Raw genomic sequence first — 288358 nt, forward strand, 5'->3', positions numbered from 1 at the left:
CTTCCAGCGCCTTTTCTCAGCCAATGATGGAGGACGCACACTGTGGGCAATGCGATGACATGGGCAGCGGCCACCACCATCTTAGAGAAGGGTATTGAAGTGATTGGCTGGCTTTGTGTGGCGTCACAGTGGCTATAAAAGGCCAAGACCACTGACCGCCATTTTACTTCTGCCGATCTTAGAATAGGGAGAGGTGCTGCTGCTGATTCTGAATAGGGAGAGCGTTAGGCAGGGAAGAAGAAAAAAAATAGCTTCGGCTGATAGCGCTTTTCACTGTACAGCTAGTGTGAAGTGAAAGGGGAGGATTTTTATTGTGTGCAGCAGCGTTGTTGGTGATTAGGCTGCCTTTTAAGGCTACCTGATAGCTGCATTGCTGTGTGCACACTGCTGTTCAAACTGCTTTTTTCAAAGCACTCCAACTTTTATTATTTTGTTCTTGTCAGTTACCGAGCGTTCATTTTTTCACACACTGTATAGCAGTGTACGCTCCTCACACACTTCCGTGTAGCGGCTGGTATCACGGACAAATACAAGCTATCTGTGTGTGACTCTGGAAAAACAAACCGAGGAGATTTTCCATTTTTCCAGACCTACACCGTATAGAGCTGTCCGCTTTTCAAACAGTTTCGTATATCTGCTGTTTGATCCGGTCAAAACTATGCAGAGACAGCGTGTTTCACTCCGTATAAAATTAGATGGAGATTTACAATTTTCCATACAGACACCATATAGAGCTGTCCGATTCTCAAACAGTATTGTATATCTGCCATCCGCATTACGGTCACATCCTATACAGAGTTAGCATGTGTGTGTGACACTCCATAAATACATATACGGACTAGTGTTGAGCGATACTTTCCGATATTGGGAAATATCAGATCGGATTGGATCGGACCGATACCCAAAAAGTATCGGGTATCGCCAATTCCGATACAGGAAACCCATGCAACTTAATGGGACAGAAATATCGGAATTAAAAAAACCCTTTCTTTACTTGCACATCCAGTTCGGGAGGGGGGAAGAGTGTGGGCGGTGCGTGGGCAGAAACTGTGCGTGTCTGTGTGTGTGGGCGGGGTCTGTACAGGCCTCTCAGGGGTCTGTGCGGGCCTGCCGGGGTCTGTGCGGGCCTGCCGGGGGTCTGTGTGGGCTGCCGGGGGTCTGTACGGGCCTGCCGGAGGTTTGTGTGGGCTGCCGGGGGTCTGTGCGGGCTTGCCGGGGGTCTGTGTGGGCCTGCCGGGGGTCTGTGCGGACTGCAGGGGGTCTGTGCGGGCCTGCCGGGGGTTGTGTGTGTGTGCAGGCATCGTCCAATGGGACTACAAGTCCCATCGGACTATGCCTGCTACAATGACAGTGACTGACACATTAGCCAATGATGGGACAGTAGTAGTCCCATCATCCGGCTAATGTGTTGAATGTAAAAAAAAGAAAAAAAAACATACTACATACTACATACATACTACATACAGTATATACTACATTCATACAACATACATACATACATACTACATACATATATACTACATTCATACAACATACATACATACTACATACTACATACATACTTCATATATACTACATTCATACAACATACATAAATACATAGTACATACTACATATATACTATATTCATACAACATACATACATACTACATACTACGTACATACTTCATATATACTACATTCATACAACATACATACATAGTACATTCTACATATATACTACATTCATACAACATACATACATACTACATACACACTAAATATATACTACCTTCATACAACATACATACATACTACATATATACTACATTCATACAACATACATACATACATAGTACATACTACATACATACAACATACATAAAACATGCTACATTCATACAACATACATACTACATACAATACATTCATACATTCATACATATAGACAAACAGTACATATAACATAGAGTACATAATCACCATCACTTGTCACTTTGATCCCCGAAGCCAGTGTAATCTGTAAAAAATATTAAAATAACAAACAACCGATATACTCCCTGATCCGCAGAAATCCACGAGTGTCCCACGACGATCTCCCGTGGAGAACAGCAGTATCAGATGATGCCACCGCTCTCTAGGGGCCCCAGGAATACAATGATGGGAAGTAGGTATCCTTCCGCACTGTATTCTTCTGCCACTGTAAAAAAAATAATCCCTAGTCTCACTTTTGGCATTGCTGTGTGAGAAAGTTCCCACGCAGCTTTTTCCATAAAGTGAGACCAGTGAACTATAGTAACCTCTCAGTGATACACTGCAGGAGATCGTCGTGGGACAATCATGGATTTCTGCAGATCAGGGAGTATATTGGTTGTTTGTTATTTTAATATTTTTTACAGTGAGATGACACTGGCTTCGGGGATCAAAGTGACAAGTTATGGTGAGTATGTACTCTATGTTATATGTACTGTATGTCTATATGCATGTATTGTATGAATGTATTGTATGTAGTATGTATGTAGTATGTATGTTGTATGAATGTAGTATATATGTAGTATGTATGTATTATGCAGTATGTATGTATGTTGTATGAATGTAGTATATATGTAGTAGGTATGTAGTATGTATGCATGTATGTTGTATGAATGTAGTATATATGTAGTATGTATGTATGTATGTATGTTGCATGAATGTAGTATATAAGTAGTATGTATGTAGTATGTAGTATGTATGTTGTATGAATGTACTATATATGTAGTATGTATGTATGTTGTATGAATGTAGTATATATGTAGTATGTAGTATGTATGTATGTTGTATGAATGCAGTATATATGTAGTATGTATGTATTATGTATTATGTAGTATGCATGTATGTATGTTGCATGAATGTAATATATATGTAGTATGTATGTCGTATGTATGTAGTATGTATGTTTTTTTAACATTCAACACATTAGCCGAATGATGGGACTACTACTGTCCCATTATTGGCTAATGTGTCAATCACTGTCATTGTAGCAGGCATAGCCCGATGGGACTTGTAGTCCCATCGGACGATGCCTGCACACACACACAACCCCCGGCAGGCCCCCACAGACCCCCGGCAGCCCGCACAGACCCCCGTCAGGCCCGTACAGACCCCTGTCAGGCCTGTACAGACCCCCGGCAGGCCAGTACAGACCCCCCGGCAGGCCCGCACAGACCCCCGGCAGCCTGTACAGACCCCTGGCAGGCCCATACAGACCCCCGGCTGGCAGCACAGACCCCCGGCAGGCCCACACAGACCCCCGGCAGCCGCACAGACCCCTGGCAGGCCCATACAGACCCCCGGCAGGCAGCACAGACCCCCGACAGGCCCGCACAGACCCCGGCAGCCCACACAGACCCCCGACAGGCCTGTACAGACCCCTGGCAGCCCGCACAGACCCCCGACAGGCCCGTACAGACCCCCGGCAGGCCCGCACAGACCACACATCATGATGACATAATTTCAGCAGCCAATCACAGCCACAACACTGGCTCATTGCATTATGGGAACTTCCGATTCCGGTATTCGATATTGTAAAAATATCGGTACGCGGTATCGGAATTCCGATACAGCGAATATCGGCCGATACCCGATATTTGCAGTATCGGAATGCTCAACACTAATACGGACATTTCCATTTCTCTGTTACACCGTCCCCGCGTACTCACCCGGCCATCGCTCTCACGCCGCAGCCTCCCGCAGCCCGACATCCACGGAGGTCGCCTCTGGCAGGTGCGCGGTCGGCGTCGTCCCTGCATGCAATGCGCATGCGCCATAGACTGCGGCCACGCCTCCCTTCTTGATTCTTGTGCTCCACTATGTCCTGACCCGGAAGCACCTCCCTGACCAATGGCAGACCAGACAGGAGCATTTCAGGCCGCTTCCCCCTGTGGGAGGTGCCTGGTTGTTGTGTTTCCAAGCACACTGGCCTCGCTGCATCGTGTGCTCTCAGCTCCTGCAGTTCTGTTCTTGCCTGCTCTCCGCAGCAGCCTCTCAGTCCTGCCTCCAGTGTTCCTGTTCCATCCTACTCCAGTCCTGTCTCCAGTGTTCCTGTTCCATCCTGCTCCAGTCCTGCTGTCCTACTCCAGTCCTGCCTCCAGTGTTCCTGTTCCATCCTACTCCAGTCCTGCCTCCAGTGTTCCTGTTCCATCCTACTCCAGTCCTGCCATCCTACTCCAGTCCTGCCTCCAGTGTTCCTGTTCCATCCTGCTCCAGTCCTGCCGTCCTACTCCAGTCCTGCCTCCAGTGTTCCTGTTCCATCCTGCTCCAGTCCTGCCGTCCTACTCCAGTCCTGCCTCCAGTGTTCCTGTTCCATCCTACTCCAGTCCTGCTGTCCTACTCCAGTCCTGCCTCCAGTGTTCCTGTTCCATCATCTATACTTCTGTCCCACAGTCCTACTCCGGTCCATCCTGTGCCGCCCCTCTCGGTACCGGCTACCGTGGTACTCGAACCCCTGGGCCTGCTCCTAACGGTCCCTGTATAGGGGTCGGTTCCACCTGGCAGCTCGCCAGGTGCCCGTCGGTGCCACGGTCCAGAGGGTCCACTCCTGGAGTTTCCGGCTCCAAACTACCCACGCTAACAGTACAATCAGGCCATGGATCCCGCCAGTACCACAGCTGCCACCCAGAAAGAGTTACTCTTCCTGCGGGAGAATCAGGGACGCATTATGTCCGTCATGAAGTCCATGGACACCCGTTTGTCGGCCCTGCAGGTGACCGATCCTGGAACTGCCACGTTACTGACCAGTCTTCAACAGGAGCTGGTTCAGCAACAAGATACCCAAGCCCATATTTTGTCTCACATGGCCTCCTTTGATAGCCGCCTGTCGGCCCTATGTTCTGCCGCCGCAGCTCTGACTCCTTCCCCTGCTCCTAAAGCTCTCCCAACACCCTGCCTTGCCAAACCGCCTCGCTTCACTGGGGATCCTAAGCTCTGCAGGGGGTTCTTAAATCAGTGTAGTCTCCACTTTGAATGGTTGCCGCAGCAATATCCCTCTGACCGGGCCAAAGTAGCCTTCATTATGTCCCATCTGCAGGGAGAGGCCCTGTCCTGGTTGAATCCCCTCTGGGAACGTGACGATCCCATTGTCTCGAGTCTTCCGGTTTTCTTGGATACTTTTCGCAGGGTCTTCGATGAGCCGGGTCGGTTAGCTGTCCTCACTGAATCACTCTTTAATCTACATCAGGGTTCTCTCACGGTCGGTCAGTACGCTATTCGCTTTCGCGAGCTCGGCTGGAATAACACGGCTTTGGTAGGGGCGTTCTGGCGCGATCTTTCAGGCAGAATAAAAGATGAACTCGCAAGTCGAGAGACCCCGAACTCCTTAGAGGACCTTATTTCGCTGGCTACCCACATTGACCTACGCTTCCAGGAGCGCGCTCGGGAGTCAGCGAGAGAGAGGAGATCCACCAGGCCAGCCCCCTTTTTCATCCGTTCTGCTAGTCCTTGGTCAGTCGAGCCCATGCAGATTGACCATCTCAACTTGACCGAGTTGCGTCAGCAAGAGAGGCGGGCACAAGGTCTGTGCCTCTATTGCGGAGCTTCAACGCACTATATCCGCACCTGTCCTAAGAGACAGGGAAACTCCTCCGCCTAGGTCAGGTAAGAGAGGCCTCCCTAGGCGACGATGGTTCCTCTCAACCTCTTACTATTTCTGTGCTTCTGGTTTCAGGGGAGAGACGTGGGTCCGAGGTGGCCTACGTGGATTCGGGTTCGGCAGGTAACTTCATTCGGCCGGAAGAGGTGGACAAATACCAAATTCCCATGGTGGCCCTATCTAACCCTCTCCAGATTGCCACGGTGGATGGCAAACCTCTACAGGTGACCGTCACCTTGGTCACTGAGGAAGTGGAGTTGCAAGTTGGTGCCTTACATCGAGAGAAGATAGCCTTTTACGTTTTGCCTAAGCTCTCCCATGCCATTCTACTCGGTCTCCCATGGTTAAGGACTCATCAGCCTGCCCTCGATTGGTCTTCTGGGGAGATACTCCGCTGGGGGCACCCGTGCCAAGCTCGCTGTCTGATTCCTGTCCACCTGGTGGCCGCTCCTCGGCCGCTCCCAGACCTTCCGGGTCTTCCTCCAGCCTACAGTTCCTACGCCGATGTCTTTGATAAGAAGGAAGCAGAGGTCCTTCCTCCACACCGGCCTTTTGACTGCCCAATTGAACTTGTTCCTGGTTCAACTCCCCCAAGGGGCAGAATCTACCCCCTGTCTCCCGCTGAGACCACAGCTATGTCCGAATACGTTCGAGAGAACCTCGCCAAAGGTTTTATACGGAAATCCTCGTCACCCGCGGGAGCCGGGTTTTTCTTTGTCAAAAAGAAGGACGGAGCTCTACGGCCGTGCATTGACTATAGGGGTCTGAATGAAATTACCATTAAGAACAGGTACCCTCTTCAACTCATTCCGGAGCTGTTTGATCGTCTTAGAGGAGTCTGGGTCTTCTCCAAGCTGGACTTCAGAGGAGCCTATAATCTGGTCCGCATCCGGGCTGGAGACGAGTGGAAGACGGCCTTCAACACTCGAGACGGCCATTACGAGTACCTGGTCATGCCCTTTGGCCTCTGCAATGCTCCTGCGGTGTTTCAAGAGTTCGTCAATGAGATCTTCCGGGACCTCTTGTACTCCTGTGTGGTCGTATACTTGGACGACATCCTCGTCTTCTCGCCGGATATCTTGTCCCACAGAAAGAGTGTCCGCTTGGTGTTACAGCGTCTTCGGGAGAATCGCCTGTATGCGAAGATTGAGAAATGTCTCTTTGAACAGACCTCCCTGCCGTTTCTGGGATACATTATCTCCGACGCTGGACTAAGGATGGATCCCGAGAAGCTGTCTGCCATTCTCAAGTGGCCTCGCCCCGTTGGAATAAGGGCAATTCAACGGTTTCTCGGATTCGCCAATTATTACCGGCAATTCATCTCTCACTTTTCCGCCATCACAAGACCTATTTCTGCTCTCACCCGTAAAGGGGCTACTCCCAAGGATTGGCCTCTGGAGGCTGGAGAGGCCTTTCTGACCCTAAAACGGGCCTTCTCCACAGCTCCGGTTCTGCATCGCCCCGACAGCAACCAACCTTTTGTACTCGAGGTGGACGCTTCCTCGACAGGTGCCGGGGCAGTATTGTCCCAGAGATCCGCCTCTGGTCGTCTGCACCCTTGTGGCTTTTTCTCGAAGGCCTTTTCTCCATCCGAGTGTAACTACTCGATCGGTGACCGGGAACTCCTGGCCATCAAGTTGGCTTTGGAGGAGTGGTGTCACTTCCTGGAAGGAGCTGTCCATCCCTTTGTCATCTTCTCGGATCACAAGAATCTGGCCTATCTCCAGTCTGCCCAGAGACTTAACCCTCGTCAGGCCAGATGGTCCTTGTTTTTCGCCTGATTTGACTTTGAGCTCTGTTTCCGTCCTGGCAACAAAAATACCAAAGCCGACGCTCTGTCCAGGGTCTTTCAGCCACACGAAACCACGGAGGAACCCTTGCATATCATTGACCCCACTAGGATCATCACAGTGGCTCCAATGAACTGGCTTGCTCCTCCTCCTGGCAAAACGCTTGTGCCTGAGAACCTCAAGCGAAAAGTCCTCCTATGGGGGCTCTCCTCCAAACTGGCTGGCCATGCCGGGATCAAGAAGACCCTGGATCTTATCTCGCTTCACTATTGGTGGCCCACAATTCGACAAGATGTACTCAATTTTGTGGCCTCTTGTCCATCCTGTGCAAAAAACAAAGTGCCACGAAGACCTACGTCCGGCTTGTTGCTGCCGTTGCCCGTTCCTGCGGTCCCTTGGGAAAACATTGCCATGGATTTCATCACCGACCTGCCCTGTTCTTCTGGCTGCACAGTGATCTTGGTGGTGGTGGATCGTTTTTCCAAGATGGCCCACTTCGTCCCTCTGCCCGGTCTCCCCTCGGCTCCGGAGCTGGCTAAAGTCTTTGTTCACCAAATCTTCAGACTCCATGGACTACCTCAACGCATTGTGTCGGACCGAGGGGTTCAGTTTACCTCCAAGTTCTGGCGATCGCTTTGTAAGCTCATGAACATTTCCCTTGACTTCTCCTCAGCCTACCATCCACAGTCCAATGGGCAGGTGGAGCACATCAACCAGACGTTGACTGGGTACCTATGTCATTTCTCCAATGCCCACCAGAGAGATTGGGTTGACTTACTTCCCTGGGCAGAGTTCGCTTACAACAACCATGCCGGTGAGTCCTCGGCCAAGTCTCCATTTTTCATTGTGTTCGGCAGACATCCTGGTGTTCCTCTTCCGATAACTCCTGCCTCCAAGGTACCTGCGGCCAACGCTTTGTCCTCCGAGTTTTCCAAGATCTGGGCCGAGACCAACACGTCACTCAAGAAATCCGCTGATCGGATGAAGAATTTTGCCGACAAGAAGAGATTGGATCCTCCACCCTATCATGTTGGGGACAAGGTCTGGCTATCATCCAAATTCATCCGGTTGAAACTGCCTTCTTACAAGTTGGGGCCACGCTACATCGGTCCGTTTGAAATTCTTGGACGTATCAATGAAGTCGCCTACAAATTGAGGTTGCCTGCTTCGCTCCGGGTCCCGAACACATTCCATGTCTCTCTCCTGAAACCTGTGGTGCTGAATCGCTTCCATTCCTTGCCTGATTCCGGTCCTCAGCCGGTGGGTGCCGATGATGTCTTTGAAGTGGAGGACATTATCGCCATGAAGAAGGTTAGAGGTAGGACATTTTTCCTTGTTGACTGGAAGGGCTTTGGTCCTGAGGAGAGATCCTGGGAGCCTCGGGTGAATATCAATGCTCCCCGTATCCTCAAGAGATTTCTTGCTAATGTCCGGGAAGGGCGGCTTAGGGGAGGGGGTACTGTTACACCGTCCCTGCATACTCACCCGGCCATCGCTCTCACGCCGCAGCCTCCCACCACCCGACATCCACGGATGTTGCCTCTGGCAGGTACACGGTCGGTGGCGTCCCTGCATGCAATGCGCATGCGCCATAGGCCGCGGCTGCGCCTCCCTCCTGCTTCTTGTGCTCCGGCTATGTCCTGACCCGGAAGCACCTCCCTGACCAATGGAAGACCAGACAGGAGCATATCAGGCCGCTTCCCCCTGTGGGAGGTGCCTGATTGTTGTGTTTCCAAGCACACTGGCCTCGCTGCATTGTGTGCTCTCAGCTCCTGCAGTTCTGTTCTTGCCTGCTCTCCGCAGCAGCCTCTCAGTCCTGCCTCCAGTGTTCCTGTTCCATCCTACTCCAGTCCTGTCTCCAGTGTTCCTGTTCCATCCTGCTCCAGTCCTGCTGTCCTACTCCAGTCCTGCCTCCAGTGTTCCTGTTCCATCCTACTCCAGTCCTGCCTCCAGTGTTCCTGTTCCATCCTACTCCAGTCCTGCCGTCCTACTCCAGTCCTGCCTCCAGTATTCCTGTTCCATCCTGCTCCAGTCCTGCCGTCCTACTCCAGTCCTGCCTCCAGTGTTCCTGTTCCATCCTGCTCCAGTCCTGCTGTCCTACTGCAGTCCTGCCTCCAGTGTTCCTGTTCCATCCTACTCCAGTCCTGCCTCCAGTGTTCCTGTTCCATCCTACTCCAGTCCTGCCATCCTACTCCAGTCCTGCCTCCAGTGCTCCTGTTCTGTCATCTATACTTCTGTCCCACAGTCCTACTCCGGTCCAACCTGAGCCGCCCCTCTTGGTACCGGCTACCGTGGTACTCGAACCCCTGGGCCTGCTCCTAACGGTCCCTGTATAGGGGTCGGTTCCACCTGGCAGCTCGCCCGGGGCCCCTCGGTGCCACGGTCCAGAGGGTCCACTCCTGGAGTTTCCGGCTCCAGACTACCCACGCTAACATTCTCCATACACCGTATTGAGCTGTCCGATTCTCAAACAGTATTGTATATCTGCTGTTCGCATTACAGTTACATCTATACAGAGTCAGCGCGTGTGTGTGCGACACTCCGTAAATACATATATGGACATTTCCATTTCTCCATACACCGTATTGAGCTGTCCAATTCTCAAACAGTATTGTATATCTGCTGTTCTCATTACAGTCACATCTATACAGAGTCAGCGTGTGTGTGTGACACTCCGTAAATACATATATGGAGATTGTTAGTTACACAAAAAATGTATACAGCTGGACACTTCTGATACAGTCCCGAATATCTGCTTATTGGATTACGGTCAAATACATACTGGGGGAGCATCTGTGACTAACAAAATAAATGTGTGAATAGTGTGAATACGTAGATTTAATTTTTTTTAACACACCTTACACAGCTGGATGCTACTCATACAGTACCATCTCTCTGCTGGTATTTTTGGTACATTTTCCAAAACATGAAGAAGTATAGTGGAAGAGGCCACGGACATGGGCAGGGGGACGCTGCTGGTACTGATGGTGGTGGTGCATCGGCTGGTTCTGGCAAAAGCACAATAACAGCTAAGGCAGGAGGTGTTGAGCCTGCGTCATTGTCTGACCCAAGAAGGCCTGTAAGGTTCCCTTTTCTTGGAATAGAAATACCGCTTTTAAAGCCGGAGCATCAGGAACAGGTTTTGGCGTACATTGCCGAAACAGCCACCAGCTCTATTGCCTCCTCTTCTGAAAGTTTGAAACCTGCAAGCACGGAGTCATCAGTGCAGGGTTTTGGTCAGGAAAAACACCTTTCCTTCTGTCCTTCACACCCACCAAAAATTTAAGCATGCCGCAGCCCACACTTCAGATTACTCTATGGAGCTCTTTTCACATACCATGCCTGGGTTATCCAGTCAAATCCTGAATTCCCCAGTCCAAAATGAATCTGACATGGAGTGCACTGATGCACAGCCACTTCTAGAAGATTCTGCTGGTACATTGACCCAGAGGACTACATTGCCCTCGCTGTCTACTGAGCCAGAATCTGACCCTGATGAAACTCAGGTGCCCCTTCACGCATACTATACCACCTTAAACGATGACACAGAGGAAGGTAAAGAGGAAGGTTCAGATGACTTTGAAGAGGAGGTGATGGATGACCCAGTTCTTGACCCGGATTGGCATCCATTGGGGGAGGAGGGTGGCGCTGGCAGTAGTTTAGATAAGGAGAAGGATGCGCAGCAGGCATTGACATCGCAGCAGCGGTTATCTGGCGGGCCCGTAGCTGTCCAAAAACATGTACCAAAAACTAAATGAGTTGCAGGACAGCTTGGCCAGACGGTCAACTTAGCACAGCGTGCAAGGCCAGAAAATGTATACCATAGTAGGAAGAGTGCAGTGTGGCACTTCTTTGTCCAAAATCCTACTGATGAGGCAAAGGTTACCTGTAAGAAGTGCGGAAGGACCTTTAGCCGAGGTAAACAAGTCAGAAATTTGAATACCAGTTGCATGCTTAGACATTTAATCAACATGCACTTACAAGCATGGACTGACTACAAAACCTCAGGTAGCACATGTGCACCTGCTCCGACTGAAGGTAGCCAGCAACATTCCATCACTTCCCCCACTGTAAGACCACTGCCACTATTAAGCACACCACCAGCACTAAATGTTGAGGTGTCGTCGCAAGGCCAAAGCACTCAGGGAATCACAACGGTTTTGCAACACAACACGGAATCTAGGCCATCACCACCAATACCATCACCAACCCCCTCTCACTCCGTCCGGTCCACCGCTACTTCCCCCATATGCAGCTCTCCAGTCTAGCTCACCCTACCAGACACTCTGAGTAGGACAAGAAAGTACTCATCCTCTCATCCATGTACACTGTGTTTGAACACCTACATTGCCAAACTAATCTCATTAGAGAATATGCCCTACCGTTTGGTTGAAAGCGAAGCTTTCTGTGAGCTCATGGCCTATGCAGTCCCATTCTATGACCTACCCAGTCGGCACTTCTTTTCTCGAAAAGCAATCCCAGCCCTCCATCTGCATGTGAAAGACCGCATTGTCCATGCACTCAAGCAATCAGTGAATGGAAAGGTGCACCTCACAACAGATGCATGGTACAGTAGGTATGGCCAGGGCGTTACATGTCCATCACTGCGCATTGGGTTAATGTGGTGGATGCAGGCTCCACAGGGGACAGCGGTGGTAGAACAGTGCTGCCTAGCCCATGGTATAGGAATCAGTTGGCTGTAGGCTTTCGCTCGTCCTCCTCCATAAGTGAAAGCTCATCCACAGAGTGCAGTCGCACGAGCACTCCATCCGCAGCTGACAGTGTTGCACATGAGGTGTCCCACTATCGAACAGCTATTGGTAAGCGGCAGCAGGCTGTGTTAAAGATGATGTCTTTGGGCGACAACAGACACACCGCGGAGTTATTGGCAGACTACTTGCAGCGACAAAGTGAGTCATGGCTGGGCATTCTACATCTTGAGCCAGGCAAGGTAGTCAGTGACAATGGCCGTAATTTTGTGGCAGCCATAGCCCTTGCAAAACTCACACACATACTTTGCCTGGCTCTCACTTTGAACCTGGTGGTTCAGTGCTTCCTTAATAATTATCCGGAGTTAACAACCCTGCTCCATAAGGTGCGAAGACTGTGCTCGCACATCCGTCGCTCGCCGGTACACTCCAGTCGTATGCAGAAGCTGCAGTAATTGCTCCACCTCCCCAAGCACCACCAAATCATAAACGTTGCAACAAGGTGGAACTCCACCCTGCACATGGTTGAGAGGCTGTGCGAACAGAGGCAGACTATAATGCATTTTTTGTTAGGATACACGGACAGGCAGTTTGAGGGAAGACATGGAATTTTTGGGTGTGCAGTAGTCAAAGCTGAAAGACCTCTGTAAAGTCCTTCAGTGTTTTGAGGAATGCACACGGCTGGTAAGCACAGATGATGCCTTCATAAGCATGAGCATCCCACTTATGCATCTCCTCATGCAAAGTTTGATGCACATTAAGGATCTGGCATCTGCCGCAGAGGAGGAGGAACAGGAGGAGGAGGAGGAGGGAAGCCTTGCTGACAGTCAGCCATTGTCTGCTCAGGGAACTGTCCTGGACGAGGTGGAGGAAGAAGAGGAAGAGGAGGAGGAGGATGAGGGGGATGATTATTTTGGGCAGGAGGATGTTTCTCAGGGGGCAAGAGAAAATGTTGGCGTTCCAAGGTCAGGTACTGGGTTTGTGCATAACTGTAGGGATGTGGATTTGCTAGAAAGTGCTCCTCCACCCAGCAGTGGCAGTGCATTATTGACACCTGGAACATTGGCTCACATGTGCGATTATGCCTTGCGGATCCTAAAAAGGGACCCCCGCATTGCCAAAATGATGAAGGATGATGACTACTGCCTGGCCAGCATCCTCGATCCACGCTACAAAGGCAAATTACACAACATCATGCCACAGGAGAACCTAGAGATAATATTTGCTAACAAACAAGCAACTCTGGTAAACTGTTTGTTTGAGGCGGTGCTTGTTCTCCCATGAGCCGTAGTGGGCACAGTGGTAGAGGTGTTCGAGGTGCACACAGCCAAAATGGCGTTGGAGACAGGGGTTTCATGACCATGTTGTGGAGTTATTTGTCAAGTACCACTCACACGACTGCTAATACTGCCTCGATTAAAAGTGACAGGAGACAGCAGTTGTCAACTATGGTTACAAACTACTTCTCCTTCCATATCGATGTTCTCCCTCACAGGTCATTCCACTTTGACTATTGGGCCTCTAAACTGGACACCTGGCTTGAATTCGTACAATATGCCTTACAGGAGCTCGCTTGCCCTGCTGCTAGTGTGTTTTCTGAAAGAGTCTTCAGTGCTGCTGGATCAATCCTGACAGAAAAAAGGACCCGTCTGTCGACCCAAAATGTTGATGATCTAACCTTCATTAAAATGAACCATGCATGGGTTTCAAAGGATTTTGTCCCACCTTCCCCTGATGACACATAGGTTGCCAGAAAACTGCCTCGCTTTTGTCCTCATCTTCCTCGGACTTGCCCAATTCTGTCATTTGCAGCTGCTGAATGTCCAGCCTACACATCAACATATGCAATTTTTTAAACCTTCCTACTGGGCTGCCCACCCCTCCAAGGGCTAGGGTCAACACCTGGCGGACCCGGGCAAGTGCCATTGCTCTGAACAGATGGATGGGCCCAATGATGGCCGACGGCACTGGCACAGGACCCCTCAAAGTACAATACAGTGTCTCTGATGGTGGGGGGGCCCATTCGCCGTCAGACACACCGTCAGTACTATGAGGGGCTCTGTGCCAGTACAGTCGCCCATGTGTGTGCCCCCCTGCTTGGTCATGCCAACAGCACTTGCAAGTTGCAATACTTACCTCTCCGTGCTCCACCGCTGTGTAGTCTGGGCAGTTAAATCCTTCACAGGGACAGCCAATAGAAATTTGGTGTATTGATCGATGATGGTTAAGATGTAGCTATGGCCTGTCCTGCTGCCCTCCACCTTCAGATGATCAATGGCTACCATTTGTAATGGACGTCAACTTACACGCGGATGCAGTGGTGCTTTATGATCACCTTTCACAGTTGTGATAGTCACAGACGTGTGACATTCCTGACACCATTTTTCAATGTCTCCTCTCATGTCAATCCAATAGAATCACCTACGGCCTGTGGCTTCTGTCTTTTGCACTCCAAAATGACCAGACACATCATGATAGGCAGTGAGGACCATGTCTACATCTCTCCCTGTGATCACAATTTGATGGAGATGAGTAACAGTGATGTGATCCACGCTACTGCGATAAAGCAATACTTTCCTTACAAAGAACCATTTTTGCTGTCTCCACAGACACAGTAATTGAAGGTCTGCATCGCCTCTGCAACATATACTGGGAGGTTTTCCCCACGATGAGTAATTCCTAAATTCCTACAAACACTCGACTTTCTGTCTGTACTTGGATCCATGTAGTTTCCAGTAGCGGAGAGTCTGGACTGGCTTACCGAGATTGAAATATATATGAAGATTTAAAAGTACAGTACCACAACACTGTATACTGGTGTACGCTTCGAATACCTTTCCTTTTTCTACTTTTTAAATTCTGGTGTAATACATGCTGAGCCTGTGAGTGTCTGTGTCTGACTCCGGAAGTATAGACGGAAATTTACGATTACCCCTAAACTGGATACACCTGGTATGTGCTGATACAGTACCTTTGTTCAAAATTTTTTATTACGGTATCATCCATTGTGAGTGAGCATGTGTGGTTTATGCCTTCTATATATATGGTGAATCGGAGATACCAATTTTTACCCTATACTCGATACAGCTTGTATCTTGTTAAACAGTACCTTTGTTCGACATTTAGTATTATGGTCAAATCCATACTGAGTAAGCGTCTGAGAGTGACTACGGGACTATGTGTACGGAGATTTCAATTGTACCCTATAATATATATACTTGCTATCTTGGTATCCAGTACCTTTTTTACAAAATTTGTTATTATGGTCAAACCCAGACTGAGTGAGCGTCTGAGGGTGACTCCGGAAATATAGACAGAGATTTCAAATTTGGCCAACACTGTATACAGCTGTATGCTTCTGATACAGTAACCTTTTTTGCTATTTAGATTCAGGTGTAATCCATAATGAGCCTGTGAACGTCTGTCTGTTACTCCGGAAATATATTTGGAGATTTAAGATTACCCCAACACTGTATACAGCTGTACGTTTGTGTTACATTACCCATTTACAGCTTTTCATATTCTTGTGTAATCCATACTGGGCCTGAGAGCGTTTGTGTCTGCCTCCTAAAATATATACGGAGATTCATAATGTTTACACTATACTATATGTACCTTGTATCTGGTGATACTGTACCCTTTTTCAACTTTTTATTTTCTTGTGTAATCCATACTGAGCCTGTGAGCGTCTGTGTATGACTCATGAAATATATACGGAGATTTACTGTTATCCCTAGACTGTATAGAGCTGTAAGCTTCTAATACAGTACCATATATCTGCTGGTATTTTGGGTCCATTTTCCAAAACATGAGGAAGTATGGTGGAAGAGGATGCGGACGTGGGGGGCCACCTGGTACTGATGGTGGTGCATCTGCTGGTAGTGCCAAAAACACAATAGCAGCTAAGGCAGGAGGTGTTGAGTCTGTGTCATGCTGTAGCTCCGGAAGGCCTGTAAGGCTCCCTTTTCTGGGAGTAGGTAGACTGCTTATAAATACGGAGCATCAGGAACTGTTTTTGGCCTACATTGCTGAAACAGCCTCCAGCTCTATCGCCTCCTCTTCTGAAGTTTCAAAAAATGCAAGCACTGAGTCATCAGTGCAGGCTTCTGATCAGGAGCAACCCCTTTCCTTGTGTCCTTCACCCACACCAAAATTGAATGATGCGGCAGCACACACTTCAGATTACTCCATGGAGCTCTTTTCACATACCATGCCTGGGTTCATTAAAAATGGGGCCCATCATATACTGGAGCATTCCAAATGGGGACATCAGACACTGGAGCAGCATTTATGGGGCCCATTATACACTGGACCATTAGAAATGGAGCACATTATAGATGATGCATTATTTGGGCCCATAAGACACTGGAGCATCATCTATTGGGCCCATCATATACTGGAGCATTCTAAATCGGGCAGGTCAGACACTGGAGCAGCATCTATGGGGCACATTATACACTGGAGCATTAGAAATGGGGCCCATTATATATGGAGCATTATTTGGGCCCATAACACACTGGAGCATCATCCATGGGGACCATCATATACTGTAGCATTATGTGGAGCTCATCATATACTGTATGGAACATTATATGTGACCAATTATTCTGTATGGAGAAATATATGGGGCTCATTATTCTGTATGGCGCACAATGTGGTGGCCATACTGTATGGAGTAATATACTGTCCTTTTTTGAGCTATTGTACAATTTAAAATAGATCAGTCATGTCATGTAAGCTGTGAAGTATTTGTCATTGTACTATACCTATATTTCTGTGCCGTATCAGAGCATCATGAATTGTGGTATGTGTTAAAGTGGTGCACTGACACTCTTTGGCCTAGGGCACACGAAAACCTGGAGCCAGCCTATCCCCCCACAACTTTAGCCAAATAACCCCCAGTTTTCAATGCGTAACTATTATTATGAAGTAAATTAAGGTTGATAAGCTTCAGTAATAAGAATTGATGCTTTTGGCATTGAAATGGGCACTGTAGGTGTGTTTACTGTCCTCCACTCCCTGCCGAGTTTGCTTCCCCATTGACTTGCATTGGGTTTCGTGTTTCAGTCGGCCTCCGACTTTTCCCTATATTTGGCCCATTTCGTTCGACCCGACTTTTGCTAAAGTCGAGTTTCATGAAGCCCAACTCGACCCTAAAAAAGGCAAAGTCGCTCATCTCTAGCCAGGACATTGGGGCAGAACCCGGTGGATATTATGGCACAAATTAAGTCAGCAAAGTAATGGCCACAGATTAGCGCAAAATACAAGGGAAGAGCTAAACCCACAGGACTGACCCAGAGAAGACAAAACTATATTTGGCAGTTACCAGCGGTAAGCTATTTGAAAATGCAGGGAGCTTATTACTTCAGGTGGATAACACACTCATACTGCCACACTGGAGGCACAACAGGCCTCAGCAATCTGTAACAGCCAATTTAGGATGTTTTCCAATTAAAGAAGCCAGAGTGCAGCGCTTATCATTACAAATAAGAGATGTAAAAACCTAAGTCTGATTAAGGGATACTACAATAGTGCTAAAATCCATTCAAAGTGGCTGGAGTCAACTTAGTCTGTGAATAATAATTCCAAAATTCAAGTAATAGGGAAGCGCTGGAGCTACAAAGTCTATTCGACTGTAAATTAATTGACTCATGATATACTGTAGTGCAGAACATAAATAACACAATTTCTATTTTTGTATTGTTTTCGAAACACTGCAAATAATGAAGGCAGTTTAATGGCCTCTTTGGATTTTCCTTAGGGTGTAGTGGTTAAAGACAACTTTTCAACAGGCTACCAATATTGAACTAAAAGTATGGGCATAAAAAGTAAATGCATAAAGGTGCTATCATACTGATTTATTAGGTAACGTCAGTGTAGAAATCAACAGCCTCGTTTTTGTTTAATTATCATTAGCATTTTGGGTTTCCTAAGCTCTTCATGAAGTGGGACAGGACTGTAGGTAAGGTCTTTGAGTCTGCCATGTCCTCTCCATTGCCTTTGATGTTTACATATTCTGACTGTTTTAAAATATGAGCCGGCATTTTCCTAGCAGTTTTGTTAAATATGAGGTTATTTTCCATCTTCAATTGGTCTGAATTCTTTCGATTGGACATGGTGAATGTCAGCATCATCATCTGCCTGCAGAACTTCTAGCATTTCTTCTGAACGCCTCGTTTATTAATACAATAGTTACTTAAATAACTAATATTACCTGAGGCTATGTGCACACGATGCGTTTTTGACGCGATTTTTTCCTGAGCAGAAACGCATGCCCTTGAAATGAAAAACGCATGCGATTTTTGACACGCGTTTTTGACGCGATTATCAAGCATTTTCGCATGCGTTTTTCCATGCGTTTTTGCCCATATAATGGATGCTATGCGGAATCGCGGGCGATTCCGCAAAATTAATGAACATGCTGCATTTTTTACCGCTAAGCGTTTCCGCAGCGTTAAAAAACGCACCATTGGCACAACATGTGCGTTTTGTATTAGAAATCCATTGGATGCATTTTTTAAGCGTTTCCGCGGCAGAATCGCGCGTTAAAAAACGCAGCGGAAACGCTTAAAAAACGCATCGTGTGCACACAGCCTGAATCTATGCTTATGTTAAACATCAACATTTTATGAATGCTAACTGGATTGACACACAAAAGCACTTCTCTGACTACATCTTAAAGTAGATTTTAGCACCCTCCTTATTTTTAGCAAATTGTTATGAATATCAATTCTCTAGTAAAAATTATCAAGTTCTAACACATAAAACTTCACAGGGTAATCTGATTTACCCCAGTAATATGTTTCACCTAAATTCCTCATTTTACCCAAATTCTCTATTTAATTTACATATGAGTTGGCTTTTTGAAATTCGAAATCACTGAACTTGAGGAATTTTCCCCCAAAATTTGAATTGTGGCAAATAAATGTATGCAAATTTCAAAACTGGAAAGCATGTAATTGCTTTTAAAATACAAGTGGTATAGAGGATAGAGAACCTTGCAGACTTGAGAGTTCATACTTTACAAGCAATAAAGAAAGGACCCTGCTGACCATAAGAGCTTTCTACTTTCTCATAGGAGCTCAGTTCTGCACACTACAGGAGCATGATTACGCTCTGTCTTTGATCCGGTGGGCATAAATATCACTGATGAGACCATTATTCAAATCATCCGGATCTTGTAGGAAAGTTTGGATTATCTTCACGTCAGACAGGTGAGGAATATGGTCATTTATTACTTTTCTTCTTTTACAGGGGATATGGGCTTCAATGGATTATGCATAAAGGTGAGTATTATGTTTGTTAGTCATTTTATAAATATAACTTTGATTTTTAATTTGGATTTCAAATAAAGAAGTTTGTGTCATTATTTCAATTAAAAGATTTTATTCTGGCAGTGATGTTTTTTTCCAATCTAATGTGGAGTTAGTAATGGGGACGGTCTTCTAGATGCCTCTCCATTACTAATCTCTGAGCTTGATGTCAGCGGCCATAAAAAAGCTGAAATCAACCTCACAACTATCACCCCACTTACCAATGCATCAGTGCAAGTGAGAAGAGGAAGCCAAAGAGCCAGAATTGGTGCACCAAATAGTTGCGTGTTTTCTGGGGCAGCTGTGGGTTGTTATTTTTATGCTGGATATGCCAATATCCATGGCCCCTTACCAGTCTGAAAATACCAGCCCCCAGCTGCCTGCTTTAGCTTGGCTGATTATCAAAAATGGGGGGACTCTATGACATTTTTAAAAATTATTTAAATAATTAAAAAAAAGGATTGGGACCACTCTATTCTTGACAAGTCATGAAAAGCTGACAGCTTTTCCTGTATTTGTTATCAAAAAAAGGAGAGAACCCTCATAATTTTTTATTTATTTATAGCACACGTGCTGGCTGATGAATACTCCAAACAGCAGCACTTGCTCTTGATGCTATCAGCAACAGCAGGTGTATACTGATGAGAGTAGAACTTTCCTATCAGCCTATGCCTGTAATTGGCAGTAACCTTTTTTACCGCCGATCATAGCTGCTGGTTCATGCTATCATCACTACTTACAATGTAAAGAGAGATAGAGGACCCCCCGTGGCCATAGGAGCCTACAATATACAGGTGAGAGACCAAAAAAGGACCATATATTATGTTAATCCATCAGATGTCATAGCTGCTGGGCATAATGGCGAATCTCGAGCAGTAGCAAAATAATATTTGCTTGCTTTCTGATGCTTCACAAACTGGGAAATGGTGATCAGCAAGATTTTCTTTTTTGCGAACAACGGATGGAATCTCAAAATGTTCAGATTCACGTGAAGCCACAAATTTCAGGAAATTTGACTCAAACTCGATCCTTTGCAAATAGATCCTCTCGTCTTTTGTGTTTCCACGGTCTGGATTGCCGGCGCTTTGAACGCAGGGGAAAGCCCGCTCCACCCAAAGTGCCACCCCCTTTTCTACACATGGTGATTCCGCCAGTGTTCATTGAACACATGCGGAATCACCGCATCATATCCATAGACTGTATTATTTATCTTGCGGAGACGGAGCGTCTCCACAAGATAAATAGACATGCTGCATTCTATAAAGACGCGCTGCATGTCCGGATTCGTGGGTGTGTGTCACCCATGTTTTAGTGCGCATAGTTGAGACGGGATTTCTTAAAATCCCCTCCATTATGCTGTATGTAATATCTGGACGCTGCAGATTAAACGCTGCGGATGTACGCAGTGTTCAATCCGTAGCTAATCCTGATGTAATCTGGACCTTGGAAACATACCCTTATACAATAATGATTTCTTAAACATGCTCTAAAATAAAGTTGCTGTTAAATGTGTTAAATGCTGCTGTTTGACTGAGTTTTGTTTATACTGTGGTTTGATCTGTGATATGATTTTATTTATGGGTCAGTTCTGCGGTAGAGCTCTGATCTGGGGTTTAATATTTCACTCTGGAAATCAATTTACTTAGGATTCTGAATTATTATAGAGCCATGGATTTCAGCCTTAATTTTGCTTGTAGATATTTGGAACATCATCCAAAGACATCTCAACAGCAAACTTTGCACTTGTCAGAATCAGGTTTCATGGCAGTAGAAAAGAAGCGTTACAATGCATTTTTGGATCTGTGTCAGAGTCTGGACTCTCTTATATAAACCTTTTTCCTTTCTGGCCCTCGTGGGTTAATATGGTTTTTTTGCCCCCGGTGGCCTCTGGTGTTACTACAACTGTAGTTGGTCTGCTGATGGGTTTTTCCCCCCGGTGGCTGCTGCTGTTACTGCATGTTGATTAATTATCTAAGCAGGTGGTGACTACTCCCAGTTCCCTTTATAAGGCCACCTGCTGCTGCAGATCACTGTTGGTAATACTGGTCATTTGCTAACCAACCTTGATGAAGACTGGACCTACCTGGTGCAGAGGGGGTTCAGGTTATCTGGAGCAGTGGTGATGCTGCTGGATGCCGATCTGGTGCCTTTCTCTGCTGCTTGGAGCACTGGCAGCAGACAAAGCTAAGTTTTGGTTTTTAGTTGCTTTAACCCCGTGGTGTCTGTTTTATCTTTTCCTTTTGTGCTATTGGTGCAGTTCACTTTATTCCCTGTCTCACCTCCTGGGGAGGGGGTTGCGGGTTTAGCTCAGGGCTAAACAGGAGATATGGACAGGTCGGGGACTTGGGCCTCACTACCATCAAGTGTACCCCCAAGTTAAGGAAAGTCAGGGCACCTCCTTAGCCTGAGGGGCAGTTCAGGGGCCCAGGTTTCAACTCTCCTGTTTTTTCCCTACTGCCTCGTGACAGGAAGGTGATGACATGCAAAGAAAATATCTAAAAGAATCAGAAAAGATGAAATTGTCACTTCTCAGGTTTTTTCTTTTAGTAAATTTTTCATATACACATACAAACAGCCAAGGCCAGAGAGTCGGGCAGCAATATTGTCAGTGTTCTGTAGTTATATGCAATGACCACAAAGCACTGACTAATAGGACATAGCTTGTTCAGATTTTTTTCCATAAGTAGCTTTAAATCCCTTTAACATTACACCTGTAGTACTTAGTGGTTACAGCGATAAACTGATAAATAATTAACAATTTACCCAAAGGCTTTGTTAGTGTTCATTTGTTGGATCTTTCAGAAAGTATAAAAGGGATGATATGTATTGCCATCATAGTAAATAGAAGTATGTTTCCAATTAAAAAACTGGTAAGATAAATATTACTGACCTTTGTGAACCACAATGACTGAAGTCCGTTTAGGGGGGATTTCTGAACCGTGTAAATATGACACCTTTGCACTTTATAAATCAGTTCCAGAACAGGACAATGGTGAGGTCTATTAAAACCATATGTGGCTAAGAATTACTTGAATTCTTTAGCAATGTGTTAGATCTTTGAGCATTTGTGTCGCATGTTGTTTCTTTATTTTGACTTTTCTTAATAACTGAGATAACATTCTGAAATAACAGAAATTAGTAAAAATTCATATTCAGATTTATACATATCCCAACATTAAAAAAACAGTCTTTCATGGCAGTGCTACAATAACTTTTACCTGTTTAACACTGGTACATACACAATATGAATATATGTGAAACACATAAAAAGATGTATAGAAATATTGTATACCAAAAAGTGGCAAATTGTAAAACTTGGTTTAAAAAATTTGATTTATCCAAAAACAAAGAATAATTTCAGGCACTGAGCTTATATTTGGACCCAAAATAAATAATCCTTGGCACTCTCTACAACAAGCTCTACCCGTGATGTTTGTACAGATATTATCTTCAGCTATATATGATAAACAAACACTGGTTATTATAAGATTCACTATGCCACAAGACATGTCATTTTGTTGTAACATGTGACTATCATTATAACATGTGACTGTTGTGACTATTATGATTGGCTGCTTCCCATTTAAATACCCCTTCCCCTATGTCATCAATAAAAATCCACCTAATGAAGATGGATCCTCCATTGAAACACCTTGTGGTTTAACCCCATATCTCGTTTAAGTCTCTTTCCTGCGCTCCTGAGACCGTTTTCCATATTCTCATTGCTATAGAGTTCAAGTCCTCTTTCTCTCTGAGGAGGCAATTTGCATATTAAATTTCCCAGAGGAGCATTGCACAGTGAATAAGCCTCCTTACCTTGACAAGCCTGAGCTGGTATGTCACTCTCCACAAGGAGAAACCTTTTCCCTTAGACCCCAGTTCAGAGCCTCTCACCTAGTCAAATCAGTCCTCATAGTTTGCACAGATGAGGGCAAAAAGCCCGAAACACCATGTCTGCAAATTGAGATTCTGACTTGGCTTTCATCCTAAGTCATATTGCAAGACTCGCTAAAGGGTCAATTGTGACTTGTAGGTTCGCTACTACCAACAGGTGGCGCTATAGAGTTCAAGTTCTCTTTATCTCTGAAGAGGCAATTAGCATAGTCCAAACAAATCATTTTTGTGGATCAGTGTACATTTTTTTAGTAGTCTGCAAAATAAATAATTGAAAATAATTTGGAGTAAAGTTGCTCCAAAAACATGAAGAAATTCATTCAGATAAAATTTAATTAGTTTATTTAATTGAAAAATATAACTACAAGAAATGTGACAAAAAATGGAAAAGCAGAGTGCCTCACAAAGACAACCCCATATATTCCCAGTAATCCCTATAGGAGATAAACTCCCATGTAAAAGTACTGTATATGCAGAGGTAAAAAATACAGAGTGGTCCAAAAGTAGGTGGACAGTATGTGTAATAGGGTTACGAAAGGGGAGATTTATTGAACATGGTGTAAAGTGAACTGACTCAGTTGCCCTATTTTGATGGAACAGTCACAGGAGATAAGTATCTCAAAATTCTAATGAATCAAGCCGTTCCCCAGTTACAGCAACAGCTTAATTCAAATGATCTTTATTTCCAACAAGATGGGGCCCCTCCACATTATTCAAGAGTAGTCCGTGAGTATCTTGATGAAACATTTCCTAATAAATGGATTGGCCGAAGAGGCCCACTTGATTGGCCGGCATGTTCACCAGACTTGACCCCAATGGATTTTTTCTTTTAGGGAGTACTCAAGGACAAAGTTTATAGTAGAAAATCAAAAAGTGTCAGTGATTTGAAAAATTACATAAGAGATGCATTTCAAGAAATTAATACCCAAAGAGACATGTGCAAAAATGTTTGTTGAAGCGTAAGAGGCAGACTTCAAAGCTGTGCAAATTGTGATGGAAAACAGTTTGAGAACCTGCGTTGATAAAATTTAACGCCTTCACCCCCAACTGTGGTTTGCACGTTCATGACCGGGCCAATTTTTACAATTCTGACCACTGTCCCTTTATGAGGTCATAACTCTGGAACGCTTCTATGGATCCCGGTGAGTCTGACATTGTTTTCTCGTGACATATTGTACTTCATGATAGTGGTAAAATTTCATTCAAATAACTTGCGTTTATTTGTGAAAAAAATGGAAATTTGGCGAAAATTTTGAAAATTTTGCAATTTTCCAACTTTGAATTTTTATGCCCTTAAATCACAGAGGTACAGCACACAAAAAACTTGATAAGTAACATTTCCCACATGTTTACTTTACATCAGCACAATTTTGGAACCAAAATTTTTTTTGTTAGGAAGTTATAAGGGTTAAAAATTGACCAGCGATTTCTCATTTTTGCAACACCATTTTACTTTTACAGACCACATCACATTTGAAGCCACTTTGAGGGGTCTATATGATAGAAAATACCCAAAAGTGACACCATTCTAAAAACTGCACCCCTGAAGGTGCTCAAAACCACATTCAAGAAGTTTATTAACCCTTTAGGTGCGTCACAGGAATTTTTTGAATATTTAAAAAAAATGAATATCTAACTTTTTTTCATAAAAAAAATAATTCAGGTTCAATTTTTTTTATTTTACCAAGGGTAACAGGACAAATTGGACTGCAAAAGTTATTGTGCAATTTGTCCTGAGTACGCTGATACCTGATATGTTGGGGGGAACTACTGAATCGGCGCATGGCAGAGCTCAGAAGGGAAGGAGCGCCGTCTGACTTTTTCAATGCAAAATTGGCTGGAATTCAGATCGGACTCCATGTCACGTTTGGAGAGCCCCTGATGTACCTAAACAGTGGGAACCCCCCACAAGTGGCCCCATTTTGGAAACTAGACCCCCCAAGGAACTTATCTAGATATGTGGTGAGGACTTGGAACCCACAAGGGCTTCACAGAAGTTTATAACGTACAGCGGTACAATTAAAAAATCATATTTTTTCCACAAAAATGATCTTTTCACCCCAATTTTTATTTTCCCAAGGGTAACAGGATCCTAAAAGTTATTGTGCCATTTGTCCTGAGTACGCTGATACCCCACATGTGGGGGTAAACCACTATTTGGGCGCATGGCAGAGCTCGGAAGGGAAGCAGCGCCATTTGACGTTTTTGGCTGGAATTGAGATCGGACACCATGTCGCGATTGGAAAACCCCTGATGTACCAAAACAGTAGAAACCCCCCACAAATGACACCATTTTGGAAACTATACCCCCCAAGGAACTTATCTAGATGTGTGGTGAGAACTTTGAACCCCCAAGGGCTTCATAGAAGTTTATAACATACAGCCGTACAATTAAAAAATCATATTTTTCCACAAAAATGATCTTTTCATCCTCAATTCTTACTTTTCCAAGGGTAACAGGACCCTAAAAGTTATTGTGCAATTTGTCCTGAGTACGCTGATACCCCACATGTGGGGGTAAACCACTATTTGGGTGCATGGCAGAGCTCGGAAGGGAAGCAGCACCATTTGACGTTTTGGCTGGAATTGAGATCTGACACCATGTCGCGTTTGGAAAGCCCCTGATGTACCAAAACAGTGGAAACGTCCCACAAATGACACCATTTTGGAAACTAGACCCCCCCAAGGAACTTATCTAGATGTGTGGTGAGAACTTTGAACCCCCAAGGGCTTCATAGAAGTTTATAACATACAGCCGTACAATTAAAAAATCATATTTTTTCCACAAAAATGATCTTTTCATCCTCAATTCTTACTTTTCCAAGGGTAACAGGACCCTAAAAGTTATTGTGCAATTTGTCCTGAGTACGCTGATACCCCACATGTGGGGGTAAACCACTATTTGGGTGCATGGCAGAGCTCGGAAGGGAAGCAGCACCATTTGACGTTTTGGCTGGAATTGAGATCTGACACCATGTCGCGTTTGGAAAGCCCCTGATGTACCAAAACAGTGGAAACCCCACACAAATGACACCATTTTGGAAACTAGACCCCCAAGGAACTTATCTAGATGTGTGGTGAGCACTTTGACCCCTCCAGTGTTTCACAGAAGTTTATAACGCCCGGGCGTGAAAATAAAAAATTCGTATTTTTTCCACAAACATGATCTTTTAGTCACCAATTTTTTTATTTTCCCAAGGGTACCAGGAGAAATTGGACCCCAAAAGTTGTTGTCCGATTTGTCCTGAGTACGCTGATACCCCATATGTGGGAGAAAACTACTGTATGGGCACATGTCGGGGCTCGGAAGGGAAGTAGTGACATTTTGGAATGCAGACTTTGATGGAATGGTCTGCGGGTGTCATGTGCGTTTTGAGAGCCCCTGATCTACCTAAACTATTGAAACTCCCCAAAAGTGACCCCATTTTGGACACTAGACCCCCACGGAACTTATCTTGATGTGTGGTGAGCACTTTGAACCCCCAAGTGCTTCACAGAAGTTTATAATGCCCGGGCATGAAAATAAAAAAATCATATTTTTTCCACAAACATGATCAATTAGTCCCCAATGATTTTATTTTCCCAAGGGTAACAGGAGAAATTGAACCCCAAAAGTTGTTGTCCAATTTGTCCTGAGTACGCTGACACCCCATTTGTGGGATAAAACTACTGTATGGGCACACGTCGGGGTTCGGAAGGGAAGTAGTGACGTTTTGGAATGCAGACTTTGATGGAATGGTCTGCGGGTGTCATGTTGCCTTTGGAGAGCCCCTAATGTACCTAAACAGTGAAAAACCCCCACAAATGACCCCATTTTGGAAACTAGACCCCCTAAGGAACTTGACTAGATGTGTGGTTAGCACTTTGAACCCCAAAGGGCTCCACAGAAGTTTATAATGCCCGGGCATGAAAATAAAAAAATCGTATTTTTTCCACAAACATGATCAATTAGTCCCCAATTTTTTTATTTTCCCAAGGGTAACAGGTGAAATTGGACCCCAAAAGTTGTTGTCCAATTTGTCCTGAGTACGCTGACACTCCATTTGTGGGAGAAAACTACTGTATGGGCACACGTCGGGGCTCGGAAGGGAAGTAGTGACGTTTTGGAATGCAGACTTTGATGGAATGGTCTGCGGGTGTCATGTGCGTTTGGAGAGCCCCTGATCTACCTAAACTATTGAAACTACCCAAAAGTGACCCCATTTTGGACACTAGACCCCCACAGAACTTATCTAGTTGTGTGGTGAGCACTTTGAACCCCCAAGTGCTTCACAGAAGTTTATAATGCCCGGGCATGAAAATAAAAAAATCATATTTTTTCCACAAACATGATCAATTAGTCCCCAATTATTTTATTTTTCCAAGGGTAACAGGAGAAATTGAACCCAAAAAGTTGTTGTCCAATTTGTCCTGAGTACGCTGACACCCCATTTGTGGGAGAAAACTACTGTATGGGCACACGTCGGGGCTCGGAATGGAAGTAGTAACATTTTGGAATGCAGACTTTGATGGAATGGTCTGCGGGTGTCATGTGCGTTTGGAGAGCCGCTAATCTGCCTAAACTATTGAAACTACCCACAAGTGACCCCATTTTGGACACTAGACCCCCCACGGAGCTTATCTAGATGTGTGGTGAGCACTTTGAACCCCCAAGTGCTTCACAGAAGTTTATAACGCCCTGGTGTGAAAATAAAAAAAATCATTTTTTTCCACAAAAATGATATTTTGGCCCCAATTTTTTATTTTCCTAATGGTAACAGGAGAAATTGGACCCCAAAAGTTGTTTTGCAATTTTCCCTGAGTAGGCTGATACCCTACATGTGGGGGTAAAACACTGCTTGGGCGCATGGCAGAGCTTGGAAGGTAAGGAGCACCATTTGACTTTTTCAACTCAGAATTGGCTGGAATTGAGATCAGACGCCATGTTGCATTTGGAGAGCACCTGATGTGCCCAAATAGTGGAAACCCCCAATTCTAACTCCAACCCTAACTCCAACACACCCCTAACCCTAATCTCAGCCCTAACCCTAACCCTAACCCTAGCCCTAACCCTAACCCTAATGGGAAAATGGAAATAAATACATTTTTTTTTTATTTGATTATTTTTCCCTTTCTAAGGGGGTGATAACGGGGGGTTTGATTTACTATTTATGACGGTATTTATTTTTGGCGGCTGTCACACGCTAAAAGACGCCTTTTATTGTAAAAATAGTTTTTGCATCACCACATATTGAGAGCTATAATTTTTCCATATTTCGACCCACTGAGTCATGTGAGGTCTTATTTTTTGCGGGACGAGTTGACGTTTATATTGGTACCATTTTCAGGCACGTGACATTTTTTGGTCGCTTTTTATTCCTATTTTTGGGACACAGAATGAACAAAAACCAGCGTTTCATGAATATCTTTTGGGGGGTGCATTTACACCGTTCCGCGTGCGGTAAAATTGATAAAGCGGTTTTATTCTTCGAGTCAGTACGGTTACAGCGATACCTCATTTAGGTCTTTTTTTATGTTTTGTCGGTTTTATGCAATGAAAACTATTTTAAATAAAAAATAATTATTTTTGTATCGCTTTATTCGGCAAGCTATAACTTTTTTATTTTTTCGCTGACGATGCTGTATGGCAGCTCGTTTTTTGCGGGACAAGATGAGGTTTTCAGCGGTACCATGGCTATTTATATGCGTCTTTTTGATCACGCGTTATTGCACTTTTTGTTTGGCGGTATGATAATAAATCATTATTTTTTTGCTTCTTTTTTTATTTTTATTTTTTAAGGGGTCCGCTAAAGGGGTTATCTAATGGGATAGTTTTATAGGGCAGGTCGTTACGGACGCGGCGATACCTAATATGTGTACTTTTATTGTTTTTTTTTATTTAAAAAAATGGATTTATTGGGGGAATTTTTTTTTTTTCTAATTTATTTGGCGATTTTTTTAAAAATTATTTTAACACTTTTTTTAACATAGTCCCAGGTGGGACATCACTGTCCTGTGACAGATCGCTGATCTACCACATCACAGATCACTGTGACAGATCAGCAATCTGTCACAGGCAGTTGTGCAGACTTCCTCATGCCTGCGTTTGCAGGCACTGAGGAAGTCAGCTCCCTACAGGCCCCCGAAGGCCCCGTCGCCATCTTGGATTCGGGGGCCTGTAGGGAAAGAGACCCCCGCAGCAGCGCTGCACATTGCGCTGCCGTGGGGGGCTCAGGGAAGCGCGGAGGGAGCCCCCTCCCTGCCGATGCTTCCCTTTAACCCCCAGTACACCGCGATCATGTTTGATCGCGGTGTGCAAGGGGTTAACATGTCGGGGGCAGTCCGTGACTGCCCCTGACACATAGTGCCGGGTGTCAGCGGTGATAATCAGCTGACACCCGGCCGCGATCAGCGGCGCTCACCACGTGGGCGCCGCTGATCGCGGTAGACGTACTATCCTGTCCATGGGCATAGTGGCCCGGGTCCCATGGACGGGATAGTACGTCTGATGTCAGGAAGGGGTTAAGGACTTTTGTATTATTGCTCAGAATAAAATTTAATTGTCAATGTTATGCTTGTGTTAGTAAATAAAATTCTATATATAAATCAAAATAAATGTTATTATTTTCTGTCCACCTACTTTTGGGCCACCCTGTGTATATATAGACCAAAAGGGAAGGAAGGACTAAAATTGCAATGTATAATGCCCAATAATTCTTAAATGACAGGACGTACACGCAAGATTAATAACTCTGTATGACAGTAGTTAACAAATGACCATAAGTAGCAAATAGCACTAGTCCAAATCATCAGTGCCAAGAAAGTATATGGTACTAGCAGGAGGTGGGGGAGATGCCATCTCTATTTGCACAAGGTAATGACATAAACTTGTTTGTATGTTCTGTGTGTTTTTGGATTTGTAACTTCTCACAGTGGGATAATTGCCTATGGGCTACTGAGTTACAGTGACGCGCATGCTTGTACCATCTACTTTCTTTGCAAAGATGTTTTGGACTGGTGCTAATTGCTACATACAGTCATTTGCTAACTACTGTCATACAGGGATACAGGAATATTATTGTGTGTACTTCCTGGCATTTAGAATTATTGGACTTTATACATTGAAATTTTAGTCCTTTCTTATCTATTGGTGTATATTAGTGATGGGCGAGCACTAAAATGCTCTGGTGCTCGTTGCTCGGGTCGAGCAAATTGGAATACTCAGGTACTACGGCAATACCCCCGGGGATACTTTTAAGGTCTAAAAACATCTGAAAATGATGGAAACATTGCTCAAATGACATGGAGACATCATGGGGATCGCCCCTGGAAGAATTTCTGACTCCTAGTTCACAGGTTTAAACAATGGTGTCAGAGTTTCATGTCATTTTTACCGGTGCAACAAAAACATACCAAAGCGAAACCAAAACGGATTTTGCTGGGAAATATGTAAAGGTACATCCTTTCCAGGTTAATGACTTGTATAAAAGGCAAAATGATTAACCCCAGACCAAAATGTTCCTCCCCCACTTGGGCTATGTTCAGACGAAGAATTTTTGAAGCGGTTTTCAACTTTAACATTGCTTTCAACCAATACAAATTCATTTACTTGGAAATATCATTGTAACATTTAAGAACCCTAGAAGGCCATGTGATGTGTTACACATAAGCAGACACATCTTGTTTCAATAATGAAGGAGAAACTCTTAAAGTCACAGAGCCTATTTTTACTGAGGCATCAGGCGGCATTAATCTTCTTAAGGCCATTAAAAAGTGGGTCTCCTAAACTGTTATTGCCCATGCAGTGAGTGGATGGGCTGCCAAGAATTATGATGCATCACAATACTTCTTTTATGAGAGTTAACCAAAGGGGTGAGGAATCAGTTATCACTATATCAAAGGTAAGTGCAACACAAATGTGCATATAATAACCTAAAACCCCTCAGGAGTAAAGGGATGGCAGACCACCCGGTGTTGAAACCACAAAAACTCAAAGGATGGTGGAAGTTGAAACAAGCAGGGTAAAAAGGTGAGTATACCAAAATAAAAGAGATACAATATTGGTGAATGATGGCCTTTATTAAAATATGGCAGAACATACAAGTGCAAAAATTAATTAAAAACGGCACACTAACAAAATATATGGGATCATATAGTAAATAGTCAGCTTAATATTACTGCATTTTTGATACCCATAGTATGCTGGCTAGATTAACAGCAGGGAAATACATTGCCACAAGGTAGTGAAAGAATTAATATATAAAAAAATTAAAAAGAAGTACAATAAGGTGCCAAAGTGCTAACACATGAGGATAATAATCCACTATAGATAATTGTGCAAATTAAGCAAAAAACAGTGGCTCAGTGAAATGCTGTTGAAAAATATATAAGGGGAAAATTTACCTGCTGAGCCAGTAGTATGATGCAGAGTGCCGACATAACGCGCCCCGACGCGTGTTTCGGGGTTACTCTCCTTCGTCAGGGGGGTTAATAAGCTGCTAAGCTGGTGGATTTATTTATAGTGAAGTTAATATCAGAACATGTATCTTTACCAGTTCTGATAAATCTCGTGTTTTTGATATTAGGAAATCTATAACTTGTTCACCCACAGCTGTCATTTATTATGCCACATGCCCATGTTCCCTTATCTATGTTGGCCTCACCACTCGCCAACTTAAGGTGAGGGTTCGTGAGCATGTTTTAGTCATTAAGGCAGCTAGAGAGGTTGAAGACGTCTCCTCCCTCAAAACACTGCCAAGACATTTCAAAATACATCACAATTGTGATTCTACATTGTTGAAAGTGTCTGGCATTGATATGGTATACAGTGGGATGAGAGGCGGAAACATTAGTAAACATCTTGCCCAGCTGGAAACCCAATGGATATGGACACTAGACACTGTGTCTCCATTGGGTTTAAATGAGAGTCTATCCTTTATACCATTTTTATAAGTTTTTATGTTTTAGTGCATTTTTTAATTTTATTTTTATCTTTTCAGCTGTGTGGTCACTATATTATACATTGAGGACTGGTTTGCGTCATACTATAAAAGAAGAAATATGGGTATGATACTTCGTAAAAGCATAATATGGATATATTTGATTTGATATGGTTACTATAGATATATATATGTATTTAATTTCAATAAATGTATTTATTATTATTTTTTCCTTCCCTTTTTATTATATTTGCTTCCCTAATTTTGATATTGTTTTCATATTTATTTAATTATTTTTTGTTATAATAATAATTAATTTATTTATATATTTTTTTGGTTATTATTGGGTGTGTCATATACATCACTGTGCACGTTTATTATGTTGTTCAAAATGCACTACTTGCGTTTTATTGTAATTTTTATTCATGTTTGTATCTTATATGGCGGCGTTATTAATATGAATGGTCAGGCTTGTAAATATATGCCTCTATATGTAGATTATTCTACATTGCTTCCTTCATATTTTAATGTTGCTTATATGTGCTCTATATAATTTCTTCTTTGATACTTTAATGCCGCTTATATGTGCCTCTTTTTAGTAAAACAAATCTATTTGTGGCATTGTGCAGAGCGCCTGCACAGCCTCATGCGCCGGTGGTTGACATGACGATGGCGTCTGGCTGTGTTCTGACACGTCGGGATCATCCGGCGATGTTTGGTCACATGACGCTCCCGTGCATTGTGTCTTCCGGGTCGCGTCGGCGGCGCATGCGCCGTGGTGTTCCGTGCCCGTAATTAACTTCACTATAAATAAATCCACCAGCTTAGTGGCTTATTAACTCCCTGACGAAGGAGAGTAAGTCTGAAACGCGCGTCGGGGCGCGTTATATCTGCACTCTGCATCATACTACTGGCTCAGCAGGTAAATTTGCCCCTTATATATTTTTCAACAGCGTTTCAATGAGCCACTGTTTTTTGCTTAATTTGCAGTTATCTATAGTGGATAATTATCCTCATGTGTTAGCACTTTTGCACTTTATTGCACTTCTTTTTAATTTTTATATATATTAATTCTTTCACTACCTTGCGGCAATGTATTTACCTGCTATTAATCTAGCCAGCATACTATGGGTATCAAAAATGCAGTAATGTTAAGCTGACTATTTACTATATGATCCCATATATTTTGTTAGTGTGCCGTTTTTAATTAATTTTTGCACTTGTATGTTGTGCCATATTTTAATAAAGGCCATCATTCACCAATATTGTATCTCTTTTATTGTGGTATACTCACCTTTTTACCCTGATTGTTTCAACTTCTACCATCCTTTGAGTTTTTGTGGTTCCCTTTTATGAGATGTAAAGGAGAGTTTCCAGAAAAAATGTTGCATTAAATGCAAAGCCTGGCTTGCCCCAAAGTTGCATGCACCCCAATAAGCACGTACTGAATAGCCACCAGAAAATCAACTTCACATTATTTATTTTGTTCTGCTATTAAGTCATATGCACCCCAATATGCCTTTGAACTCACATACTGGATGGGCACAGGAAAATCCACTTCACATTATTCATTTTGTGCTCCCATTCTGTTTTCTTATGCATTGACTGCAACGCCTGCCCTGCTACTAAGTCATATGCACCCCAATAAGCATTTAAACCCATATACTGGATGGGCACAGGAAAATCCACTTCACATTATTCATTTTGTACTCTCATTCTGTTTTCTTATGCATTGACTGCAAGGCCTGCCTTGCTACCAAGTCATATGCAACCCAATAACCTCAATCCCCCCTTGGAAGAAACATGGACGAGGGCCTCTTAACAAAAAATGTCCCATTAAAAAGGAGTGAGTCTCCTAGACTTGTAATGCCCATACACTAAGTGTGTTGGCTGGCAAACATGTTCCCCTGTGGGGTACACCTCAACCTTTTCCATAGCAAGTATTTTACGTCCAGCAAAACCATCCACCCTTGTTCGTGTGATGACTCCTGGATTGGACCTTCTGGGCCATGATACTGACCCACCCCTGGCGAGCTGACCTAGTGAGGACCAACCCCTATAAAGGTAGTGTCAGGGGCAGGCCCAGGGGAATAAAGTAACACAACTGCTGGAGTCAGGTGGCTGGCTCAAAGGAGACATGAAAAATGGTGTTTAGCAGGGTGAAGATGGGGGCATGTAGGGTAAAAGAATATGTAAAGCATGTACTCGGGGTATGCTGGGTATGGAAGTGCGTACAGCGTGTACATGGGGGCACGCAGAGTACAAGATGGTGCAGGACGCGCATTGGGAAGCACGCCTAGGTACAAGACAGAGCAGAGCGCATGCTGGGAAGCACGTCTGGGTACAAGACAGAGCAGAGCACGTGCTGGGACGCACACCAGAGTACAAGGTAGTGGACTTGAGTACAGAGAGCCACCATGCAGGCACCAAGAAGGCCGAGCAAGGAAGCCAAAGTGATAATCAGGTGCCACCTACAGGAAGAGGAGGTCTGATATAGGGAATGCACTCCGGGACTTCCGGATCAGGTCCTTCAGGAACATAGAGATGTCAGAGTCATTGCGGGTGCAGTCAGAGCTGCAGGTTGTGCACAAGCGTGCCCGATGGGACCTGATACCAGGCGTGCAGCCGCAGAGGCAATAGCGTGTGGCACACGCACCCAATGGGACCTCAGCGCCGGACGCGAGACCGGAAGTGAAGAAGTCGGGCAGCGTGCACCAGCTGCGGAGGTACGCGGTGAGAGCGGCGTAACAGTTTGGAATTTGACACTGGCTGTAACAGCATGGAACACATTAACCCTGTTGATCTAGTGGGGGTGGATGATGAGACGTGGAGGAAGGCCTGATTTAAAACTATGCCCAATTTAAAGGAGCTGGTCTCCTATACTAAGTGTATGGGCTGGCAAACATTTCCCCCTGGGTTTAGATATCAACATAGTGTGGTCTTTTTTTGGGGGGCATCATAAACACCTTGAAAAACTGTAACGTGGTTTCATACATAGTTGCTGCTGGGAAGGTGCAGGTTTTTAGTAAAAATATGGTGGACGCATCATTGGATGAAGTGATCTGGAAAAGGGGCATAGTGATGACAAGAATGTGAAAGTACATGATTAATAACAGCAGTGACTATGGGAGGTATGACATCCAGGATACATTCAACAATGATTTGTAGTTTAACATAGTAACATAGTAACATAGTAACATAGTTATTAAGGTTGAAGGGAGACTTTAAGTCCATCTAGTTCAACCCATCTCCTATCCTAACTTGCCCTAACATGTTGATCTAGAGGAAGGCAAAAAAAACCCATGTGGCAACAGTAAGCTTCACATTGGGGAAAAAAATTCCTTCCCGACTCCACATACGGCAATCAGACTAGCTCCCTGGATCAATGCAATATTAAGGAGACTAGTGTATATACCCTGTAATATTATACTTTTCAAGAAAGGCATCCAGTCCCTTCTTAAATTTTAGTAGTGAATCACTCATTACAACATCATATGGCAGAGAGTTCCATAGTCTCACTGCTCTTAGGCTAGTTTCACACTTGCTTTTTTTTGCAGCGCGTTTTTCCCGCAAAAAAAGCATTGAAAAAACACATACATAAGCATACAACTGCTGCGGTTTTTTCAAGCATTTTTATGAGCATGCATGAAAAAAACGCAGCGTTTTTATGCGTTTGTATGCGTTTTTAGCGCGTTTTTACCGCGTTTGCGTTTTTTTCCAACATTTTTAGGTGGCCCCTCACACTACCCAAACCATGACTTTACTAACCCTAACCCTGACCCTAACCCTAACCCTAACCCTGACCCTAACCCTAACCCTAACCCTGACCCTAACCCTTAACCAAATCATACTTAACCCTAACCCAAACCCTAAACCCTAACTAACCCTAACCCTAACCCTAACCCTGACCCTAACCCTAACCCTAACCCTAACCCTGACCCTAACCCTAACCCTGACCCTAACCCTTAACAAAACCATACTTAACCCTAACCCTGACCCTAACCCTAACCCTAACCCTAACCCTGACCCTGACCCTAACCCTTAACCAAACCATACTTAACCCTAATCCTGACCCTAACCCTGACCCTAACCCTAACCCTAACCCTAACCCTGACCCTAACCCTTAACAAAACCATACTAACCCTAATCCTGACCCTAACCCTGACCCTAATCCTTAACAAAACCATACTTAACCCTAATCCTGACCCTAACCCTGACCCTAACCCTAACCCTAACCCTAACCCTGACCCTAACCCTAACCCTAACCCTAACCCTGACCCTAACCCTTAACAAAACCATACTTAACCCTAATCCTGACCCTAACCATGACCCTAATCCTTAACAAAACCATACTTAACCCTAATCCTGACCCTAACCCTGACCCTAACCCTAACCCTAACCCTAACCCTGACCCTAACCCTAACCCTAACCCTGACCCTAACCCTTAACAAAACCATACTTAACCCTAATCCTGACCCTAACCATGACCCTAATCCTTAACAAAACCATACTTAACCCTAACCCTGACCCAAACCCCAACCCTAACCCTGACCCTGACCATAACCCTAACCCTAAACCCCCTTAACTAACCCTAACTCTAACCCAAACCCCTAAATTCCATGGTTTAAAAAAAAAAACGCATATGCAAAAAAACGCATACATGAGCATGCCAGTGCGTACATATGCACATCCATAGGCTATAATGGCCATTTTTAGCGCAAAACGTGCGCATATGTGCGCATGCGCTTTTTTGCAGGGCCAAAAAATGCAACATGCTGCGTCTGGAAAATCCCAACGCACACCCCAAAAAAACGCAGCGCATGAAAATCGCATACATGCGCTTACCAGCGCGCAGGTATGCGCACCCATGTTAAATATAGGGGAAAAAACGCATGCGCAGGTGTGCGTTTTTTTCCAGCGCTAAAAAACGCAAATGTGAAACCAGCCTTACAGTAAAGAATCCGCGTCTGTGAGTATGCTTAAACCTTCTTTCCTCCAGACGTAGAGGATGCCCCCTTGTCCCCGTCACAGGTCTAAGAGTAAAAAGATCATTAGAAAGGTCTTTGTATTGTCCCCACATATATTTATACATTGTAATAAGATCACCCCTAAGCCTTCGATTCTCCAAACTAAATAACCCCAAGTGTAATAACCTGTCTTGGTATTGCAGACCCCCTAGTTCCCTAATAACCTTGGTCGCTCTTCTCTGCACCCGCTCCAGTTCAGCTATGTCTTTCTTATACACCGGAGACCAGAACTGTACACAGTATTCTAAGTGTGGTCGCACTAGTGACTTATATAGAGGTAAAATTATGTTCTCCTCATGAGCATCTATGCCTCTTTTAATGCATCCCATTATTTTATTTGCCTTTGCAGCAGCTGCTTGACTCTGGCCACTAAATGTGAGTTTGTCGTCCACCCATACACCCAGGTCTTTTTCAGTGACTGTTTTGCCCAGTTTAGCCACCATCAATTACCAGAATCGGTTTCATGCCCGTCGGAAGATTGGTATAACAGATGCGCATGTGAGACTCGACCTAATAAATGCCCATCCCAAATATCTTGCCAAACACCCACTTGTCTGTATAAAGGGCAAATTGCAACACATTCGTGAGATTCTGGATTATATCAAGCAGATCAGTGTCAGAAGAAAGCCAAACAAACTGATGGATGCTTGTGAAAAACTAAGTTTAAAGAGGAGTGCACCGTCCGTAACTATAAACACACCCATGGCACAAGCTTCTTCATCTTCACCCATACATATTACCAATAATATACAAATGTCACAGTCTAAAATTAATTGTCCGAGTGAAACCAACATTTTAAAGGAGTGCCACAAAACCTACATAACCCCGACCCTTTGAAAAACCTGATTTCCTCTTTGCAACATATGACGATGATGGTATTGATGATGACTTATAAAATTTCCACATCCACACAAAGAAGATGAAGATCACAGGTGCAAAAAATGTTCAAAAAAGGCAGTGAATGTCTGGAAAATCATTTTCTCTAGGGCAAAGTTAACCTCTTACTAAAGTGCTACCGAATGAGGCATACGCAACTCTCAGGTGTACTCAGCGTGAGATGCTTGAAAGTTGATGTATTCTGATTTGTCCATGTCCATTTTTTGAAAGCGAGCAGAAAAGAAGGATGATTAGGAGGGAAGACTTGTGATTTTGGTCAGTAAGGAGGTGATATCAGGTACAGATTGGTAGATGTGAGTGTCATCGGCATAGTGATGATATTGCAAACCATGCCATTTTATCATCTGGCCAAGGCCAAAGGTGTTGATGGAGAAGAGTAGGAGTCCTAGAACAGAGCCTTGGGGAACAACAAAAGACAGGTGTCAAGGTGAGTAGGTGGTGTGGTAGAGGGAGACAATGAATGTCCCCCTACCAGTCTTCTTGTTTTTTAAAGATTCTGCCGATAACTTCAAAAAGGACATTTGCATGACCGGCCTTGGCCGCATCAGCAGGGGTAGTAAAACTACTAGCCTTACCACCATCAGCAAGATCAGGCACATGGCAGCAAAGCAACAGACTTTGTTGGTTGAACACCAGGCTCCACGAACAGTGTCTGCGGGTGATACCACTGCTTCTTCTGTTGTGCGTGCAAGCCAATCCCCTGTCCACTGTGCATTTTAAGATGCCTCCTTCCCTGCACCTGCCGTTGACCACAGTCAAATAGCACCATCATCAAGCACGTCCACATCCTTGTCCCAGAGCAGCCTTCAGTTGTCCATACCCCAGTCATTGGAGTATAAGCGGAAAGACGCAGCCAACTCCGCACAGGCCACAGTACTAAATTAACAAATTTCTTGTCTGCTTGCACTCGAAATGTTGCATTTTAGGCTCATGGGAAATGGACGCTTTCGGCAACCTGTTGGTGGTGACCATAACAAGGTACTCTGTCCCCACCTGACACTATTTCTCCTGGTCTTCCATCATGACATTAGACAAGCAAGCACGTGTCCCACAACATTACCCGGGCCACCAACAATGCTGGTACAGGGAAAGTGCACCTAACCATGGACCCGTGGACAAGTGCTTGTGGGCAGGGATGGTACATCTCGCTGACGGCACACTGGGTTTGTGTAGAAGAAGTCATGAGCCAGTCGGACATTGGGAGCCCATGTCACAAGTGTATGGAGGAGACAGGTTATGAAAGGCTTTGTGTTATGATTAGGTCACCGAGGAGGATAGCCGGGAAATAAGCTAGGCAACCAGAACTCCAGAAAGGTTGGCAACTTAGCGGATTGCAGACCCCTAAACCTAACAACACAGCTAGAATTAGCAGTGGAACGTACCTACGATGTCCTAGACACCTCGGCACAGCCAAAGAGTTAACTAAGGCTGAAGCAAGAAAGGGGAAAGCTAAACTGCCCCGGAGCAGAACTCCAAAGGAATAGATAGCCCCCAAACATATATTGCCGGTGAGACAAGATGAAGCACAAACACAGGCAGAAAATAGAGTAAGCAAATGATGGGGCCAAAACTGTATAGATAGCACAGGTGTTATGATTCCACCACACGGCGGGGGAAGAGGGTGCCACTGAGCTCCACCCACCACTGACCCTACCTACTTGCCGGTCCCACCCTAGCCGGTGGGCGACAACTGGGCGGCGGTCCCTACCTCAGCGTAAGTGCAGGGAGCTACAGTGAGGGTAAACCGAGGGTGGAATGAGTGCAGGACAACCTAAGGGAGACAAGCAGCAGCAAGGAGGACTCCTAGAGTGAAACTAAAGAGTGAATGAACCTGAAGGGTAAAACCACGAAACCCCAAGCTAACACAAAAAATACTAAGGTTTCAGCAAAGACCAAAGCGGAAAGCTGGAGTCCCAGAGGTACTCAACGAAAGAGAGACCGGGAGGCTGTCAGAGGTTGTACCGGACAGCGCTGTAGGGAAGACAGGAATCCGTACCACAGAAGAATCACCGGCAAGGAGTGAGAGCCCTGTGGAGTGCTAAATAGGAAAAAGGCGGGACATAAGCACAGGAAACAGTGAAGCAGCCAATCACCAGAACGGAGGAAGAACAATGAACGAAAAAGAACTAGTTGATCAGAAACTGTATATTAAGAATGGTTGTGTGGCACAGCAAGTAAGGCGGCGAGACTTGCTGTGGAACACAGACTAGACCCCGGTACGAATCCTGACAACAGGACAGAAAAGACACCATCTGCATTCATGCAAAAACCCTAAAAAATCCAACACGTCTGATATGCAAAAATACTGAGGCCACACGACCTCTCCCCCACTAGATCAGCATTCTGGTGTGAACTGGAAGCAAAACCAAAGACACTGCTATAACAGGGGATTAGCAATACTGAACAGACTGACATAAGCTGTGGCATATGGAGCGGGGTCCAGCAACGATCCCAGCAGGGAACAATGCTGAACCAACACAGCAAAGCAGAAAGCAGGGAAAGGCAAAACTGGATCAAATGCAGAAAGATTCCAGCAAACAAATAACTTATCTGAACGATGCAGGACCAAACAGGGGACAAGCGAACTTCAAGATGCACAGAAAGAAAAACAAATCACCAGCAGCAACTAAGGGAAGCTTGCTCACTTAAATCTTCCCAGTCTGTAACACCTGACTTCCACGCATCATCTTCAGGTGATGGACTTCTGTCATCCCAACCAGCTCCACTACCCGCAACCATCACCAGAGGGAGTCCAAACGCAGAAGTCAGGTTAAGAGTGTTCACAACAGTTAGGTATGTCATATTTAGGGTTTTGAACTGTAGCAAATGGGCAATAGGAAGGCAGTGAAGGGCATTGCAGAGGAGAGGTTGGGGAATAACGGAGGGACAGTTGGATTACTCTGGCAGCAGAGTTTTGGATAGATTTGAGTGGGGCAAGAGTTCTAGAGGGGAGGCTAGAGAGTATAAGGTTGCAATAGTCGAGGAGGGAGATCATGAGGGCCTGCACAAACATTTTTGAATTTTCTTGGAATGTACGGATCCAGGAAATGTTTTTGAGTTGTAATGGGCAGGAGGAGGCAAGGACTTGGATCTTAGCTTGAAAGAGAGGGCAGAGTTGAGTATCACCCCAAGGGCAAGAACATGCAGGAATATTTGTCCCTGTGTGCCATCTCTGCATTACACAGGCACGTGTACCACAACATTACCTGTGCCCTCCACAATGCTGTTTCTTGGAAAGTCCACCTAACCACAAATACATTGACAAGTGCTTGTGGTCAGGGATGGTACATCTCAATGAGTGCACAATGGGTTAACATAGTGGAAGCTGGGACCCAGTCCAACCTTGGTATAGTGCACGTCCTCCCAAACCTCGAGTATTGCGTGCCCTGTTATGAATGAGTCACCGTAGGAGGCAAAAGCAGAAATACAAGCTAAGTCCAGAAAACCGGAGAAGTTGGCAACTATCAGATTGCAGACCCCTGAACCTATCAACACAACTAGCAGTAGCCGTGGGGGGTTCCTACGATGCCCTAGACCCCTCGGTCACAGCCGGAGAATTACATAGGCCTAAAGAAAGAAAGGGGAAATCTAAACTGCCCCAGAGCAGACCCCAAAGCAATAGGCAGCCTCCAACATATAATGACGGTGAAGTAAGATGAAAATACTAACACAGACAGAAAGATAGACTGAGCAAAGACGGGGCCCAAAACTACCTAGATAGGAAAGGACAGGAAGGCTGCTTTCTGCAATCTGCCAAAACCCTATCAAAGACATAAGCCAACAAGCTGATATGAAAAAGGCCGGAAGCAGCTAGGCTTCAAAAACTAAATCAGCACTCAGGTATTTTCAGAAGACAGAGCTAAATGAATTCAGCACACCCCAGTAGGGAATGGCAGAAATTCAGAAAAACAAAGCAAAATAAAGACAAAGCACAAAAGCAAAAGGCCGAGCAGCAAACTTAGCTTTAGAGGAGCAGGAATTCAGACTGGTCTCCAAGGATCCCACAGAGAAATCACCCGCAGGGCAGAAGGGCGTCGGCACCCTTATATCCAGTCAGTAACTCCACTCAGCCAGTCATCATCATCAGCCTCAGGTGTTTGATAATCAGGCTCACTACCTTTCTTTACCAGAAGAGGGAGTTCCTCGGGCCTCAGTAATGAAGGGGAAAATGAACTCACAACAGTACCTCCCCCTTGAGGAGGGGTCACCGAACCCTCAACTACGCCACCAGGGCGATCAGGGTGAGCCCGATGAAAGGCACGCACCAATCTTTTGGCATGAATATCAGAGGCAGAGACCCAGGAATTATCCTCCTGACCATAACCCTTCCACTTAACCAAATACTGGAGTCTCCGTCTAGCCAGACGGGAATCCAGTACTTTCTCTACCTCATATTCCATGTTACCTTCAACCAATACGGGGTCTGGAGGTGCCACCCCCGGAACAACAGGTTCAACAAACCTCTTCAACAAAGATTTATGGAACACATTATGGATTTTAAATGTGACAGGAAGAGCCAAACAAAAAGAGACCGGATTAATAATCTCCAAAATCTTGTAAGGTCCAATAAATCTAGGCTTAAACTTAGGAGAAGCCACCTTCATAGCAATATTTTTTGATGATAACCACACCATATCACCAACCTTAAACTGGGGACCAATGGTCCTATGTCGGTTGGAAAACCGCTGGGCCTTTTCCTGGGAGAGAGATAACTTATCCACCACTTGTTCCCAGATCTGGTGCATTCTCTCCACCACAGTGTCAACACCTGGGCAGGCAGAGGGCTCCACCTGCCCTGAAGAAAATCGAGGATGAAACCCAAAGTTACAAAAAAAAGGTGACATCAAAGTGGCAAAACTAGCTCTATTATTTAAAGCAAATTAAGGGCAAAAATGAAACCCAATCATCCTGATCAGCAGAAATAAAACATCTCAAATATGACTCCAAGGTCTGGTTTGTTCTCTCTGTCTGCCCATTGGTCTGAGGGTGAAAAGCAGAGGAGAAGGACAACTGAATTCCCAGCCTGGAACAGAAAGTTCTCCAAAATCTAGACACAAACTGGACTCCTCTGTCAGATACAATGTTCTCAGGAATCCTGTGCAAACGAACCACCTGTTGTAAAAACAGGGGCACCAACTCAGAGGAAGACGGCAACTTAGGGAGTGGTACAAGATGAACCATCTTAGAGAACCTATCACAAATCACCCAAATAACAGTCATCCTCTGAGAGACAGGCATATCAGAGGTGAAATCCATTGAAATATGGGTCCATGGCCTCTTGGGGACAGGCAAAGGCATCAACAACCCACTAGAGCGAGAACACGATTTAGACCAGGAGCACGTCCCACAGGACTGCACAAAATTCCTGACATCACGAGACAAGGAGGGCCACCAAAAAAACCGACTCACCAGATCTCTAGTACCAAAAATACCTGGATGACCAGCCAAAGCAGAGCAATGAACTTCAGACATCACTCTCTTCTTCCACTGGTTAGGAACATACAACTTTCCACTGGGACAACGCTCAGGTTTGTCCTCCTGGAACTCTTCCAGAGCACGTCTCAAATCGGGCGAGATGGCAGAAAGAACTACCCCTTCGCCTAAGATGGTAGCAGGCTTGGACACCACAGGAGAATCAGCAAAGAAGCTCCTAGAGAGGGAGTCTGCCTTGACATTCTTTGTTCCAGGAAGAAAAGAAACCACAAAATCAAAACGTGTAAAAAAACAAGGCCCACCTAGCCTGTCTAGGGTTCAAGCGCTTAGCCGACTCTAGGTAAATCAAATTCTTGTGGTCAGTGAGGACCACGACTTGATGCTTAGCTCCCTCCAACCAATGTCTCCACTCCTCAAATGCCCATTTCATGGCCAACAGTTCCCTATTCCCCACATCATAGTTACTTTCAGATGGAGAGAACTTTCGGGAAAAGAAAGCACAGGGATTCATTTTAGATGTTACAGGATCCTTTTGGGACAAAACAGCTCCTGCACCAATCTCAGAAGCATCCACCTCTACCTGGAATGGAAGTGAGACATCAGGTTGCCGCAAAACCGGGGCGGAGGTGAATCTTCGCTTCAGCTCCTGAAAGGAAGAAACAACCTCCGGAGACCAATTTAACACATCAGCACCCTTTTTAGTCAAATCAGTCAATGGCTTGGCAATACTAGAAAATTTTGCTATAAATTTCCGATAAAAATTAGCAAAACCCAAAAACTTCTGGAGGGCCTTCAAAGAAGTGGGCTGAACCCAATCGTGAATGGCCTGTACCTTGGCCGGGTCCATTTCAATAGTTGACGGGGACAAAATAAATCCCAAAAAAGAAATCCTCTGTACTCCAAAAAGGCATTTAGATCCTTTGACATACAGGGAATTCTCCCTCAAGATCCGGAACACAGTCCGAATATGTTCCACATGAGAATCCCAATCCTTGGAGAAGATCAAAATATCATCCAGATAGATCATCAAAAATTTATCTACAAAATCTCGGAAAATATCGTTCATGAAGCACTGGAAGACAGAAGGGGCATTAGTGAGCCCAAAAGGCATCACCAGGTACTCAAAATGTCCCTCCGGAGTATTAAATGCCGTCTTCCATTCATCCCCATGCTTAATGCGAATAAGATTATACGCCCCCCTGAGGTCAAGCTTGGTAAACCAGCAAGCACCTTTAACTCTGGAGAATAGATCAGAAATCAGGGGTAACGGATACTGATATTTAACAGTAATTTTGTTGAGGGCACGATAATCAATACAAGGTCTTAATGATCCATCCTTTTTGGCTACAAAAAAAAACCGGCACCTAAGGGTGACGAGGATGGTCTAATATGACCCTTCTCCAACGCCTCCTTAATATAGGATCGCATAGCCTCGTGCTCGGGTACAGATAAATTGAAGAGCTGACCCTTGGGAAATTTACACCCCGGGCTCAGTTCAATTGCACTATCATAACTCCTATGAGGAGGCAGAGACACAGACTCATTCTCACTAAATACATCATAAAAGTCCGCCAAATAATCAGGAACATCATGCGACTGAGGAGAGGTGGAAAACACCGGAGCCTCACTAAAGGCACACCGACAAGCCCAACTCACCACAGACACAGATTTCCAATCCAAAACTGGATTATGAATCTGTAACCAGGGAAACCCCAGAACAATAGTATCATGCAGATTATGCAACACCAAAAATCTGCAATTTTCTTGATGGTCTGGGGCGACCCGCATTACCACCTGGGTCCAAAACTGGGGTTGATTTTTAGCCAAAGGAGTAGCATCAATCCCCCTCAAAGGGATAGGCGTCTGCAGAGGTGTCATCGGAAATCCACAATGTTTAGCAAAATCCAAGTCCATTAGGTTTACGGCTGCTCCCGAATCCACAAAAGCCTTGGCGGAAAATGTGGACAGGGAGCAGATCAGAGTAATAGCCAGAAGAAACTTAGGTTGAACACCCCCAACTGAAAACGTGTGTGCAAATCGTTTCTCTCGTTTAGGACAGACAGAAATAATATGCGAGGCATCTCCATAGAAAAAACACAACTTATTACGCCTTCTGAACTCCTGACACTGCTCTCTGGAAAAAACTCTATCACATTGCATAGGTTCAGACATTTGTTCAACAGGTGGCAACACCTCTCGTGCAGCTTTGCGTTCGCGCAAACGCCGATCAACCTGAATGGCTAATGACATAGAATCGTCAAGACCAGAGGGAACAGGAAATCCCACCATAGTATCTTTTACGGCTTCTGACAACCCCTTCCGAAAGAGAGCAGCCAAGGCATTATCATTCCAGGTAGTAAGTACTGCCCACTTTCGGAATTTTTGACAGTACAATTCTGCAGAATCACGACCCTGGCTCAATGCCAGCAGGGTCTTTTCAGCCTGATCAATGGCATTAGGTTCGTCATACAACAACCCCAAAGCTTGAAAGAATGCGTTCACATTAGTCAGATGATGACTGGCTGAGTGGAGTTACTGACTGGATATAAGGCTGCCGACGCCCTTCTGCCCTGCGGGTGATTTCTCTGTGGGATCCTTGGAGACCAGTCTGAATTCCTGCTCCTCTAAAGCTAAGTTTGCTGCTCGGCCTTTTGCTTTTGTGCTTTGTCTTTGTTTTGCTTTGTTTTTCTGGATTTCTGCCATTCCCTACTGGGGTGTGCTGAATTCATTTAGCTCTGTCTTCTGAAAATACCTGAGTGCTGATTTAGTTTTTGAAGCCTAGCTGCTTCAGGGCCTTTTTCATATCAGCTTGTTGGCTTATGTCTTTGATAGTAATGAAGGGGAAAATGAACTCACAACAGTGCCCTATGTCAATCTGGGTTGCCCCCACAGTTTACAGCTCCTGCACCTCCTCCTCATCCTTTGCCTCCTCTTCAGTCTACAGCTAGAAAAGGTAGCACATCAGTCACAAGCTGGAAGCACTGCAGCACTGCCTAATCAAAGTGGCAACAGGCTGTGCTGAAGCTAATATGCTTCTGTGACCAACCCCAAAATGCTGAAGAGTTTTGGACAGCTCTGAAAGAGCAGGCACATCGGTGGCTGAGATGGCTGATCCCACAGCCAGGCATTGTTGTGTGTGACAATGGCTGGAACCTGGTGGCTGCTCTGTGGCGAGGCAAGCTCACACACGTGCCATGCCTGGCTCAGGCGCTTAACCAAATTGGTCAACGGTTTTGGAAAAGTGACACGGAGCTGGCAGATCTGCTTGGAAAAGTGCAACGCTTGAAATACCCATTTTAGAAAGTTAGCTACAGCTTCATCCGCACTTGTCCTCTGTCCGTCCGTCCTCCGTCCTCTGTCATTCAGCATCGCTTGCAGCTTATGGCTCAACGACTGGTGTGTGATGCCCCCAGCCCTTGGAATTCTGTACTGCAAATGTTGGAAAGGAATTGTGAGCAGAAGAGGGCAGTTGGTGACTAATCTTCCATCATCAACAAGTTTGTTGGTATTCACTTCTGTCTTCACACATAACATGTGAGGAGTGGACATGGATGTCTGATATATGTAACATCCTCCAAAACTTTGATGAATCCATAAAGAGGGTGAGCGTCAATGACACCATAATTATCTTCTCCATCCTGCTTATCTGTGTTCTAATTTGAATATTGAGTGTTATTATAGAGCGAAAACATATTTACAGGTTAACAGTTTCAAATACAACAGTCCTAAGTAACAACGACAACAATAATCCAATAATTAAACCAAAGTAAAACTATCCTGATTTTGACAGCTTACAATCTATGCTAAGTAACAACAATAACAATATTTAAACCAAAACAAAACAATCCTGCTCGTGACAATCTACAATCTGAAATGAGGTGGGTGAGATAACAAATTCAGGGGTGTATTTACAAGAAGGTATTTACAATGATGTTTGTACAATGATATTACTGAGGGTAGTTCTAAGTGTTGGAGGCCTGAGGACAAGGAGGAGGAAAGCTTGGTCAGTCGTCCTCTTGGTGAGGACATGGAATTATTGACTGTTAGCAGTCTTGCACGCATGGTTGAGTTTATGTTACGCTGCCTTTCCTGTCACATCGCGTTATCAAAATTTTGGGTGATGGGCAATACTGATTGGTGACACTTCTAGACCAACACTACAAGGAGAACTTTACATCTCTTATTCCAGAGGCAGACAGGTGTACTAAAATGTTGGAGGAACAGAGGGCCCTTCTTGCAGAATTATTAAAAAAATTCACACCTGAAAATGTTGGCAGCAGAGGTCAAAGTTTGTTGGCCAAGCAAGAAGAACAGGCGAGAGAGACACAACTCCAAGCCAGAAAAGGTAGTGGAACACTGGCAAAGTTTGGGAAGAGTTTTCTTAGACCCTCCCATTGCCCTATCCCCGAGGTGCAGGTGACTCTCACATGGAGTGCAAGTTTTTATAAATGCTGAGAGAGTACCTTGCTGACCGTACCAACGTCTTCAGGTCATTCCTCTGTGCCTTCTAATTATTGGTTATCCACACTAAACATGTGTCATGAACTGGCAGTTGGTGACTAATCTACCAGCATCAACAAGGTTGTCGGTATTCAATTCTGTCTTCACACATACTGTAACATATGAGGTGTGGATATGGATGCCTGACATGTGTACCATCCAACAAAACTTTGAGGAATCCACCACGAGGGTGAGCATCAATGACACCATAATTAAAAACACAGTCCTGCTTATCTGTGTTCTAATTTGAATATTGAAAGTCATTATAGAATGTAAACATATTCACAGTTTAACAGTTTCAAACACAACAGTCCTAAATAACAACGATAACAATAATCCAATAATTAAACCCAAATAAAACTACCCTGCTCATGACAACTTACAATCTACACTAAGTAACAACGATAACAATAATTAAACCAAAACAAAACATTCCTGCTCGTGACAACTTACAATTTAAAATGAGGTGGGGAGCTTAAAAATACAGGGGTGTATTTAGAAGAAGGTATTTGCAATGATATTTGTACTATGATCTTACTGAGGTCCATTGTAAGTGTTGTAGGCCTGAGGACAAGGAGGAGGAGCAGAGCATGGTCAGTCATCCCCTTGGTGACGACACGGAAGTCTGGGATGCATTGGGCTGACTTTATGTTGCGCTGCGTTTCCCGTGACCCTCGCATTATAAAAATTTTCGGTGACACTTCTAGACCCACGCTACAGGGAGAACTTTCAATCTCTTCTTCCAGAGGCAGAGAGGTGTACAAAAATGTTGCTGTATCAGAGGGTCCTTGTAGCAGAATTACTGAAAAAACTCCCATGTGAGAATGCTGGCAGCAGATGTCAGAGCTTGTTGTACAACCAAGGAGTCCAAGCGAGTGAGACAGAAGTACAATTCAGCTCAGACAGGGGAACAATGGCAAAGTTCTGGGACAGTTTTCTCAGACCCTCCCATCGTGCCGGCACAGAGGCAAGGGGTGCTGGCACAAGAAGTGCAATGTTTGGGAAGATGCTGAGGCAGTACCTTGCAGATTGCACAAACATCCTCTGGGATTCCTCTGTGCCATTTAATTATTGGGTATCCAAGCTGGACACATGGCATGAACTGGCTCTCTACGCCTTGGAGGTCCTGGCCTGCCTTTCTGCTAGCGTTCCGTCAGAGTGGGTTTTTAGTGCCGCTGGTGGAATTATAACAGATAAGCGCATCCGCCTGTTAACTGACAATGCTGACAGGCTGACTTTTATAAAAATGAACAAGGACTGGATTGGGCAAGACTTCTGTACACCACCGAATGAAAACAACGAAACATAACCTCAAATACATTGTCTTTTTTGTGGAGGTGTATTGTCATGCACCTCTTCACAACCACACATGGGTATACGCTTCCTGATTTGGTCTGTTTGGTGTTATCCTCCTCCTCATCATCCACAACCAGTAGAACACCAGGGTGAACGTATTCCGTGATGCAAAAGTCACTCAATTTTTGTGCAAGGGTGTTTTTATGATGGCCGTTAATAATTTGAAACAAAAAGAAATGTTACTCCCCCTGAGGGAACTATCATAAAATGAGATGTGCATACATTCTTCCCATTTATTCTTATATTTGCCAGTTTTACTATCTCTGGACCATCTTCTTAGAACCGAGTGTATACCTCTACAATAGAAAAATATTGAAATACTATAATATTATATTTTAATTTATATCCCTGTCTCTGAGCTGTTGCTAAGGACAAACAAATCTCGTTGGACACATTCTGGCTTCATATCTAATAACCTGTGTTCGCTCCTCCCTTTTGTTTTCTTTCATAGGTGGATTCACATTTTTTATTCATTTGTTTGATTTCAGTATGATTTATCAATATGTCTCCTCATTCTCAGCCACTAAATCACCAGGGTTAACGTGTTCTGTGTTGCTACAGGCAGTCCAATTTTGGCAAGGGTGTCTATGTTACCCATAGTATATTTTTAAAAAATGTACCCCCCATGAGGAAATGTTTGTCAGCCCAGGCACTGCGTGTATATAACGAGAGTGACAGACTGCCCAAAAAAGGGATTTTAGGCCTAAAATGCCTAAATTTTTGGCACATGGATGTATGAGGCATGTCAGAGATAGACACCACTGTAAAATGTGGCCTGTTTTTTTAAAATAATGCAACATAGTGTTGTATATAAGTACAGTTTCACCCAGGACAAAAAAAGAAAACCGCCGTAAACTGGCAAAACTTTGAGCACACACAGATATGAGCTGGCATGGAGATACCACTACAAAAAATGTGTGCCCTGTTTTTTTTTTTATTTTTGGGATAGCTAGTGCTGTATATAAGTACAGTTTCACCCAGGAAAAAAATAAAAGTGCCGTAAACTGGCAAAACTTTGAGCACACACAGATATGAGCCACCACGGAGTTACCACTACAACAAATGTGTGGCCTGTATTTTTTTTGCTAAATACTGCTGTATTTAACCAAAAGTGACAGCCAGCCCATAGAAAGAAAACAGCCGTAAACTGGCCAAATTTTGAGCATGCACAGATATGAACTGGCACAGAGATACCACACCACAAAATGTGTGGCCTGTATTCCAATTACACCTGGAGTTAGCTATATATGACTAATATATCCTATAGGTAGCAGCAGCAGCAGCCCCAGAACACAGGAAGGGAATGGACCCTCTTGATGTATGCAAGATGATCTATACACACATATAGTGCCTGCAGGACTTGCACTGATGTGCATAGAGCGACATACACTACCCAGCCTACCTAACACTGGAACCTATATACGCTGGAACTAGTCCTTAGAAGGACTGTTGGTTTAGCTGGATGTGTGTATTTAGGCTGGTAGACCCCACACTAACTAATAAATCCCCAATTCTAACCCTATCAAGGCGTTTCATTGACTGGCAAACAATCCCTGCAGTGTGACTGGGTCTCTAAAGTTCACCTAAAATGTTGGGTGGAGACCCTATTTCCTGCCGAGTAATCCCGGAAATGCTCGGTGATCGCCGAGTACACCGAGTACCGTGATACTCATGTGAGTACCGAGTAGTGGCGAGCATGTTTGCTATCACTAATTATAATCCGTGTTGTATGTTTTAGACTTGTGAATATTGTAGAATGTTATACTTAAAGTTGTTTGCAGATGGCCATATGAGTGGAGATGGGCAAACCCAAACAGTTAAGTTCTGCATCCGTACCTAACATGTACTGTATTGGCACGGACACTGAACATGGACTTCACCAGCAAGTCCATGTTACTGTTCAGGTTTGGCCCCTTGAATTTCGGGTGTTTGTCGCGCTGTCATGTGCATGAACGTGCAGCAAACACTGCTTCTAATCGGTGGTAAAAATCATTACTGCCGGTCAGAGAACCGTGGTTCCCATGCTGTCTGGGTGGCAATACACTGGATGTTTGGGCCACCCATTCAAGTAAATGGGGTCCAGGTTCAGGTTCGGTTCCAGGTATTGTTCTGGTACCCTAACCGGAACTTTGTTTGGCCGAACCTGTTGGACCCGAACATCCAGGGGTCTGCCCATCTCTACTTCTGAGCCGTCACAGATTGACTCAGATTGATGGGCATCAAAAATTGGGAGTCTTTCTTCTTTGGCATGGTGTTAACGCACCAAAATACTCCAAACCAGCAAACTGCAAAACGTCTGCTTTCATAGAGGTGGTCAACTTGCTGATGAACAATTAATGAAGGTGATTTTATTAGCAGTATCTTAATTCTACTTACCCTCTGAATTCTTTTTCCAAGCAAAGCAGTAAGAATGTACTTGATTTTTCACAAACTACTTCTGCACTTTAGCCTTGCTTTTGCTATATAAATAAGGACATGGTGTAATTTTATGTGTTGCTGTTAATCTGAGGTTGCATTTACCTAATTTTAATACCTTTTAAGTGCCATACTTTATTTCATTATAGCCTGATATGTAAAACAATGGAATTGTACTTTAAATTTTCTTATGATTGTATCTAATGCAATTATTTAACTATCTATTCCATTTAAAGCATTGAACTAGCCATTTATACATTCAGTAGAATCTGCACAAAGAACAATGCTGAAATCCATATTATACTCTGGTGGGGTTTTAATGGTTCCGACTGAGCTATGAGTATGGAAATAAACTGGCTTCTTTCTAACTCCACAAGCAATGAAAACAATGCAGAGACCCTCAGCAGGACATTATACAAACTGACATGATCCCCTGTCAGCTAAGCAGCCTATGACTTTCATCTCAGTTTTTGGTTTGAAAAAAACACAAAGACTTACCGCTGGTGAATTAAATGTTTTTTAAATAGGTGTCATTTTCCAGCGTGTTTTTTCTCAGTAGCCCTCTGAAAGGATAAACAGATTGTAAGCCTATGGCTACATTTTATAAAAAAGGAGATTATCATCTGCTAGTTTCTCCTGGGAAGATAAAAAAGACTAATTATTCTCACATCATCAGCTTCTGGGAGCTGATTTCAATTTAAGTGTGGATGTATTTAGTTATAAAAGTTTCATTTAATTTAAAAAGAAATAGTGTCTGTCGGGGCACAGTGCTTTTCTATTTGACCAAATTTTTACTTCAGTTTTATTCCATGTTTAGAACTTACTTGATTGAAGTTAAAAGAGTTATCCTTTTTCAAAAAACTACTGCCCCTAGGCTAAGTTAGATATAAGAATAAACTGAGCTCTACATTGTTTTCCTTGGATCGGTGCTATGTCTCCTCCACTGCCCGATCATTCTTTCTTGGCTGCTGTCATAACATTGTGTCGACTGAACTGCAGCCAATCACTAAGGTCAGCGGCTCTGTTGATGTAAACTGCATGAGCCACTGAGCTCAGTGATAGGCCTGGGTCAGACTTGCGAGAAACTGGGATGAGTCTCACATGTCAATACCTGGCACTGCAGCCGGCACTCGGATCAGAGCGTTCAGCTACAGTTGAACGCTCTGATCCGAGTGCCGGCAGCCGGGTATTAACGTGCAAGACTTGTCCAAGTTTCTCGCAAGTCTGACCCCGGCCATTGGCTGTAGTGCTGTAGACTTCCCCATCGCAGCCAAACAACAGGCACTAGGCGATAATGGAACCACAGCACTACATCTCCCTGGGCCGGTAAGCAAAGCTCAGTGAAGGAGTGGGTGAAAGGAGGCAGGAGGTGGCTGCTGCAGCTAACACGTGTGCCCGCTGTTAAAGAAAATGAATCTTTACTGCTTACTGCTGCTTGAAGCCAGTGCCATGAGGTTGAGCGGGACTATGGGAATGGAGAGCAGTGAATTTTCACTCTCTTTAATAGGAGGCACACTGTTAGCCACAGCTGCTGGCTTCCTGCAGCAAATGGGCGATAACATGTGTCCGCTATTAAAGGTAATGAATATTTATGGCTCCCCACTTATATAGTCCCAGGTGTGTGGAGCAGTGATTATTACAGCAGCTGACCCTGACATGTGGTGGCACATGGAAGTGTAATCTTGCGCTGCTTTACATGCTGAAGTCAGCTGCTGGCATCAGAACAGGACTCCTCAATGCAATGGAGTGGAAAGGAAGATGAGTAGAATTTTTTAATTTTTATGTGTGAGGCATGATGGGGGTTCAATATATATAGGGGACCATATATACTACCATGGACGACCGTTTATACCGTACCAGGATAGTGGGCCATATATACCAGGATGGGAGTTATGTATACCAGGATGGGGATGAACTCCATGTATACTAGGATTAGTGACTATGTATACCAGGATGAGGATGGGGCCATGTATACCAGGAAGTGGGTCTTGTATAACTAGATGGGGGCTATGTATACCAGGATGAGGGTCTTTGTATACCTGGATGGTGGGCCATGTATACCTGGATTCAGGGCCATATATACTTGGATGAGAACATATATACCAGGATGGGTATCATATATGCATGGATAGGGACATATATATAGGGATTAGTGGGCCATAAACACGTCATATAAACCAAGATGGGGATCATATATACCAGCAGGGGAGATATTAGTACAGAATTGGGTAACATTACCCCTATAACATTATCAACCTCAGATCCTCCCCAAATAAAAGTGCACCATGACCAATTTTTGTTTCAATTTTCCTACTCTAAAACCTTATGGTCCAGTGCGTCTTATAGTGCAAAAAGTACGATATTTCTCATATTCCATATGAATCCCAGCATGAAAAGTATTACATATTCCATTGCAAGATGCCCAGAAAATAAGAAAATATTATCGGACAGGAGAGGACAGTGGGATTGTTTTGGTAAAACAGTGACTGTTGGTAAGTTTGGCCTGTAATAAGAAATGTAGTGCCAGACATGTTCATATAAACTTAAGTACTTAAGTATGTTAGTTTTTCAATTCTGTAAAATAGTTTATGGGCATCTTTGTCATTGAAAGAAAAAATATTTTTGTTTTTGGTTCCCTTAAGTTTAGGAAAGTACGTAATTTGAGGCTGAAATTCAGTAATATACAACTTGTGATCTAATATTAAATTAGGAACCTCACAAATGCTTTTTATTGCAATAAAGAAGAAAATCTATTGACTACATCAAAAAGAACTTGGTAACTTGGGCATGAGTTATAGATTTTTTACTAATTAAGAATCACAGAGAAAACCAAAAATAAAAAAACAAATATCCTAAAATAAAAAAGTAAAAAATAAAGGTCATGTGTTTATATGCATTTACATTTTGCATACACATTAATTTACTTTCTCAGCTCAGATCTAGTTTCTCATTTAGTTCAGTGTGCATTCTGTGCATATAAGGGTGTGACCTCCCTGTTTCGGAGTTGGAAAATCCATCCTGTCTGGCCTATGCTGTTACTGGTGGTTCAGTCCCTCGGTCCTTGTTCACATTTACGTCACTTGACAAGTGGAAAGGTTTTAAATACAAGAGTTAGGACTGTCCCACAAGGGTTGCCTTGACGTGGCGGGATGGCTTGCACATTCTTTTGATTAAAATTATGTTTACTAAATACCCATATTATAATTACTACCATCATGCAATTTTTGCAATTTATTTTTTATTTTTTACTTTTTATTTTAGGATATTTGTTTTCTATTTTTGGTCATGTGTAAAGGTCATGTGTTTATATGCATTTACATTTTGCATACACACTAATTTACTTTTCAGCTCAGATCTAGTTTCTTATTGGGTAGAATACTTTGCTTTTTTTTTTTTTTTAGCCTACGAGGGATATTTTTTCCCTTGTGCTGACAGACACTGATGCTGAGAAGTGTGCGACTTCTCAAAACTGTAGTATGCCATACGCTCGCTCTAGTCTTTGTACAGTAATACACAACTTGTGCAATTCATACTCCCTGTCTAAAGACTTTACTTTGCCTGAACACCTGCATGCTTTTATTCCTGTTCTCTGCCTAATTTGCTTTGCTCAATCTCAGCCAAGAGAATTGTTCTCTCTGATCTGTGTCAGAAACAGCAGAAGAGTCAGCTATGTGAAGGGGTTACATTTCACTTAGTGATGCCTATAAGTTTGGCAAATGACTGCTCTTTGGCTGAGCAGTAACATGTCAATTCAGGGTTTCATAACTGGCAGCTTCTAGAAAATAGTTCGGCAGAGTACCAACAGAAGATATGAGACATTATTTTTATTTTTTACATTTGCAACTTATTTTTTCTCACCAAGAACCAGAAAGTCCCTATAAAATGCAAGACCGGCTGACTTAAAATTAATATATTTACAGTTGCTCATTATTTTATGTAGCTTACACTATTCCCAAGATATAAAATCATGTTCAATGATTGACATATGCTTTAAGATGCTCTAAATGATAACATCTCCTTAACTGTAGAATGATGGTGATTTGAGTTCAGTGAGGCATCTCCATATACTGTGACAAGCTGTAGTGCACCTGTCTAGCAGCATAATGTTCCTGCATATTGCATTAGATGGTAATTTATAATGTAAAATCATTTTATTTCTCCTCAGGGAGAAGGCAATTATAGCTTCACTATGTGGGAGTATACAGTAAGTATAGATGATCTCAGTTATATTTTCCTAGAATGGGTCAACTTAATTTAACATAGATCATGATATTCATATATGGAAATTATTTGTCAACTCAAGTTAGGATTACTATATGTTTTACTTTCTTACAGATATAGGATGATATCCAGATTGGTAGCCGGAGTACATGCATAAAGATGTTAACAATTGAAAATGTAGTATTTTCATGCAATGGAAAGGCTATGTTGACTCTGACTGTCAAGGTAACCCAAAAAATGTTGAAATTATCAGGGACAGCTACAGTTGAAACCAAAAGTTTACATGCACTATATAAAAAGACACATATGCATGTGTTTCTCAATATCTGACAAAGATATTAGAATAAACCTTTCCCATTTTAGGTCAATTAGGATTACCATAATTATTAATATTTTCCAAATGCCAGAATAATGAAAGAGAGAATGTTTTAAGGCATTTTTATTACTTACTGCAAAGTCAAAAGTTTACATACATTTCATTGGTATTTGGTACCATTGTTCTTATACTGAATGACACTGGGAAATCCTTCCACAAGCTTCGCACAATAGTTGGTCGGAATTTGGGCCCATTTCTCCTGACAAAATTAGTGTAACTGATCCAGGTTTGTAGGTCGCCTTGCTCGCACCTGCCTTTTCAGTTTTGCCCATAAATTTTCAATAGAATTGAGATCAGGGCTTTGTTATGGCAACTCCAAAACATTGACTTTGTTATCCTTAAGCCACTTTGTTACCATTTTGGCAGTATGCTTCGGGTCATTGTTCATTTGGAAAAAAGAGGATGAATGAACTCATGGAGATCAACATCCAACACTGCGGAGACACCATCACATGTTTCTCAACGCAGTGATGCTAGAGCATTGCCCCCATCCCTTATGGGAAATATGCAAAAACATGTAAATCAAGAGCCGCGGAGACACCATCACATGTTTCTCAACGCAAGCAATGACTAGCCAGGTCTTTCACCGGGAAGGAACAACCACGGGAAGGGCAGTCTCCAATGAAGGAAACCACCTATGCCAAAACATGGTATCCATCCACAGATAGCTGTTTCGCGGTTTTGCCCCTCATCAGTGTGGAGTAGGAAACTGGCTAGTAGGAGCAATGCCTAGTAAAAGACTGTGAAAAATGAGGATGAATGAACTCATGGAGATCAACATCCAACACTGCGGAGACACCATCACATGTTTCTCAACGCAGTGATGCTAGAGCATTGCCCTCATCCCTTATGGGAAATATGCAAAAACATGTAAATCAAGAGCCGCGGAGACACCATCACATGTTTCTCAACGCAAGTAATGACTAGCCAGGTCTTTCACCGGGAAGGAACAACCACGGGAAGGGCAGTCTCCAATGAAGGAAACCACCTATGCCAAAACATGGTTTCCATCCACAGACAGCTGTTTTGGGGTTTTGCCCCTCATCAGTGTGGAGTAGGAAACTGGCTAGTAGGAGCAATGCCTAGTAAAAGACTGTGAAAAATGAGGATGAATGAACTCATGGAGATCAACATCCAACACTGCGGAGACACCATCACATGTTTCTCAACGCAGTGATGCTAGAGCATTGCCCCCATCCCTTATGGGAAATATGCAAAAACATGTAAATCAAGAGCTGCGGAGACACCATCACATGTTTCTCAACGCAAGCAATGACTAGCCAGGTCTTTCACCGGGAAGGAACAACCACGGGAAGGGCAGTCTCCAATGAAGGAAACCACCTATGCCAAAACATGGTATCCATCCACAGACAGCTGTTTCAGGGTTTTGCTCCTCATCAGTGTGGAGTAGGAAACTGGCTAGTAGGAGCAATGCTTGTAAAAGACTGTGAAAAATGAGGATGAATGAACTCATGGAGATCAACATCCAACACTGCGGAGACACCATCACATGTTTCTCAACGCAGTGATGCTAGAGCATTGCCCCCATCCCTTATGGGAAATATGCAAAAACATGTAAATCAAGAGCCGCGGAGACACCATCACATTCTTCTCAACGCAAGCAATGACTAGCCAGATCTTTCACCGGGAAGGAACAACCACGGGAAGGGCAGTCTCCAGACCTGGCTAGTCATTGCTTGCGTTGAGAAACATGTGATGGTGTCTCCGCGGCTCTTGATTTACATGTTTTTGCATATTTCCCATAAGGGATGGGGGCAATGCTCTAGCATCACTGCGTTGAGAAACATGTGATGGTGTCTCCGCAGTGTTGGATGTTGATCTCCATGAGTTCATTCATCCTCATTTTTCACAGTCTTTTACTAGGCATTGCTCCTACTAGCCAGTTTCCTACTCCACACTGATGAGGGGCAAAACCCCGAAACAGCTGTCTGTGGATGGATACCATGTTTTGTCATAGGTGGTTTCCTTCATTGGAGACTTCCCTTCCCGTGGTTGTTCCTTCCCGGTGAAAGACCTGGCTAGTCATTGCTTGTGTTGAGAAACATGTGATGGTGTCTCCGCAGCTCTTGATTTACATTGTTTATTTGGAAGACCCCTTTCCGTCCAAGCTTTAACTTCCTGCCTGATGTCTTGAGATATTGCTTCAGTTTTGCCACATAATCCTCTTTTCTCATGATGCAACCTATTTTCTGAAGTGCACCAGTCCCTCCTGCAGCGAAGCAACCCCACAACATGATGCTGCCACCCGCATGTTTCACAGTTGGGATGGTGTTCTTAGGCTTCCAAGCTTCGCCCTTTTTCCTCCAAATGCAACAATGGTCATTATGCCCAAAAAGTTCAATTTTAGTTTCATCAGACCACAGGCCATGTCTGCAAAAATTAGGGTGTTTGTTCTGGAAAATATGTCTTCCATCCTGGGCCCTTTCCTAGCATCTAGGTCCCCCATCCTGAGCACATCCTGGTGTATATGTTTCCCAATCTTGGTATATAATTCCCCCATCCTGGTATATATGTCCCCCATCCTGGTATATATAGTGGAGAAAATAAATATTTAATACACTGCTGATTTTGCAAGATTTCTCACCTACAAAGAATGGAGAGGTCTGCATTTTTTATTGTAGGTACACTTCAACTATGAGAGACAGAATCTTTAAAAAAATGCAGAAAATTACACTGCATGATTTTTGCATAAGTAATTTGAACTTTATTGCATTTAAGTATTTATTTCAGCATCCTCGGATACACATACAGCTGAAAAATGTGGTGATGTCAGCAAGTCCCCTTCCCCTGTGGGCCTGGCGAGGGTCACAGCCTCTGTAACTGCAATTGTTAGGCTAGGGCATTCCACCAGTGTTTGGATACAAGTGTCATATGAGCTTGGTCAGTGTCTGCTTTTACCATCAGTATGCTTCACGAATGGATAAATATATGAATTACAAAGTTTCTCATATGTTATGCAATGTTAAACACAATTTCAAAGCTCACCAGGTGAGGGCGATCATCTAGGCCCAAGGTCCGGGTGGGCACTCGGACCCCGGCCTTTGATGCAACAAGCTCGAAGGCACATGCACAATGAGGACTTGGCGCTCTCTGGAATCTCAGAAGCTGCTGTTGCATCCGTGAAAAAACACAGATAGAACATGTACATGAAACACAGATGTCTGAATGAGCCTCAGATAGAAGACTCAGATATAAGTACCTCTATTATGACTATTGGAAGCATGTGGGTTTCCTATTTCCTTATCCAGCAATTCAGAGAAGCAAAAGTAAAGAGACAAGATATGCATTCTTCTGCTGCCTCTTTTGTAGTTTATGGGAACTTTGGAAGTAAAATTGAACATTTCACAACTCTGATAAACTATATGAACTTCATCTGTAGAGTGCTTAAAAAAGTCCACAAGCATGAGATACAATAGGCACATGAAAAAAATAAAGATTCCAAAGTGGTAGGACTGTAAAGTGATAAAAGGCTTAATGGACCTATTGCTATAGAATTTTAAAGGTTTACAGCCTGTGCGGTCTGTTGAATTCAAACTGCAGACATAAGATCTTACAGGGAGTGGACAGCTGGGGAAAAACATAAGGCTCAAATACTAGATGCATACAATGGAGTCAATAAGTCTATGACCATTGAGCTCCTTTTAATTCATCGTGGTAATTGCTGTCACAGTTGAACTTTGAAAAAGCACAGTTATTACTTACAATGAAAATGCTATTTCCAATAGGTGGTGCAAGATGTCACGTCCTCTTCCTCTCTGAAGAGAAAATTTGCATATTTAATTTCCCAGAGAAGCATAGCAAAGCTTAAAATTCTCCTCACCTTGGCATGGCAGGCATGACATGTCACTCTTCTCAAGAAGAAATGTTATCCATTGGATTCCAGACAGATGCCCCTCACTCAGCCAAACCCTGGCTCACACTTTGCGCCAGATCTCACACTTTGCACTGATGAGGGGAAGTACCATGTAACTCAGTGTCTGTAAATTGGGATTATGGTTTGGCTTTTATCTCAAGTCATGTAGCAAGGCTCGTTAAAGGGTTAATATTGACTTTTAGGATTGCTTATTCCAATAGGTGGTAATAGAGTTCTAGTCCTCTTACTCTCTAAAGATACAATTTGCATATGTAAAGGGAATCTATCACCATTTTTTTGTCATATCATGTAAAAATATCATTCAATTTAGCGTCAGCTCTGCATTATACAAGTACTTTTTATACCCCTTGACTCCCCACCAATGATACATAAATGCCATTTTTATTTTTGTGTATGTAAATATGCTTGGTCCGGTTTGATGGGTGGGTCTTATTGTCCATCTCGCCCCCCTCCTGGCTTGCTTTACGCATTCCATTCGGGTAATTCCTGCATTTGCGTAGTTACCACGTGTGAGCATTCAAATAGTCCCTTGTGCATGCGCAGTAAGCTTTGCCCAGCTGTGAGCAAAGCTGAAAAACAGTATTGTGCATGCGTGGCATATGCAATTGCGTTCTATGGCCCAGAAGTATACTTGTATACTTCTGGGCCATAGAAAGCCTTGGTGTATGCCGGCGCATGTGCAATACTGTTTTTTGGCTTTGCCCACAGTTGGGCAAAGCATACTGCGCACACACGAGGGACCATTTGAATGCACATGAGCCGTAACTGTATGCTATCTGTGATATTCACAGAAACTAATACATACAGCAAGGAGAGGAGGGGGTGGAGATGACAATAAGTCCCGCTCATCGGACCAGACCGAGTATATTTACATACACCGCGGGAGGAATAAAAACAGTATTTATGTATCATTGGTGGGGAGTCAAGGGGTATAAATAGTACTTGTATAATGCAGAGCTGACACTAAATTGAAAGATATTTTTATATGATATGCCAAAAAAGTGGTACAGATTCCCTTTAATGAAAATTCATAACTTGCAAGATGTACATATATGTCTATAGTCTACATTTATCAATGAAATGCATGATATATGTGATGCCAAAAGCTCCTCCTGAAAGCATATTGCTACCTTTATTCTGCTTATCACAACAGGTAATCTACTTTTATTTGTGGCACTGGTTATGATTTAAATGTCACGAGTTTCTTAACTCAAGTATAGGACAAAGGTTATAATTAGTGATGAGCAAGCATGCTCGGAAGTGCACAGTGCTCGCCCGAGCATCTCACTGCTCGAGATGCTCAGCGAGCGACGAGCATTTCTAGGCTCGCTTGGTGGGAGCTCGGGTCCCTGCCCTACATGTTTGGTGCTCTTTACAGTGCCAATCAACATGCAGGGATTGCCTGTAATGCCGCAGCCTTGTTGTTTGTGGCATTACCGTGATTAGCTGACCACACAGCGTCATCAGGTCTATATCAGACCTGGTGCCATGCTGCTCATCACAGTCAGCTCCAGAATCACATAGTGTAGGGAGAGTTGCTGCTGAGATAGGGACAGATTTGATGTTGTTTCAGTGTGTGTGGGTATAACATCATCCATTCACAAATCAATCTAAACCAACAGTCCTTTTGAGGACTAATCAAAGTGCATAGATATCAGTGCTAGGCAGGCAGGCAGTGTATGTGGCAGACTTCATTGCATATAGCAAGAGGTCCATTCCAGTACTGTCTGCTGCTGATGCTGCTGCCTATTACAGATATTTATCATATATACATATTCCCAGGTATCAGGGGCCAGGAATATTTTTTTTTGCAGCTTAATCCTGATTATTTTCTTCAAAAGTAATCCAGAGCACACAATTGTTTTGCTCCATTTACATGTTGGCACTGCAGAATACAGCCAGCCCAGATCCTTTCCATATTACAGCGTGAATATCCAGCCATTTTAAACAGGGGTTTGGCCGTCACAGGGATCACATCTGAGTGTCCAGAAAATTCCACCAATTCTGGGCTACTGTAACATTTTGTTGGAGTGTCTTATACAAATTATTGACACCAGTTTGCTGAAAAGAAATAGTTACCTACAGGCCAGCTATTTTAAACAGGGGGTTTGGCAGTCACAGGGTTCACATCTGAGTGCACAGAAAATTCTGCCATTTCTGGGCTACTGTAAAATTTTGTTGGATTGTTTTATACAAGTTATTAACACTAGTTTGCTGAAAAAAATAGTTACCTACTGGGCATTTATTTTAAACAGGAGCTTGGCCGTCACAGCGTTCACATCAGATTGTGCATAAAATTATGCCATTTCTGGGCTACTGTAAAATTTTGTTGGAGTGTCTTATACAAGTTATTGAAACCAGTTTGCTGAAAAAAATAGTTACATACAGGCTAGCTATTTTAAGCATGGGTTTGGCTGTCACAGGGTTCACATCTGAGTGTTCAGAAAATTCTGCCATTTCTGGGCTACTGTAAATTTTTGTTGGAGTGTCTTAAAAATATTATTAAGAGCAGACCGATGGCACAACTCTCTAATTGTGGTGCACAGGTAGGATCCCCAATCTGTGACAAATATTAATATAAACTTGGCACACACACGTGGAACCAATGCAAATGGTGGTTTAATAAGGTTCAGTACATACAGTGACATTTAGGTCTATATGACCTTCATCAATGTATCCTAAGAAAACACTGTGGTTCCTATTGTCAGGGCAAAAAAAGGAGAATAATTCGTAGTTAATATAAGGGAACGGCTTGGGGCTGGTTTGCCTTTGGAGGTGCACAGTGCAGGAGACAGGATGCACCTCCAAAGGCAAACCGGCCCCAAGCCATTCCCTTATATTAACTACGAATTATTCTCCTTTTTTTGCCCTGACAATAGGAACCACAGTGTTTTCTTAGAGTACATTGATGAAGGTCATATACACCGAAACATCACTGTATGTACTGTACCGTATTAAACCACCATTTGCATTGGATTCCACGTGTGTGTGCCAAGTTTATATTAAGATTAAACAGATTATTGACACCAGTTTGCTGAAAAAAAGTTACCTACAGGCTAGACATTTGTAGTGACTGTGCAAAACATTGTCCTCCATTTAAAATGGGCAATGTGTGTGGCAAGAGAACTGGACAGGGAACTGGAAATGATGGTGATGGTGCATGCAGAGGCCAAGGCCGTGGGCAAGCTGAAATTGTGCCACAGCAAACACAAATATCTTCTTGCCCGACCTTTGTGTCCCAATTACTAAGGGACCGCAGTAGCACACCACTATTGAACCCAGAGCTGTGTCAAAAGGATGTTGGTTGGATAGAGGATATTGCTTTCAGTCACTTTGCCATCACCACCAACACCACCCTGTCTTCCACACGGTCAAGTCTGAGTAGCCATGAGTCTGCATCGCATATTCATCACCCTTATACTCCTTTCTCCCACCATGATGAGTGTCCAGAAACCACTGATCGCACACTTGGACACTCCGAAGAGCTGTTCACTTTTCCATTTATAGATTCAGGACTCTCGCCTTGAAGTGGGGCAAGAGGAGATGGCATGTAGTGATGCCAAAATATTTGAGCAGCCACGTTCACACAAAGGCAACATTGGGAATATGTCACAAGAGGTGGACGATGATGAGAAACAATTGCCATAAAGTCAGGAGTAGGACCAGGGTGTGGAAGTGGAAGACAAGGTGGTGGATGATAAAATAACTGACCCAACCTGGCAGGAGGACATACCGAGTGAGGACAGCAGCACACAGGGGGAGGGAGGCATAGCACCCCAACAGGCAGGAAGAAGCAGTGTGATGGCCTCAGACAGAAGGCAGGCAACCATTACTCGCAATACCAGCATGATGGAAGTTGGCAGTACAACTGTTAGGTCTTCCCGAGTCTAGTTGTTTTTTAAGACTCTGTCGATAACCCCAAAAAGGACATTTGCACCACCTGCCATGCCAGCATCAGCAGGGGTAGCAAAACTACCAGTCTAACCACCACAAAAACCTCCAAAACTAGGTACAAAGGATTATATAGTCTATGAGAAACCAGAGGAAAAATAATCCTTAAAAATTAACTTTTAATTGAATCACTAAAAAACCTATAAAGGTACAATTATCAAGATACACAGGGGGTCAAGCATATAAGTCAAACTTGGACGTTCTAATTAATTCACCGAATGAGGGGCAAAAAAGCTACGTCGCCCTAGTACGTCCTAATAAGGCCCTTCCTGACCGCGGAGGTTGGCACCCTAATTGTAGACGATATGGCGCCCCCACTCAACGTCGGCATCCCTAATAACGCCCTAGACCTCCCTATGTATACAAAAATTGGGGACACAAAAAAAATCACACACACACCCACAATACCGAAAATTGGAAAAAAGTGAGGAGACAATTAGTCTCGTTCAAAAAAGTGCTTAGTGCTGTAAACTTATCTCATAGTAAGCACACTGCAAACTTATCTCGTAGTCTAAAAGGTCTTTTACATGAAAATATTTCAAAAACTGGGTTTTTTGCAGGTCAAAAATAGGAGTTATCTCGTAGTCAAAAAATGCTACCCTGCAATAATAAACCCTAATATAGGGAATGTACAAAAAAAAGTCTACAGAGAGATAAATATCTAAAGTCAACAGTGTACAAAAAATACAAATAATAGTCCACAGTTTAGGACCAGCACGAATAATATTGTAGACATTGCACAATAATAGCAGCCAATTAGTGTCTGTCAAGCAGCTGTTTGCACATGCACAGGGTTTAATGAGGTTCAGTCCACCTCATCCAGCATACATATAATAACGGTGTAACCAATAATGTAGCAGCAATACAAAGCAATCCTTCATGAGGTTATAAAATCACATCCCCTCAGAACTTCTTAATTTTTTAATTTTTCCTGTGGCAAGCAAAAAATAGCACAAAGCAATGACCCTTTCCAAATAGTCAGCAAATTATAAAGCCGAATTGTGCTGAAAATATTCCCCCTAGAAATGCTGGAGATCATGAAAATTCATGTAAAAAATAACACAGCCATATTTAGTGGTTCATAGATAAAAGATATCCACTGTTCAAAGGGTTAACGTTCATTGAAAAAAAATACCACATGAAACTCTGTCTAAAGTAGAATGTGCAGTGCATACTTCTCAGCCATCAATGCAGACACAAGCCCTGGTTCCCCATGTGGCAGGAAAGAAATAGCATAGTACAATTGTCCTTTTTAGGAAACCCATATGATAGATAAACAGATAATGCTAACAACATTCCTCATAATTGTGCGAGAGACCATAAAGATTCAAATGTAAAATGACACAGCTAATGCTCATCAGTTCACCAGTCATGGGTATTGAGGAGTTAACATTGTTCATTACAAAAAATGCCACATGAGGTAAATCAACAGCAATATGGGCAGCGTATACTTATTGGCCATGATGCAGAAAGAAACCCGACGCGTTTCCCCCTCTGCGTTAATGAGGGTTCATCAGGGGTTAGGAAATGGGGACCCAATATCCCCGGCCATAGTGGCAATGCAGTGTGCGGCTTACTGCGGGCGCTCAGACCGCCGTCATTTAAAGATTCAGCGTAGATGTACTAACGCCCACTTCCAGTGTGCAGTAATCCAATGTGATGTCCATCTGCCACGCAAACTGCGTTCCACCAACCGGAATAAAGTAATAAGGAGGCGGGGCACTGAGTATTATGTTGTCTCACACATAGCCATGTGTCTCAGTGGATTACATTCACATAATACTGCGCGTAATATAATACAGATTTTAGATATAATGCTCAGTACTGCATTGCCACTACGGCCGGGGATATTGGGTCCCCATTTCCTAACCCCTGATGCGGCGGCTCCTGAATACCCGATGCTTACGTTAGAAACCAGCGTCCAGCATCGCTGGTCCTGATTGCTGGAGGGGCTGTCTTGTGACAGCTCACCAGCGATCAGCCTAACGATATCCCAGCGATCCCATCATGTCGGATCGTTGGTGGGATCGCTGGGACATCGTTATGTGTAACGGGGCCTTTAGATTACGTTATAGGGGAAGCATTTCCTAGTTGAGTCATCAAAGTCAGGAGTGGAGAAGAGTGAGTGAGGAGTTTAGGAAAGACAAAAAGTGCTAGACAATGACTGTGCCAATGGTTCTAAGAAAACAGATGTAGCAGAGGCTGAAGGATTTTTATCAGTTTAGGTCTCCTAACAGTAGGTAGACATATCCCAAGCTTCAAACAATGAAAAGAAAACAAAGAAATGTCCAATGATTTAAGTTTATTTAAATAATATAGAATAATATAATATAATATAAAAGAAAAAATGGGGGGAGGCCAATGCCATGGATAAGGCACAACCGGGGACAATAGTAAGTACTATGCTGTATGTTAAAATAATAATAATAATAATAATAATAATATCACACAGTACAAGGTAAAACACAATGAGTAAAGTGCTAGTGCTAATATAACATTGATGTGCAAACAACCAAATAGAACTCATTCATTATATTATATATGATATTATAAGTTCAAGCATCATACCAATGGGGCATTGTACCTGACTACCAAATAGACATCCTACACATCATATAAGCTAAGTACTCCATTGCATTTTTCTCCTGATGAACCTCTAAGGAGGGGAAACGCGTCAAGCTGGTTTCTTGACTGGGGTTATATTGGCCAGAATTGGGCTGGTTTCAATCATGTATTATAGGGGTATTTTGTCCATTTGCCATACAAACTATTTGAATGGCTGCCATTCTTATTGGATAGGAAGGCATATTGATATTTTGTCTATTGCAATCTACATACCGCAAAATGAGTAATTGTCTATATTAGAAGCTGCATGATTGGCTGCAGGGATTTGTACATATTGTGTGTGGCCAATGGTGTTTTATGGAATTTAAGCACTGGGTTTTTGTTTTTGGTCCACAATCATAGATGGACTTTGGGGTCTTTGATAATTTGTGTTTTGTTTAATTGTTTATTCTGGTTGGATTAATCTTTTGGACATATTAAGGATTGATCCATTGATGATCTGGTATATCATGTGTTTGCTCTTTATCTTTTCTTACTCCATATGACAAAGGGAACTCTCTACATGTGAAGATAGATGAATAAGGGATATATAAATTAGAACACCTCTTTTGAAAGTATAGGGCTATTTAGCTAGTATCCTTACCTTCTGAAGAAGAAAAAAGAGCATTGACCATCTGCAATTTATGCCAAAAGAATCAGAATACACAATTCTTTCTTTCTCACCTACCTATTTCATTTCTTTATCACATCCCTGCCACTATAGGGCCCTATAGGGGTAGCAGGGTGAGCCGTCGTTGAGTGGGGGGGGCCAATTGCGCAGGTCCTAGACTCCAACCTCCGCTGATAGGTAGGGAGAGATTAGCCAGTGCAGGGGAAGGCACCTCTCAGTGGTGTTCATTTCTGCTTGGTATGATGTAATGATATTTTTGATTTATTGAGTGGTTGTATCTTTGGAATAAAATTTGAATTTATAGCAGAGCTACAAAAGGAACTGTGAGCTTTTATGAATTGGTCTTTTGTTATATACATTTTTTGAAACTGTGATTTCATCAACTTCCATTGTACATGTACCTTGGATGTCAGTAGGGGAGTAAAATTTTTAGAGATATTGTCAAAGGTTCAGTCCTGATGAAATATTGAATTCCTTGCCAATGTGATGATACTTATTTTCTTGTCTATAATCACATTATTATTATTATTATTTGATAGCTATTAGTTACCTGATCCCATCTAATTATAGCTTAAATCTTAAAGAAAATCTGTCAATAAGGTCAACTTTCCTATGACATTTATATGTACTGTATATGTTAATGTCATAGAAAGTTTAAAAGAATTATACCTTAATATCTGGAATTGGATGTCTTATTCTAGAAAAATCAACATTTTTCTTATGTTCAAATAAATTGTTCAGAACTAAAGGCTGGACACAGATTTGCATGAGAATCTGCCAGCATAGCTTATTTTAAGTGAAATAAGGTGTTATCAGTGGGAATACAGCAATGAATTACACTTTGCTTTCATAATCACACACAGCTCTGCTTTGAGATCTGGAATAACACAGTACAGTAGAGCTATCAGTACATTAGAATCGAAGTTAATCTCATTACAAAAACTTTTGCAATTGCAGTCCTCTAAGAGTGCTTTAGCTTCCTTCTAACAGGCAGCCAGTGTGAAGGAAGGACAGTACAGCAGAGCAGACAGCACAGTGAGAGGACACCTACAAATATGCTTATTGTGTTTGTAGTGAGACAAGTTCACCTCTGCTGTACAGTGTAATTATAATCAGGGACATCTTTGCAGCATAGCTGCAAGCAGTATGAGAGGACAAGTGCTGCTACAAATGTGTGAAATTACACAAAGTTCACTTCTTATGCAATGTGTTAGTTCTGATCTCACTGCAGACCTGTGAGTGATTATAAAAAAAAAAAAAGTGTCAGTCATTACATGTCTCACACTGGTAGCATTTCTTTAATTTAAAATAATCTCTTGATGCTGGAGTTTCTGTTGTTGGTCCGTAGATCTGAACAGCTCACTTCCATGTAAGAAAATGTTGATTTCTCTGCAATAAGACATCGGATCACAGATATCAAGGTGTTATTTTCTTTAGCTTTCTAGGACCTACATCTTTATGTCGATGGCTTACATAAGAGGGTTAGTTCTACTGACAGAATCTCTTTCGTAAGAGAATGACAATAGAAAATATATCACAAACTTCCCTGGGCATCATAAATATTTTGTCTCCACATACTTATACGTACATATAATTTATTAAAAAATGTTACAATAAGTTATTAATAGTTATATGTTTCTAAACTATTTATGTAGTCTTTCTTTAGGATTAATAATTGTATTCTTGATTTCTATCAGTATACTTGATTTACTCTTGGCTTTCTGGCTTTTGACAATTTTACAAGTTTTCATCATGACTATTGACTCAAGAAGAAATTGTGTATGGTATCAGTACTATGGAATGGACAGAAACAAGGTACTCCAAAGTACAGCCAGTGTGTAATTAATACAATATAAGTAATTTCATACATGTACAGTACATCTAACTGTAGAATTGCATACACATTTGTAAAAACTACTTGCAGTATTAAAATCATCCTGCAGGAGATGCTAGATCCCAACAAAACAAATGTTCTAGCTTACAATGCATGATACAGGAAAGATGTATATCTTTGTACTGTGTTAGCCAGTAGAAGAATATTCAGAATTGAGAGTCCTCAGTGGTTGATACATTTAAATGGCTAACTGAAAAGATGATAACATTCTTCTTACATACAATGCATTCATCTTTGCAATGTGCTATACAATGTCACATTTTTGTACAGTATCTAAAAATAGAAATTTAACATTTTTAAAAGACAGGTCTAAAAACATTTAGTCTGATTAAAAACCCATGGAAGTCCTTCAAAGAACTGTTTTATTTAATTGATTGAATAAACTATGGTTTAGTGTCTTATGATCAGATATCCAGCATTAATGAACATTTCACAAAGTGTTAAAAGGATGAATATAACTAATTTTCCTGTTACTTAGAAAATATACCTACAGTGTACTGCTGCATACCATTGTACATACATATATGTTTTCATGCTTGTGACTTATAGTATATTAATCTTTTAATATCATTTCAATATACAGTAAGAACAATTGAAAGCACGAATCCAAACTGAAAAATTGGCTATCACATAGTCTTAGTCCCCATCACACATTCGTGTTTTATATCGATATGCAGTCTGTTTTTTAAAGACCACAAATACGGACACAGGCACACCCATTGTGGTCAATGGTGATATGCACAATTCAGGTTTTTCACACGAGCCATGTCTCCATATGAAAAACAAGTGGACTGTCCTTTTATTGCACAGCATAGATAAAATGGGTGCAACACACATGCACACAGATGACACACAAATGACATCTGTGTGTCATCCATGTGTAACGTACCGTCACATGGGAAAAAGCGGTACAGTTCGCGCTGTTCCTAGCCACTGAGTGCTGAAGACATCTCTGAATATTGCTGACTGGTCTTAGGCTGGTTTCACATTAGCGCTTTTTAAGCGCACGCACGGCCGGGGGTAGCTCTGCCCCCGAGCCGGCTCTCTGCCCGGCGTGCCCGCCCCTTGCTTGTAGCGCCGCCTCCTAGCGCACAGCGGCGCCTGCGATCGGCGCACCCTATCTTTAGCATAGGGTGCGCAGATCGTGCGCAGGCCGTGCGCTAGTTGCGCTTTGACCTGCGCTGCGCACTTTTGACGGTGCGCCGTGCGCGCCAAAATCCGAAAAGTTTGATTTTGGCACGCACGGCGCACCGTCAAAAGTGCGCAGCGCAGGTCAAAGCGCAACTAGCGCACGGCCTGCGCACGATCTGCGCACCCTATGCTAAAGATAGGGTGCGCCGATCGCAGGCGCCGCTGTGCTCTAGGAGGCGGCGCTACAAGCAAGGGGTGGGCACGCCGGGCAGAGAGCCGGCTCGGGGGCGGAGCTACTCCCGGCCGTGCGTGCGCTTAAAAAGCGCTAATGTGAAACCAGCCTTACTGAGATAAGGCAACAATGATGAAAGTTGTTTTCAGCACCCGCTGGGTACGTCATATGTAAAATATAGAATTGGATAAAAAAAAATGGTGTGAGCTCCTGCGTAATTGTGATAACCAGGAGAGAGAAAGCCAATGGCTGGGGGTTGATGTTACTAATCTGGGAAAGGGGACAATATACCTAAAGGTTCCCAGTCTATTAACACCAGATCACAGCTTTTTACTTAGCCTTTTCTGGCTAGTTTGCAGGGGCCCCAGAAAAAAATGAGGTAGGGTCCCCCTATAAATTCTAACCAGCAAAGGCTAAATAGATAGCTGTGGGTTGATATTAATTGCCTGAGAAGGGGCCAGGGATATTGCCCCTCCCACCAGGCTAGCAACATCAGTTCTTAGTCACCCCAGAAATGGCACATAAATAAAGTGTGCCAAATCTGACACTTAGCCTCGCACTTCCCATTTGCCCTAGTATGTGTTAAGTGGGGTAATAGGCTTGGGGCTGATGTGAGCTGTGATTTGTCAGCTGACAGCAAACCCTGGGGATAGTAATGGAAAAGCATCTATAAGATGCCCCATCACTAACCAAATAGTCATATTGTTAAAAAGACACAGCAAGAATAAAGTCCTTTAATTGAAATAAGCACAAATTTATTACTGTAAAAATGAAAATAATAAAAAAGCCCTATTCCTCACCTGTCCGAAGATAATCCATTTGTCCCAGGCTGTAATAAATATCTGCTACATCTGGATTACATGGCTGAGCAGTGGCATGATGCTACTGCACAGTCATGAATCTAAGAGACACAGAGCTGAGCTTGGGGCACAGCTTCAGTGAGGAGCAGAAAGGTTACTGCCGGTCACTGCCAGCTGTTCCTATGCTCAGTTCAGTTTGAGCCTGAAGATGAACTAACCACCTGGTGTGCAGGCCATTCTTTGCTTGGTCTATTTTCTCTTACATTTCATGGTTCACTCCAGACAAGGATTTTGCACTCTCATAGAACCCATTGATTGTTTGGTGCACCCCACACCTTTTTATACAACGTGAAGATGAACTTACGTCACCTCTAGCACCATGAGGTCACCACAGTTTATTCACAGTTCCGATCACAATGAGCTGCCCATGGGATCCGCAGCTTCAGTGACCGTCGGTAACCTCAAAGATGTCAGCGCAGGTCACTGAAGCTGCGCTCTGACGCTCAGCTCAGTGTCTCCTGGAAGTCAGGCTGAATGGTGGCATCATGCCACCGCTCAGCCTGTCATCCAGATGAAGCAGAGATGAAATACAGTGTGAAACAAATGGATTATAGTCGGACAGGTGAGGAATATGGTGTTTTTTTATTTCTAATTTATATTATAATAAATGGGAAAAAGAGGATCGAGAACTTTTTATTTCAAATAAAGGATTTTATTCTTGCTATGTGTTTATCTCAAAACTTACTATGGGGTTAGTAAATGTAGGTGTCTTATAGATGTCTGTCCAGTACTAAACTCTGGGCTTGACATTAGCTAACATTACAAATCTGACATCAACCCCTCTCATATTACCCTACTTGCCACCACTACACGACAAGCGAGAATAGCAAGGCTAAGCACCAGAATTTGCACATCTTATGGATGTACCATTTTTGGTGTGGCTGAGAGCTGATGTTTTTAGTCTGGGATGGGGCCAATATCATTGGTCCCTTTCCAGGCTATTAATGTCAGCACACAGCTGACTGTTTAGCTTTTGATGTTTTTTTTATTATAAGGGGGACACCACATCATTTTTTTAGGCTTTCCCTATGATAACCAGTAAACCAGCTAAACAAACAGTTGTGAACTGATTTTAATAGCCTGCTGGTTCAGAATATTACCCAGTAGACCTCTCCATGTTTTTTTTAAATATTTATTGTATACATGATGTACATAGCGGGTGCAGAAAGTAGCTCCCATCATTGTCATCTGGTCACAATGATCTCAGGGAGACTAGGTGACACCTGGGAACAACTAACTGTACTGCTTTTCCCAGGCATCGGTACTTGTCACACAGGTACATGCACGGCACACAGATGTGACACCCAGACACATGGATACAGACAGCAAATGGATACACTGATGTCACTCAGATATTATATATATACATACGGATGGCACACTGACACAGATCAAGGATCTCAGCAGTACTGTTTTTTCCAGTACAGGAATCACCAGGATGTGTGAAGAGGGCCTAAGTCCCCCTTCACATTTCCAAGTTTCCGGTAGCTGTGGCGACTGTTTTTACACATACCCAAGACATGTACACATGCACACACATTAAAGTGATCTTTACACATTTGCATTTTCAAGGTGTGCCCATCGTAGGGGTTTAACTCATTTGGATGCCGCGGAAGGAAAACAGGAGGCTTGTTCCTTTAATTTTCATGTGGGTTTATTGCTTCATAAACCCAGAAGCCAAACAGAAAAACAAACAACCTTTAGATGAGGCAAACAACGTGAACAGGCCCTAAGCAGGTCTCTGCTCCACCAGGCCTGTATGGCACACAGGCTGGGGTAGTGTCCAGCATTCAGGCTTGGTCTGGAGACAACAGGAAGCCTTCTCCCTCCCAACATATAGACCATGTGCCAAACAACAGCCTCCATTATAAAGGCTGTTAACCACACCCAGAGGTGAGGAATGTGGGTAGCTAGACCCGCCCATCTCTCACAGCTACCTGTAACCTGGCCCCATGTGCAACAATCGAACCTCTAAGTGCTTACATGCACTAGAGAAACTACTCCAGGTTACATCATAGAGAGCAGCCATCTCGGTGACACATACCTCCCATCGAACACGTGACCATTAGCCACCTTACACAGTGTGAACCACATGTGTCCAAGTGACATACATGAAGACAACTCCATTTTTTGCTGGCAGTACAAATGACAATGTGTACCTAACACATGCACAGGGATGACTTAAGTTCCAAAATAGCATGCAGAATATAAATGAAAGATGTCTAGGTGTTATAGATGTGAAAAGATATAATTAGATATGTTGTAAATGTATGATAGATAGATAGAAAGATAGATAGATAAATAGATAGACAGACATATATGGGTTAGATAGCAAGATAGATATTTGTAAAATATATAATTACTGCCTTGCTTGTGTAGTTTACTGTACATATATTAAACAAATAAATAAATGAAAAAAATGATGTGGCGGACAAAATGTTCCCAAGTAGTTCCAGTGTAGTCCAGGGATTCCCACAATGTTCCTCAAATCCGGCCCCGGTGACTGTGAATAGCAGTACTGACATCACTGCTCTTCACAGTTGCCGGTCACTGAGCACTGACGTCACCGCTCTTCAGAGTCGGTGGCACACGCTGTGCTCAGTGAGACCCGTCGATTGTGAATAACAGTAATGAAACTGTTATTCACAGTCACCAAGGCTGGATTTGGGTAACATAAAGGGATGTGCTGGACCTGAGTGGGAGCATTTTTTCAAATAATTTGGTGAACGAGGGACAGTTTCTCACACGTACATCTTTTAAGTGGTTATGTGAAGGAGGCCTTATATGTCTACTCGTGAGTTTTCATCATGAAAGCTACAATTAAGTTTTAATAGAACGTTTGGAAATAGCCATGTCTGTAAATTGCTAATGTCTGGCATCAGATACTGAAAATTAGACTCAAACACCTGTATGAAGAATTAGACTATGAACGTTTTTTGCTATAAATTGACTGTGTGCACTAGCCCTTAGATTATTATTGGCTCAGTATTCTGTCTGTTGCGCATTCTGAACCAAGCCAGACATAGAGAAAGTGGTGCTAGATACATGCTATTACATTTCCTACAGAATCGGTCTTTCACAGATCACTTTTATAAACTTTCATTAGGGCCAATTCTGGCTTTCCTGTCAACTGAGGTGAAAATTGAAAAGGCGCCCCTGCCAGCAGTGCAGTATAAACCTACAATGAACAAACACAATTTCATTATTGCTTTTTGGGGTTTTGCTTTTACAATATTCATTCATTATTAATTAGTTTTCTTAGGGAACTTGTACCTGTAATTGTTGGATTGCCTATACTTTATACTGCAATACTACGATATAGCAATATATCAAACAAATCACTGTCTCCTATGAAAGGATACAGTTTCAGAACTAACATAAGTACTGGAATGCAACACCAGAACCAAAATCATTACAAGAATACATGGCCAGAATCAAAATCAGTATAGAAATGTATTACAAAAAAACACGTCAGTACATAAATATAACTCCAGAACCATCAACATAATTTGAATACAACACCAGAGCCATCATTAGTACATGAGTTGAGCATTAGAACCTCCAACAGTACATTATTGCAGCACAAAATCCACTATCTGTGATTGAATACAACATGAGAACCATCATCAGTAGATGAATATAGCCAAAGAATGATCATCACTACATGATTATATCAATACATCCCCAGAATCACCATTAATATGTGATTACAGCACCAGAATATCTATCAGTACATGAATGCAGAGGCAAAAGTTTAATCTCAACAAGAATACAGCAACAAGTATAGTACAGCAATTAATTGCAATGTTAGGTCAGCTCCTGCCATACACATATGTTTCACATGAATTTACAACTTCCATTATGTTGCTAACAATGGCAAGGCAATAATGGGAGTTATTGTTGCCAACCAACTTCAGACTTCAGACCATACAAGAATGACCTTACTAATTAAAAGCAGTGAGTATTAAAAAAAAAACAAAAAAACATTTTATTAAGGCAGCTTAGAGCTGACATTTTCTCAGATTGGATTCCTACTCATCCCTATTGTTTCCATTTGGACCAGACGTGACAGAGGTTGGCACAATGTAGTTGAGGCAGGGAAGTGGTCTGTAGTTAATACAGCAGTATTGGGGAATGGCAAACAATTGCCGTAAAACATAAAGTAGTGACACCTTGACTCTGGAATCTTCAGTACTAGGGTTCACTCACATCTGCGTATAAATACACTATGCGCAATGAGATAAAAAAACATATCGCATTCGCACCAATGTTAATTAATGAGTTTGCGCTGATCTGCAATTTTTTTATCGGCTATAATTGGGCTCCGGAAAAATTGCAGCATGCTGTGTATGGCTGCGCATATCAGACGAGATTCACCAATCTAAGTCAATGAGTGCCAGAAAAAAAATTGATGGCACATGAACCATCCGTATGGTGTTCAATTTTTACTCGCACATCTCAAAGGAACCAGGAGATTGCATCAGCCATGCACTCAAAGTTCACAGCCAGAACGCTCAGGATACATACTGTATCTATCTATCTGACCCTAATGTAGAGAAGCTGTCAGTTAGTGCCGGGCATGTGGTTGCAGTCCCCGCTCTCTATACATAGAGATTTCACTGAACCTGCGCAAGTGCCGCCCCTATGACTTAAACCTGAACGCTGCCAGGGGAATAAAGTTGATTTCCTTTCAGTAGTGTGTTTCTAGGTGCCAGCACTGGGCAGGTTCACAATGCTATTAACGTGCAGATTAACTCCAAATCTGCAGGTTAATAGCATTTTTCAGGTGACAAGTTCCATTTAAAGAGTTACTACTGCCCTTCCCTTACACGGCCAGGTGACAGCTTTCTAACTATACACAGTTAAGGTATGAGCACAGAGCTTTGAAATGGAAACATTTTATGTTTTTCTTGTGGATTCCAATTATTGATTAATTTACAAATGTCTTCTATCACTAAGAAATAGGTTAAGATTTGCCAGAATATGGCTATGACTAATCATGTGTCCTAGTTAATAAAGGTCAAATTGGTTTTATACTCATTAAACTTTTCATGTTATAGCATGAAGGAGTTTGAAAATATAAAAATGTTTACTTTCTGAAAATTTCTTTTAAACAAATTATTGTGTCTTTTTACCATTAAAGTCAATTGCCAAACAGAGTTGCTAAGGTGCATAAATAACTGTTGTGTTTGCTAGTTTGTGCCTGATGGGCTGGAAATCCAGATGGCCAGCATCTGTCAGAAATAGTCCCAGAGAAGATTTTACTCTACAATTGTTCAATAGTCCAGACATTAAAAGTTATAAAGGCAGAGATCCAAGTGGCTGGAAAGAAACAGGATGATGTGTCTTTGAGTGGTGGAAAGGAGCATGAAATCCCATTGAGCTGATAAACGTTCACCTGCACCAGACATCTGGATAGATCACAACTCTGAAGGATATTTCTGTAATGAGCAGGTTGCTCTCATAGCAGTTTGATAATGCAGGAAATCTAACCAATAGATTTTTACTGTAATGTCATATTTATTTTAAATAGCCTTTTTATAATGACCTTCCAGGAAAAATTGCAGATAGTTAATTCCTATATTGTTTTTTAGTTAGCTCATGACAATCACTATTTTAGAAGGGCATTGGAAGCAGTGCTGAAGGAGGCACCATCATAATGACCATAAAGGTTTGCTGAAATGGCTGAAACTAGAGAAGAAAAGTGTAAATTTCAGATAAAAGTGGTTGAGGTCCTTCCAGTAATTTTGATGCCCCTTCCTTCTTCCAATAACACACATTAAATGCAATATGTGGCAGTTATTTCATGGTGTACGTAAAGGTCCATTTACTGCTTGTAGTCTGCCAGCAGTAACATAGCCATAAAATACATAAACTATGTGAACAAAAGTATTCAAAACTAACACTTTACACTTAAAATAACTTTTATGACATCCAGTTTTAATTTCATAGACATTAAAATGGGTTTGGTCTCCATTTGCAGCTAAACTGCTTCGACTATTTTACAAATGTTTTCTACAAGATATTGGAATTATTGAAAACAAGAGAAAGGAGTGCTGACTTCAATATCGTATAAAACCCACAAATTTTATTGAGAAAATCAACATAAATAACACACAATACATATAACAAGGGAAGATTCCACAAAGATACTCCTCGGGAGATTTTTGACATGGGAAAGTGAGGCAAAAAATTGAGGCTGTATCAGTAATTACTGCATCACCCACATAAAGTACAAAGGTTAAGGCAATAACCATAAGAAAGTATATAGGGTGAGCATAAAGTGCAGAGTGCATAGTGCATCCCTGTTGATAAAGCATCCCGCGAAACACGCGTCCAGGGTTTCTCCTCTGGGAATTGCTCAGCACTTGCGTTCACTAATATGGGTAAGCGTGCTTAAATGGCTGTGACTATTATTTTTGCACTCTGCACTTTATGCTCACCCTATATACTTTCTTATGGTTATTGCCTTAACCTTTGTACTTTATGTGGGTGATGCAGTAATTACTGATACAGCCTCAATTTTTTGCCTCACTTTCCCATGTCAAAAATCTCCCGAGGAGTATCTTTGTGGAATCTTCCCTTGTTATATGTATTGTGTGTTATATATGTTGATTTTCTCAATAAAATTTGTGGTTTTTATACGATATTGAAGTCAGCACTCCATTCTCTTGTTTTCAATATATACTGCGGAGTTTCTTCTCTTGATGGTTCCATATTATTACATTATATACAGCTATGAGACTTGTTGTTATATGTACAGCTGTGTTTATTTTTGCGTATCAGTTAATTAAGATATTGGAATTAGAATGTTTGCCCCTTTATCGAAAAGAACGTTTGTGACTTCAGATGTTGATGAGGGATATGATGGCCTGGCTTTCAATCTCTGTTCCTCTTCTTCATAAAGGTGTTTGTTGGCGTGGAGGCCAGTGTGTATTTATGGGTCAGCTTTGTATGGGTCAGTCATATTCTTCCACACCAAACTCATCCAATCACGCATTTATGGTTCTTACTTTGTACACTGGAGTACAATCATGCTGGGATAGAAAAGGCCTTCCCCAATTGTCCAAAACGTCTTGGAATACAATAGGATTTCCCTTCAATATAAGTAAGGGAGTGAACCCATCCCCTGAAAAACAACCCCATAGCAGTTTCCTTCATTGATAAACATTTATAGTTGGCAAAATGCAGTCAGACAGGTAACAATTTCCTGTAATTCACCAAACACAGACTTGTCCATCAAAGAGCCAGATAAAGAAACTATTCTTTATTACAAAGAAAATGTTTCCACTGCTTCAGAGTCTAGTGGCAGCATGATTTATACCACTCCATCCAACACTTGTCATTGTGCTTGGCAATAACAGGCTTGACTGCAGCTGTTTGGGCATCACAACCTATGCTCTGAAGCTCCTGGTATACAATTGTTGCACTTATTTTTGAGTTGGCAGTGTTTTGTCAACTTTTATGCACTATGGAATATTAAGAATGGAAGAATTTTTACGAACTGACTTGTTGCAATAGTGACATCTTATCAGGTCTGGTGCCAGCAACTAGTAAACCTGGGCAAATATTGGGGCCCACAGCGCCTCAGTGACCCACTGTGTCAAGGTTTGTATAAATGACTCCTGCTATATATATATATGAAGAGTTTGTGAGCTGAATGTATATAGCATGTTCAGAATCAGAGCTTGCTTAGTACAGCACCCGCGTCTAACTGATGTAGATGCCACTTTCACTAATGAGAGCACTATGCAATATGCTCAGTGCTCTTGACGCTGAAATGGGGCCTAGCACTATCATGCTGCAAAAGCAAAACATTATCTTCTTTTCCCCGACTCTGGAAGTTTGAGACTTAATCTTAGACAGTGACTTTATGTAATATTCAGAATTGATAGTTCCTCCAGCATCGAGGAAATCCAAAAGATAAGAATAACATCTTTCATCCGTGGCACTTATCTGGCACAAACTTAGCAATAACAATAGCATCATATCTGTTGTACACAGATCTTTTGTCATAATCCGCCGATTCACTTGGATGAGCTGATTGAGACATTCAACATTTTGAGAGCTACCAAGAATGTTCCTCATCTTTCACTAAATTTCTGCCACTGTTGAAACCCACCATCCACTCACTCACTGTATTGCCTCAGTGATCCTTCAGCATGCATCTATAGAAGTCATTGCAATTTTTGGGGCATGGAGAAATTCAATGTCACACCTTTGTCTTGTGCGCATATCAATGCCAAGCATGAGATGGCAACCAGATTAACAGGATATCAATGGGAAGGTTTAACCTTTACTAAAACACTATCAACACCTTTCAGAGTCATTGGCATTCCTTTCACTCTTGTGTGTCTATATGCAGCAAATATAAAAAGTCTGCACTAATCAAATGTGAGGTTTTTAACAAGTAAAAAAAATCACACTAATAAGAATCTTTTCAAAACTTTTCCACCTTTAATGTCACCTATTGTCTGTAAAATTCAATTGAAAAATAAAGTAAAATCTTTCTGGGAGGAAAAAGAAAAATAACTAACAAAATAATGTGATTTTATAAATATGCACACCCTTAAACTAATATTTTGTTGAAGTACACTATGAATTTGTGAACGGGAGCCAGGGCCGTAGTCATGGCCCGCAAAGGTGTCTGCTTTAGCCTAAGGGGTGTGGTCTGCACATTCTTCCGGGACCACCGCTACACTGCTTGTCAGGTAACCCTTTCTTTACCACCCATATGCTGAACATTCAACTGCATATAATCCTTGGTAATTTCTCCTAGTTTCTGGACCATAGCAGTCTCAAGGGATTTTGGTTATGCGGGCTGTTTACACACCGCTTATATATTATACTAGCTGAAGAGCCCGGCGCTGCCCGGGCAAATTAACTAACTGTGGTTAGTTATAGAAAATTACAATTATCCTCCATCCCATAGTCCCGTGCCCATGTACCCATCATATACATCCACGATCCCATAGGCCCGTGCCTATATACCCATCATACATATCCTCCATCCCATAGTCGAGTGCCCATATACCCATCACACATCCTCCATCCCATAGTCCCATGCCCATATACCCATCATACATATTCTCCATCCCATAGTCCCATGCCCATATACCCATCATACATATTCTCCATCCCATAGTCCCATGCCTATATACCCATCATACATATTCGCCATCCCATAGTCGAGTGTCCATATACCCATCACACATCCTTCATCTCATAGTCCCATGCCCATATACCCATCATACATATCCTCCATCCCATAGTCCCGTGTCCATATACCCATCATACATATCCGCCATCTCATAGTCCTGTGCCCATATACCCATCATACATATCCTCCATCCTATAGTCCAGTGCCCATATACCCATCACACATCCTCCATCCCATTGTCCCGTGGCCATATACATATCCGCCATCCCATAGTCCCGTGCCCATATACCCATCAAACATATCCTCCATCCCATAGTTCAGTGCCCATATACCCATCACATATCCTCCATCCCATAGTCCCGTGCCCATATACATATCCACCATCCCATAGTCCCGTGCCCATATACCCATCATACATATCCTCCATCCCATAGTCCAGTGCCCATATACCCATCACACATCCTCCATCCCATAGTCCCGTTCCCATATACCCATCGTACATATCCTCCATCCCATAGTCCGGTGCCCATATACTCATCACACATCCTCCATCCCATAGTCAACCATTATGACATAATAATGAGTGGCGGCAGGGCTTGCAACCTATGATGACATCAGCGTCGCCATGGCAACCATTGTGACATCATAATGAGGGGCGGGGCTTGATACGCACACACTGTTTCCCTAGTATGCAAATAGGGACATTATGACATCATAATGATGGGCGGGGCTTGACGCGCACACACTTTTTCCACCAGTATGTAGATAGGGGCAAAATTGTTTGGTGATTTGGAACGCGCGGGGTTAAAATTTCACCTCACAACATAGCTTAGGATGCTCTCGGGGTCCAGATGTGTGACTGTGCCAAATTTTGTGGCTGTAGCTGCGACGGTGCAGATGCCTATCCCGGACATACACACATACACACACACATACATACACACATACATACACACTTTGAGCTTTATATATTATATTATATTATATTACATATATTATATATATTATATATTGTATATTTAATTCTATGTTGTATTTTTAATCTCCTTGTGCACATACATATTTTTTATATTTTACACATTTATTAATACTCATTTCTTTCACTTGGTCCATGCGAATATATGCATCTATTATATGATATTTTTGGATTACTTCTCGGTGACATATAATTGAATTTTCGTATATATATTATAAATATTTCTGCGGAATCGTTTTATTATTTTAGTCCCCACATTTTTAGCAATTTTTGTATGGTCCATCTAGTGTTTTATTCATTTACATTTGTTTCTGTTGTATTGTTGTTTTTATATCTATGTGTGCGGGCATCCTTTTTAGTGCCATTTGTTGCCAATCACACTAAATAAAGGCATTGTCTTCAATATTATTGTCCCTCCCCTTTTTTTTTATATATCATTGATCAATTACATGTTCAGTTTTCTATCAATCCCTTCTTAAACATGATCCAAGTTTTTGGTTTATCTAATCCTATGGTTGTATGGAAAATAAAGATACAGCAAAAACCATAAAAATAGGACTTGAAATCCTCCAAAAATCTATGAAAAACAACAGGAAAAAGGTAGAGATGCTTACCTGCCTAGGCCTCAAAACAAATGCACGTCATTAATGGGCATCATTAATAGGCTGTAAGCCAGATGTTCTGCATCTTCTGTGTGTGAACAATGACGCATACAGATTGTATCTTTTGTGCACTGGTGTACCAAATGGCCAATCCCTAATTGTAGGCTGGCTTTCTCATTGGCATTACTGCACCTGTGTATTCGCCATCTTTATTTGGGTCCACTGCACCCTGATAGTGCATTTGTTTTGACGCTTAGGCAGGTAAGCAAGTGTCTTTTTCCTGGTGTTTTTTTAAATAAAGACACAGCAAAATACTATTTGAAATAAGACTAAACGCAATTTTCTATTTTTATTTAAACATCTAATTCCACTGAAGCCCTCATTCTCCTGTAATAAAAGTAAAACTAAAAAAAAAAACAATATACCATACCTGTTCGTCGTTCTGTCCCAGGCCGTAATCCATGTCTGGGGGGATAACTGTTTTCATCCTGGACTGTGCCAAGATGCGGCCGTCCAGGCTGAGAACAACTGGTGACTGAAATGCTGCGAGCGCATCCTCAGAGACCAGTGGTGACGTCATTGAGGTTACCTCCGGTCAGTGAGGCTCTGTTCCAAGCTGGGCTGAACTGCTGTGACCTCGGTGACATCCCCGCTAGCATCGTGAAATTTTTCTGTTTTGGAATGGCACAGAAAGAGTTCTTAATCCACCTGAAAAAGTAAGAGAAAAGCCAGCACTCTGTCCTTCATATAATTTGATACTCTAGGCTGGTGTGAAGAGACCCACACCATACACAGCACAGCACATGTGGATGAATTCTGGGTCTTTCCTTTTTTAACACCCAGACAGAAGCAGCCACAGACTGAAGGATATTATACTGCAGTTCCATGTTGTCTTGATGTCAATCAAGCTCTGTTGTGAGGTTAATGACTTCTTAGATAGCTCAGCACAATCTTAATGTCTACTTTTGCCCTTTTTTCTTCACTGTTCCTCACATTACTCCTCTGCCTCCCCTTTTCGCAGTATAATGGGCTGTCTCACATGACACCTGCAGCCCATCTTAGAACAAATTAGATTTGAAAATTTTTTTCCAGAGTGAATGACTAGTTCAAGAGGCAAAGGGAAGAGGAAGAAATGTCTGATTAATGGGGTAGGAAGCAGATTCTCTAACAAAGTATATTGCAGATTTTCTATTTTTGCCTGTGCTAATGATTTATGTAAAGTGTATTTAAAGTACAGTTTAATTTTAAGTATTTAAACCATAACTCATGCCTTCAATAAAGTCTTATTTCTTGTATATCAAAAAAAATGGTAAGCTAGCCAAAGAAATGTACTTTCATTACTTTTAAAACTGAATATTACCCTTAATTAAAGTACAAAATGATTCATATTCCTGTGCTGACCAGCTGCAAGTGAGCCCTTCTGTTTCAGAGCATAAAACTGTGCCAGAATAAGTGGGAAGATTATATCTTCTGACAATCTAACATGAGGTAGTAAACGTCCAAACATCTGAAGAATCCCTCTGCTGCATTTACATTACTTGAAAAAAGCTTACACAGGTTAAACAGACTTCATTGCACATTCTTTGGCTTAGAACAAGATATTATCTCAGAATGACATACTGTATCACGTCCAAATCTACACCCTTTATTGGACAATGAAATGCTAGCATTGCATTACTTTTAACTGACGACTTACATTTCTTATGTAACCAGCATGCTTCAAAATAGACTGTTAAACACTCAGTCAGATCAAAATGGATACAAATAATGCAATTATTACTATTATGCTTTTACTAGTAGTAATTAGTCATATAGGCCATGATTCATTAAGTCTAGTGTTTCATACTCCAGTTTCCCACGGCGCTCGCATTGACGTCAGAAAGGTGAAGAGAGTTCATTGGCCGTGAACTCGCAGGAGCTGTCTGACGGCACTGCTAGCAGGAGAACTTTCTCATGCTCGCAGTGCCCTCAGAGAGGGAATAGCAGAACACAGGCAGACAGTGAGCACATGGTGCTCAGTGTCTACTGGATGACAGGCTGCATGGTTGCATTGTACAACCAGACAGCCTACCATCTCGATGTAGTAGATCTAGACCTGTTGTGGGACAAATGGATTAAAAGCATCTCTGCAGAAAGGTGAGGAATATTGTTACTTTTTTTACCGCTTTTGCAGATGACGAGGGCATCGTGGAATAGGCGAGGTCATAAGTATGGTTAAGTAACATTATTAAAAGAGTCTGTGTCTTTATTTTAGTTAAACGATTTTTTCTGGGTTTCTGTGCTTTCATATAATTTGACTATGGTGTCAGTAATGATCACGTATTTTTTACGCCTCTCCATTACTAATCTCAGGGCTTGATGTCACCTGACAATACAAAGGTGACAACAACCCCCCCAACTATCACCCCACTTGCCACCACTACAGGGCAAGTGGGAAGAGTGAGGCTAAGTGCCAGATTTGGCACATCTTAGGGATGCGTTTTTTTATGGGGTGGCTGAGAGCTGGTGTTTTTAGCCTGGGGGCAGCAGTGTCCATTGCTGCTTCCTAGGCAATTAATATCAGCCTGCAGCTGTCTGCTTAGCCTTTTCTGGTTATTAATTATAGGGGACCCTATGCCATTTTTTATGGTCCCCCATTTTAATAGCCAGCAAAAGCTAAGTATACAGTTGTGAGCTGATATTAATAGCCTGGGAAGCTCTATGGGTATTACACCCTTCCCAGGCTTTAAACATCAGACCCCAGCCATCAGCTTTCCCTATGCTAGTTGTGAAAATTGCACTGGAGCCCATGCCATTTTTTCTGAAACTTTAACTTTTAGTAATTAAAGACATGTACAGTAAGCTGCACACACACAGTACTCATTATATTTATCATTGATATCTGTGTGTCTACCTACTCTATTTGTATTTGCTCTATGTAATCCATCTCTTCTAACCTGTAGGCACCTGCAGTGATTGTACTGTGCACTGCAGATGAATTGTCAGCTTTTCTTCCATTTATCTATCTATGTTATATATATATATATATATATGTATATATATATATATATATATATATACATATATATATATTCTATGTGTATACAGCTTTGGCAAAAATTAAGAGACCACTCCACAGTTTTATTAAAATCAGCTTCTCTACATGGCTGACACCCATTCCATTCCAGTGTCAGTTGAATTCCAGTCAGAGGACACCTCATTCTGCTTAGTGTGCTTCTGATTAGGTGATCACCTGAACCAAATCTTATTTAATGAAGGAAGGTATAAAAAACCCTGCTGTGGTGTTCACAATCCTCTTACAGTAGGATAAGCTGGGTGGAAAAACATGTGCTAGTAATATCCCAAAAGTAATAGGAATGGAAAAATAACTTTTAATCATGCCAAAGGAGTTGAAAGCAAAAGTCTTGGGTGAGGATAAGATGGGCTCAATTCAGGCTTTACTAGCAGAGGGATACAAGCAGCAAGGTCAAGCAGCAGACATTGGGGACAACAAAGCTACAGACCAGCAGAGGGCAAAAACGACTCTCCAGTGACTGGGATGAACGTCATCTTATTCGAATGTCACTCAGCAACCGCAGGATGAAATCAAGTGACCTACAAAAGGAATGGCAAATGGCAGCTGGGGTGAAATTCATGGTAAGAACAGTTCATAACTGGCTCCTAGAGGTAGGGCTCAAGACATGTGAAGCTAGAATAAAGCCTTTAATCAATGAGAAGCAAAGGAGAGCCAGGCGGAAGTTTGCCAAAGACCATAAGGGTTGGACCATAGAGGACTGGAGTAAGGTAATCTTATCTAATGAGTCTAATTTTCGGCTTTGCCCAACACCTGGTCATCAAATGGTTAGGCTGAGACCTGGAGAGGTGTACAAGGCACAGAGTCATGCTGGAATTGGGCAGGTTAATCTTTGCGAAGGACGTATGAATCAAGCCGCATACAAGGTTATCCTGGAAAAACAGTTGATTCCTTCTGCTCAGGCAATGTTCCCCAATAAAAGAGCAATTTACATTTTACTCAAAGATGTACCTATAAGGAGAAAAATCAGACAAACTGAATATTTTGCTGTAGTCTCTTAATTTTTGCCAGAGCTGTATATCTATTCTATCTATTCTACAGTATTCTAACCTGTCAGTGTGATTTTACTGTAAGTGGCACATGAATATCTGGCTTTTCAAAGGACATTGGTGTTTAAAAATCAGACATCACTCACATCGTCCGAGTGCTGTGTGATATTTTTTTCTTTTCACATCTATAGGCTTGCATTGGCAAGTGTCGGCCGAGTTTTGGTGACAATCGCAGCATGGCGAACACGGCTGAGAAAACAAATGCTGATATGAGCCATTCCATAGATTAACACTGAGTGTTATGCAATGTTTTCTTGCATAGCACTCGCCCCAATTCTACGGTAGTGTGATGCCGGTCTTCATGAGCCTCTCCTGCGCTGTAAAAAATGATTTAAAAAAAACCTGCCTGGTTTCCCTGTATTTTTGATAACCAGCCAGACAAAATCACAGCTGGGAGCTACAACCCTCAGCTGTCAGCTTCAGCAAGGCTGGTTAGCAAGAATAGAGGGGTCCCCACACCATATTTTTTAATTATTGAAATAAATAATTTTAAAAAATGTCATGAGTTTCCCCCACTTTTGACAACCACCCTTGCTAAAGCAGACATCAGGGGGCTGGTATTCTCTGGCTGGTAAGAGGCCATGGATATTGGCCCCTCAGCCTAAAAATAGCAGCCCGCAGCAGCCCAGAAAAGGCACATCTATTAGATGCGCCAATTCAGGCACTTTACCTGGCTCTTCCAACTTGCCCTGTAGCGGTGGAAAGTGGGGTTCATATTTGTGGGGTTGATGTCTCCTTTGTTTCAGGTGACATCAAGCCCATGGCTTAGTAATGGAGAGGTGTCTATAAGATACTTAACCATTACTAATCCTATAGTTACATGGTAAATAAAGACACAACCAGAATAAAGTCCTTTATTAGAAATAAGACTAAACACAGTTTTCCATTTTATTTAAAAATAACAAACTCAGTTATAATCACCTAATGCCTAAATCCATCAAAGCCCTCGTTCTCCTGTAATAAAATTAAAATAAAAAATCAAAAGTACACCATACCTGTCTGTCGTTCTATCCCACTCCGTAAAATTGCTTGTTTTTAATTTTTAATTTTTTTTATTTTTCGGATGTTTTATATATTCGCTTTATACGTGGACTGGAGTCTGTTTTGGAGTGTTTGCTAGCAACTTAGGCATATTTGAATATTAACAGTGGTTGGCCTTGGGTCAAGGCGTCTTTTGTTTTTGCACTGTTGCACTTTGTGCCTGTTTTGCACGCGTTCTTCATGAACCCCGCTGTTTTTACAAAATACTCAACATAAGAACTTGTTTTATACTTTATGGATCTTTGGTCGCATTTGTGGTTTCCACACCCCCCTTGCTTTCAGCTATTCATTAGCGACTGATCCACATTATGGCTCATTATTTGACAGCAAATATTACCTAAGTAACTGTGTTACATTGACTCTCAAGGCATACATATGATGTTGCTGTCTACCATTTGCTTTTTCCTATAACACAAGAAGAAGTACGCCTGCGTCTGAGAAAATTAAACATTGACAAATCCCCCAACCCAGATGGCATTCATACTCAGATACTGAGGGAATTGAGCTCTGTAATTGACAGACTGCTGTATTTTACATTCTTAGACTCTCTTATAACAGGATTGGTGTTACAAGATTGGAGGATGGCTCATGTGGTACTGATATATAAGAAAGGTAAGAAGGTGGATACAGGCAACTACTGCATGGTAATTCTGACATCAGTAGTGCGTAAAGTTTTTGAGGGCATTATAAGTGATAACCAGCAGATTCCTGGTCCAGGTTTTGTCCTGATGCAGAGGTCCTGCATGACCTCGAAAAGCGTTGACTTTTAAACCTGCTTAAATAAATGTCATCAATTTTAACGATGATCCGTTATCAGCAGCACGAGTGATATCGCCAGACTCTTTACTGTACCTTTAGTCTCCTTCCTGATCGGTATCTGTGTTGCAGCTGTTTTACATGTGCATTATATGTTGCCTTTTAGCAACTTTACAAGGTGAGTGCATCCTCCTTTTTTGGCAACCCATTATCACCAGATAAGAACCTATTGCAATTTATTCCTTCCCAGTCTTTCCTCATCCATCAGTACAAAGAACTGGAACATGACTTATTCCATCCAAAGACTATACTTAGGACCAGGGGGCACTCATTATGGGTGGAAGAAAGGCGATTACGGCAGATAAATATTAAAGTGTTCTTCACAGTTAGAGCAGTGAAACTGTGGAATGCCCTACCACAAGAGGAAGTAAAGGCAGAAACTATAAAAGCTTTTAAAAAATGGCTGGATGATTTTCTCATTATACAAAACATTATAGGTTATAGTTCATTTTGTGACATATAATTTGTGGGGAAAGGTTGAACTTGTTGGACCTAGGTCTTTTTTCAACCTATGTGACTATTAAAATACCTGTGGGTTTAACCCCTTTACCCCCAAAGGTGGTTTGCACGTTCATGACCTGGCCAATTTTTACAATTCTGATCACTGTCCCTTTATGAGGTAATAACTCTGAAATGCTTCTATGGATACCAGTGATTCTGACACTGTTTTCTCATGCCATATTGTACTTCATGTTAGTGGTAAAATTTCATTGATATAACTTGCGTTTATTTGTGAAAAAAATGGAAATTTGGCGAAAATTTTGAAAATTTTGCAATTTTCCAACTTTGAATTTTTATGCCCTTAAATCACAGAGATATGGCACACAAAAAAATTAATAAGAAACATTTCACATATGTTTCCTTTACATCAGCACAATTTTGGAGCCAAATTTTTTTTATTTGCAACACCATTTTATTTTTATGGACCACATCACATTTGAAGTCACTTTGAGGAGTCTATATGATAGAAAATACCCAAAAGTGACACCATTCTAAAAACTGCACCCCTCAAGGTGCTCAAAACCACATTCAAGAAGGTTATTAACCCTTCAGGTGCTTCACAGGAATTTTTTGAATGTTTAAAAAAATGAGCATTTAACTTTTTTTCACAAAAAAATTACTTCAGATCCAAATTTTTTTATTTTACCAAGGGTACCAGGAGGAATTGGACTGCAAAAGTTATTGTGCAATTTGTCCTGAGTACGCTGATACCTGATATGTGGGGGGGAACCACTGTTTCGGCACATGGCAGAGCTCAGAAGGGAAGGAGAGCCGTTTGACTTTTTCAATGCAAAATTGGCTGGAATTCAGATCGGATGCCATGTCAAGTTTGGAGAGCCCCTGATGTACCTAAATAGTGGAAACCCCCACAAGTGGCCCCATTTTGGAAACTAGACCCCAAAGGAACTTATCTAGATATGTGGTGAGAACTTTGAACCCACAAAGGCTTCACAGAAGTTTATAACGTACAGCCGTACAATTAAAAAATCATATTTTTTCCACAAAAATGATCTTTTCACCCTCAATTTTTATTTTTCCAAGGGTAACAGGACCCAAAAAGGTATTGTGAAATTTGTCCTGAGTATGCTGAATCCCAAAATGTGGGGGTAAACCACTATTTGGGCGCATGGCAGAGCTCGGAAGGGAAGCAGCGCCATTTGACTTTAATGGCTGGAATTGAGATCGGACGACATGTCGCGTTTGGAAAGCCCCTGTTGTGCCAAAACAGTGGAAACCACCCACAAATGACACCATTTTGTAAAACTAGACGCCCCAGAAAACTACTGGGAGAAAACTACTGTATGGACACACGTCGGGGCTTGGAAGGGAAGTAGTGACGTTTTGGAATGCACACTTTGATGGAATGGTCTGCGGGTGTAATGTTGCCTTTGGAGAGCCCCTGATGTACCTAAACAGTGGAAACCCCCCCAAGTAACCCCATTTTGGAAACTAGACCCCCTAAGGAACTTATCTAGATGTGTGGTGAGCACTTTGAACCCCCCAGTGCTTCACAGACATTTATAACGCCCAGGCATGAAAATAAAAAAATCATATTTTTTCCACAAACATGATCATATAGTTCCCAATTTTTTATTTTCCCAAGGGTAACAGGAGAAATTGAACCCCAAAAGTTGTTGTCCAATTTGTCCTGAGTACGCTGATACCCCATATGTGGGAGAAAAATACTGTACGGGCACACGTCGGGGCTCAGAAGGGAAGTAGTGACGTTTTGGAATGCAGACTTTGATGGAATGGTCTGCGGGTGTCATGTCGCGTTTGGAGAGCCTCTGATGTGCCTAAACTGTTGAAACTCCCCACAAGTGACCCCATTTTGGAAACTAGACCCCCATGGAACTTATCTAGATGTGTGATGAGCACTTTGAACCGCCCAGTGCTTCACAGAAGTTTATAACGCCCGAGCGTGAAAATAAAAAAATCATTTTTTTTTACACAAAAATAATATTTTTGCCCCCAATTTTTTAATTTCCTAAGAATAACAGGAGAAATTGAACCCCAAAAGTTGTTTTGCAAATTGTCCTGAGTAGGCTGATACCCCATATGTGTGGGTAAAACACTGTTTGGGCGCATGGCAGAGCTTGGAATGGAAGGAGCACTGTTGTGAGTTCTTTTTCCCTTCACCATTGAGGTCTGATGAACTCCCTCTTCTGGTGAAGGAAGGTAGTGAGGCTGATTACCAAGCACCTGAGCAGGATGATCATGACTGGGTGACTGGAATTGCTGACTGGATATAAGGCAGCCGACGCCGTTCTGTCTTGCTGGTGATCTCTCTGAGGGATTCTAGGAGACCATTCTGATTCCTGCTCCTCAAAAGCTAAGTTTTCTGCTCTGCTTTTTGCATTTGTGTATTGGTTTTGTTTTGCCTTGTTTTTCTGGATTTCTGCCATTCCCGGCTGGGGTGAGCTGAATTCCGTTTTGCTCTGTCTTCAGAAAATACCTGAGTACTGATATAGTCTTTTTGAAGCCTAGCGTCTTCAGGGCCTTTTTCCCTATCAGTCTGTTGGCTCTTGTTTTGATAGGGTTTTGGCGGATTGCAGACAGCAGCTTTTCTATCCTTTCCTATTTAGTTAGCTTGGGCCCCATCATTTTCTCAGCCTATCTTTCTATCTGTGTGAGTGTTTTTTCATCTTGCTTCACCGTCATTATATGTTGGGGGCTGCCTATTGCTTTAGGGTCTGCTCTGGGGCAGTTTAGATTTCCCTTTCTGTCTTTAGGCTATTTAGTTCTCTGGCTGTGATCGAGGGGTCTAGGGCACCGTAGGAACCCCCCACGGCTACTGCTAGTTGTTGTTGATAGGTTCAGAGGTCTGCAATCCGATAGCTGCCAACTTCTCTGGTTTTCTGGACTTAGCTAGTATTTCTGTTTTTGCCTCCTACGGTGACTCATTCATAACAGAGCACCATTTGACTTTTTCAAAACAGAATTGGCTAGAATTGAGAATAGACGCCATGTTGCGTTTGGAGAGCACCTGATGTGCCCAAACAGTGGAAATCCCCCAATTCTAACTCGAACCCTAACCCCAACACACCCCTAACCCTAATCTCAGCCCTAACCCTATCCCTAACCCTAACCCTAGCCCTAACTCTAACCCTAGCCTTAACACTAACCCTAATAGGAAAATGGAAATAAATACAATTTTTTAATTTTATTATTTTTCCCTAACTAAGGGGGTGATAAAGGGGGGTATGATTTACTATTTATGGCGGGTTTTTATGCTTGGCAGCTGTCATACGCTAAAAAGACTCTTTTTATTGTAGAAATAGATTTTGCATCACCACATTTTGAGAGCTATAATTTTTCCATATTTTGACTCACTGAGTCATGTGAGGTCTTATTTTTTGCGGGATGAGTTGACGATTTTATTGGTACCATTTTCGGGCACGTGACTTTATTTGATCGCTTTTTATTCTGATGTTTGTGACACAGAATGAACAAAAAACAGCATTTCAAGAATTTCTTTTTGGGGGGTGCGTTTACACCATTCTGCGTGTGGTAAATTTGATAAAGTGGTTTTATTCTTCAGGTCAGTACGATTACAGTGATACCTCATTATGTCTTTTTTTATGTTTTGGTGGTTTTTGCAATGAAAACTTTTTTATATAAAAAATAATTATTTTTTGCATTGCTTTATTCTGCGAGCTATAACTTTTTATTCTTTTGCTGATGATGCTGTGTGGTGGCTCTTTTTTTGTGAGGCAAGGTGACATTTTCAGCGGTACCATGGTTATTTATATCCGTCTTTTTGATTGCAAGGTATTGCACTTTTTGTTCGTCGGGATGATAATAAAGCATTATTTTTTGCTTTATTTTTTTATTTTTATTTTTTAAGGGGTTCACTAAAGGGGTTAACTAATAGGACAGTTTTATAGGGCGCGTTGTTACGGACGCGGCAATACTAAATATGTGTACTTTTATTGTTTTTGGTTTTTTTATTTCCAAAAATGAATTTATTAGGGAATATTTTTTTTTAAATTTATTTAGCGATTTTTTATAAATTATTTTTACACTTTTTTTTCTTTTTTTTAACTTTATTGCATTGTGCCAGGGGGGACATCACTGTCATGTGACAGATCGTTGATCTGACACATCACAGAGCGCTGTGACAGATCAGCGATCTGACACAGGCACTGTAGCAGGCTTCCTAATGCCTGCGCTCTGCAGGCAGTGAGGAAGCCACCTCCCTGTAGGCCCCCGAAGGTCCCCGCCGCCATATTGGATCTGGGGACCTGCAGGGAAGGAGGCTCCGGCAGCAGCGCTGCACATCGCGCTGCTGTGGGGGTCTCAGGGAAGCACAGAGGGAGCCCCCTCCCTGCCGATGCTTCCCTAAACCCCTGGTACACTGCGATCGTGTTTGATCACAGTGTGCCAGGGGTTAATGTGCCGGGGGCGGTCCGTGACCGCCCCTGACACATAGTGTCGGTTGTCAGCTGTGATAATCAGCTGACACCTGGCCGCGATCAGCAGCGCTCCCCCCTGTGATGTACTATCCCGTCCATGGGCATAGGGGCCCGGGTCCCATGGACAGCATAGTACGTCAGATGTCACGAAGGGGTTAAAATGCTCACTACACTGCTAGAGGAATTCTTTGAGAGGTGATCATGTGTGTGGGTGGTTTCTGCTGTTTTGGAACCTCAGCCACTCTCCAAATGCAACATGGAGATAGTAGTTATGAACGAGTATACTCATTACTCAAGATTTCCCGAGCAAGATCATAGTACAAACATCATTGTAAATACCTTCTTGTAAATACACCCCTGTATTTTTAAGCTCCCCCACCTCATTTTAGTTTGTAAGTTGTCACGAGCAGGATTGTCTTGGTTGGGTTAAATTTTTCGATTATTGTTATCGTTCTTATTTAGGACTGTTGTCTTTCAAACTATTAAACCATAAATATGCTTTCACTTTATAATAACTTTCAATATTGAAATTAAAACACAGATAATCAGGATGGAGACGTTAATTATGGTGTAATTGACACTCACCCTCTTGGTGAATTCCTCAAAGTTTTGGAGGATGGTACACATGTCAGACATCCATGTCCACTCCTGAGATCTTATGTGTGAAGTCAGAACTGAATACCGACAACCTTGTTGATGCTGGTAGACTAGTCACCAACTGCCCTCTTCTGCTCACAAATCCTTTCCAACATCTGCAGTGTAGAGTTAGCCTTCCACAACCTGTCTCCTCCATACATCCGTGACATGGTCTCCAATGTCCAACTGGGTCATGACTTCTTCTACGCTAACCCAGTGTGCCGTCAGCGAGATATACCATCCCTGCTCTCAAGGAATTATCCATGTGTCCGTGGTTAGGTGCACTTTCCCTGTATCAGCATTTTTTAGGGGCCGGGTAATGTGGGACATGTGCTTGCTTGTGTAATGTAGTGACGGCAGACATGGAGAAATTGTGGTGGGTGGGGACCAAGTACTTTGTGATGGTCACCGCCATCAGGTTGCTTCCATCTACCATGAGCATAAAATGCAACATTTTGAGCGCAAGCAGACGAGAAAGGTGTGAATTTAGTACTCTGGCATTGGCTGCGTATTTCCACTTGCATTCCAAGTACTGGGGTATGGACAACTGAACGCTGTGTTGGGACAAGGACTTGGAAGTGCTTGTTAATGGTGCTAGTTGAGTATGTGTGCATCTACAGATGCATGGTAGGAGGCATCTTTGCATGCACCATGGACAGGGGATTGACTTGCACGCAAAACAGCGTAAGAATCAGTGGTATCACCCGCAGACACTGTTCGTGGAGCCTGGTGTTCAACCAACAAAGTCAGGTGCTCTGCTGTTATGTGCCTGATTATGCTGGTGGTGGTAAGGCTGGTAGTTTTGCTACCCCTGCTGATGGTGCAAAAGGCCTTTTTGGGGTTATCGGCCGAGTCTTTAAAAAACAACAAGACTGTTAGGTGGACATTCATTGTGTCCCTCTCACACACCACCTCATCACCTCGACACCTGTCTTTCAGTGTTCCCCAAGGCTCATTTCTAGAACCCCTACTTTTCTCCATCTACACCTTTGGCCTGGGACAGCTGATGTAATGGCACGGATAGCAATATCATCACTACGCCAATGACACGCAGATTTGCCTATCTGTACTTGACATCACCTCCTTAGAGACCAAAATCACACATCTTCCCACTATATCATCCTTTTCCACTCACTTTCAAAAAGTGGACATGGACAAATCAGAATACATTATCTTTCAATCATCTCATGCTGGGTAGACATGAGAGCTGTGTATGCATCATTCGGTGCCAATTTAGTAAGAGGGAAACTTTGCCAAAGAGAAAATGATTTTCCAGAAATTCATGGCCTTTTTTGCACATTTTTTGCAGCTGTGATTGGCAGATTTGGCATTGGCACCCTGTGACACATGACAGAGTACGGAGACATCGTGGACAATGTCCTGCTGCCTGCAACATCCTCCAGCATGACTGGTTTGGCAGCAGTCATTAATGGTGTGGGGAGGCATTGTATATGTAATGAATAAAAATTTGCAACTGGAATATTTAATTCAGCGATATGTAGGATAGGGTATTTTTGTGTTCCCATTATTTTATATATATATATATATATATATATATATATATATACACTCACTGGCCACTTTATTAGGTACACCATGCTAGTAAGGGGTTGGACCCCATTTTGCCTTCAGAACTGCCTCAATTCTTCGTGGCAGAGATTCAACAAGGTGCTGGAAGCATTCCTCAGAGATTTTGGACCATATTGACATGATGGCATCACAGAGTTGGCGCAGATTTGTCGGCTGCACATCCCTGATGCGAATCTCCCGTTCCACCACATCCCAAAGATGCTCTATTGGATTGAGATCTGGTGACTGAGGAGGCCATTTGAGTACAGTAAACTCATTGTCATGTTCAAGAAACCAATCTGAGATGATTCGAGCTTTATGACATGGCGCATTATCCTGCTGAAAGTAGCCATCGGATGTTGGGTACATTGTGGTCATAAAGGGATGGACATGGTCAGCAACAATACTCAGGTAGGCTGTGGCGTTGCAACGATGCTCAATTGGTACCAAGGGGCCCAAAGAGTGCCCAGAAAAAATTCCCCACACCATGACACCACCACCACCAGCCTGAACCGTTGATACAAGGCAGGATGGATCCATGCTTTCATGTTGTTTACGCCAAATTCTAACCCTACCATCCGAATGTCGCAGCAGAAATCGAGACTCATCAGACCAGGCAACGTTTTTCCAATCTTCTACTGTCCAATTTCGATGAGCTTGTGCAAATTGTAGCCTCAGTTTCCTGTTCTTAGCTGAGAGGAGTGGTACCCAGTGTGGTCTTCTGCTGCTGTAGCCCATCTGCCTCAAAGTTCGACGCACTGTGCGTTCAGAGATGCTCTTCTGCCTACCTTGGTTGTAACGGGTGGCAATTTGAGTCACTGTTGCCTTTCTATCAGCTCGAACCAGTCTGCCCATTCTCCTCTGACCTCTGGCATCAACATGGCATTTCCGGCCACAGAACTGCCGCTCACTGGATTTTTTTTCTTTTTCGGACCATTCTCTGTAAACCCTAGAGATGGTTGTGCGTGAAAATCCCAGTAGATCAGCAGTTTCTGAAATTCTAAGACCAGCCCTTCTGGCACCAACAATCATGCCACGTTCAAAGGCACTCAAATCACCTTTCTTCCCCATACTGATGCTCGGTTTGAACTGCAGGAGATTGTCTTGACCATGTCTACATGCCTAAATGCACTGAGTTGCCGCCATGTGATTGGCTGATTAGAAATTAAGTCTTAACACACAGTTGGACAGGTGTACCTAATAAAGTGGCCAGTGAGTGTATATATATATATATATATATATATATGTAGTGTAAAGTATTTCTCCGCAATGCGATTATGGTAGTCTGTGTTTCAACTGTAGACTGGGCAATCTAGTTGTTTTCTTAGGGGTTATAAGACTGTTTATTTTCTTTAAGTGCTGCAGAATGTACAAAGCAGCCCAATCCCCTTATGGATGTGTCTACTATCGTGTGTGAATGAGAAGTAATAACATTTCACTCCACATAATTGCTCACTGTTTTGAAGACAGAAACCATCTAAACATACATTAATGGAAATTGCAGCTTGTGGTTGCAGTAAACTCTATACTTATATGAATAATTCAAAATCTGATATCTAGAATTTTAGATAAATATACACTTTAAGTATTTGTTTATTTATTTTATTTGTGGTTCCCAATTTCAGATTTCACAGTCTGACGTGTACAAGATACTCTATTACTTTTACAATTATGTGATTTTTTCCTTTCTTCGTAATATATGTACGATATGTTTTGTTACTGTTCTGTAGAACTTTAGCAGACTGTTTTATTCATTTTTTTGTATATGTTCACACAGCAGAATTTTTGCAGATTTTTCTGCTGATGAAAACAAGCTTAATCACTTTAAATTGGTTCCTTGCTTCAACATGTGCATAGATTTCTACAAAAATTATACACAGAAGTATAGTTATAAGCTAAAATGCTCATTTGTAGGGATGAGCGGACCTGTGGATGTTCAGAATCTTCGGGTTCTATCGAAATGTGGTTCAATGTTTGGTTTTGTTATCAGCACGGTAACCGAACTTTAACTCTAACTCCATAGAAGTCAAAGGAGACCCGAGCTTTTGTTTGCAAAATGATTGTAGTAAGGGCTATGGAGCTGAAAAAGCTAGCAAAATTGATGAATAGGAAAATGACTTAAAACAACATAAAAAAATTAATAAAAATAATGTTAAACCAGGAGGCAGAGGTCCAAGTAGTGGGGGAGATTGAGGAGGAGGTGGCAATGTAGGTGGAAGAGGGGGAGGAGGAATAGGTAACCAACCATGTTTTTGTATTTTTTTTCTTTTTTTTGGGGTGGTTACTCTGCAAAACAGCCTCGTTGGGGGTACTCTGCAAAACAGTTCATTGGAGGTACGCTGAAAAACAGCCTCTGTGGGGCTACTTTGAAAACAGCCTCTGTGATGATATTCTGAAAACATCTTCTGGGGGAAATCTGCAAAACTGAGATGCACTCCCTGTTCAGCTTGCCAGTATGCACACTGCAGAAAGCTGCAACAGTTGGAACCGGTGTTTCGTCAGCATCATCAGAGATGTCCAATAGTGGTCCAGTGACCATTTGTACTACTCCTCCCACGTACTCATTTTGAAACAGAATAAGTGGTTAGGAATCAGTGCACTCAATCTCTTCCACTTGTGGTGCAGGGCCAAATGGATGGCCTACAGAACCCCAGCCAGAAGAGTCATCAAAAAGCTGAAGTGACTGCTGCATGACTTGGTGCTCAGACTCCTTGCCTGATTTGCAAGGGGATGAGCTGAAAGACAGATGCCCATGGGATGCAGGTGCAAAGGGATACTGGGTGGAAGACAAAGTGAAAATACTGGAGGCACTCTCAGCCATCCAATCTAAAATTGCCTCTACTTATTTTGGCCTTTCCGTTTATCCAGAGGTACTTGAGACTACGAAAGTACACAGAATGTCCTGTCACCTGCATGCACCAGAGTAAGGAGTTTCATTTGGGCACATAGCAGGCACAGATCGACCATATCCTCTCCCTGCAGCTGCTACACCACCACCTCCAGCTTCACCAAAGTCACGTCCCCTATTTGATGCTCTCTCCTCATTATTTTCACCACAAAAAAGTATACTATTACACAGACTGTATACAGAGAGAGAATGGGAAACAGATTATTGGACTACCTGTATGCAGAGTGCCCCAACACAGACTGTTTTGCAGAGTACTCCCACAGAGGCTGTTTTGCAGAGTACCCCCACAAAGGCTGTCTTTCAGAGTATCCTCCAATTGAGACTGTCATGCAGAGTATCCCCCACAGAGGCTGTTTTGCAGAGTAGCCAAACAAAGGCTGTTTACAGGGAACCCCCACAGAACACTGTCCCTCACTTGAGCTGCATCCTGTCCCTATGCTAGTCAGAGCAGAAATGCAGTGCCATCTCTGATCCAGTAGTTATACAGACCGAGTTACGGGGTGTGCGGACCTCACAGCCTATACTTGGCATGATTGTGATGGCTGCCGAAGTGACCACAGCCAAAAAGCTTGTTGATTGGCTGTACTGCAGGGTTTCAACAAGCTTTATTTAGCATCCAAACTTCAAACACTAAAATGGATAACCGTGAGAAGTAAGTGTTCAGAGTTCAGCAGCAGACACAAAGTATGAACCTTCAGACTAGCGACCACCTAGCGATGCACCAGCGATCCTGACCGCGTCATATTGCTGGTCGGGATCGCTGGTGCATCGCTAGGTGTAACGGTACCCTTAGTCTTGTTGGAATTACTGGAGAAGTGGGGAGCTGATTACAGCACCACTGCTCCTTCCTGGGCAGTGCTCACATCAATTGTATTTAAGCCTTAAAGATGCAAATACAACTGAGTGCAGGGAGGGAACAGCGGCCACGATTCAGGGTGTAAGCAGTGTTAGTGACTCACTGACAATGCTTACCTTTGTGTCTGTTCCCAGACTGTGACTGTCCTGAATGTCTGCTGCTTGAGGAAGGTGCCATATGACGACAAGCATTCAGCAATGTCAGCTTTCTTTTCTTTAAATTATGCCCCCTCTAGAAGGCAATAGAAAGTGTCCTAACTTGGTGACTTCTCTACCTATCCCTCGTCCCAGCCCTGCCTCTTAGTGATATGCTGGGAGTGAAGACAGGTCAGCAGGGTCATGTGAGGCAACGTCTTTTTGGGTGGTTTATTTCAGTAAGAGTTGTGGGCGTACACTTTCCCATGCTATGAAGCTGCCTTTTATGATTGGGCAAAGCTCTGCATTCTGGCTCATAGAAAGAATGGCTAAATATCATTCTACAATGTTGATATATTCCAAGAGGCGATATGAAAAAATGGTTCTTCACATGGAAAAACCCATTTTGTCATTACATTTTGGAATGAAGGTTAAAACATGCTAGCTGAATGTCCATCAATAATCTTGATCAATATTTTTCATTTCATTTTCCAAATCTACTCTCATTTACCACCAGTCTTTTTCTAATGTGTGACATTTTTATTGAGGGTCATGAAAAACCACAAACAGTAGTTTTAAATCCTGGATATATGTGCATTAATAAAGCAATTAATTTCTTCCACCTAGTTCAATAGTTTCTAAGTTCTATGTTTTCCAATTGATGTTCAAACCGTGCAAAATTATTCAAATAAACCATTATTTCGTTGACAAGAATTGGTCTTCAATTCTCTATTTTAAATTCTAACTGTTACTTAATTTAAAAGTGATTTCCACACTTCATGCTTTTTGGCTCTCAGCAGTGGAAAAGTATCTGAAAAGACTTTCAGGTTATATACTGATCTGACATTTGGATACAATAGTGGCCATAAAACAAGAACATGGAAAAACAATAAGTACCAAGTAATAAAAAAGGAGCTGGAAATTATTCCCACACATTTAAAGAGTTTGCATATTTGCTAGTGTACACTATGTGTGTGTGCGGTGGCACTGAATGAAATAATCGGAGAATGCAATCTGAATGTTATTGCCCAAATCTTAAATGGATTATGGTATATTCTTTTGAGTTTTAGAGCATTATATTAAGATTATGGAATATTCCTTATAATTTCACTGAATACTTCTAGCCCTTTACATTGGAAAGCTTTACTTTTTCCTTATTGCAGAGTTTGAATTTATGTTTATGGAAAAATATTTGGTGCATTATTCGGATCTTTTTAGTTCATATTAACCTTTTAATAATGTAGCTATTAAGTATTTTGTATTCAGTCTGACATCATTTTTCACCAGTGGAGCTGAGTGAGGTTTTGCTAGATGAGTTTTACATTTTTTAGGAAAAATGCATGTTGCATTCATTTGTTTTTTATTATAAAAATGCACAAAATCTCATTTTTTCTGCAAAGTGAATATATATATAAATGAATATGTGTGTGTGTGTGTATCACCAACCAATCACGAAGCATCTTTCATTTCACCAGAGCTGTTCAAAAGAAGCTGAGCTGTGATTGGTTGTCATGAGCAACAGTTTTCCTTGCAAACAATCACTAAGCATCTCTCATTTCACCAAAGCTGGTTAAAAGTAGCTGAGCTGTGATTGGTTGCTATGACCAACAGTTTTCCCCCACAACCCCCATCTGTGGACGTTGGGCACTCAGACCATTCTCCTGGAGTCGGTTTCTAACCATTTGTGCAGACACATGCACATTTGTGGTTTGCTGGAGGTCATTTTGCAGGGCTCTGGCAGTGCTCCTCCTTTTTCTCCTTGCAAAAAGACTGAGGTAGCGGTCCTGCTGCTGGGTTGTTGCCCTCCTATGGCCCCCTCCACCATGTCTCCTGGTGTACTGGCCTCTCTCCTGGTAGTGTCTCCAGCCTCTGGACACTATGCTGACAGACACAGTAAACCTTCTTGCCACAGCTTGCATTGATGTGCCACCCTGGATGAGCTGCACAGCCTGAGCCACTTGAGTGGGTTGTAGAGTCCGTCTCATGCTACCACGAGTGTGAAAGCACAACCAACATTCAAAAGTGACCAAAACATCAGCCAGAAAGCATTGTTATTGAGATGTGGTCTGTGGTCACCACCTGCAGAACCATTCCTTTATTGAGGGTGTCTTGATAATTGCCAATAATTTCCATCTGTTGTCTATTCCATTTGCACAACAGCATGTGAAATTGATTGTCAATCAGTGTTGATTCCTAAGTGGACAGTTTTATTTCACAGAAGTTTGATTTACTTGGAGTTATATTCTGTTGTTCAAGTGTTCCCTTTATTTTTTTGAGCAGTATATATATATATATATATATATATATATATATATATATGGTAGTTACAAGGGTATGGAAACAAATATATGCCTATAATTTATTTTATGTGGCATTTTTATGAATTTGTGAAAATAACAATGATTAATTATTCTCTAAGATTTTCTTTGTTTGAACTATGGAATAGGAGAGAAAAGCAAGAAGTTGTAGGAGATGCGGAAAAATTTTAGGGGAAGGGGATGACAAGGAAAAATGAAACCTAAGCACATGAATGAAGGCAGAGGGGTAGAGTGCATATAAAGCCATGTTCAGTATTTGGTCAGTATTTTACATCAGCATTTGTAAGCCAAAACCAGGAGTGGGCGGAAAATACAGAAGTGGTGAAGCGTTTCTGTTATACTTTTCCTCTGATTTTTCCACTTTGATTTTGACTTACAAATAGTGTTGAGCGATACCTTCCGATATCAGGAAATATCGGATCGGATTGGATCGGACCGATACCCCAAAAATATCGGGTATCGCCGATTCCGATACCGGAAACCCATGCAAGTCAATGGGGCACAATTATCGGAATGAAAATAAACCCTTTCTTTACTTGCACATCCAGTTCGGGAGGGGGAAAGAGTGTGGGTGGTGCATGGGCGGACACTGTGCGTGTCTGTGTGTATGGGCCTGCCGGGGGTCTGTGCGGGCCTGCCGGGGGTCTGTGCGGGCCTGCCGGGGGTTCTGTGCGGGCCTGCCGGGGGTCTGTGCGGGCTGCCGGGGTCTGTACGGGCCTGCCGGGGGTGTGTACGGGCCTGCCGGGGGTTGTGTGTGTGCAGGCATCGTCCGATGGGACTACAAGTCCCATCGGGCTATGCCTGCTACAATGATAGTGATTGACACATTAGTCAATGATGGGACAGTAGTAGTCCCATCATCCGGCTAATGTGTTGAATGTAAAAAAAAAACATACATACTACATATATACTACATTCATACAACATACATACTACATATATACTACATTCATACTACATACTAAATACATACTTTATATATACTACATTCATACAACATACATACTACATATATACTACATTCATACATACATACTACATTTATACCACATTCATACAACATACAGTGTACATACTACATTCATACAATATACATACTACATACAGTATATACTACATTCATACAACATACATACATACATACTACATTCATACAACATACATACTACTTATATACATACTACATACTACATACATACTACATATATACTTCATTCATATCACATCCATACATGCTACATATATGCAACATACCATATTCATACAACATACATACTACATTCATACTACATTCATACTACATACATAAAACATGCAACAGACATACAACATACAACATACATACTACATACAATACATTCATACATTCATACAATACATACATATAGACATACAGTACATATAACAGAGTACATACTCACCATCACTTGTCACTTTGATCCCCGAAGCCAGTGTGTCATGATCCAGGACGGGATTTCGCTTTGACCCGTCCTGGTTAGACTATGGGTTAATTGTGCTGCCTCTATCTGGCAGCAGGAGGCTATTTAGTGCTCACTGGACCTGGGTCCGGTGTCAGTTATACTCCTGCCCTCGGCTGAGTTAAGTGACCTCTTGTATACGTGTGCCTTGTGCCTGATATCTTGCTTGCTTGTTCGGTTGTGATCTGATTCTGCCCCTGTTACGAGTTCTGCCTGACCCTCTTGTACTGCGCTACCTCTCGTGTATGACTCTCTGCTTGTGACCCGACTTCTCTCTGCTCGTCCCCTTGGTACCTTGTCGCCCTCTTGTGTATGACCTTTGGCTTTGTCTGACTACCCGTCTGTTTGCCCCTCCTGTACCTCGTTTGCCCGTACGGTTGTGACCTCTGTTTTGCCTGACTCTGAGTTGTTGTATGGTGTCCTGTCCTATCTGTAAACAGGATGCTTTGCCCTTCCCCCTTGCAGTCACATGACCATAGGTCCCGTGCTAGATTATTCAGTTTCAGTGTCCGCAGGTCCTATGCCTCTTTACCTTCCAGCGCTGACTGAACCCTGACACTATTAGCTTGAAGCACGCATGGTCACCTCTGCTGACCTGCTCCACAGGTATCTATTAGCACGGCTTCTGTACTCAGGACACGCGCACTGGCTCTATGAGCAAGTGCAGTGCGGTGTCTATGACACAGTGTTATCTCACTGTAAAAAATTTTAAAATAACAAACAACCAATATACTCCCTGATCCGCAGAAATCCACGAGTGTTGCACGACGATCTCCCATGGTGAACAGCAGCATCAGCTGAAGCGACCGCACCAGGAATGCAATGACGGGAGGTAGGTATCCTTTCGCACTGTATTCCTCCGCCACTGTAAAAAATAGTCCCTAGTCTCACTTTTGGCATTGCTGTGTGAGAAAGTTCCCACGCAGCTTTTGCCATAAAGTGAGACCAGTGAACTATAGCAACCTCTCAGTGATGCACTGCAGGAGATCGTCGTGGGACATTCGTGAATTTCTGCGGATCAGGGAGTATATTGCTTGTTTGTTATTTTAATATTTTTTACAGTGAGATGACACTGGCTTCGGGGATCAAAGTGGCAAGTGATGGTGAGTATGTACTCTATGTTATATGTACTGTATATCTATATGTATGTATTGTATGAATGTATTGTATGTAGCATGTATGTATGTATGTAGTATGTATGTTGTATGTATGTAGCATGTTGTATGTATTTTGTATGTATGTAGTAAGTATGTAGTATGTCTGTTGTATGAATGTAGCATACAGTTGTGGCCAAAAGTATTGACACCCCTGCAATTCTGTCAGATAATACTCAGTTTCTTCCTGAAAATGATTGCGAACACAAATTCTTTGGTATTATTATCTTCATTTAATTTGTCTTAAATGTAAAAACACAAAAGAGAATGAAGCAAAAAGCAAAACATTGGTCATTTCACATAAAAACTCAAAAATATGCCAGACAAAAGTATTGGCACCCCCAGCCTAATACTTGGTTGCACAACCTTTAGCCAAAATAACTGCAACCAACTACTTCCGGTAACCATCAATGAGTTTTTTACAATGCTCTGCTGGAATTTTAGACCATTCTTCTTTGGAAACAGCAAAAGAGCAAAAAGGTTTACCCGTACAGGCCTCCAGACAAATGCACTATCAGGATGCAGTGGATCCATATAATTATGATGGCAAAACAGGTGCAAGAAAATCGATGAAACAACCGCTCACAGCCTACCAATACATGGAGGGGGCGGTTGCCTGGTATGTTAATGCACAACAAAACACTTGTATGTGGCGCTGTTCACACTATGGCCATGCACAGCATCCAGGCCAGCCTAGTAGTGACACCCTTCTATTAGCTCAGGCGGGCTGGCCCAGCGCTATCAAAATGCATGCCATGTGAACAGACACCGCAGTTTACAAGACCAAATGGGCCCAACTGCACCCTGAATAAAGAGTGCAAAAAAAAAACACATTAAAGAAATGTGGAGTATTAGCTGATATTTTGGCCAAAATACGTGAGGCCGTTACCTGCGTCAAAGATCTACACGTTTACAGGTACCTAACACTAAATCCTAACACTGATACAGCACAAAAAGAGGACTTGAAAATCCACCAATAATAGAAAACAGCAAAAGAGCAAAAGGTTTACCCGTACAGGCCTCCAGACAAATGCACTATCAGGATGCAGTGGACCCATATAATTAAGATGGCAACACAGGTGCAAGAATACCGATGAAACAACCGCTCACAGCCTACCAATACATGGAGGGGGCAGTTGCCTGGTATGTTAATGCACAACAAAACACTTGTATGCGGCGCTGTTCACACTATGGCTATGCACAGCATCCAGGCCAGCCTTCGTGGAGATCTTTGACGCAGGTTACGGGCTCACGTATTTTGGCCAAAATATCAGCTAATACTCTACATTTTTTGTAGATAATACTCAGTTTCTTCCTGAAAATGATTGCAAACACAAATTCTTTGGTATTATTACCTTCATTTAATTTGTCTTAAATGAAAAAACACAAAAAGAATTGTCCTAAAGCCAAATTGGATATAATTCCACACCAAACATAAAAAAGAGGGTGGACAAAAGTATTGGCACTGTTCAAAAAATCATGTGATGCGTCTCTAATTTGTGTAATTAACAGCACCTTTAACTTACCTGTGGCACCTAACAGTTGTTGGCAATAACTAAATCACACTTGCAGCCAGTTGACATGGGTTAAAGTTGCCTCAACCTCTGTCCTGTGTCCTTGTGTGTACCACATTGAGCATGGAGAAAAGAAAGAAGACCAAAGAACTGTCTGAGGACTTGAGAAACCAAATTGTGAGGAAGCATGAGCAATCTCAAGGCTACAAGCCCATCTCCAAAGACCTGAATGTTCCTGTGTCTACCGTGCACAGTGTCATCAAGAAGTTTAAAGCCCATGGCATTGTGGCTAACCTCCCTAGATGTGGACGGAAAAGAAAAATTGACAAGAGATTTCAACGCAAGATTGTACGGATGTTGGATAAAGAACCTCGACTAACATCCAAACAAGTTCAAGCTGCCCTGCAGTCCGAGGGTACAACAGTGTCAACCCGTACTATACATCGGCATCTGAATAAAAAGGGACTGTATGGTAGGAGACCCAGGAAGACCCCACTTCTTACCCCAAGACATAAAAAAGCCAGGCTGGAGTTTGCCAAAACTTACCTGAAAAAGCCTAAAATGTTTTTTAAGAATGTTCTCTGGTGTCAGCGCCGGGATTTTTTCTCTAATCACCAACCTCGGGTAAAGCTCATTTAGAGCTTCTCTTACCTAGGATCCTAGGAATGGAGACGCAAAAAGAGAGACACAGGAGGCTTGTCTTTCAAGTTAATCTCTCCCTTTATTGAGATGGGTACTTCTTTTATAGGATCACAAAAGAGGAAATAGACAAATATAGACAATTTCCGTAATATTATGTAACAATTGCGAAATGGTGGATAGTTGGCAAAAACAATAGTTATATAACAGATATGACAAAATGATATATTATGTGTCTAATTGGGGATGACGGGAATATGGCACTTCCTTGATATCAATTTAACAATTCGTGGAACTGCATCCGGTAATACTAATAGGCCAGAATACTTGGCCTTGACATTTTAGACATTATTCTAAGAAAAGAGAGAATTTTGGAACTGACCACTTGGCAGAATTGTCTAACCACGTAGACAGATGATAACAATTAAAATAGTGTCATGGGTTACAAGTTGTTTTTCAGTTATTTTTCTGGTCTATAGAAACTAAGATTAACCATTTCTTTGACAACTCCCCTCTTTTTATCATTCTGTCTACCTACCTCTATCTATCCTTGCCTTTATCCGGGGCCTGCAAGATAACCCTACTTCACAAAATACACGGCTTGTCCTATGTATATCATGGGATACCAGTCCTGCTGCGTATCCATTCAGGTTATACCTGGAAATCAGACCTTCTTTCCCTACCTCTGTTCTACTTATTGCCCTATCTCAGAGGAATATAGATTTTATTGAGGGAAGTTATGTCTATTTTGTGAGTAACGTGTTAACGAGACATAGTAAATTCAAAATTATGGTAATATATTGTAACATATATTTTGATATATTGATATGTATATATATATTTTATATCTTTATTCATTAGTAATTGTTAATCATTTAATCATTTGAAGTCCATAATGCATGTAATCTTCATCGTTGTAGTTCTTCCTGAAGTTCTTCTCTTTATCTTTGTTCAAACCAGTGGTTTTCCACAATGCATACAATCAGCCAAGTCCACTGACGTTTGCTTGTTGCAGAATAAACATTTACGCTGAACGGTGGTTATAAAGGTTGTCATCACTTGTGTCTGATTGATTCCTGAATTGGCCTCAATTTTGGCACTACCTTTTCCTGGAAAACATTTACAATTAGAACCAAGAATTTTCCTTATGAGAAGAACAAATAGTCTTATCATTACAGCAATAACCAATATTACAAAAACTGCTTGAATTAAAAAAATGAATTATTCCTGATATCCATCCGCCTATCCCCTTAAACAGATTTAAAGGATTTAACCATGCGAGCCATTCAGGAAAGGGCAAATCTTCTAAGGCATTAACCTTTCGTATTCCTTCCTTGATCAGCCTGGCTTGTTCTATATCATGAGTAACTCTCATCAATCCAGATGGATCGATATAGTGACAGCATGTGGGTCCCACTACCTGACAGAATCCCCCTTGAGATGCCGTAAGATAGTCAAGCACCATAGAATGTTGATTAGTTATAACAATGAGCTGTCTCATATAAGCAGATTCTACATTAATGGCATCAAATAGATACTCTGTCACATTATCAAAAATATCACCCAATTCTTCTATCATCTGAGCATTTCTTAAAGTTCCGAACATAACTCCCAAAGGACCAGTAAGAACCATCCCTGTCTTAAGGTACCATGGGGTATGCATTAGATGCTTAGGTGGCTGGGGTGAGGGTGCACTGCGTTTCGCTATCATGTGACCAGGAACATTTTTATAAGGAAAGTCATTCTCATTCCATACCCAGGTGGCTGGCTCTAATTTAGCTAGTGTACATGCACCTTCGGCTCCTTTAGGAATCCATCTATATGCATTACTTCCACAGACTACATAAACTCCTTTTGGTAATTCAAACTGAAATTCATTAAGGAAAGCTATCGCTATTGAAACCAACCGAGTAGTGTCAGTATAAAGGCACCAAGAATCATCTAAATCTGTAGTAACTGCCCTATAATATCGTAATGGTTGGCATTCCGGTTCTGTATTGAGGCTTATAGACATTTCAGCTGCTCCATCTCCATACTGACCTTCTCTGGTTTCTTCATCTACATAAACCGCCTCTCTTGCAGTGCACTGTGTTGTATTGCCATAAAGGAATGAATGATTCCTTGTCCAATTAGTATCATGTAGGAATCGTTCCAAACACACCTGGTCACTGCAAATTTGTTTATCTCCCAGAGAAAAGGGAGTTTTTACTGCAAAGCTAAGTTTTAGCTCCTGATCGGGCACTTTCCCTATATAATTTTTATCAGTAGCCTTGTTTCCCCAGTTTCCATCATATTCCTTAAATTCGAATAGATTGATCGGTCGTTTATCTACAGGTTCCTGTCTCCTAGTGAGATTTATTTGAAACCATGGCTGCTGATAAAAATTATAAGAGGGGTAGGCCGTCATATTTGAATGAGAGGCCTGCATCTGCTGGGGAAAGTACAATCCTGTCTTTGGAGGGCTCCCAAACAACACTTCATATGGACTTAAACTTGTCTTTCGGTTGGGAGTTACCCTAACAGTGTACAATGCAATGGGAAGACACTCAGTCCATGGTTTACCTGTCTCTGCCATTGCCTTTTGAATTTTCAATTTCAGTGTACCATTTAACCTTTCCACCCTGCCACTACTCTGAGGGTGATAGGGAGTATGAAAAGATTGTTCTATCCCTAAGGCTCGAGTGATTCCTTGGCACACCTGTGAAGTAAAGTGACTACCTCGGTCACTTTTGATTACCTCTGGTACTCCAAATCTGCAAACAACTTCTGATATCAACTTTTTAACCACAGTACGTGCATTTGCATGAGCACAAGGCCATGCTTCTGGCCAATTTGAGAAAAGATCCACACATACCAGCACATATTCATAGTTGCCTACCCTTGGAAGCTGAATGAAATCAATTTGCAGTCGCTGAAAAGGGTACAATGGCCTCGGGGTGCACTTTAGTGGCACCTTTACTGTTTTTCCCACATTGTGGCATGCGCAGATTACACATCCCTATACGAATTTTGCAGCAGCATAATGGAACCCTGGTGCGACCCAACTTGCTTTTACCTGACTTACCATTCCATCCTTGGATTGATGGGTTATTCCGTGGGAGAGGGAGCACACCATAGGGTACAATGCCCTGGGCAAACAATACCTATCATCCGCTCTCCACAATCCATCTTCTTCCTTCGCACCTGAGTGCCTTTGCCATCCCTCCTTTTCTGGTGCAGAGGCCTGATCTTGCAGGTTCTGAAGTAATTGTAGATCCACCTCCCCCGACACCTGTACAGTGTATGTTCCTGCGGGAAGAGGGAATAAAGCAGCAGCCTTGGCTGCAATATCAGCTCGGTTATTACCTTCAGCTTCCTTAGTGCACTCCTTTGTGTGAGCTTGCACTTTTACTACAGCAACTTTCTTAGGCAGCTCCAATGCTCTAAGGAGCTGGGCCACCAATTCTGCAATTTTAATGGGTTTACCAGAGGAACCAACAAACTTTCTGCTCTTCCATATGGGACCATAATCATGGCATATGCCAAATGCATAGCGGCTATCTGTGAAGATATTTTCTGTCAAATGTTCAGCGATTACACACGCCTCAGCGAGTGCTTTCAATTCAGCTTCCTGTGCAGACATTTCGGCTGGCAGTGCTTCACTCTTTACCACCTCATGCTGATCTACAATTGCATATCCTGTATAAGGTACACCATTTTATAGTCACATTTGGGGGTGTAAGCAGAGCCACTTCATACTTTGTTAACCTATTCATGGACAAATGTTTTGTCCTTGCCTGGAGCAGTAGCTCCTGCACAGAGTGTGGTACCAGAATTTCCAAGGGATTATCTAGCACCAAGTCTGCAACTTTTTCCTTCAGTATTGCACAAGCTGCGACTGCTCTGATGCATGTTGGTGCTCCTTGTGCTACTGTGTCAAGTTTGGCTGAATAATATCCTAGGGGGCGATGCTTCCCTCCATGTTGTTGTGTAAGCACCCCTTTAGCATGTCCCCCTGATTCATGACAGTACAAACGGAAAGGCAGGCCATAGTTTGGGATTCCTAGGGCCGGTGCAGAGACGATGGCTTCCTTCAGATTTTGGAACCCCTCTTTGGCTTCCGAGGTCAGCTGGTACGGCTGCCCTTTATTACATGCGGATAACACGTCAAAGAGAGGCTGCATCATTTGCGATGCAGCAGGAATCCATTCTCTGCAGTAACCAATCAATCCCAAAAATGTTCTCAGTGCAGTATTTGAGGTAGGCTCAATGGCTTGGCTTATGGCCTTTTTCCTCTGTAAAGTTATATGTTTTAATTGGAATGAAATGCAATGTCCCAAGAAAATGACCTTTTCCTTCGCTATCTGTAATTTGTCTTTTGACACCTTGCATCCTTCATGATACAAGAATATCAGTAATGAAGCAGTTTCCTTTAGACACACTTGCCTATCTGGGGTACAAAGAAGTAAGTCATCCACGTACTGTATCAACTGCACATCTTCCCTTTCAGGGTGCCAAGAAAGAAGGATTCCTGCCATTGCCTCGGAAAATACAGAAGGGGAAGTAGCTCCCCCTTGAGGCAGTCGTGTCCAACAGTACTGCTTGCCAGCATGTGTAAAAGCAAACAGCATTTGGCTTTCTTCGTCAATTGGCACCGAGAAAAAGGCATTGCTTAGATCAATAACAGTAAAACATTTTGCATTACTTGGAATCTGATTCAACAAGGTATGAGGATTTGGCACAATAGGTATGTCCACTATCATTAGTTTGTTAATTTCCCTTAAATCATGTACCATCCGGTACACCGCAGGTTGCCCTGCCACAGTCTGCTTCTTCTTTATCGGAAAAAGAGGTGTATTAAAAATGGATTTTTTCTCCTTTAGTATACCTGCCTTCAGATAGGTGGATACCTGTGCAGAAATAGCCTCAGTTTGTTCTTTACTCAGCGGGTATTGTCGAATACGTACTGGTACAGCTCCTAGTTTCAACTTAATAGAAACAGGTGTTATTTTTAACAAACCCACATCTGTTTTATCTTTTACCCATAGTGCAGCTGGCATTTGCTCAAGCATCTGCAGTATCTCCTCATCTTGCTCAACCTGTTGTTTTTCCTGTTCTTCTAACCACATCATGGACATCACCGTGGACATTGCTTCTTCCGATAAAGGGCCTGAAACAGTAATTCCCTTTTTTCCAAATTTAATGATTGCATTGATAGCATTTAAAATATCAGCTCCTATCAAATTCAGGGGGCATTTTTCTGATACTAACAATTGGGCACATAAGTCACTAGTTTGAGCTATTCGTACATTCATAGGTTCTGTCTCATACAAAGGATGAACCACTCCCTCTGCTCCTATTCCCTTCACCGTTTTCCCTGTCATGAATCGTTGTGGCATATCTTGTTTTCTTATAATAGTACGGCTCGCCCCCGTATCAATTAAACATTTCAATTGCTTCCCATTGGGAAGTTGTAATTGGGTTGTGGCCCTTGGACCATCCCTAGGGGGAACCACTATTACAGAATCATATTTGTGGCTGCCAAGTTCCTAATCTGACAAATTTCCTGCCTCATCAGTTGCTACCAGTGAAACACGAGTCTGCTCTGGGTTAGTTGTTCTATTCCTGAAACAATTCCTTTTGAGGTGCCCTCTCTGGCCACATTCATAGCAAAGCCCTTTCCGTCTGCACTCCTCTGGGTCTATTACCCCATCTCTCCTTTTTCTGTCTCCTCCCGCAGCTCTGTTATGTATGCCTGATGCTTGGACCGCAGTTCTGACAGCATTATTAAAGGCATCAGGAGGTATATTTACCATGACAGGCACCGGCTTCTGCTGTTTTTTTACTTTGCGATTATTAATTTGGGCTTCTATCCCCCGGAATACAGGAAGAGAATTCTCCAAGGTAGCAAATACACATTCAGGTCTTACTTTCATCACTTCAGCTCTCAAGTCTTCTCTTAATCCAGTTATAAACATGCTTTTCAGAAACCTAGCTTCCCTAGGATTTTTCAGGTCATAGTCATGGTCTGTGAACGCTGCTGCACACCTTGCATGAAATTTGTCAATAGGTTCATCTGGTTCTTGAAATACTTCAGGCAACCCTGAGGTCAACTCTTCTGTTAGCTGCTTGGCTACTACGTGTAACCTTGCTATAAACTGTCGCCCTGATTCTCTAGTTTTCTTATCCTCTGGAACTTCACGTATCGTATTAACATCTGCCGGGACTGCCCTCACCTTCTCAAGCAAAGGCACTCCAGCCGATATTCGACACAGTGGTTCCAGATCATTCCAAGCTGCGTCATAATTATCAGCTACCCCTTCTACTGCTCTATAGAATCCTAAGGGATTCTTGTAGGGATCGGGGAAGCTGGTTGCCATGGCTAACTGTTCAGATCTACTCCATGGCTTATACCACGTAGTGGTATCTACTTTTCCCTCATCCTCTCCGTCATCTGTTGGTCTGCTTGTAGTCTGAGTTATCACAGGGAAGCTGCTGACTGTGGCTTTTCTCTCAGCCCTACTGCAAAAATCACATTCTATCTTCCCTTTCTCCTGTGGCTTATTACACCTATTACAAATCCAAGTAAGGGATCCCATAGCTCTATTTGAATAACCCTGAGTATCCTCACTTTGCTGGTGTTTGTCCTCACATCTCCACTCATTATTTTCCCTAATCAACTTTAGCTTAGCCACCTGTGAACTACCTTGAGAGGGACTGGGTGTCATTTGCAATGTTAAATCATCCCCACTTCCCCCTGAAACCTCCCGTCCTCCCTGTCCAGAACTTTTTATTGGGGTGGAAAAACTATCTAGGGATTCCCTTGGAAGTGCAGGGTATTGATTTGTAACCGAATATGTAGGAGGAGAAGATTCAAAAGTAAAGGGGCTCTTTTGCCTCTGCATTGGAGATGCAGGAGGAATCATTCTCTCCCCCACATACTGAATAAATGGGGTCCCTGGTGTCTGATAAATCACTGGTATCTGACCAGAACGGAGTCCTGACATATGAAAATCTGGTGGAGACAAAAATGATGGTGAAGAAAAATAAGGCACAGTACTAGCCGTCGCTGCTTCAGTGGATATAGATTCTATGTCCTTTCCACTAATGATTCTTTCCCTTATAGGGCTACAACTACTTGTAACTTTTGAATCACTGACTGAGACTTCCTCTCTCTCACTCAAAGGGGCGGAGGGAGCCGTGGACACAGGCTGTCGTTGTAAAGGAGGGGCTGTTGCTTGTCCCTGCGCTATTAGATTTCTCCCTCTTCTATTCTGGGCGAACTCACTCTCATCATCATCATTATCAGTATTAAAATATGGATCATGCTGCTCAGCCGTTCTCATCCAAGCAGCCACTTGTTCCTCATAACCATGCCTCTCGATCCACTTATCATGCTCTTTGCTAAATCGTTTCCATCTCTCAACGTCTAAACACCCATTCTCCGGCATCCCTGCTTGCTTTAAAATTTTTGTAGCATTTTTAACCGCTTTTTGCCCATGTTCCAAGCGCACCAGGTCCCTCATTTTATATCTTGGATCTGTGTTTCGTCCTGGCCTGGTAAACTTAGTACCCATAGCAAAAAGCTATCTGAATCAGAAGCTGTCAAGGTCAGCCACCTCCTATCTTCAGCTCTGTCTGTCTGTTTCAGAAACTGTCACGGTCGGCTACTCCTATCTTCAGTTCTGACTATCTATATCGGAAACCGTCACGGTCAGCTACTCCTATCTTCAGTTCCGATATCTAGCAGGATCCCACTGGTCGATTATGATGTCCAGCAGTCTCTGCTTCTAAAGTAACAAGCTGAACTTGTACTTTCTGTTCTGCCCTGATTCTACTACACACCTTGTAGAACAGGTAACTATAAGTTGCTACAAACAATATTATTCCAAAAGCAAGCCCTACATATTCCTTATACATCAGAATCAGATCCTGAGTTTTCACTAGACTCTGAGCATGTCAAATCTATTCCTGAGTCTATTTCAGAGAGATCAAAATAGTATTCATGTGAGACTATATCTTGCCATCTTGGCATGTACCATCTAGTCTCTAAGATGTATGACCAACTTTTCAATAATGCATGAGGGTGTGGCACTATATGACAGGAAAATACTCGGTACAATTTATTTGCTCTTCTGTACTGATGAGGAACAACTGGCGTTAAATGTACTCTTTCCAAAAACCAATCAGACCTTACTCTTCTCACCCTTTTTTGACAAATCGTAACTGAACACAAACAACTTCCACACGGCATGTACAAGTAACACGTACACTTCACAAACTAGTATTCATCTCAAAGTGTCTCAAAGCCACCGGACAGTAACTGGCTCCTGTACTTCCAAATCTTCACAATACCTCTGCTATCTCACAATTGACCGGGGTATCTCGAGGCACTCTAAAATGAATATTTATAGTCAAAATATACACTCTCACAGATCCAAGCCAGGTTATGGCAGCCCACCAGCCAACTCCTCCCGTGATTTTTCCCTCAGTCTTCCAGTAACGTGGGGTCGCATCTGTCTGCAAACTCTTTATAACTATACCTTGAACACACTGATCACAGGACATTTATCAACCAATTCTTATCCTTTTACTACTTAGCTTATTCTTTCTACCTCTTAGCAACTAGCAGAGCAACAAAAACACATAATAACATAATCCACCAACCAAAGAAAAACCAGAATAGCAATCAAAGTGAGAAGGGTGGAACATGTATAACACAACATTACTTTCTATTTTCAGTTCTGCCTTCTACATATAACACCCATTCAACTCACACCCCTTTCAAGATTTAAGATCATTCATGAGAAAAAAAAAAAAATTTTTAGCAGCACTTTTGATCTGTTGCCCGGTCTTGTACTGGCAATGCAATATCAAGCACACAAAATTAGAATGTTAGGATGGTTAGTATTTTTAGACAGATAAGGCTGGTTTCACATTTGCGTTTTTTAGCGCTGGAAAAAAACGCATATGTGCGCATGCGTTTTTTCCCCTATATTTAACATGGGTGCGCATACCTGCGCGCTTGTAAGCGCATGTATGCGATTTTCATGCGCTGCGTTTTTTGGGGGTGTGCGTTTGTATTTTCCAGACGCAGCATGTTGCATTTTTTGGCCCTGCAAAAAAGCGCATGCGCACATATGCGCACGTTTTGCGCTAAAAATGGCCATTATAGCCTATGGATGCGCATATGTGCGCACTGGCATGCTCATGTATGCGTTTTTTTGCATATGCGTTTTTTTTTTTAACCATGGAATTTAGGGGTTTGGGTTAGAGTTAGGGTTAGTTAAGGGGGTTTAGGGTTAGGGTTAGGGTCAGGGTCAGGGTTAGGGTTGGGGTTTGGGCCAGGGTTAGGGTTAAGTATGGTTTGGTTAAGGGTTAGGGTCAGGGTTAGGGTCAGGATTAGGGTTAAGTATGGTTTGGTTAAGGGTTAGGGTCAGGGTTAGGGTTAGGGTTAGGGTCAGGGTTAGGGTTAGGGTTAGGGTTAGGGTCAGGGTTAGGGTTAAGTATGGTTTTGTTAAGGGTTAGGGTCAGGGTTAGGGTCAGGATTAGGGTTAAGTATGGTTTGGTTAAGGGTTAGGGTCAGGGTTAGGGTTAGGGTTAGGGTTAGGGTCAGGGTTAGGGTTAGGGTTAGGGTTAGGGTCAGGGTTAGGGTTAAGTATGGTTTTGTTAAGGGTTAGGGTCAGGGTTAGGGTCAGGATTAGGGTTAAGTATGGTTTGGTTAAGGGTTAGGGTCAGGGTTAGGGTTAGGGTTAGGGTCAGGGTTAGGGTTAGGGTTAGGGTCAGGGTTAGGGTTAGGGTCAGGGTTAGGGTTAAGTATGGTTTTGTTAAGGGTTAGGGTCAGGGTTAGGGTTAGGGTTAGGGTCAGGGTTAGGGTTAGGGTTAGGGTTAGGGTTAGGGTCAGGGTTAGGGTTAGGGTTAGGGTTAGTTAGGGTTTAGGGTTTGGGTTAGGGTTAAGTATGATTTGGTTAAGGGTTAGGGTCAGGGTTAGGGTTAGGGTTAGGGTCAGGGTTAGGGTTAGGGTCAGGGTTAGGGTTAGTAAAGTCATGGTTTGGGTTAGTGTGAGGGGCCACCTAATGTTGGAAAAAAACGCAAACGCGGTAAAAACGCACTAAAAACGCATACAAACGCATAAAAACGCTGCGTTTTTTTCATGCATGCTCATAAAAATGCTTGAAAAAAACGCAGCAGTTGTATGCTTTTGTATGCGTTTTTTCAATGCGTTTTTTTGCGGGAAAAACGCGCTGCAAAAAAAGCAAGTGTGAAACTAGCCTTAACAAATATAAATATACAACCACAAACAGTACAAACTACATTAAAGTCAAGAGACAAAAGATTAAAGCCAAGGAACAAAAGAAACAAAACAAGCAAAAAAAAATTAAAAAACTTAAAATAAAAAAAATAAAACAAACCTTAATTTTTGTTACCCGAGGGGATTCCCATTCAAAGATCCAGACAGACTGACCTACCTACCCTGTCTTAGGGAGACAAGAAAGGATGCGAGCCAAAATGGCTCACGTACCCGGGTCTCCTTTCTGTTCTCCCCCCGACAGAGCAAGGCAATCCTTTTCAGTCCAAATTGATAGTTAAAGGGGAATTCAATCTCGCTACGGGCCTCCAAGTTTGTCAGCGCCGGGATTTTTTCTCTAATCACCAACCTCGGGTAAAGCTCATTTAGAGCTTCTCTTACCTAGGATCCTAGGAATGGAGATGTAAAAAGAGAGACACAGGAGGCTTGTCTTTCAAGTTAATCTCTCCCTTTATTGAGATGGGTACTTCTTTTATAGGATCACAAAAGAGGAAATAGACAAATATAGACAATTTCCGTAATATTATGTAACAATTGCGAAATGGTGGATAGTTGGCAAAAACAATAGTTATATAACAGATATGACAAAATGATATATTATGTGTCTAATTGGGGATGACGGGAATATGGCACTTCCTTGATATCAATTTAACAATTCGTGGAACTGCATCCGGTAATACTAATAGGCCAGAATACTTGGCCTTGACATTTTAGACATTATTCTAAGAAAAGAGAGAATTTTGGAACTGACCACTTGGCAGAATTGTCTAACCACGTAGACAGATGATAACAATTAAAATAGTGTCATGGGTTACAAGTTGTTTTTCAGTTATTTTTCTGGTCTATAGAAACTAAGATTAACCATTTCTTTGACACTGGTCAGATGAGACAAAAGTAGAGCTTTTTGGGCAAAGGCATCAACATAGAGTTTACAGGAGAAAAAAAGAGGCATTCAAAGAAAAAAACACGTTCCCTACAGTCAAACATGGCAGAGGTTCCCTGATGTTTTGGGGTTGCTTTGCTGCCTCTGGCACTCGACTGCTTGACCATGTTCATGGCATTATGAAGTCTGAAGACTACCAACAAATTTTGCAGCATAATTTAGGGCCCAGTGTGAGAAAGCTGGGTCTCCCTCAGAGGTCATGGGTCTTCCAGTAGGACAATGACCCAAAACACACCTCAAAAAGCACTAGAAAATGGTTTGAGAGAAAGCACTGGAGACTTCTAAGGTGGCCAGCAATGAGTCCAGACCTGAATCCCATAGAACACCTGTGGAGAGATCTAAAAATGGCAGTTTGGAGAAGGCACCCTTCTAATATCATGGACCTGGAGCAGTTTGCCAAAGAAGAATGGTCTAAAATTCCAGCAGAGCATTGTAAGAAACTCATTGATGGTTACCGGAAGTGGTTGGTCGCAGCTATTTTGGCTAAAGGTTGTGCAACCAAGTATTAGGCTGAAGGTGCCAATACTTTTGTCTGGCCCATTTTTGGAGTTTTGTGTGAAATGATCAATGTTTTGCTTTTTGCTTTATTCTCTTTTGTGTTTTTTCATTTCAGACAAATTAAATGAAGATAATACCAAAAAATTTGTGTTTGCAATCATTTTCAGGAAGAAACTGAGTATTATCTGACAAAATTGCAGGGGTGTCAATACTTTTGGCAACAACTGTATGTAGTATGTATGTATGTTGTATGAATGTAGTATATATGTAGTATGTACATTATGTATTATGTAGTATGTATGTATGTATGTTGTATGAATGTATGAATGTAGTATGTATGTAGTATGTATGAATGTTGTATATATGTAGTATGTATGTAGTATGTAGTATGTATGTAGTATGTATGCTTTTTTTTTTTTACATTTAACACATTAGCCGGATGATGGGACTACTACCGTCCCATCATTGGCTAATGTGTCAATCACTGTCATTGTAGCAGGCATAGCCCGATGGGACTTGTAGTCCCATTGGACGATGCCTGCACACACACACAACCTCCGGCAGGCCTGCACAGACCCCCGGTAGGCCTGCACAGACCGCCGGCAGGCCCGCACAGACCCCCGGCAGGGCCGCACAGACCCCCGGCAGGCCCGCACAGACCACGCATCATGATGACATCATTTCAGCAGCCAATCACAGCCATGCCATTAGTTAACATGGCTAACACAACTGGCTCATTGCATTATGGGAACTTCCGATTCCGGTATTCGATATTGTAAAAATATCGGTACTCGGTTTTGGAACTCCGATACAGCGAATATCGGCCGATACCCGATATTTGCAGTATCGGAATGCTCAGCACTACAGTTAAAAATACTGATGTAATATATTATTGACCAAATACTGAACTTGTGAACTTGGCTTAATACATGCTATTCTTACATTTTTGTGGCACAATATTTGTAATTGATTTTGCCCTTTTGTTTTTCTTTTTACAAATGGCAGTGAAATATTTGAATGTGATTTTTATTTGTTTTACACTAACTTTGTCAACTGTTACTTACTACATGCTGCTCTACCTGCACTCACACTGCTGCATAAGATATTGTAAGGTGGCGCTTACTGAGTGTATTGGGGGACACTCACTTGGCAGCAGATTAACAAGGTTCGGCATGGGTTTTTCCACAAAAAACATCCATATGGTTTATTATACATGGCATAAACCATAGCAGCAACAGTCTTATATCAGACAGGTCAATGTTCATCAAAGGGCTTCGCTCTCTCAGCCCTGTGGTCACACAGGCTGTGCTATGTCCAGCAATCAGGCTCTCTATAGCCTCACCATTATTTTCCCCTGTCTGGGGTTACCTCTTAGTTGCTTCTCGCTGAGGATGTCCATTCCTTCCTGGGACTATCCGATAAACACAGGCCTCACCCGGGTCAGCTGCCTCCGCATGTGCTCTTCAGGAAGGCAGCATGTCGGCCTTCCGGGACCTTTCCACACGGACCAATCATATCCAGGCACTCACTCCCATGTGACCTACCCTGGTCACCTAATATGGTCCGTAGCCACGCCCACCGGATCACATGGCTATGACCTCATCGCAGGTCCTAACCCAGCCATACACACACATATACATGCTTACTATGGTGCAGCCACACGCCCCTGGGTGGGTTTGTAGGTGACTTGTCCCACCCGTCTCACCAGCCACCTGGAAGCTCTCCCTGATACATTGTAGCAAAACCTCAGCAGTTCTTCTGCTGATTAGCACATGTTCAAGCTTCTATCCCAGGGCCACCCACCCTGGGATACATAACGGTCATTTGCCATCCTGGCGTTCATCCTATATCCATTACCACAATGGATATGCCTGTGTGCATGACCCATACAGCGCCCACTAGCTGCCACAGCGGTCACTGCACCACAATATGTTCTGGAAAAGCTGTACAGTTATGTGCTTAAGCTTAAAATAATCAGCGAGGACATTAAATATTGTAAACTGCAAACAAGTACATAATGTAGTGTTTGGGTAAAATTACAAAAAAATCTTAATCAGGAGTGAACAGGTGTAAGACAAACCACATTCATTAAGATGTGTATACCACTTCATGAATTTAGTGCAATTTATCAATGGTGTGTACCTCTATGCATCTGGACTAGCCAAGCCAAATCTTGTCTTTTCTCCTCCCCAGGTATGCCCATTTTGGCAAAGCTGCCCAAAACTGGCTTGAAAACACCAAAAGCCAAAAAAAACAGTTTTCTGCATAAACATTTTGTTGAATTGGGGTCTAAATGTACTATCTGGCCTTGTCATTTTAAATTCCTGAAAATATTTGGGGTCCACTTTACTACAGTAGAAGTAGAATACTCCATTAAGACAGTACATAATTTGCTGAGAAATAGGGTGAGAGTTTCAAAATTTAACTATTTTATATTCTAGCTTACACGTTTGCAATGCAATATTGTTTTTTTTCTCCTCTTTGTGAAATCCAGCTGTTTTGATATTTTCCCTCTGTTATGCAGCATATTGTATACTTGAATTGAATAAAAATGGAGAACTGAATGAGCTAAGATCAAGAAGGTCTAACAAATACTCAAGTAAAGATTGACCAAACCTATAGAAAGTCACCATAAGGACATGGTTTACTGAATGCTATTGAGAAGTTAGCACAGAGCACAAAGCAGCTTGACCACTTTGCTTTTCACCTTTTGTGACCTTTCTTTCTTTGATGCCCAAGTCCTAAATCTTTATTTTTCTATAGTAGTTTGCCAGATCTGTCCTGTGAGCTAAACTGGAAAATAATACATTTGACCCTTCTCATACATCCAATTAACTTCTTATCATTATTCAAACATTTGACCTTCACTTTGTGTAGCAGGATTTTTTCTCACACTACTTAGTTTATGCTGTGGATTTCTTTATTAGCAGTTCTCAGCCCTTAATTAGCTAAAATATATAACTTTTTACAATGTGCTATAAACATATCTTATGTTATGTGTTATCAAAGCTATTTTATCATTTTTCATGGCTATATTAGTTAATTTAGGCCAAAATTATTGCTTAAAATTCAGCACAGTATATGAGCAGCCATTATGGCTACTATGGCAACCATGGAGATAAGAGTCAAGCCTTGTGTGGTCCTTTCTCCATATTCTATATTGGCAGAAATACAGAATCTACCCTAATGATTGTTGCTGGATTTGTTTGTTAAATAATTCTCAATAAAGTCAATGTGAATGGATCAGTTTAATATTCCATCAGTTATTCAACAGTTTATTCTGATCCCCTTTTTTCATTTACTGGATCCATTTCAACTGGATAATTACTAGACATGTGAATAAATAAGCAAAACGTTGATGAATTTGATCAAATGTCAAGGAAAATGCCAAGGAAAACATGCCTTGGGATTGAAAACATAGGCACTAGTGATGAGCGTGTATAGTCGTTGCTTGGGCTTTCTCGAGCATGCTCCGGTGTCCTCCAAGTTTTTTGGCATGCTCTGATCTTTAGTTTGTTTCAACGCAGCTGCATGATTTGCGGCTGCTGGACAGACTGAATACATGTGTGGAATGCCTGTTTGTTAGGGAATCCCCACATGTATTCATGCTGGCTAGCAGTCGCAAATCATGCAGCTGCTTCGACCCAAACTAAATCTCTGAGCATGCCAAAATACTCAGAGAACCCCCGAACTTGCTTGGGAAAACCCGAGCAACGAGTATACTTGCTCATTACTAATAGGCACCGATTCATCAAGACCATCAATGTTCATAGTGGCTTCGATAAAGGTGTGTGCACACGCTGCGGATTCTGCTGTGGAATTTTCCACGCAGATTTTGAAAAATCTGCAGGTAAATCCGCAGGTCAAAAGACCTGCAGTTTATCTGCGGATTAACCTGCGGTTTTCCCCTGCGGTTTGACACCTGGACAATGGAGTAGGTGTAAAACCGCTGCGGATTCTGCACAAAGAAGTGACATGATGTGGTTTTGAAACCACAGCAAATCCGCGCAGAAAATTCTGCACCGTGTGCACTGCGGTTTTTGTTTCCAATTGATTATAATGGTACTGTACACCGCAGCAGAAACTGCTGCGTATCCGCAGGACCAAAACCGCTGCGGATCAGCAGCAGAATCCGCAGTGTGTGCACACACCCTAAGGCCTCTTTCACACTTCAGTTATTTGCATCAGTTATAATCCGCCAAAAAGGCAGACAAGCGGATCCGTTCTCAACTGATGTGAACGGATGGCACAGGATCCGTTTTTAGACGGATCCTGAAAATGAGGAAATTTAAAGGAATCGCTGGCCGGGAAGGGGGGAGAGAGAGAGAGAGAGAATTTTTTTTTTGTCCGGCACCCAGACATATTTTGGGGTTAATTCAGTGTCTGGAGGATCCGCCGGCCAAAAAAACATTGCAAGCTCCGTTTGGAAATCTTGGAGGATGTTTTCGGACACTAACATTGTGGCGGATCCTCAAAAAAACGGATGCAACGAACGGCAATCAGTCAGGATCCGCCAATAATGAAAGTCAATGGGGAAAAAAACGGATCCGCAAAGAAAAATGGCGGATCCGTTTTTTAAAAAAATTGGCGGATATTGACTGATTGTCAAAAACGGAAGTGTGAAAGAGGCCTAAGAGGGAGGGGTGGAGTGCAATGCTTACCTCTCTTAATGAATCAGGAGCATCAGACGATTGTCATATACCTCCATGTGCTCTCTGCCACAAATCTTACTATAGTCCCTACTGGAGTAAGATTTGTGATTTATGAAATGCTCATCATGCATTTGACAAGCCCTGATTGCCAGGCCCCTCTCCAACCCCAGCTCCACACACTTTGTTGGAGCCGGAAGAAAATGCTCCTTAAGTCGCTAAATTTTAGAGTAGTCTTCAGTTTTGCCAAAACTGTGATTATTCAGAGCTTGTGATTAATTGAACCCATGGTGTACTGCAGATTGCATTTTCATCTTTGCTATTGGGTTGTTTCACAACTGTATATATACAGTGGGTACAGAAAGTATTCAGACCCCTCTAAATTTTTCACTCTTTGTTTCATTGCATCCATTTGGTAAATTCAAAAAAGTTCATTATTTTCTCAGTAATGTACACTGTGCATCTCATCTTGACTGAAAAAAACAGAAATATAGAAATTTTTGCAAATTTATTAAAAAAGAAAACTGAAATATCACATGGTCATAAGTATTCAGACCCTTTGCTCAGACACTCATATTTAAATCACATGCTGCCCATTTCTGAATACTTTCCATACCTACTGTATAAAAATGAACTAGTGTACATACAAAGTGAAGCATTTTCCGATAGCAACTGACATGAATCTAGCTTTCATTCTAGTTACAATCAACTAGTCACACTATTAATTTTAAGGAAAATAGAGGCTGATTCTTCTAGGAGTTTATTGAATAAAACTGCATAAATTGTCAAAAATGTTTGTGCAACTTGAAGCTGCGCAAAACTTTTACATTTTTAAGCTAGTCCCAGACAGCCTGTCAATGTTTTGAAAAGCAGAATACATTTTGACAGAAATGTACATCAGTTTAACAAAGAGGGACTGTGGGGACAGGCGCTGCTCCACAAGTCTTGGAATCCCCAAGGCTTGCAGGACAAACCTCTACATTTAACTCTTCCTCCATTGCTTCTGCCTCCTCTATCTCTTCTAAGGCCACCACCTGCGCCTTCAACCTCTGCCTTCATGAGACACGTGTTCAGCAGTGCAGAGCGAACCCCCTCCATCTCTGTAGTGCGCAGCCAGGGCTCACTGCAATCAGGCAGTCTTAAAATTGATGTTCTTTTGAGATCTCAGTCATGTCATACAGGTGAAGAGTTGTAGACAGCTCTTTAAGCTGAGTTTGATCAATGGCTGTCTCCGCTGAACCTGCATCCAGGGAAGGCCATGTCCGATAAAATTGCGAACCTAGTGGCGACCCTGCGACGAGGCAAGCTCGCACATGTACCTTGCATGGCTCACATCCTGAACCTGGATGTACAGTGTTTTCTCAGCCACTATCCTGTCTTGGGTGAGGTGCTCCAGAAAGCACGTAAGCTGTGTGTTCATTTTCGCCGTTCGCACCCCTCTGGTCAATGACTTGCATCGATGCAGAGGTCTTTGTTCATGCCAGTTAACTGGTTGATATGCGATGTGCAAAAATGGTGGAATTCCACTCTGCACATGTTGCAGAGACTGTGGCAGAGGCAACGAGCACTGACACAGTATGACATGTTGTATAGCCTGGGCCAACACAGTACGGACATGGCGCATATCACTTTTACAGAGTGGGTACAGATTAAGGACCTCCGCACCCTTCTGCACAGTTTTGAAATGACTACTAAGATGGTTATCACTGACGATGCCATCATTAGCATCACTATTCCTGTCATCTATATGCTGGAGCAGACTTTGAATTGCCTGCGGGAGGAGATGGTGGTCCCAGAAGAAGAGGAGGATGCAGAAGGGATAACATTGTCTCTAAGTTCAATACTGTCGTCATACTGGCAGGCGCCAAGGGAGGGTGGATTACTGCGATCGAATGGGGCTGGTGATAACAGAAAAACTGTTATTGAAGGTGCAAGTGATGCGCGCACCAGGGCCATGGGGTACCCAGAATCGGACCGGACAGTTCTATGTGGGAGATCATGGGGCCATGATCCATTTCTGTGGCCATGGCTGTATCATAAAATAGAGGATAATAATGTGGTGTCTAATCGTGATGCCACCCATGGTGTTCAGCAATGGCCAACACTGCAGTTTTGATCCACTGACGCAGCAAAGATGGTTCAGCTCCTCACGGGTAGAGAGTGGACCCAGGGTAAATATATTTGATTGTTCAGATGGTGGTGAATGTTGGGGTGCAGAGAATAAGTTAAGGATACAGAGAGGTGCAGTTTTTTTTACCTTTACTTACAATCTGGGGTACCAATTACAGATGACGGATTGAGTCCGGCATGCCTGGAGGCATTCAGGGGATTCACCCTGCCAGGTGGGGTTGTGGACCTTCCTTCTGCGCTCTCTTTTTGGGTCCCTGCTGCTTGTAGCTAAGCTGCTGCCCTCTCCTGCGTGATGGTTTCTAACCTGTATGGCAGACAGCGTGAGCCTATATCACGGGCACTGTCCTTTTCACTGTCAGCTCTGGGCTCTTGGTCTGCTGCCATGCCTTCAGGTGTTCTGTGTGGCCAGGGAGCTTGCAGTCCCCTGCCCTCCAGATTCGGCTGTCAGAGCATAGAGCACCCGCCCAGCCAAGGACTCTGGCATCCCTTTTTATCAGCGCTTCACTCTGGGGTCAGCTATATGCAATTTTAGTTCCCCAGAGCCCTTGTCTCTGCTCCTGTCCCTTCTCTCTCCACAGACCAACTGCCAACTCTTCTCTCTCACTGTCCTGTCATGAGCTACAGCTCACTCCCGTTTCCATGACAACTCTCCTGTTTACTCTCTCAGCTGTCTGACTCACTAACCCCACCTGCTGGCCAGAATTTATAAGGAAGCTCACCTTTCTGGCCTGGAGCAGGAATTGACATGTACACTGGCTACCTGGCATAGGGACCTTCTCTGCCTCCAGGCATGACATCATCCCTTAGAAGGAGGCAATGTCAACATGGCAACTGGACTCTGGGGTGCCACACAAGATCCGACTGACAAATGGAGGAGGAAGAGGAGGTGGGCAAGCAACTGTCAGATGAAGAGGATAATCCTCCCCTCTCTGCTGTTAATGGTTTGCAGGAGGGGATGGAGGAAATTAACATCATTGTTACCCAGCCATCAACACAGCATAGGCTTGGACCTCATGGTAGAGCCTGACATATGAGTGCCTTCTTGCTGCACCATCTGCAACATTATCCCCATATAAGTAAATAGAGAAAAGGCACCGCGCTCACAGGAGGATTCACAGATAATAACGTAAAAGTGAAAGTGAAAGTCCTGCCTTTCACACATAAGCCCGATAGTCAAAGCTGCAGGAGATGAAAATCTGCCACAGCAAGATACACTGATGAATGGTAAAGGACTTGTACAAACTTACCCTAGCTCTGCTGAATGAAGGTGCTGTGCTGATCACAGTGAATGATCCACAGAAATGCTGGAAAACCAGGTGAGAAGCTGGGAGGATGAAGTGAATGAACTAGCTGACTGGGGTGCAAGTAATGAAGAGAGCTGGGCAGAGCCAAGATAGCTCCTGCCGGTAGCGTCCTGGATGCACAGATGAGGGGGGCCAACACTGTCCTGCACTGACAGCGTGTGACGTCATATATTTTTTTCTTTTTTCACATATATATGACAGCTATACTGGGTGAGCAGTAACCCTGATGAAGAAGCACGTTTTGCTTTGAAACGCGTAGGTTTTTGGCCCCAGCTAGGCTCCGTAGCCTCAGCCTGTGACGTCACACACTGTCAGTGCAGGACAGTGTCGGCCCCCCTCATCTGTGCATCCAGGACGCTACCGGCCGGAGCTATCCTGGCTCTGCCCAGCTCTCTTCATTACTTGCACCCCAGTCAGCTAGTTCATTCACTTCATCCTCCCAGCTTCTCACCTGGTTTTCCAGCATTTCTGTGGATCATTCACTGTGATCAGCACAGCACCTTCATTCAGCAGACCTAGGGTAAGTTTGTACAAGTCCTTTACCATTCATCAGTGTATCTTGCTGTGGCAGATTTTCATCTCCTGCAGCTTTGACTATGGGGCTTATGTGTAAAAGGCAAGACTTTCACTTTCACTTTTATGTTATTATCTGTGAATCCTTCTGTGAGCGCGGTGCCTTTCTCTATTTACTTATTTAACCCTTTTTTGGCAGAACAAGCACAGCTTCTGTCTAGGCACCAGCAGCCCTCCTTTTCTATTGGTAGCGCCGGTGTATATCTCTATACTAGTATTATCCCCATATAGTTATGATTAGGAATAATGCTGACTACTGGGTTGCAACTTTGTTAGATCCACATTATAAAACCAAATTTTTCTAGATGATTCCCGCCCCAGAAAGGGACCCATGAATGTTGGAGTATCAAAACATGCTTTTTACACAACCTCAAGAGAGCTTTTCCCCAAGACAGCAGTGAAGCACACAGTATGCATGGCAGCTGTAGACTTTCAACCTCTGGCATGTCAATTTGTCAATGCCAAAACATTAGCTGCAACAGTGGTAGAAGTGCAAGAAGCATTTTCTGTGAGCCCTTTAACACTTTTTTAAGACCAACTATTGCACCAGCACAGCAGAGTCCAAGTCTTACACATGGTGAACGAATGGAGAGGATGGTGCAGGAGTATCTAGGACTAAATATCAATACAATCAGGGAGGGTTTGGACCCATTCAAATTTTGGTCTTCCAAAATTGATGAGTGGCCTGAGCTTGCCTCACATGCCTTGGAGGTTTTATCGTGCCCGACAGCCAGGGTTCTCTCAGAATGTGTCTTCAGTGCTGCTGGTAGTGACCTGATGAATAGGCTCAGCCGGCTGTCACCTGAAAGTGTAGACCATCTAACTTTCATTAAGATGAACAAGTTATTATTCTCCAAGGACTGTTGCACCCCAATTGCAAACTGTACAGACTAGGTGATATTGCATTATTTAGTGTGATGCATTAATGTCATGTAACTGCACGCTGTGATATCTTTATTGTGGCTTCTGTGCCTACTGTGGCTGCTGCTGCTGATGATAACACAAATTTATGGAAATTTGAACAGTCATGGTTCGTCTACATCTGATGAGCTAGCTGTAGTGGAAGATGTCTCAGTTCCAATTATACTATTTATATTCTCGTGACAGTTATTCCACTTCGGTAGTGTCAGGCACTCAGTTTTTAAAATAGGAGCACTCCTGGATTGGTGTTAATCTGCTGTATTGTGTGTAGTGGAAGAACTGTCATTCCTTATTATAATATTTCTACTATGGTAAAATTGATGCAACTTCTGTGGTTTAAGGCCCTCATTTCTTTAAACGTGAACACTCCTTGTTTGGTGTCCATCTGCTGCATTGGGTGAAGTGGAAGAACTGTCGGTCTCTATTATACTATTTCTACTGTGGTGAAATTGATGCCACTTTTGTGGCGTCTGTCAGTAATTTTTGGAAATAATATTTAATAACAATCTTTATTTTTACATAGCGTTAACATATTCTGCAGCACTTTACAGTTTACACACATTATCATCGCTGTCCCGTATAGGGCTCACAATCTAAATTCCCTATCAGTATGTCTTTGGAATGTGGGACCGGAGTACCCGGAGGAAACCCACACAATCATGGGGAGAACATACAAATTCCTTGCAGAAATGTGAACACTCCTGGTTGGGTGTCCATCTGCTGGATTGGGTGTAGTGGAGGAACTGTCTGTCCCTATTACACTATTTCTACTGTGGTAAAATTGATGCCACTTTTATTGTGTCTGCCTATAATTTTTGGAAATGTGAACACTCCTGGTTGGGTGTCCATCTGCTGGATTGAATGTAGTGGAAGAACTTTGGATCCCTATTATACTACGTCTACTGTAGTGAAATAGATGCCACTTCTGTGGTGTAAGGCTCTCATTTCTTTAAATGTGAACACTCCTTGTTGTGTGTCCATCTGCTGTATTGGGTGTAGTGAAAGACCTGTCGGTTCCAATTACACTATTTCTACTGTGGTGAAATTAAAGCCACTTTTGTCGTATAAGGCTCTCATTTCTTCAACCCCTTTACCCCCAAGGGTGGTTTGCACCTTCATGACCGAGCCAATTTTTACAATTCTGACCACTGTCCATTTATGAGGTAATAACTCTGAAATGCTTCCATGGATCAAGGTGATTCTGACAATGTTTTCTCGGGACAAATTGTACGTCATGTTAGTGATAAAATTTCATTGATGTAACTTGCGTTTAATTGTGAAAAAAATGGAAATTTGGCAAAAATTTTGAAAATTTTGCAATTTTCCAACTTTGAATTTTTATGCCCTTAAATCACAGAGCTATGGCACACAAAAAACTTAATAAATAACATTTCACATATGTTTACTTTATATCAGCACAATTTTGGAACCCAAATTTTCTTTTTGTTAGAAAGTTATAAGGGTTAAAAGTTGACCAGCGATTTCTAATTTTTGCAACACCATTTTATTTTTATGGACCACATCACATTTGAAGTCACTTTGAGGGGTCTACATAATAGAAAATACCCAAAAGTGATACCATTCTAAAAACTGCACCCCTCAAGGTGCTCAAAACCACGCTCAACAAGTTTATTAACCCTTCAGGTGATTCACAGGAATTTTTTGAATGTTTAAAAAAATGAACTTTTAACTTTTTTTCCACAAAAAAATTATTTCAGGTCCAATTTTTTTTATTTTACCAAGGGTAACAGGAGAAATTGGACTGCAAAAGTTATTGTGAAATTTGTCTTGAGTACGGTGATACCTGATATGTGGGGGGGAACCACTGTTTCGGCGCATGGCAGAGATCAGAAGGGAAGGAGCGGCATTTGACTTTTTCAATGCAAAATTGGCTGGAATTCAGATCGGACGCCATGTCACTTTTGGAGAGCCGCTGATGTGCCTAAACAGTTGAAACCCCCCAAAAATGACCCCATTTTGGAAACTAGACCCCCCTTGGAACTTATCTAGATGTGTGGTGAGAACTTTGAACCCACAACGGCTTCACAGAAGTTTATAACGTACAGCCGTACAATTAAAAAATCATATTTTTTCCAAAAAATGATTTTTTCACCCTCAATTTTTATTTTGCCAAGGGTAACAGGACAAGAAAAGTTATTGTGCAATTTGTCCTGAGTACGCTGATACCCCATATGTGGGGGTAAACCACTATTTGGGCGAATGACAGAGCTCGGAACGGAAGCAGCGCCATTTGACTTTTATGGCTGGAATTGAGATAGGACGCCATGTCGCGCTTGGAAAGCCCCTGATGAGCCAAAACAGTGGAACCACCCTCCACATATGACACCATTTTGGAAACTAGACCCCCCCAATGAACTTATCTAGATGTGTGGTGAGCACTCGGAACCCCCAAGGGATTCACAGAAGTTTTTAACGCCCGGGCGTGAAAATAAAAAAATCATATTTTTTTCCACAAACATGATCTTTTAGTCTCCAATTTTTTATTTTACCAAGGGTAACAGGAGAAAATGGGCCCCAAAAGTTCTTGTCCAATTTGTCCTGAGTACACTGATACGTGGAAGAAAACTACTGTATGGGGACACGTCAAGCCTTGGAAGGGAAGTAGTGACGTTTTGGAATGCAGACTTTGATGGAACGGTCTACAGGTGTCATGTTGTCTTTGGAGAGCCCCTGATGTACCTAAACAGTGGAAACCTCCCTCAAGTGACCCCATTTGGGAAACTAGACCCCCCAAGGAACTTATCTAGATGTGTGGTGAGCACTTTGAACTTCCCAGTGCTTCACAGAAGTTTATAACGCCCGGGTGTGAACAGAACAAAATCATATTTTTTCCACAAACATGATCTTTTAGTCCCCATTTTTTTATTTTGCCAAGGTTAACAGGAGAAATTGGACCCCAAAAGTTGTTGTCAAATTTGTCCTGAGTACGCTGATACCTTATATGTGGAAGAAAACTACTGTATGGGCACACGTCGGGGCTTGGAAAGAAAGTAGTAAAAAATAAAAAAATATATTTTTTCACAAAAATGATATTTTTCCAACCAATTTTTTATTTTCCTAAGGGAAACAGGAGAAATTGGACACTAAAAGTTGTTGTGCAATTTGTCCTGAGTAGGCTGATACCCCATATGTGGGGGTAAAACACTGCTTGGGCACATGGCAGAGCTTGGAAGGGAAGGAGCACCGTTTGACTTTTTCAACGCAGAATTGGCTGGAATTGAGATCAGATGCCATGTTGTGTTTGGAGAACACCTTATGTGCCTAAACAGTGGAAACCCCCCAATTCTAACTCCAACCCTAACTCCAACACACTCCTAACCCTAATCTCAGCTCTAATCCTAACCCTAGCCCTAGCCCTAACCCTAACCCTAATGGGAAAATGGAAATAAATACATTTTTTTAAATTTTATTATTTTTCCCTTACTTAGCGGATGATAAAGGGGGTTTGATTTACTATTTATGGCGAGTTTTTATGCTTGGCAGCTGTCACACGCTAAAAGACGCTTTTTATTGTAAAAATAGTTTTTGCATCAGCACATTTTGAGAGCTATAATTTTTCCATATTTTGACCCACCAAGTCATGTGAGGTCTTATTTTTGGCGGGATGAGTTGACGCTTTTATTGGTACCATTTTCGGGTGCGTGACATTTTTTGATCGCTTTTTATTTCGATTTTTGGGACGCAGAATGAACAAAAACTAGCATTTCATGAATTTCTTTTGGGGGGTGCGTTTACACCGTTCCGCGTGTGGTAAAATTGATAAAGCGGTTTTATTCTTCGGGTGAGTACGATTACAGCAAAAATCCCAGTGGCAGGGTGTGGAAAGCACATAAAGACTTATTAAAAGTGCCTACAGCTGTAAATGCCGCAAAAAGAGGCTATACAAAGTACTAACTTTAGGGGGTGAATAGTTATGCACACTGAAGATTTTAGTTATCCTATTTGTCCTAATTGTTATTTGCTTCACAGTTGAAAGAAAACCAAATGTTCACAGGTGTAGGCATGTTCTTTACATGTAAATACAAAAAATACCAAGGGGCTGAATACTTTTGCAAGCCACTGTATTTATATTCTTCGATATGGTAACTGACAAGCTCCACAATAATTAAAGAAAAACTAGCTGTCACCCCCAATCTTTTATTACAGGCCAATTGGACACCTGCTACGCTACTGTAACATGGGTCCTCACGAGGCATCAGAGGTGTGGCTAATAAAGCAAGAGGAACAAAGCTATTACATTTCCTTTATTTAATCCAACACCTAGGCAGTGCTTTAAAAAAATGTATAAAAGGTGTTACAAAGGGGACAGGACAGTATGGTTTATACAATCACTTTAAAAATAAAAAGGATAAACAAAAGGAAGTTACTAGACCTGTTGTCATAGGAATGGCACTGATCTTGTGAAGTGGAGCATTTCATTTAAGAAACTGATAGTTTTACAGCAAGCTGTATCTCCTAGCATTGAATAATTGCTCCAAAGTCAGTAACTGCAATTACCAGGTATGAGTCACATCCCTTGAGACCACAGATGGGGGCTGGTAAATGAAGTGGGGCTTAATAATTATGAGATCATGTATCTTAAGTATATCTGCCCCTCTAGAGATCCCAGGTGTGAGATATTAATGCCATATTTCCTATCATGATTTTAGCTTTCTATAGATATGAGTAATTGCATTGTAATTGCATTGTGTTCACCCATGCACCACAATGCCAAAAAATATTTCTCCCATAACTTTAGGACCTACCCCATCATAAAAAAATATTCATATCTGCTATCCAGCCCCTGTTGCCTGTATTCTTTTGAAGCCAATAAAGATTTATTTACAAAGAAGAGAAAAGTATTACCACATAGCCTGCGGTTTCACCTGTGTACACACTCCATGTCTGTTGTCCATCAGTTAAGCTTCAATTACCTGTTCACAGTGGGGGGAATTAGCGAGCTAGAGGGGTCAAAATGGAGTGTTAGCTCTTTAGTCATATGCAGTTTATAAGAAAAGTCACACCTCATTACTTCATATGAGGGTGACATAGCCCAACATTGTGCAAATGTCTTCTGATGGTTAATGTATATACTGTCTGACATTTTAAGCTTGGCATATGGTAAAGATGATTAAATCTTTTGAAATTTGAATTTGCTGACTTTGTTGATTCCCCCCACCAAAATTCAATTTCCTTCAAATAAATTTGCTCAAATTTTAATATTGGATAAATTGTACTTGCTCATAACTTACACATGGGGGAGAGAAGAGGGAACTTCTCAAGCCATAACAGCATGTACTTTACTAGGAAGAAATAGAGGACCTCTGGCCATAAGAGTTTACAATTTGCAGGTGAGAGACAACCCTGCTGACCATAAGAGGTTATAATCTACAGAATGGAAAGGTCCCCAACGACTTTAATCACTTACACTCTATAGGAGAGAAAGAACCCCACTGACGATAAGAGCTTACACTTTAAAGGTGAGAGAGGGACAAGGGACCCTACTAATCATAAAAGCTTACCTCTAAAGGAGAGAGACTTAACCAGTGACTCTGGAGATGGAAAACAATTTTGCAGAACAAACTGTACTCCTCTGGGAACCGCTGATCTATGATGGCCCAGGTACTGGCCAACATCCTGCAAGGTATTATAATATGTTAGAGGGCATTATGGGGAACCAGCATAGCAACCGAAAATGACATTTGCATGCTCTATGATGATTAAACTGTGTGAAAAATAATGCTGGTGCATTTTTTTTCTATTTTGACGACGCAAAAATTGAATTTCAAAATATTTGAATTCACATGAAAAAATGAATTTCAAGAAATTTGACTCAAACTCAATCCTCCACCAAGAAATATGCTCATCTCTAGTATGTGGTGCCCAATTAATTTGCAGAATGGAGTGGTTCAATCATTACACCAGTAGAATGGCTATTTCTCAAAAGAATCCCAGCAGACATTTTCCAATATGACATATCAGGATACATGTTGCTCATGCTACTCCGAGAAAAATGCTTGGCCTAAACCTGCTAATGTGGCCTTCAGCATCTCCAGACTTATTTACAATCGTGCACTATGGAACATTATGGATCAGCAATTACAAAGGGAGCTCCCAGGAGCGAATCTTGGAGATTTGTTTGCCCGAATGAAATCTGTGTGACAGAACATCTATAACCTAATTGATAGCATGTCAACAAGGGCAAGAGCATATATTTCCGTGCATGGCTCTCATACTTGATGAAGAATCAATTTAAATATTTTGAAAGTATAGTTTACATTTTTTCAACATTTGCACACCACTAACATGTCTAATAATCCTGTAATTTCAATAATTCCATAATTTTTCCTGCTTGGTGTTGTAATTTCAATGTTGAGGAGTGTACTAGAGATTTTGGAAGGGTATAAAGGTACATGTAGACCATTTATTTATAAACATGGGCCCTGTTTGTGATAAAAGGGCATGACAGATGCTAACCATTTGCAGAAATCTATAAAAAAAAGTTGATCTGCTGGGATGAGTTTTTTTTTATTATTGTCAGATGCTGAATGACAGGATTTCAATAAAAAAAAACAAATCACAGAAAATTGCAATTATAAATTATTTATTTGTTGTTTTCTTAGGCACATCTATTATTTAGTTTCTAGTGAGAATAATACCAAAACAACTAAAAAATGTGCAAACATACATTTTTGATGTTTTAGGCTAGTTTCACACTTGCTTTTTTTTGCAGCGCGTTTTTCCCGCAAAAAAACGCATTGAAAAAACGCATACAAAAGCATACAACTGCTGCGTTTTTTTCAAGCATTTTTATGAGCATGCATGAAAAAAACGCAGCGTTTTTATGCGTTTGTATGCGTTTTTAGTGCGTTTTTACCGCGTTTGCATTTTTTTCCAACATTAGGTGGCCCCTCACACTAACCCAAACCATGACTTTACTAACCCTAACCCTGACCCTAACCCTAACCCTAACCCTGACCGTAACCCTAACCCTAACCCTGACCCTAACCCTTAACAAAACCATACTTAACCCTAACCCTGACCCTAACCCTGACCCTAACCCTAACCCTAACCATAACCCTGACCCTAACCCTTAACAAAACCATACTTAACCCTAACCCTGACCCTAACCCTGACCCTAACCCTAACCCTAACCCTAACCCTAACCCTGACCCTAACCCTAACCCTAACCCTGACCCTGACCCTAACCATTAACCAAACCATACTTAACCCTAACCCTGACCCTAACCCTGACCCTAACCCTTAACCAAACCATACTTAACCCTAACCCTGACCCTAACCCTGACCCTAACCCTAACCCTAACCCTAACCCTGACCCTAACCCTTAACAAAACCATACTTAACCCTAACCCTGACCCTAACCCTAACCCTAACCCTGACCCTAACCCTTAACCAAACCATACTTAACCCTAACCCTGACCCAAACCCCAACCCTAACCCTGACCCTGACCCTAACCCTAACCCTAAACCCCTTAACTAACCCTAACTCTAACCCAAACCCCTAAATTCCATGGTTAACAAAAAAAACGCATGTGCAAAAAAACGCATACATGAGCATGCCAGTGCGCACATATGCGCATCCATAGGCTATAATGGCCATTTTTAGCGCAAAACGTGCTCATATGTGCGCATGCGCTTTTTTGCAGGGCCAAAAAATGCAACATGCTGCGTCTGGAAAATACAAACGCACACCCCAAAAAAACGCAGCGCATGAAAATCGCATACATGCGCTTACAAGCGCGCAGGTATGCGCACCCATGTAAAATATAGGGGAAAAAACGCATGCGCACATATGCGTTTTTTTCCAGCGCTAAAAAACGCAAATGTGAAACCAGCCTTAAAAAGAATTCAGTGACCAATATATTAATAATTTTTTCCAATTACAGTCATAAGCCTTCCATGGTCCATGGAGTCTGTCAATTGTATTATCTGTTGACAACTTTTTGGGCAGATCCAACCACAGCCTCAAAGACTGTTCAGAGAGGTGTTCTGATTCTCTACACTGTAAGTTTCCCATTTAAGAAGGGCCCACAGGTTCTCAATAGGGTTTAGGTTAGGTAAGAAAGGAGATCATATCATTATTCTTTCATTTTGAAAGCCTTTACTGGCTTGTGAAATAATTTGATGTATGCGATGGAGCACTGTGCTGCATTAAAATCATGGTTTTCTTAAAAGATGCATACTTGTCCTGTATGATTACGTGGAATGACAGATTTGCAAAAATACTCTGCAATAAAAAATGGCAGTAATCAGCAAGTGCTGGATAACAAATACAGGGTATTTAGTCGATACTTTTTTTGCGCAAAAAAATGTACACCAAGCTGCTCCACCTGTATGATTACGTGAAGAAAGTGTCTTTTAGAAACTGTCAGTAGGTTTGGAAGTTGATTTTGAGCCCATTTTCAAAAGGTCTAACTATTTCATGTTTAATAATACCAGCCCATAGCAATACCCTACCTAAACCTTGCTATTGTCAAAGTCGAAGTGCAGGTCTGTGCCCATTACTGATCCAGTCAGGGAACCATCCATTTAGTTCATCCAGGGTCATTCTCATTTCATCACTCCATAAAACCTTTGAAAAATCTGTCTTCAGATAGTTCATGGCCCAGTGTTGACATTTAAACTTCTGTGTCTTGTTCAGTGGTGGTCGGATTTCAGCCTCTCTTACCTTGGCCTTGTCTCTGAGAACAATTTGTACCTCTGGGCGCTCCAGGGTGGATGCAGTTCTGGAATGTGACAGCACTGGAGGATAATTGGTTTTTGGTCACTTCACAACTGATTCTTCTAAAATTTTTGGCAGTTAATGTGCATCTTGTTTTCTCAACATGTCTTTTTGTGACCCTATTGGCTATTTGCCACAAAACGTTTGATGATTCTTTGGTCACACCACAATATATTAGCAACTTCAAGAGGGCTACATCCCTCTGTAAGACATTTAACAATGTTTAACCTTTCAAAATCAGTTTAGTTATCAGTTTGACCTTTTTGCCTGAGGAAGTCAAGCTGCATAATAATTTTGCTCATCTTGATAACAGGTGTTGATATTTTAGGCTGCACCCTCCCTCATTATAGCAATACATATTATCTGAACTGCTTCAAAGCAATAAGCTGTCAAGTTTACTCAGCCTGGAATTGGAAAGTGCATAAAAAATTGGATATGGTCAAAATGCTCATTTGTCTAATAATTGTGCATGCAGTATATATTATGTATGTATATTTATAACATTGTACAACATTTTAATATACCTGGCAATGTATATAGTTATTTAGAAAAACTCATATGTCTGTTCATTCAAGGTAAATCTGAAAAGCTTCTTCCTTTAAGACTTTTCAGGTCCCATATGTATTGAAATGTATGACCTTCTGGAAAGTAATGACACCTGAACTTCAATGTGTATGATTTTTCCTGCTGAGAAATTTCCTTTCCTCATAAGACCTAGTTAACTAGATGGGAAGATCATAAATAATAGTCTGACTAGGTCTGATTCCACTATAGGATGCACAGCATGCTGCTTTGGAAAGCAACATCCTGGCTGAATTATTTGACAAGCTTCTATGAGCAGAGTACATTGCTTATTAGTACTGTAAATGAACAGCGACCTTTTTGGCAGCTCCAATCAAACTATGGATCAGCAAACAAGTGCAATTTTCACAGCAGCTGCTTTTGATGGAATTTAAGTCTTAATATGAAAGCTATTGACAACACTCATCTTCTAGCCAGTTTCGATCAAAGTTGTCAAAATGATAACATTTCAACTTTTTTCAAGTACTCAAGGGGATATCTTTCACCCTCTACAAGTGTTTCCTCCTTTTTTGTTCCAAGATCCTTGACCTTTGTGTATAATCTACAGGAACCATCAGAGAACATGTAGCCTAAAGGCCACCTTTCTGAAAAGGCACTGGGGAGTAAAACATTCTCAACATTTCTACAGGCAAGGAGAAGAAGCATAGCGCAAACAATGTGGATATAAAGTAGATATTAGCATTATCTATTATTGCTTGAATATAACGCACTTTGTATAGCATAAAAAATGTTTTTCAATTCTCTAGAAGAAAGCATCAGGACCTTAGACTTTCACAGAATGGGTTAGCGAAATGTATGCTTAGCATGGGTAAATATTAATAAATGCTTACACTTGCTATCTTATGCAAGCTTCTTTCTGGTGTTGATTGAAATAGAGGTTATCGTGAAGTGACAAAAGTATCAAGAGGGTTATTCTCTCTATAAACGCCTAGTGGATTATGATAGTAGGAGCCATAAAACAGAGAAAAGGAAGTCAGTGGAATCCCCAAAAAATCAATTGAAGCTGCGAATGCCAAATTGCAATTAAAAATAAAACAACTCTATTGCTGTAATACAATAGAATCTGTTCCAGAAGAGTAATTCAATTTTGTTCATGGTTCTTTGAGAAAGCCATTTAAAGTTGAAAGAAATAGGTTGATGATTGAATAATTGTTCAATAAATGATCTGCTGGTAAACCATCAATTTGTTTACACAGCCATACATATTTTAGGCCATATCAGCAATTACTGGGACTTAATGCCCATGGACAGAATAGTGCGTCTTAAGCGATCAGCCGCGCTCACGGGGGGATCATGGCTGATCGCGGCCGGGTATCCACTGATTCTCACAGCTGACACATGGCACTAAGTGCCAGGAGCAGTCACGGACAGCTCCCAGCACTTTAACCTGGGCACACTGGGATCAAACATGATCGCAGCATTGTGACAGCCCCATCTGCCTTTGGATCAGAGACCCCGCAGCATGACACGGGGTCCGGTCGCTCCCATGGTAAACCGATGTTGTCATGATGACGTTCGGGTTACCAGAGCACAGAGACTTCCTGTCATGTGCACTGCATGGTGCAGCGCACACTGACAGCTTATATGGCATGCAGATCTGCATGACATATAAGCGATCAGCCTGCACAAAATGAGTGTCGCATAGTGGGACACAGTGTAAAAGATAGAATGAAATAATTTTTTTAAATAATTGTAAAAATATAAAAAAATAAAAAAATAAATATTTATTCTATAGTTAAATCAATATTTGAATAAAAAATATCTAAACTATAAAAGTACATATATTTAGTATCGCCTTGTCCGTAATGACCCGACATACAAAACTGTCCCCCTAGTTAACCCCTTTAGTGAACATTACCAAAAAAAACAAGCCATAAAAAATGTTTTATCATCATACCACCGAACAAAAAGTGGAATAACACGCGATCAAAAAGATGTATATAAATAAACATAGTACCACTGAAAATGTCATCTTGTCCCGCAAAAAACAGGTCGCCATATAGCTCCATCACCTGAAAATTAAAAAAAGTTATACCTCTCAGAATAAAGCGATGCAAAAATATTTATTTTTCTATAAAAGTGTTGATTGTCTAAAAGCGCCAAAACATAAAAATGGATTTTATTGATGGATCGCTGTCATCATACTGAACCAAAAAATAAAACAGATTTATCAATTTTACCACACGTGGAACGGTATAACCACCCCCCCACCCAAAAGAAATTCATGAATTGCTGGTTTTTGTTAATTCTGCTTCCCAAAAATCGGAATAAAAAACAATAAAAAAATCATGTGCCCGAAAATGGTACCAATAAAAATGTCAACTCGTCCCGCAAAAAACATGACTCACGTGACTCTGTGTGCCAAAATATGGAAAAATTATAGCTCTCAAAATGTGGTGATGCAAAAACTATTTTTGCAATAAAAAGCGTCTTTTAGTGTGTGACAGCTGGCAAACATAAAAACCCGCTATAAAAACCCGTTATAAATCATAAATCAAACCCCCCTTTATCACCGTCTTAGTTAAGGAAAAATAAAATAAATACTTTTTTTAGTTCCATTTTCCCATTAGGGTTAAGGTTAGGGTTGGGGGTTAGGGTTGGGGTTAGGGTTAGGGTTGGGGCTAAAGTTAGGGTTAGTGTTGGGGCTGAAGTTATGGTTACGGTTAAGGCTAAAGTTAAGGTTAGGGTTGGGGCTAAAGATAGAGATTTTGTTGGGGTTAGGGTTATGGTTGGAATTATGGTTATGGTGGGAATTAGGATTAGGGGTGTGTTAGAGTTAGGTTTGTAGTTAGGGTTATGCTTAGGGTAGGAATAAGGGTTAAGGGTGTGTTGGGGTTAGGGTTGGAGCTAAAATTGGGGGGTTTGTACTGTTTAGGCACATCAGAGGTTCTCCAAACGTGACAATTCCAGCCAATTTTGCATTTAAAAAGTAAATCGGTGCTCGTTCCCTTCCGAGCTCTGCCATGTGCCCAAACAGTGGTTTACCCCCATATATGGGGTATCAGCATGCTCAGGACAAATTGCACAACAACTTTTGCAGTCCAATTTTTCCTGTTACCCTTGGGAAAATAAAAAATTGGGGGGAAAAATATAATTTTTGTGAAAAAAATAAGATTTTTTTATTTTTACGACTCTACATTATAAACTTCTGTGAAGCACTTGGGGGTTCAAAGTGCTCACCACACATCTAGAAAAGTCCCTTAGGGGGTCTACTTTCAAAAATGGTGTCACTTGTGGGGAGGTTCCACTGTTTAGGCACATCAGGGGCTCTCCAAATGCGACATGGCGTCCAATCTCATTTCCTGCCAATTTTGCATTGAAAAATAAAGCGGCACTCCTTCCCTTCCGAGCTCTGCCATATGCTCAAACAGTAGTTTACCTGCATATATGGGGTATCAGCGCACTCAGGACAAGTTGTACAACAACTTTTGCTTTCCAATTTCTCCTGTTACCTTTGGTAAAGTAAAACAAATTGGATCTGAAGTAAATTATTTGTGAAAAAAAGTTACACGTTCCTTTTTTTAAACATTCCAAAAATTACTGTGAAGCACCTGAAGGGTTAATAATCTTCTTGAATGTGGTTTTGAGCACCTTCAGGGGTACAGTTTTTAGATTGGTGTCACTTTTGAGTATTTTCTATAATATAGACCCCTCAAAGTGACTTCAAATGTGTGATGTGGTTCCTAAAAAAGTGTAAAAATGAGAAATTGCTTGTCAAATTTTAACCCTTATACCTTCCTAACAAAACAAACTTTTGGTTCCAAAATTGTGATGATGCAAAGTAGACATGAGGGAAATGTTATGTATTAACAATTTTATGAGACATATTTCTCTGTTTTAATGGCATGAAAAGTGAAAGTTGGAAAATTGCGACATTTTAAATATTTGTACCAAATTTCCATTGTTTTTCACAAATAAACGCAGGTTATATCAAAGAAATTTTACCACTATCATGAAGTACAATATGTCATGAGAAAACAGTGTCAGTATCACCGGAATCCACGGAAGCATTCCAGAGTTAATACCTCATAATGGGACAGTGGTCAGAATTGTAAAAATTGACCTGGTCATTAACATGCAAACCACCCTTGAGGTAAAGGGGTTAAACTGGCTATACAAATTGAATGACACCAAGTAAAGGACAAATATTTTTTCTTTGAAAATTAATTCAGGGAAAGATTATATATAGATTAATAATGTCTTGAGATGGAAAAGAACAAAATATTTTTCGTATGCCCCCCTGCTCTCAGTCGCAGGTCATGGGACTTGCAACAGGATAATGACCCAAAACAACAGCTAAAAACACCCAAGAATGGCTAAGAGGAGAACATTGGACTATTCTGAAGTAGCTTTCTATGAGCCCTGACCTAAATCCTACTGAGCATCTTTTGAAAGAGAAAAGCTGCCATAACCCAATCGGCTCTGCTCCAGAATTACTCATTTGCTATGAGTGCCGGCCACTGGGTGGCACTCAAGGCAAGCTGGCAGTGACAACAATAGAGGTCGCCAGGAGACCTCTGGTTGCTATGCCAACCCATCACTGAACCACGATCACACGTTGCGATTGCCAGAATCGCATGTTAAATGCCTCTGTCAGCATCTGACAGCGACATTAAATTGGTTAATAGCAGTGGGTGGATCGCAATTTTTTTTTCCTCCCGCAGTTGTTCCAGGAACAAGTCATCTGTTCAAAACAGCTCACACGCGCCAGGAAAGATGTGGGCTCACTGCTGGAGCCCACATCAAAGGGAGGGAGTCCAACATATTTTGTTAATATTAAGTAAACTTGTTTTCATGAAGACCATCATTCTGTGAGTTAGAATGATGCTAACAAACAATAATTCCTAATCCATACATTACATTTTCTGAAATTAAAGGTGCTTGGTGGTTTAAGAAAAAAAGTCTGCAGTCACTTTATTTGTCAAAATGTCCACCATAATGCCCCTGCATTCTCCATGTGAGAGGTTGGATACGTGACCGCATGTACACAATTTGCATACTTTTAGCCATGAGCTGACTAATGTTAATTAGTTTTTCTCAGTTCTCTTCTATTAATCTACTGGCTGATATTTAAAAAGCATTTGTTTTATGAGATAATACCTTAAAAATGTTTTACATTGAAGGCATTTTAAATATTATTATTATGATTATTTTTGAGACAGAATAATCTTTAATATTTTTATCTGGTCAGCTGCACAAAGTATCCAACTTTGAGCAAAATAAAAAGCTTTACCTTCTTATAGATAAAAAGGTGGAAAATTATCAACTCACCAAAAGTAGTTTACAATCATAGGTAGTAATTTTTTGATGCAAAGAATAAAGGCCCCGACACACTAAGCGAGATCGCTAGTGAGATCACTGCTGAGTCACTAGAAAAGTGATGTTATAACGATCTTATCAGCGAGATCGCTGTGTGTGACAGAGACCAGCGACCAGGCCCCCTGCCGGGAATCGCTGATCGTGCCCGAAATGTCCGGACATTTCTTTGGTTGCTCATATCCAGCTGAGTCGCTTGTATTGTCACGTTTGACACCAGCCTAACGACCTCGTTAGCGACTCACAAGCAAGAAAAGGGGATGGGATTAGCGTTCCCATTTCCACGCCTACCTCAGTTCCGATTGGTGGTCACTACAGCGTCCTGATTGGCGAGTTTCCTTTAAAAGAAGCTAAACAAGCTAGCGCTTCACTTCTTTGTTCCTGACCCGGGTGTGTCCCAGTTGAGATCCTGTTTTTTGTCCGACGGCGGCGACTCCATTTTAGATCATCTGCTTTGCCATCTTCGTAGCTTCTCTAAACAGTTAACAGTAGGTTTTTTTGGGGGGTCTCAACAGCGATTCCACATATATATATATATATATTTTTTTTATATATATATTTTGGGGGGGTTTATTTTACTCTTTTATTTTTTTTTCTTTTCCTTGTGCGAACAAAGAGCCATATCTGGGTAGCCATTTTAGGCTATAAGAAGTGAACACTCCCAAGACCCTGTATTTTTTTGTAATTTTTTTTGTCAAATACTTTAATGTTCCATTGGTGTTCATGGTTTGTAAACCGTATTTTCCTCTTTGCAGATGTCTTACAACAGCGAGGAGTTCATTCGGGAGATGATCGAGCTGTATCGATCTCTTCCTTGTCTTTGGAAGATAAAGTGTGCAGAGTACAGTAACAGGATTAAGAAAAGGGAGGCGTATGAAAAGATGATTTGCCTATTTAAGCGTCACAACCTGAGCAAGAAGGTGGACGAAACTGTAGTACGGAAAAAAATCCAGTCTCTCCGCACTGTATATAAAAAAGAGCTCAACAAGGTCGAGAAGTCGAGGAAGTTGGGTGCCAGCACAGATGAGGTTTATGTGCCCACGCTCTGGTACTACGACCTACTCAGCTTCACCCACGACCAAGAAATTCCAAGGAAAACAGTGTCTTCAATGCGGCCTAATGTGCACCTTGACACAGAGATCGTGAATGATCCAGACGCCCCAGTTAGAGATGTAAGTACCATATTGTTTTTAAAAAGTTAATGAATAATTTAATTGCATATACATTCCGTATTTTTAGTGAAAAAAATGTTAACGTTACCCTATAGCCCAGAAGTCACTGAAATTTGCTCCATATATGACAGTGTTTGTTAAACATCTAATGTTTTGTTTTCTTTGTTACCACAGCATCAGCGTGAACAAGATTCATCGACGCAAGGGAGTGACACCATAATGGAGTGTGAACGTAGTTTGGATGACGCATCTGAGGGCTCAAGTCAACAACCTGCTCCCCAATGCCGACGGCAAAAGACTCCCAAGAGGAAGGAAACTTTGCTCACATCCCCAGACCTTATGTGTTTGGCCAAGCATATAATGGCAAGCTCGGCCATGGACACCTTTGCCCAATTCATGGCTGATCGCCTGGGAAAGCTGGATGCTAACCAGCGTAAACATGCTGAACGGGTGATATTTGAAATATTGAGTGAAGCTGATTCCGGTCGATTGGATGAAACCTGAACCGTAAAAAGATCGATCGCCCATGAGCCTTCTTGGCCAGATGTTCAAGAGCCCTTTCGGAGCACACCAGTGCGGAGGATTGGGCCACAGCTAAATCATCTGCAAACCCCACCCAACCACCATTTTCCTCAATATTCGCAGTCTTTTATCTCCCAACTTGCTTCTCCGCCAAGACGGTTTTTTTCAAATTCTGAAAATCAGTGTGAAGAATTGTAACTTTTTTAATTTTTGTTCAACAATCTGTGTAAAAATTATTTAATTGTTTAATAATTTTTTATATAATCTAAACAATGTTATTCTTTATTGGTTGTTGTGTTTTAATAAACTTTTCCTGTGTTTCTACTTTATTGGAATGAATTCTTCATTTTTCTTGGACGTTTATTAACAAAAATGTGTCGCAATAGGAGTTAAAAGCGTTATCATGCATTACAGCGAGGGTATTCTTTTTTATACAGAAAACACAAACAAGTGTTGATGTTTGTAATTTTTTTTTATCGCCGTCTTTTCGGCAACTGTGATGAAAGAACAAAACAACAACAAAAAAATTATCGTCTTGCGCCACGTGCTTGGGCCGCCGCTGCCCTTAACAGCAGCTGTTTGTGGTCCTCCACTGCTTTTGTCACTCTCCTCAGTGACTGCAGGAGCTCTTCAGGTGTTGGTGTTCCTATGGTGTGAAATTTTGTAACTTTACAATACAAAACATGATACATATTATCAGTTACTTTATTTGTTTAATAAACTCTTACGGTTTCTCCCTGCCTCCGATTCTTCAGAGGATGAGGGGCTAATGTTCCAACTGGATCCTCGTGCATCCTCTCCTCCATTTTCCGGTGTGTCTGGCAGTGGCTCTGGCTCTTCATCATCTGTTCCCACTTGGTTCGCGATATCTGGAAGCAAAAATGAAAAAAAAAAACAATTTCAGGGACTATATAGGGGTATGTGTGTCTGTGCTGGTAGTGTGCGGGTGTGTGCGAGTTCGGGGAGGGAGTTTTCAGCAACTATATAGGGGTTTGTGTGTCTGTGCTGGTAGTGTGCGGGTGTGTGCGAGTTCTGGGAGGGAGTTTTCAGTGACTATATTGGGGTCAGTGTGTCTGTGCTGCTAGTGTGCGGGTGTGTGCGAGTTCTGGGAGGGAGTTTTCAGCGACTATATAGGGGTTTGTGTGTCTGTGCTGGTAGTATGCGGGTGTCTGTACAATGTGCACTTACCATGCTGGGAGACCATCTGGGCACGGACACGGGAAAAACGATTGCTTGAGCGGTAGCGCAGATCAGCAAGCTTTTTCCTGATCTGTCTGGTCGACCGATCCACTCCAAATTGTCTGGCCAAGTCCCGCCTAATACAACGGAGTGCTGCCTGCTTATGAAGTACAGGGTGTGGATGCAGCTGTGTGCATGCATAATCCTGCTCATCCACCTCCCTGATTAGAAACCGCACCTCTGCATCACCCCAGTGACTTGAGCGCCGCCTGGTCGCCATGTCAAAAAGTCTAGGCCGCAGTTAGGTCATAACACACGCCCACGATGCTACAGCTCCACCCTGATTTATTGTTGCCATGCGGCGGTTAATAGGATGCTTTAGCGACCTAAAAGTTTTTCACCGCGCCGTAAAACCCCAGAATGGGATGCTTTAGCGTTCCGAAAGCAAACCACATTTCACAGTTGCATGTACCTTTATCTGCTTTTTGAAGAAATATACACAGCAAACTAATATTTGTGAATACAAATTTATTTTATTACGACAGGATGTATAAGAGTTTATTTATAAACATGGTACAACAAAAAATTTAAAACAATTCACTGCTGATGCTGCCAAGGAACAGCGCCAGGACCATTGAAATAATGGCAATACTCTTCACGGCAGGCCTTGGCATCCTGGGTGTATCTGCCTGGTCCAAGAGGTCTAAGGTCCGCTATTGCGGGTGCGTTCGAACGCCATTCACCCAGCTGAACTTCGCCATTTGTTGCGTCCACAGAGTCCATGAACCCAGGCAGGCAGTATGAACTGGAATCTCGCCGACGGAGAAAGTTGTGAAGCACACAGCAGGCCATCACCACAGAGTCAATTGAGTCTAGTTTCATGTTCATTGGCGTGTGCAATACACGGAACCGATTGGCCATGATCCCAAAGGCATTTTCAACCACTCGGCGTGCCCTTGACAAGCGGTAATTGAAAATACGTCTTTCTGGCATTATAGTTTTTAGGGGGAACGGTTTCAGCAAATGTGGATTAAGTGGGAAGGCCTCGTCGCCGACAAACACAAAGTTCATGTTTCCTCGAGTCTCCGAGTTTGAAGGCAACTGAAGGGCAGAGCCAAATAAACTTTCTCCGAAATGGGTATGTTCCAAAACCCCCCCATCGGAAACCCTTCCGTTCATCCCCACGTCAACATAAATAAATTCATACTTAGCATTTACAAGGGCCATCAAGATGATACTGAAGTAGCCCTTGTAATTGTAGAAGTATGACCCACTGTTTGGTGGTTGGGTGATGCGGACATGTTTCCCGTCCAAGGCACCACCACAATTTGGAAACTGCCAGAGTTCCTCGAAATCGGAGGCTATCTGTTTCCAATCCTCGGCCGTTTGAGGAAATTCCATGAAGCTGCTTAGACACTCGAAAATCGCTCTGCATGTCTCCGGAATAAGAACACTGAGGAGGGGCCTTGAAATAGCGGCAGAGAAATGCAGGTCCTGAAACGAGCGCCCGGTGGCCAGGAATCTCAGCGTGACTGCCAATCTTTCATCTACGGGATGGCAGAATGCATTCTTGCATCCCTCCTTTGAATAAGTGGAGAAATTAGCTCCGATAAATAGATAAATGATTCCTCCGACATCCGCAGGAAGTTCCGGAAATCGTGTGGATTTTTGTCCTGCAGCTGTCTGACTAGCTGCATGTGTGACAATTCGGACCTCCTCTGCAGCCACTCTCTGGTCCACATTCGACGTTTTCTTTTGGAACGCCTCTCCAGGGTCTGGGCCTCATCACGATGGCGAGCTTCCTCAGCCAGCAAGGCAGCCACCAATACCGAACACTGCGCCTTGTTCATGATGGAGCGAACTGTAAAAAATAAAGTTGAAATAGTTTACTATTTACACAGTAAAGAAGTTACAACAAGCTACGTCTAACCTTGCATAACACCCTATTACCCAGGCGTGGCTTTAACAACAAATGCAATTCTATACCATCGTATTACCGGGCATGGCAATATACGTGCTTTTACACAGATTGCTTATCATTCCATTGCATATGGGCGAGCCAGATATGAACCCACCAACTAAAATGGCTTCCATACGATAGGAGAATAAACCAAAGCCAACCCTCAAGTACAGCAAAATATACCCCAAAGATACATACCGTCAACACTGAGTGGGCGTCTGGTATCTATCTGGAATCACAGCCCGTGAACGCTATTTGGACAGCCGGTGAATGCTATTTGGACAGCCGGTGAACGCTATTAGGCCAGGCGCTGAACGCAAATAGGACACTTCTGCTAACCAAAAAACGTGTTCGAGAACAATGAAATGAAGCTCTAGTACGTCACCTTCTTTTAAATGCACGGCCAATCAGGATGAGGTAGCGTCCTCCAATCACAGCTGAGAGTGCGTGAGAAAGGGAGCGCAATCCACGCCTGTGTAAATAGAGCGTCACACAGTACATCCCTCGTCGAGATGTGAATCGTCAATGGAACATGTAATGTGACAGAGTCCCAACGACCACCAACATCGTTACAAAGGTCGCTATGACACGCTAGATCGTTGCTCCGTCATTGGGTAGATTGGACTGTCTGACATCTCTATAGCGACCACATATCGATGCGGCAACGATCCTTGTCATGTCGTATCGCTGTCGGGATCGTTATAGCGTCGCTAGGTGTGACGGGACCTTAAGAGGGGGCCAATATCCTTTCTACAAAAACAAACAAGGTTTACCTTCTAATAGCTTAGGAGGTAGATAATTTTGGAGCTCATATGAGAATGATTAGCGAGAGCTATTAATTTTTTGCATGACCACCACAGTCTGTTCTTCAAAGTATGTGGTAATGCCCTCAATTCTCAAAATAGATGTGGTCCTCAGTGGTGTGTTCCACATCTATCTGACATTCTTGGTATATCCTTTTGTTATACCTCACATGAATTAATGCCTTTAAAATTATTTTCATGGATCCATTGTCCCCATGTTTTATACAAGCAATTTTAGGTTATCCACTATTAGATAGTTTTGCAATTTGGATTGATGTTCATGACTCCTCCAACTATTCTAAGGTAATTAATAAATCCCTGTATTTTGAAATTTGTGTTTAGATTTTTTTTTAAATTCCTGGGGAAAAATAAAAAAGTACAATAACAGAACACAACTAAGTAACATGAGATAAAACACAGCTCTAAATACATAAAAAGTAGGGAATCTTTCACCTTGATGTTGCAGATTTTCATTATAGTAATGCAGAAATCAGCAAAGAATTAATGTTTCTTGGTCAATGTGCTGTAAATCGTATTTAGTAGCCAAATGTGCAAAAAATATTACTTTTTTTTAAGTGTTCCTCACTTATTTGCAAATGACCCCTTTTGTCTTTAGATTAAACAGATTTTAAACTGACATCAATGTGAACCAAGTCTCATGTTATGTGTCTGATAAGTAATGCATGGTTCATGTAACCACCAAACCGTCTCTGTGTATTATTATACTAAATAATATTTGCCATGTGTCTAAACCTTTCTTCTGTTTCTGTCACACCTTTGCTTAACCTTGTTAATTGTGTTAGTCAGAAAACATGGTTTAATGTAACACAGAGAATGACCCACCAGATGACCTAGAGATCAAATAGCATGAATTTATTATCTCAACATGAAAAAGAAAAGCTATATTTTAGCATAATTTCATCTAATTAACATTTACATATCAAGAAGGTGGGAAAATATCAAAATAGAGGACAAAAACAATAATATATGTCAGAGAACATGGCACACATGACCAATTGCATTTAGGTCAGTTGTGTGCAACAAGAGATGTCAACTTTTTTAAAGGGACTTTGCCATGTTAGAAAGTGATTGTATTTAGCTAGAATATGCCAGGATATATTAAAGATAAGAAGATCTATCTGCAGAGGATCGAGCTTGTTTCATATTTCCTAAAATTTGTGGTTTCATGCAAATTTGAGCATTCTAAGATTCAATTTGCAGTTCTTACATAAGAAACTTGCCCAGCACTTTTTACCAGACTACTTAAGCATCAGAGAGCAGGCTAACATCATTTTGCATTGCTGTGCAGGCCTCCCCATAATGCTTTGCCGCTATGACATCTTACGGCTTTTCATACCTGGTACAGTGATGGTCAGTACCTAGGTCATCACTAGTGTTGAGCGATACCTTCCGATATCGGGAAATATCGGATCGGATCGGACCGATACCCAAAAAGTATCGGATATCGCCGATTCCGATACCTGAAACCAATGCAAGTCAATGGGACAGAAATTTCGGAATTAAAATAAACTCTTTCTTTCCTTGTAGGTTAATTCTACATGAAGGAAAACAACTAAGAATAATGTAGAATGTATTGGGGGAGGTGGAGGAGACATTTAAGGCATAGAGGTTTTGCCCAATCAAATGGAATAGCAGGAATTATTTTTTTTTAAGACGTTCGGAGTTACAAAGATATTGACTATGTTAAAGGGGTTGTGTAGCAATAGAGGGAGACGTTCAGAAAAGGCACATGTTGGCGGAGTGTTGGAACAGAGTGCTTCATCTAGCTTGGAGGTTGACTGAGCCCCTAACCCGGAGGACACGGCACGGATGCGGGCACCTGTATGCACAACAGACTGTGAGTAAAGCTTTGGAACTACATGCCCTGGTGTCCTCCAGTTATTCCGGCGCCAACACACTCAGCACTGCTACATCTCTGTGCCTGGCACTGCACCATCTACGTCTCTTCACTACCTCTCCATCTACACTGCCTTGGGACTACAGCCCTACTTGTAGAGGGCCACAACATCATTGCTGCACCACACCATCTGTCCCAGAGGACTTGTCTGCAGCGTCAGCTTAACATCTTCATTGCTGAACACCACAGGTAGCGTCACGAATCATTCACTCATAAACTTTAATCATCATCCACACGTTCAACATTTCCCTTTTACAATGGACACCCAGCGCCACGGACCGGGTCACAGCTACCGTGACATCTCCCATTGAAACCAATGGGCCCGGTACCGAGTACCCCACCAGCCCTGGCGGGTGATCCAACTTGGCAGAAATACATAGCAGAACATGTTGTCTGGGCTTTTCACATAATCTCAGTGCATATCTAGGCTGCAGAATGCTGACAATAAGTAATTTACCTTCTGTGGCTAGTCTGCACAGTTTCCAAGATATCATCTCTTGCTTCTAAGATAATCGTCCGGGGGGGGGTGTTCTGGCATTGAAATGAGAACTTGTCGTTTCCTCATCCCTCGCTAGTTTCACTTTCCAAAGATCACTGTTCAGCGTGTGTCTGGGGGAGGAGCAGCTGGGTGGTCTGCTCGCAGCCAATCACAGCCATGCCATTAGTTAACATGCCTACATGCCTAACAGGATGTGCCCACACTTCTTAGGATTCCTCATTGGCTGAATCAAATCAAACTGGCTCATAGCATTATGGAAACTTCCGATTCCGGTATTCGATATGCAAAAAGTATCGGAACTCAGTATCGGAATTACGATACTGCGAATATCAGCTGATACCCGATATTTGCAGTATCGGAATGCTCAACACTAGTCATCACAGATCAGCACTTCCCAGGGCAGCACATTTTCTACACCAGTCGTTCTCCATCTCCACAGTCATTGGGTAAATTTATCTTGTGTAGAGTGTAAGCTCTTACCATCAGCAGGGTTCTCTATTTTTATCCCCTATAAAGTTTGAGCTCATAAGGTCAGCAAGATCATTTCTCTCTCTCTCCTGTAGAATATAAACTCTTCTGGTCAGCAGAGTCTACTCTTTCTCTCTCCTGTACAGTGCAAGCTTTTATGGTCAGTTGGATCCTTTCTCTCTCACCTGTAGACTGTATGCTCCTATAGTTAGCTGGGTTCTCTTTGTCTCCCACATTTATATTCCAAGCAACCACAAGCTTTCCAGTATTGAGCGCTGCAATTTTATTCATTGCAAATAATATTTTTGGAGGAAAATTTGGTGAAGTTGTAGGAGTAGGCCAGGGCAATAGTCGTGGCAGAAATTACCTGGCTTGGTATGCCCTGGCCTCCTTCTACATAAATAGATTGCCTCTCATTCTGCATAGCACAATCTGTACTCACAGTGCTGATAGAGTCCTCTTTATCTTGCTGGTGTCCTGTAGCCTCAGGTTTCTGTTGAATAAATATACAGCCCAGCGCTATTCTTAACTGAACAACTTTTATTGCTTCAGGAAACAGCACATCCACTTCTGACATGGAATTTCATTCACAGTTCACGCAGCAAATCCTTTAGTCTTTCCCTTCTCTCTTCCCTGAGTCACTTAGCAATTGCACAGGATGGCACATTCCAGATGGCCCCTCAGAATCCACCCCGTTCAGTGTCACCTCAGTAAAGCGCTCTCCTGCCCGTTTTGCCCTGGTCAGGAGAGATTCAGCCCAGGAGGAGATCCGCCGCATTAAGAGCGACCTTTCTGCACAATTCTGCTATGACCTCTCTGTATTTCTCTGTTTCCTTTTTTTGTGTTGCTGCTCTGTCTGTGGGAGCTGCTACAGTACGATATTTTCCCCTGAACCCTGGATAGCTGGGCGTGTACTTCAATGTTGTGGGGTATCTAATCAATTCAAAGGCACTTAAGCCCGTCTGAGCCCAATGGGCTCTCAGCTCCTTCTGCCCTCAATCCAGGAAGATCCCTTCCTCTAACCTAAATGACACCTCCTACATTAACTATTTACACTATTGCTAAGCCTAAATCCTATATTATACTCTCTATCTCCATCTAGTATCAAACATTAATACTGCACTCTTTCTGTACAAAACACATATATAGGAACATTATTTACAAATTTTAGGGCGCAAAATACACATCTTATGATATTACATATCAATGTTATATATATACCGTGTATATATATATATATATATATATATATATATATATATATATATATACACATTAGGACAACTTCCCCAAACTTACTACAGTCTGTAAATTTGAATTTCAATAGCTCTCCTCATTTCAAGCCATCATTTTATGATGGGTAAAGGGGCACCACTTTTCTCGTGCCTTTGTGGCGGTAGTCTGAGAAAGTCCCTTAACATTTTTCAGTATGCCAACACCCACAAACATAAGCAGAAACATGTTTGAAAAAATGATTACTCTTCACTCAACAAAACCTTTGCAATATACTTTACCTCTACTACTAGAATCTTTGTTTCTGAATTCATGTACATCTCTGAATCTATTTTCAAAAATGTGAATTGTAATGACTTTAAGGAAGAGCAAAGAGGCAAAGAAAAAGAACAATAACTTTGTGATGAGTGACTGCTGAAATTTGAATTCTACAGTTCACTTTAATTTGACAAGGAAATACAATTTGGTTGGCAGTAACTAACAATAAAGTACTTTGCCGGCCTGTAACCTATCATCTATAATTGGTTGGTAACATTAAATTTTCAATTTATTGACATTTTTCAAGTTTTTCCTACATTTCCAAAAGGCATAACCTAATGGAGAGTTCTAAGAATAGGAGTACCAGCACTGTTATTTCATAAGTATGAGGCAGTGATTGGAATTAAATAAAAGGGACATTGTGTCCCCCAGTATGCTCATGCTGGACGCACTGGAGAGCATTATAATTTCAGCCACATCTATGGTTACGATGTAAAATAGAAGAAAGATTGGATTTGGTCAAACTATTTGACCAAGCCAGCTTTAAGAAAACTTTACATTGGCTTTTATTTTTGGAGAGATCTGTTGGATTGGTAGTGGAATCGATATCTCCCTCCACTCCAGGTTATGGGAGTGGACCGTGTCCATGAAATCCATATAAACTTTCAATTGAGGATTGGGTGTGTCAGTGTTTTGTTTGCAAGCAGCAGAGCAGGAGGCTCTATGCAGCACATGTCTTAGGCTGGTTTCACATTAGCGCATTTTCAGCGCGCGCACGGCCGGGGGTAGCTCCGCCCCCGAGCCGGCTCTCTGCCCGGCGTGCCCGCCCCTTCCTTGTAGCGCCGCCTCCTAGCGGACAGCGGCGCCTGCGATCGGCGCACCCTATCTTTAGCATAGGGTGCGCCGATCGTGCGCAGGCCGTGCGCTAGTTGCGCTTTGACCTGCGCTGCGCACTTTTGACGGTGCGCCGTGCGCGCCAAAATCAAACTTTTCGGATTTTGGCGCGCACGGCGCACCGTCAAAAGTGCGCAGCGCAGGTCAAAGCGCAACTAGCGCATGGCCTGCGCATGATCGGCGCACCCTATGCTAAAGATAGGGTGCGCCGATCGCAGGCGCCGCTGTCCGCTAGGAGGCGGCGCTACAAGGAAGGGGCGGGCACGCTGGGCAGAGAGCCGGCTCGGGGGCGGAGCTACCCCCGGCCGTGCGCGCGCTGAAAATGCGCTAATGTGAAACCAGCCTTAGTGAGTCTGAACTCAGGCCAGAGAAGGCACCCATGCACCCACGAGTGATACAGTGGTGCACACGGACACTCCATCTGCAAAGCGTAGGATAAAAGTACTGGATTTATTTTGTGAGTTTGAAAATAAAGACGCTTAAGTTGAACTTTCTTTGGTCACTGCCTCACGGACAAAAAAGCCGCTGCCTTACAAAGGCTATGCAAGAATTTACTAAAACGGACCTATCAAGAAAGATGACAGGTCCCTTGTAAAATCTCTTTTAATGTTATAATAAAATGAAAAGAATGTGTATGGATATTGTTTCTGAAACTGCTTGTGTCACATTTCTGATTGAGCTCTAAGGTCAGACATTTCTCTAGGTCAGCTCATAATATTGTTTTTTTCTATTTGTCTGGTTTTCTGCTATAGATTAAAAGTTTGTGTTTAGGATCATTGTTGTGTTGAATAATCCCAATGCTGTCAGCTCATATATTCATGTTCAAGAATACAAATACAATCCAGAATTTATAGTTATGTCAGCAATCCCAGTGGGCCAAGATACTATGAGATGGATATTACAAGCTCTAAACTTTATTATCCAAACTAAGTTAGGATGATAAAATCTCATTCACTTTCAGCAACTGCAGTTATTTAACTTTTATGTTTAAGGGTGAGTGCACACAGTGCGGATAGAGCAGCGAATTTTTCAGAACAGATTTGCAGGTAAAACTGCAAGTAAAGTGACCTGTGGTTTTCCTGCGGATTTGCCAGCGGTTTTCCCCTGTGGTTTGACACCTAGACAATGGAACAGGAGTCAAACCGCTGCGGAATCCACAGAAAGAATTGACATGCTGCAGATTTAAAACGGCAGCAAATCCATGTGGAAAATTCCACAGCATGTGCATTGCGGTTTTGAAATCCCATTGATTTGCATTGTACTGTGCAATGCCTGCGGATCTGTAGATATATAGACTTCAGTGACAAATATATTTAGTATAGTGTGTGTTCAAAAGACTGGACATGTATTTAATTAATAAAAGTTTTTTTTACGTAAAAAATGTCGTGGGGTCCCCCATAATTAACAGCCAGCAATGGCTATGCAGACAGCTGAGGGCTGATGTTAATAGCCTAGGAAGGAGCCATGAATCTTGCCCCCCCAGCTGAAAACATCAGCTCTCAGCCGCCCCAGAAAAAGCGCATCTCTAAGATGCGCCATTTCTGGCACATAGCCTTGATCTTCCAAGTGCTTTGTAGCGGTGGCATATGGGGTAATCGTTGGGGGGTTGATGTCACCTTTCAGGTGACATCAAGCCCCAAGATTAGTAATGGAGAGGCATCAATAAGACGCCCCTATTACTTATCCCATAGTCAAATTGTAAAGAAAACTCAGATACCCAGTAAAAAATCCTTTAATTGAAATATGACTATGGGGTTAGTAATAGGGGCGTCTTATTGACGCCTTTACATTACTAACCTCAGGGCTTGATGTCACCTTAAAAGGGACATCAACCCCCCAACTATTACCCCTAATGCCACCGCTACAGGACAGTGGGAAGAGCATGGCTATGTGCCAGCATTGGTGCATCTTAGAGATACGCCTTTTTTGGGGAGGCTGAGAGCTGATGTATTTAGTCGTGGGGGGGTGTCAGGATCCATGGCCCCTTCCTAGGCTATTAACATCAGCCCTCAGCTGTCTGCATAGCTATTGCTGGCTATTAATTATAGAGGGACCCCGCGCCATTTTTTATGTAAAATAATCTTTTATTAATTAAATACATGTCCAATATTTTGAACACACACAATACTAATTGTATTTGTCACTGAATCTATAAATCTACCAATTCTATGCGGATTTACTGTATGTAATCCATCTGTCCTATCCTGTTGGCTCCTGCAGTGATTTTACAGAAGCTGCCAAAAGAATTACCGTCTACTCTTCTATTCTTCTCTCTCTGTTATACAAAACCTGCCACTCTGTGATAATACTGTACAGGGCAGATCATTTGCCAGTTTTTAATCTATCTATCTATCTAAAATATATATATATATATATATATATACAGTATATATATATTTACAGTGGGGAAAAAATATTTAGTCAGCCACGAATTTTGCAAGTTCTCCCACTTAAAAAGATGAGAGGGGCCTGTAATTGACATCATAGGTAGACCACAACTATGAGAGTCAAAATGAGAAAACAAATCCAGAAAATCACCTTGTCTGATTTTGCAAGATTTATTTTTCAAATTACGGTGGAAAATAAGTATTTGGTCACCTAAAATATGCAAGAGTTCTGGCTCTCACAGTGTTAGGAGTGGCGGAATGCACTAAATAATAAACTAATGAAGTTCATTCGCTGTTCGGGGTCCACCGTGCAGAAGGTGATATAACTGCTGCTAAGTGGTGGCAGAAGCAATATGGCGGTATTGTGCACAGGGTTAACCGTCACCCAAGTGCACAGAGCAATCTCTGTTAAATCACAGAGATGCCTATGAACATATCCAAAAGAGCTGAGCCTGTTAAGGTCACAAGTACACAGAGTAGTTACACACACGGTATAAGGTCACAGGAATAGCCAAAGATGGCAGTACTAAGTCCTTCTATACCTACCGTGTGTGTAGCGTCGCTGCCATGAACGCTTAAGTGGGTTGCTACTGCAGCGCGCCGTAGGACACTGCCGCTAAACAACAATGCTAGATGCAAGCGCAATGTCGGATGCTAGCAGCTATGGACAATGAAGCAGAGGCACGCTGGCCCTGGTACTGAACTCAATCCCTAGCGCAAGAGTAGGGGTTTCAAATGAGTCATTCACCAGAATCATGCATTCATCGTCACTCACACAACAGCAAGTAAGTCTATACTAGCGCATGGCAGAACAGCCATGCGTGCCTTTTCTAGCAGCCGGGACCTTCCACACGCCTCCAGATCTCTGAGATGGACAAATGAGATTTGGAGCAAGACCTGAGCACATGACTCCCGATCTCCAATGGGAGATCGTCCCATGAGCATGCTCAGTAAGAGGACAGAAGGACTTAGCCTCAGGAGAGATTTGTTGCAAGGCAATCTCCTCTGCAATCTCTTCTGCAGTGGATAAAGAGCAGGAGACTGCAGAATGTGAGGGTCTGGATTCCTGCATAGCGACCACAGAAACCTGACTCCTAACATTATCCTCCCTCCTAGCGCCCCCCTCCCTGAGACATCCAACCTGCCAACTTGTGCATATTAGTGGCGTAGGCCTCAGACTCGTCCGAAGGCAAGTCTGATGTCCGGGTAGGTGACAAGGAAACCCGAGACACGCGGAAGGCATCAGGGATGGCAAGATCGCCAGGTTTGAGAAGGGACACATGGGAGACAACGGGAGCGGAAGTTAAAGTGGGACGCCGCCATGTGTTGGCGGGCGTCGCCACTCTCCGTTTGGAGAGGCTATCCCATGAACAAAAGGCACAGGCCCGAATATGTTTCTTTACATCCCGAGCCCTGTGCGGCCACCAATAAGACCCAGCCAGGAGTTTTGTGGTCTGCATGTAGCCGCAGTGACCACCCCTCCTGGAAGCGTGTGCCCACGCGAGAACCCTCGGCTGAAGGTGATGAGGGACAAAGGTCTTACCCGGCGGCACAGAGTTTGGCCATTGCGGGGCGCTGTTGTCTGGAGCAACAGCATGTTGACAACGGTAACCGCAAATGGAGTCTTGTGCCGGACACGCCTCGAGAATGGCGTGAGACACCTCCATGGGCTCAGGGGGTGCAAACTCTGGCTCGGGTGGTTCCAGAGGATCAAAAAAGTTGGGAACTGAGGTAACCTTCCGCTTGGATTGAGCACACTCCATACCGCGCTCCGAAAAACGGAGGTCAATGCGGGTGGAAATGGCAATCAGCTCCTCCAAAGTTGCGGGTACCTCTCTGGTAGAGAGAGCATCTTTGACGTGCTCCACCAAACCTCTCCAAAACACAGGGATAAGGGCTTTGTCAGACCACTCCAGCTCGAAAGCCAGTGTCCGAAAATGAACGGCATACTGACTAACCGAGAGGGATCCCTGGGTCAATGCCAGAAGCTCAAGAGAGGTGTCGTGCATGACCTGTGGACCGAGGAAGACCTGCTTAATAGTTGTTAAAAACTGAGCAGCAGTCCGAACCTCTGGGTCACCATGCTCCCATAGTGGCGTAGCCCACTCCAACGCCTTGCCTGACAAAAGGGAGACAATAAACCCCACCTTGGCCCGCTCCGTAGGGAATCGCGCAGCCAGCTCCAGCTGGATAGAGCACTGGCTGATGAAACCCCTAAAGGAGGCGCCATCGCCAGAAAATTTATCGGGCAACGGGAGGCGGGTAACTGTCGGTGCATGGGAGGATGTGGACAAACGCGTAACCGCATCAGTGATTGCTTAAACAGTGGCTTCGATGGATTGCGCAGCTGAGAGAGCCCTCTCAAGAGTGGCCAACCAGCCCTCAAGCTGCCGAATGCACTGCAAGAGTTGCTGCTGTTCTGCCATCACTAGCCAAACCCTGGCGCTAGTATAATGTTAGGAACGGCGGAACGCACTAAATAAAAAACTAATAAAGTGTGTTCGCCGCTCGGGGTCCACCATGCAGAAGGTGATATAACTGCTGCTAAGTGGTGGCAGAAGCAATATGGCAGTATTGTGCACAGGGTTAAACATCACCCAAGTGCACAGAGCAATCTCTTAAATCACAGAGATGCCTAAGAACATAAACAAAAGAGCTGAGCCTGTTAAGGTCACAAGTACTCAGAGTAGTTACACACACAGTATAAGGTCACAGGAATAGCCAAAGATGGCAGTACTAAGTCCTTCTAGACCTACCGTGTGTGTAGCGTCGCTGCCGCGAACGTTTAAGTGGGCTGCTACTGCAGAGCGGCGTAGGACACTGCTGCTAAATGACAATGCTAGATGCAAGCGCAATGTCGGACACTAGCAGCTGTGGACAATGAAGCAGAGGCGCGCTGGCGTGGGTACTGAACTCAATCCCTAGCACAAGCGTAATATCAAAGGGTAGGGGTTTCAAATGAGTCATTCACCAGAATCATGCATTCATCGTCACTCACACAACAGCAAGTATGGTCTATACTAGCGCATGGCGGAACAGCCATGCACGCCTTTTATAGCAGCCGGGACCTTCCGCACGCCTCCAGATCTCTGAGATGGACAAATGAGATTTGGAGCAGGACCTGAGCACATGACTCCCGATCTCCAATGGGAAATCATCCCATGAGCATGCTCAGTAAGAGGACAGAAGGAATTAGCCTCAGGAGACATTTGCTGCAAGGCAAACTCCTCTGCAATCTCTTCTGCAGTGGATAAAGAGAAGGAGACAGTAGAATGTGAGGGTCTGGATTCCTGCATAGCGACCACAGAAACCTGACTCCTAACACACAGACCTGTAACTTCTTCTTTAAGAGGTTCCTTTGTCCTCCACTCATTACCTGTAGTAATGTCACCTGTTTGAACTTGTTATCAGTATAAAAGACACCTGTCCACAACCTCAAACAATCACACTCTAAACTCCACTATGGTGAAGACGAAAGAGCTGTCGAAGGACACCAGAAATAAAGTTGTAGCCCTGCACCAGGCTGGAAAGACTGAATCTGCAATAGGCAAGCAGCTTTGTGTGGTTAAATCAACTGTGGGAGCAATAATAAGAAACTGGAAGACCACTGATAATCTCCCTCGATCTGGGGTTCCACGCAAGATTTCATCCCGTGGGGTCAAAATGATCACAAGAACGGTGAGCAAAAATCCCAGAACCACACGGGGGACCTAGTGAATGACCTGCAGAGAGCTGGGACCACTGTAATAAAGGCTACCATAAGTAACACACTACAATATCTGGCGCTGCCATCGGCAGGTCAGAATGGAACGTTCAGTGGCATAGAAAGACATGCAGCCTCACACTCCGGACCCGAGTGCCAACGTCAGTTCCGGGCATTGAAGTTAATTGGGAAGAGTCACATAGACTGAATAATTTATAATATTTGGTTCAAGAGATTATAGTAAACTAGCTGAAGAGCCCAGCGCTGCCCGGGCATAGTAACTAACTGTGGTTAGTTATAACAAATTATAATTATCATCCATCCCATAGTCCCGTGCCCATATACCCATCACACATCCTCCATCCCATAGGCTGGTGCCCACATACCCATCATACATATCCTCCATCCCATAGTCGAGTGCCCATATACTCATCACACATCCTCCATCCCATAGTCCCATGTCCATATACCCATCACACATCCTCCATCCCATAGTCACATGCCCATATACCCATCATACATATTTGCCATCCCATAGTCGAGTGCCCATATACCCATCATACATATCCTCCATCCCATAGTCCAGTGCCCATATACCCATCACACATCCTCCATCCCATAGTCCCGTGCCCATATACCGGTCATACATATCGTCTATCCCATAGTCCCATGCCCATATACCCATCATACATATCCTCCATCCCGTAGTCCAGTGCCCATACACCCATCACACATCCTCCATCCCATAGTCCCGTGCCCATATACCCGTCATACATATCCACCTTCCCATAGTCCAGTGCCCATATACCCATCACACATCCTCCATTCCATAGTCAACCATTATGACCTCATAATGAGCGGCGGGGCTTGCAACCTATGATGACATCAGCGTCGCCATGGCAACCGTTGTGACATCATAATGAGGGGCGGGGCTTGATACGCACACACTGTTTCCCCAGTATGTAGATAGGGACATTATGACATCATAATGAGGGGAGGGGCTTGACGCGCATACACTTTTTACCCAGTATGTAGATAGGGGCAAAATTGTTTGGTGAATTGGAATGCGCGGAGTTAAAATTTCACCTCACAACATAGCTTAGGACGCTCTTGGGGTCCAGACGTGTGACTGTGCCAAATTTTGTGGCTGTAGCTGCGACGGTGTGGATGCCTATTCCGGACTTACACACACACATACATACACACATACATACATACACACTTTGAGCTTTATATATTAGATGGAGGGGAACAGTGCTGCTTATCACTTTATATTTTAATTGGTGGGTGGTTAATAGTATGTTAATAACAGAAAACTGACTTGATCATCAAGAACTAGTCTGAACAGGTGCATACCAAAAAACAGCTACTTACTGTTAGGCGTCGAGTTTCCCCTACTGCACAGGGGGAATCTCAAGCCATGTCCTCTCATTCCTCTGCAGCCGCAGAGATTCCTGCTCAGCAGAGGCGTTTGTCCAGGCGTCTTGCCCAGGTTAATGCTAGGCTTCTGGTTGCTCTGTCAGGCTCTGCTGTAACACCATGCTTGAAGCAGCAGCAAGTAGACGCTCCAGGGACTAAGTCCTGTATTTTGCCTACTGAGCATGCCCGTGGGATGACCTCTCATTGGAGGTCGGAGGTCACATGTGCAGGTCCCGTTCCTGCTCTGATTGGTCCACTACTGGGAAGGTCCCGGAAGGACGCTGCTATAAGAGTTGCATTGCTGCACGACCATGCGCTAGTATAGACTCTAATACTCATGGGGTGTTTGATGATGGATGCATGTACCTGGTGACTGACTCATTGGAAACCCCTACCCTTGGTTGTGCTTGTTGTTATAGGGATTCAGATTTAGAGTCAGCACCAAAGGGTGGCTGTGCTCACACCACTGTGCTCCAGAGACTCTGCACACACTAGCATGTGAGGGTGTCACTCACTGCAGGGCACTATCGTACCCCGGCAACTTACAGTCACCGCCTGTGTGGTGCAGTGCACAAGTTTAGTGCTTTCCTCCCTAGTCTGGGTGGTTAGTGGCATTCGCAGGAGTGGTGCTGTGTGCACATAGTGCGCTTTTCTATTTAATTATTTCCTCCTGGCACTGCAGTTCCGGTGCCGAGCACTAGTGTGTCTAGAGGGACTCTGACCCAGTGTCTCAGGGGTAGAGTCCTGTGACTATACACTAGTGTTCACACTGCCGTGTTCTGTGAGCCTAACAGGCAACAGCATTTATGTTTGGCGGTGGTGCGGCTCTGTGAGGTAACAGAGTCTGCCACGGTACACACAGGGTGAAGATAACCCCGTGTGTTCCTTTAGTATACCACCATATCACATCCTCCATTACTAGGAGCAGTTTGCCACCTCTGCACGGTGGACCCCAGGCTGCGAAAGCATCTAGCCTCTGCTTTATATTATTAGGTGCGTTCCACAGGTCCTAAAACTTACATGCACAAAATAAGAAAATGGTTGCACTCAGTAGTGTTAAATCATGTCAGTCTGAAATCTATGAAATGTGAATGGCCTTTTGAATATTCTTTTGAATATTAGGATAAATACATGAAAAATAGATGAGACACTTAGCACATAATTTGGCCAAATAATGTCTGCTCATCAACCATCGTAAACGCAGCCTCATGAGTCTGGTGGGTCCCTGATCTGTGTGAACAACCCTCTAAGGCCAGGGTCACACTTGTGAGTGCAATGTGAGAAACTCTCCGAGTCTCTCACCTCAATGCCCGGAGCTGCCTCCATCTCTCAGTACCGGAGTGTGCGTCTACATGTCTTTCTATGTAGCTGAACGCTTCAGTCTGAACTGCCGACGGCAGTGCCAGGTATTGATGTGAGACTCGCGCGACTTTCTCACAATTCACTCGCAAGTGTGACCCCAGCCTAAGCCTAATGTGTGAATGAATGGGTGAATGCATTTAATTACAGCTGGTTCCTGCCAACCCATTAATGTAGGCTTTACAGAGAGGTGTCCACATTCACCCATGCATTCAGACATTAGACAAAATACAAGTCTTATTACGTTCACACTATAAAACAGGTAGTGGATTGGGGAAATGTCTTTGTGGCTCTTGGTATTTAATGTTAGATGGTTGCAGCACTATTTGTCAACACATATAGAATCCTGTGTAATTCATCATTCATCACTTTCCTAACTTCTGAGTCCTGAGCAGGAAAACATGAAATATTTATCAAGTATAACAACATTCCTAAGTAGGCTCATCTTCAAAGAAGCTGTTGCCAGGACATAAAATGAATGCAAATGTCACATAGAAATTTTATGTTGAGATATTTCATTATTATCTTTATTAATCATTATGTTGAAATGTAGCATCTCATATTTGTATATTTATATACAAGTCAGCATGGCAATTTTATTACCCATCAGCTTGGAGAAAAGATCCTTATTTATTTATTTTTTTTAAGAAACTCATATTTTTTCAAGTTTGCTAAATTTTCGAAATATAACAATTCTCTTGGATACTAGGCACCTCATGGCTTCTTCACTGGCAATTTTGCTTTCACAGTTTTGCACTGGACAGTATTGATAACTGGACATTTAGACTTTGCTATTCACCAAAATAAATTAGCTATTTGCTATTCACACCAAAATAGTACCAATTATTTTTGCTAAGATTTTTATTTTTAAAATTTGTAAAACATACACAAATGATATAATTTGTGTTATCATTATAATCATACTGACCTGCATAATAAAGTTACCAGGTCATTTTTGATAAACAGAAAGCAGTGTAAAAACTATTCTTAAGCACCAATAGCAAATTGCCTTTTTTATTCATCCATTACACAGAGATTTTTCCCAATTTTTCAGAACATTAAATAGTATACACCCCCTTTTTTACCTATTGTTTTTACATTACATAGGACCTTGGTTAGCAAGGAAAAAAAAAGACATTTGTTCATCCAGTTAAGCCTTTATTCCGTCAGAATAAATCCCCAGATCTACGTCCTTTAAAAGAACCTAATACGCACGTGGTCAAAATTGTTGGTACCCCTTGTTTAATGATAGAAAAACCCACAATGGTCATAGAAATAACTTGAATCTGACAAAAATTATAATAAATAAAATATCTATGAAAATGAACGTCAGACATTGCTTTTCAACCATGCTTTCACAGAATTTTTAAAAAGATAGAAATCATGAAATAGGACTGGACAGAAATGACGTTACCCTTAAAAGTAATGTGACAAAAGGGTCATGTTAAATCAAGGTGTGTCCACTAATTAGAATCACAGGTGTCTACAATCTTGGAATCAGTGAGTGGGCTGGTATAGAGGGCTAGAGATACTTACTGTACTGTTTGGTGGCATGGTGTGTATGACGCTCAACATGGACTAGAGGGAGCAAAGGAAAGAGTTGTCTCAGGAGATCAGAAATAAAATTGCAGACAAACATGTTAAAGGTAAAAGCAATAAGGCCATCTCCAAGCAGCTTGATATTCCTGTGACTACAGTTGCACATATTATTCAGAAATTTAAGCTCCATGGGACTGTAGCCAACCTATCAGGACTTGTTCACAGGAGAAAAATTCATGATAAATCAAAGAGACGGATAATACGAATGGTAACAAAAGAGCACAGAAAAACTTCTAAACAGATTAAAGGTAAACCTCAAGCTCAAGGAACATAAGTGTCAGATCGCACCATAAGTAGTTATATGAGCCAAAGTGGACTTCATGGGAGACGACCAAGGAGGATACCATTGTTGAAAAAAAAATCATTAAAAAGCCAGATTGGAATTTGCCAAACTACATGTTGACAAGCCACAAAGCTTCTGGAAGAATGTCCTATGGACAGATGAGACACAAATGGACTTATTGGCAAGGGATATCAGCTCTATGTTCAAAGGTAGAAAAATAAAGCATATCAAGAAACACTGTCCCTACTGTGAAGCATGGAGGAAGCTCTGTTTTGTTCTGGGGCTGCTTTGCTGCATTTGGCACAGGGTGTCTAGAATCTGTGCAGGGCACAATGAAATCTCAGGACTATCAAGGGATTCTAGAGACAAATGTGCTGCCCATTGTGAGAAAGCTTGATCTCAGACACAGGTCATGGGTCTTGCAACAGGATAATGACCAAAAACACATAGCTAAAAACACCCAAGAATTGCTAACAGGAAAACAATGGACACGTGATCGGAGGTCAGCGATGCATTGCCATAACAACCTAAGGTCTCATAGAGACCTTTATGGTTGTTGATGAGGCATTGCAATGAGCACCACTCGGTGGTCAGCGCTCATAGCAATGCTGTAATTCTGCTACATATAGGTGATCTGCACATTGCCTATATGTAGCAGAACCGATCAAGTAGTGGATGCTTCTAGCATCCCATGGAGGCTATTGAAGCATGCCAAGATTAAATAAAATTTTTTTAAAAAAACATGAAAAAAATAAAAAAATAAAAGTTTAAATCAACCCCCTTTCGCCCCATTCAAAATAAAACAATAAAAAAATCACACATACATATATCAGGTATCGACGCATTCAGAACCGCCCGATCTATCAATAAAAAAGGATTAACCTGATACCTAAACAGTGTAGTTGGAAAAAAATCAAAAAGCCAGAATTACGTTTTTTTGGTGGCCGCGACATTGCATTAAAATACAATAACAGGCAATCAAAAGATCGTATCTGCAAATAAAAAATGGTATCCTTAAAAACATCAGCTAGGCGCGCAGAAAAATAAGCCCTCACCCAACCCCAGATCATGAAAAATGGAGACGCTACGGGTATCGGAAAAATGGCACAAAATTATTTTTTTTTTTAGCAAAGTTTGGAATTTTTTTTCACCACTTAGATAAAAAAGAACCTAGACATGTTTGGTGTCTATTAACTCATAATGACCTGGAGAATCATACTGGCAGGTCAGTTTTAGCATTTGGCGAACCTAGGAAAAAAAGCCTAACAATAAACAAGTGTGGGATAGCACTTTTTTTTTCAATTTCACCGCACCTGGAATTTTTTTCCGTTTTCGAGTACACAACATGGTAAAACCAATAGTGTCATTCAAATCAATAGTGTCGTTCAAAAGTACAATTCGTCCCACAAAAAATAATTCCTCACATGGCCATATTGATGGAAAAATAAAAAGTTATGGCTCTGAGAAGAAGGGGAGTGAAAAACGAAAACGCAAAACCAAAAAAAGCTGTGGGGGTTAAGGGGTTAAGCAAGATGCACCACTAAACAAACACCACCATGAAGGCCAAGGAGATCTTCAAACAAGCCAGGGACAAAGTTTTTGAAATGTTCATGTCAGGGTTGGGTTATAAAAAAAATATCCCATTCACATTCTACAGTAGGGTAGATCTCATTTTGAAATTGTTTGTAGCATACCTTCTTTGTCATACAGCCCTCATCCAAACATAAACAATTCTTTCTTCTGATACTAACATCATAAAGTAGGGGAGATCTCAGATTGAAATTGTTAGAGCATATCTTCTTTGTCATACAGGCCTCCTCCACACTAACACAATACTTTCTTCTGTGACTAATGCAATTCAGCACGCCATATTTTACCTTCTAATTTAGTGCCGCTGAAATTCAGATGTATGCAGAGATAGAGCACAGTAAGAAATCTAATTTTTAGCTGCTAATACTGTGCTCCTACCACACTATCTGAGCAACATGACTAGGAAAAAGTGAAGTCGTGGTGGAAGGTGGATTAGGCTTGATGTTCAAGTTGTATGTAGGGTAGGAGGTAATGTTTTTGAAAGCACTAGCGAACCCACAACGTCACGTCCTATGAAAAGACAACTGACAACTTCTGCTACTTGACATGTTACTCTACTACCTTTCTTTGGCAGATGCACAGCAGTACGCCTTGTTGATGAGGCCCAGAAAGAACATGTGTTTGAGTGAATGGCAAGCACAACTTCAAGTGGCCTCTCTTCCTCCTCCACCTCAACATCAAACCCAGTACAGTACACAGAGGTGGCACCCAAAGACAACTGAAAAATTCTGTTACTGAATGTTGCAATTTTTAGTGTGCTGCATTGTTCTCTCTTAATTGCAGTCTGTGATATCTTTAGTGGGGCTTCTTTGTCTCCTGTTGCTGCTGCAGATGTCAACATAAATTTGTGGAAATGTGAAAAGTCATGCTTGGGTGTCCATCTGATGGGTTGGGTGTAGTGGAAGACCTGTCTGTCCCTATTATACTATTTCTACTGTGGTGAAATTCATGCCACTTTTGTGGTGTCTGCTAGAGTTGAGCGACTTTTGGTTTTTTAGTGTCGCGTTTCGTTTCGTGAAACCCGACTTTTCCAAAAAACACGAAACCCAATGTAAGTCAATGGGGAATAAAAGTCGGCAGTGAGAGGAGGACAGGAAACACACCTACAGTCCCATTTGAATGCCAAAAGCATCAATTCTTCTCACTTAAGCTTGTCAACCTTAATTAACTTCATAATACAAGTTACGCACTGAAAATGGGGGTTATTTGGCTAAAGTTGTGGGGGGGGAGGGCTGGCTGCAGGTTTTCATGTGCCCTGGGCGAAAGAGCGCCCCTTTAACACATACCACAACTCATCATGCTCCGATACGGCAGATAAATAGCGGTATAGTACAATGAAAAATACCTGTAAATGCTGCTCCAGTGTCTGATGTCCACCTTTGGAATGTTCCAGTGTATGGTGGGCCCCATCTATCATTCTCCAGAGTATAGTGCTCCCCAAAAATTGCTGTCCCAACATTGAAAACAATCAAATAAGTCTCCTCGCTAGGGAATCCCTGTACTTGTCTGGACAGGTGCTGTAGCTTGCTTAACAGCTCGCCAGCCGTTCTCACGCCCAGTATGGATTGCACGTGATTGCACAAAGGTTAGAAAGGGTACCGTATCCCTGGATAACATGTATGGATAGCGTACACATTCAAAATATATGTCTCAGGAGGCAGGCTCAGACGGTGTCAGGCCCAGTATGGATTGCACGTGATTGCACAAAGGTTAGAAAGGGTACCATATCCCCGGATAACATGTATGGATAGCGTACACATTCAAAATATGTCTCAGGAGGCAGGCTCAGACGGTGTTAGGCACAGTATGGATTGCACGTGATTGCACAAAGGTTAGAAAGGGTACCGTATCCCCGGATAACATGTATGGATAGCGTACACATTCAAAATATATGTCTCAGGAGGCAGGCTCAGACGGTGTTAGGCCCAGTATGGATTGCACGTGATTGCACAAAGGTTAGAAAGGGTACCGTATCCCTGGATAACATGTATGGATAGCGTACACATTCAAAATATATGTCTCAGGAGGCAGGCTCAGACGGTGTCAGGCACAGTATGGATTGCACGTGATTGCACAAAGGTTAGAAAGGGTACCGTATCCCCGGATAACATGTATGGATAGCGTACACATTCAAAATATATGTCTCAGGAGGCAGGCTCAGACGGTGTTAGGCCCAGTATGGATTGCACGTGATTGCACAAAGGTTAGAAAGGGTACCGTATCCCCGGATAACATGTATGGATAGCGTACACATTCAAAATATATGTCTCAGGAGGCAGGCTCAGACGGTGTCAGGCCCAGTATGGATTGCACGTGATTGCACAAAGGTTAGAAAGGGTACCGTATCCCTGGATAACATGTATGGATAGCGTACACATTCAAAATATATGTCTCAGGAGGCAGGCTCAGACGGTGTCAGGCCCAGTATGGATTGCACGTGATTGCACAAAGGTTAGAAAGGGTACCGTATCCCTGGATAACATGTATAGATAGCGTACACATTCAAAATATATGTCTCAGGAGGCAGGCTCAGACGGTGTCAGGCACAGTATGGATTGCACGTGATTGCACAAAGGTTAGAAAGGGTACCGTATCCCCGGATAACATGTATGGATAGCGTACACATTCAAAATATATGTCTCAGGAGGCAGGCTCAGACGGTGTTAGGCCCAGTATGGATTGCACGTGATTGCACAAAGGTTAGAAAGGGTACCGTATCCCCGGATAACATGTATGGATAGCGTACACATTCAAAATATATGTCTCAGGAGGCAGGCTCAGACGGTGTTAGGCCCAGTATGGATTGCACGCGATTGCACAAAGGTTAGAAAGGGTACCGTATCCCTGGATAACATGTATGGATAGCGTACACATTCAAAATATATGTCTCAGGAGGCAGGCTCAGAAGGTGTCAGGCACAGTATGGATTGCACGTGATTGCACAAAGGTTAGAAAGGGTACCGTATCCCCGGATAACATGTATGGATAGCGTACACATTCAAAATATATGTCTCAGGAGGCAGGCTCAGACGGTGTTAGGCCCAGTATGGATTGCACGTGATTGCACAAAGGTTAGAAAGGGTACCGTATCCCCGGATAACATGTATGGATAGCGTACACATTCAAAATATATGTCTCAGGAGGCAGGCTCAGACGGTGTTCGGCCCAGTATGGATTGCACGTGATTGCACAAAGGTTAGAAAGGGTACCGTATCCCTGGATAACATGTATGGATAGCGTACACATTCAAAATATATGTCTCAGGAGGCAGGCTCAGAGGGTGTCAGGCCCAGTATGGATTGCACGTTATTGCACAAAGGTTAGAAAGGGTACCGTATCCCTGGATAACATGTATAGATAGCATACACATTCAAAATATATGTCTCAGGAGGCAGGCTCAGACGGTGTCAGGCACAGTATGGATTGCACGTGATTGCACAAAGGTTAGAAAGGGTACCGTATCCCCGGATAACATGTATGGATAGCGTACACATTCAAAATATATGTCTCAGGAGGCAGGCTCAGACGGTGTTAGGCCCAGTATGGATTGCACGTGATTGCACAAAGGTTAGAAAGGGTACCGTATCCCCGGATAACATGTATGGATAGCGTACACATTCAAAATATATGTCTCAGGAGGCAGGCTCAGACGGTGTTAGGCCCAGTATGGATTGCACGTGATTGCACAAAGGTTAGAAAGGGTACCGTATCCCCGGATAACATGTATGGATAGCGTACACATTCAAAATATATGTCTCAGGAGGCAGGCTCAGACGGTGTTAGGCCCAGTATGGATAGCACGCAATTGCACAAAGGTTAGAAAGGGTACCGTATCCCTGGATAACATGTATGGATAGCGTACACATTCAAAATATATGTCTCAGGAGGCAGGCTCAGACGGTGTCAGGCACAGTATGGATTGCACGTGATTGCACAAAGGTTAGAAAGGGTACCGTATCCCCGGATAACATGTATGGATAGCGTACACATTCAAAATATATGTCTCAGGAGGCAGGCTCAGACGGTGTTAGGCCCAGAATGGATTGCACGTGATTGCACAAAGGTTAGAAAGGGTACCGTATCCCCGGATAACATGTATGGATAGCGTACACATTCAAAATATATGTCTCAGGAGGCAGGCTCAGACGGTGTTAGGCCCAGTATGGATTGCACGTGATTGCACAAAGGTTAGAAAGGGTACCGTATCCCTGGATAACATGTATGGATAGCGTACACATTCAAAATATATGTCTCAGGAGGCAGGCTCAGACGGTGTCAGGCACGGTATGGATTGCACGTGATTGCACAAAGGTTAGAAAGGGTACCGTATCCCTGGATAACATGTATAGATAGCGTACACATTCAAAATATATGTCTCAGGAGGCAGGCTCAGACGGTGTCAGGCACAGTATGGATTGCACGTGATTGCACAAAGGTTAGAAAGGGTACCGTATCCCCGGATAACATGTATGGATAGCGTACACATTCAAAATATATGTCTCAGGAGGCAGGCTCAGACGGTGTTAGGCCCAGTATGGATTGCACGTGATTGCACAAAGGTTAGAAAGGGTACCGTATCCCCGGATAACATGTATGGATAGCGTACACATTCAAAATATATGTCTCAGGAGGCAGGCTCAGACGGTGTTAGGCCCAGTATGGATTGCACGCGATTGCACAAAGGTTAAAAAGGGTACCGTATCCCTGGATAACATGTATGGATAGCGTAAACATTCAAAATATATGTCTCAGGAGGCAGGCTCAGACGGTGTCAGGCACAGTATGGATTGCACGTGATTGCACAAAGGTTAGAAAGGGTACCGTATCCCCGGATAACATGTATGGATAGCGTACACATTCAAAATATATGTCTCAGGAGGCAGGCTCAGACGGTGTTAGGCCCAGTATGGATTGCACGTGATTGCACAAAGGTTAGAAAGGGTACCGTATCCCTGGATAACATGTATGGATAGCGTACACATTCAAAATATATGTCTCAGGAGGCAGGCTCAGACGGTGTTAGGCCCAGTATGGATTGCACGTGATTGCACAAAGGTTAGAAAGGGTACCGTATCCCTGGATAACATGTATGGATAGCGTACACATTCAAAATATATGTCTCAGGAGGCAGGCTCAGACGGTGTCAGGCCCAGTATGGATTGCACGTTATTGCACAAAGGTTAGAAAGGGTACCGTATCCCTGGATAACATGTATAGATAGCGTACACATTCAAAATATATGTCTCAGGAGGCAGGCTCAGACGGTGTCAGGCACAGTATGGATTGCACTTGATTGCACAAAGGTTAGAAAGGGTACCGTATCCCCGGATAACATGTATGGATAGCGTACACATTCAAAATATATGTCTCAGGAGGCAGGCTCAGACGGTGTTAGGCCCAGTATGGATTGCACGTGATTGCACAAAGGTTAGAAAGGGTACCGTATCCCCGGATAACATGTATGGATAGCGTACACATTCAAAATATATGTCTCAGGAGGCAGGCTCAGACGGTGTTAGGCCCAGTATGGATTGCACGTGATTGCACAAAGGTTAGAAAGGGTACCGTATCCCTGGATAACATGTATGGATAGCGTACACATTCAAAATATATGTCTCAGGAGGCAGGCTCAGACGGTGTCAGGCACGGTATGGATTGCACGTGATTGCACAAAGGTTAGAAAGGGTACCGTATCCCCGGATAACATGTATGGATAGCGTACACATTCAAAATATATGTCTCAGGAGGCAGGCTCAGACGGTGTTAGGCCCAGTATGGATTGCACGTGATTGCACAAAGGTTAGAAAGGGTACCGTATCCCCGGATAACATGTATGGATAGCGTACACATTCAAAATATATGTCTCAGGAGGCAGGCTCAGACGGTGTTAGGCCCAGTATGGATTGCACGTGATTGCACGAAGGTTAGAAAGGGTACCGTATCCCCGGATAACATGTATGGATAGCGTACACATTCAAAATATATGTCTCAGGAGGCAGGCTCAGACGGTGTTAGGCCCAGTATGGATTGCACGTGATTGCACAAAGGTTAGAAAGGGTACCGTATCCCCGGATAACATGTATGGATAGCGTACACATTCAAAATATATGTCTCAGGAGGCAGGCTCAGACGGTGTTAGGCCCAGTATGGATTGCACGTGATTGCACAAAGGTTAGAAAGGGTACCATATCCCTGGATAACATGTATGGATAGCGTACACATTCAAAATATATGTCTCAGGAGGCAGGCTCAGACGGTGTCAGGCACAGTATGGATTGCACGTGATTGCACAAAGGTTAGAAAGGGTACCGTATCCCCGGATAACATGTATGGATAGCGTACACATTCAAAATATATGTCTCAGGAGGCAGGCTCAGACGGTGTCAGGCACAGTATGGATTTGACGGCCCAGATTACACAGCGGAGGAGCAGGGAGAGGTAAAGATTGCAAATGCTGGGGCCCCGCCCAAGCAAGGGGGGCCCACTCGTGGGCGTCGGTACTGGCACTGGGCCCCTCATAGTACAGCGGTGTGTCTGACGGCGGGTGTGCACCACCACCGTCAGAGACACTTGATTGCACTATGAGGGACCCTGTGCCAGTGCCCGCTCCCAAGAGTCGGCCTACCCACCTGTCCAGGGCAACGGCACTCGCACGGTGTCGTGCGGTAGGTGGTGACCCCGGCCATGGGGGGGAGGCAGCACAGTTAGGGAGTTTTAGAAATTGGCATATGTTGATGTTGGACATTCAGCTGATGCAAAAGGCAAAATAGGTGAAGTACCAGGAAGAGGTGGACCAAAGCAAGCCATTTTTCTGTCACCCTATGTGTCATCAGGGGAAGGTGGGACAAAATCCTTGGAAACCCATGCGTGGTTCATTTTAATGAAGGTTAGATCATCCACATTTTGGGTTGACAGACGGGTCCTTTTTTCTGTCAGGATTGATCCAGCTGCACTGAAGACTCTTTCCGATAGCACACTTGCAGCTGGGCAAGCGAGCTCCTGTAAGGCATATTGGGCCAATTCAGGCCAGGTGTCCAGTTTAGCGGCCCAATAGTCAAAGGGGAATGACCTGTGTGGGAGAACATCGATATGGGAGGAAAAGTAGTTTGTAACCATAGTTGACAACTGCTGTCTCCTGTCACTTTCCATCGATGCAGTATTACCAGTTGTGTGAGCGGTATTTGAAAAATCAGTCCACAACATTGTCATGAAACCCCTGTCTCCAAAGCCACTTCTGCTGTGTGCACCACGAACACCTCTGCCAAGCTGCCCCCGGCCCGTACGGCTCGTGTGAGAACCATCACCGCTGCTGTGTGCTGGGAATGCCTCAAGCAACCGATTTACAAGAGTTGCTTGTTTATTAGCCAATATTAGGTCAAGGTTCTCCTGTGGCATGATGTTTTGTAATTTGCCTTTATAGCGTGGATCCAGGATGCTGGCTAACCAGTAGTCGTCATCGTTCATCATTTTGGCAATGCGGGGGTCCCTTTTTAGGATCCGCAAGGCATAATCTGACATGTGGGCCAATGTTCCCGGTGTCAATGATGCACTGCGAGTGCTGGGTGGAGGAGCACTTTCTGGCAAATCCACATCCCTCCAGTCACGCACAAACCCTGTACCAGACCTTGCCACGCCAACATTTTCACTTGCCCCACGAGATGCATCCTCCTCCCCTAAGTAATCATCCCCATCATCCTCCTCCTCCTCCTCTTCTTCCTCCACCTCGTCCAGGAGAGGTCTCTGAGCAGACAATGGCTGAATGTCATCAAGGATTCCCTCCTCCTCTTCCTCCTCATCAACATTGGCTGCAGATGCCTGCTCCTTAAGGTGCGTCAAAGTTTGCATGAGCAGACGCATAAGTGGGATGCTCATGCTTAGGATGGCGTCGTCTGCGCTTACCAGCCGTGTGCATTCCTCAAAACACTGAAGGACTTTACAAAGGTCTTTCAGCTTCGACCACTGCACGCCTGTCAACTCAATGTCTGCTCTCAAAGTGCTTGGCCGTGTATCCTCCCACAAATGCATTATGGCCTGCCTCTGCTCGCACAGCCGCTCCACCATGTGCAGGGTGGAGTTCCACCTTGTTGCAATGTCGATAATGAGGCTGTGGTTGTTAAGGTGGAGCAATCGCTGCAGCTTCTGCATACGAACGGAGTGTACAGGCGACCGGCGGATGTGCGCGCACAGTCTTCGCACCTTCTGGAGCAGGGCTGTTAACTCAGGATAATTTTTGAGGAAGCACTGCACCACCAGGTTAAAGGTGTGAGCCAAGCAAGGTATGTGGCTGAGTTTTGAAAGGGCTATGGCTGCCACAAAATTACGGCCGTTATCACTAACTACCTTGCCTGCCTCAAGATGTACACTGCCCAGCCATGACTCAGTTTGTCGCTTCAAGTACTCGGCCAGCACCTCGCGGTGTGTCTGTCGCCCAAACACATCATCTGCAACACAGCCTGCTGATGCTTTCCACTAGCTGCTCGATAGGGGGACACATCGTGTGCAACAGTGGCAGCTGCAGATGGAGTGCTCGTACGACTGCGCTCTGTGGACGAGCTTTCGCTTCTGGAGGAGGAGGAGGAGGGTCGAACGCCTACAGCCAACTGTTTCCTATACCGTGGGCTAGGCAGCACTGTCCCACCACCGCTGTCCCCTGTGGACCCTGCATCCACCACATTAACCCAGTGCGCAGTGATGGACACGTAACGGCCCTGGCCATGCCGACTGGACCATGCATCAGTTGTGAGGTGCACCTTTCCGCTCACTGACTGCTTGAGTGCATGGACAATGCGGTCTTTCACATGATGGTGGAGGGCTGGGATGGCTTTGCGAGAGAAGAAGTGGCGACTGGGTAGGTCATAGCGTGGTACTGCATAGGCCATGAGTTCGCGGAAAGCTGTGCTTTCCACCAACCGAAAGGGCATCATCTCAAACTAGATTAGTTTGGCAATGTGGGCGTTCAAACCCAGTGTACGCGGATGAGAGACTGAGTACTTTCTTGACCTACTCATAGTGTCTGGGAGGGTGAGCTGGACTTGAGAGCTGCATATGGTGGAAGTAGCGGTGGACAGGGCGGACTGAGAGAGGGTTGATGATGGTGATGGAGTTGGTTTTCTTTCTGATGGCCTAGAATCAGTCTTTTGTTGATATAACAGTGGGATTCCCTGACTGCTGTGGTCTTGCAACGACACCTCAACATTTGCTGCTGTGCTAACCGGTGGGCTTACAGTGGGGGAAACAATGTAGCGTTGCTGACTACCTTCGTTGTGATCAGTTGCACATGTGGCACTTGAGGTTTGGTGTTGTGTCCACGCTTGCAAGTGCATGCTGGTTAAATGTCTAAGCATGCAACTGGTATTCAAATTTTTCAGATTTTTCCCTCGGCTAAAGGTCTTTGCGCACTTCTTACAGATAACCTTGGCCTGATCATGAGGATTTTGTTCAAAAAAGTGCCACACTGCACTCTTCCTACTTTGGCAGACATTTTGCGGCCTAGCACGCTGTGATCTTTTGACCCTCTGGACAAGCTGTCCAGCAACTCTTTTGATGTTTGGAACCTGTCTTTGGAGTGCTCCGGGCCTACCAGATAACAGCTGTTGCGATGTCGATGTCTGCTGTGGATGCTCCTCATCTGAGCTATTGGAATCAGCACCCTCTTCCCCCAATGGATGTCAATCTGGGTCAACAACTGGGTCATCCATCACCTCCTCTTCTATGTCATGTGCACCTTTCTCTGTGTCACCGTGTATGGTGGTATAGTGTGCGGGAAGGGGCACCTGAGTCTCATCAGGGTCAAAATCTGGCTCTGTACACTGCGAGGACAATGTAGTGCTCTGAGTGAATGTACCAGCAGAATCATCCATCAGCGGCTGTGCATCAGTGCACTCCATGTCAGATTCATCTTGGCCTGGGTAATTCACCATTTGACTTGATAATCCAGGCATGGTATGTGAAAACAGCTCCATGGAGTAATCAGTAGCATGGCCTGCGTCATCCTTCAATCTTGGTTGGGGTGAAGGACACAAGGAAAGGTGTGGTTCATGAACATGAGCCTCCAATGACGACTCAGTGCTTTTACTTTTTACAACTGAAGAAGAGGAGGCGATAGAGCTGGAGGCTGAGTCAGCAATGTAAGACAAAACTTTTTCCTGATGCTCTGCCTTTAAAAGCGGTTTGCCAACTCCTACAAAACTAAGCGTTCGAGGCCTTATGTAGCCAGACGATGATGCAGGGTCAGCACCTCCTGCATTCGGTCCTATTTTGCTCTTGCCACTACCATCAGATCCACCACCAACACCATCATTACCAGCTGCCAACCCCCGCCCAAATCCACGGCCTCTTCCACCAGCCTTCCTCATTTTTGGTAGAAATGTAGACAAAATCCAACAAACTATATAGTAATGTAAAACAAGGTACAAGGTGTCTATAGGACAGGGGAGATTTAGAATTTCTGCACACACTTGTGGACAGTGGACAGTTGTGGATTGTGTGAGGCCCACTGATATCTGAGCGCTATGTGACAGGCTCGATGGCACAGCAGCCTGTGACCAAAGTGACGAGAGGATAATGGAGATTTTGAATCTCTGCGCACACTTTTGGACACTGGACACTTGTGGATTGTGTGAGGCCCACTGATATCTGAGCGCTATGTGACACGCTCGATGGCACAGCTGCCTGTGACCAAAGTGACGAGAGGATAATGGAGATTTTGAATCTCTGCGCACACTTTTGGACACTGGACACTTGTGGATTGTGTGAGGCCCACTGATATCTGAGCGCTATGTGACACGATCGATGGCACAGCTGCCTGTGACCAAAGTGACGAGAGGATAATAGAGATTTTGAATCTCTGCGCACACTTTTGGACACCAGACACTTGTGGATTGTGTGAGGCCCACTGATATCTGAGCGCTATGTGACACGCTCGATGGCACAGCTGCCTGTGACCAAAGTGACGAGAGGATAATGGAGATTTTGAATCTCTGCGCACACTTTTGGACACTGGACACTTGTGGATTGTGTGAGGCCCACTGATATCTGAGCGCTATGTGACACGCTCGATGGCACAGCTGCCTGTGACCAAAGTGACGAGAGGATAATGGAGATTTTGAATCTCTGCGCACACTTTTGGACACTGGACACTTGTGGATTGTGTGAGGCCCACTGATATCTGAGCGCTATGTGACACGCTCGATGGCACAGCTGCCTGTGACCAAAGTGACGAGAGGATAATGGAGATTTTGAATCTCTGCGCACACTTTTGGACACTGGACACTTGTGGATTGTGTGAGGCCCACTGATATCTGAGCGCTATGTGACAGGCTCGATGGCACAGCTATGACCAAAGTGACGAGAGGATAATGGAGATTTTGAATCTCTGCGCACACTTTTGGACACTGGACACTTGTGGATTGTGTGAGGCCCACTGATATCTGAGCGCTATGTGACACGCTCGATGGCACAGCTGCCTGTGACCAAAGTGACGAGAGGATAATGGAGATTTTGAATCTCTGCGCACACTTTGGGACACTGGACACTTGTGGATTGTGTGAGGCCCACTGATATCTGAGCGCTATGTGACACGCTCGATGGCACAGCTGCCTGTGACCAAAGTGACGAGAGGATAATGGAGATTTTGAATCTCTGCGCACACTTTTGGACACTGGACACTTGTGGATTGTGTGAGGCCCACTGATATCTGAGCGCTATGTGACAGGCTCGATAGCACAGCTGTGACCAAAGTGACGAGAGGATAATGGAGATTTTGAATCTCTGCGCACACTTTTGGACACTGGACACTTGTGGATTGTGTGAGGCCCACTGATATCTGAGCGCTATGTGACACGCTCGATGGCACAGCTGCCTGTGACCAAAGTGACGAGAGGATAATGGAGATTTTGAATCTCTGCGCACACTTTTGGACACTGGACACTTGTGGATTGTGTGAGGCCCACTGATATCTGAGCGCTATGTGACACGCTCGATGGCACAGCTGCCTGTGACCAAAGTGACGAGAGGATAATGGAGATTTTGAATCTCTGCGCACACTTTTGGACACTGGACACTTGTGGATTGTGTGAGGCCCACTGATATCTGAGCGCTATGTGACAGGCTCGATGGCACAGCTGTGACCAAAGTGACGAGAGGATAATGGAGATTTTGAATCTCTGCGCACACTTTTGGACACTGGACACTTGTGGATTGTGTGAGGCCCACTGATATCTGAGCGCTATGTGACACGCTCGATGGCACAGCTGCCTGTGACCAAAGTGACGAGAGGATAATGGAGATTTTGAATCTCTGCGCACACTTTTGGACACAGGACACTTGTGGATTGTGTGAGGCCCACTGATATCTGAGCGCTATGTGACAGGCTCGATGGCACAGCTGTGACCAAAGTGACGAGAGGATAATGGAGATTTTGAATCTCTGCGCACACTTTTGGACACTGGACACTTGTGGATTGTGTGAGGCCCACTGATATCTGAGCGCTATGTGACACGCTCGATGGCACAGCTGCCTGTGACCAAAGTGACGAAAGGATAATGGAGATTTTGAATCTCTGCGCACACTTTTGGACACTGGACACTTGTGGATTGTGTGAGGCCCACTGATATCTGAGCGCTATGTGACACGCTCGATGGCACAGCTGCCTGTGACCAAAGTGACGAGAGGATAATGGAGATTTTGAATCTCTGCGCACACTTTTGGACACTGGACACTTGTGGATTGTGTGAGGCCCACTGATATCTGAGCGCTATGTGACAGGCTCGATGGCACAGCTGTGACCAAAGTGACGAGAGGATAATAGATTTTGAATCTCTGCGCACACTTTTGGACACTGGACACTTGTGGATTGTGTGAGGCCCACTGATATCTGAGCGCTATGTGACACGCTCGATGGCACAGCTGCCTGTGACCAAAGTGACGAGAGGATAATGGAGATTTTGAATCTCTGCGCACACTTTTGGACACTGGACACTTGTGGATTGTGTGAGGCCCACTGATATCTGAGCGCTATGTGACAGGCTCGATGGCACAGCTGCCTGTGACCAAAGTGTCGAGAGGATAATGGAGATTTTGAATCTCTGCGCACACTTTTGGACACTGGACACTTGTGGATTGTGTGAGGCCCACTGATATCTGAGCGCTATGTGACACGCTCGATGGCACAGCTGCCTGTGACCAAAGTGACGATAGGATAATGGAGATTTTGAATCTCTGCGCACACTTTTGGACACTGGACACTTGTGGATTGTGTGAGGCCCACTGATATCTGAGCACTATGTGACATGCTCGATGGCACAGCTGCCTGTGACCAAAGTGACGAGAGGATAATGGAGATTTTGAATCTCTGCGCACACTTTTGGACACTGGACACTTGTGGATTGTGTGAGGCCCACTGATATCTGAGCGCTATGTGACACGCTCGATGGCACAGCTGCCTGTGACCAAAGTGACGAGAGGATAATGGAGATTTTGAATCTCTGCGCACACTTTTGGACACTTGACACTTGTGGATTGTGTGAGGCCCACTGATATCTGAGCGCTATGTGACAGGCTCGATGGCACAGCTGTGACCAAAGTGACGAGAGGATAAGGGAGATTGGATTGCTTTTAAAAAAGCAGTTTGTGGAGCAGTGGGTAAACAGCAATGCCAGCGTGTCAGGAAGCCTTAAAAGGCAGCCCAACAACCAACACCACTGATACACCACAATATAGCCTCCCCTTGCACTGCACACACAGTGACTTGTGTGTTGTGCAGGCCAAATCGCTAGCAGCAGAAGCAGTTTTTTTGTCTTCTTCCCTGCCTAACGCTCTCCCTACAGAATCAGCAGCAACCTCTCCCTATACTAAGATCGGCAGAAGTAAGATGGCGGTCGGCGTGCACGCCCTTTTATACCCCCTGTGACGCCCACCAAAGCAAGCCAATCACTTGCATGCCCTTCTGAAAGATGGTGGTGACCCGTGCCTAGGTCATCACGTTGCCCACAGTGTCCGTGGATCCTGATTGGCTGAAAAAGAGCGCAAAACAAACTTTTGAAACGCGACTTTGGCGCGTAAGTCGCCGACCTCGTGGCCGACCTCATCCTAGGGTCGGGTTTCGTTTCATGAAACCCGACTTTGCCAAAAGTCGGCGACTTTTGAATTTTTTCGACCCGTTTCGCTCAACTCTAGTGTCTGTCTCTAATTTTTGGAAATTTGAATACTCCTTCGGTGTCCAACTGTGCATCTGCTGGGTTGAGTGTAGTGAAAGACCTGTTAGTCCCTATAATAATCCCTTTAATAATATTTCTACTGTGGTGAAATTGATGCCACTTTGTTGTTGTCTGCCACTAATTTTTGGAAATGAGAACAGTCCTGGTTAGTTGTCCAACTGTCCATCTGCTGGGTTGGGAGCAGTGGAAAAACTGTCGTCAATATTATATTTTTTTCTACTGTGGTGAAATTGATGTCACTTATTTGTTGTCTGCCGCAAATTTTTAGACATGTGAACAATTTTGGTTGGGTGTCCATTTGTCCATCTGCTGGGTTTGGTGTAGTGGAAGACCTGTCGGTCCCTATTATTCTATTTCTACTTTGGTGAAATTGATGCCACTTTGCTGATGTCTGCCACTAATTTTTGGAAATGTGAACACTCATGGTTATGTGTCCAACTGTCCATGTGCTGGGTTGGATGTAGTGGTCTTCCACTATTTTACTATTTCTACTGTGGTGAAATTGATCCCACTTTTTTGGTGTCTGCCACTACTTTTTGGAAATGTGAGCACTCCAGATTGTGTGTTTATCTGCTGGGTTGGCTGCAGTGGAAGATATGTTAGTTTAATAGGGACCATTCCACTGTGGTGAAATTGATGCCATCGTGGTGGTGTCTGCCACTAATTTTAGGAAATGTGAACACTTATGATTGGGTGTCCATCTGCTGGGTTGGCTGTAGTAGATCTGTCAGTCCATATTATACTATTTCTACTGTGGTGAAATTGATGCCACTGTGGTGGTGTCTGCCACTAATTTTTTTAATTGTGAACACTCCTAGTATGGTGTCCATCTGCTGTAGTGGAAGATCTTTTGGTCCCTATTATACTATCTTTACTGTATTGAAATTGATGCTACTTTGGTGTTGTCTGCCACTAATATTTGGAAATGTGAACACTCCTTGTTCAGTGTCCAACTGTCCATCTGCTGGGTTGCATGCAGTGGAAGACCTGACAGTCCCTAATGTACTATTTCTACTGTGGTGAAATTGATGACACTTTGTTGGTGTCTGCCACTAATTTTTGGAAATGTGAATTCTCCTGGTTGGGTGTCCATCTGCTGGATTGGCTGTAGTGCCTATAGCATTGGACAAGTTGCAGGTGTCCGTAATGGTCAGATGTCAGGTGTGTGTCAAAGGTTTATTTCCAGGCACACAGTGCCATTGGCTATAGGAAGAAAAACATAATGGACAGTTTTTCCAACAGAAAAAAAAATTGTCATAAGAAAAGGTAAATTGAGAAATACTGAATATGTTAGTGTAAATATAAAGTAAGAGTTCAAAACACAAAACCTCAGATTAAACTGCTACATCTGCAACTATTGCAGCTTTTAGAATTCTAATTCATACTTTTATTTCCATCTTACAAATTAGATATTACTTGTATGATCTACAGTGCTAAAATCTTGACCATTTCTTTTGTATTGAATCATTTAATTAAAGTGTGCAAATGTCATGTAAAAGGGTGAGGGAGCAGGATCAGCAGTGACTTCACCTATTGATATTGTTTGATCCTTTGTTATTAGCTGTGTATAGAGGTGCTAATTGTCACTGATTTCCTGTCTTTAATGATAAGAAGTCTTGCTGAAACATTTTCGTGAAGATAGAGAAAGTATAAATGCCCCTTCTCTCATAGCGAGATCGCAGAAGCGTCATCGATTTTGTGATGCAACAGCGATCTCACCTGCGATCTTGCTTTTTGTGACACGCAGCAGCGACCGCCCCTCCGCTGTATATTGATGATCGTGCTTGAATGTCCTGGGCAATTTTTTCATCTTTGGTGTCCCACTGGCCAGCGCGCATCGCTGTGTGTGACCCAATGGGTGACCTCGTTGGTGACGCAGAACTCAGGGACGCAGGCTGGAATCATTCAGAAAAGCCGCTGTGTGACAAGGTACCAACGACCGCCAAGGATCGTTGGATTGTTGCTGCATCGCTGAAGAGATCTGCCTGTTTGGCAGCTTACTAGTGAAGATTTAGAGACGCACCAGCGATCCCTACCAGGTCATATCATTCTCGGGATCGCTTGTGCGTCAATAAGTGAAACGGGACCTTAAGTCTAAAAATACACTAGTGACCAATATGAAAATTGCCTTAAAAAAATAAAGATCATGATAAAAAAGAAAAAATGTGTTGAAGAAGTAACCCAAATTCCTTATTTAAACAGTAGATCGCTTTCTCATGATAGCAGCCATTTAATGTTAATGTAGTACTGTATGTCCATTTTACAAGGGCTTTTTGTAGAGATGGAACATATTTACTTTCATTTTTCTGCTGTTGATTGTGTGCCCCATATCAGTCCCAACACTTTCTGATCTTACCAACAGCCAATGGTCCTAATGACATCATTAGCACTTATTTGTTAAGGTGCTTAAAATATAATGACAATGGTAAAAAATCATTCCAATAATAGGAAAATTCTGCACAATCAAAATTTTTGTAGGGTTAATTTGATAAAAAAAACCTCTCTTTTCTGTCAGCATAAGATAGAAAAAGAGCAATACAAAGTCCAGAAATAGAAGACGAATACCATCACAATAGTCCACACATCCGAACCATCATACGTGTGTAAAAGAGACGCAGCCGGCAATACAACTGTTTTACCCTTGGGTGTACATTCATGGAAAATAAACTAATCCACATAGCAAAAAATAGCAGAAAAGAGCGGCACTCACCGGGAAGTGTAGTCAAGGCTGTATTATATGCTGTATAACCTGTGGAAGCGCCTTTGCAGTGCAAAACGATCGTCGTTGCTATCTCCTTTTTGCACCCATTCTCCCGCTGATATGCTTTTATAATAAAGCCTTGACTACACTACCCAGTGAATGCTGCTCTTTTCTACTATTTTTTGCTATAAGATAGAAAAAGACAAATGATCAGTTACACGGTAAATAATAATAATAAGAAGAATCTTTATTTATAAAGAGCCAACATATTCCGCAGCGCTTTACAGATTAACAGTTCCAAAACACAAGTCATAAGTAACAACGCTAGCAATACAATAATTAAAGCAAAATAAGATGACCCTGCTCGTGAGAGCTTACAATCTACAAAGAGTTGGAGGAGATACAAAGTAAAGGTGTGTATTTACAATGGTGTTTTTACAATGATAGTCCAGCCATCTTGAGGGAGTGAGGGATAGATAGAGATAGTGAATGGGCTACACGCGCACACTTACACATAAAATGACTGATTAGTGAATGTGATAGGCCGCTCTGAACAAATGCATTTTGAGGGAGCGCCTAAAACTATGCAAATTGTGGATGGTCGTAATTTATTGGGGTGGAGCATTTCAGAGGATTGGCGCAGTGCGGGAAAAGTCTTGGAGTCTGGAGTGGGAGGTACAGATTAGTGCATAGGTTAGTCAAAAGTCGTTTGCAGAGCGCAGTGGTCAGTTAGGCCGATCGACAGATATGAGGGAGAAGATGTAGGGGGTACTGCACTGTGGAAAGCTTTGTGAGTGAAAAGTACTTTGAATTGGATCCTATAATGAATGGGTAGCCAATGCACGGACTTGCGAAAAGTGGACGTGTCCGAGAACTGATTAGCCAGATGGATGACCCTAGCTGCTGCATTAAGAATGAACTGGAGAGGGGAAAGTAGAGTAATGGGGAGGCCAATTAATAGAGCGTAGCAGTAGTCCAGGTGGGAGTGTATCAATGCAACAGTGAAGGTTTTTGTTGCTTCCATGGGGAGAAAAGGGTGGATTCTAGAGATGTTCTTTAGGTGTAAGCGGCAAGAGTGGGCATGAGATTGTATATGGGATGTGAAGGAGAGATTGGTGCTAAACATAACACTCAGACAGAGAGCCTGCTGCCAGGGTGTTATTATGGTACCACCCACGAAGAGGGAAATGTCAGATTTAGAGAGGTTAGTAGATGGCGGGAGAAAAAGTTCAGTTTGAGAGGTTGAGTTTCAGATAGAGAGCGGACATGATGTTGAAGACTGCGGACAGACAGTCACTGGCATTCTGTAGTACAGTGTGGGTAAGGTCAGGAGATGATGTGTATAGTTGTGTGCCATCAGCATAAAGATGGTACTTAAAGACAAATCTGCTGATGGTCTGTCCAATTGGGGCCATGTAGAGAGAGAAGAGAAGGGGGCCAAGGACTTAACCCTGAGGTACCCCAAAAGCGAGAGAAAGAGGAGATGACATGGAGCCAGCAAACAAAACACTGAAAGAGCGGTCAGAAAGAGAGGAAGAGAACCAGGAAAGAGCAGTGTCCTTAATGCCTAGTGACTGGAACCTTGAGAGTAGGAGATGGTGATCAACAGTGTCAAAAGCTGCAGAAAGGTCGAGAAGAATGAGCAGAGAGTGATCACCGCTACATTTTGCTGTCATGAGGTCATTGTTAACTTTGATGAGTGCAGTTTCAGTCAAATGTAGGGGGCGGAAACCAGACTGTGAAGTGTCTAGGAGGGAGTGAGTGCAGAGGTAACGGGTAAGGCAGGAATAGACTAGGCGCTCCAAAAGAATAGAGATGAAGGGGAGGTTGGAGACTGGTATGTAGTTGTTTATGCAGGATTGGTCGAGAGCAGGTTTCTTTAATAATTTAGTAGCGATAGAGTGTTTGAAGGATAATGGGAAAATGCCCGAGGAGAGGGAGAAATTAAAGACTGTAGTTAGATGAGTTGTGAGGACTGGAAAGAGAGACTGGAGAAGATGTGAGGATATGGGGTCGGTAGTGCATGCAGTTGGACGTGAAGAAGAGAGGAGTTTGGAGACTTCTTCTTCTGTTATGGCATCAAATGTGGAAAGTGAGCCAGGGGAAATGCAGGGAGGGATGATAATTACAGCACTTGGTGGTTGGGAGCGGATTTCCTGATGGATATTATCTATTTTTTCTATAAAGTGGGAGGCCATGTCATCAGCACAAATGTCTGTCATAGGGGCCTGTGCTTTTGGCCTGAGGAGGGAGTGAAAGGTGTCAAAGAGTTTCTTGAGGTTGTTGACTAGTGAGGAGATCAGGGTGATGAAGTAGGTCTGTTTGGCGAGGTGAAGGGCAGAGTTATAGGCTCTTAACATAAATTTGAAGTGGATGAAGTCTTCTGGTGTGTGGTTTTTTTCTCCATAGATGTTCAGAACTCCCAGAGCATCGCTGGAGAGGTTGAGTTTGCGATGTGAGTCAGAGCTGTTTTACTCTGTGGTTGGAGGTTCTGAGGGTGAGGGGCGCTACTTGGTCAAAGGTGCTTCTAAGAGTGTCATTGTAGTGATGAACAGCCAGATCAGGACAGGAAAAAGAGGAGATTGGGGACATTGATGAGTGTAGGGAATCTGAAAGTGTCTGAGGGTTAATGGCTTGTAGATTTCTGAATGTGTAGTAGGTAGGAGTGTGCTGGGGTTGGTGAGGATTTGTTGGCATGAAGGAGAGAATGTTGTGGTCAGAGAGGGGAAGTGGTGAGTTATTTAGGTAGGAAATTGAACAGAGCCAGACAAAGACCAGGTCAAGGGTGTTACCATCTTTGTGTGTTTCAGAGTTTAAGAGCTGTTTGAGGCCTAGAGAAGTAGCTAGTGATAGAAGCTGGGATGCAGATGTGGAGGTGGGGCTGTAAATGGGGATGTTGAAGTCTCCCAGGATAAGGGTTGGTAGATCTGAGCACATGAAGTGCGACAGCCAAGCTGAGAAGTGGTCAAGGAACTGGGTGGTTGAGCTTGGTGGCCGGTATATGACCGCTAATCTGAGAGAGAGGAGACAGAAGAGCCTGATAGTGTGGACATCAAAAGAAGGGAATGAGAGTGATGGAACTGGAAGATCACCTGGAAAGTGCATTGTGGGGACTGAAGTATGCTGACTCCACCACCAAGTCTGTTTGTGAGTCTCGGGGAATGGAAGAATTGTAAGCCACCATGGGAAATGGCAGCAGTGGAGATGGTGACAGAATCCTGAATCCAGGTTTCAGTGAGGGCCACGAGATTCAAAGAGTTGTTCAGAAAGTAATTGTGCAGGAAAGGAAGTTTGTTACATACAGACCGTGGATTCCAGAGTGCATAATTAAAAGAAGGAGATGAGGGAGTGCAAGAAATATTAATACCATTATTATGGTTTCAATATGAGGTGGGGGAGGGGTTGAGGTTGGGGAATGGTGGACTGGGGTTTTGGGAGATGTCCCCCAAAATTAGTAGGAGTAGGAAGATAAAGAGCTAGTAGTTATTGGAATAGTAAGATTTTTTTTCTGCGATGAGTATGGGCAAAATAGGCTGAGATTGTTCAGGAAGATGAGAAGTGCATGGGAGATGTACATGGGAGAGGAAAGTATAGAGGAGCTGATGTGTATGAGTCGTGATGGAGAGGGGATGGGGCGGTGAATGTGGATAGCAAGGGAACACAGGACGATAGAAAAAAAGCACATGGATAAAAGGGAGTGCAAAGTGTGGGTTACCTGACTCCTCCCCTGACTAACTGCCTTGGAATAACTGCCTTTTGCTTGATGCTTAGCTAATGTGATGCTTTGCTGAATGCGTGCGACCCCACACATGCGTGTACCCCTTAGAATGTTTCTAAATTTATAGGCCCCAAAACAGGGACAAGACAGAGGGAGTGTGGGAGCTGTTTGTTGTAAATTTGCAACAGCTGCTCAACATATCCTGGTGTGAAAATGATCAAAGATGCTAATTCTGATTCCATCTCTGTGCTATAGCACCTCTCCCATGATAAGATCTACAGTGAATTCCCCCATGGATATACAACAGTAAGTACTGAGAACAATGTAACAGATGAATTATAGCAAAGGAGTTGAATAAAATGGTTACCAATAGGATATATTGCAGCAGAAAAGACAGCCAGCAGAGGTGGGGAGTTGCACCATTCAGGTTGCTTGCTAACATTGAATGGAGTGAAATACATGCAGGGTGGATCAGTTCAGAAGTTGAATGATCTGATTACCAAATAAAGATATACATTTAACTGAAATTATTTAATCATATACTTAATCCTGCCTGACTCACTTAAACTAAAAGACTAATGGTCTGGTCACAGCATATTGATAAACTATACAAAAGATAAGTAATAAATATGAGATTAGTGGGGGGTCCAACACCCAGAGCCCTCAACGATCAGCCATTATTTCCTATGGATGTAAACATTTAAGATAGGAAAATAGGCAGTATTTAGCATCACTTAAAATTGAATGAAGTTGAGCTTTACATCCTCAATTAAATTGGCTGCATCTAGCGGTTATGAGAGCAAATAACAGCTGATCAGTGGCAGTAGCGAGTGTCGGACCCTCATGACCTGATATTCATAAATTATCCTGTGGGTATGTTAGAAGTTCTTATGGTAAGGTGGATTATCCAAGCCATAGGTATGAGTTAACAAAACAGGCTGAATGCAATTTTGCAGCTGAGTCGGTCTTGCTTGACAGTATATTGATCAGCAAGGACCAGGACAATGGAATATGCAAGATAGCAGACAAAAAGCAAATCAGGAAATACTAAACTATGCAGAATAATATGTAAAGATTCAAGAGCAGAAAATCTATATGCAAGCTGGTAACTTGCTTGCAAATTTATGGGTAATAGCAATGCAATCAAGAAATTGTTAATCACAGGATAGCAGTAAAGTATTTGCATGCTTGCAAAATGTTGTTCACACATAAATAGCGGTAATATTTTGGCAAACTGTATACTTGCTTCCAGAGACATATTCCTTGATTGCTGAGACTGAGGTGTGAACAGTGGAGAGAATGAAAGTAAGAAATTGGTAATCGGGAAACTTGATTACAAAATTAAACTGTAGAAGTGGACTACACCTTGTCAAGCTGGACTGAGTTTCAAAATAGCACTGGTAGTACTGTATATGTCAGGTGTAGCAGAGGTCATAGTTATACATCTTGCTAGCGCTGAGCCATATGGAAAGAAAAGCAAACTCCTAGAACCAAGTAGAAGCTCAGAAAACATGCTTTATAATTAATCAAGCCCACATGGATACCTGAGCCAATCTTAACCCCTTAACCCTCAAGGGTGGTTTGCATGTTCATGACGGGGCCAATTTTTACCATTCTGACCACTGTCCGTTTATGAGGTAATAACTCTGAACTGCTTCCATGGATCCCAGTGATTCTGACAATGTTTTCTAGTGACATATTGTACTTCATGTAAGTGGTAAAATTTAATTCAAATAACTTGCGCTTATTTGTGAAAAAATGGAAATTTTGGCGAAAATTTTGAAAATTTCGCAATTTTTCAAATTTGAATTTTTATACCCATAAATCACAGAGATATGGCACAAAAAAATTAATAAATAACATTTCACATATGTTTACTTTACATCAGCACAATTTTGGAACCAACATTTTTTTTGCTAGGAAATTATAATGGTTAAAATTTGACCAGCGATATCTCATTTTTACACCATTTTATTTTTACGGACCACATCACATTTGAAGCCACTTTGAGGGGTCTATATGATAGAAAATACCCAAAAGTGGCACCATTCTAAAAACTGCACCCCTCAAGGTGCTCAAAACCATATTCAAGAAGTTTATTAACCCTTCAGGTGCATCACAGGAATTTTTTGAATGTTTAAAAAAAAATGAACATTTAACTTTTTTTCACAAAAAAATTATTACAGGTCCAATTTTTTTATTTTACCAAGATAACAGGAGAAATTGGACTGCAAAAGTTATTGTGCAATTTGTCATGAGTACGCTGATACCTGATATGTGGGGGGAACCACTGTTTCCGCGCATGGCAGAGCTCAGAAGGGAAGGAGCAACGTTGGACTTTTTCAATACAAAATTGTCTTGACTTCAGATCGGACGCCATGTCACGTTTAGAGAGCCCCTGATGTACCTAAACAGTGGAAACCCCCAACAAGTAACCCCATTTTGGAAACTAGACCCCCCCAAGGAACTTATCTAGATATGTGGTGAGAACTTTGAACCCACAAGGGCTTCACAGAAGTTTATAACATACAGCCGTACAATTAAAAAAAATATATTTTTTCCACAAAAACGATCTTTTCACCACCAATTTTTTTCCCAAGGGTAACAGGACCCTAAAAGTTATTGAGCAATTTGTCCTGAGTACTCTGATACCCCATATGTGGGTGTAAACGACTAATTGGGCGCATGGTAGAGCTTGGAAGGGAAGCAGCGCCATTTGACTTTTTTGGCTGGAATTGAGATTGGACACCATGTCGCTTTTGGAAAGCCCCTGATGTACCAAAACAGTGGAAACCCCCCACAAATGACACCATTTTGGAAACTAGACCCCCAAGGAACTTATCTAGATGTGTGGTGAGAACTTTGAACCCCCAAGGGCTTCACAGAAGTTTATAACGTACAGCTGTACAATTAAAAAATCATATTTTTTCTACAAAAATGATATTTACACCCTCAATTTTTATTTTTCCAAGGGTAACAGGATGCAAAAGTTATTGTGCAATTTGTCCTGAGTACGCTGATACCCCATATGTGGGGGTAAACCACTATTTGGGCGCATGGCAGAGCTCGGAAGGGAAACAGCGCCATTTGACTTTTTGGCTGGAATTAGGATTGGACACCGTGCCACGTTTGGAAAGCCTCTAATGTGCCTAAACAGTGGAAACCCCCCACAAATGACACCATTTTGGAAGCTAGACCCCCCAAGGAACTTATCTAGATGTGTGGTGAGCACTTTGAACCCCCAAGGGTTTTACAGAAGTTTATAACGCCCGGGCGTGAAAATAAAAAAATCATATTTTTTCCACAAACATGATCTTTTAGTCCCCAATTTTTTTATTTTCCCAAAGGTAACAGGAGAAATTGGACCCCAAAAGTTGTTGTCCAATTTGTCCTGAGTACGCTGATACCCCATATGTGGGAGAAAACTACTGTATGGGCACACGTCAGGGCTCGGAAGGGAAGTAGTGACGTTTTGGAATGCAGACTTTGATGGAATGGTCTGCGGGTGTCATGTTGCCTTTGGAGAGCCCCTGATGTACCTAAACAGTATAAACCCCCCACAAGTGACCCCATTTTGGAAACTGGACCCCCCTATGGAATTTATCTAGATGTGTGGTGAGCACTTTGAACCCCCAAGTGCTTCACAGAAGTTTATAAAGCCCGGGTGTGAAAATAAAAAAATCATATTTTTTTTGCACAAAAATGATATTTTTGCCCCCAATTATTTATTTTCCTAAGGGTAACAGGAGAAATTGGACCCAAAAAGTTGTTTTGCAATTTGTCCTGAGTAGGCTCAAACCCCATATATGGGGGAAAAACACTGTTTGGGCACATGGCAGAGCTTGGAAGGGCAGGAGCAACGTTTGACTTTTTCAGCGCAGAATTGGCTGGAATTGAGATCAGACACCATGTTTCGTTTGAAGAGCACCTGATGTGCCCAAACAGTGGAAACCCCACAATCCTAACTCCAACCCTAACCCCAATACACCCCTAACACTAATATCAGCCCTAACCCTAGCCCTAACCCTAACCCTAGCCCTAACCCTAGCCCTAATGGGAAAATGGAAATAAATACTTTTTTTAATTTTATTATTTTTCTCTAACTAAGGGGGTGATAACGGGGGGTTTGACTTACTATTTATAGTGGGTTTTTATTTTTGGCAGCTGTCGTACGCTAAAAGATGCTTTTTATTGTAAAAGTATTTTTTGCATCACCACATTTTGAGAGCTATAATTTTTCCATATTCTGACCCACCGAGTCATATGAGGTCTTATTTTTTGCGGGACGAGTTGACGTTTTTACTGGTACCATTTTCGGACACATGACTTTTTTGATCGCTTTTTATTCTGATTTTTGGGACGCAGAATGAACAAAAACCAGCATTTCAAGAATTTCTTTTGGGGGGTGCGTTTACACCATTCCGTGTGCGTTAAAATTGATAAGGCAGTTTTATTCTTTCGGTCAGTACGGTTACAGCGATACCTCATTTATGTCGTTTTTTATATTTTGGCGCTTTTAGGCATTGAAAACAATTTTATATGAAAAATAATTATTTTTACATCGCTTTATTCTGTGAGCTATAACTTTTTTATTTTTTCGCTGATGACGCTGTATGGCGGCTCGTTTTTTGTGGGACAAGATGATGTTTTCAGTGGTACCATGGTTATTTATATGCGTCTTTTTGATCGCACGTTATTGCACTTTTTGTTCGCCGTTATGATGATAAAGCTTTATTTTTTGTTTTGTTTTTTATTTTTTAAGGGGTTCGCTAAAGGGGTTAACTAATGGGACAGTTTTATAGGGCGGGTCGTTATGGATGCGGCGATACCAAATATGTGTACTTTTATTGTTTTTTTTTAATTTCCAAAAAATGATTTTATTAGGGAATTTTTTTTTTTTTATTTATTTACCGATTTTTTATAAATTATTTTTATACTTTTTTTTAACTTTATTGCAATGTCCCAGGGGGGGACATAACTGTCATGTGACAGATCGCTGATCTGTCATATCACAGATCGCTGTGTCAGATCAGCGATCTGTCACAGGCACTGCTGCAGGCTTCCTCATGCCTGCGCTCTCCGGGGCAGTGAGGAAGCCAGCTCCCTGCAGGCCCCTGAAGGTCCCCGTCTCCATATTGAATCGGGGGACATGCAGGGAGGGAGACCCCCGCAGCAGCGCTGCACATCGCGCTGCTGCGGGGGTCACAGGGAAGCACAGAGGGAGCCCCCTCCCTGTCGATGCTTCCTTTAACCCCCGGTACACCGCGATCATGTTTGATCGTGGTGTGTTAGGGGTTAATGTGTCGGGGGCAGTCCGTGACCGCCCCTGACACATGATGCCGGGTGTCAGCTGTCTGACACCCGGCCGCGATCAGCGGCGCTCACCATGTGGGCGCCGCTGATCGCTATGATGTACTATCCCGTCCCTGGGAATTAAGTCCCAGGGCACATGGACGGGATAGTACGTCATATGGCAGAAAGGGGTTAAAGGGCTTTGGGTGAAGACATCAATGGGGTTTGTCAAAATAACACAGTAATCCAGCATGGACTGGAACAGAGGGATGCAGCCATAGATGAAGGAAGCAAAATCCAACAATGGATCTGGGACAGGTAAGTTAGAACATTGGTCATCAATTTGCTGTGATCAGATTATTCTTTTAATTACCATGAGCTGGTTTGACTGTCATTACTAAACAAAACAGACCAAGCCTGCACTGTTAATAATAATAAATTTTATTTTTATAGCGCCGACATATTCCGCAGCACTTTACATTTCAGAGGGGATTTGTACAGACAATAGACATTACACCATAACAATAATCACATACAGTAGATTATAACAAATACCAAGAGGAGTGAGGGCCCTGCTCGCAAGCTTACAGTCTATGAGGAAAGAGGTAGACACGAAAGGTGGGTGGTAACAGTTGCCCTGATTGTATGGACCAGCCATAATGTTAAGTGTGTAACAGTACAGACACAGAGGGCTAATGGATGCATAAAGCATGTGGGAACATGATGCTGGGAACCTGGTTATGGTAAAATTTTTGGCTCTGCCACACAGGGATAGGTTAGGTTAATGTGTTGAGGCGATAGGCCAGTCTGAATAAATGCGTTTTCAGGACACGCTTAAAATTGTGGGGACTGGGGACTAATCGTATTGACCTGGGAAGTGCATTCCAAAGAATTGGCGCGGCACGTGTAAAGTCTTGGAGACGGGAGTGGGAGGTTCTGACTATTGAGGATACTAACCTCAGGTCATCAGCAGAACGGAGGGCGCGGGTAGGGTGGTATACTGAAACAAGGGAGGAGATGTAGGGTGGTGCTGAGCCATGGAGGGCTTTGTGGGTGAGGGTAATAAGTTTATACTGAATTCTGGAGTGGATGGGTAGCCAGTGTAATGACTGGCACAAGGTAGAGGCATCGGTGTAACGATTGGTGAGGAATATGATCCTGGCTGCAGCATTCAAGACAGATTGGAGAGGGGAGAGTTTTGTAAGAGGGAGACCGATTAGAAGAGAGTTACAATAGTCGAGACGAGAATGAATAAGAGAAACAGTAAGAGTTTTTGCAGAGTCAAAAGTAAGAAAAGGTCGAATTCTAGAAATGTTTGTTAAAACCTGTGTTTGTTAAAACCAGTGTTAAAACACTGTTAAAACCAATTACATTTTTGCATTATTTTCCTCAAAAATGCTTGGATTAAATTAAATGATAAATATACAACTCAGGTTACTTAAATAATTTTACTGCATTGTTTGTCAGATTTTGGTAAATAGCATGTTAGGCATCAGTATTCTCCCACTGCACGGGATAGATATCAAGCATTATGTGGTACTGTGGTCTCCCATTCAGGTCTGGCCACTGCAGGTGCTGCTCAGCACAGACATCAGTCCCAGCATCTTGCTCAGGCTCAAGATATTAGTTTGGTGATTGCTGGCCCTTCAAGAATCATTTCAAAGAAAATTAGTTGTGCAACGGCTCCTAAACAAAAAACTAATTTAAAACTAATATACTTTATTAATTGTTATAAAACCACAATACATCAAAAAGAACCAAGCAATTTAGTGCTGATCAGAATAACTCCAAACCACTGAACGTTTTGGAGAGAAAACAGGATAGGGAAACAGTGGCCTACGTGTCCCTAATAGGCCCTGTACTGGCCCCTACCTGACAGCGGAGGATGGCACCCTCTTGAAACGCAATTGGCGCCCCCGCTCCATGGTGGCTGTCCCTACTCACCCTGTTTTGTGCTATTTCTCAGGATGAGTACAAAATAATCAATCAATAAATACTACCAGGTCAGTTTAAAACAGTCCAATATATGTAGTATAATATCAATAAACCTCAATTATCCCAGACCACCAAAACTTATATATATATATATATATATATATATATATATATATAGAGAGAGAGAGAGAGAGAGAGAGAGGGTACAACCAGTAACCAAGGAAAAAATATTTACTTATTGGCAAAAAGAGGAGGAGTGAAATGTCCTACATAGGTTCCCTATTTATAGCAGTCCGTACCTGCCAGCGGAGCTTTTTCACACTAATTTGTACTGGTGCCCCCGCTCCGCATCGGCTGTCCCTTAATAGCCCTAATATCTCCCTTCTATATAGATTATTCACATTGGGAGAAAGAACAGGGACACTAAGATATATAGGGGTTAAAAAATGGACTGCTTACCAAAATCCTCCGAAATCTCATAGGCAAATACTTGAGGGCTATCACATGTATGTATATAGAGGCTCTTGAATTTTTTATAAAAAAGGAGCATATATCACATGGAATTAAATCTCCTTATCACAATAGTATCCCTTGATAGTAATCTGAATGCATATCGGGAACAGTACATCTAGGGGTGTCTATTAACACATATTGTATCCAAATTGGAAACGTATTTATCCCCATAGACATGCAAAATATATCAGCATAACCATTGCTATATGCCCCTATATTGCACCATGCCCATGTTATAAATCAGCCATATAGACACAAATTGGAACTTAACTTAATACTGATTATAGCTTCATATCGCCTTACTTCATATCAACGCATGCGTTTCCCTTTCAGGTATACCTGCAACCAGGCACCACATCTGATGCTCTGTGAGAGTATGAAGGGTTTATCATGTGCCTCCTGAGGAACTCCTATTGTGGGAGGGAAAAGCGTCAAGGCGAGGCGATGTGAAGCTATAACCAGCATTAAGCTAAGTTTGAATTTATGGCTATACTGGCTTATCTAAAACTTAGGCATGGTGCAATATGAGGGCTTATAGCAATCTATATGTTGATATGAAGTAACATAGTGACTTAGAGGTGCAGCCTTGCGCTCTGGAGTCTGAGCATGTCTGTAATGTGGCGTCTTCTCATTGGTGATCGAACGTTAGCTGCTCTGGTGATGTGGCAGCTCTGGATTGGTCTGGCTGGGCGTGAGTGTTTTGGGTGGAGCTTTGGGTTTAAAAGGCTCTTAGCGGTGCATGCGGTCATGCTAGTTTCATTTAGGTTCGGTTCTACCACTCTGCATGTGTGTGTATTTGTCTACATTCTGAGTCTGAGCTTCTTATGTGTAATTATGTTTGGCTTATCATCTGCCTCATTCATGTGTGCAGTTAGCACAGTTCAGTTACAGAGCAAGCTCAACCTATGTGCGGTACTTCTCTGTGAAGTCAACAGGGTTTTGTACCTAGCGTCATTTGAGTTGTTTCTTTTGACTTAGCATCTGTTTCGTTCTAGTGTGCCGTTAGCACAGTTCAGTTACAGAGCAAGCTCAACCGTTCTACACTACCTCTCTCTGAAATTTACAGAGCTGGATATTCTGCATTTTGTTCACACTGTGTGGAGTTAACACAGACTGATTAAGGTGAAAGCTTGCTGCTTCATTCCAATATTGTTCACACAAGCAGCAGTTATACATCTCTGCACGGTGGACCCTCTGGTTGCAAATGCACTTTATTTTATTTTTTATTTAGTGCAATCCACCAACCCTAACATAGTATCTGCCTCTTGTGTTTTCAAATAACAGTCACATTTTAACACTGACATTATCTATAAAGGATCTGCACTGGATCAACACAGTCAAAACATGTGTAAGGGTACCGTTACACATAGCAAAGGCTCCAGCGATCCCGACAATGATACAAACTGGTAAGCATCGCTGGTACGTCTCTACATAGTCACTAGTAAGCTGTCAAACAGGCAGATCTACTCAACGATGCAGCAATGATACGGCGATCCTTATAATGACCTCGGCGGTCGTTGGGACCTTGTCACACAGCAGCTATTCTGACGACTCAGACCTCGATAGGCGTGAGTTCTGAGTCACCAACGAGATTGCTCATCGTTGTTATGGCATCAAACACAGCGATGCATGCTGGCCAGCGGGACACCAACGATCAAAAAATGGCCTAGGACATTCGAGCACGATCAGTGATAGCGCAGCGGGGGGCCAGAAGCCGCTATGTGTCACACATGGCGAGATCGCTGGCAAGGTCGCTGTTGCGTCACAAAACCTGTGACGTTTCAGCGATCCCGCTAACAATCTCGCTATGTGTGAAGTACCCCTAACTCTTCTAATTACTTTGTCTTTCTACCTGTTGAAATTTGGGAAATGCAATTCTTGATTTTAAATGCAGTGTATAATGCAATAACAATGCAAAATGCTTTGTGGAGGCACGTCCTCAGAATTATCAAGAAAGGATTGCACTGTGACAATCTACTTAAATATGATATTTGTGTTTGTTAAACTCCTTGAAAGAGCACTCAATTGGAAGTACAATTGGGGCTTTATAGTGGCTTTATAGTGTTCAAGTGGCATCTTTTGTTAGACTATATATATACATATTATATATATTGCATTGCTAGGCACAGATGATAATGGAGCTTTGGAAATGTTAGTTGGCAATGCTAATTAACCTGGTTCTACTTCTTGCAGAAGAATTTCAATTAAAAAGGTTCTAGGTCTATGTAGAGATACAGGGTTAGTGGGTGTTCTCGTCCACTGGCCCAGCTGTCTTTAGAAAGACTGCATGGACCAAGGCTCATACCACTGAACACCTACTCTCTCTCTCTTTGGGCAGAGCACTACTCAGACAACACAGAGTGAGGGTAAAACAGTGTGGCAATAATTTATTGAACCACCAACACAGAATAGCATAAAGAACAGTCCCAGCAAATACCAAAGATGGTGCAAAATACAGAAAGAAGGATTTTTCCAGCGTCTCCAGGAGATAAAATAATAATTGCTTTATTGAGAATATAAAATCTTCATACCATCAGGTAAAAATGACATAAAGAGGCGTATGGAGGGGAGCAATTTCCTACGCGTTTCACCCTGAAAGGGCTTAATCATGGAATGTGTAAGAAAGGTCTCCAAGCAAATATTTAAACATACCTCTCATCTTTTTTGTTATTACAAATTTTTTTTGTGTTTTGGTCTCCATCCTTTGCACAGTTGATTTAAATTTGTTTTTTTTTTTTTTGTTTTTTTCATGCTAAATGAATGGGTGTGTTTTTCATCTAATTGGTTCACCTGTTTTCTTGATGTTTAAATATTTGCTTGGAGACCTTTCTTACGCATTCCATGATTAAGCCCTTTCAGGGTGAAACGCGTAGTAAATTGCTCCCCTCCATACGCCTCTTTATGTCGTTTTTACCTGATGGTATGAAGATTTTATATTCTCAATAAAGCAATTATTATTTTATCTCCTGGAGACACTGGAAAAATCCTTCTTTATGTTGTGCATGCACTATACACCCGGGTCAGGGTGTTTCCGTGCGTCGGAGGTGTGATCAGGAGTGAAGAGGGGTGAGCTGAATACTTCTTGTTTGTGCAAAATACAGAAACTCACCCTTCCGCTGATATGCTGGGAATAGAGTTGTTTCCAAGGCCGAGTACCCCCACCAGTGACTACCCTTTTTTGGCAGGCCCCCACAGTGAGCAGGTATCATCAAGCTTAAAAAGCTGACAGGCCATTGATGTACGAGGCCAGGTGACTTGATTGTCCCAACCTGAATGTAGAGTCTCTCTAAACACAGGTAGATCCTCCTTTTTATAGGTCACAACTTCTCATTCAGTCATTCCACCACAGGCTTGGGTGAAGGTGGAAGAACGCCATCCCACACTGTTGGAGTGTTCAAACAACATGCACAGAATGACCTTCATATTGCAGAGCATCAGTGGGTCAACATATTAACAAACATTCAAACATTGTGCCTTTGTTTCCCAAACATAGTAGAACAATACAAGGGCTGGGATAGGACAGGTAAAATAGGTAGTCAGCAGCCAGTCAACAAATGGCAGACATTAAACATTAATTCAATTACAATAAGGGTCAATAGTTATTCTCACATGAACTCTAGCTCATGTCCGTGGGCTTATTGAAATGATGTCTGGATAATTCAGATTAAATGCGATGTTGCTACAGTCTATGTTTTACATAATATGTACAGTATCAGTGAAAAATTTGTACATGCCTATTCATGCAATAATTTCCCCTCTTCTAATTGTAACGTGCATATTGTAGATTCAGACTAAAGACAGCAAAAACATGAACTAACATATGTGGATCAAGAATAAAAGAAACACGTGACACAGACTAGAATATATGTTAATCCTTACATTTATCAATGTACCCCCCTTTACTCTGACAACAGCTCTTTACATACACTTTGCATACTCTCAAGTGCCTTCATCAGGTTTCACCTGGAATGGCTTACCAGAGCTTATGGTGGCTTTGCCTTCGCTCTGTGATACAACTTATCCTAAACTTTCGAAATTGGTTTGAGGTTGGGTAGTGGTAGAAGTCACATCATCTTATGCAGCAATCTATCTTTCTCTTTCTTAGTCACATAACACTTACATAACCCTCACATAGCCTTCAGGTGTGGTTTGGGTCATTGTCCTGTTGCAACACAAATGATGGTCCCTCTAAATGAAAACTAGATGAGATTTCATGTCATTGTAGAATACTGTAGTAGGAATGCTGGGTATGTCTTGGATTTGGAATAAATTACCAACAATGTCAAGAGCAAAGCACCCCCCCTTCACTATCAAGCCTCTTTCTCCATGCTTTACATATAGAAACCATCCAGTTATCTTTTCTGCTTTACACAAAGACATGACAGTTAGTACCAACAATTTCAAATTATGTCTCTTTACCCAACAGAACAGATTTCTGTCTATCTAATATCCAGTCATTTTGTTGCTTGGCCTAAATAAGTTTCTTCTTATTGATTGTGGTTTTTAATAGAGGCTTATTAGCAGCAAGTAGATAATAAACGCCTGCTTCTTTCAGTCTCCTCTGGACAGTTATTGAGGTGTGTCTGCTAATTGATGCTTGTGTATCATTTAAGAATGCTTTCCTCTGACTTAATGGCAATTTTTGGTTTCTGAGACTGCTATCATTCATGAACTTATCCACTGCAACAGTGTTAAATTCTTGATCATCATTTCCAGGATAGCCCTCTTTACGAATATTTTCATAATTGTGCTTGATGGTTTTCATGACTGTACTTGAAAAAGAATTCAAGTTTCTAGCAATTTTCTTGCTTGATTAACTTTTATATCTTAAATTAATGATGGACTACCATTTTTGTTTATTCAACTTAGTATTTTTTGCAATATTCTGACTTAGAACAGCACTACGCGTATATGTAACTGTTGTGAGTTCATTTTCCCCTTCGTCACTGAGGTCTGGTGAACTCCCTATTCTGGTGAGGGGAGGTAGTGAGCCTGATTATCAGGCACCTGAGCCTAATGATGATGACTGGCTGAGTGGAGTCACTGACTGGACATAAGGCTGCCGACGCCCTTCTGCCCTGCTGGTGATTTCTCTGTGGACTTCTAGGACACCAGTCTGATTCCTGCTCCTCTAAAGCTAAGTTTGCTGCTTTGCCTTTTTGCATTTGTGTTTTGTTTTTTGCCTTGCTTTTCTGGATTCTGCCATTCCCTGCTGGGGTGAGCTGAATCTCCTTTTGCCTGTTGCTCTGTCTTCAGAATATTCCTGAGTACTGACATAGTCTTTTTGAAGCCTAGCGTCTTCAGGGCCTTTTTCACTGTCAGTCTGTTGGCTCTTATTTTCATAGGGTTTTTCACGGATTGCAGACAGCAGCCTTCCTGTCCTTTCCTATCTAGTTAGCTTGGGCCCCGTCTTTGCTCAGTCTATCTTTCTGTCTGTGTTGTGTTCTTTCTTCTTTCTTCACCGTCATTATATGTGGGGGCTGCCTTTTGCTTTGGGGTCTGCTCTGGGGCAGTTTAGATTTCCCTTTCTGTCTTTAGGCTATCTAGTCCTCCGGCTGTGATCGAGGGGTCTAGGGCATCGTAGGAACCCCCCACGGCTACTGCTAGTTGTGTTGATAGGTTCAGGGGTCTGCAATCCGATAGCTGCCAACCTCTCTGGCTTTCTGGACTTAGCTTGCATTTCTGTTTTTGCCTCCTGCGGTGACTCAATCATAACGTGTAACTATGTGTCAACACTGCCTCTTCAAAACACACTTGATGGTGATTTCACAAGTGAACTTTTGATTGAAAAGGCATAAATGTTCATGGAAAGCCATTGCAGGTAACTATGTGATGGAGCTGCTTGAGAGATTTCCAAGGGCTTGAAAATATCATCACAATCAAAGGTGGTACTTTAAAGAATTTAAGGTTTAACACAGTCTGGTATCCTTCACACGTTTCTTTGCTCCTTGTTTCTATATGTTTTTTTTTTACTATTTTCAGTCTGAATCTACAATGTGCACATACTAATATGAAGTAGGAAAACCATTACATAAACTGTATGTTGACAAATTTTGCATTAGCTACCCTACATTAGAAAGAAGAAATATCTATGTAAATATGTGGCAGATGAAGCAGAATCCTCCACATATTGCTGTTATCTATTGCCCTGAGCAAATACCCCTATTTAATAGACTTGATAGAAAAAGGTCTCCAGGACCCTGGTGCATAGGTCTTATTGGTAGTCCAATGATGCTGGAAAACAGCCCTATGCTTCCGCTACCTGCTGTCATCCTAGCATATCCTATGATTAGAAGACCCAGCGCATTCATCTTGTCACAACTTAAAGAAATTGTAGGACCTACTAAGCAAAGAAGGCATTGGACCAGGGTATTGAAAATGCTTTTACTAAACTCTATTAACTAATGACTTCAGATTGTTAATATAATGATTTCACAATTAAAGCTCCTATTTCTTAAATGATGATGGTCTTGTACAAGTAGGAGCAACACTTAGTGACAAGATTTTTTGTCTAGAAAGCATACTGTTCTTCATGTTGCCTGATAATGAAGAACTCAATAAAGCCAATGTAAAATTGCCTAATTACTGTGCTTCTTATTATTTGTTAATTTATGAACATTTATTGTTCACCTTGATATTATGAACATTTACCAGAAGTGAATTAAATGGATAGTCCATAATCTTCTATATTTATTTCATGTCATTAAGTAAAGGCTAAACAGAGGCTTCATCAGAATATTTTCCAATACATCGTCATCATCATTAAAGCAGCACAAACTGTAAAGTCACTACAAACATTCTAAACATAGCGACAGTTATAGAAAACAGAACACATTCTAACTAATTGTAAATGTGTTTTCATGTAATTTTATAGCATCGGATGTACAGAACTTGATACAAATTAATTGCAAAGAAAATTAGACTAATTTAAGAACATAAAAACAAAGTTAGTTGGGCTCCCATATGATAGTTTTTGTAGAGTGCTTGAAAAAATTTGGATAAATCGTTGAAAACATCAGAAAACTTCACGTCAATTAACCTATCATTTTACTTCCTTTCTGATCAGATTTAATTTGAGAAAATTAGCAGCTGACAGTTGACACTTAAATGTAAACCATGTGGAGAGGTTTGTGGGGTAAAGGATGACCGGGGCTGAACTACATTTGTTATTGAGCTGCCTAAAAAGTGTGTTGTTTTAGAACATTCCAAGTTTTTTCAGCATAACTTTCACATTACAATAAACTGCGACGCTATGTTTTTCAACATGTAGTTGCAATAAGACGTAATATATTTGGTAAGGACAAACAAATCATTTTTAATTAAGCAAAACATCACTGATTTTGTGCTTTATTTGTGCTACCAAGCAGCAATATAGAGTAATCACTCTCTAAGTTACCATGTCATGTGTTGAACAAATCAAAAGCAGGCAGACGATTACTTACTCGATTAGAGAAAACCTCTGTAAGGCTGAAATAATATGACACTTCTCTACAGCATGACCATTCTTGTGAGGCCCCAGATGGCTACTTAAACACGGAAAGGGAGGTTTGTAAGATAATCATATTTCTAAGCGTACAGATTTATTTGTCACAAGGTCCCTAGAGTAAACCTTTTTATGTTATAAATAAGACAGGTTTTGCCTACAAAAGTCCCTTTTGCCTATTAAACCTATAAAATGTAATAACAATATCAAATATCATGCGCAATGTCTTGACACACATATTTGTGTTTCACAGAAAAGACAATAATTCAGTTTTGAAGCCATCTAAGTATGAAAAAGTAAGTGACAGGACTGGTGTAATGATTTCACAGACATTTTATGTGCAATGTTCCTTTTCCTGCAAAATCCATCAGCAGAGAACTTTGTTGTTATAAGTCTTGAAATGGAATATTAAAATTTGGATATTTTCACATGGACTACAATTAATGTAAGCTCAAGATAATGAATACATTTCTTATTATAGAGGGTTTGAAAAAACCACTATCATGTAATCCGAACGCTGCTAACTTATTCTTATTCAGTTGATTTCCACAATTAATGCCGCGCTAACCGCTACACGCACAGACTCTGTTGAGGTGTCGTTTCGAAGCCAGCGTCCGTGAGTGGTGTGCTAAGTATTTTTCGTGTCAATCGGATTTGTAGTTTTTGCGCAATTTGCGTTTGAAATTTTGTTTTCCCGTCATTGGAATGCACTGTCTCAATGCATTTCAATGGGAAAATGTTGCCACAGGGAAAACATGCCCTGAGGCGATTCAAATGGCAGTTAAGCTCATTGATATGCGCAGGCAGACCCAGTTACTATGCCAACGCCTACGAACTTTACATGACCCCAGCAGGACACAGTTTCTGCCAGATAATTTCAGCTCTTAAAGCAAAACCCACAGCACAAATGCAAATCTAGCTTCATCACATGACGTATGCCCCTGAGAGAGAATGTGCGCCAAAGTGTATTTAGAAGCCCAGTGAGCCAAACTGGCTCTTAATGGGTCGAGAGCCAAAGTGATTCTAAAAGGGCCGGCGCACCGAAATGAGTCTTAAAGGGCCAGCGCGCCAAATCGAAAGCTGAGTGACCCCAGGCTCCAAATTGGAGGCTGAATGACCCCGACCTCAAAATTGGAGGCTAAGCCCCCCAGGCCTCCAAATCGGAGGCTGATCGACCCTGGCCTACTAATCGGAGGCTGAGCCACCCTGGCCTCCAAATCGGACCAAGAGTGGCCCCGCCCACCAAATCGGACCCAGAGTGGCCCCGCCCACCAAATCGGACCAAGAGTGGCCCCGCCCACCAAATCAGACCCCGAGGAGCCCCGCCCACCAAATCGGACCCAGAGTGGCCCCACCCACCAAATCAGACCCAGAGTGGCCCCGCCCACCAAATCGGACCCAGAGTGGCCCCCGCCCACCAAATCGGACCCAGAGTGGCCCCCACCAAATCGGACCCTGAGGGGCCCTGCCCACCAAATCGGACCCTGAGGGGCCCCAGCCACAAAATCGGACCCTGAGGGGCCCCGGCCACCAAATTGGACCCTGAGGGGCCCCGCCCACCAAATCAGACCCTGAGGGGCCCCGGCCACAAAATCGGAACCTGAGGGGCCCCGTGCAACCAAATTAGACCCTGAGGGGCCCCGCCCACCAAATCGGACCTTGAGGGGCCCAGCCACAAAATCGGACCTTGAGGGGCCCCGCCCACCATATCAGACCCTGAGGGGCCCCGGCCACCAAATCGGACCCAGAGGGGCCCCGCCCACCAAATCAGACCCTGAGGGGCCCCGGCCACCAAATCGGACCCTGAGGGGCCCCAGCCACAAAATCAGACCCTGAGGGGCCCCGGCCACAAAATCGGACCCTGAGGGACCCCGGCCACAAAATCGGACCCTGAGGCTAGTTTCACACTAGCATTTTTTTGCACTGCGTTTTTGCGCAGTGCAAACGCATACAAAAAAACACATCACGCTTTTTGTATGCGGTTGCTGCTTTTTTGCGCATGTGTTTTAACCATTTTTTAGCCATTTTTACTCTTAAACGCATGCATTTTTAAACGCAGACGCGCGCATATCCATGCGCACATCTGCGTTCCCATAGACTGTGATGTGTTTTTTTTGCGCATTTCGTGCGCATTCTGTGCGCATGCATTTTATTGAGACAGGTCAGATGGACCAAAAATGCAACAGGTTGTGTCCGGAGCGCTTGGGCGCACCCTACAAAAAATGCATGCGCACGTAAAACGCATGCGAATGCCTGCAAATGCTAGACCATGCGCACCCATGTTAAAGATAGGGGAAAAGGACGCATGCACATGTATGCGCAAAAACACAGCGCAAAAAAGCTAGTGTGAAACCAGCCTGAGGGGCCCCACCCACCAAATTGGACCCTAAGGGGCCTCGTCCACCAAATCAGACCCTGAGGGGCCCCACAGGCCAAAGTGGCCCCTGAGAGGCACCCATAGTTAAAACATTTCCTGAGTTGAAAGTCTTGCAGGGGCAGCAGGCAAGTCTCTCTTAAAGGGGCAGCCCGGGCACCATTTCAAAACACTATCTGAACTTCCTTCAGGAAATGCACATGTTATTATTATTCTATCAAAGAAATAGTAAACAAACTGGTTAGGGATGAGCAAATTGTTGGAAATTCAAATTTGGCAGCTTTGTCGACTTTTCCCAAGAAAATTTTAATTGCAATACCGCAAAGTCTCTAATTGTCCAGAAAATACATGTATAACAGTCGGCGCTATCCCCAACTTTATTTTTTCAAATCCTTAAAAAAAATTTTTTACAAATCAAATTGCAAAGTTTTAACATTTGGGAGAAGTGAGAACATGAAAACATAACAAAATTTTTCTTAAATTCAATCTTCCATAGATCATTCTACTCATCTCTAATACTGGGTCTTTCTGAATTTTATAAAACTGACTTGACTGAAACAAGGTTTTATAAATTAATTAACGTATTTTGTAGATTATAAAATGCAACGGACCATACATGTCAAGGTGCAAAATAGGAAAATATTTTTGCATAAAATGGTGGTGCATCTGAAATTTCTTTTTAATTAATTTACCTGGTGGATGACTGCGGCGGAGCAGGATCATAGGAGGCAGAGTCACTGCTTCAGGAGGCCAGTGGCGGCAGGAATCAGGTAATGATGTGGTGCCTGGGATCTCAGAAGGTATTGGTGCCGGTGATCGGAGTCCATTCCTGCTGCTGCTGGACTACTGAAGCAGCGACACTACATTCTGTGACTCACTTTGGATTACAAGACACACCCCTATTTTACTTCCAAATTTGTATGAAAAAATTGTGTCTTATAATCTGAAAAATAGCGCTTAAACATTAATGCACACTGCCATATTTCAATTCCACATTGTAGAAAACCATAAACATTTGACTTTTATTATAGACTAGTCTGTAAAAAAGGGTGGTATATCATTTATCTCCTTTGTGTGATGAATTTCAGGGTAGAGATAATCCATTTACCAAATTGTGCTAATTTTACAGCAAAATTAGATTTTTAGGTATTACATGCAAATTGATTGTCTTTGTTATGCTGTCTAGTCTCTCCAGATCAATAATTAATAATCACAAGCCAAGTGGTAAAATAAAAATAATACTCATCTCCCGTACATATGTCCCACTGTCCCTGTGTGACGACTCCTGGAGTGGACCCTCTGGGTCGTGGCACCAACCCTCCCAGGGCGAGCTGACCTAGTGAAGACCACCCCCTATACAGGGAGTGTCAGGGGCAAGCCCCAGGGGGTGAGATACCACGACTGCTGGCACCAGGCGGCCGGCTCACAGGAAACACGAGTGGGTGAGTGTGTCTGCAGGAATGTGTAAAGCGTGGACACGGGAACACGTGGTATACAGCGACTTCGTACGTCCGGGTGTGAGTGAAGCAGGATGCGTGCAAGGAGCAGGTCAGAGCACTGAGTCAGGCAGGAGGTGTGCCAGGAGGTGTAACAGAGTACAGGAGCAGGGTGTGTGCCAGAGGGCACAACTGAGAATAAGACAGAGTGCAGGATTGGAACGCGTGCCAGGAGGCACAACTGAGTAAGAGACAGAGTACAGGATTGGAACGTGTGCCAGGAGGCACAACTGAGTAAGAGACAGAGTACAGGATCAGAGCATGTGCCAGGAGGCACAACTGAGTATGAGACAAGGCACAGGGTCCGAGTGTGTGCCAGGAGGTGCAACTGAGTATAAGACAGAGCACAGGATCAGAGTGTGTGCCAGGAGGCACAACTAAGTACAAGACAGAGCATAGGGTCAGAGCGTGTGCCAGGAGGCACAATCGAGTACAAGGCAGAGTGCAGGTTCAGAGCGTTTGCCAAGAGGCACAACAGAGTGCAAGGCAGGGGACCCGAATACAGCGCACAGCCAGGCAGGGACACGGCAAACCAAGCGAGGAAGCACAAAAATAATCAGGCACCTCCCCTAGGAAGAGATAGCCTGATATAGCACATGATCACGAGAGCTTCCGGGTCAAGTCCTCCAGTACCATAGAGAGGACTGACCTGGAGACCGAACTGAGAAAAGCACACAAGCACAGACATAACATGAAGGAGACAGGGACCTAGTTACGAGAGGTGCACGTGCGCACCCGGCAGGACCCCCGGAGTGACCACGGCTCCGGAAGAGATGACGTCGGGGCCGAGGTCCCGCCGCCAGGTGAGCACGGCGTGACACCCTGCAGTCTGTCATTTGGTCCTTTATGTCTCTTCTTTTCCTTTTCCCCTTTATGTGCATTCTTTTCAACCATTTCAATCTGAGCTGCAGTGGGGAAAAAAAGTATTTAGTCAGCCACTAATTTTGCAAGTTCTCCCACTTTAAACGATGAAAGAGGCCTGTAATTGACATCATAGGTAGACCACAACTATGAGAGTCAAAAAGAGAAAACAAATCCAGAAAATCACCTTGTCTGATTTGGCAAGATTTATTTTGAAAATTATGGTGGAAAATAATTATTTGGTCACCTAAAAACATGCAAGATTTCTGGCTCTCACAGACCTGTAACATCTTCTTTAAGAGGCTCATCTGTCCTCCACTCATTACCTGTAGTAGTTACATCTGTTTGAACTTATCAGTATAAAAGACACCTGTCCACAACCTCAAACAGTCACACTCCAAACTCCACTATGGTGAAGAGCAAAAAGCTGTCAAAGGACACCAGAAACAAAATGGTAGCAATGCAACAGGCTGGGAAGAATGAATCTGCAATAGGAAAGCAGCTTGGTGTGATGAAATCAGCTGTGAGAGCAATAATAAGAAAATAGAAGACATACAAGACCAATGATAATCTCCCTCGATCTGGTGCTCCATGCAAGATCTCACTTTGTATGGTTAAAATGATCACAAGAACGGTGAGCAAAAATCCCAGAACCACATGGGATGGACCTAGTGAATGACCTATATAGAGCTGAGACCACCATAACAAAGGCTATCAATAGTAACACACTACGCCACCAGTGACTCAGATTCTGCAGTGGCAGATGTGTCCCCCTGCTTAAGCCAGTACATGTCTGGGCCTGTCTGAAGTTTGCTAGATAACATTTAAATTATTCAGAAGAGTATTGGGAGAATGCCATATGGTCTGATGAAAACAAAGCAGAATTGTTTGGTAGAAACAAAACTTGTCATTGTCAAAGACACCGCACTGAACTTGCTCACTGAGCCAGTGCGCGTGTCCTGAGTAAAGCGAAAGCGTGCTCAAAGCTACCTGTGGAGCGGGCAGCAACCGAATAGATGCGTACTTCAGAGCTGCGGGCCTGAAGCACGTGACTGCTAGAGGCGTGGCTTAAACTCCACAGAGCTAGGAGCTGCAAGACAATTCCTAGCAGAGTAACTGTGAGACAAAGTTACCAAGGGGCATAGACAGGGAGAATAGTCAGGACGTAGCCAATGAGTCACACACAGAGATAGCTGCAAGGTACCAGAGGGGTGAGCAGAGAGTGGTCAGGTCACAGGCAATGAGTCATACACAGATAGCTGCAAGGTACAAGAGGGGCGAGCAGAGAGTAATCAGGTCACAGGCAATGGGTCATACACAGATAATAACGCAGTACAAAATCAACAGGCAAACTCACAACGGGAAACAGAATCGGGTCAGAACCATATAGACAAGCTATAGCAATAAACAGGCACACGGGGGTCAGCACACTAGACCAAAGGCAAAAGTATAACTGGCAGGGATTGAAGCTACCCAGAGGTTTACGAAGCTCTCCCAGAACCAGAAAGAGGCCACAATCATTAACCCCAAGTGTGCAGGTCAAAACCTGCACAGAGCTCCAGACATTAACCCCCGGTGTGCAGCTCAAAAACCTGCATTGGGATCATGACAGTACCCCCCTCTCAACGGGGGGCCTCTGGACCCCCAGGCTTCCCCGGGTACTTGGCATGGAACGCCCGAACCAGGCGATCCGCATGTACCGAATGAGCAGGGACCCATGAGCGCTCTTCTGGTCCATATCCCTTCCAGTGGACCAGGTACTGCAAAGAGCGGCGCACCCGCCGAGAGTCCACAATATGTCCGACCTCATACTCCAATTGACCCTCCACCAGCACTGGAGGAACAACAGTCTCAGAGTTCTCTTTGACAGATCCTGCTGGTTTCAACAGAGACTTATGGAGCACATTAGATATTTTTAAGGAGGTGGGGAGACGCAACCTATATGCCACAGTGTTGACTATCTCCATAATCTCGTACGGACCAATGAACTTTGGTCCCAACTTAACTGATGGTACCTTCAAGTTGATGTTACGCGTGGAGAGCCAAACCTTCTCTCCCACCTGAAACATGTCTCCCGAGGCTCTCTTTTTGTCCGCAAAATATTTGTATCTCCCCTGGGCCCGAGAGATATTACGCCGGACTTCAGCCCAGAGGTTTTTTAACCGTTGAACAGACCCCTCTGCTCCTGGACAACCGGAATCCACCCGAGAAAACTCCCCAAAATGCGGATTAAAGCCATAGTTAATCAAGAATGGGGACATGTTGGTGGACTGACTCACCCGGTTGTTAAAAGCAAATTCAGCCAACGGTAACGCATCACACCAATCCTCCTGTCTGGTGGAGGTCAGACACCTGAGAATTTGTTCCAGGGATTGATTGGTGCGTTCCGTCTGACCATTGTTCTCCGGGTGATATGCCGACGAGAAGGAGAGTGAGATGCCCAATTTCATACAGAACGCCCTCCAAAATTTGGCCACAAACTGCACACCTCTGTCAGACACAACATTCAGGGGTACCCCATGCAATCGGACCACATGCTGCACAAACAACCTTGACAATGTTTCTGCTGAAGGTAATGCTGCCAAGGGAATGAAATGGGCCTGTTTAGAAAACCTGTCCACCACCACCCAGATCACGGTATTGCCCCTGGAAGGTGGAAGTCCGGTAATAAAATCCATGGAAAGATGAGTCCATGGCCTATCAGGAACCGGTAAAGATATAAGTTCCCCAGCCGGTCGGTTATGCGAGCTTTTGGAACGGGCACACATGCCACAAGCAGAAACAAATTCCTTGACATCGGCCCTTAATGAAGGCCACCAAAAACCCCTGGTTACTGCCTCTCAAGTGGCCGTGATACCTGGATGAGCACTCAGCCTAGAATCATGAAACTCCTGCAGAAGTCTAGGCCGCAATGAATCTGGAACAAACAGTTTATCGCTTGGCCTGGTTGCCGGAGCTAGGGCCTGAGCCATTAGGATTTCTTGTTCCAACTCAGTTGAGACCCCCGCCACTACCACCCCTGGGGGAAGAATGGAGGACGGCGGCTCAGGGGGAGACACTGGATCAAAACTTCTGGACAGGGCATCCGCTTTAACATTTTTGGACCCTGGTCGAAAAGTAATTGAGAACTGAAATCGTGAAAAAAAAAAGTGACCAACGGGCCTGTCTAGGAGTAAGCCTCTTAGCAGATTCAAGGTATGCCAAATTTTTGTGATCCGTGACAACCGTGATAGGGTGAGCCGCCCCTTCCAAAAAGTGCCTCCATTCCTCAAATGCCAGCTTGACTGCAAGAAGTTCTCTATTGCCTACATCATAGTTTTTCTCAGCTGAAGAGAACTTCTTGGAGAAGAAGGCACAGGGTTTGAGATTGGTAAGGGTGGCCGGACCCTGGGACAGCACAGCCCCCACCCCCACTTCAGAAGCATCCACCTCCACAATGAATGGTTTGGACGGGTCAGGTTGCACCAACACCGGGGCAGACATAAAACATTTCTTAATTGCTGAGAAGGATTCCTTAGCGAGTACAGACCAATTTTTTACATCAGCTCCCTTCTGGGTAAGATCCATGAGTGGTTTAACCACTTGTGAGAAACCTTTAATGAATCTCCGGTAATAGTTTGCAAATCCTAAGAAGCGCTGGAGCCCCTTGAGATCTCGAGGCTGAACCCAGTCAGCGATCGCCAGCACCTTCTTAGGATCCATACGAAACCCCTCACAGGACACAATCAACCCCAAAAAAGACAACTCCTGTACAAAAAATGAACATTTTTCCAGTTTGGCGAACAATTGGTTCTCCCTGAGTCTCTGGAGAACAGTCTTTAGATGTTGCAAGTGAGATTGACTGTCCGGGGAATACACCAAAATATCATCCAAATAAATAATAACAAAATGGCCTATCAGATCAGAAAACACAACATTGATGAAATTTTGGAAAATAGCGGGTGCATTAGTTAACCCAAATGGCATTACCAGGTTCTTGAAGAGTCCCTCTGATGTGAGGAATGCCATTTTCCACTCGTCCCCTTCCCGAACCCTTATCAGATTGTAGGCCCCCCGGAGATCCAACTTGGAGAACCATTGGGACCAAGCTATCTGGTTACATAAGTCTGGGATGAGGGGAAGTGGGTAAGAGTTCCTAACCGTTATCTTGTTCAGTTCCCGAAAGTCGAGGCACGGCCGCAAACCACCATCTTTTTTCTTCACAAAGAAGAACCCTGCTGCCACAGGTGACACAGAAGGCCTGATATGCCCTTTGCGGAGACTCTCAGCTATGTACTCCTTCATGGCTTGGCGCTCAGGCCCAGACAAATTGAACAATCGAGCCTTAGGTAACTTGGCTCCGGGTACTAAATCAATGGCACAATCATAGGGTCTATGTGGTGGCAGCGCCTCAGCCTCACTTTCGGAAAAAACATCTTCGAAATCTTTTAGGTACTCCAGAATACCTTCCAGATCGACAGACGACACAGACACTGATTTAACAGCGTTAACAAGATGTCCCCGGTTACCACATTTACTATTGCATCCCCATTGAGTGATTTCCCCTGTAACCCAATCAATGGTAGGATTATGGCGTTGAAGCCAAGGCATCCCCAGTACCAGTCCTGCAGGCAAGTTATCTACCACCAGACAACTTAGTTTCTCCACATGAGTGGAACCCACTTTTAGAGAAAAAAGTTCAGACCTGCAACAGATACCGTCTTGGGTAAGAGGAGATGAGTCAATTGCCACAAGTTTAACAGGACCGTGAAGCCTGACTGTCCCTATCTTATAAAGAGTCATAACCTTGGTATCAATCAGGTTCACAGCCGAACCGCAGTCAATAAAAGCAGTAGTCTGAACAGGACCATAACCAAGTTCCAGTTCCACCTGCAGCACCATTTTTGCACATGAGGAAAATTGTACCTGAAGGTCTGGATAGCCTCCTCGATTACTACCCAGACCTAGTCGTTTCCCGCCATCTTGGAGGATGATGGACAGGAGGGGCAGTCCTTCTTCCAATGTCCAGATTTCCCACAATAGAAGCACAACTGCTTTTCCCGGCGGCGTCTTCTTTCCTTTCCCTCACAGGTGACAGCGTTCACCTCCATAGCCATAGGAAGAGTCTGGGTCTCATCTCCACTGAAGAATAAGGGCGTTTCCCGTTGCATAATGCCTCTAGCCCGCAGCCTGCGATCCATGCAAACCGCTTGGACCATGGCATCCTCCAGGGAGTTAGGCGGAGGATGAAGTGCCAAAGCATCCTTCAGACGTTCACACAGGCCTCTGTGGAACAGCCCCCGCAGGGCGGCATCACTCCAGGAAATTTCCGCTGCCCAACGTCTGAATTCAGTACAGAACCATTCGGCCGAGTGCTCCCCCTGACAGACACTCATCACTTTGTCCTCAGCCAACCGCACTCTATCAGGCTCATCATAAATAAGCCCTAAGGCTTCAAAAAATGCATCCACAGACATTCTCTCAGGGGCAGAAGAGGAAAGCGAGAATGCCCAGGCTTGTGGGGACCCCCTAAGCAGGGACATCACCACCCCCACCCTCTGTTTCTCAACCCCAGAGGAGCGGGGTCTCAAAGAAAAAAAAAGCTTACAGCCCTCCTTAAATGCCCTGAAATCATCCTTGTTACCAGAAAATATATCTGGCAATTTAACCGGGGATTCAGGTGGGACTAAAATGACATCTCTATTCCCCACCTGCTGGAAGCCAGCGGAAAATACCCCCTGAACTGAGTCCTCAACCCGCCGTTGGGACTGGGCCAGAGCTTGGTGCTCCAAACTAAGCTTCTGCAGTGACTGAGTCAAGCTTCTCACCTGCTCAGATAAAGCACACATTGGGTCCATGCTGCAGAAGTGAGGAGAGAAAAAAAATTGTGGGCCAGTTATAATGTCAAAGTCACCGCACTGAACTTGCTCACTGAGCCAGTGCGCGTGTCCTGAGTAAAGTGAAAGCGTGCTCAAAGCTACCTGTGGAGTGGGCAGCAACCGAATAGATGCGTACTTCAGAGCTGCAGGGCCTGAAGCACGTGACTGCTAGAGGCGTGGCTTAAACTCCACAGAGCTAGGAGCTGCAAGACAATTCCTAGCAGAGTAACTGTGAGACAAAGTTACCAAGGGGCATAGACAGGGAGAATAGTCAGGACATAGCCAATGAGTCACACACAGAGATAGCTGCAAGGTACCAGAGGGGTGAGCAGAGAGTGGTCAGGTCACAGGCAATGAGTCATACACAGATAGCTGCAAGGTACAAGAGGGGCGAGCAGAGAGTAATCAGGTCACAGGCAATGGGTCATACACAGATAATAACGCAGTACAAAATCAACAGGCAAACTCACAACGGGAAACAGAATCGGGTCAGAACCATATAAACAAGCTATAGCAATAAACAGGCACACGGGGGTCAGCACACTAGACCAAAGGCAAAAGTATAACTGGCAGGGATTGAAGCTACCCAGAGGTTTATGAAGCTCTCCCAGAACCAGAAAGAGGCCACAATCATTAACCCCAAGTGTGCAGGTCAAAACCTGCACAGAGCTCCAGACATTAACCCCCGGTGTGCAGCTCAAAAACCTGCATTGGGATCATGACAGTCATGTTTGGAGGAGACAGTATGCTGAGTTGCATCTAAAGAACACCATATCTACTGTGAAGCATGGTGGTGGAAACATCATGCTTTGGGGCTGTTTCTATGCAAAGTTACCAGGATGACTGATCCATGTACATGAAAGAATGACTGGGGCCATATATTGTGAGATTTTGAGTTCAAACCTCCTTCCATCAGCAAGGGCATTGAAGATGAAATGTGGATGGATCTTTCAGCATGATAATGATCCCAAGCACACTGACAGGGCAACAAAGGAGTTGCTTTTAAAGAATCTTATGAAGGTCCTGGAGTGGCCTAGTCAGTCTCCAGATCTCAACTCCATAGAAAAGATTTGGAGTGATTTGAAAGTCCGTATTGCCCAGGTACAGTTGGAATACTTGTGAAGACTTACAGAAAATGTTTGACTTCTGTCATTGTCAACATTGTCAATAAAGGATATATAACAAAATATTGAGATGAACTTTTGTAAATGACCAAATACTTATTTTTCACCATTATTGCAAAATAAATATAGCCAAATTAGATAAGGTGATTTTCTGGATTTGTTTTCTCATTTTGACTCTCATAGTTGTGGCCTACCTTTGATGTCAATTGCAGGCCTCTCTCATCTTTTTAAGTAGGAGAACTTGCACAGCTGGTGGCTGATTACATACTTTTTTTCCACACTGTATACCTCCTGGCTTGACTATGCCTTTGATGTCATTACACACCATTTCATCACTCCTGTGATTCGAATTGTACTTTCAAAATGTCATGATTTGCTTTGCAGTGGCATGCTACACAGTGACATCAGAGGCCTAGTTAAGCCAGAAACCATGGCCTGGATTGAAGAAGAAATGCATAAGGGGGAGGGAAATCAGTAGGTATGAATTATCAATCCACATGCTGTGAAGATGATGAGACTGGTGAGTGATGAGGTAAGAAGAGATAAAATAAGATACAAGCTATGGGACTCGTGACTTGATAAAATGTATCTTTACTACTGTAGATCATTAAAACACCTCGGAGTAAATCATACAAGTCTTATAAATTGCAAACTTCTTATAGAGCCATGTCCTTAATCATTGCATGTAATGAGATGAGGTTTATTTTTTTCTTTATTCCTTTGCCTGGCCCTTTATGGTTCAGCAAATTGGTGGCCACGGCTGGCAGCTATTTTTGGTGAATTTAAGCAGAGTGAATTTGCAAAATATCTATATTCGGAAAAGTCAAAGAAGTAAGAGCAGAGCAAAAAAATCACTGTTAGGGTGCAAAGCCCCCCAGGTATATACCAAACCTTATGTAGAAATTAAAAAAATGGAGGCAGCACACCAATCAAGGTTAAAAATAGAGGTGCATCTGTTTAATAGCAACACAGTAGGAGGCGGTGCCAGATGCTACAGGGGGGTTGATGGACAGCTGGGAGGTGGCTTATACAGAGAGACACGCCGTACCTCTCTGACTGATTCCAGGTATGAGGACCTAGTTATAAAAGTCAATATTTCGCAATTAATGGGGATCAGAAACAGAAGAACCACCTTCACAGAATGCAGCCTTAGTGCTGCTGAAGGTGGCTCCTTTAGTTAAAAACGCCTTGGGGGGGTGACAGGTTCCCTTTAAAATAACTCTGTCATTGCTATGATTTTAACCTTTATTGCCTTCTGTATATTGAGCTAAATAAATCTTTTTGTACTTTATTGTTGGATCTCCTTTCTCCATTCTTGCATGTATGCATTCCTGTTGGGAATAATCCATAGCTATTGCCTATAGTGGTCTGGTTACATAGGCCTAGAACTGAGTTATATATGTTTTCTGTCTTATTGATTTTGCATTAGGATGTGCTACTTTGATCTGGCTCTGATATTCCTCCGATTGCTTTCTCGGGAGTCTCACCGGATTCTGCCAACTTTGTCACTTTGTCAACCACTAAGCAAGTTACACTATATGGATTATTAATTGAATCAAGAAAAAAATGTTGAACTCTTTTTGAGTGTTACATACCACTGAAACGTAACACAAATCATGTAATCCACTGAAATGTAACACAAATCATGTAATACTCTATGAATGACTAATTGAATCCAGAAAAAAAAATTTGAATGCTTTTTTGGAGTGTTATATGCCACGGAATTGTGATGCAAAGTAGGTACCACGTCTTTCGGACAATAAAACGCACCTGACCATAAGACGCATTCAAAATTTTCAGGATCTAAATAGAGAAAAATATGTAATGCATCAAATTGGATTCCAACTTACTGTCCAAATTCAGCTTACTGGGGGGAATAGCGGGGGTAGAGTGGGGTCACAGGACATGCGATGCTGCGGGGTGATGCTGCAAGTAACATCCCAGGCTGTTATAAGGAGGTGTTTGGCACTGCTTGGTGGAACTCGTCAGTGCGGGGTCTCCGCCAACATTTTGTGAAAATCTGGAATTCCCGCACTTCCATGGTTTCAATGTGGTAAACTCTGGGAAAATGGCCACTGGATGCGGCAAATGAGCAGATTTTGATCTTGATGCCAAGATCTCAATCTCAAGCTACATTTGGTCTATTAGACACATCCCCATTTTTAAAGAAAAAAAGTGCATCAAATGGTCCTAAAAATATGGTAATACTCTATGGATGACAAGAAAGTCAATTTTCCAGCCTCAAAAAAGAATGTGGTCACATGCAAAGCTGTAAGCCCTGCCTAGAGGCTGTATTTTGCCACACTCCTGGCTCTTGCAACTGTCCCTAGGCTAAATGCAGAATGTATCTAATACAAACAGGATAGTGTCATGATCCAGGGTGGATCTGACAGATTAAATGCACAAGTAAGCTTTATTTTCCTGTGAGCTGTTTTGCTCAGGGTTGGTTTTGTCCCCCGGTGGCCAGTATGGTCATTGCACTTGTGCTTAGAGATAGTTTTGCCCCGGTGGCCAATATGGTCATTGCACCGGTGTATTTAGAGATTGTTTGCCCTGGTGGTGGTTAGAGTAATTGCACGGGAATCACTAACAGGTGTGTTTGCTCTATAAAGGTGTGTCAGTAGTGCTCACTGATGTTGGTGATATTATTATTGTTGGGCTTTTCCAACGAGCCTGGGTGAAGGAAGGAGCTGGATGGGGAGCTGGAGGAGAGTCTAGGGCGGCTCATTCAGAGTCCTGGAGTGGCAGCTATGATGCCAGCGAGGAGTTCGTGTAAAGCATGATGGAGTGGCAGCTATGGTGTCAGTGAAGAATTCCTGCAAAGCTTGGTGGAGTGGCAGCTATGGTGTAGAGCTGCACTCAGTTTGCTAGACTCTGTTACTGAGAGCTGCTCTCAGTTTGCTGGACTCGGTTGCTGGACAGCTGCACTCAGGTGCTGGACTCTGTTGCTCCAAGGCGGCACTCAGTGCTGGACGCTGTTGCTGTAAAGCTGCACCCAGGTGTTGGACATAGTGGAGGAAGATACACTCAGGTGTTGGTCTCTGTTGCCAGGAGCAAGTGCATCAGAGCAAAGCTAAGTGTTTCCCTGTTTGTCACTTTTCCTCATGTTGGTGTTAGTGCAGCCATTGCCTGCACCATCCAGCTCCCTAGCAAGGGATAGGTGTAGGGTGTGCCAGGGCTACAGGTTCCTGAGCGGCGCCTGGTGTGGAACCGGCATAGGAATGTTAGGAGTGTTAGGGACACTGACTCAGGGGAGTGCAGGAGGTCTCCACGTCCCCCGTTCCCTATCGCAGGACCCACCATTGTAAATGTTTCCTTATCCCCGTTGTCTTGTTGTTGTAGTTACCGGCCTGCGGGCCGCATCACACTTGACGATTACACGTGCCGTGTCCTGTTGTAGTAGTTACCGGCCTGCTGGCCGTGTCACACAGGACGGGGCACGTGACAGATAGCATAAGATTAGCCCTTAGAAGGAATGTTAGTATGATGGTTCAGCAACAACACCATTATCAACACTAAAGGACTCTGATTAGTTAAACTGTGCTCACACAGACCTGGATAACTGCTCTCTCTCTCCAAATCAGAACTGTCCCTGAGCTGTGCAGTGGCATCAGTGAACCAAACATGGCAGTGTCTGTCCTTTTGTAACCTCTGATGAGTTGATGCTGCCAGCCAATCACTGTAATGCCTCTACCAAGATGGCGATAGAATTACAGTGACTGGCAGGCAATCCCTGCATGCTTATTTGCTGTGTAACAGGCACCAAACATGTGGGATGGGCATTCGAGCTTCAAATATGAGCACCAGCCAATGCTTGTCGAGTGCTGAGCTCATCTGATCGCCCAGATACTCAAGTGATATCCGAGTATCACAGAGCATCTTCACTTATCCCTAGGCCTAACACATCTTTGTATTCATCTATTTTTAAGATGCTATAAAAAATGCTGCATGATTCAGTATATTTCACAACTTTTATATTTTCTATCTCATTTCCTTTGGAAGTTAAGAGCTGTAAAGAATCTACACCATTGACCCTTTTTGCAGTTATAGAGGATTTTTGGCAAAATTTTTCCAATAAAATATACTTCAAAGAAAAAGTTCTGAATGTAACATATGATATAGAGAGTAGGAGTAAAGAATGTCCTTCAAATGGATGTTTTTCTTTCATACTTCTCCGTATTTGTGTTAGATGTCAAATTGAAAACAGGTGTATCATTTCTTAAAATGCTTTTATAAAGTGGAATGTTCTGTCCTTCATTCTTCTCTGTCAGTACATGGTGATATACATCATTGACTCATTAGTAAGTCATCTGCCTTACGGCTTTAACATCATTTACCTCTATATGACATGATCCCAGGATACAATTGATGATACATATGGGAGGGACTGAAGATAAATTAACTTTATGCGTGTTTTCAGCTACCAAGTAAAAACAAGCACCGAATAAAAAATATAAAAAATTGCTTTTCTTTTAATATTTATACTTATTTTTAGATACTGCAACTCTGCCAATTTAAGCAGGAGAGAACTGAAGTCTGCCAGTTTTGGCTACATATTAGGTAATTATTTGTATGGAATATTTGGGGCTTTTGTACGAAAAGTTGCTCTGGCTTATTAGAATATCTGAGAATAATTTTGTGAGCCCTGGATTTTACACAGTAATGGACATTACTATAACACGGTTAGCAAAATACTAACATCTTTGACTTTGGAACCCATCACTTGTCACTAGAGACTATTTTCTATTTCTTAAGAGTTAATTCATAAAACACCTGATTAGTTGTTCATATAGATGAATGGTTGCCCCCAGAATAAATCCCTCTGCTAACATCATAAACGTTCCATCCACATTGCATACTACATATGCAAATTTGCAATTATCGAGTAAAGATAATATTGGTATAAACAGTGTTGCTTAGCTTATAAAGGGGTGCTCCAGCACAAATCCCTTGCAACATAGGTCGTATGAAATTAATTTAATTATTACCGGCACTTGAATTGTTTGCTGACAGAGTTGATGGTTACTGGACATTTTTGCCTGGTTAATGTGTTATGCCAATATATGTTTATGCTTTCCAGAGTCAGTAAATTTTCATTTGCTATTAGTTTGCTTGTTTTTTTCAAGTTGTCAAGTAAGTTAATCCTGGTGTAAGACAAAGCAAGGATCATTAAGGCTTTCACTAGTTTTATAAATCCAAGAAGTATCATTTCTCCTTGCGGAGAATGATATGCTAAGCATGTCGAGATGAGGAGACTTAAAGCCGCAATGCTCCTCTGGGAAATATTATCCTAAGTCATGTAACAAGGCTCGTTAAAGGGTCGTCATTGACTTTTAGGATTGCTACTTCCAATAGGTGGCACTAGAGTTCTAGTCCTCTTCCTCTCTGAAGAGACAATTTGCATAATTAGCACTAGTTTTACAAAAAACAGTAGCTTAATAGCAAATAAAATGCAGATAAACAGTTCATGTAAGTACACATCTCATGAAGCATTAAAGCTTGTAATACTTACTAAGTGGCACAAATTGTTCAACAGTCTCTCGTAACAACATGGACCTCTGAATCGTGACTTTTAGTCATTGATATTAGCTGGAATTTTCTCCACCAAAAAACTTTTCTGTAGGCCACAGACTAAATCTGTCAACATGTATTTGCCTCTTAACCTGGTAGTAGCATGATTAGAGGCTCTGATTCTAGAAATGCGTCACTTACTCTGCTTGCTAGTTAGTATTCAGATTGGCTACTTTCTGCCTATGCAAAGTGTGCACAGTTTTCTGTAACTATCAAGCATTTGTGTCAGCGTGGTGAGCCACGGAGAAGGTGCCAGATGTTGATGTGATTTGGCGTGACCACTCTTTTCCTTCAGAACAGCATCAAAAGTATAAATTCTTCTAGGTACACTTGTCACTTGCACAACATTTTTGAAGGAGCACAGAAGGGAGGTTGTTCCAAACATCAGACATGAAGATATAGGAACCAGGTTGCTGAAAAGTGTCAGCAAGTTCTTTCGATTGATAAGTCAAAACTTGAAATACTAGGCTGTAAAGAAGACAGGTTTTCACTGAAGGGCTGGAAAGCAGTACAGTAATGTGTGTCTGCTGGTAACAGTGAAAGCATGGTGGATTTTTGTTGCACATTTGAGGCTGCATTTACAAAGTTACATTATTACATACCGTAGGTTGAAAGACCTAGGTCCATCAAGTTCAACCTTGCTCCACCAATTGAATATATTGATTTGTCACTAATTTAATTGTTATGCACATTGTGATGTATATTAAGGAAATCATCCAGTTCTTTTTTAAAAGCTGTTAGAGTCTGCCATTACTACCTTTTGTGGTAGGGCATTCCGCATGCTAACTGCTTTAACAGTAAAGAACCCCTTAATATTAAGCTGCCGAAATCGCCTTTCTTCCACCCAAAACGAGTGCTCCCTGGTCCTTGGTATGCTTTTTGGAAAGAATAAGTTATGTACCAGTACTTCGTACAAACCACACACATATTTATGCATGTAAATGAGATCTCCTGTGAGATGTCTTTTTTTCTAAGCTAAACAAACCCAACTTTTCCAACCTCACATCATATGAGAGGCCTTCCATCCCTTGCAAAAATCTAGTTGCCCGCCTTTGAACTGACTCTAACTTCTGAATATCCTTTTAAAAATGTGGAGCCAAAAGCTGGATCCCCTATTGTAGATGTGACCTCACAAGTGATTTTTTAAAGGAGTAAGTATAGATTGAGATCTCAAGATATTATCTCTCTTTTTATTCTCCCTAAAATCTTGTTTGCATTGCATCTGCTGCATGACATTGAGTACTGCTGCTTGGCTGACTTTTAACCAGAATACCCAAGTCCTTCTGTTCTGTAGTTCGGAGTATACTCCCATTTAATGTATATTCAGCAATAGGATTACTCCATCCTGGGCGCATTACTCCACATTTATCTACATTAAACCTCATCTGCCAAGTGTTTTCCTATCTTGTGTGTTTGGTGTGTTGGTGGCTACTATACCACCCTGTGTGCAGCTAACAGCACTGCGAGTGTTTGTCTAGACAGGCAGTGTAGGGTGGGAACTCCTGCTTGAAATTAGCATCTGCACCGGGCATCCTCAGGCATGTGTGCTAAAGCACAACGTGTGTCAGAGCAGGTCTAACCACCTGCTTAGTCTTTCATGGGGGGTTAAGTTATAGGGACCCCAGTTAGTATTTTATTTTCTATGCGCCTGTGCAGTCTAACAGGGTATAGTTGTGTAACAGAGCTTGGTACTTTGCACTCTATGCACACTGAATGACATATAACTCAATGTGCTTAAAGTGTTTTCTCGCAGCTTTGCTGCACCATTGTGCTAGCTGCAGTTTTTCCATCATCACACAGTGGACCCCGGGTTGCAGACGCACCTTACTATTATTTCTTATTTGGTACATTCCGTCAATCCTAACACTTGCTCTCCTGTGCTAATTTGTACATCATAATGCTTATCGGACCTCATTTATTAAAGAATTGTAGAGTCATGCTATCTCAGCTTGACACCCACTGTTAAGCTTTCTTGACATGCCAGTCAAGTGGCAACCTACAATATTCAATAAAATAAAGAATTATAATAATAGAGGCCCATTTATACACCAACTCATTTCCAGAAACACAAAATAGTCTGTCAGGTTCCAAACAGAGGTCAGAGGTCTATTATACTGTTTCTACGCTGTAGAAATTCATGCCACTTTAGAGGTGTGTGACAATTATTTTTTTGAAACGTAGAGACTTAAAGTTGGGTCTCCATCTGTTGGGTTACCTGTAGTAGAAGTTGTGTCAGGGGTGAATTATATTGCTTCTACTCTGTGGAAATTGATGCCACTTTAGTGGTGTGTGATAATTATTTTTTGAAATGTAGAATCTTCAGGTTGTGTCTGCATCTGGTGGGTTGCCTGTGTAAGTAAAGTGCCCAAACAGTCAGGCAGGCCTGCACTCACTTTCAGTCAACTACTGTACCTGTGCTACTTTCCTTACATTTTTGTTCTAATAGTACTGTATGAAACTGATGCTTGTGCCATCTGAGTGTGGCTTTAAAAAAGGTGTTGCATGATGTATATGGGCTCTCAGATAAGAAGGCCACCAAACTTCAATTCAAAGCTTTTAATACTTGCCCAGTCCTTGATAACTCATTCATGGTACATGGCTGCTCTGCCGTTATCCATTTTCTACTGTAAGTAAATTGATGTCACATTTCCTGTTGTCTGCTCCTAATTTTGGGAAATATCTGTTTTACAAGTTGGGTCTCCTTCATGTGTGGTGCATGTTGCAGTATGGATCCCAGACCAGCAGGCCTGCAGTTACTTTTAGTCAACTACCAGTGTTGCTATGCTTACATTTTTCTAACATTAATGCTCTACCAAGCTGTTTCTTGTGACATCTGGGTCTGACTGGGAAAAAAAATTGAGACGTTGCATGTGGTATCAGGGATCCTAGCACAGCTGCGCTACACTGGTCCCTCACCCACCTCATCTTCATTTAAATTTAAATTCAAAGCTCTAAATGCTGGGCCAGACTCTAATACCTCATACATGGCCCATTACTGACTGCACTGTGCCACTATAAAATGTTCTACTGTGGGTCGATTGATTAGTCACCTACCTAGTTACAACCCCTACTTTTTTTTACCAATAGTAGTCTTTGAAACTGATGAGTGTGCTACCTGAATGTGGCTGGCAAGCTAAAGAAATTGAGCTTTTGCATGAGGTATCTGGGATCCCAGCAAAGAAGGCTTACATTGCTCCCTTAGCCACCAAGTCTTAATTGAAACTTCAATTCCAAGCTGTAAATTTTGTCCCAGATCCTGACACCTCATGTATGGGCCATGACTGACTGTTTCTTTGCCATGGTAAAAGGTTCTACTGTGGGTCAATTGATCAGTCAACTATCTGTGATACTATTCCTACATTTTTCTACCAATAGAAGTCTATGAAACTGATGTTTGTGCCACCTGAGTGTGGCTATGAAACAAAAAAAAAGCTGTTGCCTGAGGTATCAGGTTTCCCAGCTAAGAAGGCTTACACTGCTTCCTTAACCACTAGGTCCTCATTGAAACGTCAGTTTCAACCTGTAAATGCTGGGTCAGACCCAGATACTTCATGCATGGTCCATGGCTGACTGCTGCTGTGCCATTTGCAAATTTCTACTGTGGGTCAATTGATGCCAGTTTTCTTGGTGTTTACCCATAATTTCAGCTGTTTGGGAAGCTTTTGTCACTCCCTAAGATGTTGTGTATACATTTGGCTCTGCCTCCCATGGAATCTAATGGGGTTTGGGTGCTTTCGTCGAATATGTTCAGGAAACATCTAATCGTTCAGCGAATCGAATTGAACCTGGAAAGGTTGACTCATCTCTGGTGATAACGAGCTTTTCTTCTTGCTTCTCTCAGTTTTTTACTGAACATTGAGAGAATTAGCGAGAGCAGCGAGTGGGCATCTGACTAAGGGTACGGCCTCTTCTGGATTTTGACTAGGGTCTACGCAGTGATAGTCTGTATATAAGCGGCCCAATGGCTGAGCTATGTTATATCCATGTGAAGCAGGGGGCGTGGCTTCTGGATGTGTGTCTTTGATTTCCTCAATGGTAGAAGGAGTATCAGTTGCGGCTTGGCAAGGATTCATAAAGAGAGGGTCAGATAGTGACAGGCCTTGACTGAACTGGCCCAGTAGGCAGAGCTTTGATCGCTACCTGCTGGTTAGGTGGTGGGAGAAGTTGGAAATTTAATAGTGCCACTTAGGTAGGCCTGGTGGTAGGGGTACAATGGCATCTTCTTTCACTGATCCCTTCAATTCATTGTCTCTATTCACTAGTTACTACTGTTAAGCTAGAGCTGGTAGTAGTAGATGATGATCTACGTATTGTGGATCCCAGTTCAGGCAGAGGGACCGAAACTTTTGCCAGAAGGCCGTAGCCTTTTTAATTTCCTCATAATACATAATATGCATGATCCTGTTCAATTTGGAATGGGATCAACTGTTGTTTAGCTTGGTAACTGAGCTTGCGGTGTACCCTCTTGTTGGCTCTGGGATCGACCTTGAGGTGGCAAGGACATAGGCTATTACCGGAAGCTGCGATGTCAAATCCAGTCTAACCTGTGCTGCTATGACGTGAAATGAAACTTCATCACTGGGACACTTGTAGTTAGTGCTATTCTCAGTTTGCGTGTTCTGACTACAACTGTCATCAGCATTGCCTGGTCTCGCTGACTGCAGGGAGACCAGATGACAATAATGAGAGTTGGATTCAGCACCTTGCAGTGAACTGCTTTTTCCCAGATGCCAGCATGTGTCACACTTATGGCGCACATTGATGTCACATAGATTTGACACATGGACACACAGACACAGATAGCACTTGTACTGTTTTTTCCAGTACCGGTAATATCAGGACATGTGAAAGAGACCTAACACATCACAGCACCATCACCTGTAATTAAAACTCATTTCAGTGGCTTTATGGAGGCCATGATAGGAAGGGGTCAATAGTGCAGCTGTGGAAGCAACAGCAGAAATATCAACTACTTACCTACTACCTCAGTGTAAAGTGTTTGATGTATACCTGTGCCTGTGATGAATGTCATATGCTATGTATGTTTTTATATGGACTAGTCTGGTCCACTTTGCTAATCCATACCTATTTTTGTGATATATTAACATATACCTGCCATACAGAGGCCACAAGTACACTCTTTTGGTCTACATCTGTAAGTGAAATGGGGGAAGATATCACTTATTTGCCCAGAACCCACCAAATTAATAAATTGTCCATTGTGTGTACATAAGGAATATCATAACAATATGATATTTGAAATATTGTCCCCTTCAAGTATATAACAAGGGATATGGATTAATAAATACATTTGAGGCAAAACTAATTTGTGTCAAATTTCACAAAAAAAATTCCTAGAATCAGATTGTTTTTGCGATTTGAGCTGATCACTTTTTTCTGAATTCAAAAAAGTGACAGGATAACAATAGAAAAATAATGCTCATCTGGGTTTCACTGTTCTTCTTTTGTCCAGTCCCTAGTATCATAGAATCATAGAATCGTAGAGTTGGAAGGGACCTCCTGGGCCATCTGGTCCAACCCCCTGCTCAAAGCAGAATTCGCTAAATCATCCCAGTCAGATGTCTGTCCAGCCTCTGTTTGAAGACTTCCATTGAAGGAGGACTCACCACTTCTCGTGGCAGCTTGCTCCACTCATTGATCACTCTAACTGTCAAAAAGATTTTTCTAATATCTAATCTGTGTCTCCTCCCATTCAGTTTCATCCCATTGCTTCTAGTCTTTCCTTGTGCAAATGAGAATAAAGTTGATCCTTCTACAATGTGACAGCCCTATAGATATTTGTAAACAGCTATTAAGTCTCCTCTCAGTCTTCTCTTTTGTAAACTAAACATTCCCAAATCCTGCAACCTTTCCTCATAAGACAGGGTTTGCAGACCGGTCACCATTCTGGTCGCTCTTTTCAGAACTTGCTCCAGTTTGTTGATGTCTTTTTTAAAATGTGGTGTGGTGTGGTGTGGTGTGGTGATTCCATGTCAGTGAGGAGGGCCAAAGATGCCTGGTGCTGAAAGACGCTGAAATTGGCAAAGTGAACATCACACAAGTAATGGAACCAAAGAAGACTATTGGAATGGAACATCTTGGGCCAGGCATGGGCCAGGTGAGTATTTTTCCATGTGTTTATTATGCTATGAGATTTGGATAAATATATTCAATTTGCATTAAATACATTTACTGTAATTAAAACAAATTTTCTTGCCACATTTGAGCAGGTTTTGGCAGATTAACTCATCACTAATATGGAGGATTTTTCTGTTGGATTTGTATTGAATTAAAAAAAGCCATGGCATGTGAGTCATGTTCCACCAAACCAAAGATGTAGTTATTTGTCCCCTTCTCATGAAGCCACAATCTTAGCAGAAATCAGAATATTGTCTACAGCTCAGTGTCTTTATCCATATGGAATATAAACATTTTGAAACCCAATGAATGTTGCAGCCTTAGTTCATTTTGCACAAGTATGAAGTAAAATTAAGCTAATTTATAGCCAGTGGGCAATAAGGACCTTCAGCTAACATTGCAATTGACATAAATAAAAATGAGTCAGATACTAGTTTATTTTGAAAACTCTATAACATGGTAACACACAGTATAGGCAACAGTTTTCCTCTCAGCATTAACATTTAAATGATTGCTTTGGAAAGTATATAATGAAGCTGTATAACCCCAAATTAATATGTCCCTTACAATTATATACGTATCCATTGTATAAATTAGCCATGCATTATAGTACAAAGCCATTCAGTGTCCCACTTGAGGTATGCAGAAGCTGAAATGTTGTATAGATGACTAACACCTACTTTATAATGATTGCACCATCAGTCCTATTTAATGGGCTCCTTTTATTCCAGTTTTCATTGAGAGAGAATAAAGCCCCTATAATTGCTCGAGACAGAGCAAAGATCATGGGATTTGGGGGTATGAAACATTTTCCCTTAATATGCACTTATTGGTAACAGACTTCAAACTGCAACTGCCGCAAAGAACTTCAGAGAGACATTTACTTTTTTACAAGCAGATAAAGAAAGAATTCTTTGTAAGTCTAAGTATACAGTGCATCTGCTAACTTTATTGAAGCTGACATTCCCAGGATACAAAGACCATTTCAAAGTGCTCTATATAATAAAATTAACAACCTGGAATTACATTGCCCCTGACTTTAATAGCTTAAACTTGATAAATTATAGATGGAAAAAAAAAACATTTCACACCAAATATATTTGAAACATCAGAACATGTTAATACTGTTTGAGCCGAGCAGGCATATTCCTTCTGTGGTATTAGAATCCATGTATACAGTGGAGCAGTGAGGTTCGCCAGTGCCTGGGGTATGGCAAGAATTTTTCTCCCCCTAACCTGTTGGCACTTCTATGGGTCCTCTTTTACCAGTCCAGATTTGGACCCCTTATTTCACAAGCACATGTAGTTTATGAAAATGCTAATATAATTATATTTTGATGTTAGAACCTTTCCTTTCGTTTCTTGTTTTATCAATTTCAACATAAAATGAAATAAAATATATTTTTTTCATTATTTCTTTTATTAACACTTTTTATGTAATTATTTTATTTATTATACTATGGTTATGTGCAAAAAAATATGTGTTTTAAAACAACTCAGAAAAATTTTAATCCTCATAATAACCTTTTTTATGTAATGTACACAAAGGCACTAAAAGCACTGCACATTCAACTCCAAAAAACGTGAAAAAAATATCAATTTTTACACTGAAAATGAATGAAAATAAATAGGCTGTTCAAAATACCAGTTTCTGCATTATCATTTACAAACTCGAATATTTACAGTATAGGCTGAATTTTGTCTACAGATGTCTCCTTTCTGGTAATCAATGAGCTAATATTTAGTTTTATAACTTTTACATCTGTGTGGCATGTAGTCAACTAACATCTGACACATGCAAACAGGTATTCAAGCCCAACCTGACTGGACTACATTCTACAGTTCTTTTGTATTCTTAGGTTTTCAGTCAAGAACAGCATTGTTGATGTCACTCCACAAATTCTCAAGCAGATTGAGATCTGGGGCTAGAGTTGTCCACGTCATAACTTCAATACTATTGGTCTGAAATCATGATGCTGCCCGCTTGTAGGTATGTTTGGTTTTACTGTCCTGCTGAACACCCATTTAAAAGGCATTCCTTCTTCAGCATAATGCTGTATGTGTGGATGATGACGGATGCATGCACCTGGTGAATGACCTATTAAGATTCCCCTCCCTTGGTTATTACGCATGTGGTTAGAGTATCAGTATTAGAGTCAGCGCCAGTCGGTGGCTAAGCTATAGGCCACAGTGCACATCAGTCCACAGCACTAGCGTCCGATGGTGTCGCCTACTGTAGGGCACTATCGTACCGCGGCAGTCACTGTCGCTCCGCTGCAGTCAGCCTCAGTTAGCAGTGTTCTCGGTTGCGATGCCGCACGCTCAGTAGGTCTAGAGGGACACTGGTCCTGTGTCCTTGGGCCTGAATCCTGTTACCATATACTGAGCATTCATCTCCCCGAGCTCTGTGAGCTTGAACAGGCTCGGTATTTGTGTTTAGCGGTTCGGCGGCTCTGTGAAGCAGCAGAGTTCGCCCTGTACACACAGGGTGACATTTAACCCGTGTGTGTTCTGCCATTATACTGCCATATTGAGCATCCGCCATTATCTAGCAGCAGTGTACCACCTCTGCACGGTGGATCCCGGGCTGCGAACGCACCTAATATTATTTTATAATTTGGTGCATTCCACCAGCCGTAACAATAGCGGTGATGTCACTGATGCTGCGCTCCCTCACAGCCTGATGCATGCTGAATTCTGGAGCCTGGGAAAATGCCAGTTCAACTCCTCATTTCCCAGTGTTTTTCAGCCGGGGCGGTCGCACCTTGGCACCATCCTGGTTGTAAACTGTACATATCCCAGATATGGATTACGGCGTGGGACACAGCATTGGACAGGTATGGTATATTGTTGCTTTATTATTTTATGTTTATTACAGGAGAACAAGGGCTTTGCAGGAATTAGTAGTACAATAAAGATGGGAAACTGTTGTGTTTGAGTTCATTAAAATACTTTATTCAGGCTGTGTCTTTATTTAACCCCTTATCAACTATTGGATTAGTAATGGATAGGTGTTTATTTGACACCTCTCCATTACTAAGCCGTGGGCTTGATGTCACCTTACAATACAAAGATGACATTAACCCCACAACTATTACACCAATTAACACCGCTGCAGGGCAAGTGGGAAGAGAGAGGCTAAGTGACAGAATTGGCGCATTTTAGAGATGTGACATTTCTGAGGCGGATGGGGGCAGATGTTTTTGCCAGGGGGGGCAATAACCATTGTCCCTTCTTAAGCTATTAATATATGAATCACCAAAAAACAATTATATATACGGGTATACTTCGTTAGAACACCATAAAGAAAAACAACCCATAAAAATATCCTTTTAATAGTACAAAATTAAAAATATTCTTTCAAGAAATCCCCACTAACACCAGAATATTTTAGGGCTGGGTGTTGATAGGAAAAAATATCATTATAGGGAGGGATACATTCTTAATCCTACTTAATCCTACTTAGGTCTCAATCAGTCCTTTCTAAATATTAAGAGGTTGACGCCCCCCCAAAAAATGTAATATGGTGCCCCACTCAAAAATCAACCATACCTTAAATTCTTATATATAAATGTATTCCCACCAAAAAACCAACCCGAAATCCAATGCCGATCCAAAGATACACTGAGTAATAATAACCTCCCAAAGACGACTAGAAAAAACTGAACATATAGCAAATAAGGTAGAGGCCAAAAGCCAGCTTTAATCACTTGAGGTGATGGGTCTTAATTGCCCCACATATAATTACCATAAACCGGGATATAGATTAATTAGTTAGCCACAAAACCAATTCACACAGATATGTATTTTTGGGCTAACCAATTATCCCGTAAACTGGGCCATAGAAAAATACTGGTTAACCACAAAAATACCACAATCAAAAAAAGCAAATCCACATCAAATATAACTTTCTCTTATATATAAAGCATAGTAGATAATAAAGTGCAACTGTACTTCAAAGCTATAATTGCTCAAGATGATAAACCATAATTGTACTATATAAAAAGTACCATAGACCGGGATATAGATAATTTAATTAGCTACAAACTATTTCACACAAATATATATTTTTGGGCTAACCAATTATCCTGTAGACTGGGCTATAGAAAAATACAGGTTAACCACAAAAATATCACCGTCAAGAAAAGCGGTTACTACGTCAAATATAGCTTTCCCTTATATATGAAGCATAATAGATAATAAAGTGCAAATATAATAAAGTGGAGCTGTGCTTCAGAGTTGCAAATAATGCCTTATCATAATAATATAGCGATAAACATACTCAGAGATCATACAAAAATAAAAAGCATGCTCAAGACTCATGATCTCTCTCATACAAAAAAGTAGCAGACAATGCCGCCATTCAAAAGGCATGCCAAAGAAACCATAATAGGTCACTTATCTCAATAAAAATAGCATTGTTTATCCCAATAGCATCGTCCCTACATGTTTTGCCCTCTCCTAGTATAAGGGCTCATCAGGGGACCACAGATAGGTGCACACCAGATGACGTCTAAGGAAGGTTTACTATAGTAATTTTAAATGTGAGTACATTCCACCGTGCTTTATTTACCTAAGCCCCTTTAACTCAACAGCAGAGGTGCACATATTCAGGTATATACGGTCTTCCCTGAAGTTCCGGTCAATGGAACGCATGCCAACTTATTATCCATGCCTCCTACTCACTTAGGCGATCACCTTGTATGGAGGTGTACATCACTTCCGGGTTTTGGAACGTAGAATCATCTCACAGATGCTGACGTGCGCCTTGACTCCCTTCCATTTGATGATGCACACGTCGCATACCCAGCCACCTCTTAACAGTGGAACGTGGCTGTTTTCCCAGTGCATGACATACGCAATAAAAATCAGCTGCGATATTGGTATTACTAATCCATATATACCACCTTAATCGGCCGATTGCGGATACATGGATCTATATAATACAATAAGAAATTAACCACATTTCTCCCAAAATGTACATACATATACAGTGGGGCAAAAAAGTATTTAGTCAGTCAGCAATAGTGCAAGTTCCACCACTAAAAAAGATGAGAGGCGTCTGTAATTTGCATCATAGGTAGACCTCAACTATGGGAGACAAACTGAGAAAAAAAAATCCAGAAAATCACATTGTCTGTTTTTTTTTTCATTTTATTTGCATATTATGGTGGAAAGTAAGTATTTGGTCAGAAACAAAATTTCATCTCAATACTTTGTGATATATCCTTTGTTGGCAATGACAGAGGTCAAACGTTTTCTGTAAGTCTTCACAAGGTTGCCACACACTGTTGTTGGTATGTTGGCCCATTCCTCCATGCAGATCTCCTCTAGAGCAGTGATGTTTTTGGCTTTTCGCTTGGCAACACGGACTTTCAACTCCCTCCAAAGGTTTTCTATAGGGTTGAGATCTGGAGACTGGCTAGGCCACTCCAGGACCTTGAAATGCTTCTTACGAAGCCACTCCTTCGTTGCCCTGGCGGTGTGCTTTGGATCATTGTCATGTTGAAAGACCCAGCCACGTTTCATCTTCAATGCCCTTGCTGATGAAAGGAGGTTTGCACTCAAAATCTCACGATATATGGCCCCATTCATTCTTTCATGTACCCGGATCAGTCGTCCTGGCCCCTTTGCAGAGAAACAGCCCCAAAGCATGATGTTTCCACCACCATGCTTTACAGTAGGTATGGTGTTTGATGGATGCAACTCAGTATTCTTTTTCCTCCAAACACGACAAGTTGTGTTTCTACCAAACAGTTCCAGTTTGGTTTCATCAGACCATAGGACATTCTCCCAAAACTCCTCTGGATCATCCAAATGCTCTCTAGCAAACTTCAGACGGGCCCGGACATGTACAGGCTTAAGCAGTGGGACACGTCTGGCACTGCAGGATCTGAGTCCATGGTGGCGTAGTGTGTTACTTATGGTAGGCCTTGTTACATTGGTCCCAGCTCTCTGCAGTTCATTCACTAGGTCCCCCCGCGTGGTTCTGGGATTTTTGCTCACCGTTCTTGTGATCATTCTGACCCCACGGGGTGGGATTTTGCGTGGAGCACCAGATCGAGGGAGATTATCAGTGGTCTTGTATTTCTTTCATTTTCTAATTATTGCTCCCACAGTTGATTTCTTCACTCCAAGCTGGTTGGCTATTGCAGATTCAGTCTTCCCAGCCTGGTGCAGGGCTAAAATTTTGTTTCTGGTGTCCTTTGACAGCTCTTTGGTCTTCACCATAGTGGAGTTTGGAGTCAGACTGTTTGAGGGTGTGCACAGGTGTCTTTTTATACTGATAACAAGTTTAAACAGGTGCCATTACTACAGGTAATGAGTGGAGGAAAGAGGAGACTCTTAAAGAAGAAGTTACAGGTCTGTGAGAGCCAGAAATCTTGATTGCTTGTTTCTGACCAAATACTTATTTTCCACCATAATATGCAAATAAAAAGAAAAAAAAACAGACAATGTGATTTTCTGTTTTTTTTTTCTCAGTTTGTCTCCCATAGTTGAGGTCTACCTATGATGTAAATTACAGACGCCTCTCATCTTTTTAAGTGGTGGAACTTGCACTATTGCTGACTGACTAAATACTTTTTTGCCCCACTGTATACCCCACATCCACACAGATAAGTGATATTATGTATCAGGCTATAACAGAAAGGGGTATTAGCCCAGAACAATACCCTCTATAAACTAATAGGTGCGCGTGATGCTGCAGACAAAAAATAAAACTGCAGCCAACAGAAAAAACTTTAAATCTGTTCAACATGGACAAAAAGGGTAAATCTATCATAAATATATAAAGTGCTCTCAGTGAGAGAAACAAAATAGGAATCTTGTGGGTATGATACCTTTTAATGGCTAGCAAATAATAGTGAATGTTGTTACAAAGCAAGCTTTCGGGACTGCTTATGTCCCTTCATCAGGCTGATATAAAAAATTATGTTTTAAAATATACTCCAAGAGTTCCAACACAAAATTATTGTGTGGAAATAGATGTTTCCCTCTTGTGTTTAGAAAATATTGCACTGCCTTTAGACCCGCAGCATGGTGTATACTAGAATACAGGGCTTCAACATCTATTGAGAACAACATCACACCTGGTTCAACCGTTATCCTATCCAATTTGGTGGGATCTCACATATGAGGTCAAAGCCAAAACCAATGGTGGCAGAATTCGATCAAGATAGATGCTACAGTTCTGGGCCAGAGCGTCTATTCCTGATACTATCGGTCTCCCCTTTAGAGGTGGATATCCTTAATGGACATTTGGAATTGTATGAAATGTTGTAATAACAGGGTTCTTAGGTAACAGATAATTAAATTAATTAGTTGAGATTAAATTCACCATTTTGGCTTTTCCCAAAATCTCATTCAACTTCTTTTTGAGGGATCCTGACGCAGAGTCTCATAGATTGCATCGCATCATCAGATATTATATTCACACACATTTTTACACACTCCAGTCTGTTCATAATTACAGTATTACCCACTTTATCAGAGGGTTTTATTACCACTGATGTATTTGATTGGAGACTTTCAAGTGCTCTTTTTTTCTCCATCATTAATATTAGAAACAACAGATTTATGTCTTGGATTGATTTTCTTAATGTCTTCCACAACCAATTTCTGAAAAACATTTATAATCCCCGGATCACCCAATGTTGGCATTTTAACACTTTTTGGTTTCAAATCAGTGAAGGGGCCTTCCCCTAAACCCCTAGCTCATTCCTCAGCCATTTCAGTAAGAAGGTATACATCATCCAACTCTTCTGTCTTTATACCCAACTGTTGACTTCTATTATGATCATTAAGGGTGAAAAACTTTCTCCATCTAAGTTTTCCCAGAAATAGATCTATATCTTTCACCGAAAAAAAAAAGGTCAAAATTGGTTGTGGGGACAAAAGTTAGCCCAGCCTGGAGTATAGTCTTTTTGTCCTGTGTTAAGACATGGTCAGACAAATTAATAATATCATTTCTTCCCTCCCCTCCCTTATGACGCTTCAATATTGAATCTTCAATTATCTCATTCATTTGTGAACCACTGTTCATCCTCGGAGGTGATACTGTATATCCCTGTTCTCTAAAAAAGATGGAGAAGTTAATGAAGGACCAGAGGATGATGACGCATATGTATCCATATGTTCTGGTCCTCGCCATCTTGATGTACTACCTCTCTTTCCTCTCCCCTTAGGCCTTCTATAAGACCTAAAGGCCTCCCTCGGTTGATAATCAGGATCAGATGACTCAATATCTGAGGAAGAGATGTCCGTATTTGTAGTCGGTCTCTTAGTGATTATAGTACTGTCCCCAAAAGAGTAAGCTCTTTCTTCTTTGAATTCTGTCAGATCTCTTAGAAATATTTTATGTTTCCTAGCCTTCAAGGCTACTTTGTATATTTCTACTGCTACTTTTAAATCTTCTTCTTTTATTTTTGTGGTTAACCAGTATTTTTCTATGGCCCAGTTTACAGCATAAACGGTTAGCCCAAAAATACATATCTGTGTGAATGGGTTTTATGGCTAACTAATTAATCTATATCCCGGTTTATGGTACTTATATGTGGCACAATTAAGGCCTATCACCTCAAGTGATTAAAGCTGGGTTTTTGGCCTCTACCTTATTTGCTATATGTTCAATTTTTTCTAGTCATCTTTGGGAGGTTATTATTACTCAGTGTATCTTTGTATCGGCATTGGATTTTGGGTTTTTTTTTGGTGGGAATATATTTACATATAAGAATTTAAGGGATGGTTGATTTTTGAGTGGGTGCGCAATATTACATTTTTTGGGGGGCGTCAACCTCTTAATATTTAGAAAGGACCGATTGAGACCTAAGTAGTATTAAGAATTTATCCCTCCCTATAATGATATTTTTTAATGATATACTGTATATACTGCTCAAAAAAATAAAAGGAACCCTGGACACTCTTACTGAGATGACTCATGGATGTTAGTGACCTTCTTATCATTTCTAACTGTTGTTTATTCCATTTGCACAACAGCAGGAGAAATTGAATCACAATCAGTGTTGATTTAACAGAAGTTTGGCTGACTTGGATTTACATTTTGTTATTTAAGTGCTCCCTTTATTTTTTTGAGCAGTATATACAGTGGGGCAAAAAAGTATTTAGTCAGTCAGCAATAGTGCAAGTTCCACCACTTAAAAAGATGAGAGGCGTCTGTAATTTACATCATAGGTAGACCTCAACTATGGAAGACAAACTGAGAAAAAATAATCCAGAAAATCACATTGTCTGTTTTTTTTTCATTTTATTTGCATATTATGGTGGAAAATAAGTATTTGGTCAGAAACAAGCAATCAAGATTTCTGGCTCTCACAGACCTGTAACTTCTTCTTTAAGAGTCTCCTCTTTCCTCCACTCATTACCTGTAGTAATGGCACCTGTTTAAACTTGTTATCAGTATAAAAAGACACCTGTGCACACCCTCAAACAGTCTGACTCCAAACTCCACTATGGTGAAGACCAAAGAGCTGTCAAAGGACACCAGAAACAAAATTGTAGCCCTGCACCAGGCTGGGAAGACTGAATCTGCAATAGCCAACCAGCTTGGAGTGAAGAAATCAACTGTGGGAGCAATAATTAGAAAATGGAAGACATACAAGACCACTGATAATCTCCCTCGATCTGGTGCTCCACGCAAAATCCCACCCCGTGGGGTCAGAATGATCACAAGAACGGTGAGCAAAAATCCCAGAACCACGTGGGGGGACCTAGTGAATGAACTGCAGAGAGCTGGGACCAATGTAAAAAGGCCTACCATAAGTAACACACTACGCCACCATGGACTCAGATCCTGCAGTGCCAGACGTGTCCCACTGCTTAAGCCTGTACATGTCCGGGCCCGTCTGAAGTTTGCTAGAGAGCATTTGGATGATCCAGAGGAGTTTTGGGAGAATGTCCTATGGTCTGATGAAACCAAACTGGAACTGTTTGGTAGAAACACAACTTGTCGTGTTTGGAGGAAAAAGAATACTGAGTTGCATCCATCAAACACCATACCTACTGTAAAGCATGGTGGTGGAAACATCATGCTTTGGGGCTGTTTCTCTGCAAAGGGGCCAGGATGACTGATCCGGGTACATGAAAGAATGAATGGGGCCATGTATCGTGAGATTTTGAGTGCAAACCTCCTTCCATCAGCAAGGGCATTGAAGATGAAACGTGGCTGGGTCTTTCAACATGACAATGATCCAAAGCACACTGCCAGGGCAATGAAGGAGTGGCTTCGTAAGAAGCATTTCAAGGTCCTGGAGTGGCCTAGCCAGTCTCCAGATCTCAACCCTATAGAAAACCTTTGGAGGGAGTTGAAAGTCCGTGTTGCCAAGCGAAAAGCCAAAAACATCACTGCTCTAGAGGAGATCTGCATGGAGGAATGGGCCAACATACCAACAACAGTGTGTTTCAACCTTGTGAAGACTTACAGAAAACGTTTGACCTCTGTCATTGCCAACAAAGGATATATCACAAAGTATTGAGATGAAATTTTGTTTCTGACCAAATACTTATTTTCCACCATAATATGCAAATAAAATGAAAAAAAACAGACAATGTGATTTTCTGGATTTTTTTTTCTCAGTTTGTCTCCCATAGTTGAGGTCTACCTATGATGTAAATTACAGACGCCTCTCATCTTTTTTAGTGGTGGAACTTGCACTATTGCTGACTGACTAAATACTTTTTTGCCCCACTGTATATATATATATCTATATCTATATATATATATATAGATATATATATAGGAAAAAAATCAGGCAGCACTCCAGTTACAGGAAAAATGTTGACTTTAATCCAGCACCAAGTGGTGCAACGTTTCAACCTCACAGCACGGTCTTTGTCAAGCACCTAAGATGGTAACCCCAAAGTAAGTAGAGCGCCGGATAAATGTGATCCAACTGTTATTTAAAACATTCTCATTAAAAACATCAAATCAATCGACAACAAAAGCAAGTACACACTCAGGTCCTTAATCTGTTAATGGAAATATAGGGGGATTCCACATTACTGGTAGTACAAAAGCTATGGAAAAATGAAATAGCTCCTCACCTGCCAAAAGAAATACAGTGAACTCTGTATTCCCAAATCCATATGCCCCCTTCCTTCTGAGTCCCAGTGTGCCTAAACCACATTTAGCATCCACATGTTTAGCATTTCCGTAACTATAACAGCCCACCTAATTTACGGATGGTTGTTTTCAGAAGATGCTACTGCACAGGCGTGGCGGGAGACATTTTGAGACAGAATTTTTTTTCAGAATAAATGTATATCGCTAAATAAACCAATTTAATGCATACTGTAAATGCGATTATGCCACAGTGCAGGTGCTGTCGGCGATGCCTGCCTGCTGAATGTGCTTTTTTTTTCAACACATATTGCATTCAGTATGTAAAATAGGAGGCAGGTCACTGATGAATCAGTGACCTATCATAAGCCATATAGATGCATATGTAAGCAGAGCACCACATAAAGACCCCCGAAAGGCCACCCCAAAGCACAAGAATCTCATTAACCGAAAACTGAAAATAAAGATTAAACAATAATCATAAGACAGATTTCATCAACCAACTTATCATTTTAATCAGTATAATGGCACCAACTGTCTGTAGGTAACTCAGCACAATCCTGCTGACTGGTTTCCTTTAAATCTCTTTTATTGACCATTTTGCCAAAGAAAAACAAGCTGACAAATAACTATGCACACCATGATAAAGATATCCACAGGTTTTGCAGTAGCTACTTTCAGGTGAACCTTTGCACATGTATTTCAGCAGCCCTCTTTTTTAATCAAGGTCTCAATATACTACATATCAATAAATATGTTGGTATTGTACTAGGGTATATATTTATTCACTGTTGCACTTTATTATAAATGTATTTAATAATAGCAAACTTAGCTAATATGGTTTGATACACTCAATAGGTTATTTGTAATTTATGCAATACATAAAAGTTATGCTTCACTTACACTTTACTATATGAATTGCACAAACAATATTCACTGAAATTGGATTATTGAGCATACTTGATAACATTTTGAGGTTTTTGCTTGAGTAGCAATTTTGATCAATATTTATACTTTTTTTGTACCGTGGTCCATTGCACATTCTATTGATAATTCATCAACTACTTATCATCATTTTATGGTGTGATTTTATATCCATAATAAGTAATAAAATTATACCTTTATTATTGGTTGTGTGTATTAACTATGTTGGCTTTTGTAAATATTATTTAAATATTTTTTGTGAATTATTTTTTAAGTAAATTTTCTTTGAAAAACAATGTGGAAGATAGATTCCTGCCAGAATTAGAAGCATAAAACACTTTAAATTATTTTTATTGCCTGTATTGTTAAATAAATATTTGATAGCACTTAGCAGACAGATGGATACTGCTCAATGCTATCAAATCATCAAGAGGTAGAAAATCGATATTAAACTGTTATTTTGAGAATTTTACTAGTAAAGACAAATTCTTCTCATTATGCAGTTCCTATTGTGCTGGTTCTTAGGTTATATCACAATCTCTCAATACATTTTACTCAATACATTATATTCATTGAGATCTGTCATTTATTGCCTCTAAATCACATAGATGAAGAAGATGATCACTGAATCTCCATTTCCAGCGGTTTGGACTTCATGTTATACATGGAAAGTACCATCAAGATTTGAAAAGACATATACACACTCAAATGTTAACATAACATGGATTTCCATCACCAAGTCCAGAACTCTGCATGCATTGTTTAGAAAAAACATTGTCAACCAGGTTTGGCGAAGATCACAAGTTTAAGTAAGTGAATTCTGACTTAAGGTACTGTCACACTTAGCGATGTACCAGTGATCCCGACCAGCGATATGACGCGGTCATGATCGCTGGTACATCGCTAAGTGGTTGCTAGTGAGCTGCCACACAGGCAGATCTCACCAGCGACATCGCAGGGGTCGGGGGTCGCTACTTATCTGTCAGACAAGGCGATGAAGACGTCCTCCCGCTCGTCGTCACAGCAGGAAGTCCAGCAGGAAGCTGACGACGAGAAGCGGCCCAGGACGTTCTCGCGCCATCAGCGATAACCAGCGGGGGAACGGTCGGAGGTAAGTATCACACATAGCGATATCGCTAGCAATATCGCTATAACGTCACAAAAACCAGTGACGTTATAGCGATATTGCTAGCAATATCGCTTAGTGTGTCAGGCCCTTTACAGGCAATATGGTGTGCCTTATTGCAAGAGTAAAAGGGATATTTTTGGATAATTTTTTAATTTCTGAAAAGCCTGTCTGTACATTGTATTATTAAACAGGTTTTGGTTACCATGAGTTATCAATCATTTACCCATAACATATATGTTGAGTTGACTGAAATTTCTAAGTTGTTTCTGCATTAAAGAGAAAAAATGGGCTAAATACAGTATTAGGAGACTCAAAATGTCACATTTTATGAACAATACTAAGCTAAGCAGCAGTTGGAATTTGTTGCTAACCAAATTTTGAGGGAAAAATTATTTGAAGCTTACAAATACAAATTTCAAAATATTCATCTCTAATATCTACTAAATATTGTGGTAAAACTGCAGTTTTGATTATGATTAATTCCTCATTGTAATGCAACTAAGTTTCTGTTAAATTTAATAGTTTCTTAAATTTGTCTTCACCCTACACAATATATTAATATCTTTCATTGTAATGTGTTGTCCTAAATTAGACACAACTTTCATATTGTGAAAAAGTCACACAGTTTGTCTTTTTTTCAACTATTTATATCACACTCTTTTCAGTTATTAGTATTTTTCTAGTTTAACCTTTGTAGCCTCTTTTCAGCTTAATCCCTTAATGACCGGAGCTTTTTTCGATTTTTCGCATTCGTTTTTCGCTCCCCTTCTTTCCAGAGCCATAACTTTTTTATTTTTCCGTCTATATGGCTATGTGAGGGCTTATTTTTTGCGGGACGAGTTGTACTTTTCAATGACACCATTGGTTTTACCATGTCGTGTACTTGAAAACGGGAAAAAAATTCCAAGTGCGGTGAAATTGCAAAAAAAGTGCAATCCCACACTTTTTTGCTTGCTTTTTTGCTAGGTTCTCTAGATGCTAAATCTGACCAGCCATTATGATTCTCCAGGTCATTACGAGTTCATAGACACCAAAAATGTCTATGTCCTCTTTTATCTAAGTGGTGAAAAAAAATTCCAAAGTTTGCTAAAAAAAAAAAAATTTGCACAATTTTCAGAGACCCGTAGCATCTCCATTTTTCATGATCTGGGGTCGGGTGAGGGCTTATTTTTTCCATGCCAGGCTGAGATTTTAATGATACCACATTTGTGCAGATACGTTCTTTTGATCGCCCGTTATTGCATTTTAATTCAATGTCTTGGCGACCAAAAAAGCTTAATTCTGGCGTTTTGAATTTTTTTCTCCCTACGCTGTTTAGCAATCGGGTTAATGCTTTTTTTATTGTTAGATCGGGTGATTCTGAACACGGCGATACCTAATATGTGTATGTGGTATTTTGTTTACTGTTTTATTTTGATTGGGGTGAAAGGGGGGTGATTTGAACTTTAAGGTTTTTCTAATTTTTTTTATTTTTAAACATTTTTTTTACTTTTGGCATGGTTCAATAGCCTCCATAGGAGGCTAGAAGCATGTGCAACCCGATCGGCTCTGCTACATATGGGCGATGAGCAGATCGCCCATATGTAGCAAATTTCCTCCTGTGCTTTCAGCGCCAACCACCGGGTGGCGCTGAAAGCCATATGCCTGGAACAATCATAGAGGTCTCATAGAGACCTCTGGTTGTCCAGGCAACATGACGCCGACCCCCAATCACATGACGGGGTTGGCGATGAGGTCATTTCCGGCCCGGCGGCCAGAAATGCTATTTAAATGCCCGCTGTCAGCTTTGACAGCGGGATTTAACTAGTTAATAGGCGCGGGTGGATGACTGTGTCCATCATTGGACATTAAGGGATTAATGAGAAATTACTTTATTTACATTTTGGTTATTTTCAGGACAAAACATTATGTTAACTAAGCCAAAATATTGTACATTTTGCAGATATTTAAAATATCCAACTTTTCAACAAGTCCTATTTTTTTTCATTATTAATTTCCAGTAGAAAAAAGAATAGAAAGAAAAAGAGAACATTTGTAAATAATTGTCAACATGGTTAAATCAGTTCAACAATCAATATGCAATCAGTGAAGAAGTCCATATAATGTCTGAAAGGTCAGAGGTTAAACCCGTCAGACTAATTTTCTACAGGTCAAATACCATTCATTACATTTTTGTCATGAGTAGACCTACAGCTCAATATTCATTTGTCTCAGAACTTTTATTATAGGATACACTCACAGTATGCTGTGTTTTTTTTCATGCCGAATCGTCATGAGAAAAAAAATCACAGATCTGCACTGCCAATAGTATATCATTGGGCCAAATGGTATCCAAAAAAACATGGAATAGCACTCGGGTGTGTCATACACTAGTCTGAGGGTACCCCAAAACTGAGAATCTCTGCTGTAATTATCAGCCAGGAAGTAACTCACATCCTTAGCTTTTGAGTAGCTATTTGATACAGTCTTGGCAAGAAAAGGATTAAAGGTATCATCAACAATTAGAGATACATAAGCATTTCTACGGTTGCAAATAATTAAGGTTGCACTACTTAAAGCAATGAATTCTTCTGAGAAAAGAGAACTACAAATTATGAAGCGAAAGTTGATTTGAAAATCTACCAATTTCTATAAAAATGTCTTTGTTTCTCTTAATTAAACATCATGTTTATGTTTTTTTTCCAGATTGTTAGTAGTTAAATGTATTTGGCGCAATGTGGTTTAATATATACATATATATAAAAAGACATTTTATAGCCACTATAAATATCATGTCTCAACTGGTTATAACATTCACAGAACTTTCCTGGAAATAAAGCATTAGCTGAATTTTAATTTATTTATTTTCTGCATAGCTTGCAGCTAGACAGATTTGGCAGTAAATATTCAAATCAGGAATATTATGACTAAATGAGAAGCAGTTTTAGGGTTTCTAGCTAAAACTCTTGTTTGATGGAACTTAATTTTTTTAAACCTACATGAAACCATATCTTATTTCTTTTACACTCACTAATGGATGTTGTGTAATGTATCTTTTGACTGACCATAAATTAAATTGACACAATACCTAGTGTTTATCCTGATGGATTGTTTATGGCTGCATTTGAAGTGAAAAAGTTAACACTTTAGTTTAACACGTTTATCTATCCATGTGGTAATGTATTTATAGAGTACATATATCCATATGCAAATACTTAAAAAATAGAAGTGTTATTAATTTAATCTATATCTGTTATTATTATAGGGCGCCTTTAGAGATCAAGACTTTGTGGGGGTCATACCATCACTTCCCAGACTCATTGTTCTTCTTTACACCAAAGATATTGCTTAATAAAAATGGCTTTATGCTTTGGGTCATTGTCATGCTATAGAATAAATTTGTAGCCAATCAGACTCCCCACTGATGGTATTGCATGATGGATAAGTATATGCCTGTATTTCTAAGCACTGATGACACCATGAAATGGGCAAGGTTGAGGTCTGCAGATACAGTTGTTGGCCAAAGAAATTTAATACAGCAGAAGAAAGTCATATCTTGGTTATTTACCTTCAAAATTGGACGATGTCCAGCGGTGATATCAGCTAAGACCTGGCAACAACTAGTGGAATTTAGCTAAACTCACCTACTGTTCAGACAAGTCTGTCCATAAGTGGTCTTCAAGAAAGTATTGTGGTCAAAAAACATACCTTCAACAAGACCAAGCAAATCAACTATGCATGGAAACATAGGAACTGTGGTTCAGAAAAAAGCCAGCAGGTGTTTTGAACTGTTAAGTATTTAGATTTGAAAGGTAGCATTAGTTTCTTCAATGAAAGATTGGAGAAAGGTACAACAAATTTGTGCAGGTAACAGTGAAGCATGTTTCAAGGTTATTGAGGCTGTATTCCAGCATAGAAATTTCTGGATTTGGTCAGGATCAATAGTATCCTGAATGCTGAAAAATATGGGCAGATAATTATCTATCATGCAGTACCATCTGGGAGCCATCTAAATGGCTACACATTTCTTTTGCATTAGGTCAATGACCCCAAAACACATAGCCAATAGTATTAAGAACTATGCTGAGTATAAGGAACAAAGAGTCCTGGAAGTTGTAACAAAGAGTCCTGGAAGATAAGGCTTCCATAAGGCACTGATCTCAACATAAAGTCTGTCTGGGCTGACATGAAGAGACAGAAGTATCTGCACAAGCCTACTTTTACAAAAGATATGTGGCTAATTTTCCAATATGATTTGAAAACCCTCCTAATGACATCCTTCAAAAAGTGTGTAAAGGCATTTTTAGAAAAAATGGTGCTTTAATGCTATTTTGAAGGCAAAAGGTGGTCAACAAATATTAATTTGATTTAGGTTTCTCTTTTGTTCACTCACCTTGCATTTTGTCAACTAATACAAATAAATCATTAATTCTTCTATTTTTTAATTTTGCAGAACTTTTTTCACATCTACTTCAAGCCTTCATACAAACGCACTTACGTGCACGCGCACATGCACGCACACACATGCACACACACAACACGCACACTATAAATAGATAGGTAAGTACATCCAACAAGCTTGGACTTGCCCAATAAACCATATTTTTTGGACTATAAGATGCACTTTTTTCCCAAAAATATTTTTGGGGAAAATGGTGTGCGTCTTATAGTCCGAATGTACTTACTAGGAGTGTGGCAGCAGCAGGAGTCGGGTGATTCTGCCAACCCTGGGTTGGGAAAAGAGCATGTTTGGTGGTCTGACGCTTCAGGGAGATAATCTGTCTCCCATTCCAGGCTAGTTCGGCAGGTCCAGCAGTGCTCAGTGGTGTGGAGGCTCCGCCGACATTTTGTGAGAGCCCAGAGCCCCGCACTTCCATTGCTGCAATGTGGTGGTCTCTCGAAAAATGGCCAGATTGGGATCTTGGCAATAAGTCCGAACACTTCCTGTGACCTCACTCCACCAGCGCTGCCTATTCCCCCACCCAGTAAGCTGAATTAGAACTGTAAGATAGATCCCCATTTGATGCATTCATTTTTTTCTCTATTTTCCTTCTGAAAATTTGGGGTGCATCTTATGGTCCAGTGCGCTTTATAGTTTGAAAAATACGGTACTCAAATTACAATGTACAGACAAAGGCAGCGTCTTAATCATTTAACAATCTACCAAGTTAATTGTTATATAATCTGTGATTGAGGATAATGTCAGATTTACATGTAGCTGAAAAGTGCGGTGATACTGCAAAAAAGTGCAATTCCACAATACCTTTTTCTTTTTTTTTATTTATGTTCAATATGTGGTAAAACTGACATGGTAATGTGATTCTCCAGGTCAGTACGAATACGCAGATACCAAACATGTACAGTTTATTTTTTATTTTTAAAAAAAAATAAAAAAATTGAAAATTTGTATTTTTTTTCCTTTTGTGGCCATTTTTCAAGATCTGTAGCATTTTTCGGGATCTGGAGCTGGGTGATAGCTAACTTATTGCACCGTGAGATTATGTTTCTATTGGTACCTATTTGGGGTAAATAAAATGCTTTGATCACCTCTTATAAAATTTAATGCAATGTTGTGGCAGCCAAAAAATGTAATTCTTGAGTTTCAATTTTTTTCTAGTTGAGCTGTTTACTGATCTGATTAAATTATTGTATACTTTGATAGACTGGATATTCCTGAATGTAGCAATACTAAATATATGCATTTTTTTGTTTGTTTAGTTTTCAATGGGGCAAAACGGAAGAGAAAGGCATGAGAAAAAAATTGCTGAATGCTGTGATTGGCAATATATATAGGATGATGCACACCCATAAAAGTCTATGGGTGCAAGAAAAACATTGGACTGCACTTGAATGTCAAATGGATATACTCCAAGTGACACAATTAGAAAGATGGAGAAATTAAGATATCCATATTGTCTGCAACTGTGATCTGATTCTTGCGAGAGAATCAGATCACAGTAAAATGATACACTGCTCACGCTCACAGCAGAATTTGAGCCGAGGGTCATTTGCATATAGCATCCTTTTATCTCGCAGGAGAGAATCATTGGATGCTATACTCTAGTGTAAGCAAAGCCTAAGGCTATGTACACACAATGCAGATTTGTTGCATTTTTGCAGCATTTTTTTCCACGCAGAAATATTCCAAAACGCAATGGAATTCTAAAGCAAGGTTAATAAATGACAATCCTGAAGTGTTGTGCACATGATCCGGAAATTTCCATTCTTATTTGCAACGTTTTATTTTCCACAGCATTTCAATTCTTTTTGCGGATCTGCAGCATTTTTCACCCATTGACTTCGACTGAGTCAGTCAAATCTGTAGCAAAGAAGCAGGTGTAAAAAGGTTTGTGGATTTGCTGCCAAAAGCACTGCAGAATTGTCAAATGATGTCAGAAGGAGGAAGAGTGTGTGGGCAGAGAAAATGTGTGAGCAGAGAATATGTGTGACTGTCTGTGTCTGTGTGTTTCTGTCTGTGTGTGTCTGTGTCTATCTCTGTCTGCGTCTGTCTGTGTGTGTGTACACATGCGACGACCAGCCTAAAGTGATTGTAGTTAGGTGTCATCTCATGGGAATACTACTCCCATCCGGATACGTCTTTTGTCACATATACAGAGACTACATGAGCTGATGATGGGAGAATAGTTTTATCATCCGGAGCCTAAGTTCAATTGTAAAATAGAATCAAAACATTGACATAATCACATACAATATATATACTCACCGAACACCTAATCCTCAACGCCTGCGTCTCCTGCAATCAATCAAAAATAATTAACCAACATATACTGCCTGTCCACCGTAGTCCATTTTTTACCGATTGTTCCATGTCGATGTCATCTGGCCGCCGGCGATACACTGAAAGGAGGTGATCGCTCCCACAATGTATCACTGAGCCACCATGAGAGTTCACCGGAGTACATCAGCTGATGAGCTTCAGTGTTCTCACTTCCGACACCGCTGTGTGAGAAAGTTCTCACACAGCGGTAGTGCCGTAAGTGAGAGCACTGGAGCTGATGAACTCTGGTGAACTCTCATGGCAGTGCAGTAAAACACTGCGGGAGCAATCACCTCCTGTGAGTGCATCGCCGGAGGCCGGATAGAGCAGTCACATTTCCCAATGTGACTATTCAACATGTGAGAACACATTGGGACATGTGGTATTAAATGGAATACGTCAGACAGGATAGTATTATATGTTGATTTATTATTTTACTTTTGTTGCATGAGAAGAGGATGTTGGGGATTAGGTATTCAGTAAGTATGATTAATTTAGATTAATTTCAATAATGAAGTCTGTGGGATTATTTCAAATAATGGACTTTATTCTCGCTGTGTGCTTATTTACCATTTAAATACAGGATTAGTAGTGGATAGGTGTCTTATAGACACCTCTCCATTACTAACCTGTGGGCTTGATGTCACCTGACAATACAAACGTGACATCAACCCCACAAATATGAACCCTACTTGCCACTGCTACAGGGCAAGTGGGAAGAGCAAGGCTAAGTGCCAGAATTGGCACATCTATAAGATGTGCCATTTCTGGGCAGCTGAGAGCTGATGATTTTAGCCTGGGGATGCCAATATACATGGCCCCTTCCCAGGCTATTAATATCATCCCGCAGCTGTCTACCTAGCCTTTTCTGGTTCGATGTTATAGGGGGACCCCCCATGTCAATTTTTTCTGGTGTTACCCTGTAAACTAGCCAGTAAAGGCTAAGCAAACATCCGTGAACTGATATTAATAGCCTGGGAACCTGTATGGCTATTGGCTCCTTCCCAGAAATATAACATCAACCCTCAGCTGTCGGCTGGTTATAAAATTTATGCAGCCAAGCAATATTTTTTTTTTAATTTTTGGAAAATATACAGATTATGCATTTCATAATAAAATAAAAAAATGTATTTATTTCCATTTTCCCATTAGGGTTAGAGTTGAGCTAAAGTGAGTTGGGTTAAAGTTAGGGTTAGGGTTGAGGCTAAAGTTAGGGTTAGGGTTGGGTCTAAACTTATGGTTAGGGTTGGGGCTAAATTTAGGGTTAGGGTTGGGACTGAAGTTAGGGTTAGGGTTGAGGCTAGAGTTGGGGTTAGGGTTTGGATTACAGTTAAGGTTGAGATTAGGGTTAGGGTTGGGACTAGGGTTAGGGTTGTGATTACGGTTAGGGGTGTGTTAGGGATAGGTTTGTAGCTAGGGTTATGGTTAGGGTTGGGATTAGGGTTAGGGGGGTGTTGGGGTTAGGGTTGGAGTTAGAATTGAGGCGTTCCAACTGCTTAGGCCTCTTTCACACTTCCGTTTTTTACAATCAGTCACAATCCGCCAGGTTTTGAAAAAAAACGGATCCTCAAATTTTTTTTGAGGATCCGTTTTTTTCCCATTGACTTGCATTAATGGCGGATTGTGACGGATTGCTGTCCGTTGCATCCGTTTTTTGTGAGGATCCGCCAAAAGTTGCTGTCCGTCACCATCCTCAAAAATTTCAAAACGGAGCTTGTAACGTTTTTTTCTCTGGCGGATCCTGCAAACACTGATTTAACCCGAATTTCTTTCTGGGTGCCGGATAAAAAAAAAATCTCTCTCTCTCTCTCTCTCTCTCTCTCTCTCTCTCTCTCCCTTCCCGGCCAGCGATTCCTTTAAATTTCTTCATTTTCAGGATCCGTCTGAAAACGGATCCTGTGCCATCCGTTCACATCAGTTGAGAACGGATCCGCTTGTCCGCCTTTTTAGCGGATTATAACTGATGCAAAAAAACTGAAGTGTGAAAGAGGCCTTAGGCGACATAGCATCTGATCTTAATTCAAGTCAATTCTGCGCTGAAAAAGTCAAACGGTGCTTCTTCCCTTCCGAGCTCTGCTGTGCACCCAAACAGTGATTTACCCCCACATATGGGGTATCGGCATACTCAGGACAAATTGTACAAAAACTTTTGGGGTCCATTTTCTCCTGTTACCCTTGGTAAAATAAAAAAAATGGATCTGAAGTAAATGTTTTGTGAAAAAAAGTTAAATGTTCATTTTTTTAACTTTCCAAAAATTATGTTCCTAACAAAAAAATTTTGGTTCCAAAATTGTGCTGATGTAAAGTAAACATGTGGGAAATGTTACCTATAAAGTATTTTATGTGACATATCTCTATGATTTAAGGGCATGAAAATTCAAATTTGGAAAATTACGATATTTTCAAAATTTTTGCCAAATTTTTGTTTTTTTCACAAATACACGCAAGTCATATCAAAGAAATTTTACCACTATCATGAAGTACAATATGTCACGAGAAAACTCTGTCAGAATCTTGGGGATCCATGGAAGCGTTCCAGAGTTATTACCTCATAAAGGGACAGTGGTCAGAATTGTAAAAATTGTCCTGGTCATTAACATGCAAACCACACTTGGGGGTAAAGGGGTTAATGACAAAAAAATCCACAATGGTCAAAGAAATAACTTGAATCTGACAAAGGTAATAATAAATCAAAAATCTATGACAATGAACAAATGAAAGTAAGATATTGCTCTTCAGCCATGCTGCCACAGAATTGAAAAAAAATAAAATTCATGAAATAGGCCTGGAGAGAAATGATGGTACCCCTGAAAATAATGTGACAAAGGGACATGCTAAATCAAGGTGTGTCCACTAACTAGCATCACAGGTGTCTACAATCTTGAAATCAGTGAGTGGGCCTGTATAGAGGGCTACAGATACTCACTGTGCTGTTTGGTGACATGGTGTGTATAACACTCAATATGGACCAGAATAAGCGAAGGAATAAGTTGTCTCAGTAGATTAGAAATAAAATTATAGACCAACATGTTAAAGGTAAAAGTAATAAGACCAATGTCCAAGGAGCGTGATATTCCTGTGACTACAGTTGCACATATTATTCAGAAATTTAAGCTCCATGGGACTACAGCCAACCTCCCTGGACATGGCTTCAGAAGGAAAATTGATGACAAATCAAAGGACAGATAATGTGAATGGCAACAAAAGAGCCCAGAAAACCTTCTAAACAGATTAAAGATGAACTTCAAGCTAAAGGAACATCAGTGTCAGATCGCACCATCCATCGTTGAATGAGCCAAAATGGACTTCATGGGAGACGACCAAGGAGGACACCATTGTTGAAAAAAACATAAAAAAGCCAGACTGGAATTTGCCAAACTACATGTTGACAAGCCACAAAGCTTCCGGGAGAATGTCCTATGGACAGATGAGACAAAAATGGAACTTTTTGGCAAGGCACAGCAGCTCTTTATTCACAGTCGGAAAAATGAAGCATATCAAGAAAATAACACTGTCCCTACTATGGAACATGAAGAAGGCTCTGTTATGTTCTAGGGCTGCTTGCTGCATCTGGCACTGGGTGTCTAGAATCTGTGCAGGGTACAATGAAATCCCAAGACCATCAAGAGTTTCTAGAGAGAAATGTACTGCCCAGTGTCAAAAAGCTTGGTCTCAGTTGCAAGTCATGGGTCTTGCAACAGGATAATTGCCTAAAACACACAGGTAAAAAATACCCAAGAATGGCTAAGAGGAAAACATTGGACTATTCTGAAGTGGCCTTCTATGAGCCCTGACCTAAATCCTATTGAGCATCTTTGGAAAGAGCTGAAACATGCCGTCTGGAAAAAGCAACCTTCAAACATGATACATCTGGAGCAGTTTGCTCTTGAGGAGTGGGCCAAAATACCAATCAAGAGGTGCAGAAGTCTCATTGACAGTTACAGGAATCATTTGATTGTAGTGATTGCCTCAAAAGGTTGTGCAAATATTAAGTTAAGGGTACCATCATTTCTGTCCAAGCCTATTTCATGAGTTTTATTCTTTTTTAAATTCTGTGGCAGCATGGTTGAAAAGCAATGTCTGACTTTCATTTTTTCATTTTGTGTATACATTATGAATTTCAACATGGTTTGTAGGTCTAAGCTACCACCAATAGGTGGCGCTGTAGAGTAAAAGTCCTCTTTCTCTTTGAAGAGGCAATTTGCATACAACATGGTTTGTAATGATATTATGGTCTTCAATGGAGAATTAAAAGGAGGTTGAACAAAGAAATGACATTACAATTCTTTTTTAATAATATATCTTTATTTAGCTCTCTGGATTTACAAAACTGCATGAAAAAATGCATCAAAAACGCAACAAAAACACATAAAAAACTTGCAGATTTTCCACAGCGTTTTTCTGCCAAGAGATGCAGAAACCTTTCAGAAATTTCTGCAAGCAGATCCGCAATGTGCGCACATAGCCTAATAATTCCCTTATGATACTTGAATCTGGGATCATCTAATCACCTGTGTTATACTTACAGTTGTGGCCAAAAGTATTGACACCCCTGCAATTTTGTCAGATAATACTCAGTTTCTTCCTGAAAATGATTGCAAACACAAATTATTTGGTATTATTATCTTCATTTAATTTGTCTTAAATGAAAAAACACAAAAGAGAATGAAGCAAAAAGCAAAACATTGATCATTTCACACAAAACTCCAAAAATGGGCCAGACAAAAGTATTGGCACCCTCAGCCTAATACTTGGTTGCACAACCTTTATTCAAAATAACTGCGACCAACCGCTTCCGGTAACCATCAATGAGTTTCTTACAATGCTCTGCTGGAATTTTAGACCATTCTTCTTTGGCAAACTGCTCCAGGTCCCTGATATTAGAAGGGTGCCTTCTCCAAACTGCCATTTTTAGATCTCTCCACAGGTGTTCTATGGGATTCAGGTCTGGACCCATTGCTGGCCACCTTATAGGTCTCCAGTGCTTTCTCTCAAATCATTTTCTAGTGCTTTTTGAAGTGTGTTTTGGGTCATTGTCCTGCTGGAAGACCCATAACCTCTGAGGGAGACCCAGCTTTCTCACACTGGGCCCTACATTATGCTGCAAAATTTATTGGTAGTCTTCAGACTTCATAATGCCAAGCACACGGTCAAGCAGTCCAGTGCCAGAGGCAGCAAAGCAACCCCAAAACATCAGGGAACCTCTGCCATGTTTGACTGTAGGGACCGTGTTTTTTTCTTTGAATGCCTCTTTTTTTCTCCTGTAAACTCTATGTTGATGCCTTTGCCTAAAAAGCTCTACTTTTGTCTCATCTGACCAGAGAACATTCTTCCAAAATATTTTAGGCTTTTTCAGGTAAGTTTTGGCAAACTCCAGCCTGGCATTTTTATGTCTCGGGGTAAGAAGTGGGGTCTTCCTGGGTCTCCTACCATACAGTCCCTTTTCATTCAGACGCTGATGGATAGTACGGGTTGACACTGTTGTACCCTCGGACAGCAGGGCAGCTTGAACTTGTTTGGATGTTAGTCGAGGTTCTTTATCCAACATCCGCACAATCTTGCATTGAAATCTCTTGTCAATTTTCCTTTTCCGTCCACATCTAGGGAGTTTAGCCACAGTGCCATGGGCTTTAAACTTCTTGATGACACTGCGCACGGTAGACACAGGAACATTCAGGTCTTTGGAGATGGACTTGTAGCCTTGAGATTGCTCATGCTTCCTCACAATTTGGTTACTCAAGTCCTCAGACAGTTCTTTTGTCTTCTTTCTTTTCTCCATGCTCAGTGTGGTACACACAAGGACACAGGACAGAGGTTGAGTCAACTTTAATCCATGTCAACTGGCTGCAAGTGTGATTTAGTTATTGCCAACACCTGTTATGTGCCACAGGTAAGTTAGAGGTGCTGTTAATTACACAAATTAGAGAAGCATCACATGATTTTTCGAACAGTGCCAATACTTTTGTCCACCCTCTTTTTTATGTTTGGTGTGGAATTATATCCAATTTGGCTCTAGGACAATTCTTTTTGTGTTTTTTCATTTAAGACTAATTAAATGAAGATAATAATACCAAAAAATTTGTGTTTGCAATCATTTTCAGGAAGAAACTGAGTATTATCTGACAAAATTGCAGGGGTGTCTATACTTTTGGCCACAACTGTAGCTGTGTCTCAGGATGGCTATGTATAGCAGAAATCAAAATCTCCTATGAACACCGGCCATGAACCGGCATCCACAAGAATATCATAATAACTGGAATGTGGATTTCTTGCAGACCCCCAACTGTCATTAACACCCTTAGGGGCCCCATGATCCTGTGACAGGGGCAATATGGCATGTCAGAATTACATGTTTCTGGCCAGAGCATATTAAATCCCGCTATCATAGATTGACATGGGGATTAAACTGGTTAACAGCTGCAAGTGGAGTTGTGATCCACCCGAAGCTGTTGAAGGCACTTGACAGCTGATTAAATTATCTGTCATGTGGTGGGGAAAGATGTGTGTTCAGGGTCAAAGCCAACATTAAAGTCTGGGAAACAACATTTGACGTAAATATACGCCATGTAATAAAGGCGTTAAAGCACCATTATTTCCATGATGCGCTACATCTGTATATTTTATGATGTCTCATCATGGCTTATTTCTTTAAGTCAGCTTGGCTAAACCCTGAGTCAGAGGCCTCTTACATAGCCAAATCAGATCTCCTGTTTTGCAATGATGAGGGGAAAATACCCCAAAACACATGTCTGCAATTAAACTTCTGGTTTGGCTTCTTATCCTTAATCACTGGAAAAGTCTCCTTGGCATAGAGCTATAAACAATTCAATAATAAAACCTTAAAAATATGAAATGCAACCAAATATATTAACTATAATATTTATTCGAAATTAATTAACAACAAAACAGAATACAATTTATCTAGGTCAAGGGAAATGGATTGCACAAAAGAAGGTGGTTAAAAAGTATTAACAAAGGGATGTACCACAATAATAATTATATCATATAAAATATCAAGAAAGTAAATAATCTTATACTGATATTATATAAATACAGCTCTGGCAAAAATTAAGAGACCACTGCACAGTTTTATAAAAATCAGCTTCTCTACATGTCCGGCAGCCATTCCATTCCAGTGTCAGTTGAATTCCAACCAAAGTACATCTCATTCTACTTAATGTGCTTCTGATTAGGTGATCACCTGAACCAAATCTTATTTAATGAAAGAAAGTATAAAAAAACCCTGCTGTGATGTTCACAATCCTCTTGCAATAGGACAAGCTGGATGGCAAAACAAGTGCTAGTAATATCCCAAAAGTAATAGGAGTGAAAAAATAACTTTTAACCATTCCAAAGGAGTCAAAAAGAAAAGTCTTGAGTGAGGAAAAGAAGAACTCAATTCTGGCTTTACTAGCAGATAGATACAGTGAGCATCATGTTGCCGCCATCCTTAAAATTTCTAAGATGGCATTCCATTGCAACAAGGTCAAGCTGTAGACATTGGGGACAACAAACCGACAGACTGGCAGAGGGCGAAAATGACTCTCCACTGACCGGGATAACAGTCATCTGATATAAATGTCACTCAGCAAGTGACCTACAAAATGAATGACAAATGGCAGCTGGTGTGAAGTCCATGGCAACAACAGTTCATAACAGGCTCCTAGAGGCAGGGCTCAAGTCACGTAAAGCTAGAAAAAAGCCTTTCATCAATAACAAGCAAAGGAGAGCCAGGCTGAAGTTTGCCAAAGACCATAAGGATTGGACCATAGAGGACGGGAGTAAGGTAATCTTCTCTGATGAGTCTAATTTTCAGCTTTGCCCAACACCTGGCCATCTAATAGTTAGACCGAGACCTGGAGATACTTACAAGGCACAGTGTCTTGCACCCACTGTGAAAAAAAAATTGTTGGAGGATCAGGGGATGCTTCAGCAAGGCAGGAATTGGACAGGTTAATCTTTGCGAAGCACGTATGATTCAAGCCGCATACAAGGTATTCCTAGAAAAACAGTTGATTCCTTCTGCTCAGGCAATTATCCCCAACTCTGAGGACAGATTTTTCCAGCAGGACAATGCACCATGTCACACAGCTACGTCAATCAATGTGTGGATGAAGGACCAGCACATCAAATCCCTATCATGGCCAGCCCAAGCCCAATCTCCAAACCTGTACCCCATTGAAAACCTCTGCAATGTAATAAAAAGAAAGATGTATAGTCACAAGTAGAGATGAGCGACTTTGCCTTTTTTCGGGTCGAGTCGGGTTTCACGAAACCCGACTTTCGCAAAAGTCGGGTCGAACGAAATCGGCCGATTATTGTGAAAAGTCGAAGTCCGACTGAAAGATGAAACCCAATGTAAGTCAATGGGGAAGAAAAGTCGGCAGTGAGTGGACGACAGGAATCACACCTACAGTGCCCATTTTAATGCCAAAAACATCAATTCTTATTCCTTAAGCTTGTCAACCTTAATTTACTTTATAATAATAGTTAGGCATTGAAAACTGGGGGTTATTTGGCTAAAGTTGTGGGGGGGTAGTGCTGGCTCCAGATTTTCGTGGGCCCAGGGCCAAAGAGTGTCACTGGGCTCCTTTAACACATGATACAATTCATGATCCTTTGATACGGCAGAGAAATAGCGGTACAGTACAATGAAAAATACTTCAATTCTTACATCACATGACTGATATCCATTTTAAATTCTCCAATAGCTCCAAAAACAGACAGTATATTCCTCAATACAGTATTATGGCCACCGCATAGTGCGCCATATAGAGTAATGAGGCCCATATATTTCTCCATACAGAATCATGGGTCCCATATAATGTTCCATACAGTATATGATGAGCTCCACATAATGCTACAGTATATGTTGTTCACCATGGATGAAGCTCCAGTCTCTTATGGGCCCAAATAATGCTCCATATATAATGGGCCCCATTTCTAATGCTCCAGTGTATAATGGGCCCTGTAAATGCTGCTCCAGTGACTGATGTCCACCTTTGGAATGCTCCAGTGTATGGTAGGCCCCAGATATCATTCTCCAGAGTATTGTGCTCCCCAAAAATTGCTCCCAACCTTTAAAACAATTAAATAAGTCTCCTCGCTAGGGAATCCCTGTACTCTGAACTCCTCATCATCCCCATCTTCCATCTCTCTGCACTTGAACTGTTTAGGCAGAGGGCGTACAGACGTGATGTCATCGCGCTCTTTGACCAGAATGTCACTGTCAGGAAAAGTGTTTGGTTTCTGGGGGCAGTATGGTTGCAAAGCTGAACCTTAAAGGAAGTCCAGAAGGGCACCACCAGGAGTGGAGCCTGCGGCTTAATTGGACTCAACACGGGCAACCTCAACCATGCCATCCACAAAAAAGCTGCACAGATTGCAAGCTTAATTCCATTAACGAACGAGACTCAGGCATGCCCCCGCGGTCCACGTCCAGCTTACTAGAGGGACACGCGAGGCTCTGGCACGTGGGATCGGCCACTAACATGTCTGCCATGCCCTTACACGTCTGGGGCTGCACGTGTGCTACAATGAAAGGACCAGCGTGTATCGCTTACAGGTGCGGATAACACGCTGAACCTCGTTAGTGATGGGGATCTGGGATTACAATTCTTCCCTGCGAACAAGCATTTCCCAGTAAGTGCAGGTCAACCATAATTCCAGAATTAGGCCTGATTGGCATTCCAGAAAGAATGTGAAAAAATTATGTGTCCAAACCACAGGTGCTGTAGATTGCTTAACAGCTGGGCTCCGCTGCTGAGTAGCACACAGTTCTTACATAAACAGGCGTCATAGCTTGGTTCACAGGTGGCCAACTCTGCTGAGTAGCATACATAATTACTAGACCCAAAGTATTAAGTGATGTAAATGCAGTCAAAAACTGGTTCTTTCATAAACAGGCAGCATAGCTCGGTTCACAGGTGGGCTCCTCTTCTGAGTAGCAGACACAGTTACTAGGCCCAAAAGGATTTTCAGGACAATATGCGGTAAAAAATTATTAGAAACACACGGTGTAGCTCCTTCACAGGTGTACTACACCACTGGATACCAGACACCGCTACTATGCCCTAAAACTGTCTATTATCATTGAAAACCATTATAAATGTGAAAAAAAGATACGCTTTTGTTTAAAGAAATGTTCTCGAACGGAAACTCGAACAGCCGAATTTTAATCAAAAGTGTTGTAGTTCGACGAACGGATCTAACACCGCCCAAAACAGCTAGAATTTGAACTTGGCCAACAGCTCCACTCAAACACCACTCATCTGTAATCAGGAGGCAGACTCAGACGGTCTCAGGCACAGTATGGATTGGACAAGATTGCAGAAAGTTGAGAAAGGGTACAGTATCACCGGATAATAGGTATATATAGCATAGTTTAAACATTTAAAATCTCCGTGTTTATTTCCGTAGTCTGACAAAGACACTCACAGCCTCAGTATGGATTAGACAAGAATCTAAAAAGTAGAAAAAAGGAAATGTTTTTGAAGCATACACCAGTATACACTGTTGAGGTATTTTTAAATCTTCATATATATTTCTGTCTCAGTAAGACAGTCCAGACTCTCAGCAAGAGGAAACGAGATGGATAAAAGTATAGACATAAAGTCGAGTGATTGCAGAAATTTAGGAATTACTAATCATGGGAAAAACTCCCTGGAGAATTCTCAGAGGCGATGCTGACGCTCAATTACTTTGTGTGTGGAGACAGCGAAAACAGTTCTTTGTGAAGAAATGGTTGCTGTATCGCAGTGCCGTTGATCCCATCACTGTTACTCATCTCCATCAAATTTTGATCACAGGGAGAGATGTAGACATGGTCCTCACTGCCTATCATGATCTGTCAGGTAACTTTGGAGTGCAAAAGACAGAAGCCACAGGCTGTAGGCGATGCTATTGGATTGGCATGAGAGGGCACATTAAAAAATGTGGGCAGGAATGTCACACGTCTGTGAGTAGGAAAACTGTGAAAGCAGATGATGATAAACCACCACTGCATCTCATTGTGAGTCGACGTCCATAAGAAATGGAAGCCATAGATCATCTGAAGCTAGAGCCCGGCCAGCAGGACAGGGCATAGCTACGTCTTAACCATCATCTATCAGCTCACCAAATTTGTAGTGGCAGTCCCAGGGAAGGATTTGACAGCCCAGACTACACAGCGGAGGAGCAGGGAGAGGAAAATAATGCAAATGCTGGGGCCCTACCCAAGCAAGGGGGGCCCACTCGTGGGCGTCGGTACTGGCACTGGGCCCTTCATAGTACGTTGGTGTGTCTGACGGCGGGTGTGCACCCCCACCATCAAAGACACTTGATTGCACTATGAGGCACCCTATGCCAGTGCCGGCGCCCAAGAGTCGGCCCACCCACCTGTCCAGGGCAATGGCACTTGCATGGGTGCATGCGCTATGTGGTGACCCCGGCCATGGGGGGAGGCAGCCGAGTTAGGGAGGTTTAAAAAATGACATATGTTGATGTTGGACATTCAGCAGCTGCAAATGGAGGAATCAGAGAAGTCCGAGGAAGAGGAGGACAAAAGCGAGCCATTTTTGTGGCAACCTATGTGTCATCAGGGGAAGGTGGGACAAAATCCTTTGAAACCCATGCATCATCCTCCTCCTCCTCTTCTTCCTCCACCTCGTCCAGGAGAGATCCCGGAGCAGACAATGGCTGACTGTCATCAAGGCTTCCCTCCTCCTCTTCCTCATCCTCCTTGGCAGCAGATGCCTGCTCCTTAATGTGCATCAAAGTTTGCATAAGCAGACGCATAAGTGGGATGCTCATGCTTATGATGGCATCATCTGTGCTTACAAGTCGTTTGCATTCCTCAAAACACTGAAGGACTTTACAGAGGTCTCTCAGCTTCGACCACTGCACACCCGACAACTCCATGTCTGCCCTCAAAGTGCCTGGCCGTGTATCCTCCCAAAAAATGCATTACAGCCTGCCTCTGTTCGCACAGCCTCTGAACCATGTGCAGGGTGGAGTTCCACCTTGTTGCAACGTTGATAATTAGGCGGTGCTTGGGAAGTTGGAGCAATCGCTGCAGCTTCTGCATACGACTGGAGTGTACGGGCGACCAGCGGATGTGCGAGCACAGTCTTCGGACCTTCTGAAGCAGGCCTGTTAACTCCAGATAATTATTGAGGAAGCACTGCACCACCAGATTCATGGTGTGAGCCAGGCAAGCTATGTGTCGGAGTTTTGAAAGGGCTATGGCTGCCACAAAATTCCGGCTGTTATCACAAACTACCTTGCCTGCCTCAAGATGTAGACTGCTCAGCCATGACTCAGTTTGTCGCTGCAAGTAGTCGGCCAGTACCTCCACAGTGTGTCTGTTGTCGCCCAAACACATCATCTTCAACACAGCCTGCTGACGCTTACCACTAGCTGTTCGATAGTGGGACACCGAGTGTGCAATACTGGCAGCTGCGGATGGAGTGCTCGTGCGACTGCGCTCTGTGGAGGAGCTTTCGCTTCTGGAGGAGGAGGAGGAGGCGGGTCGAACGCCTACACCAAAATGTTTCCTTTACCGTGGGCTAGGCAGCACTGTTCCACCGCCGCTGTCCCCTGTGGACCCTGCATCCACCACATTAACCCAGTGCGCAGTGATGGACACGTAACGGCCGTGGCCATGCCTACTGGACCATACATCTGTTGTGAGGTGCACCTTTCCACTCACTGATTGCTTGAGTGCATGGACAATGCGGTCTTTCACATGAAGGTGTAGGGCTGGGATGGCTTTGCGAGAAAAGAAGTGCCGACTGGGTAGGTCATAGCGTGGTACTGCGTAGGCCATGAGTTCGCGGAAAGTTTTGCTTTCAACCAACCAGTAGGGCATCATCTCTAACGAGATTAGCTTGGCAATGTGGGCGTTCAAACCCAGTGTACGCAGATGAGAGGATGAGTACTTTCTTGTCCTACTCATAGTCTCTGGTAGGGTGAGCTGGACTTGAGAGCTGCATATGGTGGAACTAGCGGTGGACATGGTGGACTGAGAGAGGGTTGATGATGGTGATGGAGTTGGTGTTCTTTCTGATGGCCTAGATTCAGTCTTTCGTAGCAATAACATTGTGATTCCCTGACTGCTTTGGCCTTGCAACGACACCTCAACATTTGCTGCTGGTGGTGTGCTAACCGGTGGGCTTACAGTGAGGGAAGCGATGTAGCGCTGCTGACTACCTTCATTGGGAGCAGTTGCACATGTGGTACATGAGGTTTGGTAGTCCGTCCATGCTTGCAAGTGCATGGTGGTTAAATGTCTAAGCATGCAACTGGTATTCAAATTTCTCAGATTTTTCCCTCGGCTAAAGGTCTTTGCGCACTTCTTACAGATAACCTTTGCCTGATCATTAGGATTTTGTTCAAAAAAGTGCCACACTGCACTCTTCCTACTATGGAAGACATTTTGAGGCCTTGCACGCTGTGCTAATTTGAATGTCTGGCCTAGCTGTCCTGCAACTCTTTTGGTTTTTGTAACTCGTTTTTGGACTGCTCTGGGCCTGCCAGATAACAGCTGCTGCAATGTCGATGCCTGCTGCGGATGCTCCTCCTCCTCTTCTGAGCTATTGGCAGCGGCACCTTTTTCCCCCAATGGATGCCAATCTGGCTCAACAACTGGGTCATCCATCACCTCCTCTTCAATGTCATGTGCACCTTCCTCTGGGTCACCATGTAAGGTGGTATAGTATGCGGGAAGGGGCACCTGAGTTTCATCAGGGTCAGATTCTGGCTCAGTACACTGCAAGGACAATGTAGTGCTCTGAGTGAATGTACCAGCAGATAAATCTAGCAGTGGCTGTGCATCAGTGTACTCCATGTCAGATTCTTCTTGGACTGGGTAATTCACGATTTGACTTGCTAACCCAGGCGTGGTATGTGAAAAGAGCTCCATGGAGTAATCTGTAGTGTGGCCTGCCGCATCCTTTACTTTTGGTAGGGGTGAAGGACACAAGGAAAGGTGTGGTTCCTGACCACGAGCCTCCAATGACGACTCAGTGCTTTTATTTTTTGAAAGTTCAGAAGAGGAGGCGATAGAGCTGGAGGCTGTGTGTCAGCAATGTAAGCCAAAACTTTTTCCTGAAGCTCCTGTCTTTAAAAGCGGTTTACCGACTGCCAGAAAAGGGAGCCTTCGAGGCCTTGTGGAGCCAGACGATGACGCAGGCTCAACACCTCCTGCATTAGGTGCTGTTGTGCTTTTGCCACTACCAGCAGATCCACCACCAACACCAGCTGGCAACCCCCGCCCACTTCCACGGCCTCTTCCAACACACTTCCTCATTTTTGGGAAAATGTACCAAAAATACCACCAGCAATATGGTACTGTAAAACAAGATACAAGGTGTATATAGGACTGGGGAGATTCAAATTCTCCCTACAGACTTGAGGACACTGAACTATTATCTCAGGCCCAGTGTAGATTACACCTCAATATAACAGGCGGAAATTGGATGGTGTATAAAATGTCTATGTAGGACTGGGGAGAATTTTAATCTCCCAACAGACTTGAGGACACTGAACTATTATCTCAGGCCCAGTGTAGATTACACTTCAATATAACAGACTGAAATTGGATGGTGTATAAAATGTCTATATAGGACTGGGGAGAATTTGAATCTCCCTACAGACTTGAGGACACTGAACTATTACCTCAGTCCCAGTGTAGATTACACCTCAATATAACAGGCTGAAATTGGATGGTGTATAAAATGTCTATATAGGACTGGGAAGAATTTGAATCTCCCTACAGACTTGAGGACACTGAACTATTATCTCAGAACCAGTGTAGATTACACCTCAATATAACAGGCTGAAATTGGATAGTGTATAAAATGTCTATATAGGACTGGGGATTAACAATCATGGTTATTCCACAAAAAATTGATTTCTGAACTCTTCCTGAGTTAAAACATTAGTATTGTTGTTTCTAAATGATTATGAACTTGTTTTCGTATCATTATTTGAGGTCTGCAAGCACTGAATTTTTTTGTTATTTTGACCATTTCTCATTTTCTGAAAAAAAAATACAAAATTTGGTGCTTGGAAATTCGAAGTCATGTCATTAGTTTATAGAATAAAAGAGCAATTTACATTTTAGGCTATGTGCCTACGTATGCAGAAAATTGCTGCATGAAAACCGGACTCCTTCCCAGAAAATGCAAGTTTTTTCCGCGCGTTTTTTATTTGTTTTTTTCAGCGTGTCCCCAGTCTCATAGAAATGAGCTAAAAACGCGGACTTTTCCGCAAAATTAATGAGTATGCTGCGTTTTTTACCGCAATGCGTTTTTTTTCACGGAAAAAAACGCATCAATATGCACAAAAAGTGCAGAATGCATTAAAATGAATGGGATGCTTCTTTTAAGCAATTTGTAAGCATTTTAGCCGGTAAAAACACTTAAAAAACGCGAAAAAAAACGCTTACGTAGGCACACAGCCTTACTCAAAAATATACCTATAAAGAGAAAAATCAGACAAATTGAAAATTTTGCAGTGGTCTCTTAATATTTTCTAGAGCTGTATATGTGCCCAATATAATGGTATGAAACAAGTGACAAGTACTAGAATGATAAGCAACCCATTGTTAAAGTGTCTTCATAGTAAAGTGAACTCACCAGTGTAACATTGAATCCAAATGATGTAGTAAATGCACATAATAATATATATATATATTAGCACACTCTAGCACTTGTCACTTTTCTTGATACCATTTTCCCCATTGCACATGATCTTATTCAATTATATTCATATTTATTTATCTATTTGTACTTACCTGAACAATTTCTGCGCAAGCCATTTTGTATAACAGGGTTTCTTTGAGCGTATATTGAGCACATAAATATATACAGTATTTTAAGTATGTGATTGTTTACTTTATTTACATTATAATTGACATACTTATTATTGTGGTACACCACTATAGTAGGCTTTTGAACCACCTTCTTTTGTGCAATCCATTTCCCCTAGATCAATTTTAATCTGTTTTGTTGTAAATTAATTTCCAATAAATATTATATTTAATATCTTAGGTTCTATGTCATTTTTGTAGTTTTTTTCATGATATTTCGAAAAACAATAGTTTCTATATGCATTCATTATCTATACATATAAAAAATGCCAGATAAAATCTTTCACAGCAGGAGAACGATAGCAGATAGTAAATTAACATCAATTGAAAATGTACAGTATTTATTTTCATGGTGTCTAACTAAGAATACCAATTTAATTACATGTAAAATCCCTTTAGTCATAACAATGCTTATTATCAATTCAAATAATAAATAGTCTAACATCCTTGGAAGTGTTTTATGGTAGACAGACCACCTCCATACAATCTGCTCACAAGTGAACTTTATATTTATGTTAGAGCCTATTTTTCTGTTTTGAGTGTTGAGTCATCATTCTATTTAAAGTGAAAAGCTGACACATTTTACATACAGTATTGCTTGTGTAAACCATGGACTTTTGCTATCTTCCAGGAAAGTCAAGATGACATATCGCATGGAGAGAAGTCAAGGAATAGATAGGACCATCATGTCGCAGTCCCTCTCCCACAAGTCAGGTCTTTCATCTGACTGGTAACTGACTCTTATCTTCTGCATACTTTGTACTGTCACTATTTGTATTTGCATATCTGACCATTGTATATGTATAACCATTGTGTATATAGAGTTTTGTGTTAAGGCAATTACAGTAAATATATAATTTAACCATGGGTTGCTCTTTTATCTCGATCCACAAATCCACCCGTCCATGTTCTCGATTTAACTTTCCATGCTTTTGGGGCTGATTTCTGGCCTGATGTACTCCAGTTAATAGACTGGGCTTATATTTAACGAGGAGCTGGTGGCAGTCCTACCAGGCTGACCATGCACTTTATCACTGGTGCTAGTGAAAGGGCCTCTCAGCTTTTCAGGGTTGTGAGCGAGTGTGGTGTCACGTCAGCGACTGCATGGGCTACACCCTCTCACTCCCTTTGCCTCCCTTGGCCTGTGTGAACAGGAGATGTCTGTGTATAATTGTGCAAAGTTGACCTTACGTGTCCCCAGGGGGTGTATAACAAAACATGTGCAATTGCAAAAATACTTCATTTTCTGAAACAATTTCAAGGGTGCCAACACTTTCAACCATGACCTCCATCCTGGTATATGATTCCCTCATCCTGGCTGCATCATGATATACAGTGACATGCAAAAGGGTAACAATAGTTTGACCTTTTGAATTTCAGGTTCCATATCTCACCATCCATTACTGCTTTGAACGTAAGACTACTATCATTTTACAGACAAACACTTTGGCTATTTCTTAGAAAAATTTGACTTGCAACTATTGCATATGAATAGTTATAAAAATTCTTGCCATGTCACTGCACTGTTACTGTTTTGCTCCTAGTGGTGGAAAAAACTTCTTCCTGTATGCTACAAATTAGAACTTGTTCTCACATTCACTAATAGCACGATGTGTCATTAGGTTGATTCACAAGTGAGAGGTCACTAATTTGAATCGAAGAGCAGCCATGAAGCAGATTTCCCAAGAGAAAAGAAACTGCACCATCCAGCTCATTGATAGCCGTCTCTTGGCCAAGAAAATTGCCAAACTGCATCATGTGAGTGCAAGGACAGTTGGAATAATAAGAAATAAAGTCAGTCCACCCATTCAAAAGCCAAGAAGTGGACACTAAGGCAAAGTTTCAGAGTCAACAAATCAGCTCATCACAAGGCCTATCAGTTCTGGTGCAACAAACACAGCAGTGGAGGTGGCTCATATGCTTCGTAATAGTGAGACCACAGACGTCCATGCAAACACTGTGTGACCCATGTTACGTAAGTCTTGAATAGGGGCTTAAAAAAAGTTGAAGAAGCCTCAATTTGAATAACATCATAAGAAGAGTTGGCTCAAGTTTGAAAATAATACAAAATATGGACAGTAGAAAGTTGGAAACGGGTGATTTGGAGTGATATGATGAAAGTCAATAGACTAAGCTCTGATGGGTGAAAATAGGTCTGGAATAAACAAGTTTGGTGGAAGAAACCTGATGATATGGGCTTTTTTTTCACAGCCAAAGGTGTTGGATAATTGACCAGGATTGATGGTGGTCTCATTCCTGAACTATATCTGAGTGTCATACAAGTCAAATTATTTCGTACAATTGAGTACTATGATTATGAAAAGGATTAAATAGTTTTTCAGCCGGACAATGACCAGGAGCATACATCGAGATTGGCAAAGAAATGATTCCAAGACAATGAAGTAGAGGTGCTGGATTGACCCCCACAGTTGCTAGACCTCAACCCAATAGAACAATGGAGGGTAGAGTTACAGAAAAAGCTGTAAACAAACCCAAGTGAATCGATCAGTATGTACCAACTTTGGAAACATGGAGAAGAGAGCTGGGATCAGATTTTGGTCAAGACATGCTTGAATCTGATTGAGATCATGACCAGAAGGGTTCAGACAGTGTTGAAAGCCAAAGGTAGATTTACAAAATACTAGCAAAATACTAAAAATTAAATGTAGACTTTTAGGAGCAAAACAGTAACAATGCAGTGACATGACAAGAATTTGCATCACTAATCAATCATATGCTGTAGAGTTGGAAGTCAAATGTATGTATAAATTCTTCCAATAGGTCACTCTTTAATGACTCTATATATTAGTTTTACTTTTTGTATTGAAGACCTGAAATAAATTATCTTTTTGATAAAATTCTAATTTAGTGACAAGCACTTGTATATATATAGTTGAAACTAGAAATTTATATACTGTACACTACATAAAAGGACAAATATGGATGTTTTTCTCAATATCTGACAAGAAATAAGAATAAAACTTTCCTATTTTAGGTCAATTAGGATTAACATCATTATTAATATTTGCCAAATACTAGAATAATGAGAGAATATTTTAAGACATTTTTATTACTTACTGCAAAGTCAAAAGTTTACATACACTAAGATTACTATGACTTTAAACAATTCTGGACTGTTCATATGATGATCTCATGTGTTTGGAAGCTTCTGTTTTTTGGAAACATTTGAGTTAATTAGAGGCACACCTTTAGATGTATTTTATTTTCACATCTGAAACACTCTGCTTCTTTCTGTAGCATCATGGGAAATGGTCTATGTTCGCCTGATCTCTGTACTGTAAGTTCTGATCTTATTCTGCTGCTGACCTTTGCAACATTTTCTTTTCAGACAACTCATTTGTTATTGCCCCTTTGCATCTGACATTCTGCTGCTGACCATTGGACCATGTTCTGACTACCCAATTGGGATTGCCCATTTCCTTATCCACTAGTTCTCTGGTATTCTGACCCTGGCATGTGACCTGACTTATGACTTCCTATTTTCCCTTGGTCCACTACATGGCCACACCCCCTGGCACAGCACGGCTAATTGCACAGCTCATCTTAGCCCTGCTACCCAGGTAATGAATACTTGCGCATGAGCACAATATCTGCAGTAACTGGCATTTTGCAGCAATGGTTGGGTAACATGGGATTTGGTAGTCAGCATAGCTTACCATTTTGTTGGGCTAATATTACAACACTAGCTGGGAATGTTATCCATTTGCATATCCTAAACCCCTGCATCTGGCAAAGATATTCCTGAGGGTAAAATCACTGTTTCACTTTTCTTTACATGTGTCTACTGGTCTAATTTAATTATTTGCATCAACTATTCGTATTATTTATTACCTAATCAGTGGTATAATATATATACAGGGTGGGCCATTTATATGGATACACCTAAATAAAATAGGAATGGTTGGTGACTTCAACTTCCTGTTTGCAGCACATTAGTATATGGGAGGGGAGAAATTTTTCAAAATGGGTGGTGACCATGGCTGCCATTTTGAAGCCAGCCATTTTGGATCCAACTTTATTTTTTCCAATGGGAAGGTCATGTGACACATGAAACTTATTGAGAATTTCACAATAAAAACAATGGTGTGCTTGGTTTTAATGTAACTTTATTCTTTCATGAGTTATTTACAAGTTTATGACCACTTATAAAATGTGTTCAAAGTGCTGCCCATTGTGTTGGATTGTCAATGCAACCCTCTTCTCCCACTCTTGACACACTGATAGAATCAAGGTCAGATTCCTTGTAGGAATGCTCAGACCTGACACCCTTTATGTGGCGGTGCACCACCTTGCTGGAAAAACTCAGGGAACATGCCATCTTCACTGCATAAAGAGGGCAACACATCATCATGTAGCAACTTCAGATATCCAGTGGCATTGAGATGTCCATTCATGAAGAATGGCCCCACTATCTTTGTAACCCATATACCACTGAAAGCCTGTGCTAGCATTTCTTCTGCGCTGTTGCTATCAATGTGTCAAGATTGGGAGAAGAGGGTTGCAATGACAATCCAACACAATGGGCAGCACTTAAAACACATTTTATAAGTGGTCATAAAGTTGTAAATAACTCATGAAAAAATAAAGTTACGTTAAAACCAAGCACACCATTGTTTTACTTGTGAAATTCTCAATAAGTTTGATGTGTCACATGACCCTCTTCCCATGTAACTCATGTACTGGAACTACGGTTGCCAGCGCATGCGCACTTCTGTTTTTTGGCTTTGCCCACAGTGGAGCAAAGCATATTGCGCAGGTACACAAGGCTATATTTCTCAGTAGGCGTGAGATGTCGCCCGGGGCAAGAGGCATTATCGGACGAAGTAGGACGGCGACCAACAGCAGATGGCCGTGATGTAGAGACCCAAATCCATGCCCATCGGACTGGACTGAGAAATTACCTTACAGGGTGGGACACATTAAAACATGTTTTTGTGAGTATACAAGGGGAGTCAGGGGGTTCTATAATGATGTAGGGAATGCATAGCAGACGCTTAATAAGGCGATATTTTTAGCTGCTATGCCATAAAAGTGGTGATAGATTCCCTTTAACTTACACCAAAATTTGTGCTATGAGCTGCCACAGATTAATATTTGTGACATGTGCAAAGCCCAAAGATGCATCAAACTGAGGCAAATACATCTTTATAATTGTGACAAGCTCTTGTTCAAGTGTAGCCTATGAAAATAAATGTAATGTTTCAAAAATCCCCCCCTAGAATTTCTTTAAAATGATAAACTAGTTAGGTCTTGATTCATGCATAACTTTACAATCTACTTCTTCCTGTAGCTAAAAGATGCATTACAAAACATCCAAGCCTGTAGCTAACTGTACAAATTAAATTTGAGGATGGACAGGGCAGTGGGAACACTCCTAGACAAACATAAGGTGGGCAAATTTTAGTGCCCGTGTATGGATATAACTCCTTACCTGACTATAAGGCCATGGTCACACGTTTAGTATTTGGTCAGTATTTTGCATCAGTGTTTGTAAGTCAAAACCAGAAGTGGAACAATTAGATAAAAAGTATAATAGAAATATGTGCATCACTTCTGTATTTTTCACCCATTCCTGCTTTTAGCTTACAAATACCGACCAAATACTAAAGGTGTGAATGTGGCCTAAGTCTGGCCAAAACTAACTAGTCAGATGTGCTTATGAGCCCACTGATAAAATAATAGCAGTTACTAGAAAAAGTATTGAACCCTGCTTTAATTAATATAATTATTTAAACAATATGATTTTAATTTCTAACATTTTAAGATCAAAGGAATGCATTTTTTAACAGTCTCCCATTTGATATATATCATTCCAATGTGAATTATAGCTAAAAAGAATTTATTTTTTGTGGCCGTGTATAAAAGGCAGGAGGAATTATGTCCCATATGTAACCAATTGTAAAATAGTCAAGGAAATTTTATTCCATTGCAGTGTAATTTTGAAAACTAAATTAATATGTGAATTGTAAAATATATTGGCAAGAGAATTGATTAAGGAGTTGAAAATGTGGAGTGTCAGCAATTCTTCTCAAATGACAAATATGCACAAGAAAGCCAAGTATGCGAAGAAAACAGATATTGTACATTCCTTTAGCTTGCTGTCACATGTATCAGTTGCAAATGCTAGTTGAACACACGCACATTATTTAAATTTAAAATGTGGCAAAGAGCTTATGAGCACTCTGAATTTAATGAAACCTTTCAAATTTAGCCCCCAAAATAGAGGCTTGCTGATTTTTATTGATGTCAATAGGAGAGAAAAGTAGAATGTGTATAGCTTGATATTTCCATGAGTGACCTGTAACTATCATACAATTTCTGTGCTAAGGCCTCATTCAAATATCCATTTTTCATTTTCAGGTTCTACTTGTGCTTTTTATGAATAGAACACATACCCAATATTGTCTATGTGGCTGTTCACAGGTTTGTAAAAAAATGAAGAGTTGTCCATTTATTATGCTACTCTTGGATCAAACTCACCCATTAAAGTGTATTAGTTCGTGAAAGTGAAGTGCTATCTGTTTTTCATGTTTGATTAATATGAGCAACTTAATAAATATTCTATGCAAATAAAAAGACTGATGAAATTCTTATGGTGAAAAGTTTACACCATGGCCAAGCAATAATGAAAATGTCTCCATTTTCTGCGCATGAAAAAAAAATCTCATATAGATGGAAGAGGTTAAAATCCACACACTTTTCTGAAGAAATAAGAGGAGCACCTTCTTGTCTATCTATGTTTAACCGCAGTAGCAGTATCCTCTGCATCACCACATACCTACATACCTTTGTTGGACCACATAATATTGAGTACAAGCATCATACAGGTTTTCAGAGGTTTGAGTACAGCACACTACACTATTGCTAGGAATCATTAAGGGAATTGTGGCAGCTTTGGGTTGCTGAAATTAAAATGTAGTTTTTATCCTTTGGTCCAGCAAGAGTTAATGAATGTCTCTTTCTGGCAGCTTCTTTTAGGCTGGTCAGTAGTGTTGAGCGATACTTTCCGATATTGAGAAATATCGGATCGGATTGGATCGGACCGATACCCAAAAAGTATCGGATATCGCCGATTCCGATACCAGGAACCCCATTCAAGTCAATGGGACTGAAATATCGGAATTAAAAAAAACCCCTTTCTTTACTTGCACATCCAGTTTGGGTGGGGGGAAGAGTGTGGGCGGTGCGTGGGCAGACACTGTGCGTGTCTGTGTGTGCGGGCGGGGTCTGTCTGGGCCTCTTGGGGGTCTGTGCGGGCCTCTCGGGGGTCTGGGCGGGCCTGCCGGGGGTCTGTGCGGGCCTGCTGGGGGTCGGTGCGGGCTGCCGGGGGTCTGTGCAAGCCTGCCGGGGGTCTGTATGGGCTGCCGGGGGTCTGTACGGGTCTGCCGGGGGTCTGTGTGGGCCTGCCAGGGGTTGTGTGTGTGTGCAGGCATCGTCCGATGGGACTACAAGTCCCATCGGGCTACGCCTGCTATAATGACAGTGATTGACACATTAGCCAATGATGGGACAGTAGTAGTCCCATCATCCGGCTAATGTGTTGAATGTACAAAAAGAAAAAACATACATACTACATATATACTACATTCATACAACATACATACATAGTAAATACTGAATACATACTTCATATATACTACATTCATACAACATACATACATACTACATACATACTTCATATATACTACATTCATACAACATACATACAACATACACACTACATACATACATACTACATATATACTACATTCATACAACATACATACGTACTACATGCTACATACATACTTCATATATACTACATTCATACAACATACATACATACTACATACATACTACATATAGACTACATTCATACAACATATATACATACTACATACATACTTCATATATACTACATTCATACAACATACATACATACTACATACATACTTCATATGTACTACATTCATACAACATACATACTTCATATATACTACATTCATACAACCTACATACATACTACATACTACATATATACTTCATTCATACAACATACATACAACATACATACTACATATATACTACATTCATACAACATACATACATAGTACATACTACATACATACTACATACATACAACATGCTACAGACATACAACATACATACTACATACTACATACAATATAGTCATACATTCATACAATACATACATATAGACATACAGTACATATAACATAGAGTACATACTCACCATCACTTGTTACTTTGATCGCCGAAGCCAGTGTCATCTTTAAAAAATATTAAAATAACAAACAAGCAATATACTCCCTGATCCGCAGAAATCCACGAGTGTCCCACGACGATCTCCCATGGAGAACAGCAGCATCAGCTGATGCTACCATTCTCTACGGGCTCCAGGAAACCAATGATGGGAGGTAGGTATCCTTCTGCACTGTATTCCTCCGCCACTGTAAAAAAATAGTCCATAGTCTCACTTTTGGCATTGCTGTGTGAGAAAATTCCCACGCAGCTTTTGCCATAAAGTGAGACCAGTGAACTATAGTAACCTCTCAGTGATGCACTGCAGGAGATCATCGTGGGACACTCGTGGATTTCTGTGGATCAGGGATTATATCGGTTGTTTGTTATTTTAATATTTTTTACAGTGAGATGACACTGGCTTCGGGGATCAAAGTGACAAGTGATGGTGAGTATGTACTCTATGTTATATGTACTGTATGTCTATATGTATGTTTTGTATGAATGTATGAATGTATTGTATGTAGTATGTATGTATGTTGTATGAATGCAGTATATATGTAGTATGTATGTAGTATGTATGTGTGTATGTTGCATGAATGTAGTATATATGTAGTATGTATGTGTGTTGTATGAATGTAGTATATATGTAGTATGTATGTAGTATGTATGTATGTTGTATGAATGTAGTATATATGTAGTATGTATGTATGTATGTTGTATGAATGTAGTATATGAGTAGTACGTATGTAGTATGTATGTATGTTGTATGAATGTAGTATGTATGTAGTATGTATGTAGTATGTATGTATGTATGTTGTGTGAATGTAGTATATATGTAGTATGTATGTAGTATGTATGTATGTATGTTGCATGAATGTTGTATATATGTAGTATGCATGTAGTATGTATGTAGTGTGTATGTTTTTTTTTTTCTTTTTACATTCAACACATTAGCCGGATGATGGGACTACTACTGTCCCATCATTGGCTAATGTGTCCATCACTGTCATCGTAGTAGGCATAGCCCGATGGGACTTGTAGTCCCATCGGATGATGCCTGCACACACACACAACCCCGGGCAGCCCGCACTGACCCCCGGCAGGCCCATACAGACCCTCGGCAGGCCCGCACAGACCCCCGGCAGCCCACACAGCCCCCCGGCAGGCCCATACAGACCCCCGGCAGGCCCGCACAGACCCCCGGCAGCCCGCACCAGACCCCGGGCAGGCCCGCACAGACCCCCGGCAGGCCCGCACAGACCCCCGGCAGCCCACACAGACCCCTGGCAGGCCCGCACAGACCCCCGGCAGGCCCGCACAGACCGCGCATCATGATGACATCATTTCAGCAGTCAATCACAGCCACAACACTGGCTCATTGCATTATGGATACTTCCGATTCCAGTATCCGATATTGTAAAAATACTCGGTATCGGAATTCCGATACAGTGAATATCGGCCAATACCCGATATTTGCAGTATCGGAATGCTCAACACTACTGGTCAGCTGATGTTGGTTAGTAACCACTCCCATCTCCCTTTAAATAGTCACCTTACCCATCAGGTAATCATCGGTTATAAAGTTACTTCTATGCAGACCAGCTAGGTGTGCGGAGTTCTTTTTTGGCTGTGGTATTGCCACTTTTGGAGTCCTGTTTACCTGGTGCTGTTTACTTTGCTGCAGTGGTGTTTAGCAGCAGATTCTGAGCTAAATTGTATTCTTTCTGTCAGTACCTTTTTTTGTCTCTTTCCCTGTGTAATATTACATGCAGTGGCAAGGCTAGCGTCCTTACTTGCCAATGCACTAGCCAGGGTTAGTAGAGGTGACAGCCAGGGACTATACACATGATGGTGGTGGGGGAAAGACCCTCATAGGGCATTAGGGGAGCTTAGGGACAAGCACAGGTTGGCGTCAGGAGGTGTACCATCCCCCTCTCCCTACCATTAGGGCACATCCTCTCCCTTTATCATCCTGTTGGGAGTATATGATATGTTGTCATACCTGTGTCCATTTCTTGACATTATAGACAACCAGCACAATTTTCTTGATTCCCTATCACTCAAGCTGAAGCTTTTGCACACCTGATTCAGACCCTCACAGATGAAGTTACTGAATTGGGGTCACATGTGGTGCAGTAGCTTAAGCTTATGTCTGGGTTCTGAGTCTTTACTCATGCCCAGGCACAACCGGAACCCAAAATATCTCTCCTTGACAGGTTCTCTGGAGGGAGAGATAAATTTATGATTTTCAGGGAAGCCTGTAAATTACATTTCAGGCTTTGCCCTGGTTCCTCAAAGAGTGAAGAACAATGATTGTGATTCACAGTCCTGGGCCTTCTCCATGCTGATCAACTCTCCATCTTTGTGGTAGGTGAATTTTTTTGTAGCTTTGGCCTTAGTGGATAGTGATCCTGATGGCTCTCCCTGGCTAAACTGTGTAAGATCAAGTAGGGGACCCCACCAGCTGAAGAGTACTACTTGAAGTTCTGGAGATTGGTCATTGATACTGAGTGAAATAAACCGGTCATTCTATGTCCTTTGACCTTTCAGTTGGAACTAACCCCAGTGATGCATATCCATAATGTGTTCCACAGGTCATCACTCAGGAGATTTGTTGTGCCTCCGAAGCTTACGTTATTACCATCACCATTGCTGTGTGTTTGCTATGACCTTGAGAAACAGGTGACTACAGAGATGAATACTAGTGTTTTGATGTGTCCCTGTCGTACATCATTTCTAGAGAAGTCCGGTCTTAATGACCCTGAGGCCCCTTGTGAAAAAGGGAGTACTGTCATGAATCATTAAAGGATTCATGGCAGCTCTCGGTATGCTGGAATTTAATTGTATTTTGTTATCCTTTAGTACAGCAACAGTTAATGTCAGTCTCTTGTTGGCATCTTCTTTTAGGATAGTCAGCTGATGTTGGATTGTAACCACTTCTACCTCCCTTTAAATAGTCACATGGCTCATCAGCTAATCATCAGTTATACAATTACTTCTATGCATGCAGACCAGCTAGGTGTGTGAAGTTCTCTTTTGGCTGTGGTATTGCAGCTGTTGGAGTCCTGTTTACTTGGTACCATCTACTATGCTGCTGTGGAGCTTAGCAGCAGATTTTGAGCAAATTTGTATTCTTTCTGTCAGTATCTTGTTTGACTCTTTTCCTGTTTAATATTACCTGCAGTGGCAAGGTTAGCATCCTTACCTGCACTAGCCAGGGTTAGTAGAGGTGGCAGCCAGGGTCTAGGCACATGATGGTGGCAGGGGGAAGGACCTGCATAGGAAATTAGGGGAGCTTAGGAACAGGGACAGGTTGGTTTCAGGTGTCCCATCCCTTTCTCCCTACCGCTAGGGCCTTCCTCTCCTTTTATCATCCCATTGTATGTATATGTTGTGTCATCTGCCAGACATACCCGTGTCCGTTCATGACAACTATGTGTTCAACATGCACCTGTGGCGCCGCTGAGGCTCAGTCGCCACAGAGGTACTGCACCTTCTCCTAAGGTGTGGTGCCCCACCATCCAGGTAAGTTAGGAACTCCTGACCATGCTCCAACACTCGCACCCCACACAATAGAGTAGTTCAGCATAACCACATTGCGGCTCCTTGCTTAGAGAGAAGCAGAGCACCTTTGGTGGTTCCCTGCTTGGAACACTAAACGTGCTGGGAGGCGGGTGGAGTTTAGGATACATAAAAGAGCGGGATGGTTTAGGATTACAGGTCAGTCTGACAGGAGGTCAGTCAGAGGGAGGAAGTCACTCAGAGAGGAGTGTGGAAAGGAGATCCCTGGAAGAAGGGATGGAGGAAGGAGTGCTGCAGCTGCCTCAGTGACCTGAGCCAGCTGGCACGGGAAAGGAAAGGAAAGGAGAAAGACGTAGAACTGAAACCTGAGCTTCCATAGAAGGGAAAGACAAGTATGGAACATAGGAGTAAAAGGGAACACAGAGGACGTGGGTTAGAGGAAGAACCCTGCCTAGAACTTCTAAGCGCAAGGCCGGGGCCCGGTCCCCGAGGTTGTATGAACACTAATGGTTCTGCAGCAGACACCGGTGGAGTAGTGGGCTGTAAATGCACTACTCTCATCTAAGACTTGAGGGCACAACAGCAATATGGATAGAGAGCCGAGACTCAGGAGTAGAGAGTCCCCAAAGCAGGCTACAGCTGTCTGCCATGCAAGTAGAGTTCTTGGGAACATCTGTCAGGAGGAACTCCAGTGTATCTCAGTACTAGGAGATCTTCACACTTAAATGCGCTATAGAGGAGACGTTCAGAAAAGGCACATAAGTTGGCGGAGTGTGGAAGGGAGCTTTCCATCTTGCCTGGAGGTTGACTGAGTCCCTGACCCGGAGGACACAGCACGGAAGCGGGCACTACAGACTGTGAGTAAAGCTTTGGAACTACATGCCCAGGTGTCCTCCATTCCTTACTGCGTCCGCCCGCCTGACACTGCTACATCCCCTGCGCCGGACACTACACAATCTAAGTGTCCCCACATCTACACTGCCCTGGGACAACAGCCCTGCCTGTGGAGGGCTATACCATCACTGCTGCACCACACCATCTGTCCCGGAGGATCTGTATGCAGCGTCGGCTTAACACCTTCCTTGCCGAACACCACAGGTGGCGTCATAAACTATTCACCATTAACCTATCGCCATTACTTGGGCGCCCAGGGCCACGGTCCAGGTCACCGCTGCTGTGACACATCCCGCTGACACCGGCCTGGTACCGAGTACCCCACAGCCCTGGGAGGGCGACCCACACCCTCTCCAAAAGTGCCCAACATGAAGATCTTGTAAGCAAAGCTACAGGAATGACACTTTGGAGAAAGCGATCCTCTCTAATTCATTTCAGGATTAATTTCTTCAAAGTAAGTACTACAGCAGAAAATTTCAAAGTTACTAAGACAAAGATGGTCCCTTCTTTTTCTACTGATGGCATTGCCAGCATTGTTGCTCTTTTGGAAGTCCTAGACCAAGGCAGAGTTTTCATAATCCTTCCTGTCACATTTTGCTGCTGAAGTTCAGCTTGATATCTATTGAGTTGACAATAATTAACTTAGGCCGGTTTCACATTAGCGCTTTTTAAGCGCACGCACGGCCGGGGGTAGCTCCGCCCCCGAGCCGGCTCTCTGCCCGGCGTGCCCGCCCCTTGCTTGTAGCGCCGCCTACTAGCGGACAGCGGCGCCTGCGATCGGCGCACCCTATCTTTAGCATAGGGTGCGCAGATCGTGCGCAGGCCGTGCGCTAGTTGCGCTTTGACCTGCGCTGCGCACTTTTGACGGTGCGCCGTGCGCGCCAAAATCCGAAAAGTTCGATTTTGGCGCGCACGGCGCACCGTCAAAAGTGCGCAGCGCAGGTCAAAGCGCAACTAGCGCACGGCCTGCGCACGATCTGCGCACCCTATGCTAAAGATAGGGTGCGCCGATCGCAGGCGCCGCTGTCCGCTAGTAGGCGGCGCTACAAGCAAGGGGCGGGCACGCCGGGCAGAGAGCCGGCTCGGGGGCGGAGCTACCCCCGGCTGTGCGTGCGCTTAAAAAGCGCTAATGTGAAACCAGCCTTACCTGTATTAATTGGGAGCACTCATTATACTGGCACTCACAACTTATAAACTGCTTTGACAAAATTGGTTTGACCAAAAAAATCAAATGCAGGGAGCATTTTTTTTAATATTAACACATAAATTGTGTTTCTCCTAAATAGTGCTGTATGCTAACAAACTTTGCGTACCGCTTGTCCCAGCAGAAAATATTAAACTTAAATCATTTAGAGCATTTTCCTAATTAGAAAAATAAAGAATATTCATGTTAGATAATTAAATAATAAAAATTGTCCTATTTACTTATAAGTATAATATTTCAAATCTTTTTTCTATTCTTATTTTATTGGTATTTTCATTTCTTTTTTTTTTTATTCTAAAATGTATCAATAATATGTTATTTTACTATTTAAATTTGTAGTCAACATATATAACAAAAAAATATTTTTTTAATTGAGTTCAGCAATCTTTTGTATTTTTAGACCAATTTAATACTGTATCTCGTACAATGCATTGCTGAATGCTAAGATTCACTTTAACCAGAAGAAAAATAGTGATGGTTTTGAAAGAATATATGATTTTTCTGGAAGTAATCATTGTCATTGCAAAGCATTACACCAATTAAGTAAATGGCTTACACCACCTGCTCACACCGTTAGTGCCATTAATATCACATTGCAGCTAAATATCATGCCACAGATTCTTGGGGAAATCCTATACCTGAAAATGCCAACAATTTATGGAAATCTAGTGGGTGATGAGTGTTGTCAAAGAATCAAAGCGTGTTAACTTAGAAATAAACAAATTAGCAAATTACCTTCCTATATCTTTCATCATTGTTTGTGGTGACTTGGCTTCATTAATTACATCCTGAAAAACCCTAGAGTCAAAACCCTTCATCTATATTATAAGATGAAGGTATAGGATGCATTACATGGGAGTGTTAGGATCTCTCCTAATTTATGTGTTTGCTTTTTACTCTTGCTTTGTGTATAAGTTGCTTTGTTAAAGGCAAAGGAGCATGTTATTTTTATCAGTCCCAGGACAAAGTATAGGGAAGGGAAGGCACAGAGCTAAAACACTCGGTTTTGAGAATATTATATGATGATGATGCAAATGGTGTGGGAACCTTACTGGGCTCAAAAAAAGTGACTCATTTACGTTTGGAAGAACCTATTTTTTCACTGGCAAATGACAGACTTGAGTGAGTGGGAATGGAGGGTTCTTGATTTTTTTTTCAGGAAACATTGAAGTTATAAATTGGACAATTTTGGGGTGCATAGTAATTTTTGAACACCTTTAAGGCTAAATACAGCACATTGATAATGTGCTGTATGTTGATCACTTATTATTAGGTTTCTTTTTCAACTCTGTTAAAACAAGATTCAGAGAGCACCACTTCTTGAATCATTCCCTACGAGTCAGATTAATTCACTTTGAACTTTGTTGAGCCTTTCTATTGGCAATGTCCAGTCTTTAGAAAAGCACAAAGCTGTGGTCGACTATTATATTGTACATGCTTAGAAAAAAGAGATGCAACCAGAAAAGGATCAGTGTCCAAAGGGACTCCATACGCCTAATTTTAGTGGATAATTACGTCAGGGTTTTCATTTCAGTTACATTTTTTGTGGATTCAGACAGACACATAATGTAATTGGTCAACCTTAAGCACAGAAAAAAATGTGATCCTAACATGGCAGGGCCTAAAAGACCACCATATCTGGATGTCCCAGAAGCCTCAGGTTGCACAGCCACCATAGCAAACCTTAATGTTCCAGGAGTGGAAATGGGTTGAAGAAAAGCCCATACCCTCTGTTAACTAGATGTTACTTTCACTATTGACAGATGCATCTAAAGGGTCAATTAGTCACAATCAGAGCTGAAATCAATGATAACCATTACACTATAGAGTCACTTGTTTTCTTATCTACCATGAAAAAAGGCAGCTCTGAGGAATAAGGAGTTGGTCCATAAGGGCCCCGTCACACATAAAGATGCACCAGTGATCCCGACAACGATAGGACCTTGTCAGGATCGCTGGTGCATCGCTACATGATCGCTGGTGAGCTGCCAAAAAGGCAGTTTCACCAGCGATTAGCACCAGCGAGGACGCTGGTCTCTAAGGTAAATATCGGGTTACTAAGCGGGGCGCGTCACTTAGTTACTCAATGTGCAGCTTAGAAACCTGCGTGCTCGCGCCAAGAGCTGCCAGCATGCAGGTTTCTAAGGTACACATCGGGTAACTAAGTGACGCGCGCCGCTTAGTAACCCGATATTTACCTTAAAGACCAGCTCCCAGCGCCCGCATACAGCCCTGGGAGCCTCGCTGATCGTTGCCTCCCGCTGCCACACGCAGCAATGTGCGCTGGCCAGCGGGAGACCAGCGATCAAAAAATAGTCCAGGCCTATCGAGCACGATCAGCGATACCTAGCGGGGGGCCAGTCGCTGATCCCCGTCACACACAGAGATCTCGCTGGTGAGATCGCTGTGGCGTCACAAAATCAGCCATCTCGCTAGCGAGGTCGCTGTGTGTGACGGGGCCTTTAGTTCCTTAAGAAGGTATATCAACAGTCAATATGGACTTGTTTTATCTTTGCTTTGAAATATCCAAACATTTCAGGATTGACACAAAAATCATTTGAGCATGCCACTTAAAAAATACATTTACTAAAAAATATTCTTCATAATGCATCCTTATTAATACATTCAAAAAAATGCGCTGGCAGATCTTTACCTCAGAATGACTCTTTTTATACAAGTGCAATTTCACAAATCCAGATTTTTCTTACTAATTTAGTGCAAATCAAAGGGTACAACAGGGTAATACTCATATTACAGAACTCTAGTGAAGTCTGTGAATGGGAATCTTGCTGCTATGATAAAATATTCCAAAATGCTCCTGATCCCAGCAATACTTCTGTTCCTGAGATGTACAGTCAATATCATGCAGAAATTGTAAATTAAGTTAATTGCTTGTAGTAATTTTAGTAAGCCAATGACTCACTTCCTGTTGCTAGTGTTAATCAAAAGAAAAACAACTGCGAAAAAAAAATTAGTGAAGGTGCTTCCTTATATAAGTGTAAATGAGACATTCTGTAAACATAAGCTTTATGGACACCGCCACTCTTCATCTCGCGTGGAAACGCAATACTGTGTAAGAGACTTTCAAAGCTTAGCAAAAGGAATGGGAAATGAGAGTAGACAAAACAACCTGACTCATGACAAATCGTCACATCTGTTTCAACAATTACACAGAGTTAGCGAGATATGTTGCCGATTGAGCTACAGTGGTGCAGTTAGCGCGTTGTCATTATTTATTTAATTGTCCTCCTAGTTGGTTTTCTAGAAAGTATGACAAGTAACATAAATAATTGTGACAGTGTATTTAGAGGAAAATGATTTTTATGTGTAGATGTTGCATTATCCATTTACTATTTTATAGAGTGTTTTGGACAGTCTCATTTATTTAATTATATTTTTTTACTCATATATCACTGTTAATTACAGCACTGTACAGACATCATCATATTTCATACCTTTGTTGACCTTGTTCATACACTACAAATTAGGTTACAATTTCTTATGCCAAAACTAGAAGATTTGATTTTATTTTCTACTAGCTGAAGAGCCCGGCGTTGCCTGGGCATAGTAACCAACTGTGGTTAGTTATAACAAATTATAATGATTATATTACACATACAAACCGTGCATCTAATCCTATTCTGTGTGATACTGTCTGCTGAGCTGTGTATCTAATGCCATTCTGTGTGATACTGTGTGCTGAGCTGTGTATCTAATCCTATCCTGTGGGATACTGTCTGCTGAGCCGTGTATCTATTCCTATCCTGTGTGATACTGACTGCTGAGCTGTGTATCTAATCCTATCCTGTGTGATATTGACTGCTGAGCCATGTATCTAATCCTATCCTGTGTGATACTGGGCTCCCCCTGCAGTCTGTGTCAGAGGGTGGTCTGTGTTGGCACGGTAATAAATTGTGTCATTTCCAGCTTTACAGAAGGACGATAACACCATAGAAATGATAAGAATAATAGGCCTTAGTAACCACAACTGTCTACAAAGAAAACTGTTGCTGATAGCAACCAATCACAGCTCATTTTTCATCTTTTAAACAGCTCTGGGACAGTGTGGCGAGTTTTGAGTGGCGACTTTTGTGTTTCAACTTTTATGTGGCAAGGTTGGTGTATGTGTGGTGAAATGTGTGCTGAGGGTGGTATATGTGTTGAAGCATGTGGTAGTGTGTGGCGCATTTTGTGTGTGTGTTCATATCGCAGTGTGTGGTGAGTAGCCCATGTCAGGGCCCCACCTTAGCAACTGTACGGTATATACTCTTTGGCGCCATCGCTCTCATTCTTTAAGTCCCCCTTGTTCATATCTGGCAGCTGTCAATTTGCCTCCAACACTTTTCCTTTCACTTTTTCCCCATTATAAAGATAGGGGCAAAATTGTTTGGTGAATTGGAATGCGCGGGGTTAAAATTTCACCTCACAACATAGCCTATGATACTCTCGGGGTCCAGACGTGTGACTGTGCAAAATTTTGTGGCTGTAGCTATGATGGTGCAGATGCCAATACATACACACACTTTTTCCCCATTATGTAGCTAGGTGCAAAATTGTTTGGTGAATTGGAACGCGCTGGGTTAAAATTTTGCCTGACAACATAGTCTGTGACGCTCTTGGGTGTCAGACGTGTGACTGTGCAAAATTTTATGGCTGTAGCTACGACGGTGTAGATGCCAATTCATACACTTTTCCCCATTATGTAGATAGGGGAAAAAATTGTTTGGTGAATTGGAACGTGCAGGGTTAAAATTTTGCCTCACAACATAGCCTATGATGCTCTCGGGGTCAAGACGTGTGACTGTGCAAAATTTTGTGGCTGTAGCTACGACGGTGCGGATGCCAATCCCGGACATACATACATACATACACACCCACATTGAGCTTTATATATTAGATTTTCAGTTTGTATTTTATTTTATTCCATTCTTATTATTTTAAAAAGGATATTAAAAAGTCAGAGTCAGCTCAAAGGCAGGCAACTAGATTAATACAAGGCATGGAAGGTCTCTCCTATGAAGAGAGATTGGAAAAGTTGGGCTTTTTTAGCTTAGAATATTGACTCCTCAGAGGGGATCTCATTTACCTGTATACGTGGTCAGTACAAAGGCTGGTACATGACTTATTCCTTCTAAAAACCATACAAAGGACTAGGGGACACTCACTATGGGTGAAGAAAATGAGATTCTAGCTGCTAAATAGGAAAGGGTTCTGTCAGGAACACCGCACTGAACTTGCTCACTGAGCCAGTGCGTGTGTCCTGAGTAAAGCGAACTGTACTCAAAGATACCTGTGGAGCGGGCAGCAGCCGAGTAGGTGCGTACTTCAGAACAACAGGACTTGAAGCACGTGACTGCTGGGGGTGTGGCCTAAACTCCAGAGAGCTAGGAGCTGCAAGAGAACTCCTAGCAGGGTAACTGCGAGACAAAGTTACCAAGGGGCATAGACAGGGTGGATAGTCAGGACGTAGCCAATGAGTCAAACACAGAGATAGCTGCAAGGTACTAGAGGGGCGAGCAGAGAGTAGTAATATCACAGGCAATGAGTCATGCACAGAGAGGGTAGCGCAGTACAGAATCAACAGGCAAACTCACAACGCAGTACAGAACCAGGTCAGAACCATATAAACAAGCTATAACAACGAACAGGCACACAGAGGTCACCACACTCGGCCAAAGGCAAAAGTATAACCGACAGGGATTGGAGCTTCCCAGGGGTTTAAGAAGCTCTCCCAGAACCAAAGAGAGGTCACAATCATTAACCCCAGGTGTGCAGGTCAAAACCTGCACTGAGCTCTAGCCATTAACCCCTGACGTGCATCTCAACAACCTTCACTGGGATCATGACAGTACCCCCCCTCTCAATGGGGGGCCTCTGGACCCCCAGGCTTCCCCGGGTAGTTGGCATGGAAAGCCCAAACCAGGCGATCTGCATGTACAGAGCGAGCAGGGACCCATGAGCGCTCCTCTGGTCCATATCCCTTCCAGTGGACCAGGTACTGCAAAGAGCGGCGCCCCCGCTGAGAGTCCACAATATGTCCGACCTCATACTCCAGTTGACCCTCCACCAGCACTGGAGGAACAACAGGCTCGGAGTCCTCCTTGACAGACCCTATGGATTTCAACAGAGATTTATGGAACACATTGGATATTTTTAAGGAGGCGGGGGGACGCAACCTATATGCCACTGGGTTGACTATCTCCATAATCTCGTATGGACCAATGAACTTTGGTCCCAACTTAGCTGATGGTACCTTTAAGTTGATGTTACGTGTGGAAAGCAAAACCTTCTCTCCCACCTGAAACATATCTCCCGACGCTCTCTTTTTGTTAGCAAAATATTTGTACCTCCCCTGGGCCCGAGAGATATTACGCTAGACTTCAGCCCAGAGGTTTTTTAACCATTGAACGGACCCCTCTACCCCTGGACAACCGGAATCCACTCGTGAAAACTCCCCAAAATGCGGATTAAACCCATAGTTAATCAGGAATGGGGACATCTTGGTGGACTGACTCACCCGGTTGTTAAAAGCGAATTCCGCCAACGGTAACGCATCACACCAATCTTCCTGTCTGGCGGAGGTCAGACACCTGAGAATTTGTTCCAGGGATTGATTGGTGCGTTCTGTCTGACCATTACTCTCCAGATGTAGAGTTGAGCGACTTTGGTCAGATCGGGTTTCATGAAACAAAATTTGTTTCAGATTAAACTGGTCCGACTAGGGCAAAAAAAGTCGGAGTTTCGTCCGAAACCCAACCCCAGTGCAAGTCAATGGGGATTAAAAGTCGGCATTGAGTGGATGAATGTCATCCGCTCAATGCCGACTTTTATTTCCAATCCTAAGAAGCGCTGAAGCCCATTGAGATCTCGAGGCTGAAGCCAGTCAGCAATCGCCAGCACCTTCTTAGGATCCATATGAAACCCCTCACAGGACACAGTCAACCCCAAAAAAGACAGTTCCTGTACAAAAAAACAAACATTTTTCCAATTTAGCGAACAATTGGTTCTCCCTGTCTCTGGAGAACTGTCGGTAGATGTTGCAAGTGAGATTGGCTGCCCTGGGAATATACCAAAATGTCATCCAAATAAATAATAGCAAAATGGCCTATCAGGTCAGAAAACACCACATTGATGAAATTCTGGAAAATAGCGGGTGCAATAGTTAACCCAAACGGCATTACCAGGTTTTCAAAGAGTCCTTCTGATGTGAGGAACACAGTTTTCCACTCGTCCCCTTCCCGAACCCTTATCAGATGGTAGGCCCCCCGGAGATCTAACTTGGAGAACCATTGGGCCCCAGCTAACTGGTTACATAAGTCTGGGATGAGGGAAAGCGGGTAACCGTTATCTTGTTCAGTTCCCGAAAGTCGAGGCACAGCCGAAAACCACCATCTTTCTTCTTCACAAAGAAGAATCCTGCTGCCACAGGTGACACAGAAGGCCTGATATGCCCTTTGCGGAGACTCTCAGCTATGTACTCCTTCATGGCTTGGCGCTCAGGCCCAGACAAATTGAACTATCGAGCCTTAGGTAACTTGGCTCCGGGTACTAAATCAATGGCACAATCGTAGGGTCTATGCGCCTCAGCCTCACTTTCAGAAAAAAGTCTTTGAAATCCTTCAGGTACTCCGGAATACCTTCCAGACCGACAGACAACACAGATACAGATTTAACAGCGTTAACAAGGTGTCCCAAGTTACCACATTTATCCTTGCATCCCCACTGAGTGATCTCCCCTGTAACCCAATCAATGGTAGGGTTATGGCATTGAAGCAAAGGCATCCCCAGTACCAGTCCTGCAGGCAAGTTATCTAGCACAAGACAACTTAGTTTTTCCACATGAGTGGAACCCACTTTTAGAGAAAAAAGTTCAGACCTGCAACAGATACCGTCCTGGATAAGAGGGGACATGTCAATTGCCACAAGTTTAACAGGATCCTGAAGCCTGACTGTCCCTATCTTATTTAGAGTCATAATTTTGGTATCAATCAGGTTCACAGCAGAACCACAGTCAACAAAAGCAGTAGTCTGAACCGGACCATTACCAAGTTCCAGTTCCACCTGCAGCACCATTTCTGCACGTGAGGAAAATTGTACCTGAAGGTCTGGGTAGCCTCCTCGACTACTACCCAGACCTAGTTTTTTCCCGCCATCTTGGAGGATGATGGACAGGAGGGGCAGTCCTTCTTCCAGTGTCCAGATTCCCCACAATATAAACACAACTGCTTCTCCCGGCGGCGTCTTCTTTCCTTTTCCTCACAGGTGACAGCGCTCACCTCTATAGCCACAGGAAGAGTCCGGGTCTCGTCTCCACTGAAGAAAAATGGTGTTTCCAGTTGCATAATGCCTCTAGCCCGTAGACTGCGATCCATGTGAACCACTTGGGTCATGGCATCCTCCAGGGAGTCAGGTGGAGGATGGAGTGCCAAGGTATCCTTCAGACGTTCACACAGGCCTCTATGGAACAGCCCCCGAAGGGCGGCATCACTCCAAGAAATCTCAGCTGCCCAATGTCTGAATTCAGTGCAGAACCACTCTGCCGAGTGCTCCCCCTGACAGACACTCATCACCTTGTCCTCAGCCAAACGCACTCTATCAGGCTCATCATAAATAAGCCCTAAGGCTTCAAAAAACACATCCACAGACATTCTCTCTGGGGCAAAAGAGGAAAGCGAAAATGCCCAGGCTTGTGGGGACCCCCTAAGCAGGGACATAACCACCCCCACCCTCTGTTTCTCATCCCCATAGGAGCGTGGTCAAAAAGAGAAAAAGAGCTTACAGCCCTCCTTAAATGCTCTGAATTCATCTTTGCTACCAGAAAACATATCTGGCAATTTAACCGGGGATTCGGGTGGGACTAAAATGACATCTCTATTCCCCACCTGCTGAAAGCCTGCGGAAAGCACCCCCTGAACTGAGTCCTCAACCCACCGTTGGGACTGGGCCAGAGCTTGGTGTTCCAAACTAAGCTTCTGCAGCGACTGAGTCAAGAATTTCACCTGCTCAGATAAAGCACACATTGGGTCCATGCTGCAGAAGTGAGGAGAGAAAAAAAAAATTCAAGGTCAGTTATAATGTCAGGAACACTGCACTGAACTTGCTCACTGAGCCAGTGCGCGTGTCCTGAGTAAAGCGAACTGTGCTCAAAGATACCTGTTGAGCAGGCAAATAAACTAAATTTGTCCAATAATAATTGGTCTGGCACTTCCAAAACACATATAATCAAAACCTTTTTCTAGACCAATGTAAAGACATGGCTGAAAACATATGAAGAGATCCATAAAAATTATAAAACTACCATGTTTATTAATAACACATAAAAAACAAAAAAACAAAATTGCCCAGTAGGAGGCACACAGATGTCCTAATAACCATACAAAAGTGCAGGTAAAGTACAATTAAATACATATATTTCATGAGGCCACATGTAATTGAAAGACTAGAAACATGATATCACATATAAATAGCTGCATATAGCGGCAACATGACACAAAGGTCTAAGTTCCCATATGAATGAAAGTGAATCAACAGCTACAAAGAAATACAACGGACTGATAGCATAAGATTATTAATAGATGTATATCACTGCATGTGGCGGTAACATGACACTAAAGTCTAAGTCCCCACATCAATAGAACCATCCAATACTAAGTGAGCCAAAAGATATCACAAAAGTAAAACATTACCTGAACACTATGTGCAAAATAATAGATGGACGCCGCAGCCTCCACTACCCCTGTGGAGCAGGCAGCAACCGAGTAGGTGCGTACTTCAGAACAGCAGGACCTGAAGCACGTGACTGCTGGGGGCGTGGCCTAAACTCCAGAGAGCTAGGAGCTGTAAGAGAACTCCTAGCAGGGTAACTGTGAGACAAAGTTACCAAGGGGCATAGACAGGGAGGATAGTCAGGACGTAGCCAATGAGTCATACACAGAGATAGCTGCAAGGTACAAGAGGGGCGTGCAGAGAGTAGTCATATCACAGGCAATGAGTCATACACAGAGAGGGTTGCGCTGTACAGAATCAACAGGCAAACAAACAACGGGGAACAGAACCAGGTCAGAACCATATAAACAAGTTATAACAATGAACAGGCACACAGAGGTCACCACACTCGGCCAAAGGCAAAAGCATAACTGTCAGGGATTGGAGCTTCCCAGGGGTTTAAGAAGCTCTCCCAAAACCAAAGAGAGGCGACAATCATTAACCCCAGGTGTGCAGGTCAAGACCTGCAGTGAGCTCCAGCCATTAACCCCTGACTTGCATCTCAACAACCTGCACTGGGATCATGACAGGTTCTTTACAGTTAGAGCAGTCAGACTTGTGAAATGCCTTATCACAAGAAGTAGTAGTGGCAGACAATATAACAGCTTTATTTCTTAAAAAAGGCTGGATGATTTCCTCAGAAATAAATAGAATTGTGTGTTATGGATAATCTAGTGACAAAGAATGTATAACTGGTGAAGAAAGGTTGTAACTAGAGATGAGCGACTTTGCCTTTTTTCGGGTCGAATCGGGTTTCATGAAACCCGACTTTCTCAAAAGTCGCGTCGAGCGAAATCGTCCGATTATCGTGAAAAGTCGAAGGCCGACTGAAACACGAAACCCAATGCAAGTCAATGGGAAACCAAGGTCGGCAGGGAGTGGAGGACAGGAAACACACCTACAGTACCCATTTTAATGCCAAAAACATCAATTCTTATTACTTAAGCTTGTCAACCTTAATTTACTTTATAATAATAGTTAGGCATTGAAAACTGGGGGTTATTTGGCTAAAGTTGTGGGGGGTAGGGCTGGCTCCAGATTTTCGTGGGCCCTGGGCCAAAGAGTGTCACTGGGCTCTTTTAACACATGCCACAATTCATGATCCTCTGATGCGGCAGATAAATAGCAGTACAGTACAATGAAAAATACTTCACTTCTTACATCTCATGACTGATATCCATTTTAAATTCTCCAATAGCTCCAAAAATGGACAGTATATTACTCCATACAGTATTATGGCCACCGCATAGTGCGCTAAACAGAGTAATAAGGCCCATATATTTCTCCATACAGAATCATTGGTCCCATATAATGTTTGAAGCAGTATATGATGAGCTCCACATAATGCTACAGTATATGCTGGTCCCCCTGGATGAAGCTCCACTGTGCTATGGGCCCAAATAATGCTCCATATATAATGGGCCCCATTTCTAATGCTCCAGTGCATATTGGGCCCTGTAAATGCTGCTCCAGTGTCTGATGTCCACCTTTAGAATGCTACAGTATGGTGGGCCTCATATATCATTCTCCAGAATATAGTGCTCCCCAAAAATAGTTGTCCCAACATTGAAAACAATTAAATAAGTCTCCTCGCTAGGGAATCCCTGTACTAGTCTGGTCTCCTCATCGTCCACATCTTCCATCTCACTGCACTTGGACTGTTTAGACAGAGGACGTACAGACGTGATGTCATCGCGCTCTCTGACCAGAATGTCACTGTCAGGAAACGCGGAAGACCTCATGGCGGTGGAGCAGGGAGAGGTAAGTATTTCAACTTTGCAAGTGCTGTGATCCTGAGCAAGCAGGGGGGACCCACTCGTTGCGACGGCACTGGCACAGGGCCCCTCATAGTATGGCAGTGTGTCTAATGGCGGGTGGAGGGCCCTCCCACCGGCAGAGACACTTTTTTGTACTATGAGGGGCCCTGTGCCAGTGCTGTCACCCATGAGTATGCCCCCACCCACTCAATGAACCTGCACTTTCATCTGCACCTTCCTCTTTGTCACGGTGGTATAGTATGCGGGAAGGGGAACCTGAGTTTCATCAGGGTCAGATTCTGGCTGTGTAGTGTGCGAGGGGAATGTAGTGGTCTGGATCAATGTACCAGCAGAATCATCTAGCAGTGGCTGGGCATCAGTGCACTTGTGGCGCCCCCAGGTGTACGGTCGCCACAGTGGCATTACCTTCCTCCTAGGGAGTGTGATGTCATGCTTGGGAGCAACGAAGGATCGCTCTAGCAGTTAAACCAACACACAACACAGTTCCCACTCCAGGCCAGCAGGGAGACCTCTGAACCTGACTGCTGAGGAGCTGCTCTCTGTGGTAGGGAGGAGGTAAGTTAGGGCAGTCTGTGATGGGAAGGGGAAGTGTGTGGATGTGAGAAGGGGAGCTGGAGGATGAGCAGAGTTAAGGCTCACTTATAGCTGGAGCGCATGGTCGAGATTCCGGTCTCCGAGTTTGTAGGGATACTGACGGTCCTGCAGCAGAAACCGGAGGAAGAAGCAGCTGTAAATGCTCTGTTCCCAACTAAGGCTCGCAGGCCCCAGCAGCATCGTGTGTTAGCCAGAAGGAAAAGGCTATGGCTGCCTGCCATATGAGAAAGTTCCAAAAGAGAGTCAACAGGGGGAACTTCAGTGAACTCTGTACTGCGAGTACCTCAGATAAGCGCTAGAACGGAGGCCACACTACCTATCTACAGAGAGAGAATTCCAAATTTGCTTCCAGGCTGACCAACTCCTTCTCCATCTGTACTCTGGGTCCTGGACGGCACTTACCAAGTACAAGTAAAGGAACTGCACGACTGTGTCTGTCAATTTTCTCCTGCGCCTGGCGCACGGCTCTGCTACATCCTGCACTACACACCATCTACCAACTCTTTAATCTGCCCTGCGACTACGGCCCTACCTGTGCAGGGCTTCTACATCTTAGCTGCACCACAACCTCTGTCCCAGAGAAGCGACACTGCAGCGCAGGTCAATCTGATCAGAAGCCACAGGTGGCGGCACATATCATTCACCTATAAACGTTATTCACCCTATTGCATGGGCGACCAGGGCCACGGAACGGGTCATCTACATCAACGTGACACAACCCTCTGAGACACTGGCCTGGTAGCGATTCATGTCAGATTCATCTTGGACTGGGGAATTCATGATTTGACTTGATAACCCAGGCATGGTATGATAGAAAGCGCTACATGGACTAATGTGAAGTGTGGCCTGCTGCATCATTCACTTTTGGTGGGGGTGAAGGACACAAGGAAAGGAGTTCTTCCTGACCAGGAGCCAGCACTTGATGACTCAGTGCTTGCATTTTTTGAAACTTCAGAAGAGGAGGGCATATTTTCTTTAGTCTGTTTTGGCAATGTAAGCCAAAAGCTGTTCCTGATGCTCCGGTTTTAAAAGCGGTTAAACTACTCCCAGAAAAGGTAGCCTTCCATGTGTTCCCGGAGCCAGATCATGACGCAGGCTCAACACCTCCTGCCTTAGCTGCTATTGTGCTTTTGCCACTACCAGCAGATGCACCAGCACCATCAGCACCAGCTGGCCCCACCACGCCCACGTCCGTGGCCTCTTCCACCAAACTTCAAAATGTTGCAGAACATGAACCCAAAATAATATCAGATATATGGTACTGTATCAGAAGCATGCAGCTCTATACAGTCAAAGGATGATTGTCAATCTCCCTATATATACCATCAGTCACACAGAGACGCTCACAGGCTCAGCATGGATTAGACAACAATATAAAAAGTAGAAAAAGTGTACAGTATCATCAGATAGCAGGTATATATAGTATAGTTTAAACATTCTAAATCTCTGTAGATATTTCAGGAGGCAGACACAGACGCTCTCAGGCTCAATGGATCTGAAGAGTACAGCTGTACACAGTGTAGAGGTCATTGTTGTCAATCTCAGTATTTATTTCCACAGTCAGAAAATACCTCTCACTTGGTCAGTTTGGATTAGACCAGAATATAAAAAGTAGTAAATGGGTAATGTATCACA

This window comes from Dendrobates tinctorius, unplaced genomic scaffold (genome assembly GCF_039654945.1).
Source record: "Dendrobates tinctorius isolate UK_male_01 unplaced genomic scaffold, ASM3965494v1 ptg000016l, whole genome shotgun sequence".
Lineage (NCBI taxonomy): Eukaryota > Metazoa > Chordata > Amphibia > Anura > Dendrobatidae > Dendrobates > Dendrobates tinctorius.